Here is a 257,421-nt window from a genome sequence, read left to right on the forward strand (position 1 = left end):
ACACCTCTGCTCAGGTAGTAAATTGCTGTTTGCTGCTATATTTGCTCTGAATTTCAAGCACCTTTAAAGTCAGATTTAAAAGTGAGCACAGAGAATCTTCCTCTGTTCAGCTTTCTAGTGTTAAACTCTGCACATCGAACATCACAGGGAAGTTGCAAAACGCAACATGTGGAGGATGACCACTTTCTACTGAAATTCCTGTTAAGAAGGACGTCGTACAATACAAAGAAGTACTTTGACTGAAATTCTAGGAGCTTCCTCTCATGGAGCAGGTTGTGTAAGAGCGCTCTGGTGTTCATGGTGTGGATGAGTTGTGTTTAGAGGTTAAAGGTGCTTTATTCAAAATTCTGACCATTTGGAGACAATCCCTCAATCATAGATATGCTCTGAATTATTAATTTGGCATCTTTAAACCTTGAAAATCATACATTGTGCAGATATTTTTATCTTAATATGTATAAGCAAATAGTTTGACTATTAAGAATTAAAAAAAATGTCCAAATTAATGTCAAACCATGACAGTTATTGATAAAGTATGTCACAAATTGTAATGTTTCACAAAATAAGCTAAGTGTCAGCTTGCCAGGACTCTCTGCTGTTGTTGGGATCAAACCAGTGATTTCTCCACTTTACTGGTTACATCGCAGCCAAATCCTGAGCTACGACACATTCAGATGTACAACCGTTATATTATCTGCTTACACTTACACGCCAAAAGACATTTACTGTGACCCCTACTGGCGAATATAAAATGCTATTTATTGCATTATACCGACCAGCAGAGCCAAGTTTCATGTTTAGTGGACGCTGTGCGGCGGTGTTGGAGGATTTTCCACTGGCTCTGCACACTTGTAAAAAGCCAGAGTGTGTGTGTGTATTAACACACACTCTGGTAGAAGTGTGCATTAACACACACTCTGGTAGGAGTGTGTGTTAACACACCGGCGCTTCCCCCCCCTCATGTTGAAAGTGATCCACTGAGCTCCTGGGGGCTCATATCCAGCCTGCAGAGTCTGATTGGTTGGACTTAACCTCCAAACATGTGGCTCTGATTAGGAGTATAGGAGCATGTTGAGTTACCGTCCCTCCACCCTGCACCCCTGCATGGATAATGTTGCCAAAGTCCCACCGGATAAAACAGTTTACCCGGCTCTGCTGACTCACCTGACTGAGTAACGGCTACAATGAACAGTTGTATATCAGCCCTGTTTTCTCAGGAATAAAATATAGATGTAACCTGTTTCAGTGTCAAAGAAATATCTCAAATATTCCCCGGATTGCAGTGAAATTTTGAGTCTTAACATCCTCTGATGTTTTATATAGTGCCACAAAACACGGGTCACAATTTAAACTTTGTCTAGCACTTAGCGGCAAGTTAATCATAACTATATGTGAGGATTCATGTGGAGCTAAGATGTGACACTAAAGGTGTCGGTGTGCTTTAAAGGAAAAAAAAACTTCAAATCTGTCAACGGCACTCACTTTATGATGAAATGTGAGCTACGAGCACGTACAGTACAAGCAAAACACCCTATGAAGACGTCAACGAGTGTTACAGGAAGAACCTCAAAGACCAAACACGGCTGTAAACTCTGCTTCACAGCTCCTCAATGCTGAGGAAGAACTGTGTTTATGGCTAAAAAACACAAAAAACAACAGCAAGGGATTAATCACTAGTGGTGTAACGGACTGTTATCACCGCTCACGGTTCAGCACACATGTGAACCGCGGATTAATTACACAGTTTAACCGTCACAGTGTGAAATAAAGTTTTACTGACGATTGTTCAGATATTCAGTAGAAATATGCGATCAGGACATCAGAAATCATGCTTTCTATTTGTCGATCTCTGATAATGTTGAATCTACAGGAGAGCTAGTAACGTTAGCAGCACTGCTAACGTACGTAGGTTCCGAATGTTAAATTAAAACGTTAACATAATGTGTTTTAAATGTAATCTTGTAAAATGTAGTTTTGGTGAAAAACTTGAATACATCTAGTTGTTTAAAGGAGATGTATTCACAGAAACATACAATATATATTAGAGGTAATTGTGAGCTGTTTAACCTGCTAACATTAGCACTAAGCAGATAATATTACATCAACCTATAGATGACTAAAACAAAGTACATTTTTAATGGTTTCAAAAAAGGAAAAGTGTGGAGCCTTTTATACCAGCTGCTATACCAAAAATAAACAACAACAAAAGATCTGTATCTGCCGATATGGATCATCAATGATCGGCAATAGTTATCGGTGTAAATTAAGCTTTCATCGTATACGAATCCTTAAATTCTCCCAACAGAGATACGAGACAGAGCTTCAAAGGTGGAGGACTTGTGTTTACTACCAACATTACATCATCACTTTTTGCAGTGTCATTTTAAAGAGGTGTCAATAATCGATGATGAAGAACTCACTCATACATGTAGATGTAGTGAGCCCGGCCTTAATGGTTCTTTTAAGTGACTTCTTACATTCACGCTCTCATCTGAGAGGCTCCATCAGTCCTTCATCGGTTCTGTGGAGCTGATGAAACCTTTTGTTAAAACCATGAAATATACTCAAAGTGCAGCTGCTTTTTACTGAGTCATAACTGAATGTCTTCTCTCTAAGAGTCTCCATTGAAACACAGCAGTGGACAGTGTGTTTTGGTGGTCTGTTTAGTCTTGTTGTTAACAATTTAAAGTCATTTAAACCCCGTGGGAGAGATTCTGGGTGTATAAGGCCGAAATAGGAGTTTCCTCCAACATAATCCATCATTCATCATTCATCATGGAGGCCAGAGCAGCATTCCTTCAGCTTGAGTTTACTCGATTTCTTTTTGCTTTTCTTGAGTCAGGGTGAGTCCTTCAGACACTGGTTCCTCTTGTCTACAACGTGTTGGCTGAAGAGCAGCCTGTACTCAACAAAACGACAATTATTAACAAATAAAATCATCAGGAGGTAAATTATATTGACTGTTACCACATACGTATGATGTTTGACGGGGTTTTTAAAAGCCACAATGGTTCTTTATTGTAATTTATCCCTTTGTGAGAGTTCTGTGAGTCATTGCGGTTCCAAGTGTACAACCTTAAGACTTTGAAGAGATCTATGAGTGTATCAGTTGGAAAGAGCGTCATGGTTGGACCTCAGCAACTTGAGTTCAAGTTAATTCAGTTAGTTCTGATTTAAACCTGCACTCTTCACTGACTATGTGGTTTGTTCACTGTGTTATACTAAGCGCAGCAGTCACATTATCCTTTAAATGCACTTTAAACACTTAAAGTAAGTACTGATTGAGTTTATTGCTCGTTTAGTTCGGTACAAAACTAGTCTTTACAAGCGCTGCACATACGCTTAGTTTAGTCGCCTTTTATTTACAACGGAGGTATCAGATGATGATTGTTTTTGTGTTTTTGTGGTCTTTTATTGGATTTTAGGATTCAGACCATTAGCACAGCATCAAACAACTAGTTGCTTTGTAAAGATAAAGTGGAGTAATGTCTCCCTGGTTAAATGTGTTGTAATCAGAGCTTCTCTGTGCTTTGTTTTCAATGCTTAAAGCTAACGATTCGTTCAGTGACAATGGTGTATTTCAGTTAGTTTACTTTAGTCTGACTGCTCGTGTCTCCATGTTCATAGATTCCCTGCAAATACGTCGATGAGTACAGGGTCATTAGAACCAATAGAACCGATGGCCACAGCTAAATTAGCTAATAGGCTAAAATAAAACCCAAGTTGTAATAAAGCCAAGTTTTACTTTAAAACAAGACTAAAAGTCTACAGCAACATTTTTTAGCATTTTCAAGTTGCTAGCACTTAATATGCTAACATTTGGTAAATAAACCATTAAGTAGAGCTGGGACAGAAGGGAACGTCTAAACCTATTGAACAAAAGATATTTAATTCGTTATTAGAATTAGAACTTTGACCTGATGATGGCAAAAGATGTAAAGTGAAGAGATCACCAAAGGTACTACAATTCATCCTGAGGGAAACATGAACGTACGTACAGAAGTTAAAGGAAATCCAACCAACAGTTGTTAACCTCATAACCACACATGTCAACCTCATGGTGGGGCTGAGGGGAAAGTCAGGGGATCACCAAAGTCAGCAGGGTTAATCATCTGGGGAACATGAATGTCTTTACAAAAGTTCAAGAGAATCCATCAAATAGTGGTGGAGATATTTCAGCCTGGACCCACAAACCGCTGTCTTTAAATGACCACCTCAGTATTCATAAGTCATACCAGACAATCATAATGTAAATATGATGATGATTCAGTATTTCCATCTGTTTCCAGTCAAGAAACCGTCATTGGGAGTATCTCAGTGGAGATGGATGTGGCTGTGCCTAGCTCCGTGATCTCCACTCTCACTGACTGGCAGACTGAGAGCAATCCGTTATTCATCCACAGCCATCCCAGTGCTCCCACACAGAGCATCCCGATTTATCGCCAAGGACCATGGGAAAAGGTCGGAGGTGACCTACTTGTGTTTATTTCCCCGTAGTTGCGTAAATCTGATGTGTGTATTCTACATTAAACTTTAATTTGCTGCTGTTGTATCACGAGTGAAGCTACAGCTGTTGTGCTTTAAGTCTGTGTTAAAAACACAGCAGACAAAATACAAACAGGACACGCACACTCAGCACAATGGTATTACACATCATGCAAAAAAGCATTACTCCACTTGCTTTGAGGTTTATCCAAGAACATTGTGTTTGAGAGTCCAGGTTGATTCAGTTTGGACATATGGCTGTGAGATCAACACAATGTCATGCCAGATTTCCTATTTTATTGTCTATGCACATGCTGAAAAGTTTATTTATTGATCCACGTGAGGAGATGATTACCCTCAAGGCGAGCGGGTAACAAAGGTTGGCTCTGCACTTCAACAACCTGGATGTTTATTGATCTTTAAAAAAAAGGTACGGTTCCCCCAATTTACCTCTGGATTATAATATGATGCAAAGTCAGTCCAACACTTTGGTTCAGATTGAAATACCTCTGCTGGTATTGGATGGATTGCCATGAAGTTTTGTCCAGACATTAATGGTTCCCAGATTATTGAACCCTGGGTTTGAGAGAAACAGTGGAAAGTTGGTTTACTTTGGCTACTGTGTAGCCGCGCCCCAAAGCATCCCCTGCTTTATGATCTGTTTGACTCTAAATGGACCATAATTTACTAAATGAACATCATGCTGTATTGAAGAAGACTTGAAACTAAAGATTGAGACCATGAACTCATGTTTACAATGTTTACTGAGGTAATAAATCAAGAGAGAAGTAGAGTCATTTTCTCATAGACTTCTATACAACCAGAGGAGTCGCCCCCTGGTGGACATTAGAGAGATTGATTGATGCTTAAAAACACAAAAGTATTCTAATTTTTCTTTCGTTTACAGCAGGTGTTCTGACAAAACACATGATGTTTTCTCTTTCTTCTCACTTTCTTTTCCAGACTGTGACTAAGTGCTCCAGCTTTGGTCGAGCTGTACTTTATAAACAAGCCGTTTTTGATCTCAGCGTGACTGAGGTATGATAAATACAGGTTGATAATATTCATTTGTGACTCAATGCCGGGTCACAGAGGAGGAAAAGTGACTGAGGTCTGCTTCCAATTAAGCAACCACAAATACTTCCCGTAGGCGTCTGATTCTATCTCTGCTCATCTCATAAACAAAGGAGAAAAGTCTTTGAAAGGAAGCGATGCCTGTCGGCGGGTTGGTTGGTAGAAGTCCACTTTGTTTATCTTCGGCCCGCGAAAGGGTTGAAGCTCACATCTTTTGCCTACATTTAGACCGAGAGGAACAGAGCTTCCCCTCAGAGGCTGAACAAACATCTCCCCGAGGAGGAAGAGCTTCCACTGCTGTCTGCTTTTTACTTTGCCCTGGAGAGCCGATACCATGCTGGACAAATAAATAAAGTTAGAGTGTAGTCGTCTAATTCTATCTCGCAGTAGATCTTCCTGGAACCATAATAAGTAAAAGGAGGAATTTAGTGAGTGTAATTCAGGTAATTCAGTTATTAGTCTTAAGTAAATACACTTAGGGCTGTCCTGGACCAAAGAAATTCTTAGTCGACTAACAGTCATACGACGTTGCCGACTTATGGATTAGTTCATTTAATTGAAAGACCTGTTAGCCCCTAAATTCTCACTCAGACATCGGTAATTAAGAACCAAAATGTAAAAGGTGCACTACCGATTCTTAGTTGAAGGCCTTCTGATGAAAAGGATTAGATTGTGGAACACGTGAAGTCCACTTCACTTGAGGTTATGTAACTTGGAAGCAGAAGGGCTGAACTTGTTAATCAAAGTACTAATCAAACACAAACACGGTCTAGACAGTTCCAGATAAAGATTGTGTAGATTAGTTGAGAGGCTTCCTGTGGCTGCACACGGAGCAACAGTTCAACAAGCAAATCCTCAATTATAGAGTTGATCTACTAAAACAGGAGCTGATTCAGAGCTGCATTACTGGAATAAAAAACGTTCCCATGCTTCAAAGTCTTGTTCGGTCCTCGGCAGCCTGAACTATATCCAAACAAAAACACCTAGACAGACAAAACTATATTTATTATTAAAGCAAATACATGCTGGGCAGCATGGAGGGGCTTCTTCAAAGTTCAAGTTAAACAGCATCTTCTTCTTTAAACACTTCACGGTGTGATTCAGGGCAGCATCTAAATCAAACACAAACACCCGGTGACATGTTGATATTAGTGCCACGCTAGAGAATAAAGTGTCAACCAACGCACCGCTTCATCATCGAGACAAAAGCCGGTTTCTTAATGGAACATTTCACCAAACATTCGGGAGATTCTCATGGCTGTTTTCAAAGTGATAAAGAGGATTTTTTTCCTCTTTGGCCCGCGGACAACTTCCTGTACCACCCTGGAGTAAATTAGGGTAAGGAGGCTCTGAGTCATCGAGAGTAAGAGGCTTTCGTTACAGACTGTTCAGCACTTATTCTATCGTAAAGCCTAACTCCAAACGTAAACAGGAGGGTAGAAAAGAAGAAAGTAACGAAGAAAAGGAAAGTAACGAAGAAAAGGAACCACTTATCCGTTTTATTTGTCATTTTATTTCAATGTTATTGTTTTCTATTTCACATTTTTTTCTTTTATTTCATAGTCTCAAGTTGTCTTATTATCAGCTTTGTCAGTGAAACATTTTATAATTGAATTAATCTGTATGAAAAGTGCTATAAAAATAAGGGTTGATTGATTATTAATTGTATATGGATTAAACAAACAAGATATAATGTCTTGTAGGCCTACTGGTAGGCAGATACCATATGCTAGCTTTTAGCCCCGTTTCTAGTCTTTGTGCTAAGCTAAGCAAACCGTCTGTAGCTTCATATTTACCTCAGAAACATGAAAGTGGCGATAATTTCATCATGAAAGTCTTATTTCACAGAATGTCTAACTTTTCCTGTAAACTTGTCTATTTAAAACCATCACAGCTGCATTAATAACCAGGATGGCTTCCTATTAACCAGCTGTTTACATGTGGATGGTGATCAGAGCTAATTACATTAAATGAAGTATGGTAGTCTCATAATGCAAAGACTAGATGTCAGCCTGGATGAACTCTACTTTTGATGTTAGACTCATTTACAAAAGTTACGACAGATTAGGGGAAGTTATATTGATATAATAAACTAGAATAAATACCATAAAATTAACCTGGTAGATTACCACTTTCATCATTTGAAACATCACAACTCATAAACCTGGATGTCATAAAACTTTTCACTTTCACTGCATGGTGGTAACGCTTAGAAATGTCCAACTTCACACGGGTCACCTGAATGCACCATTACAAAAGTGAAAGTATCTCTTTAAGTCATTTGTTATATATTAAACATCAGCATGCAGATAATAATTAATAACAACATAAATACAGTAAAAATAACAGAAAATATTAAATACAAAATGCACGATATATATATATACAATAAAATAGAATAATATTAAAATGAACTCACTAAACAATAGTGCAAAGATTTAACCAAGCAAACAAACAAATATGGATACTTAAGTTAACCTACATAGTGTATACAGTGGACATCTTTCGTTATCATCCAACGACGGCCACGGCGGGCATTCAAGTAACGTTATGTAATCTTACCGTAATCTTTGTGGCGGAGAAACTGCTACTTTACGGCAGGCGGCATCCACCATTTAAACTAGCCACTTGCTAGCTCACGTGTACGTCTTCTTCTTCCTCCATCATCCGGGGTTTCTTTGAATATCTTGCTATGCACATTTGCTTTCACATGTTCAGAAGTTACTACTAACTAATTAATTACCAGCTATTTTCCGCAAAATCGATTTTCTTTCCAAATTCCGACTCTTCGAAGCGCTTTACGACAGCGGAGAGAGGCACGGCGCACGCAAACATTATCAGACGCAACTGTCAAAGGTTAAGCCCCGCCCACATCGATAGTACAGACTTTTAATAGGTCAGAAAATACGACTGACGTACTTTGCAAACAAATCATATTGACGATCGTTGAAAACAATCCAATTTGATTGACATTAGACCTAGGATACGGATTTATTTAAACATTTTTTAGTAAAGAATCAGTTAATAGCTGCTGATTTTTTTTACATTCAACTAATTAATTAATTGACCGTTTTCAGCTCTTAAGTGTGTGTCATAGAGATGGTAATCTGAAATATAGCTTCTAACATTCAAATTGATCCATTTTTCTTATAAGAAATCCCATTTTGTATTTATAAAAATAAAGGAAAATAAGAAATATAGCCTGTATCTGTAACGGCGTATCTTACACCAAACTAGAAAGAATACAGAATTAAATAATATATCAAATACAAATATTTGTCTAGACGAATGTTTAGTGCAATACTCAAGAGACAAATATTAGAAAATGACATTCAGTTTATTTTCATATCATTAAGTGCTGTTTCTTGCCCCAAAACTTCAAACATTATACAAAATGTACAGAGCAAAGAATCATATTACGGTATTACTGAATAATGAGGTGACAATGAGAGCTGGTGTGAATACTACGTTCAGAGGTTTACATGTTTTTCCACATAAAATAATGTCCCACACAGTGTTTACGTGTAGAACATGGCCTTCATTTGGTACAAAATATTGCTCACATGACGTTACAAAAATCACAGGGTGAGTTATTAAACACATTCAAATTGTATGAAACTGTGGATCCCAGTGTAGCCCACTACATTTATTCAATTATATATCCAAAAAAATAAACAGTATGTATATTAAACTTCCACATCAGAGTGTCACAGTTATTAATTTCAGTGCTTATAGCCCAGCTTTCAGCTTTTTCATGTCAATTTAATAGATATGTTTGTATTGCACCACAGAACCTGGGATCAATACAGAAAACATACAGTTTAAAATATCCAGCTTAGTTTTTGTTGTAACAAAAATATTCTTAGTGTTAAAAACAGTCACAGAATAAGACACAATCACACAAACAAGAGGGAATTTAAAGTGCAAACCACATAAAAAGGGTAAAAGGACGGGTTGGATTGCTTTATAAAAACTCTTTTTGACATCCTACATATATATATATATATATATATACTTCATTTAATCATTCTTCATATGAATAGAGCCTTTTGTTTCCTGACCTTTTGTAGTGTTTGTCTTCCTTTATTCTTAGCTTGAAGGAAAGATTCCCCTCTCAGACACTGTTTCACCGACCGTCACTGAGTGAAGACATCTGACTTTGTTAAGTCATATTCATGTTTCTCCGTCTCACAGTTATTAATCATCATTTTTTAAGAACCCCTCAGCTGACACTTAAAGGAATAGTTCAACATTAAAGATAGAAAATATGCTTATTTGCTTTCTGGCTGAAAGATAGATGATAGCGCTCTTGTCTCTGTGCTGTAAACACGAAGCAAAAGCTAGCAGTCTGTTAGCTTAGCTTGGAAACAGCAGCTACAAATGAAATTTTATCTGTTTCATGTAAAAACGACAAATTATGTGTTCGTTTTTTTTGGCCGGGCGCAGTCACTTCCTGTAGTTGCGTACAAATTCAACAAACTAGATATATCATTTGAATTAGTGAGCTTTAGAGGAGTTGGTGGGCGGATTGTGTTGACTTTAGACAGAGCTAAGCTAGGTGTTTCCAGTCTTTATGCTAAGCTAAGCTAACAGGCTGCTTGCCTCTAAGCGTATTGCCTAAAATGTAAAACTATTCCCATAGCGTGTTATGACAGAGTCAACAGTGTTTAAGTGTTTTTTAGAGTGGATTAATCCTTTTACATTCAATAAACTTATGCTAGTTAGCATGAGGCTTGTGAAACAAACAGGAAACACTCCTGCTTTACCCGAAAGGCTTTAAAGTTGCAGTTCCTAAAGTGACCACTAAATGTTCACACAAGACACTTCAACTTTTGAAGTGTTTTTAAAAGTCCAATACTCCAAAACCAAATATTTCCCACTTGTTTTAAAGAGTTTGTTGATAGAGTGCTGCAGGGATGACGTGTTTTGTAGTCCAACCAGGAAGTTAGCATTGCACCGGTTCCCTAAAAAAATATTATGATAATATTATAATCTTCACAAATGAACACCACTTTTATGATTTAAAAAGCTAAAGTGAGGCTAAAAACAAACTACACATGACTTCACGTCTAGTGTTCTTGTGAAGACGTTTAGTCGTGTCATTTAGACTATTTTTTAAGACACGAAAAAGCTTCTAAATTCACCAGAGGGGTTTTTACTGACCTGTTTAAAATCTCTCCAGCTTGTGTTAAACACAGACCTGATTCTAGGCATCTAACCAAAAACACATTCAGAAAATGCTGAGTCATTTCCGTGTTTTTCGAACTCATTCCTGCAGCACTCTATTGTCTTCATTTAGGAGACAATATGGCACGTGTCTTCTTCACTGGTGTCTCAGCCTATCAGGCAGCCATTGTGGTTTCTTTTCGCGTGTCCCGTCTCACTCTAGTGGCAAAGATGGTCGTGGTAAACCAAAGTCAAGGCAATAAATTGTCCCTTCACAAGTCTTTGAGTGACTTTGCAGACACAACATTCATGTTTTTTTCCTCTGGTTTAAAAAGCACCAACCAAGTGGCAAAATATAAAACTCCTTCATGGCTTCACATTAGGCGTTGAAGCTTCGGTTGTGCTTCGGTTTCCTCGACTGGCAACATTTAACCAGCAGCATCGACACGATCACCACCACCAACCCTATCACCATGACAGCTATGACGTAGTTCTGGACCCCCGATATGTGACACATCTCCTGGGTCACCTTCTCAATGTTGACCGGCTCCGAGTACTCCTCGTGAACGCAGGTCACGGTCTCGATGTCGGGAACGACCACGGCCGAGTTCTGCACCATGTGGAGGAAGTCCAGGTTGCTGCAGCAGCTCAGCGGGTTGGAGCCCATGTAGAGGGTTTTTAGCGAGTGCTCCAGAGCGAGCATGGTGCTGTACTCCAGGGTGACCAGGTGGTTGTTCTGCAGGTTCAGGGACTCGATGGAGGAGTCTTTGTTCCACATCGGTAGAGTGGTCAGCTGGTTTGTGGACAGGTCTATGTGTTTGAGACTCCTCAGCGACGACAAGTCTGTGTTTAGACTGGAGATGTTGTTTTCCCTCAGGAGGAGGTGGACCAGGGAATGCTCCAGACCGGAGAGGGAGTCCTTGTCCATGTCCAAGCCCGGGTTCAGGGACAAGTCCAGTAACGTCAGAGGGGTGTTTGCAAACGCGTTCGCAGGCAGAGTCCTCACATTGTTTTCAGACAGATCCAAGTACTGCAAGTTGGGTATAGAGACAAAGGAGACGCAACCCGGAGGATCCTGGTGGTTCTGGTCTGAGGAACAGATCTGCAGGTTATTCTGCTGGAGCTGCAGGTGTTTGATGCTCGGAAGTCTTTGAAATATGCCGTGGTCCAGGGTGGCTAGGTCGTTTCCATGTAGGACGAGCTCTTCCAGCGATTGCAGAGTGTTTTCCCCGAACGTCAGGCTCTGCAGCGAGTTATGGCTGAGATTGATGATCTTCACGGTCCGTAGAAGGCCTTCGTTAGCGACAGAGAACGAGCTGATGCAGTTATTGCTCACGTTCAGGACCTCCAGTGATCCCATGCAGTAAAAAAAGGACTCTGGTATGCTTTTGAGTTGGTTGTAACTCATGTCCAGGTATCTCAGGTGAGAGAAAAACACCTTTTTTTCAGGAGTCCCCGTGACGTTGACGCTCTGGAGTTGGTTCCGTGAAACGTCCAGGTGTTCCAGCCTGTTGTTTCTGGGGAGACGGGGAAAGTAAAGCATTTTGTTTTCGCTCAGGTCGAGTGAGAGGAGGTTGTAGTTAACCGCTGACGTCGCGCTTTGGAAAAGCTCTATGCTGTTCTTGCTGAGATTGAGCACTTTCAAGTTGCAGAGGTTGAAGTCTGTGATGCAGGTGATCGAGTTCTTGGACAAATCAAGTTCAGTCAGACGGTTCAGGGAGTCGAAAGCGCCGTCTTCGATCTCCAAGATCACGTTGTTGTGCAGGCCGATTTTTCTCAACGACGAGGATCCGCTGAAGGTGTTCTGTGCTATTTTGGTGATGCTGTTTCCGTTCAGGGAGAGGTTCTCCAGCGACGGGGAATCCTCCAGGAAATAGTCCGACATCCCTGTGTACAGCCCGTTGCTCGACAGGTCGAGCGACTCCACGGCCGTCAGAGGCCCAATGTTGATTTTGGAGAGAGCGAAAACATTCAGATGATTCCTGGACAGGTCCAAGACTTTCAGATCCGTCATGTCTTTGAAGAGCCCCGGCTGGATGAAGTGGATCTTGTTGGAGCCGAGGTTTAGGTGACGGAAGCCGGTGTGGTACGCCAGAGTTTCCCGGGTGAGATTCTGCACCTGGTTACGAGAGAGGTCCAGCATCTGGACGCCGCGAGGGAGATCGACCGGAGCACTTCTGAGGCTCAGGTCGCTACAAAACACATCCATCTGGACCTGAAGAACAAAAGACAAGCACACAAAGTCTGATTATGCAGCCATGACACAATACAGAGCAAATGTTTAAAGAGTACGGCGGAAGGTCGGTTTATTGAGCATGTTCTTGGCAGCAACACCGTCCTCTGAGGTTTATGATGGCGAGTTGTTCTAATGAGAATAAATACATTTCCTCTTGAAATCTATTCACTGCTTTAATGACTCAATCTCTAGTTCGTTAAGCAACACAATAAAAGAAAAATACGCCTCATATCTTTATTGCCAACCCACAGTTTTCGTCCTCTTCTCTTCTTTTACCCTCATAGATTCAAATATCTACGTTATTAAGAGCAGTTTATTATAGAAACCACATGGCCAGAGACCACTTTCTGTCCAACAACAGCTCATGAAACTGTCTCCATCCCTGTTTTCTCTCTGAGGCCGAGTACGTGCAGCTTCTTGGCATATTTGTGGTATCCTGAGAGTGGCATTCCTCGTCTCTTACAAGCCGGCCCGTAAACAAACACACTGATTTACTTTGGAGGGGCAGAACATCTCGTGTCTGTTGTCGGGCATCGAGGAACAAATCTGGCATATTTTAAAGAAAGTGTCGTCATTGAAAAGATTCTGGCGTTATCGGTGCTTACATTCCTAAAAAACTCTGAAGTTGAGTCTTTGTGTGCATAACATCTGATATACATGTGTGTAAATGTACACAAGTACATTTACTCAAGTACTGATTTATTTTACTTTACTTGAGTATTTACTTTTTCTGCTGCGTTTAACGACATTTATTCAATAACTTTCGCTACTTTCCACATTAAGATAAAAAATAGAATCATCAAATAAAATATATTATTATTGGTAAATATAAAACTTAATTGATCTCCGAAGGGAAATTCATAAGCAGCACATAAAGTAATTAAAATGAGCGCATCCCCACCAGCAAAATTAAAGTGATGAAACACATTAAAGCATCAATAATTACAATCAAATAATATAATACACACTTTTCTGCATGATGAGTACTTTTACTTTTGGTACTTTTTTCTTAACCCTGAGTAGTTTTGTTGCCTAAACATAACTTCCTGTGAAGATGGAAGTTTATTTAAAAAAGACGCTGTACGCATGTTATAAGTGTAAACAAACACATCCCGACACGCCCAAAACCGATGCTTGAGGGGAACGTAGAGGACCTGCTCCCGGTGTAGACATGAAGGGCTCATTCTAAGCTCACCAAAACACAACGATTCTTAGATTCAGGTGGTTATACGCTGATGAAAACATAGTTATGAATGTTATAGTACATTTCTGCTAATATATCCCCCTAAATGCTACAAACTGGCCCTTTAGGAAAATGGGAATAAGTCATGTGGCCCTCTTGACTTGTCTTTGAGGTCCCTCTGGGTGCCTTTAGGAACCAGTGGTCTAGGGGAGGTCACGGAGCCAATAAGAACGATTGTTTTATGCTTTTATTAGACAGCAGCAGCCCAGAGGTGACAGATGAGGAATGAAGCAGACAGATTACAGAGTCTTTGAAACAGGTTCAGTCAGATCACCGACACGCACACAGCAGTGATTATACCCGACTTCATTAAAAGCTCTTCTACGTACTCGCTGGTCTTTCCAAGGAAAAGAAAATCCTCCAGCACAAGGGAAGTGATGCGTGTCACATTTCCACTTCATGACATAATTAGAACAAGTTCTGCCTGGTTGGCATGAGAAGCCAAAAAGTAGAACATGATTCACTAGAAAAGATGTCACAGTCTACTGTGACCTCTGCAGACAATAACACTTCCCATTCTACTTCTTCCAGAGAAGCCAAATAATGTTTCTCTGTCCAAATATTGAAGCCTGAAGGTCTGACGGCAGCACAGCTTAAACTAATAAACCAGATCTGCTGGTCAAGAGCTGTCAAATAAACCGTCGGCCTTTTCTGTGGATAATCTGAAAATACCTCAAGCACCTGATGGATTAGGTGCTCTCATCTCCGTTTTTTCAATAAACTAAAAACAGATGAACACATATTCTGTGTTTATTTGACTGGAGATGTGAGGGAAAGATGCAATAAAACTGAGAAACAATCTGAACTCTGTAGGTTTTTACTTACAACTTGGCATGCTGGGAGGTGTCGGGGAGGATGTGCGGACACCGTCACGCAGCTGACCAACAGCGGGAAGAGCAGCTGGAAGGCGGCCATGGTGCTGCAGCACAGGGAGAGTCCAGATCAACACGGGTTACAAACACACAAATGCAGGAAGCATGTTGCCGGTGATATGACTCGAAAAAAGGGAAGGAAGCTGGAGGTAGCCCTACCTACCGTGTGACATGCTGACCTATGACGGTGCTATTTATGCCCTGAGACACAAACAGGGGCTTTTTTGTGACATTTCTATTTTATACTGTATTTAGCTGCAGAAACCGGCAGAACCGAGAATGACTAAGATAACGTGTGTTTCCGTGAGCTCTGAGTAAATGTTATCAATTCTGCACTGTAGCTTATTGTTTGGAAAAGAGATTGTTTTCGGCTCGGTGAGTCACCTTTTACAAGGTCTGTGCCTTGTTATATTTTGCGGAAACTTTGCTGAAATATTTCTTGATAAGCTCCCCTGAACAAAACAACAACATGTAAGATTGGATGGTAGACAATGTGGGAGTAATTAGCATCGCTGTAATGGTAAGTACCATAAAGCTTTGCACACAGCGAATAAAAAAAACACCCAGTTGTGGTTTTAAATTTGAAAATGCAAGCAGCTGTTGCTCTAAAATCTCACTTATTTTTAATTTGTTATTAATTTCATTGTTAAAAAACAAACGTTTAGTTTTAGTTTAAGTGAAATCTTCCCTAAACTCTCATGTAAGACCTTCACATAAGAACAGAGCAGCTCTTTGAAACTCTCCGAATTCAATAAAGAGATTCATCACAGTGCTCTCATGTGACAAAAATACAGACACATCATTCAATTAACAAAAAGAAGCATTTAACTCATTTTTTGTGTTCAATAAGCACCTTAAAATGTTCTTAAAAATGTGGTTAGAGACATTAAAAGGCTGCACGGCTTCTTTTTAATGACGTGGAAAGTCAAACACACAACGTTTATCGTAGGAGTTAGTTGCAGAAGACTTTTAAACATTTACAACCTGATAAAACATTGTGGTCGTTAATCAGCAGCCAGAAAGATCAACACTCTCTCTATCTGAAGCTAAGAATGGACTTCCAGGTACTGTACCGAAGTGTAATTTATGTGTAATTAATGTCGACTTGAGTTGTTCAATTTTCATTTTCGTTTCAGAGGGAAACATTTTAATTTTTACACCACTAGATTGTTTTGACAGCTATAGTTACTCGTGATTACTTTTTCCAACCCTTTCTCCTACAAAAATTATGTTTTAATACAACTAAACTGCACTAAACTGAAGTTAAATTTTCTAAACGATTCAATAAAAGTCAACAATATGAACATAAATCCACCCCTCAGATTTATCTGGTGACCCTTTGGAGGGGCCCGACCCAGAGGTTGAGAACCACTGGACTGAACTACCCAGCAGCAAATGAAGTAGTTCAAACTACCACAATAAAACGCTACTTACACACTGATGCTAATCTAACAATGTTATCTATGAAAACATATCCGTCACAGAGGATCTGCAGAACGAGAACTTGATACTTTTTTGCTGATAATACTTGTGTATTTTATTTTGGAGATATCATGATCCACAGACTATTTACAAAGTAGCACTTACTCATTTCATTTCTCTTCTTCTGCCTCTTTACTGCTGATTTTACATCTTGTTAAAGTATATATTTTGCCTAAATTCTTTCTCAAGTATTTAGATTATTTAACTTAAGCAGAAGTAGTAACAACACAATGTTAAAATACAGAGGTTTTACCTGAAATATGTACTTACATCTTGTGTTTTTCGTGTAAAATCTTCTCTGCAAACTCGCAACCGATACTTCTGTACTTTTACTTTTTAAAAGGATCTGAGAACTTCTTCCTACGACTTGTCAGCATGCACACATCTGCTCCCAACAACCAAACCGTTCAACAGCAACAAGCTGGAACAATTACCTCTCTTTCATCTGATAATAGTCTTCACGGTGCCTCCTGACCATGTTGATTTCACATCCTCAGCGCTCTCACACCCACTCACAGATCGATAGTAACCGAGCAAAACACGCAAACAAGAGAGCTCCTCTCAGCTGACTCTTCAGCTCCGGCTGCTGTCCAGCCATCACATCCTGTGAGAATATCCTGCCCCCCCCCCCCCCCCCCCCCTCCTCCCCCCCACTGTTCTCAGGGAAATGCCTTATAAGGGGGTTGGGAAGTCCAGTTTTATGCTTCACTTCAAGAAGACGCCACCCCCCCCCCCCCCCCCCCCCCCAAAAAAGACCCTCTATTAATCCTAAAGTTTTGCGAGAAATAGTTTGGATGTTCTCACACACCATTTGGAATTTGCGGTATTTTAAAAGTTCTGCATGCGTTTCTTATCTAAAACAGCCTTTTATGGATGAATGTTTGGAGAGAGAGAGAGAAAGAGAGAGAGGACGAGAGAAAGAGAGAGACACACAAAGAGTGAGAAAGAGATACAGAGAGAGAGAGACAGAGAGAGAGAGATGCAGAGAGAGAGAGAGGGGGGGAGAAAGAGAGAGACACAGAGAGAGCAAGAAAGAGATGCAGAGAGAGAGAAAGAGAGACAGGACAGAGAGAGCGAGAGAGAGAGGGGGGGAAAGAGCGAGAGAGACTAAGAGACAGAGAGAGAGAGAGAGAGAGGACAGACAGAGAGAGAGAGAGAGAGAGAGACTAAGAGACAGAGAGAGACAGAGAGAGAGGACAGAGAGAGAGAGACTAAGACAGAGACAGAGAGAGACAGACAGAGACAGAGAGAGAGAGAGAGAGAGACAGACAGAGACAGAGAGAGAGAGACTAAGACAGAGACAGAGAGAGACAGACAGAGACAGAGAGACAGAGAGAGAGAGAGAGAGAGAGAGAGAGAGAGAGAGAGAGAGAGAGAGAGAGAGAGAGAGAGAGAGAGAGAGAGAGAGAGAGACAGAGAGAGAGAGAGAGAGAGAGAGAGAGAGAGAGAGAGAGAGAGAGAGAGAGAGAGAGAGAGAGTCAGCAGTTATTGATGGATTTATAGGAACAGTGTGGGTGTGTTAATCACACATCCTTGTCATACTGTGGGATTGCGTCTGGTTTGTCATGTGATGTTTCCTCTGGTTCACCACACTGTAAACAAACAACAGTAATTATGACGAGTAGAGTTCACACATCAGAGTGAGTGTACGCGAGTCTCCGTTAGTGCTGACTGTACTGTGTGAGTGTCTCAGGCAAAGAAAAGTCACCATTTATTTTGGCGGTATGATGAGCTGTAGATGTTTACAACTTAATTTAAAAAAGCTAAATATTCTTAACATTTCATAAACACACTGGTGTCCATACCTCAGTTTATTTTATTTTAATATATTTTGTATGTTAAGACATTTTCATTTCGATTTCAAATTCCTTACAATTGGATTAAGGGTCAAACTCTTTTGACTGTTAAATATTTTTGTTTTGCATTTGTTGGTGCTGACTCACTCTAACTTCTGGAAACAGCCCGGACGCTTTTTAAAAAGTTTTAAAGTTCATCTATCTCTAAATCTGAGAGCATGTTAAGATACTAAATAATATGTTGGTTGGTTCTTGGTTGGTTCTCTTCTGTAGCATAAACAAAAAGATTATTATTGGTGTCAGTGCAGCATTTGACTGTTTTTAATTTGAACTACTTTATAGACTTTAATGCCACAAAGAACATGAAGAAGAATGTCTCCATCGGCTGATGAAGACTGTGTGATGTGCTTGAAAGCTCCGGTAAAAGCTAGTAAGTGGACTTTAAATTAGGATTGTCAAAAAATGAACTATGATGCTTTATATTTTAAGACGACACACACGAGAAATCCATGAATGCAATCATAAAAGCTAGGCGCCAACTGCTGCTGAAGACAGTACGATGTGATCGAAAGACCCGGAAGAAGCTAGTAAGTGGGCCTTGAGTTGAGAATGTTTTGTCAAAAGTACTGTTACCAACTTCAATGTAAGAATTTAACTTATAGTAATATTTATCTACAAAATTCAGTGGAGGATGAGGTAAAAACAACTCACCGTTGTACTTAAGAACAGAACTTAAAGAGTACATTTATTTAGTTACTCTCCATCACTTCTAGGCATGCATGTAAAACAGAAGAAAAATACATTTCTGTGAATAAGCGTAGAAGAACTCAGAAGAAAAAGCAGCAGAAGAAGAAGCACAAGAAAAAAGAGGCAGCAGAAGAAGAAAAGGGCAGCAGAAGAAGAAGCACAAGAAGAAGAAGAAGAGGCAGCAGAAGAAGAAAAGGGCAGCAGAAGAAGAAGCACAAGAAGAAGAGGCAGCAGCAGCAGAAGAAAAAGAGGAAGAGGCAGCAAGAGAAGAAAAAGAGGCAGCAGAAGAAGGAAAAGAGGCAGCAGAAGAAGAAGAAGAGGCAGCAGAAGAAGAAGAAGAAGAAAAAGGCAGCAGAAGAAAAAGAAGAAGCACAAGAAGAGGCAGTGGTAAAAGAAGAAGAGGAAGTAGTAGTAGTAGTAGTAGTAGTAGTAGTCTTACCTGGTGTCTTCTGCTGCAGCGTCTCGTACATTCGTAGCAGGTTTCGTTTCACATTCACCATCCTTTTATCTTCATTATACTGCATCAGTGGTGTCATGTGTTACACACAACACACACAACACCCCCCCCACCCTTTGGGGGTTAGTCCCTTTTTATTTCCCGGGATTCCCGGCCTTATTTGAGTTTCAGCTGACGGGTGTGTGTAGGTCTTTTCTTTTTCTCTTTCTGTTTCAGAGATCTGTTTCCTGGAAGAAGAAGCCAGTGAGATCAGAGGGATGTTATTCCAGCTCATTAATCAGTAACACGATGACAGTCTTTAACCTGTAGAGAGCTCAGTCCTGCCTCCTGCTGCTCACACTCACACACTGCAGCAGTTACACCTGCTGTGTTTATCAAGTACAAAGTAACGAAATATATACTTAAGTACTGTATTTAAGAGCAATTTGTAAGTACTTTACCTGAGTATTTCCCATTTTAACACACTTTATACTTCTACTCCACGACATTTTTGAAGCCCACATTTTACTGCACTATATATTTATTAGCAAATTCATATTATTCATACAACATATAAATGAACTAATACATTAATATGTACTGTTGTTATTGGTTAAGATCAGGTGGGACATTTCACAAGCTGGCAGTGATATGTGATAAACATCATGTACTTCTGCCTCCTCCTTCACCAACATATTCATTTATTTATTTTAGAAAGATGAAAGATAATCACTTAGATAATTGTTTAGCTGAGAATGATTTTAAAGATGTTGGGACTTCTTTTCTTAATTAATTGTCTTTTTTCATACCGAAGGCAGACAGCTTGTTGCAGAGTTTAAATGTGCGTAATAAGAGATTTGGGAGCTTTTGGTTTGCCTCTGGATGGCTCTCAACATGGCGACGCCCGAGCGGCTCGTAGCTAACGGTGCTAACAGAGCTGAGAGTACAAACTACATGCTGACAGAGCGGTTTGTCTGAGAGGGAAGACGTTATGAAATGTTTTATACAACATCTCTACTGGTTTTGGGGTTTAAGTAAAGAGTGTTTAACGACGTCTTACAGCTCATTGGTGTCTAGACGAGTGACAGTTAACACATCGGTGCCTCACAATAAAAAAAAACTCTTTAGGATGTAAACCATGTAAACAGAACGTCACCGGTTCGATTCCTGGTGGAGACGTCTGCTCTCAGTCTCCAAACAGTTTGAAGGGAGTCTCAGTGAATGGAAGAGAAAAGAAACGTGTTTTGTTTTTAAAAGAACATCAGAGTAGAAATAGAAAACAATCAGTTTTCAAGCTTACGTTTGAAGGAAGTTCTTCGCATCAGCTGGAAATCGTCAGAGGCTCTCGGATTTTAAATCCTTTATTAAATCACGGAGGACCAACAAGTCTTCATCGGGGTATAAAGTGTGATGAGGACAGGTGTTCTAAAGTCTAAAAATATTTGGAGAAATAAATAATGATTAAATACAGAGACAGAAAAACATTGAACTCGCTAAAAAGGCATATAATGTAAATATCACAATATAGAATGGCAACACAGTATTCCTCAGGAAATATATGATTTTGACATAAAACAATGGAAATACTCAAGCTTTATGTCAATGTGCTGCGAGATAGTATAAATACATCAATCTATAGTACATTATATTCCTCTTTCTATACAATTAGTTATCAAAACCAAAGACTTGGATAGGATCACGTTAATAATCAATATTAACTGTTAACATTAAGAAACAGAGCAGATTTTCACCTGTAATCATGATTTAATAGCTTGATGTTTGTGTCTTCATCTTATTCAAAGAGAACTCAAACAGAATGTGTGGTGAGAATAAAATAACCAGAACAAAACACACATAATTGGCCAGGAATAGGTTTTATATAAAATTTGAACAGTGGATACAGAGGCGATATTATGTGTATAAAAAAATACATACAATAAAAGGAAAATAAATGAATCTTATCTTTTGTTTTTTTCTACTTTGAGCAGGTGTTCAAGTTAGCTGATGAAATGTAAAAGGCACTAAATGTACAACATTCCAGTTTTAAAGACGTTAAACAGAGAGAGAGAGGCCAAGGTCACTCGGAGATGAACGAAAAATACAAAAAACAAAACAAAAAAATCACAGGGAATTTGTTTGTCTTTGATTTGCAAGACATAGTGCAGATTTTACAACATAACATACCAAACAATTTATCAAACAACACACAACTATTTACCATCGAATAACACGAAGCGCGCACTTCTTAAGACTCGTCGTGAGAGGACTGAACGCTGCCGACCGGCATCCACACAGAACTCAAAGACACCAGCGAGCATCGGCCATCTTTCATAATTTATAGTTTACATCACAATTTCTACAAACAGCACTAAACAACTGCAACGAGTCACGGTTAGGAGCAAAGCGACCAGCAGTAAAGGTTTGTCGGTATCATACAGGTTGCTTTTTGGAGATTTTGGTGAACACATTGAAACTCATGCTGTAAACTGGGAGGAAGAAATAAAACATTAAAAAAAAGAAGAAGGAGGAAACACAGCTGGAAGACGACAGCGTCTGCATCGAGTGGAGAGCCGAGTCAAAGTGGAGTGAATTAAGATTCTCTAGTTGTGAATGTAAATACGTATTTAGCCCTCAAAACTTAAATTAAAGCTTAAATCTGGAGACTTAAATTAAATAACAGGAGAACACAGTCCAGGTTCCTGTTGGCCAGAGCTTTTCATAATTAAGTGAAAAGCTTTCCTACATTCTCAAAGCGATTAATTGATTATTAGCATAATCGTTGCAGCTCTAAATGCTAACATGCTAAATGCCAGAACGTTATGCTAAGACACTCAATGTTAGCTGTTAGCATGTTTTCAGCTGAATTCTTGTTTTCTCCTCCCTTCGCTGCAGTGATGTAGAAGTGTACTCCTGGGAATGTCAGTACACTGTGACATCACTGTTGGTGATGTTAGCAAGCTAATCATGACATGTTTTGAATTGTTAGCATGCTAAAAATGCTAAATGTTAACATGCTAACTGTTGGCATGTCAAGGCTGAAATTTTGGGGGGGGTTGTTATTTGTGATGCAACATGCGTTGTTTTTATTGTGTTTCTTGGTGAGACAAAGACACTTTTCCTGCCCTGGTGGGACAATTCTATTTTATTCTACTCGGCCCACGGTTTCTGTTTTCAGGTTGTCTTTAGCTTTACAGCCATTAATGCTCCTGACTTTGAGTGTTTTAACGTACATATTGTGAGCACAGCGCAGACAAAAGCTCATCGATATTATCAATGACGTTCACAATGATACAATCAACCCCACTTTAGACTTTTAGCAGTTAGTTGTTAAATGTACTTAATAATAATAATAATAATAATATTCTCTGTCTTGGATGTGTGTAAAGAGGCTATAATCAATATTTTCCAGAATAAAAATCAATAAACAGCAGACAGAAACGGTTAGCGACTAGCTGGTGAACATAGTGGAGCATTTAGCAGCTAAAGAGACGGATGTTTGTGGGTGGAGACCAAAAAACGGAGCTAAAAGAGAATATTGGACATTCACGTTGCTCTGTAACTGCTGGATGTTTAAATAAACAACCGTTTCCTATCAAGCTTAACATATCTACTTAATGGTGATGACGCGTCAGTGTTGCGTTCACAATTTGTTTCTGCCGCCCTCAAGTGGCCAAGAAAACATTTTTGGATTTCATATAAACGAGGCTGAAGCTCAAGAAACGCCACATTATTTCTGGGTTGTTTTGTACACACTTTAAACTAAAGAAAGTTTGATTCACGCCACTTTTAAAATCGACCCGGCTCGACACTCCATGCACGTTGGAGTGTTCGCTGACAAATAATAATAAAGACAAAAAAAGAGAGAAAACATTGAGCATGCCACCAACTTTCTAGACCTCTACAGCAAACGACTTTCCTCCTCTGGAAAGACATCCACAGCCAAACCACCCTGGAATGAGTTACAGTAAACAGCACTATATCTTACAGGAGCAAGAAATATTTACAAATACTGGTCAACATGGAAATTTACTGCATTCGGAATCACAAGCGGAAGCTTTAGGCATTAAGACTTGGTTGCAACACAAATATCATTCTCATGGGTGACCACACTGTTAAACTGAATTACAACATAAATTTGGTTTTTAAATGCTTCAATCGGAGTAAAAAAAAAACCATACATTTGGAATGCATTTTAAAGCTTAAAAGCAATCGGAAAGAACCGTTTTTAATATTACTGTTGACATTAGATATTTGGCCCATTAGTTTGGAAACAAAAAAGAGATTTTACATGATATAAAAGACGGAAAAAAGATGGATATTTTCATAATAATGATTGTTATGTTGCATGCAAACAGTGTATTTATCACTCGTTTTTTACAACAAATGAGAGCTCCCGGTTTTCAGAGAAGATATTTCACCTCAGTTGAACATTTAGTGTTAACGCATATTTCTAAATTACTCAAAACTAAGCTGACAAAACGCCCAGATAACAAACACTCTTTAAAAATTATTTCATATCACACTTACAAACGGGCAGAAAGACGTTTTTAAGTGTGATGCAGAACACAAAACTCTACTTGGATTGCCTCTTTGTTCATAAGCACTTTTAAAAAAGAAAACAGACACTCGAGGAAACAAACTGGTTCAAGATGTTCCACTGAGGTGAAAATCAGATGGGAGGCAGAGTCTTTTTTTAAAGAACGGTACCACAACAACATGCCAGAAGTCTGTACAGAAAACTGAAGCATTCACAGTAACACAACGTCAGACAGCTTCTTCCGTCTGAAGAGTACCAAGTTTTCTTCTGTAGATTGTTGTTACAACTGCATGCAAAGTTACTGAAGGCAACGTAAAGAAAATCTATTCGCCTCGAACAAAACAAGATCACTATGGAAGTGCCCAACGGTGGAGATGGAGTGTGGCTGCAGCAGCCTGTTGCACCGGCTTTGTGTTAATTCAAACGTAGCTCAGTCAGTTAAAGAGTCGTGCTTTAAATTCACAGAAACCAGCTTCACTTTACGAGTTAGTCAAGAGTTTAGGAGAACTTTGAAGCAGGTGTGGCGCTGAACGGACACTGTACTGATTAAGAATGTTTTTATGCCATGCATTTTTTTTTTCCTTCCTTGTCAAAACCTGGTGGCTACATTACCCACAATGCAACGGGAAGGGGTCGCCTGTTTGGTCTGAGATTCAGGTAGTGCTATGCTCGTAGCGGCTAATGTAGCCTCTACCCTGCAGCAGTACAGTATAGTACATACACATGTTTTCTGAGGCCCCAACTGACGCTGACTCAAGTGACATCACTCGAGGAAACTTATCAGATTTCACGCAGCTTCATTCATCAAAAGCTTTGTATAACTTTTTTTAGACTTTGACTTTAAAAATCAGACCAGAAGAAGTTAAAGGTTGTAAAATTCGATATTCAGAGTATTTTCTTTATGGCTCTCAACATAGCTAGCTGGTGGCTAGGGGCTAACAGTGATAGCAGCGCAAACAGCGCTTCGGCGACGACTCTGTCAGTCGGGACGCTGTTATCAGCTGTAACCGCCGTATGAAAGCAACATTAAATCAACATTGTTGAGGATGCAGCCGCCTAATTTCAATAAAAATCATGAATGATTGGCTTTGCTCATTCCTGATTAACTGCTGTCAAGACAGACAGATGATGAACATTCTCATTTGATATTTAAATTGGACGGCACGTTGTCTGTAATAGATCCCTTTATATTCATGATGATTAAGACCTGCACATGTGTGATTTTGAGGTGCGTTCACAGGAGGTGGGAATTGCCGCTTCCCACAACTTCTAGTATGTTGTTTATAACAGAAACTTGTAACTGTTGAGGTTTAGACTTCGGCTCTTAAGACTTTTATTGATGCCAGCTCAGTAAATAAACACCAGAGAAGTAGTCGATAAATAATAAGGTGATGTTAGTCGGACAAACACGTGTTGTATTAAGTTAAGAGGATAACTGTCCTTCACTAGTCAGTAACGCTGGTTTGCTTCGTGTTGATTTAGCTACGACAGTGGTTTAGTTTGAGTTAACACTTGAGGTTAAAGTTCAGCTGGTGCAACAGGCTGCAGACCCTTCAAAATAAAAACATCTGTATATGTGGAATGATATCGATGAAAGCATTCTTATTTTTACTGACAACAATGTAAAGGCTGATGGGAGTGTCCATTAAATTTCTTAGCTTGATTTTTTTTTCAGCCTTCACAATAAAAGCACAAGGAGACGTCATGCTTTCAGAGGACAAAAAGATGAAGAGAAGGAAAAGAGAAACTGCACCGATTTTTGTCCCTGTTGAAATATTCCCACCCTTCCCAAAGAGCAGCTGATCGAGAGGTCTGATACTTTACTGTGTTTATATTTTAGGTTTTTGTTTTTTTTGGTCCCCGGTTCCTCTTCAGTTTTTACGAATGTCAGCGTAGACCACCGGCTCGTTCTTGTGGAATGAGGTTCTGCTGCCTGAGTGATCCAACTGGGCGTATATCACCGGGCCCTGAGACACAATGTGAGAGAGGGAGGAAAAGTATTCAGTAAAAGAAACACAGGACCGTGGTTTCTTTACCATAACATACACTATATTATATTATATTATACTATGTACACCTACTAAAACGTCTACAAAGAGCCTCTACCGAGTGAATAGCAGATTATATACATTTTACCCAACAGAAGACTTTCTTCTGGAGTTTGAAGCTTCATTAGTGATTAAACACAAAGTTAAAAAACAGCCGATTAATTAATTAGTCAATCTACTGTTTCGATAATTTCATATCGCTAAAATTTCGTTTTTTGCAGCCCAAGTTATTGTTCCAGGTTGTAAGTCATTAAAGGGATAGTTGGGATGTTTTTGTGTGGTTGTATGAGGTACTTCTACATAGTCAGTGTATTACTACAGTAGATGGAGTAAAGTAATGTACTGCTGTGGACGTATTTTAGACCCCTAAAATAATCAATATCAGTTTAAGTGAACGCTATATTTAGAATGTTTTCACCTGTTTACCTTGATGTCAGACAGACTTTATGACGGGGAACTAAAGTTATTCATAAGCTCTTAAAAACCACCAGACTTGAGTGACAAAAACAGTCCTTTTACTCAAAGGGATTTAGATGTTTTTAAGTATCTACAATACGTTTTGCTGCGGCCTCGTCGACAGCAGAACATTGCTTTTGCAAAAAAAACGGGCATTCCCCAAAATGACACGGTGGCATGATGAAAGTGATTCATCTTCTTATCTTCTCGGCAGGAAAACAAATAAATTATTTAACTTTTCTTTACGGTCCTGCACTTCAAGTCTACGGTTTACTTTACCTTGTTTTATACACGAGTGTCATCGTATTCATTCTTCATGATCATTTAATATTCTTCTCACATGATCTTAAATTCCACTCTTGTGGCCAAATGAGACATAAACTAACTTTAGCACATCTACTGTTGGATGTTTTTTTATCTGTTTTTATGATTTGAAGCAAATTCTGAGGATATTGAATGAATATTACAAACAGTGTTTGGGGACAAAGATCCAGCCCAGTTTGGATAAAGAACATAAAAGCAACATATTCCCAGTGGAGCGTGTTCACCAGTGGATTGTTTTCTGTCCCCCAGACTCCTACCTGTAGTGGACCCGAGGGACCGGTAGACCTGGAGACCTCCAGGCTGGACTCCACCTTCTTTCGTGGTTTGGGAGGCTGAGAGCTCACGCTCTCCAAGGACGTACATCTATTTGTTTGTTTTTACGGTTTGCCGTGGTGTCGAGCAATCATTGGTGCACAGTCAAATGGAGACAAACACAAATAAATGGGACACAAGACAAAAAAATAAAACAATGAGCGATGAGCACATGAAACACACTGGAAGCAAACACTGCCGCTCCCAGTGGAGATAGAAGCAGTGAGGAGACTAGAGGTGCACTGCTGGGACTTAAACTTTCAATAAAGTATATATCTAGCTATATAATGTGTTCTTTATTCTTATAGGCTCACTACTGGACTTATTTGTGTTCATAATACTAGATTTTACTTTTTACTGCTCTGGTTTAGTTTATCTGCTGGACTAGAATCATTATTTAATTGTTTTCTACCTTTTCCTTTGTACTTTCATACTTTTACATGCAGGACTTTCACTTGTATTGTAGTACTTTTACTTGTATTGTAGTATTTTCACTTGTATTGTAGTATTTTCACAGTGTAGTATTAGTACTTTTACTGCAGTGAAGGATCTGAATACTTCTTCCATCACTGGTTGATCAATAGAAGGTTGTCAGTGCACCTCTAGTGGAGACAATGTGTAACAGTCTGTACAGTAAGATAGGCAGTTCATAATGAGCCGAAACATTTCAAAATGAAGCTCAAACTACAAACATTCTGCTGATCAAATATGTTTCTTTGTTTGTTTTTAAAAAGCTGGGGATGAAGAGACACAGGAAGAAGAAGACGGTGGTTAGTTTTGCGTGTTAGTGGAAACAGACGATCAATGACAACATGCTGAAGACGAGCTGATGAGAACGAATGAGTCAGTCGTTAGTTCACAAACAGAGATGGAGGAAAGTGACCGGCACCAGTGAAAACCCCAAAAGATCAGCGCTTCAAACCATCCAACAGCCAAACAACAGCTTTTTATTTTTTATTAATTGCTCATTTCTACATGTATGACATCGCTCATAATTAAGGATCAATATGAGATTCAGAGTTCTTCTGCAGCATGCGACACAGACGTGGTCAAAACCTCCTCCAGCACACAGAAAAGTGTTGATTCTGACTTTAAACAAACTTGTTAATAATTAGTAAACGACATCAGATCATCACCCAAATAAAAGAAGAAGAAGAAGAAGAAGAAGAAAACCAACAGGTTTGTTCTCCACACGGAGTGAACTCTGCTCTCATGCAGACAGAGTTAGAGTGTTACAGTCCGGTGATTAAATCTCAGAGGAAGTTTAACATTACTGGAGAACACACGATGCTCAGAATCCACCAGAGGAACTTACCTGATATATTTAACAACAACAAACACTGAGGATATTTATTCATATTTATTTATGATCAGCTCGTTTTATCTGTTAAATTATGATCATTTAAATTTAATTCATTATAATAATAAAATATAAAATAAAGCTTTAATGTAAAGTATTTACAATAATTATATATATAGTACAATAAGTAAAAGTACCGTGTTACAAATATTCGTCGTGTGGCTGCATCAGCGCCGATCCTTCAGCCTGTAATAATAATAATAATAATAATAATAATAAATGTTAAGACACTCACCCTTCATATTCGTGGCGGTTGTGAAGAACCCTCATGGTGATGCAGGCAGCCACAGCGATGAGGACGAGCAGAAGTAAAGCGCCGCTGACCGCTCCCACTATAATGGCGGTGTTGCTCTGAGGGAGAGATTCTGGAGGAAAAGACATAAAGACGACGTTTACCACCGCGTTCAAAAACCATCTGATGCTCATTTTAGTCTTCATTCTAACTGTGCGTACTCCACAGTCATGGTCGATTGTTTTCTGGTGACATCTAGTGGTGAGGCTGCAGATTGCAGCAGACTGAACATCCCTCCGCTCACTCCTCCGGCAACAGAGTCACGTTAGTACCAATGTTTCACAAGAGAACTACGGTGGCCTGCAGGTAACGTAAAAAGACGCAAAAGTCTCTCTTAAGCCGACCGTAGAAACGTGACGGTGCAACATGGCGGACGTGGTTAAGAAGACTTGCTCCTCATGTGTGTACGGTTCTTAGTTTCAGGTGATTATACACTAATGAGAACATAGTTATGAATATTAGATTAATTTATGTTATTAGATCCTTAGAAGTGAGACACGCTGACCCGTAAAACAAAGAATAACGCTGCCACACACACTAAATGCAAGAAAAATGCTATAAAACTACTCAAAATATTATTAGAAGTCAGAGATTGTAATAAAAATATAAATGTTTACTATTAATGCAGAGATAAATGTAGTTACTTATGTTTGAATTGGTTTTAAAAGTTAATATTTATTATTTTATCCAAACTGTGTTTTTACTAACTCAAAGTAAAAAAAAAGTCTGTTTAAACACATTTTCATGGTCTACAGATGAGATAAAAGCCCGACCTCAGCACTTTAAACTGGTTTTCTCAGCTGGTCTCTTCATGGTGTGTCAATAAAGTTTTGTTTTATTGTAGATAAAAGACAGCCTGGCCATCCAGCAGCGACACAAACCTCCGTGTGTTCAAGGGAAAGACTTCTGCATCTCTTTGTAAGAGCCGTAAAGAAACTTCATCGTCAAACATAATTAAATAAACACACAGACGTCGTCTATTCAGGCTCTTCTGAGGTATGAATACCAGTTAAACAACCATCTCCCACCTGGAGGGTGGAGCGACCGCCACTGAGCCAAAAGATAACAAGCCATCACACGCACAGGTGGGCCTCATGCGACTGAAAGACGAATGGCAAGAACTGACCTGCTGGGACACATTTTATAAGAGGAGCTTGCAGCAGAAACCTGCTCGAGATACAACTCAAGATTAACTCACTTTTAATAACCCGACAGCTTGACGCAGGTGTTTGTTTGTCGTTCTAAGGTTCATAAGTTTAATCTTTGTATCCAAAATGAGAGAGAACAATGCAAACGTCATTTCAAATGTGAATCTGGACGTTTAAATCAACTCCCGGTTACAGAAGAGAAGACACCAGAAAATCAACAAGGAGCTGAAAAACAAACCTTTAAAATCGGTTTAAATTGAGCTCGTTTGAACGGTTTAGATCAGCTTTTCCTTTTCCAGTTTTCCTTGGACTGTCACTCAAACCGTCCCTTCCTGCTGCTCTCGTTTCACATTGAAAGCTTTTCAAAAAGCCAAAAGAGACGAATGCTTTTATTGCAAAGCCGACGATCAATGATGCCATCGCTCACGTATGGATACTTTTAGTTTGCACTCTTGCTGCACTAAACTTTCCCTCGTGACAAATAAATGTCATCTTATCTCACGTACACAACAGGCTTTTTCTTTAGGACCCGTTTTGAACATTGCATGCAGGAACGGTGCCAGAGGAAACAGCCTCAAAGTGCTGATGAGACGAAAAGGAACCGGTTCTACGAGCAAACCTCCAACACCGCAGTTACCAAGGTAAACAACTCCTTATACCCTCCTGTGGGATGGAAAGTCACTCACTGTGTGTGTGTGCATTGCTCATGAAGATCCAGTACTTCACATTCAACATTGGGCTTTCACACACCTGTTGATCTAGGTTTAAAGCCGACTAAAGTGAGATTTAAAGAAGATTTAAAGGTAATCCTCTTGGGTTTAAAACTAGATTTAACTTAAACTGTTATTTAATCAAGGTGTTAATTCATTCCAGGTGGTGCGACCCTCCCGCCGCGTCCAGAGCGACGACCACAAAGCCTCGCTGACGGGGAAGAGAGCGAGTCTTTGCCTGGAAACATGACAGATTGAGCACAAAGAAGCTGCAGCTTCACAGCGTTTATTCACGCTCCGACCAATCAGAGGGGGAGCCGACAGAGAGTCAGCGAACACAACGGACAAGTGTCTTCTGGCCAAGGCCACACTCTCATAACATAACACGGTGCATTTAAAAAGAAACGTCTTGTGAACTCACAATCTTTCAGTAGAGCTGCCTCAAGGTGAAACAGATTTTCATAGAAAGACGTCCTCCACAATAAATATGTTTCAACCTTCTGAAAAGCATCATTATCGTGAGATCTTCATCTTTCCGACGGACGAACGCTTCCACTAGAAAAGAAGCTTAAAATCCTGGTATTCCATCAAAAACATTTAATTCTACGCGTCTCATTTTAAAATGAATAAACCGTTTACTTTAATCCTGTAAAAAACATTTAATTCTGAGCTCCTCAGCGCAACTATGAAGCCCTGCTTGATTCTCCTGAGACCAACAGTCACGCGACAACAATGTACACTGTGAGACTGAATTGCAGCCGGCTGAAGATCGGAGGACAGGAGAGGTTGTAAGAATAGATATAATTCAATAGGTAGAGCATGTGGAGCCTAAGTCTTTCTCCAACATTGTTCCCACTTGTGGACACTCGTTGGATATTTAGGTGTTTCACCTTTGACAACGACCCGGAGCTCCGTTCGTGCCGGCGTTCCCGTCACGTCCGGCGGGTTCTTCACGTCACAGAAGAAGGTCCCGTTGTCGCTGAACTGAGCCGGGTTCAGCTGTATCGAGACGTCCCTCTTGTTTATGTCGCCAATAAACTGAACTCTGTCTTTGAACTCGATGTGTCCCGGGAACCCTTTCCCGTTGGAAAAGTAGAAAATCTACAAAAGAAGAGAAGGAAACCAAAAGTTAAGAGTCAGAAGATAAAATGTTTAAGCTGAGAAAGAGCAAAACACAAAAAAAGGATGTTTTTATATTTTAAATGTTCCTTTAAGTCTTTAAGAATGGATTTTTTATGACAGGAAAAAAATGCCCAAACCAATTCTGCCTTCTAAATGTGAGGATCTGATGCTTTTTTGGGTTCATATATGAAATAAAAAGAGTCCGATCTGATCCTTTTATTCCCTTAAATGTCAAATAAAATTATAATTCAATATCTATCGTACACAGACTTCTACATTCCACCCGCTTCATTCTTTCTGAGCCGTTTGATCCAAATCCTGAAGATTCAAAACCACTCAGATTAAATTATTCACAAGATATACTGTGAGAAAGAAAGTTAAACTGTAAAGAGATCCACTAGAGAGAAGACGCATCACTCTGAACTACAGAACAGTACTCTGTACAACTATTCTATCGATTCATTCATGAAGGATTTGGGCTTTGAAATGCCTCATTCTGTCAAAACAAGCAGATTCTGGATCAACAGGCTCCTTTCACAGCAGACATTTTGACTCGCGTGATAATAATAATATAATAATAGGAGATTAGATTCAAGTGTTCCAGTGGACCAGCATGAGCTAAACCAGGACCCTGAACCTGAAGCAGCCATCATTGATTTTACCACAAACAGCTGTTTATAAGCGACACTGACGTGCTCACAGTCGTTATAAATTATCTTTGTATTTTATTGAAGCGTCCTCAACACTCATCTGTCTCCGGCTCAAACAATGAACACCGACGTTCTTGTGTGAAGCTTTGTTTTTAATGCCGAGTCAGCTGTTTAAACAGCGCTCTAACAATAGAAGAAGGATTTCTATTGTATTAAATTGATTTAACTTTTACTTTGTAATAACAAAGAGAACACTAAAGAGTGAAACTGAGTCAAACGTACGACTACATTACAACATTTCTAGCTCTGCAGAGGTGGAAGCTGACGCTAAAGCCACTTAATTAATAGTCAATGCGGGAAAATATTAAATATTAAAAAAAAATATTTTTGTCTATACATTTGTGAACGTTGCTTTTTAACCAGGTGCGTGTGAATGTTGTCCATGTTTTGAATGTGTTCTGACATGAATCCTCTAACAGTAAAGCGAAACCCTCCGGCTCCGTCGTTACGCTTCGATCACAGCAGACTGGAGCAGCTCGACGGGTCTGTGAACATGAAGCTGAAGGTATCGAGGACGGAGGACGGATCCACAATCCGCCCCACGAATAAACAGCAGACTCTCTCAGACAAACTGTTGACATTCTGCTCAATGAGAAAGTCTGTAAATGTGATCTGAAGCTTAAACTTCTGTTATTAACGCCTCAAACGTGCACCATAACTCTCATTTCGTTCAGGTTTAAGTGTGACATGAGTAAACACTAATAGAATCACAATTATCATTATGTTCACTGACAGCTTCAGCACTTAACAGTTCATCTTTCATTGTTTGAACATGACACACACACGGCTTCATCAACTGTGGAAACTAAACCCTGCAGCTCTGAAACTGAAACTGTTTACAGAAGAGCTTTGTGTCACAAGAATACAGAAAACAAACAGGAACACTAAAGAAACACACACACACACACACACAACCATGAGAGTGAATTATGATGCTCAAACACGATAAACAGATGAAAACAAACAGATGACGACGCTGCAGTGACACAAAGCTGGAAGCAGCAGAACAATACTCACATTAACACAAACACAAGTGAAAGTGTAACCGGCTGCGTAGTGAAACCACGCCAGAGGAGCAGCTCTTCATGTGTCGCCGCAGATAAAAACAATCGCAGGAAAACATCCCGGAGCGGGAAAATCATCATTTTAACTCAAATGGAGCAACGGGGACTCACCGTGTACGGAGCTTTGGAGAACTGGTTGTCTGGCTGACTGGACTGGAAGCTCCAGGTCACCGAGGTGGAGCTGCTCACTACCTCGCTGGACTTAAAGGTGCACCGGAGGGTCCCCGTGGTCCCGTTCTGCATCATCACCTCGGAGGCGGCGTGGATGTCGATCGCCGACGAAGGCTTCGTGGCTAAGTTAAATAAAAACATGTTACAGAAGAACGAAATACGACGTAAACACAAGCACAGCCTGGACGTTTTAGAGTGGATGTGTTGTGTTGTTTCAGGTAGCGGAGACACAATGAAATACAGTCCAGGACGTCCAGTCTGAGGAGCAGCTTACAGACTTTAAAGCTCCTCAGACGGCAAAACAGCGTTTGTGATATTCACAGGAAAGAAATCACAACCATCACGAGGTAAACTGTAGAAATATGGAAGCAGTCTACTAGATTTCGCTGACTAATCATTTGGTCGATAAATTGTGAAGAACACATTTTCCCACTAACAGCTTTTTCTCCCAACAACAAATGATGCAGTTTGTCTGTTTCTCCCTCGGTTCATCTTTTCATATTCAACATGTTTATTGCAGCACGATGGTTTTTGTCAGTGAAGCACACAGACGGAACAACACTCCATCTTGGTTTTGACCAACTTCCTGTCAACCCCGCTGACTTTAAAACGCACCAACTAACATCTAGTGGACTGAGGAAGCAATAGTTACCAAAAGGTTGTATTTGCATTTGTAATATTAATAGTTTATATAATAGAAGATCGATACTTGGCGTCCGTGTATTGATACAATATTATTACTTTAACCTCAACCATAATATCTTTGTACTGTGTTTCTACCTCTGACAGTATTTATGTTCGGCCTCTTTGTACCAATACAAAAAGACTGATCGAATAATCCATAAAGAGGTGAATCAACAGCTTTCTGACACAGTGTTGCAGTATCAAGGTTATTAATAATCATTATTAAATCATATCTTTGAATTGATATCATCTGCTCTTGATACACAATGTTGTTCCTCGCAAACTACTGAATTACTTCCCACTAATTAATGTTTGATTTACTGCATTTATTCATGAATTTATTTTTGAATGATTTGAATGATGAACACAACGTGTTGTATTTATTGTCTGTTCATTTGTTTGTGCACACTATTGATTTAAGAGTGTGAACAACGCCTGAGAGCCTCTCTGCTGAACGAATCCACATTATGTTCTTGAGAAGTTTGTTAGAAGTGACGACAGACAGTCTAGTCTAGACTAGTCCACGGACACAACCGGGTTTATAATTGTTGAGTACCGAGAACAAAGCTTAATAACGTGGACAGACTGAATGTCACACAACTGGAAATAGTCAAACTCTGACGCATGACTTTCACATTTGCTCCCACAGGTTCTTGCCGTCCTCTGCACTGAAGCCTGCTCAGCATTACACATTCTGTGACAGAGATCCGCCTGCAGCAGGAAACACATTTCAAAGCAGAAGAATCTCTTCTGTCACAATCAGCTGAAGATAAATCCTCAGTATTAAAAAGGAAGGAAGCGTTGCTCATATGTTTCCTCAAGTCAGACGTTATTCATTCTGAGATTCAAACCACCAGCTCACTTCTGCTATCCATCGCTGAGTCACATGTCAAGCACATCCTTCTTAAAAACACCAGATAACGCCTCACAGAGATAAATCTACAGCGTAGTGATTATTAGGGGCAAAACATGCTTATTATTATTATGCAAATTAGGACGTCTCGATGTGTGAGCTGATGGTTTTGGTAAACCAGCCGTTAGCACAACGTAGCTATTAAAAAAAGACCGAAACCGATGTGTAGTTGTCCAAAATATGTATAGAGAGAGAGAGAGACAGAGAGACATGGAGAGGGAGAGAGAGAGACAGACAGAGACAGAGACAGATAGAGAGACAGAGAGAGAGATAGGGAGAGACAAAGAGAGAGAGACAGATAGAGAGACAGAGACAAAAAAGAGAGAGATGGATGGATATATAGAGAGATAGATGGATGGATAGTGGATAGAGAGAGAGAGAGAGAGAGAGAGAGAGAGAGAGAGATGGATGGATGGATATATAGATATAGAGAGAGATAGATGGATAATAGAGAGAGAGATGGATAGTGGATAGAGAGAGATGGATGGATGGATGGATGGATGGATAATAGCTTTACTATCTGGGTCAGGAGGAGGTTATCCAACAAGGAAATAGGATGTTATTGTTATCTTTGTTGGAGCTCGTGAAGGTAGAGAGTCGAGCACTGTGTTAATAAAAATAGAACAGCTGATAGTTAATACTAACTATAACGATGTTATGCTTTAAAATCATCGTTAAACACTGAACAATGGCTGGTTTAGCTTAGTAACGTTACATGTGACCCATGTCACCGACGACACCGTTATTCACAAATCTAACACTTTAATCTGGTTTTGTTTATCGGCTAAAACCCCTCCGTGATAGCACACGTTTATAAACGTTATCTGTGCGACTAGAAGTCACTCTTTAATTCGGCATATGTCCAACACACCCAGCGGCCTTTATTTCGGATGAATACCACCGAGTACACACTGGTTAGCCTCCGTGTTTAATGCTGTTGTAACGTCGCTAGCTAAGCTAACCTGATGTCACACCTTTAAATACTGAGCTCAAAATCAAACATTTCTAAATATATATTTAACACAAGATGGACTTCATCACTCACCTAATACAACACATAGCGTAAATCCAGTCAATAACACACGCTTGCAGATGATATTTGACCATTTTGGCTCCATTATGTTGTTGTAAACAGGAGTAGTTTCCTCTGCTTTCTTTTTTTTTTTTTTTGTCCACCCTCTTTCGTTTCTTCTTCGTGTGAAGTTGCGTGCGGCGGTTGCGCAGTTCTAAAAATACGACTGTTGCCCCCTATAGGTCTACAAGTGCTATTGCGGATTGTGGCTGCATTGCACATTTGAGATTAACCAGATATTTTCAAACAATAAACACAGAATAATGAAACAAACTGTAAAAGAATGAATACAAAAATAAATAACTACTACAATTAAAATTAATTCATGTTTTGATTGACATAAAAAGCCACCGAAAAGTATTCAAGACTTTACAGGATTTTATTCTTGTTGTTGTGAAACAGCATTTACATCTTTGCTGCATGCTTAAAGACATTATTTTAGCTCGAGCTGATTTATTATTAACTAAGAAAAAAAAGAAATCTGGATCTGGGGTGTTTATCCTAAACCGGATGCCATTTAATTTGTCAGCAAACGAGAATATCAGTGTAAATCTCATAATGTAAAATATAATGATTAAAATGGAATGATTAAAGCTGCATGTGGAAGCTCAAACTGTGCACACTTGAGTCAATATTAAGAAGTAACAAAATAAATGTTTATTAGTAAAGGGCAAAAACAAATCATAAGAAAAGTCCAATCCACATGATGCTCTTTAATATTGGGATTTATTGCAAACAATTATTTTTGTTTATGATGCAACACCTGACAGATTCATATTTATATTTGATGTTGTGAAGTTTTACTCGTAATGAAACCGTTGACTGAACATGTTATGAAAACTACAAAAAGCTGATTTCTTCAAAAAACGAATCATTTCAGCTCATATTTCATATTCCAGCTGCGAGTTTGTTTTATTTGTCGTGACTTTCTATTTATATTGAAGACAGAGTGGTGGGCGGTGCACAGTGTGAGCTTTCACACCTTCAGACTCAAACACTAACTCGACTCCAATCATGTTCAGGATTCAACATACATTGTTTTGTTTAAATAATTAATTCATGTCAGACCAGAAATTAACAATATCTGTGATGACGAAGCAAGAATCTTCACATTAATGTCGTATGAGCCACGAGTCACAGGTGTTAAACAGACATTAAATGTCACAAATAAAATTAAAAACACACCAAGCCAAAATGCAATAAGGCCGTTCAGAGAAAAAACAACATCCAGATCTCACGCTGTAAAAGATCTTCTTTTACGTTCACCAGTTCTCAGGTTTTAGTCCGCAGTCACACAAGCAAAAAGAACACAAACAAACAAACAACATAGTTTTCCTGTCAGTGCAACTTCAGGCCGATTTGCCCAAAACATCCTCTCACAACACATCGCCGGAATCTTTCATAAATATCAACTCAAGATATCTACAGTATAGACATATGCAACAGGAGGAAATGCAAATCATGCACGTTAAACAAAAACAACAGTGATCGACGCGTCCTTGAACCTCACAAAGCTGGTTTGTTTATATATTATATATATATAGTTTTTATATATATATATATATATATATATATAGATATATATATATATATCTATATATATATATATATATATATATAGTTTTAATCACAAAGAGAATCCATTGCTCTATTTCAGGATTCTTTTTTTTTTCAACCTCTTATTCTCCATCAAATTCATTAATTCAAGAAGATATTATAATAATATATATTAGCTGAGGATCCAAAAAATCATATTATTCCTCTAAAATGTAGACGTTTTTGAGTCATTTTTCACTTTAATTATTAGTCTGTATTTAAAAATCAGACTGGATTTAAATATGGATTATTAAAAAGCACAATTGTTACATTTTCTGTGTGCGTGTGTGTGTGTGTGAAGGCCTCGGGTTTGCTTTAAAACAATGAAGACGTGTGCCGTTATCAGGTGCTTAAGAATCAAAGAGTTCAAACTGATCGGAGAGACATCCGCACACTTAGCTCTGTGCAGAGTACCTTTTGTTTTTATCTTTTTTCAATATTTATTGTGTCTGGAGGACAAATCTTCACACGTTCTTTTAAGTGTTGCTATTTGAAGGAGTTTAAATAAACTTCTACAGAAGAAAAGAACTGGTTTGAACGACGTGTTGAGACTTCCTGGTTCCTTGAGAACATTCACGGTGTTGTTCACATCAGAAGAGATAAAATGAGTTCTTGTAGTGATGAATGACCGGCTGGGTTCTGAAAGTGTCCTTTAAAACTAACTTCTTGTCTGAGTGTTGTGACGCTGAGCTCGTTCATTCTGATCTAAAAGCCCCTCAAGAAGCTTTAGAATCACAGAAAGAAACTCAAAAAATAAATCAATAAAAACGAGCAGTGTGTGTATTAAAATCCAATATTTTCCTTTTACACTTCTTCTCCTTCAACAAACCATTATTTACTCTAACATGAACTGTGTCCATAAAGAGACAGTTTGAGTGTTTTAAAGTGTGATCAGTCGGTGTATTTACCTCCAGTAGAAAGAGAGAGTACCAGCACAAAGTAATGTACGCCTAAAATAATCTATCAGAGTATTTTCACCTTTTTGTCAGACAACTGAAGCAGTTATCTCTGCTCTCTACAAAGACACCAGACTCCTCAAACAGAAACATTTTACCGCTCAGAACACAGGAGATTCTGGTCTTTCGCTACCTTGATTGGTTAGTTTGTGTTTTAGTGTGACTTCTGTGAATCTGAACTAACCCTTTAAAACACCAAAGTCACACAACAACACACACAAACTAACCGATCGAGATGGCTGGAAATCAGCAACCTCCTGTGTTCCTGTCAATGGAGTCTTGTGGCTTTAAAGAGAGCAGAGATAACAGCTTCAGTTCCTCGTCAGAAAGTTCTTTTTAACAGCCAGGTAAAGAGGTGAAAATACTCTAAATATAGCGTTCTTTTAAACTGATATTCAGTCTAAAATACGTCCACAGCAGTACATTACTTGATGCTGGTACTCCTGTCGGTTTCTATTGTAGTAATACACTGACTATGTAGAAGTACCTCATACAACCACACTTAAAAACAATTCAAATTATCTCTTCGACAATCAAGAAACAAGTGTGAAAAATAAAAACGTAGCAACAAGACATGAATGTTTCTTCACTGTATTTCTGCAGCTATAAAAAAAAAAGTGTCAGACGTTAAGAACAAAGCAAAGATACAGTAGAAGATGTTTAAGATATGGAGGGTATTGCTCAATTTGTAGTTTTTTGTCTCAGTTAAGTGTTTTTCCATGAATCTCGCTTTGTCACACGGTGAAACAAAGAGGAGGAAAGTCACAGGAAAGTAGCCAGAAAGGAGGAAGAGGAGGAGAACAAGAAAGCGATTATCAACCGCTTCGAGAACAAGAAGGAGAAAAGTTACGCATCCAATAGTTTCTATATTTACCTGGAAAGAGAAGCTGCAGATGAAAAGTGCTTTTAGAAGACGACAAACCTTTTTTTTTTTGTTGTTTTTTGGTTGAGCTAATACAGATACAGTCGTATATCTACAGTAGAAACGAGACACAGAGCCACAGCAAGATGGACTCCCTCCGTCCAAAGTCGCACATTTACTTATTTACATTTTCTTTTCTTTAGTAGTGTTCATCTTCATGATTCTATCCACGGTGCGTTTCCTAATGTACACAACAACAAAAGGCTCCTCATCGTCTGTCCTTTTAAAACTCTTCTTCCGTGGTAGTTATGGATGAGGAGGACGAGGAGGAGGAGGAGGAGGAGGAGGAGGAGGAGGATCAATAATGTTATTGGGGCCAGTGATGAGAGAAAGAAGGGTCTGGTTCAGTGTCATCATGTGTCCGGGAGCTGGTTGATGTCCGTCAGGTTGGTGTCATTGAGGATGACTTTGATTCGATCCAAAGAGTCCGCCTGTCGTATTCGCTCCATCTGCACCTGCAGACGCCCACAATCAGTTAAAGTAAATTATTTTAGGAACAAGAACACACACACACACACACCATATATATACTCATTCATGTGTTTTCTAATGGAGCACCGAGGAAGAAGACATATCAGACAAAAACAACATGATACTTCCCAATAATAGACTCCTCCTCCTTACCTGAAGGTTCTGAGAAAGTTTGACGAAGTCCTTCTGAACCTGCTCACTGACATCCAGCTCCGTCTGCAGCCGCTGAGCTTTGCCCTTCTCGTCAAACGCCTGAGTCTCTAGTGCACTCTGCAGTGAACACACACAACACACACTACGTCTTTTAGCAGCTGTCCTGAGGTATAGAATATAAGTGTTTTGCACGGAGTCTGGTGTGCGTGGGTCTGACCTTTGCAGTGGTGAGCTCTCTGAGCTGGCGCTCCAGGCCGATCCTCAGGCCCTGGATGCTCTCCAGTGTCTCCGTCTTCTCCGCTAGACTGCTCTGCAACTGCATGAACGACGAGATTATCGATCGTTAATACACAAACGTACTGCAGATAATGCATCGCACACAAGAGGCTACAACAGAGAGAAGGGAGGGGAGTGTTGTTCCAATTAGGGATGAACCTGATCTGCAGGATGAGGGGTGATTAAGACTGTTTTTAAAGCCTATAGTTCCAGGATTTTAACATTTCTGACAGCGGTCGTATTAAAAAGACACTGTGACCGATTCTCAATATTAAAGCTGACACAAAAAAACCTGTTTAAACTGATCTGAGAACCCTAATAGCTACACCAGTGTTATGTTAAGTATCAGAATCTTGTTGTATCTCCAGACAGTTTCGCTGGCGTCTTTGTGTAAATGAGCGTTCTTCTTCACCCTCGGGTGTTTGTCTTTTTCTGCTCACATTGTAACATCAACACGCCCACTCGCTGGCTGCGAGTTCTCCAGACAGACATCCGAAGTCTCTTATTTGTCATTTCCTCGCTCCTCCATTGAACCAGAATTAAGTCGTCCCAAACCTCTTATTTCGGCTCTGAGGAGTGAGGAGGGATCTGAGGAGCCACGAGCGAGGACGCATAAGAGCAGCCTTCACGGAAGTGTTTTTTACAGCATGGCTTTGCATTCCCCCGGTGGTGCACTTGACGCTTTGGAGGAAAGGACGTCTCATTTCTCTTGAAAGATGTGTCCTTGTTTCCTCTCTCCTAGCATTATTTCCTTGAAAAGAGGCAAGTGAAGAGACTTGGGATGCACCCGTAGTCTATTCTCACATGGGCTCGATCGGACATCAGACTTTGTAATGAGGAGCCAGCAGAGTGAAGTCGGTTTAACTGATTTAATCACGTGTGCTCTTTCATCCAGCTCCTCTGGGTGATGTCTAGATAAGCTCGGGGGTTTGGGGGGTTTGGAGAGTGAATTACCTTTTCCTTCTCCGCCTTTATTCGCTCCAGCTCCGTCTTCAGACTGGAGAAAGACGCTGTGGGAGAGAGAGACATCGTTAGAGGATCAAACTGCACCGAGCTCACCTGAATCTCAAAAAGGTCTGATCGTCTCTCTGGAGTCACTACGTGGTCTCTCCAAAATCATAAGGAAGAAACAAAAAGTTGAATATCTTCTAAACTATTTGATTTGGCTGCAACGTATTTACTCAAATGTAGATTTTTAAACAGGTTTTCTAAAGCTTCTATTCTCAGACATAAACAGGGATTTTATCAGAGAACTATTTGACAGTCACGTGATCAACACGTCACAAAAATTCAGAGGTGAACGACCACGGCTTCACTACGGCGAGTATGAACTTAAACTTAAGATTAACGTACTCGATATATACGTCAGGATCTTAAGTATTTGGACTGTGACACAACTTTCTATCATTTTGCCTCTTTGCACGACGCCAATGGATTTGAAATGAAACATTCAATGTGTGGTTGGAGTGCAGACTTCCAGCTTTAATTCAATGGATATAACAAAAACATCACATTAACCATTCGGGGATTATTAACTTTTACCGAGTCTCCCCCATTCTTCAGAGGCTGAAAAGTAATTAGACAAACTAACATAATTGTGAATATAAAGATTATTTTTAATACTTTTACTGCAGCCTCCTTTAGTTGATGTTTGTCCAAATACCTACGGCTCTGACTGTAACTCTACGGGCTTTGTTATTTTTTATTATCAGACATCGTGGACAAAGTCAGCTCACACGATTTAAGAACCAGCTGGAGGAAAAGGAGGAACAAAAGCAGAGCCGCGGCTTTGATGATGTAGTTTTCTGTAACATCGTTGTCGGGATGAATTAGTGTTTAACGCCACAAAAACATATGTGGACCAATGAACAACTCGGCGATGCGTCTTGGTGGTTTGTTTACACTTGTGTTTTTGACATTTCATAAGCTGAAAGAATAATTCATAAAAATAAATTGGAAAATAACGAAAAGCCGCAGTGCTCGTCACTTAAATGTCGTGTTAGTGTTGCAACAAACAGAACTGTTAAATAAAAACAGAGAGGATTTAAAAGCCAAATCTCGCTCTCTCAGTGAACAACAACACATTTGTAAAGGTTTAGGCTGTGAGTGCACACATTGTTACTTATCAACAGGAAACACAAAAATCCTCCATATATGCCATTAAAACACACACACACACGCACGCACGCACGCACACACACACACACACACACACACACACACACACACACACACACACACACACACACACACACACACACACACACACACACACACACACACACACACACACACACACACACACACACACACACACACACACAGTTCGTCATACCTTCCAAGATGTCTGAATGAAAGTGATCAATGGAGAAGAAACAAAAACAGAAGAGAGTGTAAGAAAAAAAGTCCAGAAAATTAAAAGTATGTATACTGGAAACATCCCCACAGAGGTTGAAGGAGCAGTTCACCCAAAAACAGTATAAATAGTCAGTAGTTCTCACCTCCGTTGGCTCTCTTTGGTACCAAAACAAGTTCTTATGGAACGGTGCTTATGGAGAAAATTAAACCACATCAGTGCATTTGTGGGCTCATGGATATCCACTCTTTGGCTAAGCAAAGCTTTTTTTTTATTTATTATTCTCCATGTGCTCTCTTCCATCAGTGTGTGAATGATATGTTGTGTAAAAATGCTTTAAGTGGCTCAGAAGACTAGAAAGGCCCGATACAAATACAACTATAAAAGTATTTTACCATTTACATCCATGGTTTTGAGCGGTTGTGAGTTCGTAGGAAGGGTTTTGAGTCTAACTAAACAGAGTGTTAGTCTGGAGCTCTGCATGGGGCTTTCATTATTTGGGCGCTCTGAACTCCTTTACGCCATCTGATAGAAAGATGTTTCTGGGTCCATAGAGAGCCTCGGGAGGTGGTTTCTATAGAACACTTATATTGGTTTTTGGGTGAACTATGCCTTTAAGAGTGATTGGTTAGTTATCCACCATATCGCTGTATAAAGGGTTAATCAATGATCTAACTGGACCGGTGGAGTCTCACCTATCTCCTCCTTACAGCCCTCGATCTCCAGCTGCAGGGTCTCCTCCAGGTTCTCCTTCAGACACTGCTCCGCCTGGTTCTGATCCTTCAGAAACAGGATCTCCGCCTTCAGCTTCTCCTCCATGTGATCGGCCGACGTCCGCAACGCCACCAGGTCCTCGCGTAACCGCACCACCAGGCCATGCAGCTCCTGAGGAAGAGTTAAACTCGTCATCATCATCATGTAGTTATATTAGTTCGGATAAAACGACATTAATATGGAGGAAGTTTGCAGACAGGGCGGTGACTTTCTTCCTTTTAGTTTTTGCAACTTATTGATAATCTATAACTATTTCCATTTGATTGTATTTGTAATCTTTCCTACTTTGTACTGCAACTGTTCTGGACAATAACTTCCCTCAGAATAATAAAAGTTAAATCTGCTCTCATCTCTTTTGTCTAAATGTCTGGTGAAGACGGAGCTGGAAAATGTGACGTCGTATGCAGATGACATACATCTCTATATTTATATATTTCTAAACTAAAATAACTTATTAATTGCACGACTACACATTAAATAACAAAATGTTTTTGCCATTAACTTAGAGACCAAACAAGGTTAAGTTAGATGTTGAAAAATGCTAATAATTGTGTAACACATAGTTCTCTATTTATGTACGAATAATAAAACCTACACAGGATAGAAAGTTAAATCTACATATAATATATCTCTTGGCCCCTTAAAGTTATTTTGAGTAAATCAATGGTTGGAAACTAACCAGTACTAACGAAGAAATAAGGAAGTACTTCACACACAAATCTAGTAAAGGACAAATAAAAAATACCTGGTGCAATACATGAACATGATTTCTGGTGTCTTGATGCGGTAAATACAGATTTAAATGTTACGTGAGCAGCTTGTTTTAACCACCAACAAGCTGTAAATGTCACAGGATCATCGGTGTGTTACTCCACCTCCACCAGAGCACCGGCCCACTCTGACAGATAAACTGCCAGAGGAACCGTGTGGGAGGACGACGACGAGTGTGTTTGAGAGAGCGCACTGTTGTAAAACAAGATACTCTCACCTCGTCAGAGAGAGGCGTCGTTAATCACTGAAAATGAGCTAATGGAGCCACAAAGCCGTCAACGCTGAAGTAATCATCTTCTGACTGCTGCACTGCAGGGATTATCTTCACATAATTTGGCGTCCCCCACTTTCAGGTTATTTTTTCTAAATTGAGCGCAGAAGAGCAGCCAGCTGTTTTGTGACAAATGGAGCGCAGCCATGAAGCATTTCCTCATATGAAGCCCACGTTACACTGAAGCAATTTAAGCATGAAAATACAAAATTACAGCTGTGCCAACCTTCTATTGAGGTTTTCAAAGCTTCGAATGTCTGACTTCACTTTTTATTCTAAAGAACAAAGTCCTCAGTTTGAATAAAGTGAATCTTTGGATTAAATGAGTTTGTCGTTTTTTTTAAATCAACTTTGAACGCTTCTGGCACTTTTTTCTACAGTCGTATGAAATGATGACGTCTTGACGGAGCACCGAGCAAAAGCAGATACATATTATGATCTTTTTTAGTTTTTGAAGTAATTTACTTAAGATACATACACCCATGAAGCATCTACTCAAGTAAAACCTAGTTATACTGATGCAATTTCACCATGGAAGTCCAAAATTAGGTCTGTACCGAATGTCTTTTCTTTTTTACTTCTATTGAGGTTTGCGAGTGAAGCTTCCAATATATGTCGTCATATTTACGACATCCTCAACCTAAAGGTCAAAAAACCTCAAACTAAATCCTTTCATTTGAATAAAGCGATTTGTCTTTTTTTTATTCTGACATCTTTCTACAGTCGGTATGAAAGAGATGACACAAACGTGAGCCTCTCTTTGTTCGCAGCAAGCGGGAGAGCAAACACCTTTTTGACTGCAGTGAAAATGTATGTTTTTGAAAGATTAACCGCCAACAAATATTTAATAATTAAATTGGTGCCAACACAATACCCGAGTTTAAGTACCGACAGCAAAACAAGACGTTTTCCAAATCATTATTTAGAGAAATTTAAACAAAAAACAATGATAACAAATAAAATAGTCAAGAAATTAGTAATTTAAATCTGGAACTATTGAATCAAAGAATAAAAAAATCAAGAGTAGATGGTACTACGATTAATAGACTCATGTTGGTGGATTCACAGATGCTGATGTTGACTTTAGGCTTCTTGTACCTGCACAGTATTTGGCATCTGGAAGTCCTCCTGCTGCTGCAGCTCCACATGCAGCCGGTGTTTGCCCTGCAGGCTGTCGTTGTCTCTCTGCAGTCGGCTCAGCTCGTCTGCCACCTGTTCCCTCGACTTCACCAGCACCGCCTGAAACAAACAAAATAAATCACTTTTTTTTTAAACTTCTGTCATGTGGAACGAGTCACTGAAAAAGTGACTCACCAGCTCTCCGATTCTCCCTGCAGAGCCGTCATTATGTGTAAACATTACGGCTGAATTCATGACAGTGTTGAGACATCATTCTTTAGATTAAAGCCACATGCAGCAACAGGAACGTCTCATTGTTTCTGGTTTGTCTTTGAAGGCCCATCGATGAATCACAGCTGCACATTCATTATTAAATATGTTTCTGTCTCACTCACTTCCTCCCGTTGTTCCCTCACAAAGATCTGCTCGGAAAACAAAAGTGCACTTACTTTACTGAGCAATGCATGAAGCTTTTTTACGGTTTATGAATCTCTACGGATCTGTTGTGGAGGAGCAATTCTTTTGATATATTTAATGAACATTTTTACAAAAACATCCTGTAGAGAAAGAGCACATATTTGTCGGAGGAAGAAATAATCTCTTTCCAAAACAAACGAATTTTACCGAAAAAAAAAAAAAAAATGTTTTTAAGTTTAAACTAGACCTGAAACACTCGATTAGTGGCCTGATACAGAAATGTAAATCGAACAACTTGGACGATTAACATACGCTATGCTACGCCTCAGAAATGTGTTTTTAACTTTACCAAACAATACATATGCCAATTATGTTTTTAGTTAAATCTTAACTTTAAAACACTTCATCCTGCTTTCATCTTAACACTGTAGTTCTCATCTTATTGTATCTTTATAGCTTCCTTTCATTGAATCTCAGCTAACTGCAGTGATGCAGAGTACAGATCTGTACACTTCTGTTGTGACGGACGAGAAACATTTGGAGATATTTAACGTAACTTCGCATCAACATCTTGTCAGCAGATATCTGGTCGGGAGGAACCGTGACGTTACGTAACAATTCTGTTTTTACTTAAAGTGTCCTTTATTTTAATCAATAAGTGGACTGAGACAGATAAATGTCTAAAAATAAATAGAAAACTTGTGTGTATATATATATATGTTGTATTTTTCCTTCTAAAATGTGAACATCTTTCAGATTTAATGTGTTTTGTATTATTTTAAATGAAACATCTTTGGTTTTGGGACAAAACAACATTTTTAACTCTTGAAGCTTATGATGGTGACATGTTTGCAGTAATCTACACTAAAAATCTGTACATGGATGAGAAACATTTGGACATATTTAACAGCATTTTCACAAGTGAGGAATGTCAGCATATGTTTGTGGTTTTGAGGAACAGTGACGTCATTGCCACAGAGGCAGAGAGAAGTAAATCCTAAACACTAACAGGCTGCAAATTCAGTTTGGCTGCATGTGCGATAACAGCGCCGGAGCCCCGTTGTCACAACAAAATAAAACCGATCGGCTTATTTGAAACGGCTTAAAAGTCTCGGCAGCAGACTCTGACATGAGGGAAGGAGCTTGACGTCCAAACACACAGCTGGCAGAGAACAAGCAGCACAGGAGGAAGACGCTGCTCACCATCTGCTGCTGTGTGTTGCTCTTCGCTTCACTGAAGGCCTGTTGGAGCGAACTGAGCAGCAGCTCTGACTCCTGGACTCTCTGCATGAACGCCGACACCTACGACACAGAAAAACAAACATAGACAAAAAAGAAGAAGTCTGCTGTCAACGTGGCGGCACTAGAAAGATCCTCGAAAAAAAGCTTTAAGCATCTATTAGAAGTGTACAAACATTTAATAAATGGTATTTAAAACACTATTATGTAGACATTTTAAATGTTTATTAACGTACAGCGTTAAAACCAGGAAAAGACAACTTTATGCCACATTACGATATCCAAAATCTCATATAATGTTTTAGAAAACTCTGGACTGAAAAGATTATTCAAGAGTTCAGAGAGTCTGGCGGTCTGTGGTGCATTCTGGGAACAGTGTGGGATTAGAAGGACTCCATTACCACTCATTATTAGTGGGCGTGTAGAGTCAGACTTCTCTCCATAATGAGAGACGAGCAGTTTGGTCATAAGTGAAATGCTCTCATTCAAATAAATATAATATAGTTTTCTTTATATATATATATATATATTTTTTTTTAAAGACACATCAGATGTGTAATTAATGGCTCAATTCTAACGGGAACAATTAATAATCTGTCTCTCGTTATTGACTACCATACATATTTTTCTGAAATGAGATCCCATGGTGGTCATCCAGAAGGGGCAGAGGTTCACCTCTATACAGCAGAATTCACATGAAGCCTTCAGTGAATCAAACACCAGTCACACTCCCTCCTACTGCACCTCTCCTCCCACCAACTCATCCAAACACCAAACCAGAGCAGAGCAGAAGAAAATCCTCACTGTGCTCTTTAGGTAACACACCCACACGGAGATAAGAGGCTATTTTCAGGAAGTCCACCCATTCACTACCTCTGAAACATGATTATTCTAAAGTACTGAGCGTAGATGTTCTCTCTCTCACTACATCTAGGTAGAAATCCTGCAAAAAAACAACAGTCTGATATAAATAATAGACCTAATGAACAACAGCCAAGCAGCAGATTAGCTTGGAGCGTTGCATATCTAGAATAAGTGCTCATAATGCACTTCAAGGGTCGACAGACTCTTCCCGAAACTACCACATCGCTAACACTCAACCAATCAAATTAGCCACGGAGCTCTCTGTGAGGTCAGACGTGCACCGCGCACTAATGTTACAGTAAATGTATGCTAGCGCTGCTAGAGAGAAGACTGGCTCTACTCGTCTCACACAGTCTGGCTGTGTTTGTGGGGTCTATAAGACATAAACACTGTAAAAATCTACTCAAATAGTAACTTTGTAGCCTGTAGCTATAAGTCCACATTAAAGCACTAAACCAGATATCTAAACAGAAGAACATGAAGTTATTAAAACTTTCACTGTGTCCAAACCTTAGCGGCGGTTTCCTCGTTGCCCACTTTGACCGAATCTTCCAAATTCTGTTTCTCGGTCATCGTCCTCTCCAGCTGGTCGTTGGCCTGACGAAGCATCACCTGCAGCTTCTTCACCTGGAAGAGACGGACAAGCCCTCGAAATGAGCATCTTTTTCCAAAAACGCTGCCGTACAAAAAGGCAGACAGCAGAGACCCAGACCTGATCTCGTGTCTCCGCCTCTTGTCCCTGGATGGCCTGCAGCTGCTTCTCGTAGTTGGAGCACATGTCGCACCGTCGGCCGAGCTTCCTGCCGGCGTTCTTGACCTGGTGACGTAGAGAGCACACAACAAAACCATGAAGCGCTGAACTGTTTTAATGATATAAAGACCTTCTGTGTGCTTATATATTGACGATTAATTAAGAAGATTATCAATGAATGAAATGTAAAGTTCCTTCTTCTCCGAGGCCTGAATAAAGGGAGTTGACATCCAAGTATGTGTCGGGAATTCTTGCCAAAATAACGTCCTGTTTGTTGGGAATAAATCACTGTATTGGTGTGTTCAGAAACTGAAGAATTTTGTAGACTAAAACAAAGACACCTCCTCCTAACCTCATGATATCTCCTACGCACCTTAAAGGAATACTTCTCCCACAAAATCACCGTCTGTTATAAACTTCTCACCCTGAGGTACCTCGAGTTCTTGAAGAAAACTTCTCTCAGGCCTCCACGGTGAATAAAGGATAAAAGAAAACCCTGAGAAAAGTCTAACCGGGGGCCATGCTTATTACTTAAATCTGATATCAGTAAGGAAATTATACTGCAAGAGATGCTTTTAATCATCTGCAGCTTTTGATGTTGAACTGAAGCTTCATTTAAGGCGAGAAAAGTATTCCCTGAAGATAATCGTCCTAAAATCAGAGGAAAAACCTCCAACACTACTTAGTGCTGTGTACGTTTAACGTCCACTAAATATTTGTGGATTATATTAGTGTTTCTAAACTATGAAAAACCTCTTGCACCTCTTGCTGCAGCAGGTTCCACTCGCTGTCGCTGACGAGCCTGTAGCCCGTCGGCGGTAAGAAGGTGTCGGTAGCGTGAGAGATGCTGGAGAGCAGCGACGCCGTCTCCTCCTGCTCGGGCGTCATGGCCTTGATGGCCTTCTCCTGGTCTTTAGTCAGCAGGAAGTGGCTCGCCGTCAGCTTCATGGAGCAGATGGACGACGTCTCGCCGAAGCTGGCGTCCGTCGCGCCGCAGTCGGCCCCCACCAGGGGCCCGAAGTCCGACTCGTCCAGGTGGCCGGCGGACTTGGCCTTGTGGTTGTGGCCGCCGAGGCCCTGCTGGACGGACAGCGAGGAGCCGAGGCTGTCCGTCGACTGGACTCGCCGCAGGTTCTCCTTGTAGGGGTCCACGGGGCCGCCCGCCACCACGTCGGTGTCTAAAGAGTGCATGGAGCCGTGGGCGCTGTGGTTGGCATGAGGCTGCAAGAGAAAGAGACAAAGTCTGTAAATAAAGACAATTAAATACGTTTATCACTGCACAACTTCAAGTAATCACATACTGTTTAATTGTTTATAATATTCGTGTTAATTGTCATGCTGCATTCACGAAGCCAAATTCCTTATATGTGCAAACATACTGAGCAATAAACACATAAATACAAATAAAAACATTGATTAGCTGCATTAATGCTGACGGTGAGATGTTTAGTTGTTGTTTTTTGAGCTTGGCAGTCACTGGACTTCTTTATTGAACTCCTTTAACCACAAAACACGGCTTGAAAAGCATGTTTTCTTCAAATAATATTCAAAATGACACCGTTCATCAGAGCCAGAAGCTGTAAGAACAGACATTGTCATTGGATTTTTTTACTTTCCGACAGTCTTTGAACACATCTTGCGTGACAAACGCTTCACTTCAGAAAAAGCAACAGAACTGAAGCTTAAAATTCTGATATGTAATCAAAATCACTCTATTCTACATGTTTTATTTGAAATGTTGCCCAAAATTAACTGTTTTCAGTTACTATATCCTGTAAAAAAAACATGAAATTCTGTGCTCCTCAGTGCAACTAGGAAACCTTGACTGACTCGAATAAAACATGAAGTATTTAATTAACTAAAACATTGACGAAAACAGTGGAAGCTTTAGAATTGAACACATTTAGACCTCAAGGATTCACACAATGTGATCTGGTGAGTAACAGTGAATGAAAACATAAACATGAAAAGAAAAGACTCAAGTAAAGTACCTCAAATGTGTACTTTTGAACAGTACTTCAGTAAATATAGTTTATTTCCACCATAAAACACATTTCATGTCATCAGTCAATGTCTGCTAGAGACACAGAAGTGAAGGTTCCGTGTTGCCTGTGTGAAGCTCACGTTACTCTAAAGGGAAGATAATATGACGTAAGACGGTAATGTCTGCGCTCTGTTCTCTCTGAGGGATCCTAACCCGGATCGCGTTACGTGATGCTCGTACCTCCTCGACGCTCAGCCCGAGGTAATAATCCTCCAGAGGCTCCGTGTTGTCTCCCACATCCTCCTCCTGCTGCTCCTTCACTTGGATCAGCCGCTCCTTCTCGTCCTCCTCCTTTGAAGGAGATAAATACAAAACAGAAGGTTTTAAATCGTAAATTTGTCACGTTCATTGTTCCATTTAATCTACTTTAATAGGTAGAAAATATAAATGCAATGCTAGAAAACAGCTTGGACATCAATTCTACCTTTAAAAAGATATGAGTTTTTGTCCTCAATCATTCACAACTCACTAAATGAAAAAACACTTTCAGACAGTATTTGGCTCTTTTTCTCAGCGCCGTTAATTACGTCACTGCTGTCGCACAATTACAAAGAGCCAGATCAACGTCGGCTACATATTATAAGCTATTTCGTTTAATTGCCTCTTATCAAAAAAGTGAATTTAAGTTCTCGATGCCGTGTGTATGTTTTGGGCTTTTATTGTGAAAGGCAAGAACAGAATGAGCAAAGCGTTACCCGTCAATGTATTTATGTATTTTTCCAAATATATAAATACAAAGTATTTTGTGGCCCTGTATGTGTGTGTGTGTGTGTGTGTGTGTGTGTGTGTGTGTGTGTGTGTGTGTGTGTGTGTGTGTGTGTGTGTGTGTGTGTGTGTGTGTGTGTGTGTGTGTGTGTGTGTGTGTGTACCTGGTCTTTCTTCTTCATCTCCTCCACCTGGCGGAGCTGTTCTGAGGACAGCACGCTCTCTATCCGCTGCATGTCTCTCATGAGGAGACGCTGCGACTCGAGGAACTGGTCGTTGGCTCTTTGCCACGTGTGTTTCAGCTGGTTGTGCTGCTGACGCTCCAACTCCAGCTTGTGACAGACTGAAACACAAGAAAGAAAGAAAGAAAGAAAGGTTGAGGTTGTTGTAAATGTTTTTACATTATGGTATTGGTACTTTTGCTATACAAGTATTTAAGTCCTACTACTTAAAGTTACTATGAGGAACTTTAATATTGTGTTGATTCTATTGGTCCCTGAGGACTGAAGTGGTAGTTTCACCAGAGTCCCTTTAGAAAACCTCTCATTCTACTGCAGCAGGGTCTGACAGTCTGCCCCTCTCAGTCCTGGACCTTAATGTACTTTGGTACTTCTCACCGAGGCTTATAAAACAGGCTTTGTGTCAAACCTCCCACACACATCCATTGAGTCGTATCTCAGAGTGACTTCTAATTATTGAAATATATATTCTTGAGTTATCTCACTGATCTTTGTCACTAATGAGACTCTCAGATCTGAGCAGGACCGTGTTTCTGTGTTCCTCTTTCTCTCTGAAGTCTTCTCGTCAACCTGTGCAGCCGTTACATTTCCTCGACAGATCAAACGGACTTTCATTCATAAATAAAATAATAAAGCATAACCGAGTACCTTCATGGAGCTCTTTCCGTAGTTTCTCTGCATCTTCCTGCAGGACGGACTTCTGAGTGTTCAACACGGCGACGTACATCTCCAGGTCCGTACGACACGACTTCTCCGCCTCCAGAACGTGGTTGAGCTCCTTCACCTGGAAAAGAGTTAATATAATACATATAAGAGTTATTATAAGAGTTACTGGGACTGCAGAAGGAGAGACAGGAGGCTGCACTATTTCATATTCCGCAAACGTTGGCATCTGTTCGGAGTTCGGAGATGAATATAAGTCCAACATTGGTCACTGCTGGACTTGTCAACTCTTGAGGGAAATTATCCGACTCTTTAGCTGCTAAACGCTCCACTTTCTGCACCAGCTTGTTGCTGACTGCGTCTGTCTGCCGGCGGCGTACAAGGTTTTTTATTATTTATGTATTTATAAGACAAAACAAAACAATGAGCTGGAGGAGAACTGTATTCTCTGTGGCGTTATCCCGACGTGTGACCCCTTTAACATGACACATAACCATCAGATAAATATCTATGAGTAGCTGCTGACTCACCTTGGAGGCCTCCAGCTCCCTCACCCGGTCCTCGGCTGTGGTCAGTTTGGCTTTCAGGGCTGCGATCTCGCGCTCCAAGGGCATCACCACTGAACGCAGCTTCTCTGCATCCTCCTGCGCCTTTAAAGGGTTTAAACACTCATTAAAAAAAATCAAAACACGCGTACAAGTCACGGTTTTGAATAGAAACTGCATTTTAGCTTAAAAGCAACAAATTGATTAGTTATCTACAGGTTTCTTTCATTTATGTGTAAAAAAAAAACATTATTGTATCTTTATCTCTTTTCTCTTTCTGTAAGACATAAAAACACAAATACATGTATACACAGAGTTAAAGTACAACGGTAAGCCTACTTTTTTCATTGCGTCCTCCAGGTTCTCCTCCTCCTGGCCCTCGGTGAGGCGGCGTCTTAGCTCAGCCAGTTCTCTCTCCACAGCCTCCCGGTACTGGTTCCACTGGGCTCGCTCCTGGTCCAGACGCTGGTGGAACTGGACCTCGTACTCGCACACAGTCTCTGGTCGGACGACAAAGAGAGAACAGGAACACAGAAAATGAAACAGCGAAGAAAACCTCTATTTCTGCTTCGTACTTGTTGTGGAAGTCTCAGATACCCCGGGAAACTAAACGCCGTCTTGTCTGAGTTTATAACATCATCTGGAGGAGAATTCACTGTGTCTAGCTGCTTTACTACAGCTGTTTGAATCCAAAATAAACAGATTTGGCTGTGATTTAACTGCAATAAATGGATAAAAAGATGCCGAAATAACTACGTAATGATGCTGATTTGTAAAAAGTGTGAATTCATGTTTTGTTAGTTTTCTCCGCAAGACGACAAGCAAATAACTTTTAAAATACTTGTTTTCTCAATGAAGCTCGGATTGATCGGTGCTTGGCTAAGCTAACATTGTAGCAGCTCCATCAACACTAAAAATAACGTCACATAGGCGTAAATACGGCAGCGTCTTTTCATTGTTTGTACCATCTGGTTTACACACACATTTATACACATAGTTTCGTCCGGTCTCTTCTAATATGAGGTATCGTAGAGTTCTGGGTGAACACCTACAGTATTTGTTCCTGATTCAACAACAGCAAGACATCAGTGATGACTTTGCATTGACTCTGTATGTAATCTACTGGTTTTTACCTTTCATGATGGCCTGCAGCGAGGCCACCTCCTCCTGCCACTGGCTGCGGACCTGGTCGACGGCTTCCTGCCTGGTGTTCTCCGACAAGGTGGCGACGGTCTTGATGGTCTCCATCTCGCTCCGGGCCTGAGACAGCTGGTCCAGGACGGAGCTCAGCTCGAGCTGGGCGCCCTCCAGCGCCACGCTCTGCCTCTTCAGCTCCTCTGGGGGGGGAAAGGAACGAGGAGGTGAAGGTGAAGCAGCGTTGTGTACAGCGTTATCGTCCATGTTTCAGTGTGTACGGAGGTGGGATCCTCACCTTCCTTGGACACGTAGAGCTCTTTGAACTTGGCTCGCTTCTGGTTGAACTCGGCCTCCAGCTGCTGCTTGAGTTTGATGAACTCGGCCCTCTCCTGCTCCAGAGCGGCCACTCGCTGCTGGAGCACCTCTGGATGACGGAGAAGATTCAAAATGTTTTCAAACACACACACACACACACAGGAGGGGAAAGAAAACTTCTCTCTCAAGCCTCCACGCTGAATGAAGAAGTAAACCACGGACCACGTTTAATAACAGCAAAACTATATCAACATATTCGTCTTCACCCTCCATTTACCTCAACTCATCAAGAGTTCTTTCACCGTGGAGATGTTTCAAGAACTCAAAGTAACACAGGGTGATTAACTGATGTATAAATGATCATTTTGTGGATGAAGTATCTTTACTGCTTTCCTCTTCTGGAAATCATCTCACAACCCCTGAGATGTGACATGTGGACCTCCAGCAGGTCTGAGAACCACAACATCAAACTGTATTCGACAAATTAAATAGTCTAATATCCCAAATCATATCGTAATTGCAATATCCCTCAAAATAACTGCAATTAGATATTCTTTCAAAATCCTTTCTATTCTTTGTTCCTTAAACATAAATTTCCCTCTAAAGCGACACAAGTAACTCAAGATTATTGTTGTACTGCGTCTAAACCGGCTTTAGACGTTTCCTTTGTTACACGCTTACTCCTTTAAGAAGGTTTATGGACGTAGTTACACATTAATAAAACAAAAGAATCAAGTCAGTGGTCAGCAAAACGTGTTTCCCAGTTACAGGAAATCAATAAATCAATATGAGTAAACAATCACACTCCGAAAGGTATCCAGAGTTATTTTAACAAACGTAACGAGATTGGTTAACTCTAGTGTTGAATACTAAGTATTGTTTAATATATAATAATAAACACATTCTCTGTAGAGTCCATACTTATCTATGCAGTATCAGGTTATTTCATATTCTTCTCAAACAAACACTCCAAAGTCTAAACTGATGAACAAAAGTCTTCCAAACTGGCTTGAAGTCACATGTTGTTTTGTTGTTTCCTACATCGAGCGCTGTTTTACATCTTATCTTTTTCCTTTCTTATCCAAAACCAGAGAGTCAACGATCCCCTCAAACACAGACGACCGATGCAAACAAACACAAGCGGCTCAACTCCACAACGATGATCATGTGACAGCTGAACGGACTCTAAAGCAGGAATTCCTTCACACATAATCTCAACACATATTCACATTGTTGGCTTCTCGGTGGATTTACGCAGGCGGCATGTCGAGCTCTTTTACACGTTAACTCAAAGAACACAGAACTCATGCATTTGCCTTTAAGAATGCACAAAGATCGGCGTGCAAACAGAGTCAGTAATTATTAACCAAACAATCAATTCACTGAAGATGCAAAGTGAGAGGAAGCTCAAACTCACTCCACTTTTCAGCCGTCACACAAACGTGTAACATCTAGAATTGTTACGCTGAATTAACGGTGAACACAGCTAATAAAAGACGCCCAGGAAACAAAAGTATAAAGAGGCTTCAGAGATTATTAGGGAACGTAAACAGGGTCGATATCCAACACTTTAGTGGATCAAGACCTGACTTCACCTCTGAGCACTGAGGTGAGGTTCTATTATACGCAATAAAGAAAGACTGCATGCTATAAACCCGACACTTACTGCCTGATCACCTGATAAAGAAGAGCAGCTTCTAATTACTTTATGATTCGTTTCACCTTTCACACAGAACGGCACAAGTATGTATATCGATAGAAATGAAAGACAGATAACTGCAGGAGAAAAAACACAAAACCTTCCCTAGTTATCCAAACATACAACATTAATAGCAATCTGTCAAATAATCTTACATTTTAAATTGAACCATCAGAGTGTTTATAGTAAAACAATCTTTGAAGATCAATAACCGAAAACATCCTGATAACCTGTATTACACTATAATAAAACCATTACAACATAATCTGTTTCCAAATACTGATTGAAATCACATACTGACACTCTATTGGACAAAACTTTATCAAATGGAGGAATTGTACATGAAAATGTTCTGTAAACCCTGAAACTAATAAACAAAGATTGACTGGCAGAGAGAGCATTCTAACGCTTGAAGTCGTGATCAAAAAGTCACCTGTACATCACATTATTGGGTTCTCTCGTGTTTCCATAAGAGTGAAACTGCAAAATGAAAATATGATTTATTTTAAACCTAAATGATGCATATGGAAAATATGTGTTGCTGAAGCCAGAGTTGAGAGTGGGAAGTGAAACCTATGAACACAAATAGTAATTTGTATTTGCCTACATCTAAACACCTTCCATAATTATACATAATGTCTATACCTGCAAATCGTAGTATTGACTGCAACGGTTCTACAAAATAATAAAAAATAGATCAGCATTTGAAGCTCAACAGCACGGATTCTCCTGCAGGACCCCAAGATGGTCCCCGGACCCCTGTTTGAGAACCAGTGGGAGAAACCGCTTGCAGGATCAACCTCCTGCAGGACCCCAAGATGGACCTCGGACCCCTGATTGAGAACCCTCCTGCAGGATCAACCTCCTCCTGTATTATGGTCCAACCCCTGAGAGTGCAGGCCACACACAGCACATCATAATGCACCGATATAATCCATAAGATCCATGTTGAAGAGGCCGACCTTTAGAGCATATTAGTCAAGACTAGCTTTAGCTAACAGCTAACCAGCTGTAGTGGTAAAGACAACGTTAGCTTGGTTAGTTATTATATATTAGGATGCAATATCACAGCTGCTATGTGTAGTAAAGCTTCAGTAAACTTCCCACAAACTAGTTCCAAGTTGACATGTAAATGCGCCAACTGCGCAGTGTTTATATGTTCCAAAACAAGCCAGTGACACGTCGCCCATGATGATGCTAACTGAGCTAAGCTAATGTTGTCATGGATGCACAGAGCGGGCCGCTGCTGGCTTCGGTGCTCGCAAAGCTCTCAACAACACACAAAAACAAACAAACAAACCACAAACACAACAAGTTTACCGTCATGTTGGGACGACAGAGGAGGTCCCGAGGCCTGCTCGGCCATGGTTTTGGGGTTTTTGAAGCAATTACCAGGGCAGTTAAGGAATAAGCGCTAGGAGTGTCCAAGAAAACAGGCTAACATCACAACTAGTGGTCAAGCTACCGAGAGAGTGTGGGAAGAGTGTGTGTTCCGGTGACACCTTCAAAATAAAATCGTCACAGCTAGACAACGCCCCATTTGACGCGTAACGTTTACGATTTAAAAGAAAACGAATAGCATAGCAGATAAGTTAATTTTAATGACTTGTTTAGCAATGCTTCCGTTGTACAGTCACGTCCTTATAATGGTTTTTTTTCAAGAATAAAAAATGTTTGTGCTAATATTTTGATGGCAAACTGCCCATTTCCTGTTTACTAAATTTAGCTAGCTTGCGTGATACCGGTTTCACCTTTCAAAATAAAATCATTTACGCTTATTTATTTTTTTCATTAAGTCTCAAGTTCCACATTCAAATGTAGGTTCTCTCTTTTTGATGAAAATAAATAATTATAATAATTTAAAAAGACAGCCGCCTTAGATCTAGTTCCCAAAGTCGCCATGTTTATAAAACGAATGTAACATGAGGCTGATTTAAGAGGAACTGAAAATATAAAGAGACTCGGAAATGGATGCAATGCTCTGGCTTTGACATAAGCTCTCACAAGACATTGACATCACTGCATATTCTCAACGGGAAATGTATGCATAAAATATTGGGTTTAACATCACAGAGACTGAGGAGTATAATTTCCCGCAAAAACATCAAACTTCACGCAGATATAAAAATGTGGCACGCTTGCTTGATTCTCCCAGAGACACACACACACACACACACACACACACACACACACACACCTGCACACAGATAATGTAGTCATTGGAGCATGGCAGAGGGTGGGGATATTCCAGTCTCAGCCTTCACATTTCTTTGGTTAACTCAGAACATTTGAAACTGCCATGCAAATACTACACATGATGACACATTGTCATATCTTGCCATCCACTTTTATCATCAACTTAATGAGACGTTTCAACCCACTTTACCAGCCCTGAAGACATCAGCTGTTTGCTGAAAGGTAAGGAACATTCTGAGTACTTGGAATGAAGAAGTTGATGTTCGATGAAATAACATTTTGGACTTGAATGAACCCTAAAAACCCAGGTCTACGACCAAAATATTCATAGTAAATATAGTTGTGTTGTTGTTTAAGATAACACTTTTATGTGCATCCATGTGTGATAAAATATCACAATATCCAGTGACACTTTGTTCTGAAGCAGCAGTATTTGTCAGTTGACAGGAAGCTGTTGTAAAGAGGATATGGAGGCGTGCAGATAAACAAATGACCTGTTCATTTCAACCTGTTCATGTCGATAAAGGAACATAAATAATTTTTTTTAGCTGACATACACAATTAAGTTGAAAAAATTAGGTCATGTCAAGTACAGGTACAGATGACTCAGCCGAACAAAAGCTTTTGTTCACATTTTTGAGAGACTTCTTCACAAGAAAAAAAGTCCCTAGAGATGATTAAGAGGCTTGTTTGACTCCCACAGTAACGTAAACACCAAAATAACCTTAAGACTTAGTCAACGCACAAAAAGGGGAAGTGGTGAATTTTCTTCTTTCCGATCCTCAGTTCTGTATACTGAAAAGCAACAAGTCAGATGTCTTCTTGTTGTGAAGAATCTGTTTTCTGACAGCTTTAAACCTGATTTTCTCTTTTAATCTTCTTTTGTTGTGTCGAGCAGAGGGCCCATGGAGCTTTTACGCAAATTATTCTGGCTATGGGTGATCATTGCGATTATTTTTGCGTGTCTTGTGATCAGCCTCATCTTCATCTTCATCAACAGGTGCTTATCAAGAGCAGGTAGGTTGAACCTCTGCCCACACATGTATAGGTTGAACGTGACAAAATGTTTGCTGTCTTTTTCCTGTTCTGACGCACATTTCTACTTTTCCTCTTATTTTGAAATTAATGCTATGGATGCATTAAGGAAAGTCAAGTGGTAAAACATTTAATTAATGTTTAATACATGTTTTCCCACCTCAACGGGGTCGGTTTTGTATTTGACACACTAGTTAGACCGTCAAAGGGAAAGAGAATGTACAGAACATGTAAAATGTTTAATATAACATGAAATACTTTGTTATGGGAGTGTGTTTTCCTCTAGAACATTTTGAATAATGAACTCAGTATTAATAAAATCACACAATTAGCCAATTAAATTATATAACTTTATACAGACAAACATGCTCCAGCATGTATTTAACAGTGCTGGAAGAAGTATTCAGATACTTTAAAGTACTAACACCACACTGTTAAAATACTCCATTTCAAGTAAAAGTCCTGCATTCAAAGCCTAATGTAATGTAATTTTTTGTATTATTTGTGTTTCTGGATTAATATTACTACTGCATTGATATGTTGAATATTACTGCTGTAGATGTTTTTAAGTCCTTTATATAAATGCATCGTATTCTATAAGATCATCATACGCTTGTATGCTCGGTCCTGTGAGAACCACGTATCTCTAAAAAGAACAGCCTGTTTTCAGCTTTGTGATAATGCATTTTCCAGCTGATCTAAGAGGCTTTTTAAAGAGTTTATTTATCTTAAGAAGTACAATATTTACCTCTGAGATTGAGTGCAGTAGAAGTACATAATAGGCACATGCACAACACATGATGTATATAGTACAAAATGTGCATTATAAGACAAGAATAACTGGTTAAACGGTAAACAATTGATCGTATCTTCCCCATCAAACTCCGACTTTGTTTGTGACTCAGCTACGAGCGTTTATCAGTGACAGCTGCCCACAATAAGTGCTTATTTTCCAGCATAGTCATTGTGTGTTGGTGGACAGTGTGTTATCTCAGAGTGAGACCAGAGTGATAAACTGTTAATACGCTGCACAAACCAGCAGTATATCATAATCCTCATTGGCATATGTTAGTGGGAAGTGAAACACAAGTGATAAGGTGACATAAGCCAGTAGCATGGTGGAATAAATGATCTTTACTTAAAAGGGACATGAAACTGTAAAAGTTGCAATACTTTAATATAAAAATGTTACGTTATAAGTCAAGGCCCTACGTTGAAAAAGTATATGTAAGTATTATCATCATCAAAATTAAAAGTAAGAGTTTAATGTTGAAAAATGGTCCCACTGAGTGTTAGGTTTAGCTGTAGTAATAGAATAGGAGTAGAAAGGAGATTCACATTCAAATCAACGTAGCAGGACGGTCAGAGCGGCAGCCATTTTTATGTGTACCGTTGCCACTACGACCATTTTAACATGCTAACTTCTGTACACATTAAACCGACTTTTCAAGTCAAGTCACAGACTAAAACGAGCTATGGAGTTGTAACGTTACGAAGTGTAGAGAGTAAATAAATTAAATTAAACAACTTAATAATTCATACAAACACTCTTTTCACAGCCAGCAGTAGCCACTAGCCAGTTGTACGCTAGTTCACTAGCTTGCTCATTCCGCCATGCTTAAATGCTACACTAGTACAAGTTAGCTAACTAGCTAGCTGTAAGCTGTACGCTAGTTAGCTAACTTGCGTATTACCCCATAACAGCTAACAACAATCGCCATTTTCTTTTGCAGTAGTCAAAGATGTAAACAGTTCAATGTCCGTTCTACTACTATTCTATTACTATGGATTTAGCATTAGCATTTGAGCAATTTACTGTTGTAGTTGGAACTAATTTTAACATTTCTTTGGATGGTTTTATCTCTTTGTAAATGTTGTATATGAAATCCTAATATGTAATGTAACTAATGCTGTGAAAAATGTAGTGAAGTAAAAAGTACTAAGTCAATATTTCCCTCTGAGTTGTAGAACTGGAAATACTTGAATATTGAGGCCTTTATGGTCACACGGAATTTCAAGTAAATGTTGAATTTACAGTAAAAAGAAGTGAGCATCAGATGTAACTTTCATTTTCAATATCATTAACTGCCTGTTTCTTTTAACTGAAAAACCAATATCCTGTCACAAATGAAAAGCCAGAAGAGGAAGAGAAACCAAACACAAAACACACTGGCATCATGACTATGAAAGTATTACTCTGAGGGTTTTGCTGCAAAGCTGAAGAAAAACTATTATAATTGTATGAATTGCTATTATTAGTGGTGCCTTCTGGATTTGATTAGCTTAGATGAAACTTTAATGATCCCTGAGGGAAACTGGGCTGCAGCGGCAGAGAGAGCGGCTCAGTGATGGTTTAGGTTGAGCATAAACACAGAAGAAATAAAGGAAACAAAATATAACTCATAAGTAAAAGCATATATGGATACAAAAGGAGATTATGAAAACATGAATACTGTTTGTATATAAATCTAGATATAAACATGGTTTAATGTGCAAATGTTTATTGTTAAGTTTTCGAATGATCATGTCCTACTTAGAGCTGAAAGCAAATAAAGAACCTTATGTTAACAAATCCTGTTTATTTTTGTCCTCATTTCTAACAACGTGATCCTGAATTCCCCAAAATAACAACCCTCTGTTTTTCATAATTATCAAAGATTTGACCAACCTTTTGACTTTTTATAGACTTTTCTTCTTCCTGAATTGCTTAAATTTAACGGCACTCTCTTTTTGTTTTTCCAAAGGAAAACACAGAATCATGCAGTTTCCCAGAAAATCTTCGGACTTCACTGTCAAGTATGAATATTCACTCTTTTTCTCACATTTGATGTTGTATACATTCAACCTAAATGTACTGTATAGAGGAAACGTTTCACATTTAAGGAGATGCACTTATTCACTTTGTTTGCCGAGCATTAGATGAGAAGATTAACGTATATTTGTCGATTCAATATGAAGTGGTTAGCTTAGCTTAGCAAAAAGACTGGAAAAAGGCGGAAAAAGCTATGGCTCTGTAAAAAGTTAGTTATTTGAATTTATCCAAAACGTGTAAAAACATAAACGTGTGGTTATAGTGGGTATCGTGATGTTTTCATCAAGAACCCTACATAAAGGCTTCCCAATTACAGTTTTTGGGTGTGTGGGCTGGGAGGATCTTTTAACTCCCACGCTTTCAACAGTCCTTGAAGAACTCATTCTTCCAAAAAGGGTTCTTCACAAGTAAATGGTTCTGAGTAGAATCTCAGCCCTTCAGGAAGATCCCGTTGGAACCCTTAACTCTAAGTTTCTAGCTTCATATTAAAGGAGACATACAGTATGTGAATGGTATCAATCTTCTCATCTAACTCATGGGCAAAAAAAGTGAATAAACTTATTTCTCAATACTGTTCCTTTAGGTGTTAGATTTTACACACTGAACCGCAAAACATAAATACATTTCTTCTTCTTGATTCCTCAGGATCAACCAATACCAGGAGAGAAACTTTAAAGCCGAGACCCCACCTTTACCTCCTCGGTCACAGTTTCTCACAGCAGGCAAGACACAAGACACAACATTTGACCACTGAGTACAGTCAAATTAGAAGTGTTCACTGCTCAAATCAGATCAGAATAAATGATTTTTGACACTAACATTAGCATTTTAGTAAAATAACTCTTTAGTAACGAAACTCTAAACTTGTCATTGCTAACATTAGCGAGCTGAAGTGCTTCTGGTTTTATACAACAAGCAAGAAATAACTTATTATTTAGGGATTTAGGGGTACACTGTCAGACCCTGCTGCAATAAAATAAGAGTTTTTTTAAAGGGACTCTGGTGCTCGGAAACACAACCAACTTTGTCCACAGGGACCGCCAAAATCAACACTAAATAAAAGTTCCTTGTAGTAACTTTAAGTACGATTTGAGTACTTCTTCCAAGGGATGTGTGAAATAGTTTTAGTATTTATATAACTATTATGTAAATAGACTCAAATATATGTTGAGAGTCAATTCACGTGAATAGCTTTTTCGTATAGGCTTTAATAAAATAATATGTCTATTATTGCAATCTACCATCAAACTGTTACACTTTTATATTGTAACTCCATAAATGTAGTAATAATAAATTCTGCCTTAATGCGAAATTTGTTGTTTCAGAGGCCCAAAGCTATGAGAACCTGGCCGAGGATAAGAACTTTTCCGACTACGAGCAGGACAAGCAGCTTGACTATGTAAAGTTGGAGGATGGAGGTGAGACTCTTCCTCCAGAGTACCAGGATCCAGATTACCAGAATCCAGATCCAGCAGCGGACGACGCCTCCACGGAGGACTACGACGACATCGGAGGTGAAGACGAAAACCAGGGTGAAGAGGACTACGACGATGTGGGTTAAGAGGACAAGACAACAGGAGAGTGATTAATTAACAAAAGACACGTTTGACTCTCATATCTGGATCCTGCTGAGCGGAGAGATCAGAACGACATTACTCCGGCTAGTTTTTGATATTATTCATAAAAAATAAAATGTTATTTGTATTTTACACGTATTTTTGAGAACAAAGAAAAGCACTGAGGAGGCGGAAAATGGAAGCGGTCATAACTTTGAACATTACAGGCTTTAAACTGTTTATTTTAAGTTATTTAAGTGGTCGTTCTGAACAATCAACGAGCAGTTATTTGACATATCTTTCAAAGTTTCAATATTGGTTAATTATTGACAACATGTGCGACTAGCTGGTCAGACAGAGGTTATCAAAAATAAAATTATTCTTTTTATGTTTCTGATTTAAAACCTAATATTTAAATCTGAATAACTATTTGGATTTTTTTGTTGAATACCATTTAAAGAATTAACTTGATATTGTAATATTGTTATGTTATCTGATTTTGTGATGGGAGTTATTTAAGGGTATTGATACCACTTTGACATGTTTGTGCTAAATATGAAGTTATTGAGACGGGAGGCGATTAGCTTAGCTTAGCTTATTTTAGTTTAGCTTAGCTTAGCTTAGCTTAGCAAAAAGATGGAAAGCCGTGGGAAACAGCTAGCCTGGCTTTGTCTAACATGTTAATTGTAATTCTTTAATCCATCCAAAAACAGAGATGTAAAAGAGGATTTTCAACCTTGAGATTCTTATTTTTCATTATTTAAAATATATAAATGTCCATTGTTGTCCATTTCAGTTAAAAACACATCACACATGTTGCAATGAATGACAAGTTCCTTCTTTACAACTAACAAAAGTGCTGTTGATTATTTTGACTCCTGTGTTCCTGCCGTTGAAAATAGTCCCCAATAAATGCACAACTTCTGTTTGAGTACCATTTGTTGAAAACTACAGTGCCTTTGTTAATATTAATTTTGTGACACGTATTTTAAAAATGTGCATCTTCTGCTCCACTCACAGTATATTTACAAAAATACACATCATAATAAACTGTCCATGGTATCCCCTAAAGTTGAAAAAAATGGAAACTAGCATGCATTGTTACATTTTAACTTCTCTCCCTGGACTTTGACCAATTCAGAAAGTTTGCATTTAGTGTTTGGAGAGGAAGATCACTGTTTAAAACATGTCAGTGCTTAAAAACAACATGTTTTATATCTTTTAGCTAACATATGCTCCACTCTTGGGTGTAATTAGACCCATATGATTGTCTTTCAGCCTCTTGTTCTCAGAAGATTATTTTAATATTAGTTTAGCAGTTCTTTAAACCTTGTGAGTATCAGAATTGTTTGTGCATTAAACATATTAAAGCTAATAAATTATGCAAAAGGTTAGTATGTTTGGGGAATAAACTCGCCCCATCAGACGTGGACGTGCACCGGAGTTATGAAGAAATGATTGTAGCAGCATAAAAAATGATCCGTTTGTTATAAGTATTCAGATATTTTACAGCGGTAAAAGTACTAATTCCACGCTGTAAAAATACTCCACTACAAGCAAAAGTCATGCATTCAAATTTAAAAGTAAAAGTATTTGCAGCAAATTAAAAGTATTGATTGATCGATAAAGTGTTTTATTTCATCACAGGACAGGAAGGGGACAGAAAACTGTCATCTGAGAAGAAACTAAAGTAGATAAATGTAATGGAGTAAAAGTACAATATTATTATATAAGTAAGTAACATTAAATAGAAATACTTGAGTAAAGTATACGTACTTTGTCACTTGACAACATAAACCGTATTGATTGGTTTACTGAGACTCATTTCCTCAATTCTAAGAATGAGCACTTTTCTGCTGAATCCAGAGTTTTGTAGAATCTGACCACTGTTTGGTAACAACTGTATCAACAGTCAGCAGATGTCTGCTGCTGCCAACATACAGTATGAGTTCATTTCCTGACTGCTCAGAAGTCAAACGAGCTGTCAAAGGCAGAAATGTGGAACTTAAAATAACATGTTTTTACTGTGTTTTTATGGTTTGTGCTATATTTTAACTGTTGTATTTAAATGCGCTTTATGAGCTTTAACTCTCCTGTCAATGGAGCCACATTGAACTGAATGTTTACTAAACATAGTCCACGCATGTAAAAGTCATGTGATCAAACTCACACTTTAGTGAAAGTACTGAGGTCAAAAGTAAAAATATTCAGATTCCGTCAACTGCAATTGTTGATAAATCATGAATTAATTATGGTAAACGATCAAGTCTGCAGCTGTAAATGTTAATGAGATGAACTTTGACCCAGATGTGCTGATGAGTTAAAATGGAATAGAAGTAGAAAGAAGTATACTATAAAGAAGTATATGGAAATACTCAAGTACAAGTACCTAAACATTAACTTGAGTAGTTAAAATGAGTAAATCTCTTTCCCTGATCATTGGAGTAACTTCAACATCATCCATCCGTCATTATATTCTTCATTTGGTTTTCTTGGGGCCCCCTGGTGGCAGCAGGGCCCTTATCGGCCTCTCAGTCAGTTTGTACTCTATAATTAATGCTTATGTATCCAAATATTGGACTGAAAAAGGGGAAAAAATCGACAAAAAAAAGAAGTAATTTGGTCTCCATTTATGAAAAAGCTCCCACAGTTTGGTGACCTAAATACATAATCTCTCACACACTGACCACATAATAACATCCTGTCAGGCACCAGTCTCTGCCTCTCTTGGCCCTGGGAAGTTTTAATGGATATAAGTGGGTTTGGACGCATCAGTTTAGGATTAAGTGAGCTGATGACGCTCCAAGAAGATGATGCAGGAAACAAAAATGCACAAAAAATAAGGTGAAAGTCTGAGAAATTTGGGCAAATAACGCCCAGGCCAAACACATGAAGTTCACTGAGGTTAAATAATGGTGAAATGTGACAAAAATGACTCATAATATGAACTCATAACTGTCTATACTCACTCTCAGCATGTGCTACTAAGCTGCTGTTATCTAGTGTGCAACTGCTTGGTGGAACAAACAATATGATAATCATTATTTCATAGCATTTATAAGCAGTATATACACATTTAATAGATGGATTTGTAACACATTATAATGTGCTTGTAATCAGATATAAGAACACTTTAAGTGTATATTAATGTGCTGTAATTACTAACAATTATAACCTCTCCTATGAAGACATATTTTACTTTATAACAACTTTCATATTGTCATTCCTTATCTGTTTATAATACAGGTAGAGGTTTGATGAATGACCTAATATTAGCATAAACATAAGTATTAGATATTATTAATAGATGTGAGGAAACAATACTGTTGGAAAATAAAGTGTAAAAGGAGTATTGAGGCCTAAAACTTTTTCTTTTATGTTGAAAATCTGCAACTTTATTTACACTATTACAGCAACAAATAAAACAAATAACAAATATTTAAACTTGAATTCAAAACAACGTCAAAATAACCCTAGTGAGAAATACAAATGTGCTTTCTATTACACTTATTTCCATGTCTTATCTGTTTTTATCTTGTATTATTGTTGGGTATTTTATCTTGAATTGTCTGATTTTATTTCCCTCAATGTGGTCCTGGAATGTTTTTATCCTGGTTTAACCATCCAAGGCTTTGTTTAAAGTTAATTATTTACATTACTGTTTCCATATTAGTTTGTGTTTTATTCACATTATCTAGGACTGCAGATAATTTCCTTATCTATTAATCTGCCAATTATTTTCTCAATTAATCTGTTGATCATTTTGTCAACACAATAAAGTGTCCGGAAATATTGAAAACTGTCCAAAATCCAAAGAAATTCATTTACCAATCACATACAAGAGAAACAGAAAAAGAGCAGCACATTCTTACAGCTTAACTGGAATGTTGGGGTCAAAATGTCAGTCGACTAATTGATTAATGAACTAACTGGTTTCAGATCTAATTGCTGAGGTCACTGCACACAATGCAAAGAAACAGGAGGTCAGTAGGGCCCGTCTGACAGTCATGTTTGAATGTTTGCTGGCTGTAAAGTGTTGTGTATAAACTTTTTAATATACTGTATGAACACTCATATCTCTTAATGTAGGGTTCTACCTATTATATCCAGATTACTCAAGAGTAAAGTGTAACCTGAAGTCCTCATGTACACATAAAACAATATATACTTGTAAAATAGTCTTCTAAATTGTCACAATAATGGTGCTTCAAAGGTTATGAGATGCACCATGATGTAATATATAAAACGTAATGATAATAAAATACATGAAAGAATGTAGTTCCTGTTTTTAGTTATATTTGATGATACTGGTGAAAGTGGTTATGTTAATAATCTGACTTTCCCCTCTGGGGATTGATAAAGGTTTATCTTATTTTAGGATACTTCCTTCTTCTTTTAAAATGTTTGATAAAACATTATCATATTAATAATCTTAACGGTTGTTTGAATTGTCTGCTGTCTTTTCTAATTAAAAAAATTCTTAGAGCTAGTTTTGGTTATTTATCATTTATTGTTATAATTTTCACATACTTGAATTTATCTTAGTATTTTGGCAACAATAAACATGGTACGAGAAAATAGAAAGTAGCCAACAGCAATAATCATGAATATGAAATAGACATAATATATAAAAATATGCAAAATATATATATTTTTTCAAATGAAAAGAACGGTAAATAGTAGTAATATAAATATCAGGAAAATGTACTTGAGAAAAGCGTTTTATTCTGAAGGTGCTAACCGGAAGTGTAGCGGTTGCCGGTGGCTCTCCGTGTTGACGCTGCCGCATGCGGTGCTGATCGCATCGCATTCCAATGTGAGCGAGATGTGAACCGCCGTGCGGACTTCACGTCTCCTCAAACCGTCCTCAGCCGTTATTCTAAAGGGAATAAGGAATACAAAAATGTCCACCATGAAGGAGTCGAACACGTGTCCGGACGGTTACAGGGCTCTGAGCACGTGCGAGCTGCGGGAGCTTTTACAAAACGACGACAAAATGGACCAAATCCTTCGACTCAATGAAAAGGTAAATCCGCTCGACGCGGCTCATCGATTGTTTGCGTGGCGAGTGGTCGGATTGCTCCTAATCATTTGCGGTGAATTAATAGTTGCTTGAAACACAAAGGGGTTTTATTTGTGTGCTCTGCATAAAGGGATCGTTTTATTCCTGCACAATGCTTCTTATTGTGCAGGAAGCATCACGAACGAGCCCGTTATGTGCTTAAGACGAACTCCCTTTAAACACATGCTGAATTAAGTGTTTCTTCCTCCGTTAGAGGACTTGCACACGAGGTAGAATATGTCTTACATTTGAATTATACTTCTGAAGGTATACTCTTACATTCGGCATTACTTCAGTATTCATAGCAAGACTTATTCTATTACAATTTCAACTTCTAAAACTGGTCATCCTCAGTCCTCTTCCTGCAAAAGAGGCGACGGTGTGCAGAGTTAATTCTGAATAAAAGTGTAGTTTCACTGCAGCACGTTGGGTCTTGGTGTTTTTGATTAAAGCCGAATTGAGCAGTGTTCTCTTACCAATCACAAGATATCTGAAGGAGAATGCTTTCACTGAGTATTAACATGGCTAATTACAAAAATTATGTTTTTAAAAATGAAATCCACGTGCATTCCTCTCCATGTCTGAGGCACGTTTCGGGGCTACATGATGACCTTCCTGACTGAATCCTTCTATCTGTCTCACACACACACGGTGTACCAGTGATTCCACAAACTTTTCCATGGGCCCCATTTTGATTAGGTTTGTCTTGGAGGGGGGGGGGTGCTCAAACAGAGAGGATGTAAAGCTGCATGTGTTGCTATGGTGGAGGAGTAACAACAGTGTGTGCGTGTGTGTGCAGTGAAACATGACCATCTCGTGTTCTCACTGGGAGGCTCACACATCTTCTCCCTTCATTTATCTGGACGTCAGAAAGCTAAAACAGGTCCTGTGATCACTGCTCAGAGAACACAAAAGGCAGACCTTGCTCATGGGCTCCGGTTCTTTGGACGCCCAGGATGTGACATTTGAAACCTGCTGTGACTGAGTGGGGATGTGATGTGATCTCAGCGAGAGGTCACACAATACCCGAGCTTCAGGGGTTTGTTTTAGCAACTAATAATAGAGAGCTTGTGTTGGTTGCAGAGGACGTTTCTCCCTCAGTGATGTCATCTACTTTACTGTACATAGAGTACATCATACATGTATGTAACATGTACTGCATGTTCTCATGGCTCGCTGGTTTCATGCATCTCCTCTCCATATTCATTAATCTCATGTTAATAATGAGCGTTATGTAAAGCGTCCGTGGTGATTCGTGCCTGATTTGCTGAGCGTTCCGCATGTTCTCATTAATAATAACTTGAACGCACAACAAGCTACGTGTCACTTCATAGTGTTCCCACGAATGAGAGGTAAACAGTCATCAGTGGTGAACATTAAACACATCTGCAGCGCTGACAATCAACAATAAAGCACTAAAAGCTCAGATTCATAGTTCTCTTTGATCAGATTTCAACCAAATGTGTCATTTTGAGGCTTTGCTTAGTTCTTGCTTGGCTGCTTGTGTTGAGACAACAACATTTAAAGGAATATTTCTAGAAGACTGGAACTTCTCTTATATATCGATTCATTAAATGTAAAACTCGATGCAGAGGGGAAACAGCTGTCTCCTTAAAGAACACACCAAACAAAAGCCAAAAATCTAACAACAACAATTCTACTGTTTACAAGATACATTTCTGATTCAGGCATGTAGCCAGAAAACAACTCAATGACTATTTGCATAACAAATGAATGCAAAACCTGCAGCAATGAGCCGTAAACACTGACACAATATCTACATAGTGTTGATTGATGAACTTGTTGGCTAAACTGTAGTATTTACACATCCGGCAGCTCCAGAGCAGCATTAGTCGTGTTTCTGTCCAATATTCACTCTTCTTTTGTGTGAAATGTGACTCTTCTGCTGCTAAAATGCTCCTCTTAAGTTGAGGAGTCGATGTCGTTTAATGCTGAGCAAAGATTCAGACACCTTTCACACATCTCATAGCTGTTTGATCGGAGCAAAATATTGATCACGGCTGCTTTTAAACTCAAAGAGAGCGCTGTCCCTCCGGCCCATGAAGAATTCTCTTTCATGGAAAAAGACTTCATCCACCCGTCAATCCCCCCCCCCCCCCCCGTCCCCCCCGTCCCCCCGTCAGACCGAATGTTCACTTGATGGCGTCGGACCACAGGAGCCTGATGAAGCTGGAGCCTCGTTCAGTGTGAGAGAAGAACTCTTTGGTGCGTTTCTCGTGGTCAGACGTGTTGAACCGCAGGACGAGACGAGCCAAAAGCAGGAAGTGGAGCGTCCGTTTTTGAGCATTTTAGAAGCCAGCGGGACGATGATGGAGCTGTGCGTCCGCGTTTTCTTTACTCTCGCTGGGGAACGTTTTTTAAGAATGAACCGCGGTGTCGTAGTGTCTCCTTCCCTGCACTCAGTTTCTCTTTTTACTACACGGCACATTCTGCACATTCCTCTCTGAACTTGGGACTCGTGCATCCTTTTGATGACCCGTAAAATGTGAGACAGATGCACCGTACAGCAGCGGACCGGCACGAAAACGGCCTTCAAGGCCCTAAAGTTGACTTGACTGTTGAAAGAGAAGCAATCGAGCAGGAACAGAAGCCGCAGGAATGCTGCGACTTGACGGGGCAGTCACAGAGGATTCAGACTCACAAAGTGTCTTTGTGTCGGCGTTTGAGACACAGACGGGTTTCTTTACAGCCGCGCTGATGACTTCAAGGGAGTGGCATTCATTTGAATAATTTATTGCTTTCTTATGGTCTAGTAAAGGCGATTACTCAGCCCCCCCCCCCCTACCACCACCACACCACCACCACCATTTACACACGACAGAGCCAGACCATCATCTCTCAGTCCCACGACAGCATGTTCAACATCTAGAAACGTCACCTCTGACCATAAATAACTTACTTACTTACTAGACCCAGTGTTTCCTCTTCTTCCATTAAATGTTATAGGCGTATTAAATGACACTGCCAGTATTTCAATGGCGGTACTTATATTATAAGTACTATTACAGCAATGTAGTATTACTCCATTACAAGTCCTGCATAATTACAAGTCCAGAAGTAGACTATAAGAAGCAAAATGCACTTAAAGTACCACTTAAAGTACCACGTGTTAAAGTACTCTATCTGCAGAAAGATGACCCCCGTAAAGAATACATTATTCATACTGATTGTTCGCCTTAGTTTTGACATTTCTGGCTCTCAAAATCATCATTCTCAAGCTCAACAACACGAATGCTCAGAGGATTTTATTCCAATATACTTTGGTTTGATTTGTCAGACAAAAATAATTCCAGTTTTCAAAAGTGACCTACTTTTAAAAGTGTGAACATGACAGGCGGCGGTTGATATGAGAGATACGGTGTCAGCGTCTACGGTTTGATGTCTCATGTTTGTTGGACTACTGTGATAATATAAAGGGGACAGGTGGGCTGAGGAGATTGTAGTCTGTCAGCGACTTCCTCTCGGGGGGGATTCAGGTTTGTGTGAACTCAAACTGTAGTGGGTCTGTTTCTGCATTGTGTTGAAACAAGAACCACTGCAACTGTCTTCCAGCACTTTATTGCAAGGCACCAACATCACCCTCATGCAACTGTAGAGACCTAAAACATCCGCAGGGTCTCTCCTGCATGAATGTCCTCTGCACGTCTATAACAATCTCGGAACAGTCCAGAGCTCGATATGACGTCTTCAAAGGTCTTGTTTTCTCCGTTAAACGGTCCAAAGAAAGAGATATTCTAGTTCCAAGGATCTAAAAGAGAAGAAATCTACAAGTCCTCGCACCTATTTGCTTGAAAAATGAGTTAAAACATTGATTCAATATCAAAGTAGTTGTAGATGAGCTCTAATATAAAGCAAATATAGAATACTGAAAGGAGAAAAAGCTAACTTAAGTACATATATAGTGTCAGATCAACGCGGTCTAAATCAACTCTTAAAACACATTACCGACTGTAGTGTATGAATTCTATAATAAAACATATATTCCCAAAAAATTATATTAGCAGGATTGTGGTGTAAGTATAGTGGAGTTTAACATACGTCCTTCAAAATAAAAGCCTAATCCACATGTACGTTAGAAGGATTTATAACATCCTGTACATACTTTTAGGGCAACACTGCTACACATGCGCGATAGACGAATCCGACACTCGTTGACTTTGTACTTCTGTTCAGTTCCAGGAGCTCCAAGTGGACCGGGAGACGCTGCAGACGACCAATCGGAGCCTGGCCGAGGACAGCCTCGCGCGGCGACCCCGCCTTTGCAACGGCAAACTCCAACTGGCGGAGAAATACCGGGAACTGTCCAACCTGGCAACCGCGTGCTGGGAAAAACGGAGTCAGCTTGGTGAGTTTGACCCAACGTCAAGAGGAGTGTGTGTGGCTGTGAGGACGAGGTCACTGGTTGTGTAAATGTGGCCTAGCTCAGTGAAAGTGAAAGCTACTGTTTTTCTGTCCCTAAATGACCGTAAACAGCTGACTATTGTCCTTATTTACTTAAACTTTTAACCGGACGTCAGTGAAAACAAACCAAAAGAAGAAATCTGAGAAAAGGTTGCGTCCTCCTCACCACTTCAGGGTAAAAGTCATCATGACGTCCCACACTGGCTCCTCGTCGTCTCACCTTGCAGTTGCAGTCAAACCGCCTCGACCGCACGCTTTATTTTGAAAACATTCAATCACTCTTGACTCGCTGTGACACTGTGGCTGGTGCTGAGAATGAGGGACGCCTCACATCAGAGTACGATGGGGGAAAAAAAGCTTCAGAGCGCCAGCGAGAGCGGAGTTTTTTTAGTCATGGGAACGAAATGGAGCATATCAAAATGCCAGCAGGAAGCTTGCAGCAGTTGTCAAGGAATTTTCTGTGGTGAAAGAGGGGCCTTGTCTTTGTTTAGGGGGCAAGTCATGCTTTCTGACGGGGCAGCACCAGAGGATGTCTTCTTAAGCCTTTAGCCTCTAAATTTTAAGCCTCCCGGGGGGGGGGGGGGGGGGGGGGGGGGGCAAGCTTTAGAAAAATTCCTTCGTGTACAGAGCCGAGAGCAGGTGATAAAATAAATCCGGCTGCATTAATTACCAGAGGTAACGTCAACTGCTACTTCTTTATGACTGTTATGAGTGTGAGCTTCTATGGCCCAGTTCTTGGTTCACTGAAGGGAAAAGACTTTGTGCCTCAGCTGCCGGCCGGTGATGGAAGTTGGGTGGAATGTTAAACTTCCTGTCGATGTGTGCGAGCGTTACACAGATGCTTGTCCCACCTCCCCAGCAAAGCAGGATGGGTGGGGGTCCGTCCTTCCTTTTGCAAAGCATCTGATTCTCATTTGCTGCAACAAGGGAGGAGGAGAGGAGGAGGGGAGGGGGGGAACAAAAGAGATGAATGAGGAGGCGAGGAGGCACAGCAGAGACAAACTGTGGAGTGGATCAGAGGAGACGTTGATCTGTGATCAGAGGTTGTTGTTGAGAGGTGGAGTGTTTCCTCACCGTCTACAGTTACAGACAGCTTCTCACCACTATTATTAGCATCCATTTCCCTCTGGCTTCTTTCTGCTGCTAGACGTGTTGCTAATCACCGGCACTGACGTAAAAGATAAAGATCCCCTTCACACCAGGCGGCAACCTCCGGTTCTGAAGAGTGAAGCCAAACCTTCATGTCTTAAAGCTGCATTCTCTCTACTGTCCACCAGGGGGCGACTCCTCTGGTTGTATAGAAGTCTATGAGAAAATGACTCTACTTCTCTCTTGATTTATTACCTCAGTAAACATTGTAAACATGAGTTTATGGTCTCAATCTCTAGTTTCAAGTCTTCGTCAATACAGCATAATGTTCATTTAGGAAATGATGGTCCATTTAGAGTCAAACAGACCATAAAGCAGGGTATGCTTTAGGGGCGGGGCTACACAGTGATTGACAGGTCTCTACGTCACTCCTCCTCAGTCCAGATATGATAACTCCCATTCATTGGTTGCTAAAAAACAACATGGCGATGTACGTAATCCAAAATTGCGACATGTCCGTGACCCTGTTCTTTTAAGGCAACCCTGTTTCCTAAAAGGTTATTTATATATATATATATATATATATACTCTAATTTGTTGTTGCTGCCAGCATTGTTTTCTGCAACATTTTGTAGAAGGGAGGTGCCTGGTGGGGGCACAAAGTGCAGGACTTTGGCGCCTGAGTGTGGTTAGGGTTAGGCAACAACAGCACTTTGGTATTCAGGGAAAGATTGTGGTTTTGGTTAAATGTTAATGAAGTTGGTTTTGTGCTTCGAGCCGCTGTTTCGCTTGTCAATATCAAACCAAAACTATGATCTGAAGAGAGATAAGAAAGGGAGGATATTGTAGAATAAAAAATATATATAAGTTGTCAGTGAACTTTTTACAGATATAATGTGTGAACATTTTGTGACTTCTTCAAGAAGTAGTATTAAAATAAATCCCTCAAGATAAAAAGCAATATTAGGTATGTGTTTATTTAGCCTCAGGCCTGTTTTTGATGTTTAAACGGGTCACATGTTGACAGCTTCAGATCAACAGGAGATATTTTTGGTACAGCGACGGTGCTATTTAAAACATCGGCACACGGTGTCAGATATGGTGTCACTTAAGTATGAATCAAAGAGTACGAGCTCCTGTCTGCACTGATGCAGTTAGAAGTACACGTTAAAAACACTTAAGAATTCAGGTATTTCAGGTGACGAACCAGAACGCACTGCAGCCACAACATAGAGTAACTTTTATTTGTTTTGTCCACAAACACTGGAACAAGCCAGTGGCTAGTTTGCTGTGTTCATGTGTCCATGCATTCGTTTGGGGCTGTTGTACGAACAGAACTCTGGATGTAAAGAGTTTTGGATTGTGGTTTCCAACCAAAAATAAGTTTGTCCGCTCAAACGTGAGCCACAAACGTTAGCATGACTAGCCAACTAGCTGATGACCGACAGTCGGAGCTTCTTATTACTTCCAAGGCAAGAGTCGTTTCTTATACGACATTATTTTGGAGTGTTTTTGGTTGTACTAAAAAAAAAAGAAAAAAAAGCTTTGTTCACACGACTAACTCATCCAATCTGAAGTATTTATGAAGTGTATTTAAATCATTGAAGGAGAACTTTGGCGGACCATTTTGTCGCCATTGAATGTTTCCGGCTGTTTGACGTCCATTACAATTCTTCTTGTGTCTCCTGTACTTCGTGTGCCAATCCGTGCTTTACATTAAGAGAGTGCAGACGTGACGTTCTTGCGACAACAAAATAAGTGAAATATAATATCAAATCTAACTTAAACCCACGACCACCCAGTAAACCCTCCACGCTCCCAACAGTTCAGAACAAGTGGAGGTCAACGCGTTCATCCTCCTGCAGGTCTGCACTCGCCCTGTCTTATTTTCATTCTTGTATCTGTGATGCTGGGTGTGGTCATCAGAGTGGGATTACGGGCTTATTTGTTGCCTTCAAAGCAGAACTGAATGGATGTGAACTGTGAGACGTGACTTTTGTATATTCACTTCCTCTGGAAACCCCAGCTGACTGTTGTGCAGCCAGAGAACGGAGTTCATATGTTGTCGAGTAACAAAGCTCTTTTGTTTCCATATTCACATCTGAGTGAAAGCATTTTACTCAAGTCACTTGTGGGTTTGAAGGATGTAAAAGATCTGAATGTTTCTTTGTGTCTTTGGAGATATTTTAGATATTCATGAGGTGGTCGGGTCAGATTCATTTTTACGGTAAAGCTGACAGAAAAAGCACAGCGGCCAAGTTCCCGTCTTCCATCTCAAAAACCCGGCGGTTTGATACCCGTTAGAGGCAGTTTCAGCTTGGTTGTGTACTCCAACATAATTGTCTGTTTGCAAGTGGAAAGCTGCCAAGTGTTGATTTCTATATCTAATATCTGTGATATTTACGTTAGTATGGAAACATCTGTTTGTGGTCAACATAGTTTTAAACTAAACATGATGCATCTTTAATGTTTGTTCTACATTATTTGAATTTGGTAAAATAATGCAGTTTCTTGTTGTTGGGAGCTTCCTGGGTTTCAATTTCTAAACGACAAAATTGACAATTTTAGCTGACGTTTTCTAAGATATTTAATTTGCGATAAACATATCATAACTCATTTAATCAATCACAACAGCTTTGTAGGTTATATTATGTTATGAAGTATAAACTGCTGGTAAGTAACGCCTAACAGTGTGTTAACAGCTCTGCACTGTAGCTGCTTAAGCTAACGTTGACCTCACATGCTGAGAGGACCAGCTGCTTCACAGTACGGCTGCACAATTTATCCAAATTTCGAGAAAATCAAACTCTAAATATAGCCTGGAGGGGTAATATTTGTTTTAGGCGAATGTGTGAATAAAATTCCATTCAAAAGGAAATATCATGGTCCTGGCCTTCACGTTATATTTTACAGACTTAAGAAAACATCTCCACAAAAATCATACTATAAATCATTTAAATATGTTTTTCAATGAAAATGAGAAAAGTAAAAATGATCTTTCCCTCTAATGTTGCAAATCTTATCGCAATATCAGTAAAAATAAAGAAAAATTAAAATTCGTTGAGCTCTACTTCACAGCCCTGAATCCTGGAGGTCCAGATTCTCTCTTTGTCAAAACTATCTCTGGTCAAGTGTAAATAGTGGAGACAGCGGCACACAGACGGCATATTAAAGAGGAACCAAAACCCAGAGTTCTGACTCAAGTGTCTCTTCTCTGTAAATGTAAAATAAATGCCTCTAGAACGTGAAAAAAAGCATCAACACTGGACCTGAATCCACCAACAACACTACTAAATACCCACATATACAGGTGTGTGTGTGTATATATATATATATACAGTATACTGGTTTTCCTTCTGGTTTGGGGATTTGGTTCCTCTTCACCTCACAGAATGAATGTTAATTAGCTACAGCTGTTAATCAGCCACAGTCGTCGTCTTTATTGTGAGACGTTTAAGGCCTGTAGGAAATAATGAATGAAGGTCACGCTGTGGTTTCACAGTTTGATTGAAGCCACTTTGTGAATAACAGCCGGATAGAATAAACCCGAGTTATGCAACTATGTCTACATGTTTGGTTACCAAATGCGACAGTTCTCACCTGTGAAATCCATATTTACCGGCTCAAACTGTCACTTTACTACAGATTGTTAACACGCTTTTTAATCACGTAAGTCGCAATTTAAAGTCTTGGCTCTTTTTTTAACTCCTTCACTCTTTCTCAAACAACAATTTTGTAATAAAAATCAATTAATTCTTCCGTCCCAGTCACACTGAAGCCATTCGTACTGGATCGTTAGGACACTTGCACAGTGGGGGGATTTGATTTGTAGGGAAAGCGTGAAACTCCAACCCCCAAAACCAACAATGGAGTTAGCAGCGACATGGATGAAAGACTGCAGGGGCTTTCCACTTGGGAATATAAAAAGAAAGTTAAAGAATCGATTGAATATCAAGCTGTCAGAGTAGCTCTTCCCCCTCGTAGAAACATGGGTTCTGGCATCGGACGGCTGTCTTAAAGCCAGAACGTTTATCCCACGACCGGGACTGAAGAGGCCAAGGAGAGATCATCAAGCCTCAACTCGAACAACAGAGGGAATAAAAGAAGTCATGGAACTTGAAAGTGTTCCACTCGGCTTTGTTTCTAGCTGTGAAGCCGTTATCACACGTTGTGTGTTGTGTGTTGTGTGTACCACAAAGCCTCTCAGGTCTGCTGTGACGCTGTGTCAGCGGAGGACAAACACGCCGCGGGGGTGTTTTTAATTCACTGCTGACATCGCTGGCTAATTTTCAAGCCTCCGATACATCCGCGCCCTGCAAGGCCCCATCTGTAATGCCATGACCTATTTGTGTGTAATCAGCAGCGGGAACGCTGGGCTGGCACATTAAACTACATTTTATTCACTTGATTTCTCAAAAAGGCACTCGGTACTGTAGAGCTAGCAGCTTGTTTTTATAATTTGTGTGTGTGTTTCCATCGACCCGTGGCTTCTCCGTGTTGTTTTCCAGCTGGCGCTCCATCAGTCGGTCACATTGATATCTCTCGAAGCCGTTGATTCGTCCGGAGACGATGTTGGTGGCGGGTCAGGCGTGAAACGTGGAAATCTGTTGTTGCTTAAAGGCCGAGAGATAAAAGCCATCGTGCACTGATATTTTACTGACATTTAGGATCATTCCTGGTTTGCATTTCACCAGACCGGCGCACAAGCATGTAAAAAGTCTCTCATGTCACAGCTGTCTCCACGATAAATGCTTCACTTTCTTGTGATCGCTGCACAAAAACATCATGAGCTGCAATAATGGACTAATGCCTTCAATGTAACTGAAGTGTTTAAGTGAAACACTCTCCTACGAGTAGATGTGTTTAATCTGATTAAAGCAGGACAGTCTGCATCCATCTCTAAATGAACGAGTGCTTCTCACTGTGTCTGTCCACAGCTGATTCCTACTGTATGAAAACAACAGAGCAGATGTGTCCATAAGCCTGTTAGAGGTTGGAGGTGCAGTGTCACAGTGTAATGCCATTCCGCTCAACCATGCGCTGTGTTTATCTTCATTAAATCACACGCAAACGACACCAAACTGCTCCAGATTAACCACACACACACACACACACACACATACACACACACACACATACCAGACTGGTCCATTATTGTAACTCACTGTCCTGCTTGTTTAAGCGGAAGACATTTGATTAACGGAGCCCGTCGCACGCTGTGTTTTTATTCTTGAAATGCTGTTGCACCACGTCGGTTACGATGTGATGAGAGACAGAAGAATTATGACTGAAATAGCACCGTTTGATGTGATCACATTTTCAATCGTCGTTATACTAATTAAATTCTGCCTCTGGCTGCAGGATTTGTGCTGCTGCGTGTTCACGTCATGTCGCTCTGCACCAGCCAGACAACAACAACATGATTTACTGGTGTGTAGTCCTTTCTTCATTTGTCGATCCTCACTGTAGTTTAGCACAACATGCTCAGAGCTACGAGACCAGCGATGACTGGCTGAGAGTGTAATTATTAATCACCACACCCTCCGATCAATACTCCAATAGGGCCCTGTGTGCTGGCCAATCGCTATGCGTGGTTGTTGGATTACTTTAATGCATCATGACATGAAACTAAGGCTACATACATTCACATGAATACGTTTTCGTGAAAAACAAGGGTTTTAAAAATGAACAACTATCTACATCTACACGGACGTTTCAGCATCGTTTTTCTAAATGATTTCCGTTCATACCAGCACGCCTGAAAATTAATAAAACATGATTATTCACCGACACTAGGTATGCAGGTGCCGGTGTAAACAGGAAATATGAGTATTACAGTATTAAAGTACTTTTTAATAAGGAAAGGTTGTGCTTGATGCTTAAGATCTTCCTCTATAAACTCAAACAGACAAATTTCGTTGGAAAAAAACCATCAAGGTTTACTAGATTATGGGTGAATAAATATGAATATATAATAAGAAAACATTCTCATTAGTTTCCTCGGTTTCGTTGTCTGTTCTCACTCGTAGCTCTGCTGATGGCTGGAAGTCCTCGTTGTACTGCAGAACGTTTATGCTTTTGTTTGTTTACAGTTTCTTTGTGGACTTCACAGTAGTTGTAGAGAACAGAATAAACATTAATAAGAAAAGGAAAGTCCTCCATATTGTGTCCATCGCCTTCCTCAAAGCCGCAAAGTCGTGACTTCAACCGTCCACTCGTCACCGTTGATTTTTTATTTATGCTTTTCGGGAACAAATCACAGCAAAACCTTGAGTGATTACAAGAAGTAGCAGAGCCTCTATCTGCCGTCTGAGACAGGTGAATACTTCCTGTACTCTATCTCAGAGTTTACCCGAGGCCTCCGCTAGCTTCAGCATGGGTCTATTAACATGTTGACATCAGCTGTTTGCCGAGAGGCTGCTGCTCAGCAACTGTCACATCGATCAGTGTTTCCAGCCGGACGAGTCCTCCAGGAACACGGTGGAGGTCTGGGTTCAGACGGCTGCAGAAGATGTTAATGCCGACTCTAAAACCTGACCTCACTGCGCAGCACGACAGTCGAGGCTCGAGGGGAACTGGTGCCTGAAGGCTGATCCGGTTTGTTGTGGGAGCATGGCTCTTCAGCTTTTATTAATGACTCCAGGCCATGATTAATAAAGCGTGTTTGATTTGTTTGGTCCAGTCTGAGATTCAGATTTCATGAGGACTAGTTCTTCAGTAAATAGTAGTTCCGTAACTAAAACTATCTGCCTGGATAGGAAAATGTGTTTCCCATAGTTTCTACTTTGTGATCTGACCCTTTTAACAGCGAAGCGATGTCAGTTGGTCCATCTGTCCGTCCGCTTGTTCCCAGAATATAATTCAGAATAGTTTTGGTTTTATCTTGTGCCTCCATCAAGTCAGAAATCTCCCCAGACGAGCGCTCTGGTGCCTGGCAGAGTATCTCCGTGTTTGAATGAAATTAGCTGCAGATATCATTGACCCCGGTGGAAAAATAATCCGTCAGTTTGTTGTTTGTTCCATCCAATTAATTTTCTATGGTGGCATGTAATAACCATTGAAGCTTCAAGGGGCTTCACACTTTCAGCCTTGTCGAATAAAATAAGGAAGTATGTGACATCTATTTCCTTGATTAGTTATTAGTGATTGATTTAATAATCTGGTCTCTGAAAAGTCCGAAAAATTTGATAAATCACAAAATTCCACAACATCTTAAGAAGTATCTTCATGTCTAGTTTACATTACATGACTTTGGCCCTGATTTTCTGGGCCCTGAGTTTTTTTTGGAGCTTCCCCGTCAAAAATCCCCAGATCAGAGGCAAATCCTCGATGCGAGCCAAGAGAGAGATGCAGGCTAGATAAACGTATCAGCCAATCAGAGCCTGAGACGCGGGTTGAGAGGGAACATGGTGGAGGCCTTTAACTGTGTGAGTTATGTGGTGCATGAATAAACATCACACATAACACAGTGACTGATACTAGTTCATACTAGCGTGAACAGTACAGCGATCTGACCATTGTGAAAGTTGTGTAGTGTGAACAGTACAGAGATCTTGAGCGATTTGTCTGGTTAATTCCGATAACGAACGAGACTCCGGCATGTCAACTAGTTACGCAGCCCCGTGCGGTCGGCGTCCAGCTTCTTAGAGGGACAAGTGGCGTTCAGCCACATGAGAGTGAGCAATAACAGGTCTGTGATGCCCTCAGGTGTCCGGGGCTGCACGCGCGCCACACTGAGTGGATCAGCGTGTGTCTACCCTTCGCCGAGAGGCGTGGGTAACCCGCTGAACCCCACTCGTGATATTAGTCCAGTTTGTTTTTAAATTATTACTTTAACAGCTCAGGGATGTTCGAGCAACCTGTTTGTGCACTTTCTGAAGTCAGTTCTGTTTTTGAATAAAGGGTTAGAAATTAATGCTTTTTTGTTTTTTTATCCGATTCATCGATTAATCAAACAAATAATCGACAGATTAATCGATTATTAAAATAATCGTTAGTTGCAGCCCTAGTGTGAACAGTAGAGAGATCTGACCACTGTGAAAGCGATGTTCATGACTCCTCATCTCATGAGCTGGCCTCCAGGTCCACCCCCACAACCCACTCTCCCCTTCCTCAAATGTAGGTCACATCCAGCTGCTGTATGAGTATTTGTTTGCCTGGCTGTCACCTCTCATTACACCCCCATCTCCCCACATATGCCGTGTCGGGGGTTTCACGAAAGAGGCCATTCCTTAATGCATACTTGATGCATACTTTTTTTTAGTTCTCCTTGTTCACACAATGACGGCCAGAATGTGGAGATGTAACGCGGAGCGATGGATTATTAATGCCGAGGTGGACGGCGTTTATAGGAAGCAGAACGTTGCTGTGAAGGTTTGTCGAAGACACAATGTTTTCTGCTTAGAAAGACATTTAAAGAGAATCAGCCTGCACACACTGTCCACCCCCCAGAGGCTTTAGAGTTATTAGAGTCATTACTGTGACCTTTTCTTGCCCCTCAGTCTGCACTGACACGGTCACAGCATCTCTCGGAGGGAGAAGACACACTTTGCAGTCAGCTGGGTCAAGCTTGTTCATAATGATGAGCGACCGAGATCCCCGGGAGGTGAACACATGCTGCGTACGTGCTGCACTTATACATATTTATTAACCGGGCTGTGTGGCCTCCACGAGGCGTTAGTGGGTCCTCCTGTATGTAAGCAAGTGTGTTTAGTTTTTAGTTTGTTTCATGATAAAAAATAAGCGGATTCAAACGCTGGTCTTCGGCATGAAACCTGTTTGTTTAAGACGAGATAAGATCAGCCTTTTATTGAGCCCCTGAGGGGGGAACTTCAGTTGTTGCAGCAGCACAGAAAGTACAGATAGAGGAAGTGGAAAAATAGATAAGAGGAAGATACAACTAAAATAAGAAGAGGAGTAAAAAGGAACCATACAAGAGCACTTTAAGATGCTATGTTTATTTATATAGGCTATAAAACTTAGAAACGTGAGTATTCTTAAGTAAGTTTTGGGGTTACAAGAAGCGTCTTTTAATGATTTCCTCGGGAACTAAAAGTCGCGCTAAATATCCTTAATCTTACATCAACAATTTCATTATCAACAAAGGTTCGTTTTAATTAAACTTCAGTCATATCCTTCCAAAGTATCCTAAAGTAACAATTGTTAATATATTTCTAAGCTCTCAGGATTTTCCTTCATTTTCTTTTACAGCTCGGGTCACATTTTTGTAGTTTTGGCCTCCGTTCCTGTCGGTAGTGTCAACATTGAGCTCTGAGAAACATGCTGATATTGCAAAAAGATGCTCAGACAGGTTAGACATTACTGAGTCTCCTGACAGTTTGCTGAACTCATGCGTCACAACAACTAAACCACTTGCTGTCACCTTCGAGCTTTATCTTGATGTAACGTAGATACGAGCCAGTGTTGAATGTTCTGCGGTGGATTACAGTCACTCTGGTTTTGTGAGCTGCTCGCTTCGATCGTTTTTGATGAGGCTCCTTGCATTTTTTATTGTATTGACATGAACATAAATAATTCAGACGTGGTATCTGCGCGTGAACACGGAGCGCTGAGCTCTCGGGCATATTTGATGAGGCTTGATGTCAAAAGAGCGACTGGATAATTAATCGTTTGTTTTAGTTTTATAGATCTATTGACTGCAAACGGGGAAAAAAACGAAGTGGTGCATCTGAGAAAGTAATGTGAGTAGATGGCAAAAATGAGACTTCGAAGTGGGTTTCAGTTTCGTGGTCAAACCAAACAAAGACTAGCTTCTCAAAAATCGCCAAAAGTTGAATATTTACAGCCGTTTTTTTCCTTATTTCAAGCCAACTACTGTCCACGCCATCACCACCATCTCCTCGTCAGCACAAACCCTCGAAGCTCTTTGTGATTTGGAAAATAATTTTCTCTGCTGTGGTTTTCTTGGTTGCTGGATTCTTCCTCCATCTCGTACCCCTATCTCTCTCTCTCTATCTCTCTCTCTTTCTCTCTCTCTCTCGCTCTCGCTCTCGCTCTCTCTCTCTCTCTCGCTCTCTCTCTCTCCACAATGCATCAGCGGTGTCTCTCTCTCTCCACAATGCATCAGCGGTGTCTCTCTCTGTCGTTGCAGAGGCTCACGGTGAGAAGCACAGCCTGCAGACGGCACAGAACCTCCTGCAGGAGGAGGTGGCTCGTGCCGAGGAGCATTCAGAGGTAAGGGAAACTAAAATCCTCTTTCTTTTTCCTTGTGCTCCTCGCTGAGAATCAGACACAGTCTTGCGTCACTTTGACAGAGCACGGTTGTGGAGGATTCTTGAAAAGCCTGCAGTCAAGCTGACAGCCCACCCACTTCTGAGCAATCTGATCTCTAAAGACACGACGCATGTACGTACAGTGAGCTTCTGAGAGCTGCTAAACCCACTCCCACCACGGCAGCCTGCAGGAATCCCTCCACACGCTGCCCATGTGTTCTGACAGTCCTGCATTCAGATTCTACAGGTTTGAGGCTTTCCGATGATTTATCTCGGGGCCAAGGCGGCATTAGTTCAGGCAAAATGTTCAGGAAACACTCTTGTGCACTTGACAGAATAGAAATGAAATGGCGGACTCCACCACTGACAACGTAAACTAGTCTATAAAGAGGAAACCGATGAGCTGAAATACATTTAATGGCTATAATATATAGGATAGATGTCAAACACGGGTATTTAAACAGCTTAAAAAACGTCCCTGCTTTGATGCTCAACGTTTATCTGGCAGCAGTGATTCACTTTGTGTCTCTCACCGGCTCAGCTGTCAATCAAACACACACAAAGTCCCGCCCACTCAGAGCCTTGGAGGCTAAAGGAGCATTTCCCCAAAGATCTTTTCTTTCATTCAGTATTATTAAAAATACGATTTTTGTGGCTCTACTCAGGCTTTCAATCTCATTTGTTACCTTATGTATGCACACTGTGTGCATTGCACTGTGAAAACACGTGAAAGCAGACGTGAGGAAGGTCCTTGTTGGAATAAAACGGTTATCTTTGGTTTGCATTTCATACAAACTACCCTGCAGGTTTATTCTTAACGATCACGATGCATTAAACAAGTGGTTCTGTTGAAGTCCTGCATGTTGTCTTGGCCTCCATCAGGACCGCGAGGGACTCTGATTCACAGAAGAAGCCCACACTGCTGCTCCGGGCTCTGCACACCTCCCCCACCTCACCCGCCTCCGATCAATACCTCCGTGACTCATTATAGCCGCTGTCCCACTGATTGATTAAGCAACACCCAGCTCATGCCAAGCAGCCCCGCACAGCCTCCGTTCATTCGTTAAAGAGACGATCGTATCAGTTCACGTCTGGTCCGTTATCTTATACTTTAGATTTTCTATATAAATACACTTTAAACTATCTAACTGAGGCTCTGTGTTTTAGTCGACCTGATATCTCCCTCGTGTCTCTTCTTCTGTGACTATCTCTTCTGATCTCAGTCGTTTGAGATTCAGCCCTCAGAGGGTCGTTGCTTCAGTGAGAGAAAAAAAAAACGTCTTGGGTTTTTTTGTGACAAGAAATGCAGCCGTTTCCAATCCAAAACATCTCTCAGAATAAAGAAGCAATCACAGCAGTGCCACCGTGACAATCTGGAAGAGCATGTCCTCAAAAAAACACAATCCCTGATTGTGAAGACAGCGGCTTCTTCTTCTTCTTCTTCTTCTGTTGCCTAAAGTCAAACAAACGTCCTCGTTAGGAGGATTCTTCGTCAGGTACCAACACGAAGACAGAAATCTGGTGAAGGAAACACAACCTCATCTTGTTGTCCTCGGGGCTCGTATTAAATCAATTCAAATGACCCTCCAACCTTTAAGTACAGCTACAGCTGAGAGGAACACACACACACACAGCAAACCGGTTTGTGTTTCAACTCGCTGCTTCGTTCTCTCTGCTGAAGCCGTCGGTTCGATGCCAAAAGGGAACTGATGCTGTCTGAGGACTGCACTGCTGCCAACGTGGTGTTTTCTCTTATCGTGGTTTTTGTCGTGCACACACACGCATGTAGAGAGAAAACAACCTCCAGAAAACTGGATATCTGGCTTCATAACACAGAGCGTCCGCAGAGTTCCTCTTCTTTCTCTAATCTGATAAAGAAAACCAGTTTTCTTTGTGTTTCTATTGTGTCAAAGATCAAGTAGCTGCTAATGAAGAGATTGTAAACAGTGAGAAACTGTGGAGAAGCAGAAATATAAACAAATGGTAATTAGCTGTTAATAAGGAGACATTTCTTGTCAGTCATAAACTAAACTAAATGCTTCTTCTGTGCAAAATAATGACCAAGTTTAACGACATTTTAATTTAAGAATCAAAACAAAATCTAAAGTACCAAAGACAAACAGACTGGGACGACCGATCAATGTGGTATTTGTTCATTTGACACACTCGGCATATTCATTTCTCCATGAATCGCTTTGTCTATCAAACGATTAATCAATTACAAAATAGTAATCGATTAATTTACTAATCATCTTCGCTCTAGTTTGATCTGTTATTTATTCTCTTCCATGAAATGCAGATTAATAAACGAGTGTAAATCGTCAAAAGCCAGTCGATTCACAGGATTATATTAAATATTTTAATGTTAATCAACGTCAAGACTCGGCTGTGGCTCTGTGCTTTATTAACAATTTATTTGACACACACACATTAGACTTAAAACAGATTATCGTTTACACACACACACACACAGACACACATTAAAATTAAATGAGCGTTTGCCTGTAACAGCTGTTGTGTGTTGGCAATAAAGGCCAATAACATTCCCTGCGACCTGAGGTTATTTAACGGCCTCCACACCAGATGGAGAAACTCAGTCTCAGTGGGGGAAGACGCAGTGGGAGGAGACTCAATAAACCACAAACTCAACCAATCGCACGACAGGGCTGACCAGTGGACAGCGAAGGAGGCTGTGTGAGAATAACAAAGGCTCTGATTTAGCCTTTTAAAAGGTGCTAAATCCTACATTTTTAGCATGTCTTTGATTGAAGGATTGACTCCTACGGCTCTCAACATGGCGGCGGCTGAGCCTGCTATGTAAACAAAGTGGAGAGGGAGAGATGTAGAAGAGGAAATAGTGGTTTGTTGCTGTGTCAATGCTCTGAATTTAGATTTTAACAGAACAATCTGGTGATAATCTATATTTTTCTCAAATCTCTCCTAAATAAACAGTATCGTCTGTGTAGCTAAAGCCTCATTTATGCCAAAGAGCTCCATTGTTGTGCAAAGAAAACGATTAAAAAAACGCATGAAAGAGCCGTAACGTTGCTCTGCGTGACATGTTGCTTCATTGGCTGTAGTTTATTTTGACTTAATCCCACAAACACCATCCTGCTGCCATAAATGTGTATTAATCCGCTGCTAAAAATAGTCCCTAACATGATTTGCTAAAAAACCACAGCGGGCAGCTGTTTGAGCCTTTTCTTTTAACTAAAAAGAAAATGAATATTCGTGACCTGTTTCATAGGTAAATCAGACGGACTAACACATCTTTTAATGAGGTTTTTATCCTTTAAGTCTCAGTGCACTTTTCTAGATATCAGGATCTAAATATAAACTACACTTTGTATTTGACTTTGTGAACCATATTTCAGTTCTCACTACAGACTCGGTTGGACAGCAGGTCAGTCTGTGCAGACTACGTCAGTCAGAGGAGAAACCAGGTCACACAGGATATGGTGACATTTAGAGCAGAAACAATGGATCAGTCCATCGACTGAAAAATCAATGTCTGCATTTATTATAATCAATGAATCACTTAGGACCTATTTCAGATTAAACACATAAAAAGAAAACAGTCTGCAGGAGAATTCTTCATTATTAAGCCACAAACCGTTTTATGTGCACAGTGAGACAAGATGATTAAACAGCGTTTCCTCACAGTATCAGCGGGTCTGACTTTTAGAAATAATAAAGCCGGTAACCGTCACTTTTAGTCTGACTTTACATGAAATTATCCCAAATCCATCGCTCCACACAGACACACTTCACCTGAACCAAGTCTTCTTCATGCACCTTTGTTTTTGTAAAAAAAAAAAAAGCCTGTTTATGTTCATACGCCACCATGAAATGTGTTTCTCTAATCCCTTCCCCCAATTATGTAAAACCTCATTTACATGACGTCTAAAGAAATCAGGTTACCACAGAAAACCAACAGTATCTTTACTGTTTAAGTGCACACAAACACACATAACGCTCAATATCTTCTCTCCCAGAATGTGAAATAAAACCCTTTTATTTTCAGTCCCATGGCCTGTGAAGCTCAATCAGAATTGGCTTTTAATCATTCTCTGTGGTCGGTGCAGTGATTACTTCACAAATATAACTTCTGTCCTCGTTCAGAGGAAGCTCCTCACATCCTGGGAACACACACAGAGACGGATCGCGAGGCTTTCAAGCGTCGCCAAAAGTAACAGTTGCGTCACATTTAGTCAGCGGTGTAAAATGTTCTTACGGTGAAACATTACAGCCGACACACTGTGCCAAAGTTCACGGGTAAATGAGATCCTCTTCATTCTTAGAGGAGTTTGTTTAACCGCCTCCCCTCCTCCCGTTGTGTGCTGATGTGGGTTTATTTGTCTGCGCCTCGCTTCACAGGAGCTGCTGGAGAAGTTCATGGAGGGAAACGTGAGCCTGGACGAGTTCCTGGACGAGTTCCAAAGCTCCAGGAAGACGTACCACGTCCGGCGGGCTCAGGCGGAGAAGATGCAGGACGCCGTGCGGGCCAAGCGGCCGCCGAGCAAAGCCAAGAAGACGGTGACGATGGCGGAGGAGAGCAAAGAGGTGAAGAAGGACTCGGAGCAGCCTCAGGAGCCTCAGAGGCCCAACGGCTTCGTAGCCCAGGGACCCCTCAGGGTGTTCCAGGTCCGCTACGGCCTCACGCCCGCCATCCTCCTCCCACATTACCCCGTCTCTCCCCCCGCCTCGGCTCCGAGCCACCAAAGTAGCACCCCGCCGCCCGAGCCCCAGCTGGGTCATCAGACCCACATCCTCGGCACCGGCAACCCGCTGCCGGGACACGGCCACCAGCCGGTCGGCCTCAGGGTCATCGGACAGTTACCGGGCGGCTGGCCGGCTCACGGGCGGCCGGTGAGAGTGCAGCAGCTTTACAGGCCGAACCCTCAACAGCCCGAACCGCCGTACCGATAAGCTCCATGAGGAGGAGGAGGAGGAAGAGGAGGGAGGGAGGAAGGAAGGAAGGAAGGAAGGAAGGAAGAGGAGGAGGAGGAGGAGGAGGAGGAGGAGGAGGAGGAAGGATGATGGATGATGAAGAGCCGGTTTGACAGGTCCTCTGAGACATGGAACCAAACAGTGGCTGTCACAACCACGTAAGCTAAGACTGATCCAGAGACAGGCAGCACCGCAGACGTCCGTCTCTGTTCTCTGTCCTCCATCCATGACACACACACACACGCGCACACACACGCACACACACACACACACACACACACACACACGTAACCAGATTAGAGGCGGCGGGTGACTAGGACTCGGAGGGAGGACTAGAGATGGGCTCCGATAGTCATTAATAACGATTCTCAAAATCAAAACATCCTCATTTATGTGTTTGTTAAAATTGTGACATTAACGTTCCGCTTCCGTTTCCGACCGCCACAGTCTGAATGTGATCATGGATGAGGCTGTCGTTAAAGACGGTAGTGTTTCTTTCTCCTCAGCCGACAAAACGTGATTAAAATCGTATTATTTTAACGTTTAATCACTTTGAAAAGTTCAACAGTAAACCTGAGATTTGATAAGCGATTTAAAATGATTCGAATTCAATTAAATGTTATCGAGCCCCATCTCTAGGCAGGATGTGAGCGTTTTTATTCTTGATTTTTCATTTTAATTATTTTTTTTATATATATATATATACATACTTTACACCGATTGTGAAGCACAAGGTTGTGAAGCACATCTTCAGTACGAACAAAACATAAAGGATCTCATTGTGAGGCCAGAGGAGTCATCAAAGTGAACCACGGCGTCAATAAAGTGGTGTTTTAATATAAACTCTCATTGTTTTTCATCCATCACACGTGGAAACATTCCCAAGATCACGAATGCTGAGAATTGCATCAAGTTTAAACAAAGACAAAAAGGTGTATTTATGAATAACTCTCAGACCATAACCTGTCAATATACAGACAAAAAGCCGTCTGCCATCTCGTGCAATTTCATGAACAGTGTCGGAGCTCACACGATTTATTTATTCATGTAAATCCTATTTTAAATGGCTGACTTCAAAGCTTCTTGTTCACCGTAGCTAAATGAAGAGCTGCTCCTCTCTTTTCAAGGCAGCCAGTGTTTCCCCCCCCCCCCCTCTGAAGAATTTAATCTCTATGAGAATGCCGGCGCTGCAGAAACCCCACAGTCCAATGAACATGAGGAGGTTTAGGAGGTTTTCTCGTTCAACCTTCAGCATTTAAAGGGAAAAGCTCCGGATTGTAGTTTTTGATGGTTGAACAAACAACATTTTTGTTTTTGTCATTAATAACTCATTTAAGTGCATCATTATGACAAAATACATGAAAATGCCTTTTGCAGGCCAGTGCACAGTTACATTAAACATCTTTTAAAGATCCATATTCTGAGAAAAAGAGTGAAGGAAATATTCTTAAATGCATTTCAAGACTTTAGAATCCGACTTTTGGCCATCGTTCATATCTAACAACACAAACTAACTGCTGAGATCTGTGAATGCAGCGACCTCGCTAAAAAGAAGTGCAAAGAGAAGCAATATTTCTGAGCAATATTGTTGTTTTTAGCTCTACATTTCTGAATGGAGGTAAGAATTGGTTATCCTTTGATCCCTAACAGCAAAATGTTTAATGAACTGAAGCTGCTACAAACGACGACGTTTGATATATGAAATATGAGGAGGCTTCACACATTACCTTTAAACTAAGTTACCAGACAAACGCAGCCTTTTTGTCATTATTTAATTCTTTGTCTTTCTTCTTGACTTCCTATTTATTGTGAGATAAATGGTTGGTCAAATCATTGTCTGTTGCCACATTCACAGATCTTACTTTAGACTTCACAATGTTATTATATTAGTTTTAATAATTCAATTTTAATATGATGGCTAAAAGACACAATCTATTCTTTAAAAAGTCTGTTTTCTGTTACACACAATTTGGGTTTTTATTGACATTTGTCTCTCCAGGCTGCACGATGCCGTTAGCAGTATTTTACATTTTTGTTCTAACTGTTGTCTTTTCCTGGTTTCAAACAGCTGCATTACAGTAAAGTAATTTATCTGAACAGACTTTTCTTTCACTGTACTCATTTTATCCACATTACTGATGACGATTTATCAAAAATCTCATTGTTTTAAATGTGTGAAGGCACCAGTAGTCACAATATCGATATCGAGGTATTTGGTTCAACAATATCATGATATTTGATTTTATTGCCCAGTCCTACTCTGATTTTATTTGTTTATTATTTTCTATATCTATCTTTTATTTAGTTTCATGCCTTTTTTAAATGCGTCAATAAGTTTGATTTGAGAATTCTTCTTATTTACTGTACAGATATATGAGAGAGGCGTCGATCTTCTCATCTTAACGGCATGAAAGCGAATAAGCATTTAACAAAATAACTGTACTTCTGTCTTCAGGAGATAAACTTGATGTAACTGGGCGCTGGCTCCAACCAAACATGCAGTTCTGTGTCCACTCAGGAAAAACAAACGCAGTGCTGCTTCTTCACCTGTAGCACAGATGGACTCGGTGGATCTCATGTTGCCCCCCCCTCCCTCCATCCTCTAGTCATAACCACAGTGACACCACATCACCTCATTCCCTTGTTGCAGTGAGATTTGACCGAATGAAGGTCGGCTCCTGAGAGAGTCTGAAACAAACAAACAAAAAACAAACCTGGGATTTAAATTCAGGCCGGATGATTCATGTGTTTTTTTTATTTTTAAATATCCTCAAAATGTAACGTGGTTGTTTCTGCGACTGTGAGTTTTGTTTGTCCGCTCTTATTATATTGTGCGTCTCTTTTTTATAATCTAAGGATTCATCCCAGCAGCCTTTTGGGGGAAAGAAAAAAAAGCAGTAATGACAGATAAAAAAAGTAAAATAGAATACTGCCACTCACTGAGCCAAACCCCCCCCCCCTGAAACATCTCGGGATGATTTGCATCTGTAGTGTCTGAGATGAAGGAAGCCGCTGCAGGCGTTTCCTACCAGGTGATTGGAAGCGATGTCAAAGCCGATCGGCGGCGCAGTGAGCGGAGACGAGCTAATAATATCCAAGTCGAGTCGTTTCCCGTCGGCGGCTCCTTGTGTGTTCAGCAGCTGTGGTTCCAGTACGTGTGACTGGACGCATGCTGGGAAATGTCAACTTGTGGGAAGTTCTGATCTTTGACCTCGTTATACAAAAATGACAAAGCCAACCCGCTTTATTAGCTCCAACGTACCCTGCGTGGCATTTGAATGTCATATAATAAGTGGATTATTGGTGTTTGAAAGTCAGAGGCCTCGTGTATTAACTGTTTATGGATTTACAACAAAAATATATGAATAAGACGGTTAAAATTCGTTAGTTCATGTTAAAGAGCAACACGGACAAAATACACAAAGACTACAAGTGCTGGGATGCAACTAAAGTACTGTACTTAAGTAGAAATTCAAGGTAATTGTACTTTAAGTATTTTTATTGTACTTGTTTTACTCCACTACATTTCTCTGACAGCTTTAGTTTTCATCCACTTCCTGTCCAGTGAAAACCACGTAGCTCCAGATGCGTTGTTGAATGTTTGAGATAAACTCAAAGATGAAGAAATCCTACTACTTCTTAAACTAAATAAACCCTTTAAAAAGCCTCTTGGATCAGCTGGAAAACACATCGTCACAAAGCTAGAAACAGGCTGTTTGTTCTTTTTAGAGATACGTGGTTCTCACAGGACAGAATATGATGCATTGATGAAGATTAAACTAGTTAAAAACATGCAACTTGCACATTAATTAATCCAGAAACATCAGATATAATTGTAAAACACTGTCTGGGAACATTTTAATACCTTTACTTTTCATACATTAGGTATATTTTGCTGTTAATAGTAGAAAATCTGGATGTTGAAGAACAGAAAATGCTCATTCTTCTTGCTGTGTACAGTTGGTATTTTTACACCAAACCAAAGGACGGCTGTGATCTTGAATACACTCACTTGAGACTAGTGTCATAAAACCTCTGGAGACGCCGTTATTACTGAATAAGACTCGACCACAAAGAGCTGTGACGGATACTTTCCGGAGCCAAAATAATTTCTGCTGAACGATCGTAAGACTTTCATGTTTTCCAGTCTGCTTTAAACCAACAAAGGCCACAATAAAAGCTTTGGAATCGCATCGTTAAAGATGGAAATGTTTCAGTCCGCTGATATAGTGAAGCCTGTCGGCTGCAACATCCAAACGTAACGCTCAAATAAAACTATTTGATGTAGTTTAAGAACTGCAAGTTAATATTTCTGTGTTTTAGCTCCGTTCTCACTGTGAGTCAGAAGGAGCTTCACAATAAGTTAAGTAGGTTACAAATACACAGGAGAAGTCAGATATACCTCAGAGCTAAGCAGAGGAACCGGCAGCAGCATCAAAAAGATGAATAAAATAAATAAGTGACTGCAAAGTGGTTTAGAAGTGGTTCCCAATGTGTGGGTCGAGTCCCCACAAAGAGGCCACAGGATAGATTTGAGGGCTCCAGAGATAATTAACAAAAGTTTCCTCTTACAACAGTAGAGATGATATCTGACTGAGAAGTTACTCCTCATTGTTTACTTTTTTTTGGGTTGAAAAAAGCTGGGTGGATTTTGGACGTAGTGGGCAGAAACAGGCCAACAAACAAATGCAGATGTTTTCTCTGCATCTGCTGAATTAGTAAATGAGCAACTGTCTTCTAACATGTTCATCATTTTAACTTTATAAGGAGATAATATGTTAGTGCTGTGATCACAGCTTGTTTCTGATGCCCCCTAGTGGCCAAAAAGAGGGGTTTTACTTCACTACATGAAGAAAGAACATTTTTATTTTATATATATTTTTTTCCCGTAAAATAGACTCATAACTGAGAAGAAGAAGAAATCAGATTCAACCAATAATTCCTTTTTAATGCTTTTAAGCTATAGAGACTCCATATCGCATTAGTTCAGATTCAAAGAGGCAATAAATGTTTGATAGGGTGAATAATAAAAGCACTTATCTTAATGGCAGCAGGTGTGTGACTGGAAGGTCACTGGTTTCACTGGTCCAGCTGGGAGGAAAACATCATCTGTCCTCAAATGTGGGCAGAACAAAACACCTAAAAATGCTTCATACAGATTCATTTTGAACTGATTTGGGTTCAATAAATCATGTAATTTTGGGCCAAAGTTATGATTGATTAGTGATATTAGAATATATTTTATTAAGTTAACTACATACCGCTCTGGTTTATTCCTACGGGACATTTTGACACCGGTCTTTGTGATGCAACCGAGTCCCAATCATGCTAAAATATTTATATCGAGTACATTAGTCCAGCTGCTCTCTCCGTATGGATGCGGAGCCACTGAACCGTAAACGTGATGAATATTTTCGCTGGCAGCAGACCGGCTGAACATCTGATTTACTGAAACGCAACAAATGTGTGTTTGTGTCGAATCTGTTCAGCAGAAACATTATTTCTGGAACAATAGTTTGAAAAGATTGTGCAACGTTTTCTTAACTCACAGCCACCGAAGCAGAAACGGCTGCTTCACTCACTTCAGTCCATGCGGAAGAATAACAAATACTCTATTACAAGTCAAAAAATCCTACATTCAAAATGTAATTTAAGTCAAAATATGTACGCATTACCAACAAAATGTAGTATCAAAAGTACTCATAATGCAGAGTGGCTGCTGTCATTACTATTATTTCATTGGATCATTATTGATGTATTAATATAAAAGCGGCACTTTAATGTTGCTGTTGCTCAAAGTGGAGCTAATTTTAACTACTTCATATTCTTTGGGTTGTTTAATCTGCAACAATGGGTCATGTTTTATGTGTTTTGTTTGTAAATTCTGACCTTTTTAAAGCCTTTGTTTGATCAGATTTTCAAAATGGTTGTTTTGTTTAAAACATTGCGAAACACTGTACTTGCAAATTCAAGGTAATTAGAAATTAACACAACCATAAACATCCACATACATATGAATGATACCAGCGGTTAGCAATCGATTGCAGCAGTTCGCAGGAGTTAGCAGCAGTTAGCGGCCGTTAGCAGCGGTAAGCGGTAGTTAACAGTAGTTAGCGGGAGTTAGCAGCAGTTGGCGAATGTTTGCAGCAGTAAGCAGCAGTTAGCTGCAGTTAGCGAGAGTTTGCGGCGGTTCGCAGCAGTTAGCGACGAGCTGGTTAAGAAAGTCAAACCACTCTGAAAGAGACATAGTTTTTTCTCAGCGGACCAAACCAGAGCTAAAAGAGAGTGAATATTTGACCGACATTTGTCTTCAAATGAATGTTAAAACTCTTCTGTGTCTGTTAACTGGCAGCTATTTGCAAACGCGTTAGCCGTAACGTTAAAGGATGCCAATATGTCAGTGCTGTGTCTTTTAGCTTGTTTTGGGGGGGTTTCTGTCTTTAATCAGCCAACAAAATGTCTCCACATTACTCTGACAATATGCCATCAAAAATTAAATGAGAAGATAAAAGCTGCTTTGAACAGACTCCCTTTAGTCTTATCGGGAAATGAAGGAGGTGTGAGTGTTGGGAAAATGAAAGCCCAGCGGTAATTACACACCAGAAATAGGTCCTAAATGAAACATAGCTCCATTAGCTCCACTGATTAATTAATTAATCATTTAAAAGTTAATTAAAAGGCAGCAGAGTTGCTCAGTGGTTAGCACTGTTACCTCCCAGCAGGTCCTATAATTGTCCTTTCTTAGTGGAAGTTACTACAGTTCATCCCTCCGTCCAAAACTTACCGGGGATTTGGAGATTTTAAATTGCCTGCAGTTCTGTGTGCATTCTTTCATCTTATAATAAGTCAGAGGATGTGATTTCATGCTCACTTGCTTAGAAAACTGCACAACACTTCTGCATTTGTTTGTCACCATGTCACCATGACGTGCTTTTAAATTATTTTTAAATTAACAATAGTGAATTAACAGTAATTGTTTGGACTTCACATGAATCCACAGACGAAATTATATAAATTAAAACTAGGGCTGCAACTCACGCTTATTTTCTGATGTTCTTGATCTTTAAAAGGCCGGAAAATTGAAAATAATTGCCCATCACAGTTGTTTAGTGCTGCAGCTGACGTCTTCAAGTTGCTTCAGTTTAAAAAAACAAACTAATACGTTAAATTTACTGAGATAAAACAAATAAAATCAGCAAATATGAGAAGCTGGAGCCAGAATTTTGCATTGCAGTCTTTAATTTTTACTCGATTTATGACTGAGATGATGAATCAAATATTGAAATGTTGATGTTTTGTTTCAGCATTTAAAAGAACAATCTAATACAACTAGACATTGAGTCTTTAATAGTCCTTTAATGGTGTCTATCATCAATTGGCTGTAGGTCATCTCTAAAGTGGGATATCAATACTTCAGGACATTAACACTTTTTATCCACGAGGCCTCTGATGTGTGAAAGATTATTGATCTGAAGGATGTGATCCTAAACATGATACTGTCAAGAAAAAAATACTCATTCTGGTGTTTAAATGAAGGCTGCTGGGAAAGTTCTTCTGCATGCTCAGCTTTACATACAGTAAGCAACCCACTAATATGATCATGTTGACATATTATTGAAGAACACTTTCAGTGGGATAACTTCATGCTAGCTAGTGTGTGTGTGTTTAAGTGTGTGTGTGTGTGTGTGTGTGTGTGTGTTTATGTGTGTGTGTTTGTGTCTGTGTCCTGCCAACATTCAATACATTCAAGTGACCTTAAACAACATGTTTACATGTGAAATGATTTCCATTTTGCTGCCCGTGTGGATCCAGGAGTTGTCAATAAAATAAATTTGCCATTCTGATTTGAGTTTGTTCTCTTGTTTGTCACTAAGTCAAGAAGTTTGATCTATAATTTCTTCTGTGTTATTGGACAGGTGTGTGAACACATAGAAGGTATTTGACTTAGTTTTTTTGTTGATCTCAGTGCACATACACAGAAATAGTCATACAGCTAAAAACAAGGAGCACCATATACGTATACCTACCTATATATATATATATAGATAGATAGATAGATAGATAGATAGATAGATAGATAGATAGATATATGTAATGATGTTTTGTAGTCTCATTCAGCCACTTGTTAGCGGCTGCCTTTTTTTGTTTCTTGTCATGTATTCATAGTTTCCTGTTTTCCAGAAAATAACCGCATGTGGGTTGGAACATTTTATGCCAAAGAGATTTTGCCAGATTGGGCGGCTCTACAATGAATGATGTCGGTAAAAATGAGCTTGGATTGACTCAATGCTGGTCCCCGCTGCTACCATGGAGCCCACACTGACACTAACTCCACTCCCTGAAAATGATCACATTTTTGGAAAAATGTAAAAGTGATTTCAGAGAGAAGCAGACAGACGGGTCTACAATATGTGATTGAAGTTTATATCCAGGATGTCAAACTGATTTATCAGTGAAAACATGTTAAAAAGATAAAGATAGAAGCTAAAGCTACAGATCACAGTGTAAAAGTGAACTATCACATCACCTGGAGATCAGAAGACAATGAAGTTAAGGAACAACGCTGTTCCTGTAAAGACAGGTAGGTATTCGCTGTTACAATCTTTATAAAGCAAGTCAGTATACCTCCAGTATAGCGTAACATAGAAGTGCTAACGCTAGGTAACAGTGTGCTAATGTACTGTGCTAATGTTAGCTCCACTGGTTTTTACTATGTATGATTGGCCACTCAGATTGCCAACTGAGCTTCCTCAGAGCTAGCAATAGCAAACAAAAAGCATGTGACAGCTCAATAATGTGATAAATCTTTAAATCAAAGGTCCATTTCTGACACCATGTCAGCCATGTTTGGGTTTGTGGCTTCAAAAAGACCATATTGTTGGTTGACAACTAACTTTAGTGGCCACTAAGATGTAAGAAGGACTGAATCAGGACCACAGGGCATGCTGGGATACGGACAGTATGTACTACACATCCAATAGGTGGTGCTATAATCACCTGGTACCCTGCTGCAATCGGATTGGCTATTGCTTAAGTACCTTTGTTCTCATTGGCTCGTAGTTGGCGTCCAAACATGGAGGCAGCAGAACGATACGGTAAAAAATGGGCAAAGATGGCTGACGTTACCCAAACTGACAGCACATAGAAACGTTAGGACGTAAAGAGCAAATTGAGGAGAGCAGGTAATTCATGTAGTCTAACTAAAAGCTGTAAAATAAATGTAGTACATTTTCATGTGAAATAGAAGTATAAAGTAGGATAAAACACAATCAAACACTGTAGTTTTCTTCATTTGGATGGTAAATCTGTAGTATTTATATAATTTTGAGGTAACAGTTAACCTTACATGTTCTTTACTTCAGTATTTCTTTCTTCTCCACAACAATTCAGAAGCAAATATTGTACATTTTACTCAACTATATTTATTTAATAACTTTAGTTACTTTGCAGATTCAAATCAATGACGCAAACTATAATTAATAAATACATTTTGATGTTATATGATATTATAGATCAAAATAACATTGTATTGATCTCCTGGGGGGAATTCACAAGCTACCCAGCATAAAGTATTTTAAACAATAGTGTTACATTAATGCATTAATAACTATGATCCAATAATATAATACCAGTATACATTGTTCTGATGTATTTAGTTTGTCTATTAATTGTAGCAGCTCTACATGATAAGATGTTTGTTAATTTAATCTATAGAAACTGAAGTAAACAGTGCAATATTTCTTAGTGGAGTAGAAGTATTAAGTAGCAGAAAATGCAAATACTCAAGTAAAATACAAGTACCCTCAAATTTATACGCAAGTACAGTACTTTGATAAATACTCAGTTACTTTCCATCCCTGATCAGATACCAAATATGACATAAAACACAGTACTCCATCATTTGTCATTTCAGAGTGTTACGGTGTAGTATTATTACGTGTACTAGACTTTTACTTGTAGCAGAGTACTTCTACACTGTGCATATTGCTTTTTTTTTTACTTACGTAAAGGATGTGAGCACTTCTTTTCCGCCTCTCTGTATATTTTTCCTATATCTCCATCACATATCATCAGTGGCTCTGTCACATTAACACACTCTGCATCTTCTCACTCAGCCCTCTCATCATTTTCTTTTTTCTTTCTTCTTCTGTGCAGCTTCAGACTCGCTGTGCCAATCCCTCTCAACACTTTTCTTTCCATTGTTATGCAGATGAAGCCCAGTTAATCCGAACGGGATGAAAAGCTATTCCAGAGGAATCTGCCTCACTGACAGAAAAAAAATGTCTTTAAATGAAAACTCCACCGCTGGATCACCTGCAGAGACGCACTCGGGGTCCATCACTCCAGCACGAAGCGGTGAGCGACTGTACCGGGTGATATTTTGCAGGGTGTTTGGGGGGAAAAGTGTGAGCATCAAAAGTTGATATGAAACATCACAGAGCATATGAAAGAGAGTCTGCTGGCAGAACTGGGACAGCTTGAAAATACAAAAAAAGAACATGTTTTATTGCAGCATTAATTGTTTATAATAATGTTTTTATGCTAATCGTGCTAAATCGTAGCAGCTCTCTAATGCTCTCTAGTGAGTTCTTATGGTATTTACATACCGTATGTTATATAATAGCAGAGAGAGAGATTATTTATAAGAGATGTGACAAAAGCACGAGTGTTGTGTTTAAAGACACACGCCTGATACTGATCACTGCCTCGTATGCTTAAATTCTCTTTAATTGATGCTGAAAATCATAACCAGCCGTGGTGGAAGAAGTATTCAGATCTTTTACTCTAATAAAAATAGAAATACAACAATGTGGAAACACTCTGTTACAAGTAAAAGTCCATCAAATATACAAATATGTGGATTATAGTTATGGGTGAATTAAAAGTGTAAGCGTCACTAATGTTGCAGCTGGTAAACATGAAGCTAATCATAGCGACATTATATATTGCTGGGTAGCTTAATGCATAGTGATACATCAGCATCTATTAGTTTATTTATAGGTTCTATTAATAATGTGAATCTGCAACGTCAAATTTTAATGTCCTTAACCAAAGTTGAGCTCATTTTAAAAAACGACTTTATATTAGATATACCCCTGACAGTAATGTTTATTGTCGATTAGTCTGTTGATTTCTGGGATTAATTGATTAATCGGTTTGTTTATTAAATGGTGAAAAATCCCTGTCCGAATTTCTCAAAGCTCGTCTCTTTATCGTGAAGAAGACTGCCACTTCAAAACATTGGTAAATTATTAAATTATTAAATATATATAATATAATCAGCCTAGCATAAAATGTAATAACTGTACTGAATACAGTGAAAGTATTTACTCAGCATTTGAGTAAATGTACTTTCAACCAGTGTTATTAATACCAGTATTAATCATAATTCTGACATTCCTGCATATTCAGACAACATATTCAACGTGTAGAATACCAAAAACACACATTAAGAATACACAAATATGTGAAAAAAAGGGTTTATTCCTAATACGGTTGTTATTTTCCCTGAGAAGAAGTTTCAGTGTTACAACAGTATGATGTACAAAAATGTAGACTGGTCGCAATTAAAATAATCTCATTTATTTATTAGCAGCTATGTCCACAGTTTCCTAACTATGAAGGCTTACAGTTGGTGTTTTAGTTGGACTAATGAGAGAACTCCAAAGGCCTGTCCTACTTCTGATTTCCTTCCACAGACTTTATAGCACACAGTTCTTATTATAACGGGCTCAGGCATTAATCTCCTCAAGACGTACCCACTGTGCCATCCAGTATTTTACCCCTTTCAGCTTTTTCATGCGTCAAAACTTCAATCCCTCTTTTATTCCCCCCCCCCCTTCTTCCACACATTACCTAGACAACGTCACATGTCCCAAAGGTGCTTTGATTGCAATGAGCTGCTGAGCAAAGAGCTTAACTCTCACTCATGTCTGAGTTTTTATCCACAGTTTGACTGTTTCTGCTGTTCGAGGCAAAAAAAAGAAAAGAAAACTAGATTAACTCAAATATTCGCTGGAGGAAGCAGATATTCTCTCCTCGTCCAGAGAGTCTGACTGAACAGTGAAACTTTGCTTCAAAGGGAAGTGGCTTTTTCACACTTCATTCCTCACTTCCTGATTCACGAGGGGTTTGCAACGCTCACATCTTGGTGATGTCCACGGAGTCGTGAATGTCGACCACCTGGAACCCCAAGTTGTCGATCCCCGACTTCTGCTGCTGGTTGTGGTTTTCTCCGTCCTGGCTGCTGTTGTGGTTTCTCTGGTCGGCGTCCGTCTCGAAGCAGCGGACGCAGTGCGGCGTGGTGACCCGGACGCTTTTGGAAAAGTTCGAGAAGTCCACGCGGTACTTCCCCGTCTTGGTGCGGGAGATGATGGGCAGGAAACTGTACCCCCACTGGATCTCCTGGGGGACGTAGGAGGTTCGGACCTGACAGGAGGAGCTGGTGGACTCGGCCGTGCCGTCCAAGAACACCACCAACTCAAAGTCCTGGTGGGGAAGAGAGTCCACCGACAGCTCGTAGAACGGACTCGATCTGTTGATCACGTGGTAGAGGGTCATCGGGCAAACGAAGAACAAGTTGTCCTTTCCGGCGTCGACCACAAAGTCGATGTCCACCTGGTCCAGAATGATGGTGTCTCCATCCGGTGTGCTCGTTGTCCGGAGCAGCTTACCGTAGATCTGGCTGCCGATCAACAAGGTCTTCCGAAGGTTCGCCACTCTGATCAGGAGACACAGACTTTCTTTCTTCAAGCAGATGACGGCCGTGTCGCTGAAGGTGACGGTCTTCGCCCTGTTTTTGGGCAAGGAGATCTTAGCCAAGATGACGCCGCACATGAAGCAGTTGATGAAGACGCCAATCAGCGATTGGACGATGATCAGAGCCACGGTGCCTGCGCAGTGGCCCGTCAGTGCCCTGCCACCGTACCCGATGGTGGTCTGGGTCTCCAGGGAGTAGAGGAACGCCGTTGTGAGGCCGTTGACGTTGTCTATGCACTGGACGTGTCCGTCGGTGCGGTTCTGGTCCGTCAGGTCCCCGTTGCTCTTTGCGATCCAGTACCACAGCAGGCTGAAAATGAACCAGCTGCCCGTGAACGAGGCCACGAACAGGAGGAGGACGAAGCGCCAGCGGATCTCCACGAACGTGGTCCACAGGTCCACCATGTACGCCAAATGGTTGCTGTATTCGATGTTGCCGAACTCGATGTTGCAGCGCCCGTCTTTACTGACCAGGCGAGCTTTGCGGCTTCGGTGTCCGGCCGGCTGGAGGTGACCCTGGAGCACCTGGAACATCCTGGAGCTGGAGAGAATCGTAGATTAGTACCCATGTGCATCGGTCAAAGTCAAGTCCATGTTCCCAAAATCACAAATTTGCCTCAAAGGGCTTCACAATCTGTGCAGCATACGACGACAAAGTTAGACTTAAGTCTTAATCAGGAAAAACCCTGAAGAAACCAACAGAGCAGCTAACTGAGCCTTAACATGTTATATAAAATATATATATATATATTTGCATTTATTTGATTGTTCAATTCACTTTAACAACCACAAATTTGTTTTTCATTGTGTTTCTACTTACTGTAAAGGATAAGTCTGTGATATTCTATATTTTTCATATTGTCAAAAAAAATCCAACAATTAATTAATTTAAACTAACAAGTATTGTCTGTATAACTGAAAACTTATATATCTTATTATTCTGTGTCTCAGAGCTCCAAACACATCACGCTGCTGTAAACACTCACTGGAGCATCAAATGTGTATACATCCGCGCTGAAAATAGTCCTCAACAAATGCACTATTTACTCCCGTTTGAGTAACGTTTGATTAATAACTACAGTTGTAAATTACTGAGCCTTCTAAAAAAAAATACAACTTTATATTTGTGACCTATTTTTTATAGATTTCCATCATCATGTGGCAGAACTAACACAGTGTTGGTTTTGGGCTTTTCATGAGATTTGTTGATAATATGAAAAATAAAGAATATTTATAATTTAACCTGAACGCGAACAATGTATCTCACTGTCGATAACTGTTCTCTGATAGAGAACAAACAGTGACTTAAAGACTTTAATTCCCCTTATTCATCATTAGATTATGACGGGCCTACAACAGAATAATGCAAGTTATTGTTATTTTCCCCGTTTGTACTGTTCAGTTTGAACCACGTGGTCCACTTTGAGTCTCACGTAACAGACTCAAGATTTACATTTCAGAGAACTAGAACTTGAAAAACAAATGTTTCTGTAATAAAACGTTTTAGACATTAAGAATAATCTTCATCTTTTTTTGATCACGCAACAGTCTTGTTTTCATTAAATCCTCATCACGTTGGTGTTGGACGAACACGGAGAACTACTTGTGCTATTGTCGTTGTTTTTCCAGCTATTAAGCCTTTGAGGGCTTAAAAGTACTGTTTTTGGATTCCTTTAGTTGTTTGTATGAAGCCACTAGTTAATATGCTGCTAGAGAACGTTTACAATCACATATAAAGTTATGAAAATGTTGAAGTAGCTTTCCTCTAAGCAGCCGAACTCCTCTAGTAAAAACAACCCTGTATGTGTTGGATATGAGACTCATTTGGGTTGTTAGAGGAATGACTAGCACTCTTTGACAAAATCTTTACAGAAAGTCTAAAAAAAGTAAATAAAATTCATCCACAATCAGTTCAAAGAAACAGAGAAAAGTTCACCGTACCTGCTACGGGAGACCATGGGCCCAGAGTGCTCACTGGATCTCTACTGGAACTTCAGACTTTCTCCCAGCGAGCGGCCAGGGAGGCGTTGGAAAGATTTTAATCCACAGTGAAATGTCCTAATCCCAGCCACATGCCACCGTGTACACTGGCTTCACACAGACAGCGGAGCCAGCCAGGGAGGCTCCCGCCAGGCGTCACTTCACGGTGGCTCCCTTCATCACTCAAGCAGTCACCACAGAAAGAAGTCTTAACGATAGTACCGGTGACTTCGGCTGTAAATGTCTCCCCAACGTGGGGAGAGGAACATGCAGCCCTCGGTGCTTTTGTGTGGCAGGAGGTGCATCCATTGAAGGGGCCTTTCGTGGCCGGTGCAGCACCCATGCTGCTTTTGTTTTCAGCCCTGAGAACATTTGGGATTTGCATCGGGCCTCACAAAGAAATCCCTCAATTGCGTTTCCCCTGGTTCCCCCTCACCCTCCCACCACCACCGCCGCCGCATTCGAACCCACAGGGCCAGCTCACATTTGCATCAAAATGAAAGAGCTGCAGGGACAAAATGTCTTCGCCATATTTCTCCTGGCTGCAGAAGGCAGCATATTTCCATGATGGGTTATGATATATGAGGGTTTGAATTGATACGACGCCCCTCAGCGATGGACACAGATGCCATTAACTGGATGTAAATGAAGGGAGCGGGAGATGGATGAAGACTCAGTGTTTCTGATGTATTAATTCATCTGCAGAGAACCCGCAAGACTTTTACAGGCCTCTGTACTAACACATTTAAACAAATTTACAATAAAATTAGACCATAAAGAGCTAAATTAAAAACAAAGCATTAAGAATATAAAAAATGAGACAATTAGACAAACATGTTGCCGACTCATTCAAGGAAAAGTTCAACATTTTGGGAAGTAATCCCATTTGCTCTCTTGTTGAGTTGTAACATCTGTACGCTCAAAATGAAGCTAACTCAACTTAGCACAAATACTGTAAACATGGGAAACAGCTTAGCTCTGACCAAAGGTCCCCTCTAAAGCTCACAGATTAACTTGTTCTATGTTAATCCGTAGTGTGAAAAAGTTTATGTTTGTTGTTGATGATGTAGGACGGGGTTTATGTGCAGGACTGGAATTCTTGGTTGGGACCAGTTGAAGTTTACAGAGACTCCAGGAAGTTACATTTCATGTTGACTTCCTGTTGTTTTATAACCCTCCACGTGCACTATGGAGTCGCTTACTTGTAATAAGTGACTCTCAACCCTCTTGTGCAAGAATGCTCTTTCCTTCTATGGTTAGATATGCAACAATTAACCCACTGCTGGTAACGTCACAGTTTGATCATCAGAAAGACAGATCCATCATCTGAACTGATGTTTTTAATGGGAATGATTTGGTGCAGTATGAGTGGATATTAAGCTTCTTATTGTCTCGTTAATGGAAACATAATCCACTTTAGTACCAGCACTTTTAGTTTGCAGTCTTGCTTTTTTTCCAGTGACTGCTCTGCATGTCGCTCTCTTTGCAGGTGAGCTGCATTTTGCTGCAGGAAGTTAACATGTGGGGGGGGTCGTTCTGTAGTTCCATGAGAAAACCACAACACAGTTTGCACCATCAAGCACACAAAATGCAAAATGGTGTGCACCAAACAGACATTCCCCTCTAGACTTTAAAGCCCAAAGAGGTCAAAGTATCCAATAATTAACGATAAAGCAGAAATTAACACAAATCAGACCCATCAGATTTATCTCGTGGCCCTTTTGAGGGACCCACAGAACTAAACTAGCTAACTGTACATAAAGGAGGAAAAACTACCTCAAGCAGCTACAGCAATAAAATAAAGCTTCTGCATTCATGTGTGTATTAAAGGAACATTTCTGGGTCAGTTACTGGTCCCGAACAAAGACATGAAATCACGTAAAACTATGATTTCAGCACGGATTAAACAAGCAAGAACACCGGTGGTAATTAATGAGCTGTAGAGGAGATGGGTAAAAGGACAAGAAGTCTGGAAACAAAACCATCCAAGTTTTTTCATTCTCAAAGTAAATAAACACCAATACGTAGTACCGATCTGAGACATTTCTACTTCTATCAGGTCATCATTCAGGCCTTTATAGAAAGTATTACTCTTTACGCAACATACTTTAATGATCTAAATACTAAGAAATGAGCCGTTAATGTTGATCCTGAGAGCAGTGAAAAGCTTAATGTGCCACATATGAGACACATTAATATGTGAGCCGTTAAAGTATTAAACAAGACGAATTAACTAAGCTTGTCAAAGTTAATATTGGGTGAATAACCTGTGAGACTAACCGACACCATGATGTAATATGCATGCACCTCATTAATTCATCCCGTCTTTAAAAAACATTAATAATTGAAGCGTATCGGGGTCTTTTTATTAGTCATGTTCCACAAGAACGTCATATTTTCCCTTTAGCTTAAAGTTTGAAATTGAAAAAGCTTGAAGGTTTTTAAAAAGGTACTTTATTTTATTGAGGCCCTGATCCGTTCTACCTTGAAATTGCAAATTCAAATTTAGCTTCAACAGTTTGACTTAAAGTGGGACGATGGTCCTCGTGTTATTAGAATCCCACAGAAATGTCTCCATCTGGTGCCCAACGTCTCACACAACAGCAGAACACATCTATTGTACATTTTGAGGTACTATTTCCATTCTGTTACATTTCAGAGGGAGATGTTGTATCTTTTACTCCACTACATTGATGACTTCAGTTTCCGGTTACATTTTTACAGATTAATGCAAAATATATAAAACAGTCAACTCACACATTTGGACGTTTTGCATTGTTATTACAGATTTAGCTCCCCGTCAGCATACAGTGATGCTTACACATTAAATTATCCAATAATATAATATCCATTACTCTAAAATGGGCCAATCTGCAGAACAAATTCAACTTTTGTTACTTCTAAGTACATTTTGATTTTCAGGACGTGACACTAACTTTTTAAAAAGTGGTTGCCTGTTTGGCAACGAGGCATCAGCTTTTGGTTGCCATTTTTAGGTCACCTTATATTTTGAATAATTAAGATGCTATGCAGTTATATGTCAGCTTAATAATGAAAATGTGACATGCAGACAAGTCATCTGTATGTCATACATACTTTGCAGCATATTCCTTTTTGTCTTTCCTTCAGGTTCATCTGTTTTTTGTCTGTTCAATCAATTTGAACATTTGTTGACGGGTTCGTCAAACTTTCAAAAAACGTCATTTTTTTCGCATGTGTGCACGCGAGATAACGCACATGGACGGTCGTCTGGTTCTGACTGTACCAGCGGTATTTAAATATCACTAACGCAACACATACATAAAAATATATATGTAATTTTTGCTGTTTGCTGTCCCTATTTTTCATAAGAATTTCTCACAATCGGAAGCTGGTACTCGTTACTGTGGAGCCCAGATACAAATACTTTACTACAAGTAAAAGTCCTGCATTCAGAGTATTTCTACACTGTGTAATTGCTACTTTCACTAGAAAGATTAGAGTACTTCTTCCTCCGAGACAGGAAGTCTTTGGTGTCAAAGTGGGTTTTGTTGTCCCTGTCCGACCCCCCAGACCTGCTCCCTCTGAGGCTCTGACATAACGTCACACCTCCTCTCCGCTTCATATTTTCTGAAAAGTTTGTGGGGTTTTTTTTCTCCACCATCACTGATAGGAATAATGTTCACAACTACAAAAATGGAGCCCGAAGTTGTGACTCTTTTGGCATCAGCAGGAGCGCGAAGGCGTCCGGGTCCCGGCCTCCTCTACACGATGTTCCTCTCCCGCATCGGCTCCTGGGCCAGAACGCGCCGGAAGCCGAGGCCGCTCAGGTTCAGCGTGGTGAAGTCTCCGTCCAGGATCAGCTCGGCCACGGACCGACCCACCGCGGGGGAGTGCTGCAGGCCGTGGCCGCTGAAGCCGGTGGCAAAGTACATGTTGTTGATGAGCGGGTGCATCCCGATGATGCCGTTCTGGTCCAAGGTGTTGTAGTCGTAGAAACCGGCCCACGCACCCGTCACCTGAGGGGCGGAACGAGAGAAGAAGAACTTAAGACACTTTAATCCGGATGATTGTTAACGTTGTGATTGCAGCGTTGCATAAAAGGATAAATACTGTTTAACCTGTGTGATCGTATACATCTATATTTTAAATCAGTGATTAGAGAGAAAGTTACAGACGTTAGACGGTTTGTTTCTGAACTTTGCTGGCAAACATTCGACTGACAGCTAGAGAGACGGACGGGTAACGTTCTCACTCACCAAGCTGCTGCCGTTTAGATTCAATTATTACTTTATTATTGTGACGTTTTCTGACAAAAATCAACGTGATGTGCACACTGTTTCCTGTAGAAACGTACACATCAAGGAGAAGTTTTATACATTTGTTTTGGAGCTTAGTGACAACAGAGGGCTGAAAGTTATAAAAAAAGATAATTTATTTAATCGGCTAAATGATGTGATCAAACTCTAAAAGTTATCTGCAACGGTTGAGGCTTTGGACAAGCTTAAGAAAAACAAAAAAATATCAGTATTGGCTTTAATAAAATCATGATGAGAGTAATTAGATGAAGTGCACCAGCATAAGAAAAGAATGACTGCCAAGCAAAGAGACGAATGAAACCTCTTTATACATCGACGTATAAACCTACCTTCAGCTTCTCGAAGGCTGGAACACGAGAGGCCAATCTGGGCCAGACCTTGTCCTCAAAAAACTGGTGATCCACCTCCAGGTTACTGGTGTCTGGCTCCTCCCCCTGAGGAGGAAATAAATAAACATTAATTCTTTATCATAAAATAGGAGAAAAAGAAACAGCTCAGAAGAATAACAAACCTCCTCTGGCGACATGCCGGTGATGTAGTTCCCTCCTAAGCCTTCTCTCCTGAAGTACACTCCAGAGTAATCAATCAGGAAGGGCGTGTCTAGACCTGGACCGTCAGGACAGTGGACCACATACACATACCTGAAGAAGAAGAGATGTCTTTCAAAGACACAAAGACTCTCTGGACAAACAGTGATTTTACTGATCTACAGCTGCCTCCATCAGTCAGTTAGTGTTATTGAGTGACTTCGGTGTTTTAAAGGGTTAGTTTGGATTCTAATAATAATAATAAAACACCCTGCAGGTGAGTTATTTACAAGTGTGGCCGTTCAGAAAGACTTTTAATCACTTGTTTTCCCGCCGTGTTTGAACAACATGTCGTATAAACCTTTTTTCTTTGCTTTAAGTGTGTGCATCCATTTTGGGTGAGCAGTGAAGGACTTAACGCCACAATTCTTACCCTCTGTGTTTAAAAAGAGCTACAATTGATGTGAAAACCCTCAAATTAAGGCTGAAAGTCGGCACTACAACGTCAGAATGCTAAAGAGCTGCCCTCTAAGAGTCCCTTTGAAAAGAAAACTAGACATTCTGACAGCAATTAGGTTGAAAAAGAATGAAAATAAGCCACTTGAAGTCACCGGCGACCTTTTGCGCGGCTCCACGGGCAGAGGGATTCCCAGCATCTCTGGCAGCCGAGCAGAAAAGGCTCCCGCTGCATTCACCACGATGGCACATTCCACCGGCTGGTACTCCAGACTGTTGGGCATCTGCACCTGCTCAACACGGGACATCCCATCATGAACAGCGCTGCGCTGCTGCCTCGGTATTTAAAGGCACATTGACTACATTAACCCGACTACAATTCACCTACAAGAGGCAGCACTTTATTCAGTTTGAAGACATTAATTTGCAATATTCAGAAAGACGTTTTTAATTCTATGTTGGATTTAAATCTATCTCGGCCTTTTCAACAACAACAAAAAAGAAGATTCTCGGCTCAAACAACTAGACAGGTTGATTGACAGCTACGTGATGCTCACTCACTTTGACAGATCTGATCCTCCTGAGATCCATTTCATCACCATCAGCAGATAAAATCCGGCTGGTTGTGTATTTTATATCTGAGGAAGGAATAGAAACATTCACACAAAGGAAATCATCGTGACGAGACTACGGTTGGAATTTGTTTAGTTTTTTTGCACAATTTCAATATAAAAACGTAACTTTTAACCGTGAACTTAAAACGAAGGCTGAGGTTCTGAAATAATCAGAGTTACTGTACATCGGGATGTTTTTGGTGTCAGGAGGACCACAGTAACAAACCTGTGACTTCTCCACAGCACTGGATGGCTCCCATGGAGAGAGCCTTCCTCCTGAAGGCGTTCAGCAGAGTCCAGGGGTCGAACCAGCCCTCGTTCTCCAAGCCTGCAAGTCAGGACGGAGGGGTAAGAAGTGACACACACACACACACACACACACACACACACACACACACACACACACACACACACACACACACACACACACACACACACACACACACACACACACACACGGTTTACTAGTGTCACACTTCTTCATGAATTCACTAGAATCATAAAGTGTAAATGAGTAACTACAATGAGGAATCACAAACAGTCGAACTAGGAAACACTAAAGAGCAAAATGAACAGATACGTTGTGACTGCATGGCTTATTTCTGGTCTCAAACGTGTTCAGGAACATATTTTAGTTCACTGTTCGGCTGTAAAATAAGAAAGTTTGTGTTCACAGCTTTTCCAAAAGATATAACCAAAATACTCCGGTCCATGAACTCCTTTTTGAACGTCGATATGATCTTGAACATCACTTTTTGGGAGTTCCTCTGTCACATTATGATCTTAGTAAATCTGACCACACTTTGAACTGTTACGACATTAAGGAGTGATTAAATATCAGCCCGTGTGTTATCTGCTCTCACCGTGTGAGGCGAGCGCCACTCCGTCTGTGTTTATCCACGGAAACTTCTCCTTCAGTTGTGTCGGAGAGAGGAGGGACACTTTGGCTCCGGCGTTCCTACAATCACAAAGTGAGGTCGTTTAATTGATGAATAATAACCCCTGAAGTCAAAATGTCCAAATAGAATGTCTGAATGGAGAGTCTCCGTTAGATGAAACACCTCTGGGTGCTGTAGTTCTCCTCCATGATGTGAGCCACCTCCTCGCTGGCCAGGAACAGGTACCCTGACTGGTTGAACTGGAGGTCCACCGGGTCTTCATTCAGCACACCGAGGTGTTCCTGAGACACAGAGGGTCATTTATCTACTCACAACACGTTACAAAATATACAAACAGATGCACCACGCTGCTGTCAATGGGTTTTAGAATTTTTTGAAATATTGCCTTTAAAAAAATATATATTTTACTCACTTAATTTATTGTATTTAAGATGAACGACTGTATGTTTTATTGTTAATTATATATTATTTATTTTATTATCTTTAAGTGGAAATGTAGTATCCTATTTTATTGTTAATTTATTTATCACTTATTTTTATTGTATTTAACTTTAAACATTTTATTCAATTTTATCTTAGTTGATTTTTTAAATTAAATTAAATTATTTTATTCATCACTTATTTTATTGTATTTAAGTTTAACCGTTTTATTCTAACTAACTTCTTCTATGTTGTTGTCATTGTATTTACCACTCATAACTCATTAAGATATATAAATGTTATTGTTAGTCTATTAATCTAGTTTCTATTTCACATGTTTTACTACTTTTTCCGTTATTAAGCTTTTAATTCTATTTCATGACACTTATAATTTGTCTCAAACTGTTAAATAGTTTTTGTTTTTTCTGTTGTTTTCTCTGTCAACACTCAAAATATTAACACGACACAAGTGACGTTTACTGATTTAAAGACCCGTCATGGTGGAGCTGAGACACAAACTGATGTGACCCACATTGATGTTCCTCATGAAGTCCGCGGAGGCCAGAGAGAGGTGGATGTTCTCGGGCAGAGAGAACTGCTGACGGATCCCTCCAGCAGACAGAACCGTGGAGGCCTGGGAGTACTGGGGAGAACCAGGAAGAAAGCAGTTAATGAAAGGTTGTGTAGAAGAAGAAGAAGCCTGCTGCATGCATGTAGAAGAAGAGGCCTGCTGCATGCATGTAGAAGTAGAAGAAGAGGCCTGCTGCATGCATGTAGAAGAAGAAGAAGAAGAGGCCTGCTGCATGCATGATGAAGAAGAAGAAGAAGAGGCCTGCTGCATGCTAAACCTTCTAGGACACAGAGATCCAGTCTGAGATCAATAAAATCAATCCTCTGCTCTCTAAAATCATCTGTTTTTTCCTTCTTAGCATCAGTAAAAACCTTTTGCAGACACCCTCACACACCTGTGATACCACAAGATGGCGCCATGAAAGCAAATGCAAAAAACAGAGTAAGAATACAGGTGACACAGGTGCTGGCCTGATTACTGACTGATGTAACTATCATTTAGGAGGCCATGTTCGATCGTGCATATAAAGTGTTTTTATATTGTATCATGAATGTTTGATCCTGGGGCCTCACCGTTAGGTCCTTCTCCACCACGAGAACCTTCACCCCTTCTCGCACCCTCTCCTTCTGCTTGAGCCAGTAGGCGATGGACCAGCCCACCACGCCGCCTCCGACGATCACGATGTCGGCCCTCTCCGGAGGAAGGTTCCGATTGATCTCCAGAGGGCTCCAGCTGCTGCCCGGCAGCGCGTCCGACGCCTTCTTCCTCATCGCCGAAAACTGGCTCTCCAGGTCTGAGCCACAAAAGCAGCAACTTCATTCTACTTCATCATCATTTGTGCAGCTGTTTACTCTCACCATGCAACTTAAGATATATCCTGAAGCTTTAGCTACCTCTCTACAATTCGGCATGTATATAAATTAATATAGTGTTAAAACAATTTGATATAACTTCACATATAAGTGGAGTATCTACTGTAACGTTGGCGTAAGGAGCAGTGGGGACAACTGTAAAAGTGTGCATGCCGAAATGTAGAGCGAGTTATAACAATCCAACAGTTTCAGATGTTGCAAACAGGTTGCATACATATGTGCATAAACAAATAATTACAATAATATGCAAATTTCTGGATGAGAAGTTAGCTAGCTCCTTTCTTTTCAGCCCCCCACCTTTGAAGAAGTCATTCTGGAGAGGCGTGCCTGTACTCAGGCTTTGACTCAACGGTAGATGTCCACACAGCCGCGTGTGTCGTCTGGAGACAAATAGTCCACGAGCCGTCCGCACCGTCACGTGCAGCCTGCAACACGTGGACATCGCTGCGAGCTAACTAGCTACTTAGCTAGTCGTATTAAACCAAACCAAAACAACCACAACAACGACGTGGAGACACTTGTCTTCTCTTGAAGTGTATGTGTACACGTCCACCGGCACAGTCATCAGAAATGTGTCAGCGAGGTCGATTTAAAGTCCGAATAATCACAAGGAGGAAGAGGAAACACCGGTTAGACGGCGCTTTCCTTCAAAATAAAAGCACACATTTGGATATGGCTCCAACATGATATCACTTCTGGGGTAAAGTAAACAAGGGGCACAAACTGGAGGCAAGGAATGAGCACGAAATGGGTTTTTAATAATAGAAGGCTGTCTACTGTATAGTAGTAGTTTAAGGGCTGCAGCTGATACTTATTCCAGTCCAGTTTTATTTATTAATAGATTTATTTGTCTAACAGTCCATCACCGAAAACTGTACTTTATAATTACATTCAGCACATCACATTAAAAAAGCTTCTACTGGTAATTTGGGCATTTTTTGCATAAAAACTGACTGAATAAGTTAAAATAGTTCATTGACTGACTGATATTTTAGCTCTCATACTTTTATGTTTAGTTCATTTTAACAACCGCGCAACTCAAACAAAACAAATCCCTGAGTAATTAAAATACACTGTAGCACATGTATATATATATATATGTGCTACAGTGTATTTTACTTGTGTGTGAAACTAAGTAATTGGATGTTTATAAAGGAGATATTTTGGTGACAGTCTTGATTATATACTGGGGGGAAAAGTAAATGTTTAAGTGTACTTTATATTGTGAAACCTCACCACTAATAGATGATCAAAGTTGTCAACCAACAACCTTTCAAACATTCCTCAATACTTGTAAATCATTGCCAAGATCTCTTTTCTTTTATAAAAATGTGCACATTCAAGTTACAAAACCAAGCTTTTCTACAGACCTCCATACACACTGATGCATCTTGATATCTGGCTTTAAAATAAGAGTGACAGGAGTGAGTTGAATCTGAACAAGAGATAAGAAATATTTAGCATTATGCTGAAAAAAACCGATTTTATTTTGAAAACTGCTCATGGAACCGTGATTCTGTTCCTTCCCGCTTGATGCTGGTTCATGACGGAGGCGGTGGCTTGTCATGTGACCGCAGAGAGCCAATCAGACGTGAGACAACGGTCTATGGAGGACAACCCAGCTGGGGCGCGTTTCTTTCCACTCCATATAATTTACTACAAAATAAGAGGGGAGAAAAATGTATTTACATAAAGTTTAAACAAACAAATTAAAATGTTGTTTTACATGTTCAACAGTTTATCAGAAGTTCAAATGTGATTGGTGGGTAATAACATTGATGTACACACTCTGTAATACATGTAAAAAGTAAACTAAATGGACAAATAATGTATATAAACAAAATGAATCTGTTGCAAATATCCAGTTTACCATTTGTTCAGATGATTATATGTCCTTTACTTCTTTGTCATGATTTGCCTTCCTGATTTACAGAATGTGTATATCTATGTGTGTGTCTGTACATGTATAATATATTAAACAATCATCTTGGATATATATGTATATATTTATATGTGTATATATATATATATATATATATATATATATATATATATACGTATATTCAGATGTTCTGCATGCAGCTATACCTGTACTGGGCCCTTGTTATTTTCTGACGTGTCTCTGAGGATGAACCAGTCCAGGATGCCAACACAATAACAGGCATGGTGGCAGGAAGTTGGTCATAATTAGAGGAACACATACAATGAGACGTGGGCAGACTCATGAGCCGGAACTCAAAACAAGGTTTTAAATGTTTTAAAAAGGGCAACGAAGGGATATCAGCTCATTGGATTGCAGTTTGAGACTCATTACTTTAAAGTTTATGTGCACGAGAGATGAACATAGATATGAATAAAAAACACTCCACGTTCACCATTGATCCACGTTAGAGAGGACGAAGCCACTAGAGGGCTCACTGTCAAAGATGATTTATGGTGAGAACATTTCATTCAATACAGAGAAAGTTCCATTGTGAAATTTGCTTAACATAAAACACAAATGATTTACTGATTTACATAAACTGTGGTAACATTTCCTTTTTACACTCTGCATGTTTTATATGAAACAGTACGATAGTAGTTCAATCCAGACAGACTTAGTTGAATACATTTATTCTGCTGCTGTCATATCAAGTAAAACCATTTTGAATTTAACCTTAATTATCTCTGTAATAAATTATAATTAAGTGTAATAATCTCTCACAATTACATAATATATTAAACAATCATCTTGGACATTTAGAAGCCACTGAAAGGTAAATTTGCTGTGGTTTAAAAGAAGAGTAATAAATACGGTTTCAGACTTTAAGATGTATCAATGTCTCGTGTTTGTAAGAATGGATTATTCATGGGATAATCTGCAATGTCAGCTAAAAATCAAACACTTTAAAACCATTCTCAGTATTCTGTACTTTGTTTTGTATATTGATTCTGTTCTTTTAGTTCTTTTTTTACTGAACTATTATGTGGTTACTTATTATGATTTAGGCACGACTTTATTTATATAGTGCATATAATATATATTCAAAGTGCTTTACATAAGCAAAAAAAGCATTAGAATTACCTTTATCTGGTAATAAGTCGTTTTTTAGTTTTTGTAGTTTTATAGTGGCCTAAAAACCTACAAAAACATTATAATAAAACATTGTAATTGGCTTTTCTTTGATATGCATAAAACGTATAGGCTGGGGTTTACTTATCTAAACAATCTTTTAGAAAAAAAAAAAGTTGCTTTTATTTTGAAGATTGCATACGGAATTAGTATTTCATATACAGAGTTTTATTTTGAAAATATATCCGGAAGTGTGTGTGTTTGCTCCCCGCTGGCTAGCTTGACGCGTTGGTGTGTTTTCTGTTCCCTGCGGCCACAGAAGTGTTTTCAACTTACGAAACACTTGCGCAAACTTTGTCCCCAGAACGAACTACTTTACGTCTTTCGGTTAGTTTTTATGTCAAGAACCGAGGATGCAGCCTCCACCGAGAAAGGTGAGTTCAGTTTGAATCCACCGTTACTGGCGTGGAAGCGTTCTCGACGAACTGCTGCATATTTAATGGTTTTACCAATGTACGCTTTGTTGCTGCTGGTTCGTGGTTTTAAAGGAGAAACTTGCTTCTTTTTTTTTTATTCTGCAAATGTTAACTAGTTTGTTCTGTTTTTTAAAAAAAAAGAGCAACGAAGGAAGAAAAACTTTTACAACAAAAAAAAGTCCCATGTGCCACTTTTTTTTTTTTTGGGGGAGAATAGCCTCGCTCCCTCTCGAATGGAGAGAAAACGGTTCTTCCAAAATACCTAAAAAAACCTGACGACATGAACCGTTTCCCCAACAACACGTGTGCATATTTTAATACATATCGTCCCAGAGGTGTTGCGTTACATCAGCGCTGAAGCATCAAGTAAATATCACGGTCGGTCCGCACTGAGCTGCAGGATTGAGACGATAGCATGCGAGACAAAAGTTAAACATTTTACCCAAAATTAAATGAAGGTTGAGTTTTTTTGTCCGCGCCGATTGTGAGAGTGGGTCCACATTTGTTAAAGCAGAAAGTCAGAGTTGACTCGTGCGGTGTTAGTTAAGTGGGTCTGGAGCGATGGGACGTTAAATTGACAGATTTCTGTTCGTAGTTTGGTCCAAACGAAGAGAAACAGTCGCTGCTGTCACGTACGTGTTGCTTCACTTCAGAATAGTCTCCATAGTTTAAGAGTGAAGTTGTGTTTTAGTTAGAAATACACGTAGAAACACAAATCTCTGTAAAGTCTGGTTCTGTGGGATCATATTTCAATAACATGACACTAGAAAGCTGTTACACACAAAATACAGAAGTTAAAGCTCTGACTTGGCTGAACATTTTGAATAAATGATGATTTATTAATATGAACACATTCATTTAAGTTCAGACTTCAAACTGTCACATAATTAAAATAAACAATGAACATCAAGTTGTTCTCTAATGTTGTGATTAGAAGAAAATCATTCAGGCCTGGACTTGTTTTACATCCTTGATCCTCCTGTTAAAGTTTAGTACTTAGTACAACACACAAAGTATTTAATTATCAAATCACAAATGCACCAGATCCTAAGAGCCTAAACTCGAATATTTGACAATATTCAAGTTTAGTTTTTCTTTTGACCGACTAATTGTGTTATTACTTCTACTGTTAGGTGTTGTTGTGTCTCTGGGGAGAGAAACACTGAGTCAACATAAAACCAGTCAGCTGGTTGGTTCTACTTTGAGTTATCGGAGAGATCCACTGGGTTTGTTGTGAAGTCCACTTAGACACCAATCAGGCTGTTGATCTAATCACTAATATTCACTAATAATCAAGTTCTCAGCCACTTATGTGGAGCTGCTTTCCACTCAGGATTATTTTCATCATTAATCTGAAGATTGTTTTTGTTACAAAACATCACAAATCTGTGATCAGACGTCATCAGATAGCTTCTTTAATCCAAACAAGCGTTGAAAACCTAAAAGATGTTAGATTTACGATGTAAATACAAACAGCAGATCCTCACATTTAAGAAGCAGAACAAGTGAATATTTGTCATTTTTAACACAACTATTTATTTAATTCTTCACGTAATAAACTTATTTTAACAAAATTAAATAATAATTAAATAAAATAAAATAGACGTAGCGATACCAAAGCTATTACCAATTAGTTATTTTCTCGATCAAATAATTATAAATTCCAGAAGTCAAAGGTAACTTATTTAAATTGCTTGTTTATTTGACTAATAGTCCAAAACTCAAAGATGTTGAGTTTACTGTCGTATGTCACAAATACATTAATCATGTCCTCACATTGATTGGCTCTTAATGTTGACATCTTTATTTAGTTTTTGATGATTGAACTTTAATCCGGCTCATAATTGAAGTAGGAAACAAACCTCCCAGTTAACAGTAATGAGATCCGGTCAGCGCTCTTCATTGTTAATCTGACGGACATTTAGAAACGCGGAGCTGCTGCGTGATGATGACTGCAGCTCATTTTCACGAGCAGCTGTGAGCTCGGCCGAATCAACGGCGTCTCTGGAGTCGTTGGTAGACGAGTGAGAAGTATTTAGTGGAGAAATCCTCTTTTGTCTTTCTGTCCCAAGATTCTCTCTTAATAAACTGTCTTTTCTTCCGTTCTGCAGGTCCGGGTCACCCAGGAGCTGAAACACACTCACGCAGAGCAGACGAGCAGATTACAAATCAAACACCAGACAGAGTGTGACCTCCTGGAGGACCTGAGGTGAGCAGAGACTCCTCTGGTTCTACAGAAGTCTATGAGAAAATGACTCTACTTCTCTCTTGATTTATTACCTCAGTAAACATGAGTTTATGGTCTCAAGCTCTAGTTTCAAGTCTTCTTCAATACAGCATGATGATCATTTAGTAAATGATGGTCCATTTAGAGTCAAACAGACCATAAAGCAGAGCATGCTTTAGGGCGGGGCTACACGGCGTCTCTACGTCACTCCTCATTCCAGATGTGGTCACTTCCTGTTCACTGGTTAAAAAAAAAAACCATGATGGCGACGGACAAATTACGAACTTGAGGCATCAAAACTACCACAAACCAAAGAGAGACGTCACGACGACTACGTCCAATTTTTATATACAGTCTATGATTTTACGTGATACCTTTTTCCACACGCAAAAACAATTCCAAGAGCTCAAACTAGTACGTTGGGCCAGCAGGTGGTGAAAAAGTCTACGTCAGCGAAATACGTTAAATACCGGAGAGAAACCTTAGAATGCTTAGTGAGCTTATTGTCTCCTGCCAGTGGTAACTTGAAGGTGCTAAATTCGTAGAATTGGTATTGCAGCAAACTAAAGACACAGTGGAGTAATATCTACCTGCTGCACAACAGACGACGAGGTGGAGCTGCTGCTTTCATGGTAGAACGTTGTTGTTTTTAGACGCATGCTCATTAAACACACAAAGCAACAATGGACGTGATGAACTCAACGTTCTGCAAATGCTCCGTTTTACGTCCAGTAGAATACGAATTTGAAAAGTCTGCACCTTCTTTGAAAGGCGTTTTCAAGATATAAAAAGCCATTTCAGAGAACTCTGTTTACATGTGGACGAGAGGCCAAATCGTAGGGGTAAATATTAGCCTTAAAAATATCTGTATACGTGTGAAAAATGGCCGAAGATGTCAACAAGACACAAAACTCTTTCGGGCTTGTTCTGTTGGGGAAAAGTTTCCCAATGACGCTAACAAAGAGTCCTGATCTATGAGGCCTTTCCTCTTTTATAACTGAAACATGACGTAACACATCAAACTGTTAGCGCTAGCCTAGCATCGTCAAGTCTACACACAACCCATAATGCACTCATACATACACTCTGTAGGAGAAAACGATGAACAGCTTCGACCTGTTTATCCATACGTCTAATTAAAAGTAAGCAGCTGGTGTTATCCTCCTACACTATGATGCAGTTTGTTTTCTTACACAGTTGTAGATTTGATAAGTTCTGTTCTTTTCGTAGTATCGGTGAATGTTTAATGTCGGTCTGGTTCTAGTGTCCTTGAGGATTGTTTTGAAGAAGAGCTTCCTGCAACGTAAACCCAAAGATTAAAGTGTAAACGAGTTAAAGATGGTTGAATCAGTCCTCGTAAACACCGGGGCTGTCTGTGTTCAGATGCGTCGGCTTTGTAAAGCTTGAAGAAGCCAAAAAGGTTGCGGTTGTGTTTTCTAGCTTTAGTGTTGGGTTGAGTTGACAACCGGCTCCCCACTTCCTGTCTGTGGTCGGTGGCAGAGCTCTGAACCTCCAAACAGCTGGAAGTTAAGGTCAAAGAGAGCTGCCAGATGTTCTGACGGCCCTGAACCGTTTCTCTGTGGGAGGCTTCCTAACATCAGTCTGCACAGAAACAATGTGAAACACGACGGGTACAGAATCCACAGGGGTCGCTCCCTGATCTCTGACGAGAAATGACTCAGCAAACTGGAAATTGCATCTGCTTGTCAGCAAAAGCTCTTGTTTGGGGAAAAGGACAGGAAGTGAATGATGTGGGGGGGTTTAGTGGAAGAGAGGGAAGCTCCCGGGAAGTAGGCCGGATTGTTTAGAGTCGGGGTGGAGCGTCGCAGTCGAGTCTCGACATGTTTAATGACTTAATGAGGATTTTGCTGCAGTCACGTTTCTTTCTTCCCAGGGCTCTGACCTCTCTTCTTTCCTTCGACTTTTCTGTTTAAATGTAACTCGAGAGTTATCGTCCTCCTTGTTCCTGTTATTGTTAATCGAGCCTGAAGTCACGTTCACTGACATAGCTCGCTTTTACTCTGCACATTTTAAGGTTTATTTGTGAAACAAGCAAAGCATTTTTACAGCTATTCAAAACATCTAGCAGGAAACCCTTTATTGTTCTCTAAGAAACAAAAAGTCCAGTTTTGCATCAACATCTCGCGGACATGCAGAGTGAAACCCATCACAGGAAAAGGCATTAAAAGCCTCCGTAAATATGACTTAAAAACTACAGAATTGCTCCACAAAATACCTCCTAACTGACTCAAGACTTTTTGTCCGACTGCATCGTGAGAAATATCCCACGTTAAGCACCGCGGGAAGAGGAGAAGACGTGGAAAATGGCAAAAACAATCGGTGTAGACGGACAGCTGGACTTTCTTTGCTTACTGATAGAAAAGTGGAGGAACAACAAGCTGTTGATATATAATGTGATTGTTCCATTGTTGTCATGCGGAGCCGGATAAACTGAATGATGGGAACTCAGTTAACACATTAACACCAACGGTGCTACAGTTAAGAGTCCATTAATAGCTGCCAGAGCGTTACCCCTTCAGATTGACTTCACTGTTACATATACCGTCACCGTCCATGCTTCTAAATTACACCGTCATATAATATGTAGTCCAACCTCTACTTTAAGATTATGAACATGTGAAATATTGAGGGAAAAATATGCCAATACGGTATATAAATGTATATATCTTTTGTCAGATGTGTTGGTTGTTGTCTGGTCCTTGGTTGATGATTTTAAGATGATTCATGTTCACTGTGTTTCTCTTCTTCAGGACCTTCAGCCAGAAGAGGGCGGCTGTAGAGAGAGACTACGCCCAGGTGAGTAAATCTCTGTCGTCACTGAAGCTCGTTAGCGTCATCGCTGCTCTGCCTTGTCATTTGCGTCGCTAAAAAAAAAAAATACGGTTTAGCTTTCAGGACGCCGTTCCCTCAAAGACGCCATAATATGACAAAGTGTGGGTTGAGGATGTGGTCCCTTCAGAAAGCTCTTTGTTCTCTCGTGGCTCATGAATGAAAACAAACCACAACAGAACCAGAGACATCCAGTAGTGATCCGCCGGCTCGTTTCCTCCTCGCTGTGTTTTTTTTACCCGCAGCTTCCTGCAGACGTCAATCCTCCGTCTGAAGAATCCCTTCTTGCCTCTTTGGCTGTGTTCAGGTTTTTTGCAGTGCTGTGAGGAATGTCCACCACAGCTGTGAAGAGAGGGGGCACGTCTGTCGTTAACCAACCAGCAACCTTACATGTCTGTTTGCCCATGAGCATCTGGTCGTAAGGAAGGGGGGCTCAAAAAGAGCAGCACTTGTTGTGAACGACCGGTCTTAAATGAGCCAAATAGACTGAACCAGTGTTAGAAAAGTACTTAAGTACATTTTAAGCTACTTCTACTCGGCTACATTTATCTCTGACAGCTTTAGTTACTTTACAAATTAAGATTATTTCACACAAAACATGTAAAGTGTTTAATAATTATGAGGTTTTCTTATGAATTAAACTAAAAACGGTTCATCACGCTGCAGTGACACAGAGCCGGCCAAAAAGGCTTAAGAACGGGCAAGGTAGTAAATAGCAAAGTTGTCCGTTTTATTACTTTATGGAATAAATATGCGAATGTAAATTGGACGGAAAAACCAGGCGGCAACCTCCGGTTCTGCCGAGTGAAGCCAATGCGGACAAGTCTTAAAGCTGCATTCTCTCTAATGTCCACCAGGGGGCGACTCCTCTGGTTGTATAGAAGTCTATGAGAAAATGACTCTACTTCTCTCTTGATTTATTACCTCAGTAAACATTGTGAACATGAGTTTATGGTCTCAATCTCTAGTTTCAAGTCTTCTTCATTACAGCATGATGTTCATTTAGTAAATGATGGTCCATTTAGAGTCAAACAGACCATAAAGCAGGGGATGCTTTAGGGCGGAGCTACACAGTGATTGACAGGTCTCTACCAGAGACGTATACGGCGTCTCTACCTCACTCCTCCTCAGTCCAGATGTGGACACTTCCTGTTCACTGGCTTCAATTCATTCACAGAGCCAGTAGAACTGTGAAAATGTGCGTATACGTAGATTCAAAACACTCCATTCAAGAGAAGCTAACGGGGGAAAATCTCTGATGCCTGTTTGTACATTATTTATATTGCTTGGCTGGGTTATCATGTCACCTTGCATAAAAGATTTACGTTGTCTCCGACAAGGAGAGAGAACTAGAAGTACTAGAAGAGAACCTCAGAGTACTACTACTACTACAAAACACGTATTTTATCTGTGATCCAGCAGGATAATGTATCTCTAACTGTTACCACCAGTTGAACCACAACCGTGGTTGGCTACATCGTTTACATTTAACACTGTAGTTATCGACGTCTGTGCTGTGTGTTTTTTAGGAACAGGAAACGTGTATTTTACATGTCTTTTAAATATCTTTAAATGTGTCATGAACGCAGTGGGAATTTGAGAACGATGAGTGAATCTGATGCGTGTCAGTGATCCAGTGGAGGGTCACGATCAGCCTGCAGGAAGAGCCTGAGTAACCCGCTGCATGTGTGTTTTATTGGATATGCATGCCCCGAGTTAGACCGCTGTTTTGAAAGTCAGATTTCGTCAGAACCGAGCAATGCAACACAGTTCTGTCTTCATGTGTTCAATCCGCCCTGAACAGGAGTTATTACGAAAGCTGTGTTTCACTGTAGATTTATTAAACTGGCAAACGCAGCTCAGAAAACTATTCAGCCGCTATTTTAATAATTGTTTTCTCATTTGAGTTTTTTAAGCTGAAATGCCCCAAAATTCCCTGGTTCCAGCTTCTCAGGTGTAAATATATTCAGTTTTTATGATTGTAAATTAATATTTTATGCAGGGATGTCGGGGTTAACGGGTTATGTTGTAACCACGATTTCATAACAGAAGTGAAGAAGCTACAATATCTGTGGTGTCCTGGTTCCTGCATTGTTGCTCTGTTAAAACGAGTCTTTTGAGACACTTCAAAGGAACAAACTTCACCAAAATAAATCCTTAAATCAGCCGCGTGTGGGAACATTGTGGACGTATGAAATAAAACCAGGGAGTCATTTAACGCAGTTCAACCATTGCAGTGTGGAATTAAGTTTTACGAACGATCGTTATCGGTTTATATTCAGTAAAATAATCTGTGATCTGAAGATCTCTGATCCCTGATAACGTTATTGTGAACAACACATCCATGAGGCTCCATGATGCCTTCAGGCTCCATTCAGTTAAAAAGATGTGTTCAAATGCTTGTTGTTGTTGTTGAGAAACTTAGATAAATACAATAGTTCAGAGACGTTTTCACATCAATATAAAATAGATATTATTGATGAATTATGAGCTGTTTAACTTCCTAAAACATCATTACAACTGCTACAATCTTTTATTCCTTAATTATTTATAATTTTTTGTCATTTTATGGACCAAACAATGAATTGATTAATTGAGAAACACAACGATGAAAACAATCGTTTGTTGGAGACCTCGATGAAAGTGTGTCGTGGATATGGACTCGATGCTGTGATAATATTCATGAGCGGAGATGAACAGTTGCTGCTACCAGCTTCTTAAATGTTTGTTTTCTACCTTCCTCTGTTTTATATTATTGTAAACTTAATTTGTTTAGATTTCGTTGATTGGACAAAACAAGAAATCTGAAGATGTCACCATTTTATAGACCAAACGATTGAACGGGTTCATTGGATGCATGAGATGTCTTCACTGTGCGCCTCGGTCTGAAAGGTGTTCTGTGCGTCCGGGTCGTGCTGCCTGTTGGTCATGTGATCAATTAGACTCCCGCTGCCAATGCTTGAATCAAAGTGGGTCAGAGTGTCTCTGGAACACTTCGCCCTCTTTTGGTTTCAGCCTCCTCTTCTTTTTATCCAGATCTCTTCTCTGTACACGCCCCCTTTTTTTTTTTCCTGGGTTCTCTTACACCTGCAAGCTGCTTTAGCCATTAGCCGCTTGCTATTCACATCACACCGTGGTGATAAAATGTCCTCCTCTGTGTGGCTCTTCCTCGTCCTTCAGCCTCTATCTAAAGTCCCACAATGGTCGGGTTTGTAGCGCCGTTTGAAGCTTTTGGCACAGAGACCACCGACCAGGACCCGACGAGTTCAGGTCCTGGTCCCCCCCCCCCCCCCTCAGGACTGCATGACAGGGCCGGTCTCTTTTCACTGTGCACGGAGGAAGGATGGACGGGGCTCATTTCCTTGATGGAAAGGTCAAAAAAACAACACAAAACCACAAAAAATACCGAACGTCGGCTCGTATCTCGAAACAGAAGTAAAATAAATAAGTTTCCCCTCGTATGTTTAATTTGTGCTGACACTTATCACTCTGACCTGTGTTCAGTTCAGTTCGTTATTCAGAGATAAGAGTGAGAATCACCAGAGGATGTCATCACAATGCTTAAGTCATGATACAATATATTTGCTGTTTTTGCGACCTGAGAATGAGTCCACATACGCTGCATTAACCTGGTTATTGTAAAACCTGTTCACATGTCAGTTATTTATATTTGTAATGACTTTATGTGGTACTTAAACATGTTAAAGCGGTACCGTAGTACATCAATGTAGTAGTACTGCACGTGTGTAAAGAGTCAGATTGATGCAGGAGGAGCTGACATAAATCAACTAAAAAGCTCCAAAAATTCCCATAATGCAACACAACCGCTGGGTGAATATCTGCATCTTTAAACTGCACGCTGCCAGTTTGTCTCCCGGGTTAATTGTTTTCTTCATTGTGGCGTAAACCGAGTAATTATGGTGATTTCTTTTGTTCCAACCAATTTTTGAATGTAGCGGTTTCGTCCTAAACATTAGAACACAAACAAAGAAAAGTCAACTCGACCCAATTATCTGTAGCTTTTATGAGTCTTTCTAACTAGCAGCACGATAATAATTATGATGTAATAAGTCCACTTAGATCATCTGAACAGAAGTATTAAAGCTCTTTCTGGTTACATTTCTCTGACATTCCAAACATATCCTCACAGTTTTATCCGTCTATTTCTGTATCTCAGGAGGGTCACTGTGGTCTGAATGAATTACATTTTTCTTCCCCAAAATATGAGCCCTACGTCAGCATAAAAACCAGCAAGTGAGCCAACCTCAGGACTGTGGCTAACAGGTGAACGAGTCCACGCGGTGTTCAATCACATCGAGGGAGCGTTGGATTTTAAGTGGAGTGGTTTATCTAAGAGCGTCCGATGTGAAGAAGAGTGTTAAAGGTGAAAGGTCATCCCCTCTTTTGTCTCTTCTCTTCCAGGCGCTCCAGAAGTTGGCCAATCAGTATCTAAAGAGGGAATGGCCGGACAGTCTGACAGAAGAACAAGCAGAACACGGGTAACTCAACCGCCTCACGTTATGTTTTATAATTGACCCTTTCGCTAAGCCCCGCCCCTGAAGAGCAAACTCTCCAATCATAGCGTAGCATCGTCCACCTCCGACCAACTATCCGTCTCTGCTCCACAGATAAACGTTTCTACATAAAAACCTGTGGAGCTAAACATTAGCAGAGTACGTTAGCTCATCATTAACTAGCGTTAGCACCTTTAACCACTTTAACACTGTGGTCTGTTAGCTTCTATCTTTATCTTTTTAACATGTTTTCACTGATGAATCACTTTAAAATCCTGGATACATCTTTAAAACACATTTTAGATCCGTCTGTCTGCTTCTCTCTGAAATCGCTTTTTAGTTTTCCCAAAATTAGATTATTTATTCAGGGAGTGAAGGAAAAAGGCTTTTTGTCTCACAGCTCTTTCCCCCTCACATGTCAGTCGAGCTGCAACAGTCGATTAACTGATTAGTGAGCTTTTCGTTGTTGTTTTAGTCATTTTTGTTCACTATGTTTTCGGGTTGTCCAGCCGGTTCTTCCCCCTGAATAGCGATATATATATCTCAGGAACACCCGGAAGGAAATTTCTTCAGATTTGGCATAAACGTCCACTTGGACTGAAAGATTAACTGATAAGAATTTGGTGGTCAAAGGTAACTGTGATCTCACAAAAAGACCAAAAGTCAAGAATTCATATGCTAATTAAGAAAGACAACATTTTGGACGGCTGTGGATGTAAAGTGCAGCTTGTCTGTTGTCTTGTCTGACAAACAACCACGAAGCGGTATTTCTAGTTTTTAGAAAACATTTATTGTTTCCAGATTCTTAACTGTTTTTGATTTTATGTTTTTGTTCGCCACACATGACAGTAAACTAAATATATTTTGGTTTTGAATCATTGGATTAAACGAGCTGTGAGTTCTGGTAAATTAATTCTCTATTTACGATTAAAATAAATTAATAATACAATCAGTGAGAAAGTAATTGACAGATTAATCAACAAGGAAAACCATCGTTAGCTGCAGCTTCACGCGTCTGTTGTTTTTACTTTGACGTCCTGTTTTATTCCTTTGCAGTTTGTTGACGCTCGTTTTGGAGGAAATTAGAAGTATTTGTTTGATCGCACCGAGGCCTGAATGGAGAAAATACACCATTAATCGTGCAGCCAAACTCCAAAATGACCATTTGGCAGACAAAATAATGACTCTAGAGGGTGTGAAGTGAACCCACGTGTGTTTCTGTTCGTGCGTTTGTTTTTCAGGAGCATGTATTGGGTGTGGAGGGCCTATTTGGAGGGCACGGTTCAGGTCACCCAGTCCAGAATCAGCGCCTGTGACAACTACAAAATCCAGGTGGCCGATCCGGCCAAGACGGGCCGGCTGCAGAAGGAGCAGCAGCTGAGGAAGGTGAGACGGGTTCAAACTTACAAACGTGCTCTTTGTCCTCTGTGGACTGTGTCTCAGTGTCGGACTTTACGTAAATAACCAGAGTAACACTGATAAACGTGCAATGAACAATCTGCCGTATGAGGACAGAAGCTGCAGCACTTCTTATCGTTAATGGCTGCTATCAGCGACTTGGACTGAAATATATCTTCTTCTTCACACTCTATTTTAAATACATGCCCTCATAGCTCCTTTATCACACACGCCATCATGACGTTCACTCGCCACACAGGAATCTTTGCATATTTTTGCAGGAATAATAATTTCCCTACATGTAAAGCTCTCTCTCTCGTGTCCCTTTCTCTGCGTCTCTTCCTAAACATGGTGTCCCTCAGTGTATCGAACAGCTTACGGTGGTTCAGGCGGAGCTGCAGGAGTCGGTGAAGGAGCTGACGAAGAGCAGGAAGAAGTACCAGGAGGCCGAGACGATGGCTCAGGCCGTCAGAGAGAAGGCCGAGCTGGACGCCAAGTATGAACCCAATTACTCTGCTGCCATCGGCACATTCTAGCGATGTTATTTTAAACCAAACGACGAAACGTTTTAATGTGGAAAAAATCTCCATTTTTCCACATTGTTTCTGATATTTTTATAGACTAAATCAGTAAAAGATGCCCTCCAGACCAAAAATAATCTGCTTTGAATATATTTTTTGTGTCTGATATGGTTTTTCAATAAGTTCAATTAAACTAGTAAACAAACATTTTATTAGTTTAGCACTTTAAAAGGTTCTCAAAGGCACTTTAAAGGATAAAAACGAGACAATAAAAGCAATAACATAAGAAAAATAAAACACATTTTAGGCACTGAAAAGGCCGTCCTCTGTGTTTGTGCACTGGTGGATTGACACTGGTGAGAGTTGTGTACTGGACCACGATTAGTTTAAAACTTATCTGTAATCTCACAAATAATGCTCACAAGTCGTACAAATCTTAAACTGAGATTTGCAGACTAATCATTCCATCCTCCAGCAAACAAATCTAATAGCAACAAGCACCATTATATAACATAGTTTTTACTGGGGACTAATATATTGTGACCTGATTATTTATCACCTGGTTTTATTATTTGATGTTTTTATTACCTTCTATTATTTAAAGAAGTGCTGTCACACTCTCGACATGTGATGCAGCGGCTTAAAGCCACGTTCTTACTGTGGGACAATAAAGTAAATCTGATCTTATCAATCTGTCTTCAGTGTCAAACTCCGCACATTGGCAGATTAGACACTTTGTCCTGCAGCTGACTCACTTTGACTCACATTGCAGACATTTTTTCTGCGCTTCAGGGAAGTTTATTATAGAGCAGCTCGTGAAGTTCAGCTCGGCAGCTGCTTTGGCGCTCGTTCTAATACTACAAATACTACTTTCTTCTGGCCTGATGTGTACACAGACACACTCTTCTCAGCGTCTGCAGAGTGACTGGAGGTCATTGAGGTGGAAATAAGTCAAGTCAGCTAATTTCATCTCTGTGGTGATGGACTCACATTTATTGTTGAAACTTTATTTTTCTCTCTTTAAATAACTGCAAAGTCTTCACTTCCTTTGTGTTTGTTGCAGCTGTAGTTGGTCTCATTTCAATCGGAGTGTTTACATGCATTTAACAAACCAGGTTACTCAGATAAACGATGTTGCGCAGGTTCACATGTTTACGTGCGCTGTAGTAACCTGGTTACTGTAAATCTGCGTAAACATGCAGCAGGACGCACCACGGTTTCACGCTCTGCGGCTCACGTTCCTGCAGTTTCACAAGAGTATCGAGAACTACGTTGGCCTACAGGTGACATAAAATAATGCAAAAGGCCCCTTATAGCCAGTGTTTGGTTTGTCCCTTCTGGGCTACTGTAGAAACATGGTGGACTCCTTGAAGAAGACCTGGCTGGCTACTTAAGAGTCACATAACATAACTGATAATGTCATATAAATATGATAATAACAGCTAATTATCTCGAGCTCAAAGTGAGTTGTGGCAAATCCCAATTTAGACTTGTATTATGAAAAGTACTGCATGTTTATCATAATTCAAAAACCTCAGAGGCCTCACAATTTGTTCATACTTTGCTGACATTAATACATTAGAAAAACATATGAAAACGAGCCATATGCTGCTCAAATACAAAACTACAACTACCGGTATATAAAATATTAAAACTCTGCTCATCTGGCCCTCTTTACCCTGTTCAGGTCCAAGCTAAGTCTCTTCCAGTCCAGATCCAGTCTTCAGAGGGCGAGTGTAAAGGTAAGAGATCTTTACATCACAAAATAAATACTAAAATCTGCTCCACATTTTGAGACATTTTGGTGCCAACAGTCGTGAACGTTTTACCTTCCAGCTGAAAGCCAAGAGGAGCGAGTGTAACTCCAAAGCCACGCACGCCAGAAACGACTACCTTCTGATGCTAGCAGCCGCTAACGCCCACCAGCAGCGCTACTACGACACGGACCTCATGGACTGCATCAAGGTGAGGACGCACTCTCTGGATGGATGGATGGATGGATGGATGGTGGGAGGTTAACATGTGCTGTAAACTTGAATGTGTGTATTCATCTGCAGGTCCTGGATGGAAGAATCTATGAGCAGGTGAAAGATTACCTGGTCTCGCTGTGTCAGACTGAGCTGGAGAGTTACCAGGCCGTCCACGACACCTTCAACCAGCTCTTAAACAGCTCAAATGGGGTGAGTCCTCAGAAACCTACTGGACAACCAGAACCTCACTTTAATATTCAATACGTGCATCTACAGAGTCTGAGCTGATACGTTCAGCTCTCCTGACACAACCTGAAAATTAGAAAAGCGTTGTTTAGATACGGATCTTTGGCTTACTTTATTTTTCTTGATCTGAATCCTGAAGGTCTTAATTAAAAAACAGTTTAAGTTTAAGATAAACTGTGGATGTGATATGAATAGAGATAGATAAGAGAGAAGATGTGTCACTCTGTTGGAGCTGTTAGAACTACAGAAACACCCACAATGCTCAGCGGTGGAGGATCTTCATCACAAACCATCTGTTTCTGATTACAGACAACAGCCAAGTTTGATTTAGTCTCGTCATCGAGTCACTCACAGAGTTAATTATTGAAAAACCAGCTAAATGAGAAGCTGCGATCGGACAGGTTTTTTTCTTACACTCGTCTTTAAGAGACGGAGAGGCACGATAAAAGATTTAAGAATAGATTTGTCAGAGCAGAGAAACGCTGCGCTGTAGCAGCTGCAACTAAACACTCCTAGAATACAGGTTCTAACTAGAACCATATAGGGTTCTTCTGCTTGTCCCCCTGGGAGAACGCTTTTACTTTGGATCCACCTGGAACCCTTTCAGAGGGTTCTACCTTGAACACAAATATAAAACGTTTATATCTAGAAACATCTGTGAAAGGTTTCACACAGAACCCTTTTTATGAGGGTTTCTTCAAAGAACCCTTCAATGGTGTAATGGTTACACCCAGAACCCTCTCTGGAGTTTCTATCCAGAACCCTTCCACCCTCTAAGGGTGCTAACAAAAGCCCACCCAGGGAGTTCTACCAAGAACCCCTTTATATCCCATGAGTTTCATCTAGAACCCGCCCAGACAGTTCTATCGATAATGCTTTTATATTATAAGGGTTTCATCTAGAACCCACCCAGGGGGTTGACGGAGAACCCTTCTTACATTCCAAGGGTTTCATCTAGAACCCACCCAGGGTACCTCATGCGGATCCTAAAGGGGCTGATCCTGATTCACAATCACAGTTTTTGGGGGTGTGGTCTGGAAGGATCTTTTAACACGAGTGCTTTCAACAATTATTTTTTCCAAAAGAGTTCTTTAGATGCAAATGGTAAAAAAAATGGTCCTGGGTAGAACCTCAGACATTCAGGAAGAACCCCTTTGGGACCCTCGTCTCTAAGAGCAGCTTGAAGTGAGTTCCTTAAAGAAAAGTTCGGCCTTTGATCGGGTTTATTTTAGCCGATGGCGATCGATAAGATAACCGATCGTCTCTGACACCGGCCTTCAGGATGAGTTCAGGACTTCAGGATCACTCGTGTCTTTGGAAGAGTTGAACTCTACCGGCTGCTGATTAACCAGAAGGTGTGCATTACCTCGGCGTTCCTCGGTTACGTGCACTCGAGCCGTCGTTGGCCTCTTTCAGTCTGGTTTGTTCAGGTTTCCTGCCTGCAGCCGGAGTCACAAGATGAAGTGCTCATGAATATGTTTGATCTATTTCACTGTGCGGCGTGTACAAATCTGGGAAAACTAAACACACAAATCTCAGCAGTGAACTAAGATTTTACATATAAAGTTACATTTAACTCTGAGACATCGCATACAGGTCATTCTCTTTGATTAGCCCCAACTTTTCAGGCTCTTGCCACCATTAACTAGAGGCCTTTAGCTTAACTAACTTGCTTAAAGAATCAACTAAGAGGTTTTAATCTTTAAATTATGTGTGCACAACTCTTTGTGCTTCATATCTGGCAGAACTTAAACATGTATTTCATCTTTTCCGCTCATAGGTTCTGCAGGAGTTTCACCAGCAGCTGTTTGTACAGAAGAACCTCATGTTTCAGCAAGCCTCGGACTTCTCGTTCCAGCCCGTCGACTCCGATACGGTAAATCCTGACGTTTTATTACTGCAGTAGTGCTGGACGTGCTCCTTTTACTTTGGGCTGCACACCTCATTGTCACATGGAAGTAGATTAATTTGACGTAGAAACCTTTTTGATTGATCAGTGTGCAAAAAAGGGAAAAGAAACGCTGACTAGTTGACCACATATTGGGGATTAGTTAATGACTAAAATACAGTAGTCGTGATTGTGGGTTTAACAAATGTACAATAAATATGACATATAGCACAAAAGAAGTCTCAAAACATCTGTTGCACTGAAGTATTCGTACATGTTACATAACAGCCACAGTCATTAACTAAACACTCCATAAATCTTTTGAATATTTGGGCTCTTGGGTTGCTAAAAATACCTTTTTTAAATCTCGGCTCTCTGTAAACATAGATGTGGGAAACAGATGGCGGCCTGGGATATATAAATGGATTCAACCGTCAGGATTGCAGCACATGTTTGCGTGATCTTATTAAGTCAGTTCTACGGGCTACACCTCCACCTTTACCTCTGAGGCTTCATCCACACTAATACAATTTAAAATTACAACGTAGTAGTGTGGATGAAGCCTGAGCCTCTAGTCAATTATAATGTCGAACAGCGGTTCCCAAACCTTTTGGCCCGTGTTCCCTTAAAAAGAAGCATTGTTTTGCGCTGTAATTTTATGTAGAAGAAATGTTTTCTTCCCCCTTCGTTCACATTGATCACCTCACGGCCGGTTTATCTGGCAGCCCATGAATTTGAACACATTGAACATTTATGGGGGTAAATTGTACTGACTTTAATGATCACCTGACTTTTCCTCAAGTGACATCAGTACAGTTCTGACTTGCCCAGTAAAATATCTGGTCATCTACTGGGTGAGTCGTCACATTTGGTGAAGACATTCATCATCCCCAGAGGATGAATCCTGCTGACTCTGTTCATCACTTGACTTTTGTGACTCTTGATTGGATTGCCACGTATTTTGGTGCAGGACTTCATGTTCCCTCAGGATAAATTCTTTTTTTCTCGCGCCATCATCAGCTTGAAATTTTAATTTGTCCAATACTTTAGTTTATGACGAGAAAACCTGCAAAACTAACGACATTCCCATCAGCCTCAACTGTACTTTGTGTTTAATACAATGATCAAATGTTAGCATGTTTACACGCTTAATTAACATGGTGAACTGCTCAACATTACAATGTTCGTATTGTCATTGTGTAGCTGTTAGCATGCTGATGTTAGCATTTAGCTCAAGGCACTGCGGTGTACAGCGTCACCGAGCCGCTCCTAAGTCTCGGTTATACTCCCAAAACCATGGACACGTACTAGTTGTGTTCATAGTAGATCACTAAGTAACGGCCTCGTGCACAACCGGACATGAACTTTGACCGGTTGCACACATTCAGTATTTGCTCGTGTTGGTCCAGACTTTATTGCCGTCGTATTAAATCATTGCTAGCGGCCGATACAGTCGAGCCACGTGCCCGAAAAACGAGCACAAAGAGAGCTGCAGGAAATAATCCATCATCATCAGAGAAAGTGCTGCAATGACCAATCGAACACATGCGGTTGCACATTAACATGAGCAAAATATATTCTGCTTCTCGTATCAGCACTGTGATAAAAATCCTTCCTCATGGTTTTTATACTGTATACTTTTATACTGTCATCCTTCAAATTAATGGATCTATAACTTCAACTGGACTTCCTGGATTGTATTTGTATTGTTTCCCAGCAGCCCTTTAGTGCTGCGCTGCTTTCTGTCTGAATCTCCCGCTGTGATCTTGTCAAAATCTGCTCTACCAGCTGTGTTGCCCCAACACGTGGGGCTATAAAAGTGTTGCGTGTAAAATGTAGTATCACACAACATGAAATCCCACTTGAGTCATGGTGCAGTCTGCTCTGAATTACAGCTTTGCACACTTCTTCATGAAGAATTTTTTTTGCATAAATGTCAAAAAAACCTTCACTTTTATTAAGACAACCTTGGTGTGCAGATCTGCCCGAGGTGTTTTGGTCGGCTGCGGCGCGTGAATGTAATGCATCGCGGTCGGTGTCACACGCGCGTCTTTCCGAGGCCGTCCTCCTCCGCTCTCGTCCTCCTGCCGGACAACACTGGACAATTTGTTCAAACTGCAAATACTGGCGTTGTTTTCGTTGGAAGTCAAACAAGCAGCAGCCTGTTCCTAAAGAAAACATTAGTGGTGGAGAGAGAGAGAGCCTCCCTCCCTCTCTCCCTCCCTCTTTCCCTCCCTCCCCACACCACTTGCACCAGACAGAGGGATCCGGTAAAGGAATAGAGCTGAACTGGGAGGGATTCCGTGAACGGCCCATCTGTGAAAAGGAGGCATTGTGAGTGGGCCTCCATGCACACACTGCTGTTGTCATGTTGAAACCTCCTAACTCACATTTTAGGGACTTGTTTCAATCTTAAAATCTCTTCAAGAATAAAAAGTAAAAAAGTAAAAATTAAATGCTATCTTTTTCCACGTCACCTGTCGATAACACCACCGCAATGCAACTTTATTCTATTTTATTGTTATTTTAAATCTTTTTTTTGTTTTGTTTTTACGCTATTTTACAGCTACTGTTGTTATAGCTTTTAATTCTATTTTATTACACTTTTATAATTTTATTTTCTCGCGTACATTGGTCTCAAGTTGTTAAATTATTATTTTGTTATTATAAAAATTATTACTTTTTGCGTTATCTGTTGTTTTCTCGGTCCACACTTGTTCTGTCTTATTTTTGGCTCGTCAGCTCCGTAAGAAAAGTTATTTACAAATGAAGTTTGATTGATTGAAACATGTGGATCATATGTTATGGAGCCGTTTCAGGCTTTAATTAAAATCCCCATCAAGCAATGGACAATATGAAAATTTCATGTCACAATTATCCCGCCTAAAATGATTGCGATTCACGCAATTGTCCAATCTTCAAAATATGCTCACGGTAGCCCCGCCCTAAAGCATACCCTGCTTTATGGTCTGTTTGACTCTAAATGGACCATCATTTACTAAATGAACATCATGCTGTATTGAAGAAGACTTGAAACTAGAGATTGAGACCATAAACTCATGTTTACAATGTTTACTGAGGTAATAAATCAAGAGAGAAGTAGAGTCATTTTCTCATAGACTTCTATACAACCAGAGGAGTCGCCCCCTGGTGGACACTAGAGAGAATGCAGCTTTAAGGCTTAACGACGTAATCCCTTAACCCTGAAATAGAAATCCATCTTCAGGTTATCCCTTTTCAAAATCTGTTGAGGATGAAGTGACATTAGAATAGCAGCTGGACATATATGTATAGATTTTCTATATTTCAGCTTCAGTAAAGTGTGATTGCTGAACGTTTACAGCTATCGGAAACATCCCCAGTAAACATCAGTTTGTGAGGTTTTTATTTGACCTACCGACACGCCTTCATGGACCGAGTTGTTGGCTCTTCAATGTCTCTCAGTATAAATATATAAATATATGTTTATATTTATCCCTCCCTCTTTCATATTTAAGAGCCAGCTGGGTTTGAACTTTGGGTTTCATAAATAAAAGTCAGATGAATATGTTTCCTTGATGATGATGTACAACCTAAATGCAGCCTGCAGCGTGAACCTTGAATGAACACTTGTGTGTGTGTGTGTGTGTGAGTGTGTGTGTGTGTGTGTGTCCTACAGAGCACTTTCTTGTTTTTAAAAACTAGCTCCATGTAATATGTAAAGAGGAAATTGCCACATTGACCCCACAAAAAACAGGTTAAACACATAAGTTACGCTGGTCTTTCTTTGTCTGCCATTTAGGAAACATTTAGGTCCTCTTAAAGGTCTTTTCTTAAAGGTGCTTTAAGCAAGACTTTATTTTGGAAACATTCATTTCACAACGAATTAATTGTGTTTCTATGTGAGTCATTTGCAGGAAATGTATTATTTGGACAATGATCGAAGTTCCAAGGCTGCTTAGTCTGACTCCAATTCATTTTACATCTTTTAGTAAAGACCCGACTTACTCACAGGCGCCAGGGAAACTTTATTTGAGATGCACTACAATGTGAAGGCAGGTGATGTTCCGATAAAAACACATTGGTTATCACTCCATTACTGCACGTTATAACACCCTAAACATGGTCAAAAACATGTTAAAATCCAAACCTACAGACTGAAAAACTGCTTTATTATATCTATTCTAGCACTTTATAGCAAGAAAATGGCAAACGTGCGTAAATATATTCATACTGAAACTAAAAACATGATACAAACTTAAATAATATCTGAAGTTATGTAATATTTAAAATGCAATCAACCATTTTACCCAATATGAATACGGGATTAATCGTCTCTTACACAGGGTTTTAATTTGCCTCAAAGCTTGGAAGATATTAAAGTTGTTCAGTGATGATTTCCAATGTTCTACCTTCATAAACCAGCAATTTGATAGACTCCACAGTTTCTCTGATACCTCGGTTGAATGTTGTTGTCCTCTGTGTGTTTGTAGGTGATGCAGCTGCAGAAGGAGAGCGGGACGTCGGAGGAGCACAGTCTGGATAAAGAGGCCAGGAAGTGGGCGAGTCGCGTGGCCCGAGAGTACAAGAGCGTCATCCACACTCAGCGGGTGAGAACCACATCACACCGACGGAGAGAATATCCTCCACGGGCAGTCGTCACTAAATCAAATGTGCATCTTTTATTCTACACTGTTCATCATGCCTGGTGCAGTAGAAATAAGATGCTATTACTACGTTTAACGGGGAGGATTCTGCCGCAAACAAAAACATCCAAATGAAGAGAGAGACATTGAGGTTTGAGACTCGGACAGACGGAGTTTATAACAATTCTGTTTTTCTTTGCACACTAAACCAGTGTTTAATACGCTCCAAAGAGAGAGATAAGAAACAAACACAAACATCTGTAAACCTTTAACAGTGACCGTCAGGTACTTCATGTTGAAGTCACGTTAACTTTCAACAGTAAACTGACTCCTTAATGTAAATGAGAAACCTGGTTTCTGACATCCGGGTTTTGGAGTTGAGAGAAATCTTTCCACAAGTAGATGTATCCTGATAAACTCCCATTTCTGAAGCAGGATCGTCTGCAGATTACTTTTAGGAACTTTTAGTGGTTCATGTGATGTCTGATGGTCACAGTTTCACACATATATATGAAATAGTTTGCCGATCTGTGACTTGTGTTTAAAAGCCTGTCACGTTATGGAGAAGTGACGGGATGAAGTATTTTTGGAGACCAACCAACGGAAGATAACGTCGCTCTGAATCCCTGAAGAAGAAGGGATTCAATGGATTATTGTGGAAGAGATGTTCAGGAAGATCATCTTCACAATGAAACACCACTTAATGATTTTTAAAGCGTGAATTGTCTCATTTAGACGCTCGTTAACAACCGCTTTTTTTTCAGACACTTAAAAAGCTTCTAAGTTCACCATGAGGGGTAAAACAAAACATTCAAATCTCTTTAAGTTTCAGGCATTCAACCAAAAACACATTTAAAAAAAGACAAACATCGACTTCTAGTCGAGGGAACCGGACGTGCAAAAATCATTTCCAGGATTTCTGACTCATTCCTGCAGCGTTTCATGACGAAGTGAAGAACACAGCGTTGTTCTTTGGTTCTATCAGGAAGTAGTCGGGCCATAAATCTGATAATCAAATATTGAACACGTCATAATATTCTGTCATCATTTCCTTGTGGAAAAACAACACACCGGGAAGATAAGTGTGATAGAAGAGACGATAATGTTTTATTGTGTTACATCACATTATATATCGGACTTTTAACCTTTAATCAACCAGGAAAGCTCCACAGATAAAACATCTAAAACACCTCAAAACATCAGCAGCTGTGAAGAGTTTCAGTAGAAATGATTTGAATTCACAATGAGACATAAGTTGTGCAGTTTCACATGTAAACGTTTCTGGCCGACAGATCAGCAGACAGAACATCTGTTTGTACCCGGTTCAGTGCAGACGTTGAGAATCTGTTTTATATTAATGACTTTGTCTCTCTATAATATTCCATCCCTCCGTAATCCCCGCGAGTTAAATATCAGTATATGAATGAATAGAGGAGAAGAATATAAGAACCAGTAAAATGTATTTAATGTGTAATGTGAAAAGAAGTGAATATTGATGGATGATGTCACTTCTATCTTTAGGGGATAATCCTGCTCCATGTTTTTGAACTACAGTTAACATAAATTGGAGACTTTAGTAGTAAACAAACAAATACATATAAAGGTAAAAAAAACAAAGATTTTAAGTTTTGCAGACTTTCTTGATTTCCCTTTCATCTAAAGTTTGTTTAAATAAAGTTGCTGCTCAGCCTTCCTGTGAATATATCAAGATCGTATCTCACTGTATCCCGTCTCACCTCTTCACCTGTTCCACTGTTCTTCTCTCCTCGTTTCATAAAAGTCCTTTTAGAGACGGATGCATTAACTCTAAACACTATGATGACATCAGATAGCTGTTCTTTGTATATTGTATCTGTCAAATAAACAATGAATAATGCTGTAATGGAGTCCGTTAGTTAGCTGAAGGCTAAACATTTAATCCTGTTTTTTGGCAATATTTTGTCTCCATTAAAAGTAACACAAATTAAATTTTAGCAGCTCGTAGTTCACTGGATTATTATGAAAAACATGTTGGTTCTCAGCAGAGTTCTGTTCTAAATAGTGACTTTTTAAGCAGGTTTATGAACCTAAATGTACAAAATACAGTAACAAGTAATAACAAGTAATGAGCCAAAGTTATTTCTTTTGCTTCTGAACTGTAATCTGGCCTTTAACGTGAAGCAACAAAGTAGATCTGTTTGATAATAATAAACCTGTAGATCATTAAATCATCCACCATGTGATGAAGCAACACAACACACGATAAGACCTCCTCCTCTTCATCACCTCTCCTGAACCTTTTATTGGTTTCATTGTGAAAGTCAAAGGGTGAAGATAAGCGATCGTTTGTCCAGTAAACCAAAATGAAACCGTTTCCCTCAGACAGGAAATGAGTCACTCTCTCGATCACATTCAATCAATCAATGGTTTTCTTCTTCCAACAGCTTCCCTCCTTGTGTTTTTAGTCATTTTTTGATGTTTGTTGTTGTTTGTTTTTAGGCTCTGGAGGGATACGGGACGCAGGAATCATCGGAGCAGAACAACTGCGAGCTGGAGACCAAGATGGAGGTGGCCAGGCAGAGTTTACGGAGGGCAGAGGTACTGTGTGTGTGTGTGTGTCTGTGTGTGTGTGTGTGTGTGTCTGTGTGTGTGTGTTTTCTCCATCAGTGTCCTGTTACTTTAAGTGGCCCCAGTACTCCCCCTGCTGGTTAAAAGGATGAAGCGACACAGATTATGGTCTAAAACTGCAATTTTCTGTTCTCTGGGGTTTTATAGACTAATCGAGACATTAATCATGAGATTAATCATTATTGAAGAAAGTCGTTGGTTAAAGCTCTAATGCAGTGAAGGATTAGAAGCAGTGTTGACGTGAAGATCACCTAAACTGAGACCAAGTCATGAGACAAGACAAAAACAAAAAGTCCAAGAAGAGAGCGCAGTTCAACTGAATAAACTTTGAATATAGAATAACAGTAAATAGAGCCGCAGGACCTAAAACCTGGAGAGGAGTCAGCTTTTTGATCTCAAAGTATTTGAGTATTTTGAATAGATTTTTGTTTATAAGCCTGAAATAAAGTCTGCTTCTAATACGATATAAGATATAAAGTAAAAACCTCCTCTGGTGAATTTAAAAAGCTTTTATGCATCTTAAAAAAGGCGCCAACGTTACGAGGGTCAATATGTAATAAAATTAGACTTGAATAAATTGCTCGGTCGTATGAATAGATGAAACGTGAGCTCTTAAAAGTATTTTACCCACTTTTAACCACTTTTGTTACTCTGCAGACGGTGAAAGTGAAAGCAGAGGCCCGTCTGGACTTGCTGAGGCAGGCGGGCGTCGCGGTGGAAACGTGGCTGAAGAGCGCGATGAACCAGGTGATGGAGGAGCTGGAGAACGAACGCTGGAACAACCTCAGTACCCACGATCCCTCGCTCTCTGTAAGACCCACAGACTATGCATGACTTTTAACACTGTATGTTTTAATGGTCAGCATTAAGAGTGACCCAGCGATGTCTGTCGTGTTCCCGCAGGGGACGGCAGATTTGGAGCGAGAGGACGAGGAGGAGATGGAGGACAGCGGGGAGGTGTTGGACGACAGCAGCTCCAGCCCCTCCAGTACTCTGAAGAACTATCCCCTCACCTGCAAAGTGCTCTACTCCTACAAGGTACCAACGGACTACAAACACCTTGTGGCCTTCAGTGGAGCTGCTGTTGTCAATAATGTCTGCAAACCGTCAATTCTGATCCGTTTCTGTGTTTCCAGGCGTCTCAGCCGGACGAACTGACCATCGAGGAGCAGGAGATCTTGGAGGTCATAGATGACGGAGACATGGAGGACTGGGTCAAGGTGCTCCACGTTTATATTCATGTTGTTGAAGCCGTAGACTCAGATTTCAGCGTTTTCAGCTCAACTCATTTGGGTTTTTAGGCGATTTTTGGCCCCTTTTTGACTTTCCCCTCCTCGGGATTTGGAACCTTGTGAGGAACTCGTTGCGTTTCGACTGCAGGGATTAAGGTCTAGATTAAGTTCTGGGGATATTTTACACTCAAACAAGGCTTTGGTTGAGGCAGTACTTTACGCATTAGTGCCTTAAAGAAGATCCTCTGTTACGCTGAACCGAACAACTCCAACATAATGCCGCTCCAGTGTGTGATTCCAACATTTACCGCTTTATTCACTAAACAAGGAAGTACTCTAGTATAGAATTGGGACCATTTTAGGACGAGGAGAGAGCATTTCTCTTTGTTTGATAACATTAAAATGAACATTAACATTAACAGGCTTTGCTGTCGGCTTCCAGACTCATTTTTAAAACGACAGAGAGAGAAAGCTGAGAAGACGAGCGGTATTGTTACGTTCTAAAGCACAAATAAATAACAATCAAACACTCAACAGACGCTTTATTGTGGAGACAAACGCTCTTAGTTTCATTTCCTCTTCTGCATTTCAATTATTTCAAATGCAGCATTAAACGTCATCGCAGTGAGACAAAACCTCAGCTTCTATTTACATGAAACAGGTAAACACAGAGTGCAGAGTGTGTTTACTTCTTCAGGTCTTTAGACCACCATAGAACACAGACAACAACGTGATGAAGGAACCTTTTAGTTCCTTTAAAAAAAGTAGAACTGGGACTAAAATCACCAGGAACTTCATGCTGGTTTTAATATTAACACCTTTTCATCCATCACAGACATCATGAGTTTATATTTTCTGCATTTCCAGGCCAGAAACCGCGGCGGACAGGTGGGCTACGTCCCTGAGAAATACCTGCAGCTTCCTTCCTCCAACAGCCTGCTCAGCATGCTGCAGGCTTTAGCCGCGCTGGACGCCCGATCTCACTCCTCCAGCAACTCCACCGAACCGGAAACCGAACTCGCGACCGGCTCCGTCAACGGAGACTCCAGCGGTGAGTGACGCCTCTACTTCAATACCTGCCGACAGAGATGTGTTTATATTTCAGTCATGGGTTCCTCAAGCTGTCCTCCTTTTTCTGTTTTCAGTGTCATTTGCGAAGGCCCTGTACGACTACGCGGGACAGACGGAGGACGAGCTGTCGTTCCCTGAAGGCGCCATCATCCGCATCCTGAGCAGAGAGACGCACGAGGACGACGGCTTCTGGGAGGGAGAGTTCAACGGCGTCGTCGGCGTTTTCCCCGCGGTGCTGGTGGAGGATCTCACCGGCGGCAGCGAGAACGGAGACGGCCAACGAGATGGAAGTTCACAGGTACGATGCTGCTGAGAAATGTGACCGTTACACTGTTACACATGCTTTCTACTGACGTCCTCACGCTGTGAGCTGCTAATACATCAGAACAAAAGAAAGAGAAATATGCGTCAAGGAAACAGTAAATGTACATAAAGTTATTTATATATATATATATATAGCAGATAGTTTGACTGACTTATGTGCTCTTACAGGTTTCTGTACTGAAAACAGATCAATATGAACATAACTCTTACATATTATGTCTCTACCATCGTTTATCTTCGTTCATTCATCGAGTTATTCACTTACTGTTTGTGGAAATAAATAAATCTAAAGTTCTTGATTTGTTTCTGATGAAACACAAATAAAACATCGTTGCAAAGCTGTTTGGGAAGAATAGATATAACATTGGATATTGAATTCAAAGGATTTTACAGAGGGAATGTTGGATATATCTTTGTGTCAAAAGTCATTAGAAAAAAATCTATTTCCTCCATGTTTTTAGTACTAAATGTAGTATGAATGAGTCTGTGAGTGATGTGTGAACAAACCCCTCTGTGTTAACCTTCAGAACATAGAGAGGAATGAACGTGTAACATTTGGTGTGTGTAAGAGCTGCTGAAGTGGAGATTTCTGGATCAGAGTCTGAGAACAAACTCATTTAGAGAAAACGTCCTTTAAAGAGAGTTTAAAGTTTAGTTCAATTACAGACATTTAGAGACTCTACAGGTGAAGAGGGTCAAAACATGATCTCATAGATATCACCATGAAACTTCACCAGCTCATTACTCACATTAAGAGGATGGTTTTCTGTATTACAAGTTTTCTGAAATGTTGTGTTTAAATATGCAAATGAGGCATTATGTAATGGTCACTTTTGGTGAATTTAGACATGAACAGACAAAGTAGTGAAATAGATCTTTCTTTTAGTCTGAAACAAGACGTGTTGTGGAAGCAAAACAGCCCAAAATCTCTAAATTGATGAGTGTCTGACAAACAAAGTCCCACCTAAAGAAAGTGGACATACTCTGATGTACTTCTGTGTGTAAATACAGACCTGGTGTTGCGTTGTGTTCGTCATCGCTGTGTAAATTCTTCCAGGCGTCCCCGTCTCCTCTGGCTCAGAGCGACCGATCCCCTCTCAGTCCCTTCCAGCCGGGTCCTCTCCACAGCAGCCCTCTTCAGACGCCCACCGTGTCCTCGCCTCTGTCCAGTCCCTGCAGCGCCACGGCGTCTCCCATTGGCCGACCGCCCTCCTATCACAACGGACATCACAGGCCGCCGCCGGCGCCGCACAAAAGCCCCTTTCAGAGTAAGAGCTCCCGGTTCAGTCTTGAGTTAAAGTCATGAGTTTGAAGGTAAAGTGATGGTGACGTGTGTCCTCTGTGCTGTCTGCAGGTCCGGTCCAAGGCTCCACTCAACCTCCCAAATACCCAGAGAGCAGCTCCGGCACCATCCGACCGGTGAGCCAACACTCCGTTAACGGTTACGATCACGTGAACCAGAGAGAAGCTGCTAAATATCACATTAGAGGAGATGGAACCATTAAAGAAGTGTTAGGTTTGCTTTCATAGTATTTTCTGTCGGTTGAATAAATAACATTTCATCCAACACAAACATTTAATTTGGTATTTTTATCATCACTTTTTTATCTTCTTTACTGTCTCAGTGATTTATATTCTTGTATAAGTTAATTTTAAAGTTATATTCTAAACTTCGTGAACTGACTCTCTGCTGGTGCCACAGTGTGTTTGTGCTCATTCACAATAAATAAGCACAAAAAACGTTTTCGTTGTATATTTTTATGTGTAGTTTGTTTTATTGAAAGATGCTCAATTTACAGAAGAATTATCTAAATCTTCTGACATTTTTTGGGGACATTTTTCAAAAGATTTCAGATTTTGTACTAATGTTTCAGATATTTCTCACATTTGTCGAACATATTTACTTCTATATTTTGCATATTCTTCAAACATTTTTTCACATATTATTTAACATTTTTTAACCATTTTCAGACCTTTTTTTGTAGAAAAAAAGTTAATTTATACACATAATAATGATCAACATCAACTTAAATATATACTCAAGTAAAATACAAATAATAACATATTGCTAATAATTAGTTTGTGATTGATTGATTGATTGTCTGTCTTCAGGTCCGTGCTGCTCCTCCTCCTCCTAAGCAGCATCCTCGAGGGCAGGTGAAGAGGAGGGAGGAGGTGGAGATCACGCTGGTGTGACGCTGGTCGGTCGGTCAGTCGGTCGGTCGGTCGGCACCCTGGCGGCGGCGGCGACGACGACTCATTTCAAACCAGCCGGGTCTTCCCGGCTCTGTTGCCTCGAAACAAACTCCCAAAGGAAACCCGAGGAAACATCGGCCCCCTGAAGACGCCCGGAGGCCTCACGAGGGTCAGTGTGCTGTGGAGGAATATTGTGCCTTTTCTCTTAACTGTTCTCCATATTGTCCGCCTCTTCTACCTGGACGTGAATCATCTTACACACCTCACAACGAGATATAGTATCTGCTGTTAATATGATACAGTCCTGGTGTTCAAATCCTGTTTCTTTGCTCACAGTAACTGATTTAGTGATAACTGGCAGATAATTCCAGGATTCTACAACACAGTAAAGAGATGACGTGTTGATAAAGATAATAGTAAAATAAAAAAGCTTCACGTTTTAGCGTGATTGCGTTTGAACCCACAAAGACTGGATGAAATAATCGTGTCTGCTGCACGATTTAAAAAAACAAAAAAATGTCAACTTATTATTTATACCTTTTGAAAAGAGCTAGGCTAGCTGTTTCCAGTCTTTGTGCTAAGCTAACGGGTTGTCGCTTCATATTTACCGTACACTCATGAGAGATCTCTCATCGATATGAAGAGTACGTATCAACCGCTATAGTTCCATTGATCGGACGCAGGGATCAAAACCTGGAAGTCGTGAGATACAAAGTCGGAATTATAAGAAAACATCTTTTATTGTTTTTCTGTGACTGCAGCGCTCTACAAGTATCATTATTGATGGATTAATAATAAGGATTTAAACCATATCGCCCAGTTATTCCTCACTATATCACTTACTGTGTTGCTCCTCAGAGGTTTCAGGATCGGATTTCTTCTATGCAACAACGCAAAACTTCGTCATCGACATCAAAGCATGTTGAGAACACGAAGTGTCGACACGAAAACCAAAAGTCTGGTTTCTCCACACGCTCGATCAAAAATCTAAAATAATCCTCCAGCAGGGACGAGGCTGGTCCTCTCCTCCAACACACGTAACTGTACTCGGTTACACAAACAAGGGAAAAGTGGCAATTTTATCTGAGTGATTGTTGTGTCAGTAGGGAGAATCTCCTAGAAAAGTATTCTGATCAAAATAATGGATCCTTTTATCTTTTTATTGATTCATTATAAAAACTGCTTCTTGTGTTTTCTTTGCACCGAATGCTCAGAAAACCCTAAAGGGAGAAACGTAGTGCGTACGTAGTCTAACTTTTCTTTTCTCTCTCGTGTTGTAAAATAACGATCTAGAAATGTTGTTATGACACTAATGTTATACGATGGAAGACCATTTCTGACAGAAAAAAAAGATCCTGTAAGTCATTGTAATGAGAAACGTTATCAAAATAATGAGTTAGTTTCTCAAAATGAGAAACTAACTCAAAATATTAAGAAAATGTATCAAAACAATGAGAAACTTTATCAAAATAATGAGTTAGTCCCTCAGAATAATGCAAAATCTTTGTCAAAAAAATGACTCCGTATCTCAAAATGAGAAACTCTTTCGAAATATTAAGAAAATGTATCAAAACAATGAGACGCTTCCTCGAAATAATGACTTTTTTTCTAATAACAAATCATTATTTTGAGATGCAAAGATAAAGTTCTAATAATAGAATCACAGGATCTTAATTGTTCCGTTTACAATCGGTAATGAGCTTCCATACAAGCCAGTGACGGTTGCTGGGGGTTTGTGGGGGAGAAGGTTGCAGTTGGTGACAGTTTACCCTGATGTATGTGCAGTTTAAACTGATGTATGTGCAGTTTAAACTGATGTATGTGCAGTTTAAATTGAGGTATGTGCAGTTTAAACTGATGCATGTGCAGTTGATTAAACTGATGCATGTGCAGTTGATTAAACTGAGGTATGTGCAGTTGTTTAAACTGATGTATGTGCAGTTTAAACTGATGTATGTGCAGTTTAAACTGATGTATGTGCAGTTTAAACTGAGGTATGTGCAGTTTAAACTGATGCATGTGCAGTTGTTTAAACTGATGTATGTGCAGTTGTTTAAACTGATGCATGTGCAGTTGTTTAAACTGATGTATGTGCAGTTTAAACTGATGCATGTGCAGTTGATTAAACTGATGCATGTGCAGTTGTTTAAACTGATGCATGTGCAGTTGTTTAAACTGATGCATGTGCAGTTGTTTAAACTGAGGTATGTGCAGTTGTTTAAACTGAGGTATGTGCAGATTAAACTGAGGTATGTGCAGTTTAAACCTTTATTTTGAAGGAGGAAAACATCCTGAGCTGCTAGCTGTCAAGTAAAAATAAAAGAATCTATACTGTCATAGTGAAGCACTTTTTGATGTGTTCTTATTCCTTTTCAGTATTGTGGATACTACGTTGTTTGTTCAGTATTTCCTGTTTGACGTTTTGTTTACCAGCTATATTGGTATAAATACTTGTCTAGCGTTATTTAGCCTTAAATAGCCGTCGTAGTGTCTTTGATTGAGAACCTTTTTGATCGTATTGTTTTTGAAATACCGATAGTTTACAGAGAGCTTGGAGATGGATATCTGTACAAATAACAACACTTCTTGTTTTTAGAGTTAGAATTTAAAACAAACTATTAAACCTTTTAGTTGAATTGGATGAGAGGAAAAGGAGATATCTGTCGGCCACGTTGCTGTGTTCTCGTTGATCTCCTTGAGATCTGAATGACATCAAACTTATTTTTGAAGTTTGCATTTACCCTGTTGTATTAAAAACAAACGTATAGTCGTCAGACTGCGTCAGACTGTAGTCTCCCCCATAGAGAAGTTGTTAACTCGCTGGTTGTGACTCCATGTTTAGTCTGAATCTGAAGTTCAGTGACGAACTGCCCACGTTTTACAAAGGAAGCTCTGCGTCATATTTACACACCAGTGGATGTTTAACTGTATTTATTGTGTACAAATAAATGTGAAATAAAGATAGCTTCAATGAAACAACGCTCTGCATTCGTGTTTCTATTCTGTCTTTTGGTTTTTAATCAAGTAACTAATCAGATTATTTATTTTTATGTAAATCAACTTCCCAACACAAACACATTAATATCTATTATTTAAATCATTTTGCCCTAAAAGTTTTTTAAATGCACTTTAAGCCGAATTCTTTCCTCCGTTCATGTGAACGAGAACGAGGCTGGAGCCGGACGGAGTGTCGGGGGCGTGGCTAAAGAAACACTCGAGTGCGCATGCTCTATGGGCCCCGTAATGCGGAAGATCCGGGTCATTTCATCTGAGTATTTATCCTCGGAAGTCGAACGTTGTTTTGCATCGTGCGCCACAAATTTACAGACCATAATACATCATACAGACAGAGCAGTGGAGAAATAAGTACATTTCCTCAACTGTGTATTTAAGTACACATTTGAAGTACTTATACCTGAGTATTTACATTTGATGCTACTTCTACTCCACTACATCTCAGAAGACAATATTACTTTTTACGTCACTGCATTTATCTGACAGCTGAAGGTACTTTATAAATTAAGATTTAATTAATAATTGTATACAATAATATATATATATATATAACTTTGACATTGTGTGTACTGTAATGGTGTTATGTTGGTTTGCAGACAAAACATATATGAAGTTTATAAAATAAGAAGTTTTGTAATGGAACAATAAGTTAACATTAATTCGACATTTTAGACTATTTTTACAAACCAATCAATCAATTAATGGAGATAATAAACAGCACACATAGAAACAATTCATCTTTACAATATCTACATGATGGTACTATATTTACTGAGATTAAAGAGATATATGATGTTATTGACACATTTTTACAAATAATATATTTAACTAATCTCATCGAGGTCGACGTAAAGTGAAGCTACAATAGATTTAGTGAGGAGACAAAAGGAAAAGATTACATTCAAACTGTGAACATGAATAAATAATTAGACTTTAGAGCATCTTGAAGAAACTAAAAGTCGGGAATACTTCTGAAAGACACCTCGTAGAGTTAATAATTAAATAAGTGATTCTTCGTGCCTGTTAGAATGTTTAAAAGTGACTCAACACTGTTCTCTGCTGGCGGTGCGAGGAGAACAAAAGGTACTTTTCCTCCACGTGGTTTAGAGATGCACGAAGATAAAAGTTTTCTGGTGAAATGTGACCAAACCCCTGAAGAACAATCCAGATTATATGATCCTGTCTGATCCATTGAAGTGTTATTTAAACTATAATGAAGTCACTGACTCAAACCTGTGAAACCTGTGTCTTTTAAATAACATATAATAATATTAGTTTTGTTAAATGAGCAAAGGTGCATTTTACAATATAACAAAAATACTATAAAAACTACAGAAAAGTACTTTGGTGTTACTATGATACAGAGTTTAAGTTTACATGCAAGAAAGTTTAAGTATGTATTTTAACACACTGGAAGTAGCAGATACATTTAAAAATAAGTACTTATTTTTGTTATATTTTGCACCCATGGCATTAAATATATTACATGTTGCATAGATTACCATGTGTTAAAACAGGAGGAGCATTATGTACAGTATGAATATAAAATAAAAAGTCAAAAAATATATAAATGTGTTGTGATTTACAGTTATGTGACTTCAAAACAATAACAACGTGTTTCGATCAACGCTTTATTTTGTTAACACCGGAAGTAGTGTATTCTATTCCGGCTGGCTTGACACTGGTGTGGAAAAAGATGGCTGCTTCGGCGGCAACGGCGAGTTCTTCCCCCGGGTTGTGTCCAAATTACGCCGTGATTTGCTCCTTCCTGGAGCGGTACGGAGTGCTATTGGACTTGCCGGAGCTCACCTTCCCGCAGCTGGAGAGATACCTGCAGGACACATCCTCAGGTAAGGGCCCGCGAGACACCCAGCTGCTAACGAGGAGGAGGAGAGACTTGAACCGTGGATGATACCGTGCTAGCATGCTAGCAGCTACGTTAGCTTAGTTGTGTGTTATTGTGTGGTTTTCTAACCTTAAATGTAACTCAACCGCGTCTCAGAGCCGTTACTCGAAGCGGGAAACGCGTCTGTACGTAAATAAAACGACCATTCAGGTGTGAACCCACCGAATTACTCGAGGTTTTCTCTCACTTTTGTAGCTTTTTGAAATGGGGCTTAATTGTTTCTCCTCCAGCCTTTTATCTGCCGTTTGTAACACAACACAAGACAGGATCTGTGTGTCGATAGTAGTTATGTTGAGGCGGTGAAAGATGGCGATCGTTAGTGCAACACGTCGTGGAGTTTGGTATTTAATTGGCGAGGATGTCATCATCTCTGGCGGGCACGCGATTGTGCACTTTATTTAACAGTTACAATATTTTGTGCCATGTAGTGGTTTTGCACAGCTTCCGTTAAGCCACCGGGTGATGGTGATGACTTCCGGTGGAAGCTTTCAAAATAAAGATAAGAAATTAACTAAATATTTTTTTAAAAATGATGGAATATTATAAAATGTATCATACAAGTGTCTGTATATATATTTAAAATGGGAAATAATTCAAATAATCTGTTTTTGGAAAATATTCAATTGGATTTTTCAGCTCAACTGTATGAAGCTACATTTAGTTAAATCGGTGGCACTTAAATTTAATGCAGGACTAAATCACTTCTAGATGTGACAGAACTATATTAATACATCACAGAAACATATGTAAATTAATGGAGATATTAATGTTTGAAAATGAAAGATTCTTCGTTTGGTACAAGTTTCAACCCAATCCAGTGAGAAATGAGTAAACTTCATAAAGTCATTACTAAAACAGTATTTTGAGTAGAGCTGTAACATCCGTTTAATAACGTCGAGTTTAAATATCTGGATTTATTATGTCTTAATGTTCATTTTCTAAAAGCTTTTAAGATCAGTTACTTGTGAAAAGTAACATATTTATATATCATATCATATTTTCAGTTTAAATGAACTCACACTTGTTTTCAAACATTATTTATGAATTTTATTTATTATTATTATTGATCCAACAGCGTTATTTTCAGCGGCCATTTTTGAGAAATACTTTAACTTTAAATCAATATTTATTATAACTTCGTATTTATATTGTTGATGGTAAAACCAGCTGTTATTGAACACAATGTCAGATGTTTTGCAGACTAATGATGATATGTTTATTATACAATAGTTCCACAGACTGTTCTTCTTCTTCTTCTTCTTCTTCTTCTTTAAACGTACGTTACATCCAGTCTGTGGAGATATTAGGTTTAGATCTTTCTGTGAAGAAGTTCTTCTTCTGCTGGAACACAAGTTACAACCCGCTGCTGGATTAAAGCTTTAAAATCACCGCGTCTTCATTTATCTGATAGTTTAGTGACTGAATCATAGAATAACATCAGGATGTTCATTATCAATAATGGTTTAAGGTTGTGAAATCTGTGGTTTTGTGTTGTAAATCAGCATTTTATCAACAATTACCAGCTGCTGATTATTGATTTCTGTCCCTGTTATTTACTGTGTGTGTAACTGGAGCTACTTTATATTTAAAATGTGTTTAAACTTAATAAACACAAAGTCTCTTTAATCTTTCCTCAGTTCCAAAGCTGCTCGTCGATCTTCACGTCAAGCTGTTGAGGAAGATCGGCAAGTCTGTGTCAGCCGACCGATGGGAGAAGTATTTAGTGAAGGTACGTTAATAACGTTGAGCTTTTATGTTCTTTTTAAAATAAAAAACGAGGAAGAAAGTGGAATATTACAGCAGTTTGGGGGAAAGTCATATTTTTGGGGGATTGTTACAAAAATAAAAACAACAAACTGAAAGAAACTTTAAACAAACATCTGATATATTTCACTGTTTATAAAGAAAAGGTCTCTGTTCACACATCCAGCAGCTCATTTAGTCGTGTTTTTTGTTCAGCGGATGAATTTAAAGGGACAGTTTGTAGGATTTCGGGGATCTATTTGTGAGAAATGTAATATAATATTCATAACTGTTTTCATTCGTGTATAATCGCCTTAAAATAAGACTTGTGGTGTTTTCTTTAGTTTAGAAAGAGCCCTTCATCTCTACGTGAATCAAAACAATTTGGCTCAAAGAGCCGAGGTTGGTGATGATGGATTTACACAAAAATCTTTCACGTTAGTCAAATAGTCAAAGTCATGATTTCTCTTCACCATGTGGAGACGATATCCAAAAACAAGCGAGTCTTATTTCTACATCACCTCAGCGGGACGTTGTCCACCGAGCAGACGAGCAGAAGACCAGTGAAGTGTTTCAGATGTGATGTTTGTTCACGTCTGATTTAAATCTCTGTTTCTTTACAGATATGTCAAGAGTTCAACACAACGTGGGCGTGGGAACTCGAACAGCACGGGTACAAGGAGCTGTCGACGGAGTGCAAGACGGGGATACTTAAAGTAAGAACGCTGGTTCTCTTCTGTTGTTTCTGCTTTTTTAGAATCATTTTATTTTTAATGCAGATTTAAAGACGAGAGAAAGAAGCCGTGGTTTAGCTTCGGGAAGTAAGAAATGATCTGAGCCACAGAGCGTTGACGATGTTTTACATGCTCACATATATTCCACTTATGTTCAGAATATGACAATATTCAGAATTCATTAACAGCATTTATGCGATTACCACATGTGGTTTATGCCGATGTTATTCTGCTTTTAGACGCGTTCTTTGGACTCGTGTGCAACGTATTCAGTAAGCGTCTAAATGAGGGTTTTTACTTTACCGGTTAACCTGAAGCTCTGCCGCCTGAATGTGTCGGAGTCTGTTGGAGAAAAAAAGTGAACACTTTATGTCAGAAGAAATAACGGGTTGTACCGAAGACTAGATGATACTTCCTTTTTTATTTTTAACTGGGCTGCTCCGTGTGAGACGATCTCTCCAGCAAATTAACTATCAATCCTCTGGTGGGTTTTTATCAGAAACAGTAATTAATTCCACCTTTTTTTCACTCGCAGAACCCAAGAAAGTTTGATTTGAAAGCACTAAAGATAATTATGAGTCTCAGTGATGTTGTTGTATTTCTTTCTGCCAGTATTTGTGCGAGTGTCAGTTTGACGATAATGTCAAGTTCAAAACCGCCATCAACGAGGAGGAGCCGGACAAGATGCGCCTGCAGCCGATCGGCCGGGACAAAGACGGTCAGATGTACTGGTTCCAGCTGGACCAGGACGACAACGTGAGAGTTTACCTGGAGGAGCAGGACGACCTGGACGGGTCCTCCTGGAAATGCATCGTCAAGTAAGCAACAAATACGCTGTCCATGATATGAAATGATCTTTAAGAGGTTTGTATAAAGACGGAGGACCGTGTGTGTTGTTTACTGATTACATGTATCCTCTCTGTTCGTCCTGTAGAGATAGAAACGACTTGGCCGAGATTCTGGCTCTGCTGAAGACACAAATCGACCCCGAGCTGTTGAAGAGAGATCAAGAAAACAAACCTGAAGGTGAGGAAAAGACTTTTACTTTACACTAAAATAGATTTCTATTTTTGTCAGTTTCTGTTTTGTTAAAACAACTGCGACTGCTTTCTGAATACTGAAACAGTAACACAGAACTAAGGTAGAAATATAGAAGTTCTCACATGAAGCTGCTCACAACAAAGTCTGTGGATTACCTTCAGTAACCAGGTCATGACTTCTGGAAAGAGACGTTGATGTTGAGTTTTTTAAATGTCTTGTTTTGCCGAGTGAAATATAGTCTCATTATATTAGAGATAAAGCAAACATCTCTAAAACAAGCCAACCAACACACACTTCACCACTGTATAAAACTATTTGAGACCAAACATTCAAACCGTATCAAAGAATCCCGTCTCTATTATTTAAAAGCAGTCGTGTGATTTTGTTTCATGTGTACGTTACAGGTGAAGTTAAAAAGACGGAGGACACATCGGATGAAGACAGCAAAGACTCCACCAAGGCCGTCGGTCCGGTCTCACCAAAGACGGAGGATAACGAGAAGCTAACGCAGGAAGACGACTTAAAATCAGAAACCTCCGACGCCAAATTGTCTGTGAATGGCGTCATCGAAGGTAAAAGCGAAGCGGAGCTCAATTCAGAAAAACCTGCGGAGGATCTCGATGTCGGTGCGAAAGCCCCGAGCATCAAAGAAGAGCCGATGGAGGTGTTGTCGGACGCTAAAACGAGCTCGCCGACAACAAGCGAACTAGTCTCTGAGACGCCGGGTGTGTCGGTAAAAGCAGAAACGGCCGAAGAGGTCAAGAAGAGCAGCGCGGAGGAGATTCAACAAGCTCTGAACGACCAACAGGCCAAAATCCCTCTGAAAAAGAGAGGGATGAAGTTCAGTGAAGACTTTGAAAAGAATAGCGGCATCATAGTGCAAAACACGGCGGTTTCTCAGGTCAAAGAAGCTCCTAAAGCGGACCCAACTCCCGAACAGATGAAGAAAGCGCAGATTTTAAATGTTAATGGAGAAGTTCTGCCTGCGTCAGAGAAAGTTCTCCAGAGTCATTCGCCAGAAAAAGACGTCGACAAAGAGCCGACGACTGAAGCAGCTGCCGGTAAATCTGTAGAAAAGAGAGAAAAGGACTCTCAAATCACAGAGGAGGAGGCGAAGGGGAAAAGGGATGAAGCTCGCTGTGCAGAGAAGCTCTCAGTCGCATCGAACAAAGAAGACTCGGGCCAAAAGAATCTAGACGTGCATGTAGAACAAGAAAGCTCTGCACCAAGAGGAAGGAACGTGTCTCCAAAAGAACCGTCGCCTTTAACTAAAGACGTCAACAAGGCACCGGAGAAGCCGTCCAATCATGAAGAGCAAGACAAAATAAAAGAAACTACAAAAGACTCTTGTACAACAGACAAGGCGTCAAATAAAACCGGCGAGTCGGAGAAAGTCAAATGCAAAGAAGTTGAGTCAAAAGATTCAGAGGAGAAATCATCGCAGTCGAGTAAGACTAAAGAAAATGTAACAGGAACGAGTGACGCTAAAGAAACGGCGGCATGTGAGACTAATGCGGAGAAATCCACGTCTAAAGAAAAGCCAGGAGTCATCAAAACAACAGACAAGGACACCGCAAAGAAATCTGCTGACTCACCGTCCGTCATTAGAAAGACAGAAATGCTAAAAGACTGTGATGAGGCGGTCCACAAGGTCCTTAAAAAGGCAGAGAAACCGGTTCCCGGTGATAAATCAGAAGGAAAGTCCAACGCCGAAGAGAGCGTTGGGTCTTCTGTTATTAAAAAGTTAGACGCATCGTGTAAACCTGCGGAGAAGCAGCGTGACGTCAAAGAGGCAGAGAAGCAACGCGACGTCAAAGAGGCGGAGAAGCAACGCGACGGCAAAGAGGCGGAGAAGCAGCGTGACGTCAAAGAGGCGGAGAAGCAGCGTGACGTCAAAGAGGCGGAGAAGCAACGCGACGTCAAAGAGGCGGAGAAGCAACGCGCCGGCAAAGAGGCGGAGAAGCAACGCGACGTCAAAGAGGCGGAGAAGCAACGCGACGTCAAAGAGGCGGAGAAGCAACGCGACGTCAAAGAGGCGGAGAAGCAACGCGACGTCAAAGAGTCGGTGAAGCAACGCAACGTCAAAGAGGCGGAGAAGCAACGCGACGGCAAAGAGGCGGAGAAGCAACGCGACAGCAAAGAGGCGGAGAAGCAACGCGACGTCAAAGAGGCAGTGAAGCAACGCGACGTCAAAGAGGCGGAGAAGCAACGCGACGTCAAAGAGGCGGAGAAGCAACGCGACGGCAAAGAGGCGGAGAAGCAACCCGACGGCAAAGAGGCGGAGAAGCAGCGCGACGTCAAAGAGGCGGTGACGCAGAGCGACGTCAAAGAGGCGGTGACGCAGCGCGACGTCAAAGAGGCGGAGAAGCAGCGCGGCGTCAAAGAGGCGGAGAAGCAACGCGGCGTCAAAGAGGCGGAGAAGCAACGCGGCGTCAAAGAGGCGGAGAAGCAGCGCGACGTCAAAGAGGCGGAGAAGCAGCGCGATGTCAAAGATGCGGAGAAGCAGCGCGATGTCAAAGATGCGGAGAAGAAGACGGAGAAAGCCGGTGCATCCTCTGAGACTATCGCTGGAGAGACTGAGAAGAGTAAAACACCTGAAGGTGTAAAGAAGACGGTCAACTGTGAAGCCGTTAAACACCATTTAAAGCTACAGGAAGACAAAGCTGAGAGTAACTCGTCTGCACGTAGGACAGAGGAAACTTCTGTAAGGAAAGATAAACCATCCAGCGCTGTTGAGAGGACACGCGTCTCTAAAGAAAGTGATAAAAAGACCGAAAGACCAGAACAGGAAACAAAAAATACAGAAGCAGAGCGCCCGTTATCAGAGAGGAAAAAAGACACAGACAAGGAACAGAAGAAGGACACAAACGAGGAAAAGAAAAAGGACACAGACATTGAAAAGAAAAAGGACACAGACAAGGAAAAGAAAAAGGACACAGACATGGAAATGAAAAAGGACACAGACAAGGAAAAGAAAAAGGACACAGACATGGAAAAGAAAAAGGACACAGAAAAGAAAAAGGACACGGACAAGGATACAAACATTGAAAAGAAAAAGGACACAGACATGGAAAAGAAAAAGGACACAGACATGGAAAAGAAAAAGGACACAGACATGGAAAAGAAAAAGGACACAGAAAAGAAAAAGGACACAGAAAAGAAAAAGGACACGGACAAGGATACAAACATTGAAAAGAAAAAGGACACAGACAAGGAAAAGGACACGGACAAGGATACAAACATTGAAAAGAAAAAGGACACAGACAAGGAAAAGAAAAAGGACACAGACATTGAAAAGAAAAAGGACACAGAAAAGAAAAAGGACACGGACAAGGATACAAACATTGAAAAGAAAAAGGACACAGAAAAGGACAAGGATACAAACATTGAAAAGAAAAAGGACACAGACAAGGAAAAGAAAAAGGACACAGACATTGAAAAGAAAAAGGACACAGAAAAGAAAAAGGACACGGACAAGGATACAAACATTGAAAAGAAAAAGGACACAGACATGGAAAAGAAAAAGGATTCCACCGCGGATAAACTTTCAAAAACAGATGAAACAGAAGAGAACAAACGTGCTCATAAAGAGAGCGAAACATCGACCCAATTGGAGAAATCCGGTTCCCAAAATGTGAGCAAAGAACTCGACGACAAATCCTCAACTGAAACGAAGAAAGACGGTCCAGACAAAGAACCCGCTGACGAGGACGGTAAAAGCAAAAGTGAAGAAGAGGAGTCTGCAGCGAAGAAAGAGGCGAGGAACGGTGGAGGAACTCTGACGTCCTGTCGGAGAATCAAGCCCCGAGGCCACCGAAGGAAAGCTGAGCTTCAGAGAGACGAGAGACAAGACTCAGAGTCGGACACCAACACGGGGAGATCTCTCCGGAGATCACCGAGGATCTCCAGACCGACGCCGAAGGCCGTGGAGATCCACGACCGGAAGGTGGAGAAGTCTCAAGCTGAGAAGAACGAAGATGACAAGGGTGAGAAGGAAGAAGAAGAGGAGGAGGAGGAGGAAGAGGAAGAGGTGAAAGCTGTTCAAAAGAAACCAAGAGAGAAAAAGGTTGATCAGGAGGGTCAGCCCAAACCTAAGGTAAGACTATCTACGTCTTTTTCAAAGCGTGTTATGAAAGTTTCATCAAATAGAAGGAATGCTCTGGTGTTTGCATGTAATTCATTGCAGTAAAAGGATAAAAAAAAAGATGCCGAAATAACTACATAATGATTCCGACTGTAAAAACAACTCAACTCTTGTTCCACAAGACGTCGAGCAAAGAACTTTAAAATTCATGTTTTCTGGATGTAGTTTGGCTCATCCCGGCTGTGAAAATGTCCCCACGTTTGAGTACAAATTCAGCCTTAACTTCCCAAAACATGCAGCCATGTTTAGCATTTTGAACTGAAGCCAACGGGTCCCTGGAAGGTGAAACAAAAAAGCATTTAAAAATGACAGAGACGCCTTCTTCATTTCTTGAGCTGTCCTGTTAAAGTCACCACGCTGTGCTTCTTTAAGGGGAGAAAGAGACGGAGGGTTCGGTGGTCCAACACGCGAACGCGGCGTAAAAAGAAAGGCTCCGAGGACGACAACAGCTCCGAGGAGTCCAGCGAGGACGAGAGCGAGGACGACAGCGACGAAGACTTCAAGGTGGAGCGAAGCAGGAAGCGGCGGAACCGGAACCGAGAAAGGCGAAGCTCGGACTCCTCGACGTCCTCGGACGACGACCTACCTCCCAACGACGACCCGTGCAAACACTGTGGTCTTCCAAATCACCCTGAGCTGGTGGGTCCTCATTCACGTACCATCATGTTCACATTCATTTATCAAGTAACCAGACTAATAAGTGATTCACAGGCAGAAAGGAAAGAGGGAGACAGAAGACAAAAATATCTATATAACCCACTAATGAAGTTATCAAGAAGTTATCAACAAGTTATCAAGGCCAAAGAGAAAATAAATAGATTTTAAGAAGACAAATTCATCCATAAACCACACAAAGACGCTTAAAGCCGAGCTCAGACTACCGCAGTTTTAAACCAAACTAACCAAAGTAGTGACGTTATCGTCTCCTAAATATCAAACATGTTTTAAATTATCGGGGCGGCCCCGACGGGTCTGCGACTGGTTCAGGAGGATTGAGACTGAATCTGTAAACCCGTCAGATTACCAGATAATCTGGGCCGAACACCGGTACCGACCACGAGGAGAAAATCCAGGAAGGTATAGAAATAGATCGTTATTCGACACTTTTTCAGGAGCCATAGTGAGTACTATTTACAATTCATAGTGTTTTTGGTTGAACTATTACTTTAAGATCCTTTTTAAATCATCGATAATCTGCAGAAACCCACATTGACGTCCTTTAAATGTCTTGTTTATTTCCACCAACACTCCAAATATTCAGTTATCAACATAAAATGCATGAATGAGGATGTCGTTTGGTGGTTTTATTGATTGATTGATTGATTTTCCAGATCTTGCTGTGTGACTCGTGTGACAGCGGCTACCACACCGCCTGCTTGAGGCCTCCGCTCATGATCATCCCCGACGGAGAGTGGTTCTGTTCACCCTGTCAACACGTACGCACCAGTCGGAGCACCGCATATTAAAGAGATTATACATAAATACATAAATATGTTGTAACGTTTCCCCTCGTTAATCCCCTCTGCAGAAGCTGCTCTGCGACAAACTAGAAGAGCAGCTCACAAACCTCGACGCTGCTTTGAAAAAGAAAGAACGGGCCGAGAGGAGGTGAGACATTTTAGTTCATTTATTTTTATTTATTTATTTACCTTACTCATTCTATTCTATATTTTTGTTCAGGATTAATAAAGTTCTATCTTATCTTTTATTATGAAATTTCAGCTCCTTCACAGTAAAAGCTTTTCAGTGCTGCCAACATTTGAACACCAACACACATGCTACATTTAGTGACATGTTTTGTTTATTATCCATATTGCACCTATTAGACATTGAAAAGCTTCCTTAATGTTTATTATCTCCTCCAGGAAAGAGCGTCTCATTTACGTTGGAATCAGCCTTGAAAACATCATCACGCCCTCAGTAAGTGCATCGTGTGAAATTGTACATTTTTTGCCGAACAAATCCACGTATTACCCCGTCGACGTTTGACGGTAGACGACTAACGCTCGCTCCTTTCAGGGCGAGGTGGAGGAAGAAAAGCCGGAGATCATCATCAAAGAGAAGAAGGAAACAAAGAGAAGTAAGAGCTGGGGTCGGAGGTCAACGAGGACGAAGAAATCCATCAGCTACAGGTCGGTTACTAATATTTTATAAAAGTAAATTATTCTTTTGGGGTCTTTTATATGCTGATTTTTGTATATTTTTTTTACAATTAATGGTTCTTGTTTAGATGATTTGACAAGTATACAAATACAAAACAAAAGGTTTATTTTATAATAAAAGACAAAAAAATTCACGTTTATATAAATATATGGTATGAAGTAAATATATATTCAAGAATATCCTGTCCAAATATATATATATATATGTGCAGTGTACAGTAATAATACTAAGAATAATGTATATTACCTGATACAGCATATATGATGAAAATACAAATAAATCATATAGTAGTAATGAATGTAGTGTTTGATATATTTAGTTAGACCTTTAATGCATCTTGTTTGATGCTATTAGAAGTTTTATTTTCTCCCACACATTAAAATGTATTTATTGTCTTTGTTGATGTTCATTTCACAGATTTGATGACTTCGACGAGGCGATCGAGGAGGCGATCGAGGAAGACCTCCAAGAAGCAGAGGGCGGAGGTACGAGGACACGAGTTATTGGTCTTTAGAGGAAGTACTACGCAGCGCCTCAGGAGCAGCGTGCTTACAGCAACATGCCAATTAACCGCATTTTACCAGCTTCAGTTCAGGCCTTGGGACCTGTGTTGCGTCTTATCCACTGTCGTTTGTCAAAATAAAGTTAAAAATGCCAAAATATGAGTTGGATGTAAAGATTGATGTCAAAATCAGCATACCAGCTTCTCTTGAAGCGCACAAATTTATACAAAAATGTAAAAACGACAAGAAATAGTCACATAATCCAGTAAAAGTGTTAAAACAAATGTTGAACTGTCTCTTCTTTAAGATCCTGAGAAAATGATGCAGGTTTTTCTTGCTTTCACAGGAGCTGGTCGAGGTAAAGACATGGCCAACATCACGGGGCACAGAGGAAAGGACATGTCCACCATCCTTCAGGAAGCAGAGGAGGGCAAAGAGAACGGCCAACCGCCTCCGCCTCCAGCCGGTCCGCGCAGGAAAAAACGCCGGCGACTGAACGACCTGGACAGCGACAGCACGGTGGACGAGGAGGAAAGTGAGGAAGAGTTTCGCGTCAGTGAAAGGTGAGTTAATAAAATACAATCAGAGTTTGGGTTTGCTCTTGGCTGAATACTGAACTCTGTCGCGTCAAATATTTACATTTAACGCGTTTGTTCGCGTCTCGATGCAGCTCGGAAGAAGAGTTTGTCGTGTCCGAAAACGACACGGAAGGCGACTCGGAGAACAGCAACAGCGACTTGGACAGAAAGCGGAAAAAGTCTTCGCGGCGCAAGAAGACACTGAAACGGAGGCGGAGCTCCAGAAAGCGACGAAGACCGAGAGGGTACTCGGACGATGAAGAGGAGGAAACGGACGAGGAGGATGAAGATGAAATAGGTACATTTTATTAAATGTCTTTACGTTTTTTAATGTTTTTTTTATGGTCTATTATTATTATTATTATTATTATTATTATTATTATTATTATTATTTTGTGTGTCCAGTGACCGAAGGCTCCAGTGAATACAGCGACAGTGATCTGGACATGAGTCGACGGCGGTCTCGGCGGAGTCAGAAGAAGCGGGTGAACTACCACGAGACGTCCGAGTCCGAAGGCTCTCAGGCAGAAACCAACCAGTCCAAGATGAAGCCCGGACGACGCCAGGACAGCTCCGACAGCGAGGGTCAGTCACAGACGCACACAGATTTAGTGCTAAAGTCTTTTTCTAATATGTCAGATAATTATATTACAAAATTACCAACTAAAAGATGTCCCGTCCAAACTAAACTAGCGGCTGGCTTAAAAAGTGTGTTCAGCACCACGGACAGTGACATTAAGATACTCTTGATAAGAAACCTCACTATATGTGTAGGAGATACATACCAAGCCTTACATTAAGCTATACTCAGAAATCTGATCATTTGTCATGTGATAGCTACAATATTATGTTTTAAATTATTTCTTTTTTACCTGTATTCAGCACGTATCAAATATCTGGATGTGGATGTTTATAAAGGGTGTTTGTTTGTGTTTCGGGGATGTACAGTAACAAGTTATTGCCGTTGTGACATCCAACAAACTAAATAAATCCATCATATAAAGGGAAATGTATTAAAATACCAAAATGCAAAACACCATGAATAAATAAAAGCTAAACAAAATACAAACTTAAAATTCAAGAGTAAGAAATGTGCCAAATACTACCACAGATAATCACAAAGAAAACCACGTGAATGGTTTTAAAGTGCCAGTGAAACCAAAGTTAGAGCGTCTTCAGCTTCTGTACTAAGACGTATTTATTAGGGAAACAGAATATTTGATTGTTGTACAGTTACAAGGTGGATTTAAATGAACCACTAAAAAGTGGGCGGTCTTAAAGTGTAGCTCAACACGTAGCTACAGAGGACCGTTGACTCCACGCACACCGCTGTCGCACATTGATCTCCCGGTGATCGTGGCAGAACTTCAGGCTGAAGGTTGTTTTCTTTTCTCCACAGCGAGTTCCTCCAAAGGCTCCGAGGAGGAGTCGAGGGACCGGAGGCCGAAGAGGAGAGCCGACTCCTCGGAGGACGACTCCCGGCTGCGGCGCCGGCGACTCGCCCTCAAACGCAGGAGAGCCTCCGAGGACGACGACTCAGACGACGACTCGGACGAATCGTCGGAGGAGGAGGACCGTCCGGTCCGTAAACGCGTGAACCGCATCGACTCTGATGACAGCGAGGAAGAGGAAAAGGAGAAGGAAGAGGAAAAGGAGAAGGAGGAGGAGGCAAAGGAGGAGGAGGGGAAGGAGGAGGAAACAAAGGAGAAGAAAGCAGCTGAAAAAGCAGACGAGGAGTCAAAGGGAACAAACGAAGTGGACTGCAATCCGGCGGAGCTGCTGCCCACCAACGGACAGAGCCCGATAAAGAGCCCCGTCAGCCGGCCTGCCGCCGTCGCCGCCGCCCCCGGCCTCGCCACACATCTGGAGCAACCCAAAAACATCAGCGCCACACCAGCTGTTGCCATCGCGCCCAACGGTCAGGTCGGCCAGGAGGTGGCGCCGCAGGAGGAAGACGAAGACGACCTGTTAGGAGTCACAGACCTCGTGGATTACGTCTGCAATAACGAAGACTTGTAAAAAAAATAATAATGGTGTACTGTTTCCTTTTTTTGTGGTATTGTATTTTTATATTGCTTAACTTTATTATCCCCCCCCCCACCCCACCAACACTTCCTTATCGTCCTTTTTACGTGCGTCATCTGGACCTCGGGTCTCAGCAAAGACCTGGACCACCAGTCTGTCCCTGTGGGATTGTTCTACAACGAAGGCACCAAACAATCAACGCTCTTTTGTTTAAAAATCCGTTCATCCTCCTCATCGTCGTCATCCAGCGCCACTGCCAAACCACATCCCTCCTCTCGCATAATCACGTTTTTTTATTTTTGGAAGATGGAATAGTTTAAAGTGTAGGAGCCTATTTGAATGCTGAACGACTATTTTAAAAACAAGTCATTCCATAAATGATTTCGAGTTCAGGGCATCTAGTTGGGAAAAACAATCTTGGGAAAAGTGATCATTTATTGGACTCCAGGCAGCAGCCAGTTAGCTTAGCTTAGCTTAGCTACAAGGAGCCTCTTTCTACTGGTCAAACAGGACCAGAGAACCAGGTTCTTTGCTTCTAGCTGTCGTGACTATGTTATGCTAACAGTAGCTAGCTATGTCCAACATGTATAAAAACAGGAATGTGCTGCATTTTAAGCAATTTTTATTTTGTCACTTATAGAGGTCCTTCAGGAAAGTTTGATGATTATCGCCACAAAATCCAGTCCTTAAGTAACAAAGTCTGCCCACCATCGCTTCTGTGGCTCACACATTATGTCTCGTTTGTTAAAACGTTGATTTGTAGACTCGTAACCCTCCATAAAACAGGGAATTGTCATTTTTTACAACAGATGAGATATAACGTGTTAATTAAAGAGCTTTCGAGGTGACCGTCTGTGCGTTTTGTTACCTTTTGAGCAAACCGAGGCTAGCTGTTTCCAGTCTTTGTGCTAAGCTAACCCGACTGCAAGCCAGAGCCTAATACTCAAAATGTCCAACTATTGCATCAAGCTATTGTGTTATTTTACTTTCAACATCATGTGTGAAAGCTTTAGATGAGACTCTTTGTTCTTGTCGAATAACCTTCTAGACTTAAAAACTAGTCGACCAGCCTCCCCCCCCACCCACCCCCGGAACGTTTCGTTGACTGATAGAGTAGCTTTTGTATATTGTATACATATATAATTATTTTAACTATGTGCGCTGCCATCAGTATCAGTGGTGAACCCTCTGTTGAGTTTGTTTGGGTTAACAAACGCTCCTAATCTTGAGCTCTAGTCTAGATTCCAGTTATTATGTTTGTTAACTTTTGTGTTTTTTATTTTTTAATAATGTCTTCTTTTTTTTTTGTATATCTCAACTTTTATTTGTTGTCTCTCTGAACGAAATGTAAAGTGTCTTATTTTTTATTTGTACATTGTCCTTCATAGAAAGGTTCAAAAACCTGCAAAACCGCTTTTATTAACACTAAACTCCAAAAAAACACCCCAAAACACCCTGTTTTCTCTTTGTTTTCTCTGTTTTGTTTTTTCTTTGTTTTCTCTTTGTTTTGTTTTTGTTTTCTTATCTCCCCCCCCCCCCCCGTATCTTCCCGTGTTTCTATTCACGTTCTCTATTTTCATAATCTTGAGTTAACTTTGGGTCAGGTTGCAGTAAACCGACGACTTTTTAAGACCTCAAACCAAATCAAGATTGTGCAAAATAACCAACTTAGTGGAGTAATTTGTTGTTTTTAAAGCGATAGTGCGGATGCAGTTTTTTTGAATGAGGGAAAAATGGACAGAAAAACAAACCAATGACTTCACTGACCTCTGCTGGAACCAGTCTGTGTGTATATCTGTAGTTTTTTGGCTGTAATATATTTAGAGGCATTTTTTTAATCATGGGGAAAAAATATATTGGGCAATTCTTTTAGGATTGCATGCGTTTTTAATAGCTTTCTTTTGTAGGGGAAGTAATATTGGCACAACTGTTTGTTTTTTTTGTAACAAAAACCAGAAAACTTCGGCATGTTTTTAAGGATCTCCTGATTGCGTTAGAGCTGAAGGACTTTGAGACGTAGACGCCGCAGAATCTCATCGTTTTGCAGTGAAACTGCATCGGTAAGCATGCACTGACCCACTAAAGGCATGTTACAGAAGCTCGGGGGGAGAGAGAGAGAGAGAGCGAGAGAGAGAGAGAGAGAGAAAGAAAGAGGGGATTATCTGAGAAAATAATCTAGGACAGCTGAATCTGATTCAAGCGAGGAAATCAAGCCTGTTTGTAAAATATTGTGTAAATTAGTCTCAGCATGGTCTTCACAGAGGAAACAAACCACTCTATTTATCATACCGTTATAAAAACCCGGCGACGGCCAAGACTTCCACGACCTAAATGTGCTGCTTTGCAGTGCACACAACTTTGGCTTCTACACACACACACACACACACACATATTTAGCTTTTAGATTAGCTGGACAGAATATAGAAGAAAAAAAACAATTCTACAAATGTAATATTAGAGGTATGTGTTCTGGTGGGTTGAGTCGAGAGTAAAGGAACGTGGGTGTCCGTGTGCTGTATGTAACCCTGTTTTAAATTCTCCACAGATGAGGAGAAAACGTATTATGTATCTCACGGTTATGAAATAACCTGTAGCGAGACCTGCGTAGAAGAGAGGAGCGAGATAAATGAAAGGCTGCGATGGGATTAAAGGAGGAAGTCGGTGCCAATGACTGAAGTGTTAAGTTTCCTATTTACCTCATGACGAATCTGGGAGGAAAGACACCCTGTCCACTGTGTATAGATGCTAGTAGACTGGTTGTTGTTTTGTCTGCTCCTTACATTTTTTGTTAACTTTACTGTTATTTCATATGAATCTGATCTTGTACATTTGTCATAATAAAATGGGTTTCAAGCCTCACGTCATCCTGTTTTAGTGACTTTTATTGTGGAAATTATACTAAAAATGTGCTTTTTTCCATCCTCCAATAGCATTAATACTATCAATTAATCAGTGCGATGAATATGTTATTTTACAAATATAACGTAAGCAATGTATTCACGTCAATATATTTATTATCGGCCAAATTAAAAAGGGCAGGTGGAGTTGTCCTAGCAAAATGCTAACGGTGGCATGCTAACAACACAATGGCTAAATATCACAATCTTAATATATTTATGTCCCGCCAAAATAAATAAAGTGAGAGGTATATTTACCATTGTCACCATCTTGGAACCTGATGCTTATGTTAGCAAATGTTAGCATGCTAACATACTCACAATGATGTTACTGTTTATTACTTAATGTATTTGTGTCCCCACTAACTGACTGTGTTAACAGTAGAAATTTTAATCTGTTTTCACCATCTAAGTTAAGCGTTTTAGCATGCTAACATTTGCTAACATGTTCACAATGACGTTGCTATTTCTTGATTTATTTATGTAACTGACATTAACGGTGATGTTCAATTTAAAACAAGCTCAGGAATTGCTATTTATTACTATCTTAATGTAATATGTATTAATATATCCTAGTACTGATAATGATGCAAGTAAAAAATAATGTTAAGCAGGTATAATGCTCACCATCTTAATCAAGCATGTTAGCATGCTAACGTTTGATATAAATGATGATGGAATGTCTTCTTTGAGCTAGCATTAGGTGCTAATGTCAGCTCACAATGATTAGCCAATAATTACTATATATATATATCCAAGTACTGACAGTGATATTAGTAAAAATAAATGTTTGGCAGACATAAATATTTTGCTATTTTAGTGTAGCTTGTTAGCATTCTAGCATTTGCTAGCGAGGATTATGGAACGTCTGCTTTGAATTAGCATTAGGTGCTAATGTCGGTGTGCTAACATGCTCACAGTGATTATCCAATTAATTACTATCTTTTTATATCTACTGGCAGTGATATTAGTAAATATAAATGTTTGGCAGACATAAATATTTTTGCTATTTTAGTGTAGCGAGGATGTTGGAATGTCATAAACTTAGCAGGTATTTGGTTGAATGGTTTATTGTTCTACTAGATTTTTTTTATAGTGTTAGACAGTGAACAGAAAAAAAGCTACAACTATGACATCTTTAAAGAAACTTCTGAGTACTTCCAAGTTGTTTGTTTGTTTGTTTGTTTTTAACCACAGACGGTGAAGGCAGTAATAATCTTGGCGTTTGTGAGATGAACTCAGATTGACCTGCGAAGAGGCCGACGGCTCAAACCGTCCCGAGCCGAGCCAGCGGACAAACCAGCAGCAGATTAAAGAAAGAGTCGGTTTCAGCTGAAGAATGTTCAATCCAAACATCCCCTCTGGCTGCCTGTCAGTGGTGGAATGTAACTACATTTACTCTCAAGTACTGTACGTCACTGCACATTCAAGGTACTTGTACTTAACTAAAGTATTTCTACTTTACCCAACTTTATGTCCAGTGAAAACCACGTATCTCCAGATGTGTTGATGCTGAATGTTTGTGATAAACTGAAGGATGAAGTGTTTCCTTTATGTGTTGATAAAATCCTATTTCTTCAGCTAAATAAACTCTTTAAAAAGCCTCTTTTTAGAGATACGTGGTTCTCACAGGACAGCGACGCTACAAACATCTGATGATCTTATAGAATATGATGCATTGATGGAGATTAAACTAGTTTAAAAACATGCAACATACAAATTAAAGCAGCAGGAATAATAATCCAGAAACATAAATAATAGTAAAACACTACTGCACAATATGTACTTTTACTTTTCATTCTTTTGAGTACATTTAGCTGATAATACTTTGACTTAAGTAAGGTTTTGAGTGCATGACTTGTACTTGAGGTGGAGTATTGTCACAGTGTGTTATTAGTACTTTTACTTTGGTAAAAGGATCCGAATACTTCCTTCCGCATGTTGCAGCTCCTGTGTTTTCCTGTGGTGTCCGTCTCATGTTTTGTCGTCAAGGTGTTAAATGTTAACTATGCTGCAGCGTTGAACAGATTTAGCCGAGTCAGAAGGAGAGAAGGAAAGGAGGGGAGGAGGTGAGGGCACAAAGGTCAGGTTGTGTAACAGATACCATGAAGGCCAAAGTACCAGGCGAACGCTCTGGAGGTGGGTTTATGGGCTTTTTCTTTTTTGGGATTATCCAAATCTCTCTCGAGGACCGAAGGAGATTTACTTAATCCATGTTCTCTGGTTTTATTAAATCATAGATTGTTTAAGTCTTTCAATCAAAGCAAAATAATTGTCTAGTTACAATAATACTCCGACATTTTAAATGACAAAAAAAGAAAGAATGCAGAGACCAAAAGGAACAATGAGCTGATAACAAATAGACGACCATTGTTCAAAAAGTGTGTCCCAAATCCATACAACAAACATTCTCAGTAGGTTCTTAGTGCTGTAATTAAATGCAATGTTGAGGTACTTGTACTTCACCTTGAGTATTTCCATTTTTTTCTACTACTTTATACTTCTACTCCTTTACATTTCAGACACAAATATTGTACTTTTCACTCTACATTGTTTAATTACTACCCGTTCAGATTAACAATACAAAATATAATCAATATATTATATCATGATTTACTTTAAAGTAGCATGTATAAAATATATATAAATAAATACAAAATTAGCTAGTTTTACGAGCAGCAATATTCAAGTAATGTACACATTAATGTATCATAATAATAATAATCCAATATTGTAATATATATTATTTCTGAAATGGGTCGTTCTGCAAAATTTGAACTTTTACTTTCAGTACGTTGCATAAAACAAATCTTTATAAAAACACGAGGAATGAAAACCATAGAATGTGTAGCTTTTTAAAATAGATGTTTTATTGAAAATATTTCATATATTACAAATTTATTTAAATTACAACACTATTCAAAGCCTGTTCTCTAAATATATACTGTACATTTTGCCGTTTCTTTATTCACATTCCTATTTAAAATAATCACACAAGAAACAAAATGCATTATTTTCATCATCCAGACTTTAGAGGTATTTAAAGTTGTGAATTAAATTGTTCTTGGTTCACAGAGAAATGGAAGTTTCTGCAGTTTTAAGAGAGACAGAAATGCAACAGTATCCAATGCAAATATTACACAAATAAATGTTTAACTCTTCACCCATATTGGAGATAAACAGTAAATGATCATCAGTCAAACATGATGCATGCAGGGAAACGTAAAGATTGAGCAGAAGCTTAAAGCTTTGGTCGTCAAAACTTCAGAAGAAGAAAAAGGTGAAAATCCAGTTTTCTTTGACTAATGTTTACAAGTCAAGTTTCCCAGAAACCTTTTGGTTTAATCCGAGTTTAATGCTTTAACAACAAAATAAACCCACATTAAAATCAGACAAAACCACCAAACGTTACACTCCTTCACATCTAATTCACTTCAACTCAAAGCCCATCTTTCCTATTTAAAAGATTTAAAAAGTAGTGTTAAGTAGTTGTAATGTCAGTTATTATCTCGCACATAAACCTGAGTTTTATCACACATAGCTTGGTTCGTGTGTTGCTGTATTTATTTAGGAATGTCACTTGGACATTGAGGAGGTGAAAAAGTTAAATGTAGTGACAATAACAGTGCTCATAAATCTACCAAACTCCATAAATGATGAACTTAAGTGGCTTTAATGTCAAACCTATCCGCACATTAACCGCTTGTATTCTTTATTTTTCTCTGTGTGCACTTTGGTTAATTTATGTGCATTAAAAAGTTGCAATATTTTCACATTTTGTACTTCCGTATGGTTGCAGTGTATGGTTTACTCTTCTTCTAAAGTGATGTACTTTTTTTGACAGTATTTCATGTGTAAAATATTTGGCAAAACTTAAGTACGGTTAAGTTTATTAGCTAGAAAATGTGTCCTTTCTAAGTCAAAATATAATTTATACCCTTGGTATAAATGTTTAGTACTTTCAGAGCTGTAATTTATGTGTGTGGGCACAAAAAGATTTAGCCAAATTAGCTATTAGCAGCTCCTGTTTGCACTGTACCGATGAATGAGCTCACAGCTATAAGTGAGTTACTTTGATACTGAAGAAAACTTTAAAACGTCATGATTCTCAGGCACGTTGTGGAGTTGTACATTCATTATGCAGACTTAGATTTATGTGTTTAATTCTGCCCGTGAAGAGCTGAACCCACTGATTCAATCAAAGCTTGTTCTGCTATTAAAGGCAATAAGATGCAGACACGTGGAATTAAAAAGCTGAAGACACAAACGTATGTACCGGTCCTCACGTCTCTGATGCTACTGTGTCTTCTTCTTCTTCTTCTTCTGTTTGTGGACAGCGGGGACGTCCAGCCCGATGGTGCTCTTACCGGAGAGGATGGGGACGATCTTCTCAAACAGCAGGATGCAGCTCGCCACGCCTGAGTGGGACACATGAGGAAGACACAGGAGGACAATCAGGCGAAGATATTTAAAAGGTATGATTCATAAACTTCTGCTCTGTATACCTAAGACGGGTCCCAGCCAGTAGACGAAGCAGTACTCCAGGTAGGTGTGGCCGCTGCAGGGGAACTGGACGGAGAAGGCCAGGACGGGGTTAAAGACGGCACCGGAAATACTTCCACCTGCACAGGAGATAAAAAAACAACAAAAAACATCGTGTTATCATGTTGCGTTCAAGTACCCAGCACAGAAAAAAACTATTTATTTTACACGTCTGTTGAGTTTTCTTGATTAGTACATGTTCAATTAATTATAGTGTAAAGCCTTGTTTGTGTTGGAATGATTAGTTGATTAATAGAGTTAACGCAATTTACAAAAAGTTAATTGGCAGCAATTGTGATGTTTTAATTCCCCTAAAAATGCTTAAAAGTCCAGGTTGTCTCTGGATTATATGATAGTAAATTAAATTCTCAAAACAAGCAAATTGTTAAACTGACTGTCATTTATCATTATTCCTTACTTTAAAAACCTTCAGGGAAATAATTGGCACATTAATCAATCATGAAAATCAGTTAGTTGCAGCCCTAGCATGTGTTATATGCTATTTATTTTACTTTTATTACATTGCATTGTCTGTATTTAATTTTTTTTATCTAATGTTATTGTATTTTAAAATCTTTATTGTATCGTCTGTTATTGTATTTTTATTTTATTTATTTTGAATATTGTTGTATTGACTTATTATATTATTAATAATTATATATAATAATTTATATATATATATATATATATATATATATATATATATATAACAATATATTATTCTATATTATTCTATTAGGGTCCAGTCCATGATGAGCTGAATCTGTTTTGGGTTTTCTTCTTCTCTGTTATAGTTCCAGCCTTGGTCGCAGGTAAACCACCAGGAAATCAAAGCACACCTGCGTAAACCATCGCGGTGATGACAGCGGCGATGAAGTGAGCGCGAAGTTTTTCGTCCAGTCTGTGCACGTGCATGGCGGCAGCTTGGACCGCGAAGGCGCAGCCCAGTTCGACGGCCGCGGCCTCCAGCAGAGTCCCGCCGAGGGGGTCGAAGCACCGGAACCCGAACCTCTGGTGCCGGATGTGGACGTCGGAGAGACCGAGCGACCAAACGGTGGCGGCGAAAAACTGCGCGGCGACCGCAGCGGCGAACTGGCAGGCGACGAGGACGGCGGCCGCTCCGACGCCGCTGGTCCCGCGGCAAACGGACTCCAGAGCCCCGCTGGGATTGCACGTGGCCTCGCGGAAAGTTGTCAGGTGGATGACCGTCACGACGTAGGTGAGGGTGAGGCCGACCGGCAGTCCCAGCTGGGCTGTCTCACCCAGCAGCTTGAGCTCGTGGGTGCAACTACAGAGCTGGAAGGTGGATGCCGCTTCCAGCAGGTAGATCCAGTAAACTCCCGGGAAAAGACGCGCGGCGGCCGTCCGGCGGACCGCCTCGCTGAGCAGCACCGCGGCTCCCAACACCGCAAGGGAGACGTACAGGTCGGTCATACCTCCGGTTGTTCACACCGAGCTAGCGGTTCAATCCAACTTTCTTATAAACAAGTTGTTCTTTTCGACGCCAAAGTTGCTCCACGCTGCGGAGAGCTGCGTCAAACCCGCGCGCTGTGAAACAGGAAAGAAGGCGGTTACGCCTTCAAAATAAAAGCGTAAACATGGATCGCAGCTCCTACAGTTGTGGTAGAAGTACTCAAGATAGTTTACTTAAGTAAAGGTAGCAGTACCACAGTGTAGAGATACACCCCCCCCCCCCCCCCCCCCACACACACACACACACACACATACATATATATATATATATATATATGTATGTGTATATGTATTGCTGGATAGTTTCACCAAAGGATCAATGAAGTCTTATCTTTAATATTGATGTATTTGGTGAATTCATATTTTGCTTTTTTATTCAGAATCTACAAGGTTACTAGTAATTAAAGATACAGAATAAATGTAGTAAAGTAAATAGTGCAATATTTTCTTCTGCAATGAGTAGAAGTATATAGAAGCGTGAAATTGATACACGCTACTCAACAACGAAATGTGTACTAAAGTACATGTTCTTATTTACCTCAAGTGATATCTATGAATGCTGGTTTAGTTTTAGTTTATATTTACTTAAGTTTTAGAGGATAAGTTTGATGATTTATTTTAGTTTTTATTAAATTAAACCAAATATTTTTAAGACTGACTTTCACAGGACTGTAAGCAAATAAGCAGATTTCCCCAAAATGCCAAAACTATTCCCTTTAGAGTGTCCTCCTTTACATTCAGTCAATAGTGCTCAAACTATTCTATTTTGGCAGGAAACAGGATGTGCTGTTGTATATCATGATGTACTCGATGCTTGGGGGGAGGAGCTGTACACACATCCTGGGAGTTTACTTCAGCAAAAACATTATTGACACTGAAGCTGCTGTTTGACAACAGCAGGAGGCACAACATGTACATAACCAGCTTTTATTGTGAAATTATTTTGCCTGTGACCCATGTTCCTCTGAATAGATTCTGTACTTCAGCAGAGTGGATTTAACATGAAACTATGCGGTTAAAGTGCTGCCTCTTAGCATGCATTGTAGGAACTGTAGCCCCTTTATGCACAGAATCCTCCATGAAATAATAGTCTGTTTTATGGAGATTAATAAACTAATATAATGTGTTCAGATTTAGTGATTTACCTTAAATTTGCAGACCTTCTGTTTACATATTTGTTTACATAAGAACATTTTTAGCCAGCAGGGTTTTCCCAACATTAGCTATTTTTGTTTACCGAGCCTGAGTCTATTTTAGTTATTGTTTTGGCTGTGATGTTTTATTTGTAATCATTTTTTTAATATAGGATATTTTAATATTATTCTCATATTCCCATTGCAATGTCTAAATATTCTTAAAACATGAAAGTTGATTGTTCTTTGAAAGGATGTGTACTTGCATTAATATGCTGTAATGTTATCAGCATATTAGTGGCATAAAATGGTCTTAAAATGACAATAATATTGTTTATTTCTGCCACAATATATCATCTGACAAAAGTAGTTAATGTAACTACTAAAACAACTACAGAAAGACGCAAAAAACTACAACCCAGATATACGAAATGAATTAGCTGCTTCCCACTTTTATATTAGTATGAATTTGATTCATATGATTTTGTATATCTATTTTTATCCTTTCCATATTGTCATACTTTGCCCCCAACATTAAACTCTTGAAGCAGCAAATCCCAAACTAAGCAGCATTAATAATTAAACATCTTTTATTTTGAAAGAATGGATTAAAAAGAAGACATTTTACATCAGCATTAATGTCTGCCTGTAAACAAAATGTCCTTCTTTATAATAATAAAGTTGTATATTTTATTATAATAATCCCTTTTCTCCCAGAATCCCCTGATGTTGGTGTGCTTTTGCATCATTGGGGCAACAGGTGGCGGTCGGTGATCCAGAGGTATCGGGCATCAACAGGAGCTTGTGTGAAGCTAAATAGAATTTACAGTATCTTCATTTCCGTGACAATTTTCAAAATAAAATGTTTTGTTGTGGTGGCATTTAGTTTGACTTTTACCATGTCAAATTGAATGGCATATTGATTTAACAAAGAATCATAAGTTAAGTTAACATTAATACCAATGTGTTCTGTGTTTCCGATAAAATATCCGTACAGCAAACCCCGTTATAATTCGCAATATAAACAAAGTCAAAATATCGTGCTTTAATCTTGAAGGCGTTTAACGTTTTGGCTTCCGGTACCCGCGTCACCTAACCAGAATTAGCTTTACTTAACGTCCTCATCCTCCGAGCGGCTCTTCATCGGGTGACCGAGGACGGACAGCGCACTGCGGCTTCTTCTTCTGCCGTTTGTCGACCCGGAGGATTACGTGGAGGTAGAATAACCGACGCTACACGTTGATGTTAGAATAATACGCGCTGACACAAGATATGATGGCGGTGCAGCTTCATGCAGTAACGTTAGCTGTAAACAATAGGTCCCGTTCTTTCTTTTATGTTGAGTGTGACACCAGACCTCATTATAATAACACGGTAATTTAGGTATTCTCGTGCTTTGTGACCAAAGCGGAAAGATGATTATGTTTATTTTATGTTTTTATGAATGAGTAGGATCCAGACTTAAATTCGGCTCACATACTACACACAAATAAAGCTGCAAAATAAATAATATATAATAAATATATGTGAAATAAATATAACATATGTGAGGAATTGACCATCATAACGACAGGATGTTAATCTTAAATTATGTTCTGGTTATGACCATAACATAGAAAAGCATTGGATTATTAAATAGACTTTTTGCAAGTTTCAATTCAAGAGCACCTTCATTGCAAATTGTTACACAACTGCAGCTTTGTTTGTCTCCGGCTGCAAACAGACCTGTTGTGCATCAATAATGTAAGTATTTCCATGCTTAAAGGTTAAAAACAAGTTATTTTTGTAAATTTGTTGGTGTAAATCATGAGTTTATAATCTCACACAACAGGTGTAATCATGACAGATAGAGTAATAAAGTACCTCCACAGAAGTACTAGTTACAGAAGATATAAAAAGGCTTTCCATGCATCAATGCCTTATACAATTTCTGCATACTTTTTTTCATAATCATACCACAATCCTTATGAAAGTGTAATTTCAATCCACACTAAAGGAGGATTACAACCAGCTGGACTGTCCTTTGTTCTCCAGCAAAGATAATAAACCTGAAACACATCGGAGTTGCATAACAGCGGTCTTATATGTGAAGAAACTTTTTACTGTGAAGAACAACACAAGCTGAATCTGAGGCTTCACTTCTCTGGGAACTGCAACTCAGCAGCGAGGAAGATATTTCTGTTGATTTCCTGCCCAAAGAAACAAACTAATAGTCGGTAACTGAATTCCTGCTGAGACGTTGGAGCTGCAGGCTTGTTATTGTAAGAAGTCTGAGATTTAAAGAGGATTTAGGATTGTTATGTTTCAAGTGTGCACAGAAATGTGAATATAACGGTGTCCTAATTCAAGCAAATGTACTTATTTATGACTTTTATTCTGTATCAAGGTGTCTGTGTCGAGTGTTTAGTGGTGGAAGAAGTATTCAAGTCCTTTTTAAAGGTACTGATACCTCACTAAATACTACATTTAAAATGTTACTTATGTAAAAACATAGAAGTATGATCAGAACAATGCAGAAAAATGTCTATACTATTATCCATCATATCATTATTATTACTCATGAGTTAATTATTGAAGCAGGATTTTACTGCTGAAGCTCATTTTGAACTAATTTGCATCAGAATGCAACACATTTATATTTTAATTATATAATTAATATAGATTTATTGGTCAATTATCTTTGTTTTGTTTTGTTTTGTTGTTATATTCTATTCAATTCTCCTCAATTTTATTTTATTTTATTTTATTAATTTATGACAAAACTTCATATTTTATAATATCTCGGTATATTTTGTATGCAAAAAATATTAATTTGTAAAGCAGTGAAGTAGAAAGTAACATGAGAAGAAAAAGACTTAAGTAAAGTACAAGTACCTCAGATATGTACTTGAGTAGATGTACTTAGTTACATCCCAACACTGTGAGTAGGCCTACTGAGTTGTGTCTCTGTGTTTCAGGTGAGTTGAGCTCAGGATGTAAAGGTGTGTCTCTGTGTTTCAGGTGAGTTGAGCTCAGGATGTAAAGGTGTGTTTCTGTGTTTCAGGTGAGTTGAGCTCAGGATGTAAAGGTGTCTCGGTGTGTGTGATCCGATGGCGTCCACACTGTCTCAGCTGCAGTTCGGTCAGCTGCGCGGTTTTCGTGCTACGCTGCTGCGGCGCTACGACCACCGGCCGCTGGTCTCGTGTCTGTCAGGTCTATACTCCTGCAGGTGGAGACGCCACGAGAGGAGCTGCACGCGGCCGGGAGACTGCTGCTGCAACAAGGTCCGAGGTCGAGACGCGCTGCGGTCACATGTGATGTGTTTATGGGTTACTACAATGTAGATATATTTAATTATCCTGCCTCGTACTTAAGAAAAACTACAGAGGTATTATCAGTTAAATGTACTTTAAGTATAGAACTTAAAGGTACTCTGCTTTATTTTTACCTTTTGCATCAGTTTAACGATCAATATCAGTTAAACAGACAATTAATAAACAATTAAATACTTTTAAAAGCTCACGTTGCTTCATTATTGAACTGATGTTGTAACGATAGACTTTGAGAACAGAGCTTCATTTTTTTACAACCAAACAGCTTTATTGTTTAACATTCCTCCATAGAGCTCAAAGATCAGTCGTCTGTCTCAATGTAAACCAGGCAGTACATTGGGGATTAAAGGGCAGTTTAAAGAAATAAATCAACTTGTGTTTCATGTTTTTGTGTCTGCTGTCGACAGCTGGAAGGTGTCAGCTTCGCTCTGCTTGTGGTGACTTTCTGCTTAACGCTGGTGTTTCTATACTTCTGGGGACAAGCAAAGAACGACTACAATGACTTTGACTGGTGGGTTGTTGATGAGCGAACATTCAGGACATGTTGTACAACAACTGCACACATAAACATCAGTGTGGGCGCATTAACTGCTGTATTAGCTGCTGGAGGTTCTCCTGGTCCTCTATTAACCCTCCGCTCTATACTTTATACTTTATACTAATTCATACTAACTGGCTCCAGATGTACGGTTTGCTCACTTAAAAAATATATATTTTATTGAATTTTTTATTGTTTCCTTCACAGACATAAAAAAAGCAGTCCAATGTGTTTACAGATGAATATTCACAAATATTTATAAATTAAAAAAAGACATTACATTCAAATAAAATAAATTCAAATAAAATAAAATACAACACAATAAATTAAAATATAATACATTATATGGATAAATAAATAATTAATTCAATAAAAGTGTATATATAAAAAAAGTAATAAGGCTTTGAACGAGGATAAAGATATTGTTCAGCTCACCAACTTTGCTAAATGCATTTTTTTTGTTTCTGTTCTCAAAATTAAATTAAATTTGTACATTAATACACTGAAAGCTGAAACAACAAAAAACATTACAAGAAGTTAGAAGTGTGTTACAACAATTTAAAAGAACACAAACCTGAATTAGGTTTTGCAGTAGAACTTTGATTTTAGTCTCTTTTCTCTGAAAGCCCTTTAAATAATGCACAAGTGTCTTCATATACAAATGTTTATTTCTGGGGAATTCAGGAATATATATATTTATATATACACAGATAAATACATTAAAAAAAGAAATCTGTTTTAAGTGTTTAAGACTAAAACAGAATACAGCAGGAATGAATAAACTGGTTATTTGATTAAACATAATATCTGTAACAGCTGACGAATGAGACAGAAATAATTTCTTTAAGAACAAGGAGTTAGCATATCTCTCTGCACAGGCTGTGTGTCTACTCTTATTGTTGGATCCTGGTTTTAATCACTAACAGTCTGTTTTCTCTTGATGACTGAGCAGGTTTAACTTTGGGAACCTGGGCTTCTGGTTTCCTTGGTCTGTGGTGCTGCTGGTCATCGCTGCAGTCTTCTTCACCTACGTCACCGTACTCATGGTGAGGATAAAACACAACACTGCAATACAGCTGTGGACGTATTTAAGACACATAAAAGAATCAATACCAGTTTATGTGAATGCTACATTTAGAATATCTTTACCTCTTTGTCTTGCTGTCAGACAGAACTTTCTGAAACTGGAGCAGTTATCTCTGCTCTCTTCAGAGACACCAGACTCCATTAACAAAAGCAGTAATTTTACCTCGAAGAACTCAGGAGTTGCAGGTCTACTGCTGCCTCGATCAGTTAGTTTGCTTGTGCTTATGTTTCTACTACGACTTTGTACAGTTTATGACCCGTAACATTTATTATGTTTGTGTGTCTTATTGCAGCTGCTGGCTGTGTGTTTGCTGTCAGAGGGCCAGAAGCTTTACTTACACTGGAGTCACAAGGTAACCGCTACAGAATTAATGTTTTTAAGTATTGTGTCTGAGGAGAATACAGCAGCAGCATGTTCATCACAGACACCATATTATCCACGTCTAGATAGTTGTGGTGCTCACACTTTCATACAAAATGTTCCAGCGGTGGCATGTAACTAAGTACATTTACTCAAGTACTGCACTTAAAGGGCCAGTGTGGAGGATTTGGCGCCATCTAGCGGTGAAGTTGCAACCAACTGAAACTTCAGTGTGCAAAGCATATAAAAGTATTCTAATGATAGAATATATAATATAAAACAATCACACCAAACACTTTAATGCTTTTAATACCTTTTAACTACATTTTACTGATTTTACTTGAATACATTTAGTTACATTTTCAATCCAGGACTTTTACTTGTAACAGAGTATTTTTTACAGTGTGCTATTAGTACTTTTACTGCTGCTTAACTAACCAGGCAAAGCGGACCTATATCTCACATATTTATATTATTCTAAAACGGATATGAAACCTTTTTACATTTGTAGAACTTCATGACTGCAAACATTGGTGGATGGATGACACGTTTACTTTTTGTCAGATCGGGATCCTGGTGAGTCTGACTTTCTCCATCGTGGCCACCGCCGTCTTATCTGACCTGTGGAGTAAAGAGTGGATGACTTTACTCCTTTCCTTCCAGGTGACTCTCTTCCTCCTCTTCCTCCTCCTCCTCCACCTCTTCCTCCTCCTGCTCTCTGTGTGGTTCTCCTCCTGACACCAGGCTTTGTCTTGTGTCCTGACTACAGGTAACTGCTCCTTACCTGCATATGGGCGGAGTCTTACTGATGACGGCGCTGGCTTGGCCGATAGCGTTGCATTTCTTTCGCATGAGCAGCAGAGGTGAGGTGTAGTTTGTGTCATTTGATTTGCAAAGAAAGCTGTGGTGATGCTGAATCAATAAACACAACATTTGGGTCTAAAAGGACTAGTTTGACATTTTGGGATATTTCATTTGATGATGAGAAGATTGATACCAAAGACTGGAATCAGGGGGAAACAGCTAGCCAGGTTCGGACTAAAGCTAATAAACTCAAGCTACCTGCACCTGTAAAGCTCAATAATTAAAACACAACAGCTGCTTTAAGGAGAAACACAACAGGCGCATAGGGGATTATTTTTAAATATAATATATCACCATGAAACTTCCCCAGTTGATTACTGACATTAAGAGGATTCTTTTTTGTATTACAAGTTTTCTTAAATTGTATGTAAATATAAATGAGGCATTATCCAATGGTAACATTTGGTGAATTTAGGAGAAATCTACAGACGTAAAAAGTAGTCGGATAAACTGTTGAATATGTATTTTAGAAGTTTTATTCCTACTAGTCTGATAGAAGTAATGATATGGAAGAAAAATAGAGCAAAATCTCCAAATTAAGCAGTGCAGGAACAATTGTTTTTGTCTCAATTGGTACAAAAACTGTTAATCTTTTCATCTAATTCTACGCACAAAAACATATCTCCCAAAATGCTGAACTATTCCCTTAAGAATGAAAAAAGTTATAATGAACCAGTATTTTTTAAGCAAACAAGAGTAACTTGAAATAAAACCGATCATCCCACCGTATCACAATAATACAATTTGGTTTTTAAAAAGACATCAACATGTAACTCCACATAATAAAGAGTCTGTGTTCCAGTGAGGCGGGGCCTGATCGTGGGGGTGTACCTGTGCATCCTGTCGGCCCTCTACCTGCTGCCCCTCGGGTTATATTCTCCTTGTATCAAAGAGGACGGGACCCTGGGCCCGGCACCGGCACTCATCGGCCACAGAGGAGCGCCCATGGTGAGCAAAACTATATATACTGTATAAAATAGCAAGCTCCGCTAATTCCTTCTCTTGTTCCGGTCCGATGAAAGACTCCAGTCACCAAAACTAGATCAGGAGAGGAAAGAAAATAGGAAATGACAATTTTTTTTTAATGTTTTTTCTAGAAGTTACAACCAGATGTGAACTCTAAATATTTGCATACTTCCCATTTTGTATTGCAGCTGCTGCTTTTCCTCGAGATGAACAAAGTTTGTCTCATCCTGAATTAAGGTCGGAGCTGCAACTAACAATTATGTTCGCTTTTGATTAATCTGCCAAGTAAAAAACAAAGTTAGCAAACTGACAAACCGGCATTCACTACTCCACAGTGAGGCCTTCAGGTCGCGTGTTTTAGCTAAAGATTTACTGTCACATATGACCAAGAAAAGCAGCAAATTCTCACATCTGAGGAGCTGAAAACCAGAGAATATAGTGGGCCGCCCCATGCAGAGCTGTGTGATATTAAATATGTTCGAGGAATCTGTGTCTCTGGTGTTTTTTTATACAGGAACCGTCCTCACATCCTTCCTCTCCCTGTGTGTTTGAAACACAAAGACGATGCATTCCCCCCTTTTTTTTTGTTCACTGTTTCCTCTACTAACTGAAAGAGTAATGGCCTCTACTACTGACTGCAGCTGCACCTTCTGCACGTGAATATACTGATGGTCTAATTGTTGATTATTAATCGGATGTAAATCCATTCGCAGCTGGCTCCAGAAAACACAGTGATGTCGTTTGAGAAGGCCGTGGAGGCCGGAAGTGAAGGTCTGGAGACGGACGTCACCATCAGGTCAGTCAGCAGATGGATGTTTATGGTGAATATATGAATTTATAGGTTTGTTGTTTGTCAACAGGAAGACAGTTTTTGAAACAGGTCCAGTATTGATGGATCATGTTGTTGCACTGACAGACTCAGACTGTTACAGAAAGAATCCTGCAGAGAAGTTGAACATTTTTCTAACCTTTCACTTTATGGGTCTGTTAGTTATTCTGTGTCTCGCTCTGAAATCTTTCATCACATCCACTTTGTTGAAATCATCTAAATATTCAGACACAACATTTGCTTTCTGCACCTTCAGCACAACAAACTCTCGACTCTTTAACGCACAACAATTCTTCACTATACTTTCTATTTAGACTTAAACTTCAGTAACATCGATATCAAATATACTGTTACTGTCTCAATGCTGTCGTCATGTGCTGGTTGCAGCGTCGACGGGGTCCCGTTCCTGATGCATGACCACACGCTGAGACGGACCACCAACATACGCCAGGTTTTCCCCAATCGGACGGACACGCCGGCGGCCATGTTCACGTGGGCCGAGCTGGAGGGCCTGAACGCCGGGGCCTGGTTCCTCTCCGTGAGTCACATCCAGCAGGAAATGTACCGCAGTACTTTATTTTCTCAGATGGTTATCCTCTATAATATATAAAAAATACAGCCGTATAACAAAGCAATGATGCAGCCGTGACACGTCTTATTTATTTGATGTTGCTTTAAAATGAGTTCTCCGAGCCAAAGGTGTCTCATTTTGTTAAATGCCTCGACTCCTCTCTCCTCGCCTCCTCCGCTTGCATCTCCTGTGGGCGGGACTAAGACGCAACCATAGACTGTAAATAAGAAGTAGACGTAGTCATCGTGATGTCACTCATTGGTTAGTGGACTGATGTTTTGAAGCCTTGAGTTTGGCATTTTGGCCGTCGCCATCTTGTTTTTTTTGCAACCAGTGAACAGGAAGTGACCATATATGGACTGAGGAGGAGTGACTTATAGACGCTGTATATGTCTCTGGTAGAGACCTGTCAATCACTGTCTAGCCCCGCCCTAAAGCATACCCTGCTTTATGGTCTGTTTGACTCTAAATGGACCATAATTTACGAAATGAACATCATGCTGTATTGAAGAAGACTTGAAACTAGAGATTGAGACCATAAACTCATGTTTACAATGTTTACTGAGGTAATAAATCAAGAGAGAAGTAGAGTCATTTTCTCATAGACTTCTATACAACCAGAGGAGTCGCCCCCTGATGGACATTAGAGAGAATGCAGTTTTAACACATGAAGCTTTGGCTTCACTTTTCAGAACCGGAGGTTGCTGTCTGGATGCAAGGAAAGGAATCGAGGATGTACAAACTGATTAAATGCATCATGGTTCTTTCTTTTATCCCAAAGTACCGATCGTCATCAACTGACACATGTATCAACAGCTGTGTGTACAGATGACGCGGGGCATTTAGTTCCTCAACACAACAACAACACGTACTACAACATCAGATGTAGAACACATTGACCTGCACGTTATGTCACCGTGTTGTTAATTAGGTATTGATGGTTGTCCCTTCCAGCACAATCCGTTCGGTACAGCTGGCTCTCTGGGAGCAGACGACCGACTGCAGGCAGCAGAGCAGACGGTCTGCAGCCTGCAGGCCTTCCTCCAGCTGGCAGCTCGGACAGACAAACGGGTGATCTTTGATCTCTACCGTCCGCCCAGAGGCCACCCGTACAGGGACACCTGGATCCAACGCACGCTGGACGTCATCCAGAACGAGTCCTCCATTCACTCCTCGCAGGTGAGTATGTCCAGAACGAGTCCTCCGTTGTTGGCTACAGGAGCCTTTAACATGAAGATTAGTGGGTTAGCCGGCTATCCCAAGGATCCCGTTTTTGTTCCTCTCATGTGTTACCGTCACATTAAGTCACAGAGCTAAACATCTGTTTCTCAAAGACTCTTCTAACCAGCTAGATCATCAAATACACAATAGAGAAGAAAGGTTTTTACACAAACAAAAGTATCTAATGATATGAAACAGTGACGGTTTTATGGAGCTTTATAGTGAGTTTCAGCTCATTGTTTATCTGTCTGCTCACAACTGCAAGATAATATAAAATGTATTATTTATTATTATTATTATTATGTACCACTTTTAAGGTTACAAAGTGCTTTCCACGCTCATCCACCAGGTGCTGTGGCTGCCCTCAGACCTGCGTGCTCTGGTCCAGGACATCGATCCTGAGCTCCAGCAGACGTCGGGCAGTCGGCTCCCTCTAGAGGAGCTCCAGAGCAACCACATCGTCACGCTCAACCTGCACTACAGCTCCATGTCCACTGAGCTCACCAGGTGTGTGAGTATTAAAGATGCCCCTCCCCCCCCTTCCAGGTGTTTCGTAACACATCATGTCTCCTCTCCTCACCTGTGTGCAGTGAGTACACTGCAGCAAACATCACCACCAACCTGTATGTGATCAGCCAGCCGTGGCTCTTCTCTCTGGCCTGGTGTGCTGGAGTCCAGTCGGTCACCACCAACGCTCCACAGCTCCTCAGCAGCATGAGCTCGCCTCTCTTCCTCATGGTAACACGTCAGATAGATACACACTATGTACACTCACTCAAGTACTGTACTTAAGTACACATTTAAGGTACTTGCTCATCATTTAAGGTACTTGCTTAAGGACAAAATCTTATATTCTGATACACGGTTTTTACTGATAATTCAGAGTGTTTTTATTAAGAACTTTAGTGCAAAATAAACAGTTTCAAGTGAAACTATAGAGAGAAATATATAAATATTTCCAGCTACACACTGACTATGTTAACATGCACACAAATACATACGTATCAGATTAAGACAATAGTTTCTCTATGTGGGAAATACTGACTTCCTTTTTTTATTTCTGTGTGTCTCTCAGAGTCCAGACGAGTACAACCTGATGTGGATTCTCACTGACCTGGTGTCCCTCGTGCTCATCTTCATCATCTTCATCTTTCACTGGTGAATCTGACAGTTAAAAACTACAAACACCTCACTGAGAAAAAACTACAAGTTAAAGTCCTGCATTGAAAACCTTACTTCGGTTAAAGTATTAAAATATATAGCCATATATATATATATAAATAAAGTGTACTTGTAATGCACAGTCAACCGGTGATGAACAGTGAGCATGATTACAGGAAAGGTCGTCTGATCTGAATAAGAGACTAAATGTTTCGCTTGTTCGTAGGTGGCGAGAACGACGACTGACTTTCTGCTCGAGCAGCAAAATCACGCTGGACAACGGTACTTACATCAAGTTCAAAACAGGTAGATTACTCTGAAGAAAAGTACTTTGTTCTCATGACTTACTGTACTGTACTCTTTATGACATACTATGATTTGTCTTTTTTATGATATACGAGTAGTTCATCTCATACTATACTATGATTTTTCAGGTTTTTTATGACGGTATAGTATGTGATTCTTTAATAAAATACTATGAAATACTATTTTTTTACATACTATGCAATTACTTTTTTGTATGACTTTATCGACATGCTACATACAATGACTTACTATATTATGTTTGTTTTTTTGACACGTTGTACTTTGGCTTTTTTTCAACAAACTATGCTAAGACTTTATTCGTGAGTTTTTCATGACGTTTTTAATTATGTTACTATACTATGACTTTTATATGGCTTTTGACAACATATACTATGAGTTTTTTATAACTTTCTTTTTATTTACTTTTTTCTACATACTATACTATGTCTTTCCTGTGGGATTTTTTGACATACTATATATACACTATGGTTTTTCAGGACTTTTCCCGACACAATTTACTATGATTTTTTTTCATCATTATTTGATATTCTATACTATGACTTCTTATCTAGACCTTCCTTGTTTTTCCGTGGTCTCCCTCAGTTAATCATGTTTCCTTGTGCTCAGATCTCCACCTCCCTGTCAGCTCTTCTGGATTCCCAATCTCCTGCCTGCCTGTTCACTCTCTCAGCCGTCAAACACAGCTCCCCGTTCTCATCTGTTCATCCACGAGATCAGCCCAGGAACAGTCACCCTCCGTCTTGCCCGTCTGTCATTATCTCAATTCTGGAAACCAAGTTTTGCAATAAAGCTTTTAATCGGACTCTGTGTGCTGAATTCTGGGTTCACTCAACAGTGAACTTGACTTTAAGAAAAATGTATTTATTGTGTTCAGCATTGTGTCAAAGAAAGGCATAAAAGAGTCAACAAAAGGTCATGACTTTCTCCAGTAATTTGAGCCAGTAATTATAATGTATTATATATATACAATAATCAGATATTAAACATTTTCATTTGGCACCCAGATATTTAAGGAATGTGCAAATGCTTCTTATTCCTGAGTACATTGTTTTTGATGATTCAACAGTCTTGAAGGCAGGTTATGCTGTTATTATAATTAATTAGACTACATTAGATAATATCAATCAGTGGCTTAATGTCTGTGTGTTGGAGTAGAAAAACATTTACAGACAAATAGAAAAAAACATTGATCATAATGTGAAGAATCAATAAAGTTTACACCGTAAATCACCAATAATATAGATTTGTTACATTAAATGAAAGAGTTTCTCTGTAGAAAATCAAGTGTTTGTTCTACTCAGTGTGATTGACAGGAGAGATGATCAGAGGAGCAGAGTTTTTACCTTCATAATTAAGAAATGGTCTTAAGTATGGGTAGAGTTTCTCAGTGAAGCAGCAGCCAGTAAAGGAGTAGATAAGAGCTGCAGACTTAACGTCATAAAAGGAGACCAGACCCTCCTCATAATCCACAAACACCCCCACCTTCTGAGGCTGAGACTTCAGAGAGAGACGGACTGATGGACCAGCAAGAGCTTCGTACTCATTCTTATTCCTCAAACATATCGTCCAGTAACCATTCTGAGGAGTCAGTGTGATGCTTCCCTTCCTGTTGATCGACTCTCTGGCCACTCCTAAATCCCAGTCAGTATTTCCTTTAACCTGAACCTCGTAGTAAAATCTTCTTGAAGAGAAACTCTGCTTTGCTAAGACACAAGTACAAGAATCAAATCTCTCTGGATTGTCTGGGAGATTCTTCGTTACATCACTATCATGCACTTGTTTTCCATCATCAGACAGGATGAGGTCAGGATGTGCTGAATCAGGATCAAGTGTCACATCCACTGCAGACTGCTGGACCCTCTTCAGCTCGGCCTCAAACAGCTTCTTCATGCGTTTACTGAGCGTCTTCTCCAGCTGATTCACAGCTCTCACCACAGTCCCCTCATATGAAGGTGGACTGACTCTGACTCCTGTCCAGTTCTTGGTGGGTGGAGCAGTGTTCAGGGTCCTGAAGCTCTGGAGGAGGTGGAGGTGGTCTTCAGAGCGCGAGAGCTGCTCCACCTCAGTGCTTCTCTTCTTCAGCTCAGAGATTTCCTGTTCCAGCTCTTTGATGAAGCCTTCAGCCTGTTTCTCTGTCTTTCTCTGCTTCTCTTTGATCGTGTTGATGAGCTCGGCCTGGCTTCTCTCGACAGACTCCTTCAGAGCGGTGAAGACCTGAACACCTTCTGATATCTCTCTGTCTGCATCTTCCTCACTGAGCTCCACTGAGTGTTTGATCTCCTGAATCTTCAGTCGTCTCTTCTGGATCATCTGCTGTATTTCAGCCTCAGTCTTCCCCAGCTCGGCCTTCTTTCCTTCATATTGTTCTTCCAGAGGAACAACATCATGGTTCTTGTGGTCTAAAACAGTGCAGAGCATGCAGACACACATCTGGTCGATCTTACAGAACAGCTCCAGAGGTTTATCGTGCTTCGTACACATCCTGTCTTCCAGGTTCTCCACAGGGTCGATCAGCTGATGTCTTTTCAGACCTGATCTTGTCAGATGAGGCTCCAGGTGAGTCTCACAGTAGGAGTCCAGACACACCAGGCAGGACTTCAGGGCCTTCAGTTTGATTCCAGTGCAGACGTCACAGGGAACTTCTCCTGGTTTGGCAGCTTGTTGCTCTGAGCTGCTGCTGCTGGCTTTCTGTTGAGCTGACTGTCTGAACTGAGCAGCCATCTCAGAGATGAAAGTATTGACCCGCAGCTCAGGTCTAGAGTTGAACACCTCTTTACAGTTTGGACACTGAGTCTGGACATTAACGTTCCAGTGTTGAGTGATGCAGGATTTACAGAAGTTGTGTCCACATGGTATGAGGACTGGATAAGTGAACACATCCAGACAGATGGAGCACAGAAACTGATCTTCAGTCAGCAGACAGCTGGCAGCAGACATATCTACACTCTGAGGACAACAAGTGTGAGAAAACAAAACTGTTATCACATCAACTATTACAGAAGAGGGTTTGAGTACTTTAGAAAGGTGCTCACAACATAGAATATAAAAACACAGAGTGATCCTCCATTACTGTCACATCACATATTAAATGATAATACTACTACCCTGCTGCTTATATATTATGAGAGTGAATTCATATCATTTGCAAAAAAAGCCTAAACATTCTTAATTCCACTTTTACATTGAACATATTACTATTTACTGTGACATATTTGGACCTCAGTTTGAATGTGAGTTGAACTTCCTGTCTGAGTCGAGCTGAAGTGTTTTGAGTTGAAACACAGTAAATATTATCAGCTGAACTTCCTCACAAAGACAGACAGCAGGAACTACGGAGACAGAGAAGTTTAGAGGAAAGGCTTTACAGTTCAAGGATATCTACTAGTGTTGGGCAAGTTAACGTTATTATCGCGTTAACGCATTAATTAATTAACGCCGACAATTATTTTATCGCACGTTAACGGATTTTTTAATTTTACTTTATTTTGAAAGTCCGTTGCTCACTGGCAGCGGTGGAGGAAGTCTTCAGATTACCTTGATGCAGCGTGTGGGAGAAGTTTAGATAAACAAAAGCAAGACAAGCTAACAAATGCTACAGAGAAGTGAATACAAACTGCAGCAGGTTAGTGTTGTGGAAGATGTCGGTCTGAGGAACGTTCGTGTCGAGTTCGGTGTGAACGCACCTTTAGGATCGCAACGAATGACGTCACGTATGAGCCTCAAGAATGAGCTAAGAAGGTTAGCGGAAAGATTAACGTGCGACAACATCCGGTTTCTTCAGACGAACATCCGGTTTTCAGAATAACGTGCCAACAAAGTATGAATTATATTCACAGTAAGTATAAAACATGCTACCTGCATCTCGTGAGTTAAAGGGAAAATACACTTAAATTGTGCGTAAAGTGTCTTTATTCTGTGATCGCTGGGTAACCATCATCACCTCGGAGTTACAGTATTATGAACAGTAGAGCTGCATTCACATGCTCTGACTGTCATGAAGACACAAGACAGACATTTTAGCTCAAACGTGCTGAAACATGTTATTCCTGTTGCACAGCAGTGGAACGTTTCACATACAGTCAGCACACTGAGCACAGATAGTGAAGTGATATAACTGCTAGTGTTTAAAAGGAATACTGCTGTTAAAAAGAACCTTATTTGTTTAAAGTGTTTGCAAACCAAATGTTATTGCACTTTTGTTCATATAGCAGTACTTTTAAAATAAAAGTGCACAATACACTACTTTTGAATTCATTATTGAACTTTGCCATAACAATGAGATTAATCGAGATTAAAAATTGTAATCGTTGCCCAGCACTAATAATTACTAAAGTACATGGCAGTTATGTAAGTTATAAAACATCAATGTTGTTCCTCTATAATCAATAAATAAATCCACACATTAAATCAGATGCTGTTCTCTGTGTTTGGACAATCCAAAGGGAGTAGCAGCTAGGCTAGTTAGCTTCTAGCAGGCCTAGTTTATCTGCTGCTACTTTGTTCTTTGTTATGGATCCTGGTTTGAACTCACTTTTGACCAAATGTTGAGTTTCTCTGTAGAACAGTGTACTCACCAGAGTTTGTCAGAGACTCTGTTGTGTTGTTGAGAAAAAGCTGCTGGATTCAGTTAAATGTTTCTTTAGAGAGAAACAGAGAGACTTGTCTCGACTGCAGCTCTGCTGTCACTCAGACTAACCTGACTTTTACTTCAGGAGAAGTGACTCTGCAGCTCTCCTCTTTCAGAGTGGCTCCTCCTCTCAGTGAAGCTCTGTGAATGAGCTTTTACTGCCTCTTTGAGGAATAACTTGATATTCAAACATGAGTTTGACTTTTTCCTTCTTATTCCTTTATTTTTTGTGTGTTTTAAAACATTAAATCTGAAATACTGTATGCTTTTTTATTTACACATTTTAAAGGTTTGTGAGTATTTTTTAAACGGAAACTTTCAATGATATACTTTAAAAAATGTGACATTTATTATAACTTGAAAAAATAACAAAAGGAATAATGTTTTTTCACATTTGGTCACAATTATTAATGACAGAATATTGTGTTTTCTTTAAAGTCAGATAATTAGCATTATTAGAGGAACTGTGTGTTGTAGGGACCATTAAAGAACTCCTGTGACGTCAGACTCTGCACAGCTTCAGTGGGAAGTTCTCTGTGATCAGGTGATCATCATGAAGCACGATGACGACGTTCACTTCAAACTCTGAAAAGGAAACAAAGAAACAAAAAGTCACAAAAAAGTCACAAGAAATGTCACAAAAGGCCTTTAGAGATGACCTCACAGAGAACATTGTATAGTATATAAAACAATGATTTTAAGTTTATAAAAACTATTCGTCTACAGATTACGCCACAAATATATATCACGTGACTGTTGGTCTCAGCCGAGTCAATCATGGCTTCTAAATTACACTGAAGAGCTCAGAATTGAATGTTTTTACAGAATCTGTTTAGAGTAAACGTTTTATATGAGGCGACATATTAAATGAGACATGTAGAATAAAATGTTTTGATGAAACATCCCAATATTAAGATTAGTCTCGGTTGTGTTTCTGATGGAAGCCTTCGTCACACACGATGCGTAAAAGGACCGTCTGCAAGATGAAGATCTGACGATGACAGTTTTTCCAGTTTCTGGGTTTGAGGAACGGTGTAGAATTCATGAGTCTTTAAAATAAATTTAAAAAACACGCTTTTCCATCACGCCGGTGGGTTTTGGGGTTCAGAGGGTTAACCAGTGGAACCTTCAGCTCATCACGGTTTTATGGAGCTTTATAGTGAGTTTCAGCGCATTGTTTATCTGTCTGCTCACAACTATGAGATAATATAAAATAAATAATAACTTTATTTATGTACCACTTTTAAGGTTCCAAAGTGCTTTCCACGCTCACCCACCAGGTGCTGTGGCTGCCCTCAGACCTGCGTGCTCTGGTCCAGGACATCGATCCTGAGCTCCAGCAGACGTCGGGCAGTCGGCTCCCTCTAGAGGAGCTCCAGAGCAACCACATCGTCACGCTCAACCTGCACTACAGCTCCATGTCCACTGAGCTCACCAGGTGTGTGAGTATTAAAGATGCCCCCCACCCCTCCCAGGTGTTTCGTAACACATCATGTCTCCTCTCCTCACCTGTGTGCAGTGAGTACGCTGCAGCGAACATCACCACCAACCTGTATGTGATCAGCCAGCCGTGGCTCTTCTCTCTGGCCTGGTGTGCTGGAGTCCAGTCATACTATGTCTTTCCTGTGGGATTTTTTGACATACTATATACACACTATGGCTTTTCAGGACTTTTTCCGACACAATTTACTATGATTTTTTAATATCATTATTTGATATTCTATACTATGACTTCTTATCTAGACCTTCCTTGTTTTTCCGTGGTCTCCCTCAGTTAATCATGTTTCCTTGTGCTCAGATCTCCACCTCCCTGTCAGCTCTTCTGGATTCCCAATCTCCTGCCTGCCTGTTCACTCTCTCAGCCGTCAAACACAGCTCCCCGTTCTCATCTGTTCATCCACGAGATCAGCCCAGGAACAGTCACCCTCCGTCTTGCCCGTCTGTCATTATCTCAATTCTGGAAACCAAGTTTTGCAATAAAGCTTTTAATCGGAGTCTGTGTGCTGAATTCTGGGTTCACTCAACACTGAACTTGAATTAAAAAAAAAATGTATTTATTTTGTTCAGCATTGTGTCAGAAAAAGGCATAAAAGAGTCAACAAGTCAACACAAGGTCATGACTTTCTCCAATAATTTGAGCCAGTAATCATAATGTATTATATATATACAATAATCAGATATTAAACATTTTCATTTGGCACTCAGATATTTAAGGAATGTGCAAATGCTTCTTATTCCTGAGTACATTGATTTTGATGATTCAACAGTCTTGAAGGCAGGTTATGCTGTTAGAATTAATTAGACTACATTAGATAATATCAATCAGTGGCTTAATGTCTGTGTGTTGGAGTAGAAAAACATTTACAGACAAATTGAAAAAAACATTGATCATAATGTAAAGAATCAAAGTTTACACCGTAAATCACCAATAATATAGATTTATTACATTAAATGAAAGAGTTTCTCTGTAGAAAATCAAGTGTTTGTTCTACTCAGTGTGATTGACAGGAGAGATGATCAGAGGAGCAGAGTTTTTACCACCATAATTAGGACCAGGACCAAAGAATGGGTAGAGTTTCTCAGTGAAGCAGCAGCCAGTAAAGGAGTAGATAAGAGCTGCAGACTTAACGTCATAAAAGGAGACCAGACCCTCCTCATAATCCACAAACACCCCCACCTTCTGAGGCTGAGACTTCAGAGAGAGACGGACTGATGGACCAGTAAAAGCTTCGTACTCATTCTCATTCCTCAAACATATCGTCCAGTAACCTTTCTGAGGAGTCAGTATGATGCTTCCCTTCCTGTTGATCGACTCTCTGGCCACTCCTAAAAACCACTCAGTCTTCCCTTCAACCTGAACCTCGTAATAAAATCTTCCTGAAGAGAAACTCTGCTTTGCTAAGACACCAGCACAAGGATCAAATCTCTCTGGATTGTCTGGGAGATTCTTCCTTACATCACCAAATTTAACTTGTTTTCCATCATCAGACAGGATGAGGTCAGGATATGCTGTATCAGGATCAAGTGTCACATCCACTGCAGACTGCTGGACCCTCTTCAGCTCGGCCTCAAACAGCTTCTTCATCTGTTTACTGAGCGTCTCCTCCACCTGATTCACAGCTCTCACCACAGTCCCCTCATATGAAGGTGGACTGACTCTGACTCCTGTCCAGTTCTTGGTGGGTGGAGCAGTGTTCAGGGTCCTGAAGCTCTGGAGGAGGTGGAGGTGGTCTTCAGAGCAGGAGAGCTGCTCCACCTCAGTGCTTCTCTTCTTCAGCTCAGAGATTTCCTGTTCCAGCTCTTTGATGAAGCCTTCAGCCTGTTTCTCTGTCTTTCTCTGCTTCTCTTTGATCGTGTCGATGAGCTCGGCCTGGCTTCTCTCGACAGACTCCTTCAGAGCGGTGAAGACCTGAACACCATCTGATATCTCTCTGTCTGCATCTTCCTCACTGAGCTCCACTGAGTGTTTGATCTCCTGAATCTTCAGTCGTCTCTTCTGGATCATCTGCTGGATTTCAGCCTCAGTCTTCCCCAGCTCGGCCTTCTTTCCTTCATATTCTTCTTTCAGAGGAACAACATCATGGTTCTTGTGGTCTAAAACAGTGCAGAGCATGCAGACACACATCTGGTCGGTCTTACAGAACAGCTCCAGAGGTTTATCGTGCTTCGTACACATCCTGTCTTCCAGGTTCTCCACAGGGTCGATCAGCTGATGTCTTTTCAGACCTGATCTTGTCAGATGAGGCTCCAGGTGAGTCTCACAGTAGGACTCCAGACACACCAGGCAGGACTTCAGGGCCTTCAGTTTAGTTCCAGTGCAGACGTCACAGGGAACCTCTCCTGGTTTGGCAGCTTGTTGCTCTGAGCTGCTGCTGCTGGCTTTCTGTTGAGCTGACTGTCTGAACTGAGCAGCCATCTCAGAGATGAAAGTATTGACCTGCAGCTCAGGTCTGATGTAGAAAAGCTTTTTACAGTTGGGACACTGAAACGGGACATTAACGTTCCAGTGTTGAGTGATGCAGGTTTTACAGTAGTTGTGTCCACATGGTATGCTGACTGGATCAGTGAACACATCCAGACAGATGGAGCACAGAAACTGATCTTCAGTCAGCAGGCAGCTGGCAGCAGACATATCTACACTCTGAGGACAACAAGTGTGAGAAAACAAAACTGTTATCACATCTTTAGCAGCAGTAACAGCGTGTGTCAGGTATTGTTTTCACATTGTGGGTCTCTGTGTGTGTCATCATGGTAGAATGTGTCCTGGAGACACCTACTGTAGAGGAACTATTACAGAAGAGGGTTTGAGTTGATACCAGTTGTTGAAACACAGTAAATATTATCAGCTGAACTTCCTCACAAACAGACAGCAGGAACTACAGAGACAGTGAAGTTTAGAGGAAAGGCTTTACAGTTCAAGGATATTTACCAAAGTATATAACAGTTATGTAAGTTATAAAACATCAATGTTGTTCCTCTATAATCTATAAATACATCCACACCTTAAATCAGATGCTGTTCTCTGTGTTTGGGCAATCCAAAGGGAGTAGCAGCTAGGCTAGTTAGTTTCTAGCAGGCCTAGTTTATCTGCTGCTACTTTGTTCTTTGTTATGGATCCTGGTTTAAACTCACTTTTGACCAAATGTTGAGTTTCTCTGTAGAACAGTGTACTCACCAGAGTTTGTCAGAGACTGTTGTGTTGAGAAGAAGCCGCTGGATTCAGTTGAATGTTTCTTTAGAGAGAAACAGGGAGACTTGTCTCGACTGCAGCTCTGCTGTCACTCAGACTAAATTTACTTTTACTTCAGGAGAAGTGACTCTGCAGCTCTCCTCTTTCAGAGTGGCTCCTCCTCTCAGTGAAGCTCTGTCAATGAGCTTTTACTGCCTCTTTGAGGAATAACTTGACATTCAAACATGAGTTTGACTTGTTCCTTCTTATTCCTTTTTTTTATTTGTGTGTTTTAAACGTTAAATCTGAAATAATGTATGTTTTTTTTATTTACACAAAAAAAATATCAGAATAGTATCTCACACAAAAAAACTCATCCAATAATGACGTCATAAATAATGTGTTGGTATAATATGTCAAAAAAAAGTTATAGCTTAGTTTGTCGAAAAGAAGTCAGTATAGTATTTTGATGAAAAAAAATTACAGTATGTTGAAAAAAGTCAAAGTATAGCATATCGAAAGCAATTCATACTATATGAGAAACCTCAGTAAAGTATTTCAAAGAAAGTTGAAAAGAAAGTCATACTATACTATAGTACGTTGAAAAAAGTAATAGTATAGTACATAAAAAAGTAATGGTATAGTACTTCAAAAAAAGTAAAAAAGTCAGTTCAGTACGTAAAAAAAAGTTTTAAAAAGTCAGTTTAGTATGTCAAAAAAAGTTACAAAAAGTAATAGTATAGTACATAAAAAAAGGAAAAAAATTCTGTTAAGTACGTCGAAAGAAGTTACAAAAAGTCAGTTTAGTACGTCGAAAGAAGTTACAAAAAGTCAGTTTAGTACGTCGAAAGAAGTTACAAAAATTCAGTTTAGTACGTCGAAAGAAGTTACAAAAAGTAATAGTGTAGTACAACATTTTTTTTTTTAAAAGTCAGTTTAGTACGTCGGAAAAAGTAAAAAAAGCAATAGTAAAGTACTTCAAAAAGTAAAAAAAGTCAGTTTAGTACGTCGAAATGAGTAAAAAAAGTAATAGTATAGTACATAGAAAAAGTAAAAAAAAGTCAGTTTCGTAAGTCGAAAAAAGTAAAAAAAGTCAGTTTAATACTTCGAATAAAAAGGGAAAAAAGTAATAGTATAGTACATTAAAAAGTAAAGAATGTCAGGTTAGTACGTCGAAAAAAGTGAAAAAAGTAAAAAAAGTAATAGTATAGTTCTTAAAAAGTAAAAAAAAGTCAGTATAGTACGTTGAAAAAAGTAAAAAAAAGTAATAGCGTGCTCTGGTCAAGGACATCGATCCTGAGCTCCAGCAGACGTCGGGCAGTCGGCTCCCTCTAGAGGAGCTCCAGAGCAACCACAACGTCACGCTCAACCTGCACTACAGCTCCATGTCCACTGAGCTCACCAGGTGTGTGAGTATTAAAGATGCCCCCCACCCCCCCCTCCCAGGTGTTTCGTAACATATCATGTCTCCTCTCCTCACCTGTGTGCAGTGAGTACGCTGCAGCGAACATCACCACCAACCTGTATGTGATCAGCCATCCGTGGCTCTTCTCTCTGGCCTGGTGTGCTGGAGTCCAGTCATACTATGTCTTTCCTGTGGGATTTTTTGACATACTATATATACACTATGGCTTTCAGGACTTTTTCCGACACACTTTACTGTGATTTTTTAATATCATTATTTGATATTCTATACTATGACTTCTTATCTAGACCTTCCTTGTTTTTCCGTGGTCTCCCTCAGTTAATCATGTTTCCTTGTGCTCAGATCTCCACCTCCCTGTCAGCTCTTCTGGATTCCCAATCTCCTGCCTGCCTGTTCACTCTCTCAGCCGTCAAACACAGCTCCCCGTTCTCATCTGTTCATCCACGAGATCAGCCCAGGAACAGTCACCCTCCGTCTTGCCCGTCTGTCATTATCTCATTTCTGGAAACCAAGTTTTGCAATAAAGCTTTTAATCTGAGTCTGTGTGCTGAATTCTGGGTTCACTCAACACTGAACTTGACTTTAAGAACAATGTATTTATTGTGTTCAGCATTGTGTGAAAGAAAGGCATAAAAGAGTCAACAAGTCAACAAAAGGTCATGAATAATTTGAGCCAGTAATCATAATGTATTATATATATATAATAATCAGATATTAAACATTTTCATTTGGCACCCAGATATTTAAGGAATGTGCAAATGCTTCTTATTCCTGAGTACATTGTTTTTGATGATTCAAGTCTTGAAGCCAGGTTATGCTGTTATTAGAATTAATTAGACTACATTAGATAATATCAATCAGTGGCTTAATGTCTGTGTGTTGGAGATGAAAAACATTTACAGACAAATAGAAAAAAACATTGATCATAATGTGAAGAATCAATAAAGTTTACACCGTAAATCACCAATAATATAGATTTGTTTTATTAAATGAAAGAGTTTCTCTGTAGAAAATCAAGTGTGTGTTCTACTCGGTGTGATTGACAGGAGAGATGATCAGAGGAGCAGAGTTTTTACCACCATAATTAAGACCAGGACCAAAGTATGGGTAGAGTTTCTCAGTGAAGCAGCAGCCAGTAAAGGAGTAGATAAGAGCTGCAGACTTAATGTCATAAAAGGAGACCAGACCCTCCTCATAATCCACAAACACCCCCACCTTCTCAGGCTGAGACTTCAGAGAGAGAAGGACTCTAGGATCAGCACCAGCTTTGTACTCATTCTTATTCCTCAAACATATCGTCGAGTAACCATCCTGAGGAGTCACTGTGATGATTCCCTTCCTGTTGATCGACTCTCTGGCCACTCCTAAAGTCCAGCCAGTCTTCCCTTCAACCTGAACCTCGTAGTAAAATCTTCCTGAAGAGAAACTCTGCTTTGCTAAGACACCAGCACAAGAATCAAATCTCTCTGGATTGTCTGGAAGATTCTTCCTTACATCACCAAGTTTAACTTGTTTTCCATCATCAGACAGGATGAGTTTGGGATGTGCTGTATCAGGATCAAGTGTCACATCCACTGCAGACTGCTGGACCCTCTTCAGCTCGGCCTCAAACAGCTTCTTCATGTGTTCACTGAATGTCTCCTCCAGCTGATTCACAGCTCTCACCACAGACCCCTCATATGAAGGTGGACTGACTCTGACTCCTGTCCAGTCCTTGGTGGGTGGAGCAGTGTTCAGGGTCCTGAAGCTCTGGAGGAGGTGGAGGTGGTCTTCAGAGCGTGAGAGCTGCTCCACCTCAGTGCTTCTCTTCTTCAGCTCAGAGATTTCCTGTTCCAGCTCTTTGATGAAGCCTTCGGCCTGTTTCTCTGTCTTTCTCTGCTTCTCTTTGATCGTGTCGATGAGCTCGGCCTGGCTTCTCTCAACAGACTCCTTCAGATCAGTGAAGACCTGAACACCATCTGCTATCTCTCTGTCTGCATCTTCCTCACTGAGCTCCACTGAGTGTTTGATCTCCTGAATCTTCAGTCGTCTCTTCTGGATCATCTGCTGGATTTCAGCCTCAGTCTTCCCCAGCTCGGCCTTCTTTCCTTCATATTCTTCTTTCAGAGGAACAACATCATGGTTCTTGTGGTCTAAAACAGTGCAGAGCATGCAGACACACATCTGGTCGGTCTTACAGAACAGCTCCAGATGTTTATCGTGCTTCGTACACATCCTGCCTTCCAGGTTCTCCACAGGGTCGATCAGCTGATGTCTTTTCAGGGCTGATCTTGTCAGATGAGGCTCCAGGTGAGTCTCACAGTAGGACTCCAGACACACCAGGCAGGACTTCAGGGCCTTCAGTTTGGTTCCAGTGCAGACGTCACAGGGAACTTCTCCTGGTTTGGCAGCTTGTTGCTCTGAGCTGCTGCTGCTGGCTTTCTGTTGAGCTGACCGTCTGAACTGAGCAGCCATCTCAGAGATGAAAGTATTGACCCGCAGCTCAGGTCTAGAGTTGAACACCTCTTTACAGTTTGGACACTGAGTCTGAACATTAATGTTCCAGTGTTGAGTAATGCAGGATTTACAGAAGTTGTGTCCACATGGTGTGCTGACTGGATCAGTGAACACATCCTGACAGATGGAGCACAGAAACTGATCTTCAGTCAGCAGACAGCTGGCAGCAGACATATCTACACTCTGAGGACAACAAGTGTGAGAAAACAAAACTGTTATCACATCTTTAGCAGCAGTAACAGTGTGTGTCAGGTATTGATTTCACATTGTGGGTCTCTGTGTGTGTCATCATGGTAGAATGTGTCCTGGAGACACCTACTGTAGAGGAACTATTACAGAAGAGGGTTTGAGTACTTTAGAAAGGTGCTCACAACATAGAATTTAAAAACAAAGAGTGATCCTCCATTACTGTCACATCACATATTAAATGATAATACTGCTACTCTGCTGCTTATATATTATTAGAGTGAATTTATATAATTTGTAAGGTGCCTAAACATTCTTAATTCCACTTTTAAGTTGAACATATTACTATTTACTGTGACATATTTGGACCTCAGTTTGAATCTGAGTTGAACTTCCTGTCTGAGTCGAGCTGAAGTGTTTTGAGTTGAAACACAGTAAATATTATCAGCTGAACTTCCTCACAAAGACAGACAGCAGGAACTACAGAGACAGTGAAGTTTAGAGGAAAGGCTTTACAGTTCAAGGATATTTACCAAAGTATAGAACAGTTTTGTCAGTTATAAAACATCAATGTTGTTCCTCTATAATCAATAAATGAATCCACACATTAAATCAGATGCTGTTCTCTGTGTTTGGACAATTCAAAGGGAGTAGCATTTAGGCTAGTTAGCTTCTAGCAGGCCTAGTTTATCTGCTGCTACTTTGTTCTTCGTTATGGATCCTGGTTTGAACTCACTTTTGACCAAATGTTGAGTTTCTCTGTAGAACAGTGTAGTCACCAGAGTTTGTCAGAGACTCTGTTGTGTTGTTGAGAAGAAGCTGCTGGATTCAGTTGACTGTTTCTTTAGAGAGAAACAGAGAGACTTGTCTCGACTGCAGCTCTGCTGTTGCTCAGACTAACTTTCACTTTCACTTCAGGAGAAGTGACTCTGCAGCTCTCCTCTTTCAGAGTGGCTCCTCCTCTCAGTGAAGCTCTGTCAATGAGCTTTTACTGCCTCTTTCAGGAATAACTTGACATTCAAACATGAGTTTGACTTGTTCCTTCTTATTCCTTTATTTTATTTGTGTGTTTTAAACGTTAAACCTGAAATAATGCATGTTCTTTTTATTTTCACATTTTAAAGGTTTGTGTGTATTTTTGTAAACATCCTGTCTTGACTAGATTAAATCTTGATGAGATTTACCTGGTCAAATAAAGGTATAAATAAAATAAAAATAATAATAAAATAGTATTATTGTACAATAAAGTATACAGCAGCCAAAAGAACAAACCATTACAAACAGAAAACATAACAGAAGAGGTCAGTGTCAGATATTCTATAGTATGAAGTTCAAAAAGTTCATAAAAAGTCACAAAAAATGTCAAAAAAGTCCTTCACAGATTACGCCACAAAACAATGTCAGAATAGTATCTCACACAAAAAACTAATGTCATGGTATAGTATGTCAAAGAAAGTAAAAATAGTATAACATGTTGATAAAGTCAAAGTATAGTATGTGAAAACACGTTGAAAAGAAAGGCACAGTATAGGATGTCGAAAAAAGTAAAAAGATAGTACAGCATAAAAAGTATATGTTAAAAAATTTGTGAAAAAAAATCTGTATAGTATTTTGATAAAAAAGTCATAGTTTAGTATGTTGAAATAAGTCATACAAAAATCTGTATGTTGAACATTTTTTAAAAGTCTTACCATAGAATGTGAAAACAAGTTGTGGAAGAGGCTTGTATTGTAAGTGGACCTTGAGTTGCGGTTGTTTTTTATCAAACTGCCTCAATATAGGAATAATATTAATAACTTTGGATAGTGACACCGTTCACTATGGTCTGCAAAAAACAGAAACTTTCAATGATATACTTTAAAAAATGTGACATTTATTATAACTTGACAAAACAACAAAAGGAATAATGTTTTTACACTTTTGGTCACAATTATTAATGACAGAACATTGTGTTTTCTTTAAAGTCAGATAATTAGCATTATTAGAGGAACTGTGTGCTGTAGGGACCATTAAAGAACTCCTGTGACATCAGACTCTGCACAGCTTCAGTGGGAAGTTCTCTGTGATCAGGTGATCGTCATGAAGCACGATGACGACATTCACTTCAAACTCTGAAAAGGAAACAAAGAAACAAAAAGTCACAAGAAATGACATGTAGAATAAAATGTTTTGATGAAATATCCCAATATTAAGCTTAGTCTCGGTTGCGTTTCTGTCGATAGCGTTCATCACACACGATGTGTTCAAGGACCGTCCGAAAAATGAAAATCTCAAGATTATGAAACGGTGTAGATTTGGTGAGTCTTTAAAATGAATTTAAACAACACGCTTTTCCATCCCGCCGGTGAGTTTTGGGGTTCAGAGGGTTAACCAGTGGAACCAGTGGACCAGAGACTAACAGCAGACTTGGAGGCGTCACTGACCCACTTTGAAGTTGGTGGTCTCCAGTGTGGGGCAGGTGAACAGCCGGGGGAACACCATGTAGATGGGGATCGGGAGGCCGTGGCAGACGTCGCCTTCAGCTATCTGGATGTTCTGGATCTCCGTGGCGTCTCTGGCGTAACCTTCGGCACAACCTGAACACACAGCGGACATTTAGAAAGAAACAAAACAACAACAGAAGTCCAATCATGTCCCAACACGGCGTGAACTCACCGCAGGTTTCTACTCGCACAAGCTGCAGCTCGATGCTCTTTATGGGGACCTCTGAGTTCTCCACCATCACCTCTCCGGTCAGCGGCTGGCTGATCACACAGTTGGTGGCGTCTAAGTTGCCTCGGACTAGAAACTTTGGCAGTAAACTCCTCTGAAAGCAGAAAGAAAGTTCATCGTCTCAGTGCAGATTTAAAAAGGAATAGTTCACCATAAAACCATATCCATTATATATAGTACTCATCTTCCTCGGCTCTTTATGGAACCAGAGAAAGTTTGAATAGAGTGCCACGAAAACGAACGCATATCAGAGTCCGAAAGACAGAATACTGTTTTATATACAACATCTGCAAAACTCTTACTTTTCCTAAGTTATAAATGAATAAATAGAATCAGAGATTATGACAATTGGAGAGAAAAAAACCTCAAAAACCTCAAAATATTCTAAATGTAATCTTTTTAGTTTGTTACAGTCATCTATAACGGTTATTTGAATAAAAACAAACAATTAGGAAACAAATGATTATATTTCCATTCAAATATTAGCTTTGATTAAACATTATTTTGGGGTATTTGTAGTTTTAATTATGTATTATAAGCTGCTTAGAGTTTTAAGTTAAACAGCTCATAATTCATCTCTATTTTATATTGCTGTGAAAATCTACAATCTCCTTCAAATATAAACTGGATTTATGCAAGTTTCTCGCCCAATGTAGTATGATGAGGGAACGGTATTACACCATCTCCTGACTGCATATTTCTTTTACCTAATAAAGTTCACATTTATTTTAGTCAGTGTTTACTTTCCTCCAGCAAGCGTTAATGTCGAGCGCTGAAATAAGAAACGTTCTCTGCAACCATGGAGAGCGTAAGGAGGTTTTAAACTTAAATTTCCTTTAAAAAACAACATGAGGAAATACAATGAGGTCACTTTTGTCACCTCGCGGGTGTTCTGCAGGGTTGCTGGAGTGATGGTGAAGTTGACCGGAGTGGGAACAACTTTAGCTTTCTGAGGCTGGAAATCAAACAGAGCAACAAGTTAGCTCAACGTGGCTAACATCTCATCAAGGGGCGATAATTAATAGTGATCGACAGGAAGACACATATGAGACGTGATAAATCAAAGAGTAGAAACAAATACAAAAAGCTTTAAACGGTCTTGTTTAAATCTTCACAGTAGTTTAAATGAAATGCGTCTCACTCACCTGACTGTGAACGATGAACTCACAGTTCCTGCTCAGGTCTTTGGCCAGCAGGGGGCGCTTCATGTCACAGCGGAGGGAGTACTGAGGAGAAGACCACAACGAATGTACCACAACTGTTTTAATCAGATAGCTGTTGGAGCTGGACGATGCTACGCTACGATTGGCTAGTCTGCATTCGAGGGGCGGGACTTAGCGAAGGATCAATTTGCCCGTTATAATATATTTCCTAATATGCGACTGTATGAATCCATCGCTTCACTGCCGGTTCCTCAAACTCTGGTAGAATACAGTGGTAGAGAACCGGTGTGTTCCTCGCTCACCTGAATGTTGACGAAGACTCCGTGGTACGTCTCGTACAGAACTTTGTTTCCTTTGGTGTTCAGAGGAAACTCAAAGGGGATCTCAGTCCTTCCTCCCGGGATCTTTCCTGCTTTGGCCACCTCGATGGTGCTGCTGATCAGCTGGATGGGCTGAGAACACACCAGGTCTGATCAGTGGTACAGTACATCTCAGAGGTACTTTCTACTGCACTACATCTCAGAGGTACTTTCTACTGTACTACATCTCAGAGGTACTTTCTACTGCACTACAGAGGTACATATTGTACTTTCTACTACATCTCAGTAGTACTTTTTACTCCACTACATCTCAGGGTAGTTTCATCTATAAAACATCATATTTTATTATCACTTTATAAGTTTTGTATGTAAAAATCTAACTTTGTAAAGTAACTTAAGCTGTCAGACAAATGTAGAGCAGTAAAAAGTACAATATTTCCTTTTGTGGAGTACAAGTGTGAAGTTACATAAAATAGAAACATTCAATTAAAGTACAAGTACCTCAGATTTGTACCTAAACACAGTACATGTATATAAAACTGGGAAAAACAGATACCTGAGATTCTTTTGCTTTATTATTCTGCGTTTTAAGTTAAATTATCAGATCTTTCTGAGAGTCTCAGTGAGGTTTTGATCTGAACAATCAGTGAAGAAGACTTCAACCTTGACTGCAGACTATTTAGGCTGACTGTATTTTCACCTTGACGGAGTTGTAGAAAGCCTCGAAGACTCCAACGCTCTTGGAGCTCAGCTGCAGGTTCACCAGCCCCTCCATGTTCAGAGAGATGCCGTGATGCTGCAGCGGCTCCTTACACACCAGCAGGACGACGCCGGCCACCGCCTCCTGCAAACACACCAGCTCTGCTGAGAAGAGAACTACTGACGACACTATAATATAATAAACTATAATAAACAAACTGATGCAGCATTTGACTACATTAAATCTTATTGCGTCCAGAGAAACACCAGCATCTGTACCGGTGTTACACCAAATTATGTCACCCATGAGATTCTGTGACCTGAAATATATATATGTATATATATATATAACAAGTGCGAAGATTAGAAAAATACAGATATTGACATCTCTCATACACATATTGGAAACAAACAATTGAGACACAGCTACCTTCTAGCTCCAATTAGTATAAATATTAGTTTTATTACAACAGTAGAAACAGTAGCAGTTATAGAAGTAACAGTAGTTGTAATAGCACAATAGCAGCAGATGAATTTGTAATAATACCTTTAGTTACAGTTTCAGTAACATGTGACGTACTCTGTTAATAGCAGTAGTTATAGTAGGAAAGATGTATTCAGAATATTTACTTACAGAAACATAGTAACACTTCGGTGTTAGATAACTAATCTAAATCAACTTTAAGGGGAACAAAACAAGTTTTTGCATAGTTTTAACTAATATATATAATTTAACTAATATATATAAGTACTTTGTTAAAAGTAAAAGTCTTACATTCATAAGTTTACTGAAGTAAAAGTATCAGCACCCAAATAAACTTTAAGTACAAAAAGAAAAAATGCTCTTTTTATGCAGAATAATATATATTATATTGTTAATATATTATATACTGTGATTCAAATTACTGATTAATTCATGCTTTCATGTTGCAGCCAAGTTCAATTACTATACTACTGTGTAGTTTATCCTGTAATAATAATAATAATAACATAATGTATTAGTTTGATTTTTATTGTGTATAAATAAATCTACAAAGTAGCTATAGCTGTCTAATAAATGCAGTGGAGTAAAACTACAATATTTATATTCAAAATATAAAGTAGTTAAAATAGTAGAGTATAAAATAGCATAATATGGAAAATACTCACGCAAAGTAAAGTACCTTTAAAATAAAATAAAAGTAAATCTAGTTAGATTTATATTTTAAATAAATTAAATATACATTTATATAAATAATTATAATGTATATCTAAATCATATTAAATATACATTTATATTTAAATTACACTTGAGTAAATGTATTTAGTTAAATTCACACATCGCTAATCAGCTGTTGGTCACGTGCTGAATCAGCCGTTGGTCACGTGCGGACAGGAAGCCGCCTCCTTCTTCCTAGCTAACTAACAAGCTAACTTGTTATTTTAATAGAATATAAGTCTTTAACTTTACGTTAGACACCACGACAGTGACGTAAAATAAACAGCTGGTAGAAGCAGCTTGTTAGCTAACCGAGCTAACTAAACTAGCTGTGGTTAACGTCACTTACCCCTTCATGGTAAACTTTGTTCGCTCTTTTCAGTCTAATATCCAAAGTGACGCTCATCTCGGACCATCACACGTCACGCAGACATGTAGAAGAACTCTCCCGGGCTATGATTAGCCGATATAGCCGATAAAAACAGAGAAATAACGGGTTTTAACTAGACTATTGTTCACTCGACCGGTTTGTGTTCCTATCGGCAGCAACGACAGTACGACTTCCGGGTCCAATTCTTCAGAATAAAAGCGGCATTTTTTGCAGAAAAGGCTTCCTTGGTTTAAATCCTTCAAAGTAAAAGCGCCAAACAAACACAAAACAATATTGATGGTGTCAAGTACTAATACCACATTGTAATACAATAACAGAGTAATTATACAATGATTGTATAATTATATATATTAATATAATTAATAAAAATGTAAGTGCAAAATTCATGCTTTGTTCCTACAACTTTTATTTATTTTATCTGTAAAAGGAAGGTTTTCTGTTTTTTAAATTTATTTTTAAAAGTACAACACTTTGAGCTACATAGTCTGTATGAAATGTGCTAAATAAATAAATATTATTATAAAAAATATTACTGAATTAAAAGTACAAACATGTAAGCAGCAAAATAAAGTTAAAGTACCAAAAGTAAAAGTATACATTATGCTATATATTATATATATCATATTACTGGATTATAATTATTGATGCATTAATATATTAACTACTTTCTGCTGAAGAAATAGTCTGAAATGAAACCTGCTGACATTGTTTTTTTTAATTGTTCAAGGCTGTGAGCACCTCAGGTCGAGGTTAATACCTCAAAACCAAAACAATCTGCATGAATTGATCTAGCTGAGCAGGTTTTTAATAAAGTTGCTGTTGATCACAATGTAAAAGATCAGCCGTGTTTTGGTTTGAAAGATTGTTTTTACCAGATACAGTCACCACACACACACACACACACACACACACACACACACACACACACACACACACACACACACACACACACACACACACACACACACACACACACACACACAGTGTGTTGCCACAACAAAAGACAACCTGAGACGGTGGAGCTGGTGGCTGAACCTGTTTTGTCCTTGAAGAGGCTCCATTCGTTCATCTCTTAATCCATTCTCATGTATTCTATTACGGGTCAGATTCTGGTGAAACCAGATGAACTCATGCAGGTTCACCACTCCTTCAGCTCAGACTCCAGCAGAGACCGGTCCACCGTGGACAAAACCAGATCCTCCATCAGAGACTGGTCCATCATGATCGGACCAAGATCCTCCAGCAGACACTGGTCCACCGTGGACAGACCCAGATCCTCCAGCACAGACCGGTCCACCGTGGACAGACCCAGATCCGGCTTCTCTGCAGCCTAGGACCTGCACTCGGATCTCCGGAGGGAGGAGGAGAGCTCAGCTCCCGGCAGCAGCAGCAGCGTCTCCTCCTCCTCCTCCAGGAGCAGAGCTTCTCCTCTCTGGGAGCCAACACCGACACCACGCTGCTGGAGACCCAGGACGTATTGCTGGACCCGCTGGAGGGAAGGGAGGCAACGGGAGACCCAGAACCAGGACTGAGAGGAGCAGACTGTCAGACCTCTGCTCACTTTAAGAATCACTGATTTAAAGTACCAAAAGCAAAAGTACTCGTTATGCAGAATGTCTCAATAAAGAATAATATTTATTATATTAATGGATTTTTTTTTATATTTCAAATGAATAACCTGAAAAGTTAGAAGTAGAAACTTGCAGTAGTACACGTACAAGTATGTCAAAATTGTACTAAAGTACAGTACTTAAAAAAAAAGCATTTAATTTGAACTTTTACTTCATGAAGAAATCTTTATTTACAAAACAAAACCTCTTTTGTACCACCCAGTGTATTATTACACCATCATCATATATCTGTCCATCCTAAAAACACAACAAGCAAACCTTCTACATTTGTTTCCATAAATCACATCATGTACAGCCTCATTTCATTCCCCCATAATAACTTTTTGAACTTCTAATAAGTTGTATAAAGACCAGAGGTGGATGTATGTGTGCCTCATGTTCATGTGTCCTATATGTGTGCATCCTGCTTTGATTAGTTTCTCACATCTCTTATCAATTGTTTTGTATTTGCTACATAAATACGAATCCATTTTACCAAGAACTATTTAAAGTTACCTGTATTTAGTTTGGTTTATTATCATTATTGTTTTAAAAGGGAGATTCTATTGTTCATGTAATTGTATAAAAATCCAATATACGTAATTGTACTGGAAAGAAAACTAACAAACCGTAGCCATGACATTCCTCCTCTATTCCTTCTTAAAGTCCTCCTCCAGCTTGAGCTTCTCCGTGTTGTTGCTGAGGAAGGCGGCGTCGTTGCTCCCTTGCACCTTGTCGAAGAAGTTGAAATCCGCCACGTAGCGGCCGCCGGTGGTGCTGAACAGCACGGGCTTGAACTCGTAGCCCCAGAGGATCTCCTGGGGCACGTAGGAGGTGCGGCTCTGGCACGTGGCGGCCGTGGACTCCATGGTGGCGTTGAGGGTCACCAGCATCTCGAAGTCGCGCGTCCGCAGGTTCACTGCGTTGAGTCCCGCCAGCGGGCTGTGCTCGTCCAGCACGTGGTAGAAGGTGAGCGGGAGGATGAGGAACGGGCACTCTCCGCTGGAGTCCATGAAGAAGTCCACGGAGCTCTGGTGGATCTGGGTCTTCTCGCCTTCCTCCGTCACGTTGGAGTGGAGGAGCTTCCCCGTCAGCTGGCACTGGATCAGGAGGCTCTTCCTCATGTTGGCCACCCTCACCATCAGACACAGCTTGCCCTGGCGCCGGCACACCACCGCCGACTGGCTGAACTTGATGGTCTCCGCCCGTTTCTTGGGGCGGGCCAGCTTGGCCAGGAAGGCGCCGGTGACGAAGATCTCCGCCAGGCCCGTGATGACGAGCTGGGCCACCAGTGTGAAGATGGCCAGCGGGCACTCCTCCGAGATGTAGCGGAAACCGTAACCGATGGTGGTCTGCGACTCCAGCGAGAACAGGAAGGCCCCCGTGAGGGTCTCCACGTTGACTACGCAGGCCGTGTGGTTGGCGTTCAGACCGGGCTCGAAGTCCCCGTTGCCCATGCCGATGAAGTAAAAAATGACCCCGAAGATGAACCACGTCATGACAAAGGTGGAGGCGAACAGAGTGAGCTTGTAGCGCCACTTCATGTCCACCACGGTGGTCCAGATGTCGTGCAGGTACAGCTTCACCATGCCCTCCACGTTGTCGATGCGCACGTTGTTGTGGCCGTCTTTGGACACAATCCTCCGCTGGACCTCGGCCTTCAGGGTCGCCATGTTGCTCTGATGGTGACCTCTGAGGTGTCACCAATGGAAGGAGTTAAAAAGGCCCAAAAAAGAGAGAGATTAATATCCAGTGGTGGACTGTAACCAAGTACATTTACTCAAGTAATGAGGTAGACTACTTGTACTAAAGTATTATACTACTTTCTCAACTACTAACTAGTTACTTTACAGATGAAGATATTTGCACACAAAACTGAAGTTTATAAAATACGATGCTTTCTTTGTTCGTCGATTAGTCAACTGAGAAAATGAATTATTTTTTAATGTAAAAACATTTGATGGTTCCAGATTTGCTGATTTTTCTTTAATAATAATGTTAGTAATGTTAATGTTTTAGTAATAATGTTGAGGTTTGGACTGAACAAACATTGTGAAGGTGTCACTTTGTGCTCTGGGTAATTGTGACGAACATTTCTCACTATTTTCACTATTTCTACAAACCAAACAATCAATTAATGGAGAAATTAATCATTAGTAAATAGTTCAAAATGAGCTCCAGCTAAACCAAATACAAAAGTAAAATGCTTCTTTTACATTAATGCATGAGCAATAATAATCTAATGACATAATATTTGATAGTATTTTGTATTATTTTAACACCTTTAATACATTTTCCTGACTGTACTTACATACTTTTACTGAAGCAATGTTTTCAATGCAGGACTTTTATTTGAAACAGAGTATTTTCATAGTGTGGCATTAGTACTTTAGTCCCAGTACTAGTACCAAACTCACAATGTAATACCATTTTTGTCAATTTAAAAAATAAAAATCTAGTTTTGGACATCTGTGTGAATACAAAGGAGCTAAAGTAGAAAAAGATAATGAACGTAGTAGAAATTCTCACAATATGTAAATACCCCAGTACCTCAACACTGTATTTAAGTACAGTACTGTGTATTTACTGAAACAATTAAAAAACTTGACGTTCCTTTCATCAAGATTTGTCCTCTGAAGACGACTGAAGTACAGCAGAGAACACAAAAACAATATAATACTCACATTTAATGACTGTAATATTCCACAAAACTAAATGTTCAGCTAAACACACAGTGTCTAAATACAATACTGCTGCTTCAGATTACAACACAAAGACATAAAGGTTGAAAGTTAACTTCATAGTGAACCATTGAATGAGCCCGAGAACATTCGCAGTAACTCTGAATAATCATTGATTATAAATCAGTGTGTTGTACTCACATCCCCGCTGCAGCGTTGAATAGTCTCAGGTGTGTGTTTGTCTCAGGTGAGTCGCACAACAATCTGTAAGATGAAGCTCGCTGGAGAACATCTAGTTCAGTGTCTCCTTTCTTCCTATTGTCCCCGATGTTGTGAGCGATGAACTTTGGCACAGTCGTATTCAGACGCCGAAAAAAGAAAGAAAAAGCCGAGGCGTAAACTCTGATCGGCGTGTGGGCCGGCTCTTCTTCTTCCTCCGCGCCCCCCCCCCCTCGTACCTCCACAGGTGGGTTTGTTTTGATCCTTTTATGGTTGTTGTTGCTTTACACAAACCATTTACTGCTTCCAGGTAGTTCTCTCAAGGACATTAGGACTTCTTGGGTGTCAGTGTTAATAAAAAGAAGTAAATGAATAAATAAATAAATAAAAACGATCCGACACCGTCTATGAAAATTACAAAAAGATATATTAAATAAAGCTGATGTGTGACAGTAACCTGAGACTAAGACTGAAAGAAGTTGATGTGGCAGTCATTTCTGAATTACATTAATGTTTTATTAAGTTGAAATTAGCAAGAGCTGGGTGAAGTTGGAGTCATTTGAAGCTCAAACTCTGAAAGGAGTTAAAGTGCAAGTGGCTGACTATCAGTTAAAGTGAAGAATTGGTGTCAGTTGAAGTGTAAAAACTGAAAGCAGATGTCAGTTGAAGTGTCATTTGATGACTTTAAACACATCAAGTTAAATATTATTTTTAAATATGGGCTGAATTATGAGTAAAAATATAAAATGTTAAGATGTGTAACCAGTGAAAGCAGTTGAAGTGTGGTGTGAGTGCTGAAAGTTTGACATGAAGCGTAAAATGAAGTGGAGATTCAGACCTCTTATGCTTCATCTGATCTTTAAAACCCCTCTAACAGCATCACACACACACACACACACACACACACACACACACACACACACTTCAACTGCTTTAAACACTTCCACCTCAATCAACACTTCAACTCCTGTTAATGCTCATCTAAAATTACATCTTTGAGGGTTTTTCATTTTATCTGAAACTAACCTCTTCCAGGAAGTCACGTCAACTGAAAATTCTGGCTCTTTAGATCACTTTTACTTTATTTGAAGTTTTTCAAATCCTTTCTACAACATTTTAGGGCTATTGTAGGTAAAAAAAAAAAAAAAAAAAAGGAAAATAAAAACAGAATTTTTTTAAATAGTTTTAAAATATAGAGAAAATTGAGGCTCAACCTCATCACAGACTGCTAGTCGTGTATTACTATTATGAATGGAAGTGTATGGTGTGCAAACAATGAGGCAGTGAACACGTTTTAACCATAACAATGTTCAGTAAACATTGAATGTTTCTTTAAATTTTTACCACCGGTTGTTTAACTTTATGACCTTGTATCAGTCGTCTTAGCTTTGTTATTAACCTCATTCTTATTACCCACATTCCTGAAGGCTCAGTGTGTGTGTGTGTGTTACGCAGGTAAGAGATCACTAATTGAGTTCCTTGTTCCTTTGACTTTATCTACATTTAACTACCAGTAAGAAGGAACATGATTCATAAATCACGAGCTGTATCTTAAACCTACCTTTGCAGTCTGGTGGGTTTAATATCAAAACATATTCATTATAAAATGCTTATTTTTGTCAATGTGTCATAGAGGAAGATTACAGCAGCACAACATTTACAAGTGTAAATATTTTTGGAGTCGATCAAATGTTTCATATAAAAGTCAGACTTTTACTTTTCAGCATTTGTGAGGCAGCCAGTTGTCGTCTGAGGCTCTAAAAAGAGTGACTTTAAAAGTCTTTAGTTTATGTTTCATGCCTTAAAATGAATTAGAAAAGATTAAATCCTAAATTTGACAGGAAAGTGTTGATGTGAGAACTCTGTGGAGTTGTAGTCACCCAACATGTTGAGGAATAAAACCGTTGAATAAAAGGCGATGTCTTTAACGGTTTAGACTTTAAAAGTGTTGTTCTTCTCCATCTATCGATGACGAGGTGGTTTAACCAAGATGAAGGAGTCCAACATCATCTAGTGGACAACATGGATAATGCACTATATGATGCTGTAATATCAAACAATAACATCTGACAAAGAACGACAAACACTTGATTTTATTTACATTCTCCAGTCCCCAGTGTATCAGGTACGTCTGTCTAAGTAGTAATCTGTGTTGTAGTAGTAGAAGCAGTAGTAGTACACATGTTGTTGTGATACTATACTACACATGATGCAGAACACAGGGAACACTTTACTGGACGTCCCCCTAAATCACAGCAAACTAAAAAGGTTTATAACGCACTGTAATGAAATGTAGTTGAACACGTGTGCATATGTATATTTATATAAATAAAAACGTGATTAATGTACAATATTTGACAGCAGTTATACCTTCTCCTCTGAAGATGTGTTTAACTACATATTCATTCATTATTTGTTTATTTACACCAGTCTACACTTGCTCACAGGAGAAGATATAACGGCTGAAAAATACATTATTGTGTGTTTCTATCTGCATACGACTACATTATAGCATGTTATAGATCATTTATTACATGTTTACGTATTGCTAGTAAATGATATTTAGGGGGATTTAAAGTAAAGTGTTGCAGAATACAGATTAGTTCAAACACTCGGCCACAGCGTCAGTTTTAATACTTTAGTTCTCACCGTGCTGCTGACCTTTATTTGTTCGAGTACGTCAACAATAAGACGGTTTGTTGTTTGTTTCAGCCACAAGTCCAGACTAAAAAAAAAGGTTTTTGGCTCCAGAATGAAGAGCTCTTCCACATGTGTGACCCTAAAAAACATCAGCTTGGTGTCCGAGTGCGTCGGGTACACAGAGCTTTATACAAAACCATGACGTAAGCGCTTTAACGTGCATTTCACACGGAAAATAAAAAAATAAACAAGAGTAACTTTAGCTAAAAAAGTAAACTTTAAACTTCGGATGGCACCACAGAATGTGTTCCTCCTCTGGGAGCTGGAAAGTGAATTTTGTTTGACTTGTGTTGTAAAAGATGTGTCAGCACATTTAAAGGAAATCCAACCTGATGAGGCCCGATGAGGTTTTGGGGTTAACAGACAAAAACCTCCTCAGCCCGTATCAGGACCTATAAATAAATAAGAAGTTCTTCATACTGTCAAAGCTCACGGCGGCGGGGGGTTAGCGGTCGTGGCCTTCAGGATGGCTCGCAGCACCTTGTGGTTGTTGAGGGGCTGGTTCTCCTTGGGGGGGTAACAGGGGCCGCGGTCCGTCGAGTAGGAATAAGGGAACCGCAGAACCCAAAAACCGTCAGGCGGCAACACCAAATCTGTCTGCTCCGGGTGGAACACTGGGCAGGGAGGAGGACCGGGCTGCACCTGGAAACACAGCAGAGTAAAATGATTTAACTCATACGTCTCTTACTAAAACTAAATGTTTTGATTCCAGATATTTTGTAACATTTTGGCAAATTGACACCAATAAAAGTATCAGCTATAAGCAGTTCCTGTTTATAACGTATACATGGATGTACAGACAACTATTACTGGATTACGTAAATATGGAAGAAAGAGTTTTAATGATCGTCTATGATCTTTATATTGTCTGGTACAATACCTCTAACTTTAGTGGTTTAGATATCAAAGAAGTCGTTGAGGTGAAGTGGACTCACCTGTGGGTTGAGGGTCACCTCCAGAGGGGCGTCGGGCACCACAACAAAAAGGCGAGTCAGCTGGGCGAAGTGAGACTTCAGTCCGCGGCCCTGCGAGGGAGACGGGATGTACAGCGGCATGTCGGTGTTCAACACCCTGGTGGCCGGGTCTTTGGCGCCCCCCGGCCCCAGAACCTTCACGATCTTATCCGGTCCGCAGCTGATGAAGCGTCTCCCGCGGACGTCCTCGTACTCGAACCCCACGAAGATCCGAGCCACGTCGTCCCTCCTGCGGCTCCGGCCGAGCCCGCCGGTGCTCCCCCGCTTCCCCACCAGGGTCTTGTTGGGGGCCGGCCACGAGGAGGTGCCTCCGTCCAACGGCTCCGTCAGTCCCGTGTTGTCCTCCTCCGACCGAGAGCGGATCACCAGGTCCCACGGCAACAGGAAGGACGAGCCGGGTAGGAAGCCCGGCTGTTCCAGACCCGTGTGGCAGTTGTAGGACTTGGCCGGGCCCAGTTTGACCAGCGACCAGCTGGAGAACTTTGGGAGCAGACCTTTGGGGCAGCCAGAGTGCATCATACCCGGGAGGTACTCCACAGTGGACGGCTGCCTGTCCACGAGGCTCGGCCTCTTCTGGACTGTTTCGGTTCCTTCTCCGTCCCCGTAGGGCCCCAGGCTGTCGGTGGACTGGCCCAGGCTGAGGGCCAGGCTGAGGCTGGTGTCCGCGGGCGTGTGGCTCTGGGCGGTGCTCGGCTCCTTCAGCTGCTCCTTCAGCTGCTCCTTCAGCTGCTCCGCCTCGTCGGACACCGACGCCAACGCCGGCACCGGCGCCTCGCTCGGGGGTTCCTGAGCTTGGTTGCAGGCCGGGGCCGGGGCCGGGTCGGGGGTGCTGGGCTGGAACACGGGGAACTCGATCCGCTCCAGCTTCCCGCAGCATTTCTCCTCCAGCAGCTGATCAGGAAGAACATGTTACACATACAACATACTGTTCCACTGTCGACTCAATGAGTTTCTCTATTTCATCCTTTAGCGGAAAAAGTCAATTATATTTAACTAAGTAAATGTAGCCCTCACCTGGTAGAAGTCATAATTAGCCGCCTGGACGTCAAACGGATCCTCGCGTGGCGCCTGTTTCCTGCCACAGTTACAGGAGCTGGTGGAGCGCCCCCTGCTGTTGTGGTTCAGGATGGGCGGGTTGCGATCTATGTCAGTCTTCTCTCCTGCAGAGAAGTCAGATTTCATGCATCCGTGTTAACGATTTTTTTATTGTATCCCTTTGAATACAAATACATTTAATGTTATACTTAATTATCTCGGGGGAAGTGCAGAAGAGGAATACAAAGTAGCAGAAAGGGTTCACCTGGCTGAGGCAGCAGGTGGAACTTGTGGACACAGTGTTGGTCGGTCAGGCTGCGCTCCTCACACAGCTGGTGGCCGTTGCTCCAGAACTTGTAGCAGTCCTCGTGCAGCTGCAGAGCGTAGCGCTGGAAGGCCACGCCGCGAGCGTGCTGGCTGTACACCCGCAGAGCCTGCGCCAGCTGGTTCTTGTGCACCGTGGTGGTGTAGTTGTGGGGGAGGTTGGACTGGTAGGCGCTGTGAGCCAGCGGCAGAGCTTTCTGACACCTGTTCTCAGAGAACTTTGTGTCAGCGTCCAGAAAACCCTCCAACACCTTCAGCTGGCCTTGCACCTTGGAGGCCAGCTCCACTATTTCTTCCTCCGCATCGCCGACTAGGACTTGGTGGAGCTTCGAGGCCACCTGGACCCACTTGGAGTAGGTCGGCAGCTCAAAGTGCGACGGCTGCGGGTTGCGGCCGACACTGTCGTCGAAGCCTTTCTTGGTCAGCACCAGCTCGACGTGCTGCCAGAGGAACTCCTTCAAGCTGCAGTCCACCAGCTGACCGCCCATCAACACGCTGGCCGGGTCTCCGCCGCAGCCGGACTGCCGAGCCGAACACCGGATCTGCTGGTAGCGCCTCGGCCCCGACACCACCGGCGTGGAGTCCGGTTCAAGCAGGGCGCAGTTGGACCGCAGCTGGCCGAGCAGGGAGCCCACGGGGTCCTCGTCCGCCGCTGGGATCACGTACACAAAGGCCTGGTTGGCGGGCACGGTGAACAGGCAGTTGCTGCTCTGGTTGGTCAGGACTCTGCTTTTACGGAAGATGCGGTATATCTGGTCCTCCAGCGCGTGCTGCAGCCGCCTCCTGGGGGAGTGCTTTTTGGGCTTGTCTGGGTTTCCTCCAGACTCTGAGCCGTTTGCAGAGACCTTTGGTACAACAAACGAAAAGTTGTGTCAGTTAAATTTATATGAAACACAAACAGTAACAGCTGCAGTAGTGACAGTGTTTATATGCATGTCATTTAAACATTATAAAGAAAGCACAGACCTTCAGAGAGCCGCTCATCTGGAACACGAAGAGCAGACGCGGAGGGCACGGCCGACAGTTCACCTTCCACTCTTTGGACACCGGACAGTCCTTGATGGCAGCTCGGATCAGAGGCAGCACCTTCTGCCGCAGGGCGTCCAGCGCTCTGAAGAGACGGTCGTGGGTGACATCAAATGTCTGGTTCGGGTGCACGAGCAGGAGCACGTGGCACACGGAGAACAGGTAGAGCAGGTGGAGGCAGTGCTGTCGGTCCAGACCCGTCCACACGTCGTGCGCGTCCGAGTGGGCCGCGCCGGCGCTCAGAGACTCGCAGGCCATTAGCAGCTGCCGGCTGTCGCACACGGAGGAGAGCAGCAGGTACAGCACGCGAGTCTCCTGGTGGTAGAAAGCCCGGATGTTGCCGTCCTCTGGTCCGTCGTCGAACAGCGAGAAGATGTGTTTGTCCGCCAAGTTGTTGAGGATGGTCTCCTTCTGCGGGCCGGGCTGCATCGTGCTGCTTTTACCGAAAACACCGACGACACACAGGCCGTCGTCCCGGTACTGGGCGTCCTCCTGGAGGTCCGCCTTAAGCAGAGCCCCCATACTCACCGGGAAAGTCATGTTCGCTTCCTTCATGTTGGAAGATGGGGCGCGGGGTTGGGGGGGAATAAAAACAACGACGCACACATTTCCGGTTTCGCAGACTAAAATGTCCGAGTAGATGCAACGTTTGTTGTTCTTCTTCTTCTTTGTTGAGGTTCAATCGCGGTTGGCAAACAATTAATTGGTGCATTACCGCCACCAACTGGCATGGAGTGTAGATCAGGATGTCTAGTAGTTATAAGCTGTAGTTTAGTATACAAATAAAATAAAACAAAATAAAGAAATAAGAAACAATGTGGGGAATAATGTTCCCCTGTTGCTGTAAGAAGTTAATTATATTTAATTAAGTAAATGTAGCGCAACAGGGTAGGAATAGTAAATACATTTTTACGTATCATCAAAATGTATTAAAAAATTACCACATTATTTTTTTGCATTTTTATACCTATCTAAACTGTTTATTGAAAAGCAAAATTGCTATCAAACAATTTTCTCTCAGACAATAAATTCACTAATGTTCCAGTATTACTGCACAAACATTCTGCACAGTGACGGTCAAACATTAGGAAACACATTCTTGAGTGGAGGGACTTTAAATGTGTCAACGACTGAACTAGACATTTATGTCTTAGAGGGGAAGGAAAAGGTTCTGACATCCAAATATTTTCCACACATGTGTCACCAGACAAATGAGGGAAAATTCTAAATACAGCAGACCGACTTCCACTTCTGCGTTGATGAGACGTTTCAAACCATCAAGCTCTTCATCAGTTATTCAAGACCTTCAATGCTGCAGCTAAAAGCCTTTGAGACAGGTCACATGATCAGTTACTATATATATCCCCGCTGAAATGAAGCAAACTCATTTGCTAAAATCCAGAATATAACTGGAAGCCATTGACTCCAGTATCAGGTAAAGTATTACATTTCGTTTGAGGAATGCAAGAATATAATTAAGTTATCTTGAAACATGCAGAATTAAAAGATATCTTTAATTTTAAATTATAATCAAAACTGAAAGATATGTTGTGACAATTTAAATGGATATATCTACAAGTATATAATATATATATGGATCCAATTTGAAGTATCTACAATTCAGTTATAATCATCCAAAATGTGAATTTTAGTTATTTCCATTTCAACACATCTTCCAGTTTTGACTGTAATTTGAAATTATATATGTATTGTACAATTCTAGTTATTTACTTCAGTAGGCTACACTACTTGAGTAATGGTACATCATGTACTGTTGCATTTCATTTATATACATTTTAAATAAAGCTTTCATGTAATAAATTGTGGACCTATTTTTGTGAGTGTGACATTTTACTCACATATTATATATATATATATAATATTTAAATAAATACAGTTTTTGTTTGACGTCATAAACAGCCCTAGTTCGTGCCTCCAAAAAAGAAAAAGAAAAAACTCTCACACGTCAGGAGGAGGGAGCGTTAACGTGCGCGTTCACGACCTGCATGTATAGAGCCTCCGCTTTCCCTCTGACGTCACTGCCGTCTGACGATCATCCGCGAAATCCCCGATAACGCGACGCGCGCTCCCGCCCCATGCTCTGAATGGGGGGTCTCTCAGTCCAGCTCCTGACAGCGAGCCCATAGTCCAGCAGTGATACACCGGAGACGCCAACGACGGTCCGCGCATCCAAGACGCACCGCGGTCAGACGCAGACGCACTGCCGGTTATAACCCAACGAGCCACCTGCTCCACCGGTAAAAGTCCACGTTCATTCAGGTAGTGTGCTCGTGCACCCGACAGTCCCAACTAGTTCGGTCCAGAGTACCGACTCCTCTTAAGTGTTCTGACGGGCGGAGCTGTCTCTGTCTGTCCAGGAATGAGAGATGATGGCCGGCTCTATAGCAGAGGAGAAAACCTTCCGACGGTTCTTGGAGCTCTTTCTCCGGGAGATGAGAATGCCTCTGCAGGAGAGCGACCCGCCGCCGATGCGCCCGTTGTCGGACCTGGTGACCGAGGACGAAGTGGAGGGGGAATGCCTCGACCTGTGTCTCCAGCACCTCTACAAATAGTTAAGTGTCCACTTTTCTTTCTTTTTTTTAAATGCCACGGCATGTTGTTGTGTACCGTGTTGGTGTCATGTATATCAAATACAATAAAGTCACTGTAGCAGTTTACACGGTGCGTGTTTTGACCGGGTCCACATCAGATAATCCGGGATGTCTTCATGCCATGCTGGGTGTGTCCAACACCAAGTTTAGACAAGTGTCTCTACTGAAACATGAGGAATTAAAGATAAAACACAAGTTAAACGCGACCCCAGGGTCGTGTGGTATTATTCTGTATTAAAATAATTTAATAATAATTTAAAATGTGCGTGTGCAGTGCCTCCTTTATTTAATGTCGGTGCTGGAAGGTGCACAAAAGGTGAACCCCTGTTTTATTTTCTTTGCGTAACAGCACTACGTCACGATGGTGTAGGAAGCCATCGCCATCACCGCTGAGCGCGTCTTCATGCGGGCTAAAAATAACCACAACCGGTTACACGTTATTAGCCTCAATCGTTATAGACTCTTCAAATTCTCGAGACACAGACGGAACCGTCGCTGCATTTTTTCTTTTCTGGAAATAATTCCAGCTCTTGGCATTTTTTTTTCTATTGCACATCAGTGTCTATAATGCATAAAGAGAAATGCATACAAAAAATTTATATAAAATGATGCTCTGCTTATGATTTGAATGAGTTCATCTCTTCAGAATCTAGTGATTTAGACGTGATAGCCTCTCAGAGTTGGAGAGAGAGAGAGAGAGAGAGAGAGAGAGAGAGAGAGAGAGAGAGAGAGAGAGAGAGAGAGAGAGAGAGAGAGAAAAAGAAAGAGCTCTGCTGCCTGGCCTGGTTTTTTAAAATCTAAAATAGGTGCAGAAACTGTGCTGGTGAAGAACGAGATGGAAGGACTCATCTAGGGCACCGAAGTGGCAACGGGGACTGCTGCTCGCATGTACGAATTACAAATGACTTCTTGAAGACCAGTTTTGCCACGCAGAGCTCATGCGTGCGACTCCGAAAAGGTCAGGATGAGCTCCAGCAGGGATGGAGAGAGCATATGTTGCTGTCAGGTGCTTTTCATATCCTTTATTTTCTCCATTAAAAAGGTGGAGAGCAGACCTGTTTGGAGGAGCAGCCGTTATCAGTGTTTTAATTCACTGCGTATTCGTCTTGGTCTCAGATTTGTCCAGGTTTGATTGGCTGGTGAAATATATATATATATATATATATAAGGTCATTGAGCATTCAACATTCTCGCACACAGCTTCCCCTCCCCCTCACCATGCTGTGCTGACAGCAAGCACGCATTCCTGTTTGCCGCTGATGACAGTGGAAGAAATGTAATATATTTGTTAAGGTTTTGTGTTCAAACATGTTTGGTACATTCAATATAAAAGGTTTATTGTGTCCAGTCTTGCTTTTAGGTTGTCTTTACAAATATATGTTATTTTTGTTTTGTACATGAAGAACAAAAGATGTACAATGGTTCAACCAGACTGAAACAACTGAAAGAGCAACAGTTTAATAGGAATAGAATGATGTTAATGTAGATGCTGCAACAGCATCAGTTACATCAGAACTGAAGAGTATTTCTTTATTGGAAAAAGAACACAGAACGACAGTGAAGGCTTTAATGAAGAGGTTCCAATGACGGCTTCTCAGGTGGTTCACCAGCCGTAGCGCAGGTTGCCAGATACAGCTGTCTCTGCAGAGGCACGATGGTATCAAACCTGGCAACCCACGGTGACCATAACTCTTCAGAAAGCTGAACACAGTCACTGCTCCCGGTCTGTTTGTTTTTGCCAAGAAATAGCTCTAAAACAGCTAAGTGATAATACACATTTGAGGTACTTGTACTTTAATTGCCCCACAACCTTGAATAGTATAAGCGGTTACGGATAATGGATGGATGTACTTTACTTAAGTGTCTCCATTTTCTGGTCCTTCATAATTGGGGGATGTTGTAGTTTTTACTTTATTACATATATCTGAAAGTTCAAATCAACGGTTACTCTGCAGATTAAGATTTTACGTACAAAACAAATGATCAATTTATAAAATATATTAAGGATTAAGAAAATAAAGCATCCAAAATGAGCTCCCCCTCAACCAGCTACTACACTAAAACAATATAAATAATAATGTAACATCTCAAAAGGAGGCATCTAGCATAATAAATACTCCTGGTAGATTCAATACATTTAATTAATGATGCTTTTGTACTTTTATTTTGTTCTTATGCAGGACCTTTACTTGTAATGGAATGTATTTCACACTGTGGCATTGTTACTTTTACTTAATTAAAGGATGAGAGTACTTCTTTTACAAAAAATATAGTTTTTAATAGTTTTTCTTTAAACAAATCTCTGGGCTCCCTGACAAGTACAAGCCTTTATATGTTGAACAAAGCAGAAACATCTCACTGTTAAGTGGAGAATTAGAGTGGTGTAATATCCGTGTTGCTCCTGCTCCTCACCAGGTTGTCTCAGTCATTTAAAATGGAGTCGGTCCAATCTGGCTTCGTCAGACGGTCATTAGCCAAACTCACCAAAATAACTGTAGCTCACTGCCGAAGTAAAATGTCCCTCTGTCTCCGTTTCCTGGCCAAGGAAGCATCTCGTACAGTACATTTGGCTTGTTGGAGTCGATGAATCGCTCTCTGGAAGCCGTCCATGGAGCAGTTTATCTTAAGAGACCCTACCAGGAGCTGGACGTTACAGCTGCTCACAAGGTCAAAATGGGCACTCAAGTTTTGCTGCTTTATGTACACAGAATTACACAGAATTACACGGTTTTGAGGTTTCGGGGATTTTGATATGATGCTACAGGAATGATCCAAAAATCATGAGGAACACTGCCTTCCTCCCCTCTGGAAAAACAAGATAATATGTCACATGTTGACGTTAAAGTGACACACAGATTATGACTTGTGACATTTTTATTGCAGAGTAATAAAAGCCGGCAGACGTCAGACTTTTACACGGCAGATCGCCGTTTGTTTCTAACCGACAATCAACTTTGGCTTTGACCACAATTCACCCGTTCAGAGAAGCAGACACATGACACAATATGTGTTTTTGAAGTTTATATCCAGGATGTCAAACTGATTCATCAGTGAAAACATGTTTAAAAAGATAAAGATAGAAGCTAAAGCTACAGATTAGCTACAATGTAAAAGTGTCTCGCCTGGAGATCGAGACAGAAGACAATGAATATTGTTCCTGTAAAGTCGGGTAGGTCTTTATTCACTGTTACAAGCATTAAAAAGCTAAAGCTTCATGTGTAGACATTCAGTATACCTCCTAACACTATTGAAGGATGCGCTAACGATAGCTAATTATGTGCTAATGTTAGCATTAGAGGTTTTTACATATAGAAACATAACATTTTAGAAATGTTTATTTCCTTCCAACCTCTCCAGATAAAAACTATCACTATTACACAACGTTTAACTAGGACGAGCTCCACATCCACTAAAACCAGAATATATGAAACCATTGATGAGATTCTACGAAGCAGAGACGGATAGCTGTCGGAGCTGGCAGATGCTACGCTATGATTAGCCAGGCTACTGTTGTAGGGCGGGACTTAGCGGACGGTCAATGGAAATATATAATGGGATATAAAAAGTATTGCATGAGAGTCTTTGGAGACGAGCCGGATAGCTGTCGGACCCTGGTCAGAGCTGGACGATGCTACGATATGATTGGTCAGGACTTAGCGAAGGTTCGGTTGTTATAGAACCTTAATACAGTAGGTACTTAACCCAAAATATAATTCTCCCTAGTTCGAATGGATTTAGGTTTATAATGGTAATATGGCAACGTAAAAGAGGTCATTTTAAGGGTGCCTTGTGCGTTGGTATCACTCCACACAAGTGGCAAAACCGAGTAGATATTTCATGTTTGTCTAAACAAACCTTTTAAGATCAGAAACCGAACACTGGACCTTTCTGTTGAACGGACAAACTGTCAACATCTATTAGAGCGCACATGAAGAAGAAGAAGAAGAAGAAGAAGAAGAAGAAGAAGAAGAAGAAGAAGAAGAAGAAGAAGAAGAAGAAGAAGAAGAAGAAGAAGAAGAAGAAGAAGAAGAAGAAGAAGAAGAAGCAGCTTTAACTCAGACTCGTTAAAAGGGAACTACAGATCAAGTATCAACCTTCATTCAAGAGCTGATACGCGACCGAATGCATCACTCATGCTGTCGTTAAAATGGCGGCCGGCTGCCAGTTAAAGCTGTCGTACATGTCGAGGAGGTCTGATCCCTCCTGAACACCTCCTTACATTATATAGCTCAGTTGTCAGGGTAACATCCCAGGTGTCCTTGCACAGTAATAATGGTGTTTTTGTAGTCGGTCTGAATGCGGCGTTCTTCATGCTGTATGTGACAGTTTGATAACAGGGCTTTAGACCACAGCAGAGCTAAAGAAAGCAGTACACCATGTTCTTTAGAGTGTGTGCTGCTTAGAAAATATGGCAATAAATACAGAGTTTTTAATAAGTCAAACATCAGAGATTTCTATCTGACTGATCCTTTAATGTCTCTGTTCGTCTTATTAAAATTGGGTAGTGTTGCAATGACATATTTATGGCGATTAGTGTGTCAAATACTGAGATATGCAATACCCAAGCTTCACCACTGATCTTTTCTTTGATATCTTACTTTGAGAATTAAATAATAACCATGTTTTTCTACAAACCCTTTTTTTATTTAACAACAGTCTTTGATTTTGTTTGCCTTTATTAGAGAGACACAGAAATATTCTAGGCTATTAAGCTGTGATTGCAAATGATGTAGTACGCTAGCTAACTAGCCAGTTGTCCGCTAATTAGCTTACCAGCTAACTAATTCCACCATGCTTTAATGCTCCACTGGTTACAGAAAATGAGGCAAACAAAGTTGTCCCTTATCTGGTGATTTCCTAAGTGGATGAAGCATTAAGTTGTTACATTTTACTCATTTTCTCTGGCTCTCTCTCTCTTACTTCACAACATTTATGTGGCGGCTTTAGTTACTTTACAAATTACGATTGTCTGCTTTTCCTTTTAATAATGTTAATGTCTTAGTAATAATGTTGACGTTTGGACTTAAACACTTTGAAGTCGTCACTTTGGACTAATTTTGACAGCATTTCTCACCATTTTAGACTTTTTTTCACAAACAATCAAATGATTAATGGAGAATATAATCAACAGATTAATCCATAATGACAATAATCAATTAATAGTTCAAAATGAGCTCCATCTGAAACAACTACAACAGTAAAATACTACTTTTACTTTAATGCATGAGTCATAATAGTCTTATGATAGAATATATAATATCAGAATGCCAGGAGACATTTACATTTCCCTGATTATACTTACATACTTTAATCAAGTAACATTTTCAATGCAGGACTTTTACTACTGGAGTATTTTCAGTACTTTTACGTCAGTAAAAGGATCTGAAGACTTTCTTCTTGGTATTAAAACAGTATTGAGCTTATCCCAAATAAAACATGGCGGTGAGAAAACACTGATGCTGGCAGATTTAAAATAAAATGATGAGTTCATGACGTCAGATTAAGGAGGTTTTCATCAGCGTTGGGAGGGAAAACCTGCAGACACGTGGGCCTCAGACGATCACGGATGAGAACTTTTGCTGCGTCTTGAAGCAGATTGACGGTGTGAGTGTGTGCGTATATGTTTGTGTGGTGGCCAGCATCCTACATGGCTGTCTACTGTAGCTGTTGAGAGTAATGATAGTTGGAGGCAACAGCTCTGGTGATTCATCCCAACGTGTCATTAGTTTGTCTCTGGGTTGAACAGCTAATAATAGACTTCTGCAAGAAGAGAGATCCCCTCTGTGTCTGTGAGTGTGTGTGTGTGTGTGTGTTAATGGGGGGCGGGTGAAGCTCTTGGTGTGCTAGTTTGGGGATGTGAACGTAGCTTATGCATGTGTGTGTGTGTGTGTGTGTGTGTTAAAATGACGCCAGTTAGGTTTTAATCCATTTTGCTCCAGGCAGCTGGGAGTCACATCTGAACAGAAGATGATGCAGTCGACTCCCTTTGAACACTGGGATTTTGAGTGTGTGACTGTTTGTGTGTGTGTGTGTGTGTGTGTGTGTGTGTGAGAAGGGGTTTATTCCCAAGTATGATTAAAATCATGCTGCTGTGTGAACTAGAATTACCGCCTCCGCCAACCAGTCGTGTTGCAGTTTACATCTGTGTCTGTCCAAAACGTCATCGCTTCATCCTGTTAAGATATTTGTGTGAAATATTGTGAAATTGTTGTGTAAAGAAGAGGGACCGCGATACGCCAACAAAGACTCAACCCGGCTTCTTGTAGCAGTACGACGGAGGCAAATAAGAAATTTGAAGAAATTCGCTCGAGGCGTTCCTGAGATATCGTGAGAACGGACGTGAGGTCACTGTGACCGTGACTGACCGGTTCATCCTAGAGTCTCTTTATAGCTCGATGCTAAATTATTATTTTAATCGCAAAGGATGGAATTATGGATCATTAGAACCATAAGATACTCTGATTGAAAGACGGTCCTGCTCTCCACTCAGCCACAGTCGCCCCTTTTGTAAAGGTTCCACCTGAAACTACTTAGGACCTAATATATAGGTTTAATACCTAGCACCATCTGTGAAAGGTTCTACCCAGAACCCCCTATGAGAGGTTCTATAGACAACCCTTGTATGGTGTATTGTTTCCACCCTGAACCCTCTCTGGCGGGTGTATCCAGAACATTTCCACCTTCCAAACTAAGGGTGTTAACAAGAACTCACCCAGGGGGTTCTATGGAGAACCCTTTTATACTCCAAAGTTTTTATCTAAAATGTCCCTGGTGGTTCTACGGAGAACTCTTTATTATCCAAGTGGTTCATCTAGAACCCACCAAGGGTTTCATCTAGAATCCTAAAGAGGGCAACCCTTGAAGAACTCTTCTTCCAAAAAGGAAGTAACTCTTAAAAAGAACCCTTGAAAACATTTCTTCAAACACGGGTTCTTCAGAAGGAAATGGGTTCTGGGAAGACCCTCAGCCCTTCAGCAAGAACCCGTTTGGAACCCTTTATTCTAAGAGTGTAGCGAGTAATTCCTGCCGGGTTTAATTAGCTTCTTCACACTGAACTTTCACATCACCTTCAAACAAAACACCCAATGAGGGAACGTCTTTTATGAGACTGATGTTCAGAGACTCTGTTAAGCTGCTATGGAGACTTGTGCCGGACCAAATCCTGACCAAGATATTTAATGTCGGTCGTTAGTTTCTGTTAAACAAACAGCTTTTTACCTCGTATTGATACGAGGGTGAAACTGGTTTCACATTCACATTTCAGATGTTCTTAACGCCTCTTAAAAGGCTCCGGAGACAATAAGTACAGAAATGGTTCTTTTTTTAGCTGGCAGACAGAACAGTGTTTCTATGGCTTTTGTATCACGCATGAGGATGCGGGTGGCGCAATTCCCGTCCTGCCATTGATTTCACACTATTGTTACATCCAACAGTTGCTGTGCCAACAAACTTAGCGGTGAAAAAGAAAAAATGGATGTAAACAAAGCATAATTTTTAATATAATACAAAAATCGCACATGTTTTATATAAAAGGCAACACGATCAACAGGTTTGAAAGACCTCAGTGAGCAACAGTGAACAGTAAAGATAACATTTGTTGGTCCACTCTACACCTTTAACTTTATTAACTTTTAGTTTACATTGGGGATCAGTACCGGCTAGGGGTGTACCCCAAACTCATGGTTCGGGTTTAAGAGTCCCGGTTCGGTACGTGTTCGGTACAGCAGGAAAAAAACAAATGCATAAGGATCCTTTTCTGTTCATTTTAAACAGACAGTAATACAAATGTCAAAGCCAGACACAAACCTCTGAGGAAGCATGTTACTCACTGGAAACTTTGGTAAAAAATAAGGAACACTTATTACTCTGGACGAACACTTTACCAAAAGGCTAAAGGTCTCAATGGACAATAAAACTGAAAAGCATTATGCTATGAAAATAAAATTACAAAGTACAGGTTGCCTTTTCCTCGTCCCGATGATCGACACGCCTTAGTGAAGCCATCGAATGTGCTTTAGTGTATTAGATGTGTCTCCAGTTTTTCAAGCTGTCGATGAAAATGTAATTAGTTGTACTAGAGACGGCCCCTCTTAGTCGACTAATCGGTCGCTTTTACATTTAATGCACGATTTAGTTTGAATAAAGAAACTTCTCGGCAGTCCGACGTCACTGACACTGTTTATACAGACTGCTGATGAATTGATGATGACATGAAGAGGAGTAAGAGGGGGAGTTAAATGACAGAACACACACACACACACACACACACACACACACACACACACTCACACTCAGAGCTGATAGATAGTAATTGAGGGGAGAGCCTTTCTAGACCTCATTAAACAGTAACATCTCCCGCAGCTGTAGAGAACTAGGGGGTAGATCCGGCTTCCTCCAGCACACGACACACTCAAGCATGTACACACACAAAAACACACACACACACACACACACACACACACACACACACACACACACACACACACACACACACACACACACACACACACACACACACACACAAAAGAGTAAGTGGTGTTCGAGGAGCTGCAGGTGACAGATTTAGAATGAAGACTGTAAACTGCAACATGGATTTGGGCTTTTCCCAGTTACTTAAGTGTTATTTTTGTTACGGTAAATGTTCAATATGTTGTTTGCTTTTGCTGCCTTCAATACAACCGATACAGTGTAAAGTTATAATATGTACCCCAACCTCCCACAGCTTACAATATGTTGTATTAAGATGACCAAAATTTCGTTAAACCTTTATTAGTCGTGTCCTCTAGTTCGAGGTCGAGCGCCGGCTTTGTTTGGAACAAGCAAAACCCTCCAGGGCTTAATTAACGAGGACTTCCCTCCGGCCGTCCTGCAGAAAGTAGGATGCTGCACAGCTGAGAGGAAAAACAGCGCTAACGTCCACCTGCCCACACACACTCTCATCACTCCTACACTCCAGGGGCTGCATTCACACGTAGCTGCTGGTGCATCTCGAAAATAAGTGACCATTTCATCCGTAGTAACATGGAGCGATTTGTACAGAATAAAAGCAGTTCAATTAACGAGCAATAAAATCCGCTTTTGAGCAGTAAAACAGCGTTAAATCTGATGACAAAGCACTCTGCACAAAGCTGATGTCGATTAATGATGAAATGCGTGATAATTAATGAAAAATAGGGATGAGAGATTTATTTCTTAATATAGTGTGAGCGCTATGTACTGATTTTAATCCTTGCTGAAACACGCATGTACACGGTTTTTGTCCTCAAATATCATTTTCTTGTATTTGTTCTCCTTAATTATTTTAAGGTCACATCGAGGCCTGCAGCTTTTGTTTGAAGAGGCGTCTCTGTGTGTGTTTGCATGTTTCCTGTAAATAACAACGTGATTATTAATCTGGGGACTGTGTCGTCTCTTATGAACCGCTGCAGCTGGATAACATGCCTCAGTTACAGAGGAACTGTGTTTTTATCCCTCACATCCCACCGGAATATTCATTGTTTCCCACTTGTGCACCTCTATTGTCTTTATTTATGATTATGTGACGAAGAAATGGTTCTATGTAGCAGGACTAAAGTTATTCACAAATCATTTTAGAATAAGGCTGCTCTAGTTGTAGTGAGGGTGATTTTTAGAAAGTTTCCTAAGCAGAGGAGAAATAGCTAACCCAAAAACCGTAAGTGCATTATAAAATACACATTTTAAATAATTTCATTGATCCACCAAATCATCAGGAGCCGCAGTCAAAAAGAGCAGCAATGCAATAAAACAACGTATCCTAATACAACCGTTTATATGATATCTTACAAAAAGTTACTCCTCGTTTTTCGTGCGTTTTCCTACTAAAGTCAACAACACGTGTCAATTTCCACTCTTTACATGAAAACAGTCTTTTCAAAATAAACTTCCATCTTCACAGGAAACAACTTAGTTAGGTTCAGGCAACAAAAATACTCATGTTTATAATGTTTCATTGAGTCAATGAGTCATTTTCTCATAGACTTCTATACAACCAGAGGAGTCGCCCCCTGATGGACACTAGAGAGAATGCAGGTTTAATGCACATCTCATTGAGCTTTATATAATCGTTCCTGCTCAATCAAAAACATAATTGTGTTGGCATAATGTCATTGTTGGCAGGTCGGAAGTGGAGCGAGGTCTTACCTTTTCCGGAATCTGAGGGTGTGACGGTGTTTCCCTGAAGCTTAAGTTATTCTTTTGGGACATTTCATGTCTTTATTAGAGAGTCGACAGTAGGAACACGACAGACGATGAGGGACAGAGGGAACTACATGCAACAAAGGTCTCCGACGTTGTGGAACGTAGTGGTTCATTAATAAAAAGAGTCTATTAGCCTTCAACCAGCAGGATGAAGCTGTAATCATGGAGCACGCTCTCAAGTTTATCTGACAATATGTTCCACTTTTTCTGCTTTATTTAGAACATCAAAAGGTCACGGCCAGACCAGACCCGGCAGATGCTTCGGTAGCAATGTCACAGAGGGATGCACTGTGAGTGTGTACGAACCACAGCGATGATCCACAACACAGCCGAGCTCAAAACGAGCAAACGTTAGACGGTTTTTGTCACTTCGCGGCAGACAAATCAGCTCATCCGCTGAAGTCCCACATGGACCGTCTCAGAGTGAAGTGACCTCCTTTTTTGAGCTGAACTAGTTTCATAAGACAACGGATACAGCTCTCGTCACACTCAATGTACATTTAAAAAAACGTAATAAACATGAGACACCGCTCTTAAAAGCTGCCTCTCTTCTCCACACACAAAAAAACAAGACACAGTGAGCAGACGAAGCTTTAAATGAACGTCGACATATGCGTTTCGACACAGAGAGTGCGTTTGCGTGGTATTTTTTGAAAGTCCTAGTTTTTTTTTCACGCTACCATCCGTCTGTCCACTGTTTAATCAGAGCAATATGAAGCCTGGAGAGTTGATCCCTCTGGAGATATACGTCCTCTGAGGCTTTCTGGGGAGTAACTGTATGGTTTTCTAGAGCACCTCTGAAAATTGAAGCTGCTTGAGGCGAAGTCAGTCTCCTCTTAAAATAAGTTTTTTTTTTTTGTGACTTTGAGGCATCCTGTCTTAGAAACACAACGGTAATGCACACAAAGCAGTCAGTGCTGGAAGCATTGCTAAGGTGCTTCATCTTCAACATGTATCCCCGTCCTTGGAAGAATGTTTCTCAGTCCAGTCATCCTTAAAACAACTTCCTCTCCTCTCTTGCCTCCTGGCTCTGGTCTGCTCTATCCAAGCCTTTGAAATTAGTTGCGGGAGTAATCCCTTAATCAGAGTGTCTCGCTGGGATTACCACGGAAGCCTCAGCGACCGCCCTCCATCACCACTGACAACTGTTGAGCCTGCAGTATTTCATTCACATCCTCTGACGAGTACAGCCATGAAACAGTTAGGATAAACAGTAGCTGTGTTTCCATTCGATCTCTAATTTTAAAAAGGAGCTGTATTTAACATTCAAAGCATTAATTCGGCGTCAAACAACTATTTGCTGTGTAAACCCACCGTCAGGTACTGTCAGCTCTGTCAGCACTTTGGCCGTTGTTAGCTCTGTTAGCATTGTTAGCTGAGAACCTCTCATATCTTACAAACTTTTAAAATGTTGCACAAAAAGGAAAATGCAAATTAGGATTGTTTTTATCAACTGGTTTGGAGCAAATAACCTCTGCTACATCCATTTAGCGGATCATCTCTAAAAAGTAAAAAAACATCTAAAGCAGAGGTTATATTTAATAATTCAGCTTCAGCATTCAGCTTTTCCAATGTGATAGTTCAAAATGCTCATCAAAATATGTGAATGGCATTTTTAGGCTCGATATATTTCTGTAAGTTACGCTAAAGCGTTCTGACAGTATGCTACTTGTGTTATATTGAAACGTGGATAAATCAGAAACGCTATTATGGATTCTGTTTGCACGTGCCCTAGCTAACCACAGAAGCTCGCTAACACATAGCTAACACTAGCTTGCTAACTCCTCCTGTCATTATTTTAGTCATCAACTGCAGCTCTGGTGGACATATGGTGCTGAAATAATCCTTTGACATGCTGAGATTTAACGTTTTTAGCTAGCTACAGGCATTTTGTCGGCGTTTGTCATAGACATGTGGATAAGAAGTAGACGTAGTCGTCGTGACGTCACTCATTGGTTTGTGGACTGATGTTTTGAAGCCTTGAGTTTGGCGATTTCGCCGTCGCCATCTTGGATTATGGCCGTTCCTTTCACGACAAATGAACGGAAGTTGTCAATCACTGTGTAGCCCCGCCCTAAAGCATTTATGGTCTATTTGACTCTAAATGGACCATCATTTACTAAATGAACATCATGCTGTATTGAAGAAGACTTGAAACTAGAGATTGAGACCATAAACTCATGTTTACAATGTTTACTGAGGTAATAAATCAAGAGAGAAGTAGAGTCATTTTCTCATAGACTTCTATACAACCAGAGGAGTCGCCCCCTGATGGACACTAGAGAGAATGCAGCTTTTAAGACACTTCAGCATCGCCTTCACTCTGCAGAACAGGAGGTTACGGACAGATTGTTTTCCCCTCAGGTGGGCGTGGTCTCCACAGTGTGACGCAGTGCCCTCTGTCTCTATATCCTCCTCTAACTGGGGAGTTAACTGTCCCAGCATGCACTGTGGAGAGGCCAGAGACAGACTCACAGTCACGAGCCTCCTGTTCACCAGAACTTTTAAAGAGGAAGGCCGAGCACCCGGGAGCAAAGCATGCAAATACATGGAGAACATGCAAACTCCAAAAAGGAAACAGGAAACTAGAGCCCTCTGGTCGTGTGCTACAAGCTGAGCTATAAAAAATAAGGTTGTCTTTCCTTGTGAGCACAAATGTTCGTATATATGTCAGCTCTTTGTACAGAACATATTACAATGAGAGGCATTTTATTCAAACCGTAGAATGGAAATAATCTCTGGATACATGTTGGTATTATTTAAATGAGGAGGAGCAGAAGGTGTTCATGGCTCAGTACCAATAATGTTAAACAAGTTATTGTAATTATATTGACTGCTATTTAAAAAAAACTGGATGAATTAAACGGGGACTTTTACTTACAGTCCAGCTTTGCAGTCTATTGTTGGTTCATGGTTTATAACATTGGACTGTAATGAACGGTCTTTCAGCAGTGCTTCACATTGACGTCTCTAAAAACAGGCGCCTTGATTAATTTCAACTCTGGAGAGGCCCCATTTTTGGAAGTGCAATGACCTTGAAAAGTGTGCAGTGTCCTCCTTTCCCTCCTCCAGCGTTATGGATCGACTCCTCTCTGCTGCTGCTGCTCCGGAGTCTTTTGTTCACACAAGGTGCCCATAATTCAAATGATGAGTCACATGTTTGTGGAGCTGCATGCAAAGTAGTTCTAGTCCAGGATCCCCACCTGTCTGCCCTTGAAAAACTGAATGTGAAAGCTGCTGATAGGTGGAGAGAAGAGCAAGTTGAGCTTAAAGCAGCCGCACAAGGTCCAAAGTCTTCGCAATCTTAAAAAAACATCTTTATAAGCTAATCCTTTTTATTTTTGTTCATACCGGTTATGTCCGTCTTTCATTGTTCTATCTTTTATATTGTAATCAGATTTTTACCTAATTATTTTACATATTTTCAAATAGGAAGCACTTTGTAAATGTGTATTTTAAATAAATAAAGCTTTACTTAATTGCTAAGAAAATAGTAAAGAGTGGAAATGTTACGGTGGTTACTTCTTTTTTTTTTATATCCGAGTAGTGGAAAGACTAACAAAGACGGTTCTAATGAGTTTTATTCTGTTTCGTGTGTTTTTACGACGATCAGGGAGGAACAATGACCGTTATCTGACTGGAGTCTGGAGGCTTTGAGGAGAGCATATTTATTGTTATGCACCTGAATAAATTATAATATAATGTCCAAATTAAATATTTACTATACACACTTCAACATGCGTCACAGAGCATTGGACTGGAAAATAGTTTTTTAATGTTTCCACTGCCGATGGGAGCTGGAGCCGATAAATACCCGTCACTGCTGCAGAGATATTTTGACTGTAACCTTCGTCACTGAAGACAAAAGCCAGATGTTAGTGGGTGTTAGTGGGCTTTGTGTTCAGTGGGAAAGGAAGCAGGCTGATGAATGTGTAGAAAGGTACAAGTATCTTTGGACAGTAACAGACTCTGAAGGGAGCTTTGGGAAGAATTTAGCGTTTGTTTTGTCTCAGTGATAAAAACCACGATGACCCTCTTTTATTGGATCAATCTCGTCGTGTCATAATTTGGCAACCTCACTCAAAAAAACCCCAAAAATCTCTAAACTAACTTGTCAAGTTGAGTCTCAACTAGGGATGTTATTAATATACCACTTAATCATTAACCTACAATAATGATTGTGAGTTAGGAGTTCTAATAACTGATATTATTGTTGATACTGTGATGTTTTACTTCACTGGTTTTGATGAATCTGTATCGTTATAACGTTCAACTCTGGAATGTTGAATCTCCCGCATAACAAATATACCCTGAAGTACAAATAAAGGTCCTTAAACCGATGCACTTGTGTATTCTAGTCAGAACACGTGCCGGATGAGATGTTTTTAAAGATGAAAAATGACACAGAAAAGCTTCGCAAATATAAAATGCACGTTGAAAATGAGATTAAAATGTCAAATGTCAAAACTAACAATAATCAAATAACTAAAATGTGACTACGACTAAAACCAGTGGCAGAATTAACACTGTAGACTACTTTCTTGACATGTTTTTATAGTCAAGGTTTTATTGTCTTTATGCAACACAGGATTGCACAATGAAATGCAGTTTAGTGCTCCAGAAAAACACAGATATTCAAATATTTAGGTAATAGAATACAAACAGTAAAATATATATATAAAAGTAGCACTAAAGGAAGAATTAAATGATGTTTAAAAGGAGTATATACAGTCACATGTATACAATCTTTAGTGACTAAAGCCGGTTCAGTGCTGAGCATTACAGCCAGACTCTAAAACACTGAAAGGTTACATAAGAAATGAGCTGCTTACATTTTTTTTAAATGATTTTAATTACAAACTAAGGATTTTAAATTGAGTCTGTTAAGCATTACGGGGTCGAGGTTACATTGATTCAGGAGACGTTTCACAACAGCTGTTTGCTGTCAGTGTGCAGCGAGCGGTTCACAATCGACCGTCATCTTCATCCTGCGAGCAACTTAATATACTCCGTTCAAAACAGATGGTCGGGCTCATGGCAGCACGTTGAGCCTTGAAGTGACATTTCTTTTTGCACTCAAACATTTCCCTTTTGACGGCCTTGAAGGAACTCTTTTGGCAGCGGTGAGCTGGACGTATCAAGGTGTGATAAATGATAAATGAGTCAATTACAGAGGAGATGTTTTTCACCAACATGGCTGCAGCAGAGAGGATGGAAAATAGAGGCGTTCAGGTCAAGGAGGAGGATATTCTTTACTTTTTTATGTCAAATAAACCCAAGAAAAGACCAAAAATGATTCTTTAAATAAAGTTGAATTAATTGAAACTGATGGTCATAACATAAACCTAAAGGATAACTACGTTGTAAGATAGAGAGTCCTGCGTTTCTGTCTCAAGTAACATTGAGGATATTGTTGAAATGGAAACAAAAAATAAGAAAAAACACTTCAGGAGGCAGAAAGAACTTTACTGATTTAGTTAAAAGAAAAGAAAAACAACTTTAAAATCCACTGTGCACGACCTGACCAGCACCAAAACACAATCGCAACTAGCAACTATAGCTAGTTCATACAATTGCTGACTTTTAGAGGGTTTGTATGATATCTTAAGTCAAAATGAAAGTCCAGCATACAGTCTTTTCAAAATAAACTTCCTCCCTCACAGGAAAGGTAGATCGTGGTTTGGGTTAAAACAATTATGAAAGTGACGTTACTTAAGTACGAAAGTTAGGTGACAATTAAATCAACATTGACGTCTCTGGTTGTTTGAAAGAGAGCCAGGCTAGCTGTTTCCCTCTGCTTCCAGTGTTTATGCTAAGCTAATTGCGCCAGAAACATTGAATATGAGGGTGTATCCCAAAACTATTCCTTTAAAGCACAGGGACATAATATGGAAAAAGTAAACATGCAGGGTGAGAAAGAACATGCTTTTTATACATTTACAGCTGTAAATTTAACTGTTTTTTTGTGTTACGTGAACGTGGAGTCGATGGCATCACTAATGTTTCATTAATCATGTGGAATTGGTTCACTTTAAAAGGAGCTTCCGTAGGTACGGTTCAGGTCAGGACATGATGGGGCTCTCACCAATCCACCAATGATCCAGCTGGTGGATTACATAACAGCGCCTTAAGGCTTTGTGCAGAGCAGCGCTGGGCCTGCTCACAAACCTCACAGGGAATCACATGCAGCTTCTGTGTGGAGGCTGGAGGCTCTTTTATCTGGAAACTACACTACAACAGACACACAACAATTTCAAAAAAGAAACATGACACATGCACAGTTTTAACGCCTCATTCTGCAGAGCGTCGCCTCTCCAGCTGCTGTGAAGTCTTGTTGAAATAGTAGATCCGCGGCCTACACAACACTCATGTACTGCAGGTTTTTATGGCAGATTAGACACGCCTCTCTGCAGCCAACATTGTGCACTTCATCGTTAAGTGGAACGCGGCATCGCAAGTGCAGGCAGCAGCACTCTGTGACGTCTGCAGTCACAGTCGCTCCATCATTTATTTGTGCACTGGTGTTACATCAGCAGAGCTCTGAAAAAATAAATAAAAAATAAACATCCAAAAGGTGTACTTGGGTTGTAACTGCTGAGAGGGCAGAACACACTTTTTTGTTGACATCTGCTGGTCCAACAACGATGAAGACGAGCTTGTTTTGAGACACGGTGGTGGAGGAAGTATTCACAACATTTACTTGAGTAAAAGTACTACAGTGTAAAAAATACTGCATTGAAAATGTTCAGTACGTACTATCAGGAAAATGTAGTTTTGAGTCTTAAAAGTATCAAAATGTTTGCGACTGTTCTACTATTATATATATTCTATGATTAGATTATTATAAAAGCAGCGTTTTACTGTTGTAGCTGGAGCTCATTTTAAACTAGTAAATAAAGATTATTCTCACTCTGGATGATGTCATGATGTCATGTGAAACATGTGATGATCTTATAGAATATGATGCATTAATGTGGATCAAACTAATTAAAAAAAACATGCTACATACACATTAATGCAGCAGGAACAAAAAGATTTGACTCTTGTTTGAGTTAAAAAGAGATATATTTTAGTTTAGATGAAGCATCAGTGAATTCCTACAGCTAACCATTAGATACAGCCAAGCAACAGACTAAAGCGCCACATGGTGTGTGTGTGTGTGTGTGTGTGTGTGTGTGCGTGTGCGTGTGTGTGTGTGTGAGTGGACCGAGGAGACAAATTAATTCATCAAAGTCACTTGAAAGCCATCTTAGGGGCGATGCAGCAGTGAAATGCTCTGATTTACTGCCGCTCTTGGTGTTACGTAATCCTGTTATGGCCTCTTGAGAATGCTGTGCTCACATAACAGCAGTTGTTAGAAACACACTGGAATTAAATCTTTAAAAATAAATAAATAAATAATAAGATATAGCCGGAGGATTTAGGATTTTCCTCCTTTCCTTGGAACAAGGAATGAGGAACGTCTCGTGTGGATCCTCACCTCCACTGGAGCCCAGAATCAAAGGCTCAATGTTGAGCTCGTTGTGTGTGTTTGGCAACAGGACGACCGACACCATTAACCGTCAGTCACTGGCTTCTGTGTTGCTATGGAAACAACCTTGTTGCTCCACGCCGGGGCTGATTCTGTACAAAAGAAGAAGCTCGTAGAAAAGCAAAAAAAACAAAAACAACATGGCTGCGTGCATGAGTCATCTGCTAACACGTACACCCGGAGAGCAGCCTGTCGGAGCTTCGCTGCACGATTGTTGTAGCTGAACGCTCCACACGGGAGAACAAAAGCACCCGGCTGTGGTGGAGACAGAGGGAGGAAGAGGAGGATGAGGAGGAAGAGGAGGGAACCACCTCTGACTCCAAAACGGTCAAAGCTACAACTATTCTGATCATCAATGTCATTTAAAAAAAAAGAAAATCATACATACTTAATTTTCTCTGGCGTCGGTTTCTTCAATGCTTTTCTCTGTTTTATATCAAAGTTTATGTTCATATGTACAAAATATTCTGGGTTTTTTTGGTGCCCTTGTTCTGAAAAAGACAATATTGCTGTAGTTGCCTTTTAAAGAGGCAATCCTCAAAATGGAAGTCCTGGTGGATTTAGAATATTATTTTGAGTAAAAATGAAGGAATCGTGCTCAGAGTTTAGTCTCGGGCTGCGTCTCAAACTCCAAACTACCCTGCTGTTTTCCAGAATTGAGTCCATAATTAATGTTTTTGTGTGAATGCAAAGGAGAAAAACTGCTTTTATCAGGGAACGTCGCCACAGAGAGGAACCCAGTTTGTAAGACAGCTAATTATATATTTCCATACTTTCATGAGTGGGCCACAGGCTTCATCACCACGGTGTTATGGTATTTGTAATGGTGCCTTTCTACTCTTCCGACCACTCAGAGCGCTTTAACACTACATGTCATTCACCCATTCACACACTGATGGCAGGGTGCAAGGTGCCACCTGTCCATCAAACCAATTACCCATTCACACCCACACGTAGGACGAAGGCACAGCCGTCGGGTAGAAGGGACATAAAGGGACATTTATTCAAAGTAAAAGCCTTTGAGACTGACCCTATTTAAGCTCTCAAAGCCGTTTAGATGGCTAATGAAAATAACATTTACGTGCAACCGTGCATTCTCGGAGTAACATTAAACGATGTACATCCTTCTGCTACACCCTTTAAATAACTTACATTTCTTTCATAATGTCTAAATGTAAGTGTTTTTTTTCCTTCCGACCAGTTTTGTGGGCTTTTTACGTGTAAACATGAATCTCTGCAAACGTTTTGCTTTCCTTTGGTTACAAGGAAGGAGGTAGTGTGTCGAAAACCGCCATTAAAACCCCCCAATTAAGATGCATATTCATAATGTGCTGTATGCATATCTAAAAAATGCTCTTAAAACCTAAACAATATCAGCATATCCCACATGTCTTAATCTGAAAATGCTACACTTTGAATAAGGTCTAATTTGGATTATCCAAAAAGGAAAACGCTGTTTACACGACCCCTATCGAACATGGAATATTGTTTTATTCTAATAATATTAATAATGGAATATTAGTGTGCATGTAAACGTAGTAACGGTCGAATGAATATCTTTTGGTTTTGGACTGTTTTTTGTCAACACAACAAGATATTGGAAGACGTCACCGTGGGAATCCCTGAGAATCACTTTTGATTAGATTCAACTTTATTGTCACAAGTACGAGCACTGAGACAATGAAATGCAGTGTAGCATCTCACCAGAGCTGATGTAAGTCAGTGAAGTAATTGAGAGATGGACAGAACGAACACATTGTAAAATGGAGTTTGGGGGTAAAAAGCGTCTCCTTCCATCGCTACCCATGTCTGATTGAGACGACCGGTGGAACCAGCAGAACCAGCGCTGTGTCGTTCCTCTCGTCGGTGGTGTTGTTGCAGTGCGATGGTGTGAACTGAGATTAAGCTCTCCTTCTAATCCTCCTCCGCCCCACATGACCTCACTGTGATGCACGAGCCACAGGGAACCGCCATTGGTGCGCCGCGCGTTCTCCTGTGTGACCTGCCAGCCAATCAGAGGCTCCGAGCTCAGCATCCACCCCCACAGGGCAGCCAGTGGTGGAGGGAGGGAGGGAGGGAGAGAGAGAGGGAGAGAGAGAGAGGGAGAGGACATAGAGAGAGATAGAGAGATAGAGACAGAAAGAGAGATAACAGAGAGAGAGAGGGAGAGAGAGAGAGAGCGATAGACAGAGAGAGAGGACTGAGAGAGGAAAACGTTTCTATGAATGGAAACATGGAGGCTAGACTCTCATCTCCTGATCTCTATATTATTTATTTCTTATTTTATCTTTGGCACACTCACTTCTTATATACATCTCTTTTTATTTTTATAATATTTAGCATAATGTAGTAACAAGACAATGACGAGCCTTATGCATCTAAAATAAAATAAAAACTCCTTCATACAAGTACCTTAAATATAGTTATTCAACACTCTGTTCATAGAGAATACTGCAGAACAAAAAGTACAACTGTGACAGTAAAGGTGAAGCTTGAGCTCTTTGTGTTTAAAGCTGGATCAAAATAACCACCAAGTTAACCCAGCGTCCACCCACCCTGCATCCATCCCAGTGTTCTCCGCGTCACGGTAGATTTTTTTCACCTGACGTATTTGGACCATTGTAGGAAAAAACAAGAAGAAAATAAATTGTCGGGGGAGGAGGCAATATTCAGAAAAAAAACTCAGAATTTCTGACATTAAAGTCGTAAATTTATAAGAAAAATCGTGGATATTTTCTGAAATTTCAGATCCTTCTTACCGTTTACTACTTAAGGAGCAACTCAGACAGCTGGTGTTACCATGGTTTACTCATAAATTCTCGACTCTATAATCTCGCAAATTTGAGTTTTTTCCCGTAAATCCGCCAATTTAATCTCAGAGAATATCCACAGACATTTTAATCTCGTAAATCTGAGTTTTTCCTCATAAATTTACGACTTTAATCTCGGACATTTTTTAGTTTTTTCTTGGAATCTTACCCCCGGCTTGCTAATTTATTTATTTTTTGTACTAACAAAGGCCCTAATATGCTGTTGTACGACAGATATGTTTAAAGTGATGATTAGATTCATGCTCCACCTCTTTAAGAATAACAACGTACTTCACACATAGAGCTGCCACATCTTCAGGAGGTTCCGATGGTTACTGCATTATGGGGGCAGGCCTGAACCACTCTGTTCCTGATGTCTCTATCTAGCCCACGACCCAGTTTGAGAACAAAAATAAAAGGACCCGACAAAAAAAACAAGTTTTTCAAGTGAGGAAAGGAATTATAAGACGAGATAACCTTATTTCTGATGCCGACGGTTTCTGCAGCAGTTAGAAAATATAAATCTAAGGACTGCCATGAGTCATGTGGACCATGGCTATTTTTAAAAATGGAGATTTTCCACCTTTTAAATCCTTGAATGTCGGTACGAGTCCTAAATCGTGAGGTGAACTGGATCTTACTGTCCATCCCTGACTCTTTATTGTTGAAATGTTCACGCACGATGAGGAAAACGAATACATCCCGAGGCTGAAATGAGTAATTTTAACTATTTCTGTATATAAGATGGTCGTCAGTGGAGTTATTTGTAGTTTCTGCGGTTGCTATGGAGAGAGGAATATTCCCTGTTGTGTCTCATATTTACATTTGAACTTCCTCCAACACTTCAACGTACCGACGACGGCAGAGAGATGCAGACTAAATGCAAAGCAAGATGCAGCAGTTTAACTTAAAGGGAAACACCGTGCAGAGACCTTTAGTGTTTACACAAAATAACACAAAATAACACAAAACAAGGTAATCAAATGCTTTACTTTGGCAGCTGCTTGTTAAGTTCTGCTTATGTTGTTGGGCTAAATTATAAATCGGCATCCCAAAATCCGGTAAAATCCTACATGTGGTTCAACTGAGACTTTTATTCTGAAGGGTTCATATTAAAACTTATATTTTGCTGTGTTGCTAAATGATGTATTATTCAGAGCAGTAGATCTAGTTTCATGTGGAATGTGTAGGCTTTTGTTTCAACAGGAAGTTTAGTAAGTATTTTACAAACTAACTGCTGGTTTTACTTCCTCTTTTTTTTATACTCTGGACGTTTCTTTGGGAAAGCACAGAGAGCGTTTATACAAGAAAGACACTGTGGAGGCTTTGTTTCTCCACCCACTGCCTGTTTCACCAACTTTGCATGTTTAACAGATGAGCTAAGAGGTCTGGCAGACCCAGATATGACGACGCACGTCAGAGAGACGCTGTGAAACCAACAGTCTATAATCAAATACTAAAATTAACCAGAATCCAATGCAAAGATCAGGGGAATGATGTATAGTTAGTATACACAGTCATACATCTAAACATCTTCTCTTTGTTAGTTATTAAGAGCAGAGCTTCATTAATTAAAATGTTGAATGTCCTTTTACAGAAGAGTCACAGAGGCCCTTTCACACTTAACACACAAACATTTAATCGTGGAATACGTCCCTGTGTTGTACTCAATTCAGAGTAATTAAATACACCACAATGACTATTTCAAAGTGTGCAACATCACACCATCCGGCGTGTTATTGAGCTGCTGCACTGCTACGTTTTAAATGAACACGAACCAGCAAAGGCTACATTTATTAGTTGTATAATAATATGAAATAAAAGTTTAAAAAGATAATGGTTCCGTGGGTAAATCTTTGGATGCACTTTGTTTTAACAGAATGACAAATGTACCGAATGATTTTAGTAAAACTAGCTGCATATCTCTATGATTGGCAATGTTAATAAATGTTTATGTATGTTAGAGTTTAAACGGTAATTATTCACTATAACAGACGCTTTAATGCACTCTTACCTAAACATAACTCATAACAACAGTCAGTATGGTAGCAATTAGCATAAGCTAACTGAAAGGGTTACAGCTATCACGAACGGTAATTTAGGCAATAAAGCAATTAATAAATAAAATAAAATACCCCCCCCCCCCCCCCCCCCCCCCCCCCCCCCCCAAAAAAAATGGATGCGAGAAAAGGGTCAGGGTATTCTCTTCTGATTGGAACCTTGATTATGACCTGCTAACCTGACCTGAGACCTGTTACTAGACCGTTTCATGAGCCACTTCACCAAAACTCCTCCGAAGACCTGCCTGAACTTTTTTGTACTTCATGTACTAAGAAGAAAGTATTTGGGTGTGACTGGCAGCAAATTACCATATTGGACAGACATGAATAAATATGTCAATAGTTATTTTACATCATACAGCACTGAAGCGTTGGCCAGGTACTGGTTGCCTACTGACAGCAAGGTAAAGCAGAATATTCTAAATATAGTGTACACTGGTATTGATGTTTTTAGGTGTCTAAACTACGACTTTGTTCCCCTGCTGGTACTCCGTCTACTGTCGGTAATACATTTTAAAAAACAACAACTGTCCCTTTAATTATAAGCTGTCAATGTCAGTTCAGGGTTTATTTGCAAAGTGTCAGCATCTGGAAGGAAACCCAGTTATCTAGAAAGCCTTCAGTCCTTCAAACGACTCTCCTCCTCCTCCTCCTCCTCCTCTTCCTCCTCCTCCTCAACACTCTCGTTAACCTTAAGAGGAGCAGCACACTCAGCTCTCAGATGTGCTGCTGTACCGCTGCACTCAAACCGAGCTGTTGTGTATTTTTATTTTTATTCTTCAAGGTACAAACTACTGGCACCAGCTCACTCCAGCTGACAGGATGTCTGTGTCGAACAGGAAGTCCTAAATTAACTCAGTTTAAAAAAGACAAAGGATAAAATGTAATATTCTGTGCTAAGAGTGCTTATTGTTGATGTTTCATTTACCCAGGGATGGAATTCATGGGATATCAATCTTAAATGTTGCTTCTGTTTGAATAAGCTTTTTATTTGTCTTTCAAAATGTCTTTCAGCTTTGTGCCAATTCATTTTTCAGATAATCCAATTGTTTTTTACATTTTTGTTTGTTTGTTTTGTTTTTGTTTTCCATGGCCTTAAATTTTCACGTATTGTTTAATATATCTGTCGACATTTGTTTCATTTGGCTCAAGGAACTGAACGGTCCATTATTTGCTTGGTCAGTCCTCCACTATTTCCAGACTGATATATCTAGACAATTATGGGATGGATTGCCAAGAAATTCCATCCAGACGTTCATGGTCCCCAGCGGATAAAGCCTACTTACTTTAGGATTCCTCTGATTTGTCATTGAGTGCCATCAGCTGGTCAGAGTTTTCACTTATTCAGTAAAATGTCTGAAATCTTCTGACTCTTCATCTAGCAGCACTATGACTATGAGTTTAGGACAACATGTAACAAACAGATACACATTTTTATTTATTAATAAAATAAAACATCATTCACCGGCAACTTGGTAAAAAAAAGTCTTGAAAATTAGCAGGACTTACAATTCAAAGGCAAACCTTTTAAATCCAGCAACAAATTGGTCAAAATTCCAGTATATAATTAAATAGATCGGCGCCATTTTAACCAATATCCAATCCAGCTATTTGAGTAATTATTGGGTCGATATAAGTATCGGTGCATCCCTACTCTTGTGTTGACATAAAGATTTCTTGTAAGGATGCATTAAATTATTTTTAAAGAAAATAGATCAAGCTATGCCATGTATTTGACATTTTACAGGTAAAAAACAACAAACTTGTCCGTGCTCTCGTGGACAAACTACTGCATCTAATGAAGACTACCTCAACTGTATATTTGACATTTCTGTATCGCAATTTGTTATCATCACCAGACATACTGTAGTAAATGCTTAATATAGCAGTAATAACATCTGCCATGTCAATGTCTCGGTCTGTTCTGTACTGTTATGTTCTGTTGTTACGGCGCTAAGAACAGCAGAACCACGTTGTTATTCAGTGAAATAAACCGGCTTAATGATGGAAGACATCGCTGATCTCCAGAGAGGATTATCCTAATATGATTTTTCTTCCTGACCCATTCATAAACTGTGTCGTCTCCCCTCCCCACTACAGTAACTGCCCGTGCTCCCTGGCTGCAGCGCTGGCCAGAGCCACAGCAGACAGCCTCCTGCAGACCGACCTCTCCATCCACCACCTCAATAAGGCTGTGGAAGATGGAGCTGACCCGTTACCACGTGAGTCCCCGGGGGAGTCCACGAGACTACTCTCTCACTCACACACACACACACACACACACACACACACACACACACACACACACAGTCAAATTAGGTCTCCCACACACACACTTACACAGCAGGCATCTAACCACCAGGGCTTTGTCCCAGTTCTCCCCCGCAAAAAGCTGCATTAAGTGGTATTTGACCGCTAGAGGGCGGATCAAAACATACCGACAGGCCAACAGATTCTCATTAAAATGATCATCAGGATCTTGTCTAATCATATTCTCATTATAGTGGTGGTCTAAATACCTCAAAATGTACTAAACATTAAAAGTTTTCCCTTTAAAAGTGTTTGGAGGTATCAGCCAAAACAATCTAGACTGATACATAGATACATACAATATTATATTATTCCGTTTTTTATCACTAACAAAGAATAAGTTCTGTAGCATGGAGACAGTTATAGAAACTACGGTTTTTAGTACGATATTTCCCTCTTTATTAGGAGTAGAACATGTAAACTTAAGTACAAGTACGTCAGAGTTTCAGTTTCAACTTTGAGGGTTAAACCGTCCTGCTGCTCGCTGTGTGAGCTTTCTTACAGTAACAACTTCCTGTGTTGTAGAACAGCCTGTTTGATGGGGCTTCACTGCACCCGACTGCTGTTCTTTACCTTCAGCTGTTTTGCAAGGTGTTCTGGGTAAGCCTTGAAGTGAAGTCTCACATTTAAGGCGCTGTTTGACGTCCATGTACTTTTAGAAGGGCGAAGGGAGGAAACGGGACACAGCGTATAGGCCGGCCTGTCTCTGTCTCACGGACACCATATTTGGGAGAGCAGCGTGAGAGAGACGGCAGAGACTGTTACACCTGCAGCTAACGTTAGTAGGTCATCAGCACTTTGTTATTATCACAGAGACATGGAGCCGCCTCTGTTCCACTAACTTCTCAATGACAGCTTCTGAAAAAGTAAAACAGCTCCCTGGGTGGGGTGTTATTTTCAAAGATATAATTCACATTTTACACAAAATTTACCTGCTGAAATCTCTCAAAACAGCCTTGTCTGACTGTCCGCCTGCTGCATGCTGCCTCATGTATTTAAGTCGCCTTAAATTGATGCCGATGCCTTAATTCAGGGTGCTTTCACACCTCATCTGTTCGCCCGGTTAGTACGACCAACCACAGGATGTTATGACTGCAGATATGTGACTTTAGCATAATTTCAAAAAGCTAAGCTATTAATAAATCCATCAGCTGATTGTGAAATCTGTTCAGGAAGTGATATTATGAATCTGTATAAGACCATCTATATCCACTGCTGCTGTTATTATTATGAGTAGTAATCATTTTTTTATTATCATTTCTGATATTATTAGTGCTTTCAGTCATTCAGTTAAGTCCATTCTAAAGTGAGTGACAGCGATCTCACATAACATGCGACACAATTTGCAGTCATATAATACTAACAATGCTTATAATCAGCTGTTTATAGCGGCATTAAAGGAAATAAATCTTTGTATTAAAGATTACAGCATTCAGTTAAAGTATTATTATATGATTACAGTTGTACAGTTGGTCGGACAACACAACATATTTTAATACGTCACTGTGGACTCTTTTTGTGACATTTCATAGTCCAACGATTAATCAATTAATACAGAAAATATATTATATTATATATTATATTATAGCGTTAATAATCGTTATTATTCGTTCTAAATATCTCTTAAATTAAATCACTAAAAAATGTCCATAAATCGTTACTTACGTGGAGCTATGACTTAGTTACCTTGTACGTGATAAAGAAACTCTTTGACTGACTCTGTGTGTGTGTGTGTGTGTGTGTGTGTGTGTGTGTGTGTGTGTGTGTGTGTGTGTGTGTGTGTGTGTGTGTGTGTGTGTGTGTGCGTGTGTTAGAGATGGAGTCTGTGAAGCTGGCCTGGCTGGTGTTCAACAGGCTGTTTGAGATTTGCTGCCTCTGGCTGAAGGAGCTGCCTTTCCGGCGCCGTCCACAGCCGTACTACGAGACGTCCATCCACGCCATCAAGAACATGAGGCGCAAGATGGAGGACAAGCACGTCATCATCCCCGACTTCAACACGCTCCTCAACATTCAGGTAGATATTTTCATTGCCTATTTTATTGTTTATATATAATTTAAAATATTTTGAATATCTGTTTAAACATTTTCCGTCTGTAGAGAGGAGTACAACAACATTTAATTGTTCAAATTATGAGCATATCGATTGCCTTTACGCGGCTGACTACAACGGCTAAGCCGGCGGCTAGCAGCTAACAGCGGTAACAGTGCAAACTACGTCAAAATTGCTGACGGAGCTCACGGTGTTTACCTGAGGGGGAACTGGTGGGTTGGTGCTCAAGACGGCGTTATCAGCTGTAACTGCTATAAGAAGGCGGTGCAGAGTGGCGGCCGTGAGCGAACCAGCGAGGCATGCTCACATGCACCAACATGCACTAAAAACATCAACAATACACGGTTAACAACACTGCTGTGTGCTTCGTCAATCTAAACTGATTGAAACATTATTGTGAAGGTTTGCTCAGTTTAGCTCTGTGAATAAGAACAACATATGTGGTTATAAAAGTAAAAATAATTGTAAAATTGGTCGCAAATGTTATATTCAGTTGTTGCCACAAATCATTTATTTTGCCGATAAATTTTACAAATTACACCAAACTAGTGTGTCGCATTCCAGCATGTCAATTATTTGTAATTTAGTTTGTTATGTTCTTCAAAAACGTTTTTGTTAAATTTAGAAAACCTGCCTGCAGATGTAGTTGTACTTGTATTTGTACAAAGTCAAAGTTGGAGGTGAGTGTGAAAGGGTGTATTTCTGTCATACATGCTCCTGTTGTCAGGGTATTAATGCATTAAAGTCACTGTTGCACAATCAACAACTATTGTCTTTGGTTTACCGCGACGTGTTTTGTTTTGTTTTTAACCTGCAGTAACACCTGTAGTGTTAGTTGACCTTTAACCCTGTCGTGTGACTGGATCCGTCTCTCAGGATCAGGAGGAACAGGCTTACTTTGCTGTGTTTGACGGCCACGGCGGCGTGGACGCGGCCATTTACGCTGCCAACCACCTCCACGTCAACTTGGTCAAACAGGAAAGCTTCAACCAGGACCCGATCGAGGCGCTCTGCGGGGCCTTCAGAGTCACCGACGAGCGCTTCGTGAAGAAGGCCTCACGAGAGGTAACCTCTTCTGCAGGAGGAGAAAAACACGTTCACATGTATTTACATCAGACCACACAGAGGACTGAGCACTGTACTCCTGTGGGTTATGCAACGCAACAATATGTTAACTGTAGCGTATTTGTTTACTAATAATACTAATACTGTTATTGTGCTTACTGCTGCCACTAGTACTACTTTTACTACTGACGCTTCGACTACTGTGATAACTGCTACTACTACTTTGTTTTGTTGTTTGTCCGTCTTTTCACATGACAAATAACAATTATTGTGCAAATGACGACATCAGAACGTGGCAGACAGCCAATCAGAGTGCAGCAGAGCAACGGGCGATCAAACGCACGTGGTGTCCAATGGTGGCGTCAAATCTAACGGCAGTAGTTGAAGAAGTATTCAAATGTTTTACTTGAGTAAAAGTAGTAATACCACTGTGTAGAAATACTTTGTAAACAAGTAAATTGCACTCAAGTAAATCTACAAAAGTATTAGCATCAAAATATACTTAATACTTTCAATATATTCACAATTAGGGATTATTAAAGTACATCTGTCTGTCTGTCTCAAAAGTACCAAAAGTACTCAATATGCAGAATGATATAATATTATATTATCGGATTACAATAATTGATAGATTAATGAGTTCATCACTTTAATGTTACAGATGGTGAAGGTGGAGCTAATTGTAATTACTCTATTTACTACTGGGTGGATTAATAATACATCATCATTTTGTAGCAATAAACACCAGCAGGAACTGGGGATGTTTTATGTTTTATGTGACGCATATTGATCCCATCTGTGTCTTTATTTCCCTCTGAAACACAAATATGGACTTTCTTTTCACCAGTTAGTAATCTGATGAAGTGTAGGCGTGTTGCAGCTGCTGCTTTGGTGTGTGTGTGTGTGTGTGTGTGTGTGTGTGTGTGTGTGTGTGTGTGTGTGTGTGTGAGCTTAACACTGAAACGTGTGTGTCCGTGTTTGGCAGCGCCTGCGTTGCGGCACGACGGGCGTGGTGACGTTCCTGCGGGGTCGGACGCTGTACGTGGCCTGGCTGGGAGACTCCCAGGTCATTCTGGTCAGGAAAGGACAAGCGGTGGAGCTGATGAAGCCACACAAACCAGACAGAGAGGTAACACTCACATGATATCTATCGTATTGTGTACTCGTCAGATGTCTGGGAGGACGACTGTATTTCTGAATGGTCTCTCATGCTTTTAGCTTGTAGAAAGTCCTCTTAACAAATACCAATATTTAGTTTTGAACAAGGAGGACAAAACGCTGGACAATGGTTCAACCAGACTGACAACTAAAAGACAAAGATCCTCTGAGCAACAGTTGAATAAGAAGAGAATACATCTTAGCTTAGCATAACAATTTGTGCAGATTTAAATACAATCAGCTTCCTGTTTCAGTGTCAAGAGTTTCACAATAAAGCGGCCTGTAACAAGCTGTAATTAACAGCAGACGTGTTGCTTCAGCAAAGCTCTTCTTCAGACTTCACACTAGAAACAGAAGGTTAGTTTAGGGTTGACACTGCTGGAATATCAGCTGAACTAATCACAGTTTAAACCTCTTTAATCTCACCACCGAGGAGACTCCAGAGAGGCTTAATCAATATCTAGAGTTCAATAATGATCGAGAGTCACTGGGCTGAAAAACAAATTCAACATCCAAGTTCCAACAGTATTAAACACTGTGGAGACGTCGACTAAATGGACGTTTTCATTATTTAATTATTCTTCATTTGGGGACAAAACTATTTCTAATATAAATAAAACATTTGGTGTCTGAATTATACCGTTTTTATCTCGTTAAAAATAGTTAGAATTGAAGGAAAGAATAAAAACATCAATATAACGGCTGATTACAAACAAACGGTGCTGAATTTATACATTTTACAACTACTAGAAATTTGTATTGCATTTAAACTTGTAAAAAAATAGCTCATTAAATAACTTATGTTACATGTGAGAGTGACTGTGCTTCACGTGTGTCTGCAGGATGAGAAGCAGAGGATCGAGGCTCTGGGAGGCTGCGTGATCTGGTTTGGCACATGGAGGGTTAACGGCAGTCTGTCTGTGTCCAGAGCAATAGGTAAAGTATTGATACTCAGTGTGTCACATGTGGCGGTGGTGCAACGGATCATTAAGCTCACGGATCAGAGTCACGGATCGGATCACGGATCGGATCAGCACAAAAGAAAAACGGGAGCAGATATAACTTTTAAATCTCTGATCACATCTTTTTTTTTTGCAACTGATACTAATTGCTGATCACTGATGATCCATATTAACAGATAAAGATCCATCCGTCCCAAAAATCATTTCAACCGCTCTGAAGTCAGTAAACCATCAAACATTAAAGTCATTTATCGTGTATTTTTACTTTTCAATTCAAATGATGAATGATATTGTATTTTTATTGATTGAAACAAATCTTGTCATTAGTAGTTTTAATAGTGTATTATAATCTGGTTAGTTAGTGTAAACAGGTCATAATTTATCTCTAATATCTATTTATATTGTTGTTAAAACATCGCCTTAAAACAACTGGATTTATTCAAGTTCAAGTTAATCTGCGGTTCACATGCGTGCTGAACCGTGAGGGGGATCCGTACGGATCGACAACGGTCCGTTACACCACTAACATGTAGTATTTACTCTTGTTTTGACTTTGTCTGCTGAAACAAGAGAATCCAGACCCGAGCAGAATAACCTGTTGACCTTTGTTCGGCAGGCGACTCGGAGCACAAGCCGTACATCTGTGGTGAGGCAGACCATGACGTCTTCCCATTGGACGGTTCAGAAGACTACCTGATCCTGGCCTGCGATGGTTTCTGGGACACGGTGAACCCTGACGAGGCGGTGCAGGTGGTCAGCGACCACCTGGAGGAGAACACCGGAGACACCACCATGGTGGCCCACAAGCTGGTGGCCTCGGCGCGCGACGCGGGCTCCAGCGACAACATCACCGTCATAGTGGTCTTCCTGCGGGATCCGCGCTCGCCACTGCCCACCGGCGCCGAGGACGAGGAGGAGGGTGCGGCGGATGAAGAGGCGGGGGAGGTGGAGGTCGCGGAGGTGGAGGAGGAGGAACCGGAAGAGGAGGAGGAAGACGAGGCGGTCAAGGCGGAGCGCGGTGAGGGCGGCAGCACTGCGGACATCGGGGGGAAGGGTCGCGGCGGCTGGCCCATGCAGCAGTGCTCGGCACCCGCTGACCTCGGCTACGAAGACCGAACGGACTCGTTCACGGACAGAACTAGCCTCGACCTGATGGTGCCGTCGCTGGAGGGCCGCATCTCCCTGATCTCACGGCAACCCTGCTCCGACTTTAGCCCCGACCTCCACACGGCCTCCCGCATCTATCGAGAAGAGCGCCCACCGAGGCGCAGGTCCTGTATCCCCTTTCAGGAGCCCGGCGTCTCTCGCTTCACGGACCCGCTGTGGCCCCAGGCGGCCATGCTGTTAAGCCAGGTAGTGAGGCAAAGCCACAGGCCCGGTTCCGGTACTCGCCGGTGGGTCCGGAGGAGGCCAGGCGCATCCAAGCAGCTGCTAGGCCTGTTACCATCCGGCCACCTGCTGCCGCACACGCAACGCCACTCCGACCGGAGGCCCGGGGTGGCGACGCCACACCTGCCCCACGGTACCACCATCTAAAGAGAGGTGACCCAAAACCATCTCCTTCATTTGTCCGGTCCTGCCCCTCAGCCCACCCCGACCCGCCTCAGCCTTCAACAACACGTCTTTCTTTGATCGTAGGTAGTCGTGTCTCCTGCAGACATTATGTGGTTATTGAATTTCAAATGTAAGCCGGCCCACTAACACACAAGCCCTGCTCGTTAAACTGTAGGTAAAGCTAAAACAACTGCATCCTCTCCACTGTGACCAGATGACACGAAGCCAGAGCTGGAAATGCAGGTTGTGTTCAGACTGAACTGGAGATCCAGCTAACTGGAGATTAGGTCTGTTGTGGACTACGACAGCTCTTCAGTGCCAAGACAAGCAAGAGTTCCCATTTTCAGTCTGAACACACGTTTTAAGGTTAATTTAAATGCTCGGTCGCTCAACACTCTCGGCAGAGATGTTGTTCTCGGGTGCATGCAGAAAGAAAGATTTGATCTCACCACTTATTTAGCATTTTGTTTCTAATGAACACAAACATGTTTTTAACATTAGCTACTAGATGATCTACATAGACGCCAATATCCAGACATGTTTGTTACACTAAGAACAAGCAGAAATGTTGCTGTGCTAAAGAATCATTTGGCTTTAGTTGAAAAAGCATTGAACCTTCCCCCAAACTGTTACCGCATTGTACTCATCTGTAGCATTAAGATTTCCCTTCACTGGAGCTAAAAGTTTCAGACCAAAGCTTACAAAACAGCCCTAAACTAAAAGTACACTAAATACTTTTGTGTAAATCATCTGTCTTTCCGTCTATTTAATGTCGCCCAGGTGTAAATACAGAGTGAAGTGACACAGTTCGTATTTTTTCTTGAGACGACCGTCGAGAACGTCAAGTGACCGAACATTAAATTAAACTAATGGCGAAAGCTTGGCTCCCTTTTTTCGTCAACCACAGCAATCCCTCGATGGCAGATGAAGTTCATGGAGGAGGCCGGAACAATTGTAGCTCCTGGTTTTCTGGGACACATGCTGTTCTTTACCCTCCCCCATCACAGTCAATGACCCGGCCATTATCCAGACACAATTTGTCTGCAGATAAAAGCACTTAACACCGGATTACAAGAGATTAGCAGTCACTTACGTGAATAAGTGCTTCGTGTAGTCCAGTATTCCAGATGGGTATATACTCCTGAGAGAAAGTTGGGTTTGGTTATTTAAAAATATATTTTTGTTGTTGGGCCACAGAGCTATTGGAAAGTACTCCAAGTGTATTTACTTGTACACTAATCCCCATCAGAAGTATTTTCCAGCAGGCTTGATAAGTGGGTTACTAAAGCCGACTTCCTTTACACACATTTTCACTAATTATGAAATCCATGTGTTCATATTAGCCATTAAAGGACAAGTCGCATGACGACTCTTTGCCACGTTAAAGGAACAGTTTTGCGTTCATTAAATTTCTTAGATGAGAAGTTTGATACCACTCTCATGCGTCAAACTTTTAAGTATATTTCCCAACACGTCCTTTAAGTTTCGTAGCCAATTCAAATAACATGCAAACGTCCCCGTCATCAGTTGCGTTAGCAAAGTTCAAACTCAAGTCTTTATGCCACCTTCCCCATCCACATTCATAGGTTTCATATACCCAACACCCAATATGGTAGAGTTTCTCTTTAACGCTAACTCATAATCATAATTAACAAATGTAATCATCAAATAATACTGACTTATATGATACAAAGCTAATATAGCACCCGTAATAACTGATCTGTGCTTAAAATACACACTATAGCATTACTGTATCTAACCATACTTAATGACTAAACTATACTAAACACTTGCTATGAAACTATGACATCATAGGTAAACCTCTGACCCACGTTTACCCCAAAATTTCCTAACTCTTGATTGTCAAGTAAGCACTAAAATATGTTTTGGTTGCCTCTTAATGCTATATATTTAAAGTGACTGTTCTCTAAACCCCTCCCCCTACTTACTGTTGCTACAGCTGTCAGTCTTTCCGTTCTCGCACATTTTAACTAATTGTTTTTTTCTTTAAAACAATGGGTTCTTGTTTATGGCCGACCATAACCGCCATAACAACTGCATGCTAGCATATTTCTATCTTAGCTAGCTAGCTAATTAGCGTTATCTCCGGGAGTTGGTTGAAAACTCTTTTGTCCGGTTGATTTTGAAACAAGAACCCTGTGTAAGGAGTTTTAAATATGCCCCATAATGCTAAAAGACTGAGGGACAAATTTGTCATTTTTAAAGTACTAAAAAAATGCTTTGGTTGCTTTTTTATGCTATATATTTAAATTTGTTGTGGGAGCAAGTGACTGTTCTCTAAACCCCCCAAACCCATATTTTGCTCACATATAAGACAGCGCAGAATAAACCAACTACTAATCGTAAGCAGCGCAAAATGGTCAAATTACTGTACATTATGCCACTTTTTTGCCATTATGGATCATACATTCGGGGGTGGAGTTTACTGAGCGGTCATGTTTGGACGCATTAATTATCCCCTAACATTCCCTAACATAGTCATTCCCCAATTCTTTTGGTTGATGCAGTGACTTTGCAAACATCCGGACGTTAGTGACGACCAGGTTCCGTAAATTGTGCCTCCACTTTCCTGACCGGGTCCAAACATGTGATCCCCCAGACAAATGGGTTCTGGTTTTTGAGGGCCGTCACCTCCCTTCTTTTAGTCTTATTGGTAGATTGGAGGGCTCCTTCTCCTGTAAACCATCCGATGGACTGATTAGTGAAGAGAATCAGAATGTACCTCATGTGTCCCGGAGTGTCCTCGAGAGACTCGGTGAAGGGTGTCGACATGAGGTGGTGTTTTCTTTGGGGTATCTTAGTATCTGCCCAGACACTCAACAAACTAAAGCCACTGGATCCCTTTTTGTTGAAGCATCAATGCAGTCTCTAGAAAATGTTGGTCGATACCCCAAGAAGATCACAACGGAAATAATTTCCAATATACACTTTGGCACGGATGCATATATATATATATTATTATTATATATATATTATGACTACTAATTGTGAGTTGAGCGAGTGCTGGAGGAGTGTACATATAATAATTATGTCTTGTAAATCAATGGTTTTAATCTGTGCTCCATGAGGCCCGACAGTTGGGTCAGTTGTTGGATCTGGATCCCAGAATCTCACACCACCAGGCTGATGTGGAGGTGAGGATTTGATGCTATCGAACAGCCGGAGAGGGGCATCAGTCTGTAAACACTGCTGCTGCCTTCAAGAGCTGCTAAAATATATAAAAAGGTGTTGAAGAAGCAGTCTGGCTTTCCACTGGAAGAGTCTTAGTGTACTATCGTAGCCTAGCTGCTGTCTCGCCCTGCTTTCTTACCCTGACATGAATAGAAAGAAATCTGGGCGGAAAATATACATGAAAATGTTTAATTATTGGCTTTAAATACTGCTGCTCCAATCTGCAGCTGCCAATTTAAAACATTTTAAAAGAATCAGTAACAGCCTTAAAAAGAATGCCAATCAAATTGTAGTTTGTAGGTTTTCATTCCAACTCTGCTGGCGTTAGATGCTTAGCGTGGCGTTGATTAGAGAAGAGGAACACAGTGAGCCGAGCTGCTCTGGTGTTAAGGGTCAAATGGAGGAAACTCTAGAGAATTTATCACAGGATCTTGTTATGATGACAAAGTTTTCTTGTGTCAGGAGTCTTAAACAAGGAGAATGGTTAAATATGTGTATATGTACTTGGTCATTACAACAAGATACTTGGTCCCTTGTCATAATAATAAAAAAACTTGGTCTTTTGCCATAACAAGATTCTTGTTTTTGTTATTATAACAAGATACTTGTTTTTTTGTCCTGATAACAAAATGCTTGGGCTTTTATCACAACAAGGTACTTGGTCTTTTGTTATTATAACAACATCTTACAATAAGATGGTATTGTTATGAAAAGATAGATTTCTCATTTTGAGATTTTCAAAAGATCACACAAGTATTTTTGTGTGTAAATGGTGGCCGTTGATTGGAGCGTGTTGTACTTGTGGCCACACCTCAGAGCAGCTGTGCAGTACTTTTCTGTCCTCTGTGATTCACTGATGTCGTCTCACAGTGACGATGTGAATAATTAACTGCGCTCTGGAGGGAAAAAGGTGAACCACAACAGTGACAAGGATCCATGGGTTGCATTCATCAAAAAACCCTGTAAATCAGTTATACAGTGTGACTCATCTTATTGCAAAAACGCCAGAAGTCGTCACTGTATGAGCAATAAAAACCATCACCTCCTTGTGGTGAATCCTCTACCTAAGCTCGAGAAACCCACACTTCCTCCCCTCACTCACGCTCTGCTTGCACTAAAAACGTTCCTCTGAGTCGGATGTTTCCCTTCCCTGATGATGATGATGATCATAATCACTGTCTTAGCTATAGAGGGCCCCTCCATGAATCTATTTACACACACACACACACACACACACACACACACAAAAAGCTGTGCGCTCTGTAAGCAATAATGACGTTGCATCAAAAGGCTCTCTGAGGGATTTGTCTTCCGCTGAAGGAGGCAACAACAAAAAAATGTGTCTTTGTCAGCCAGAACTTGAAAGGTCACAGAACAGAAATGCTGAAGCTCCTGAAGTAAATTTCTCATTCATCCCCCCCCATAGAGAACCGGATTATGAGTCATAATCTGCTGCCAGTACTAAGGACTACTCAACACACCTCCTGTACCAAGTCTAGTTTAGTTTTTTTTTAGTTGCTAATTTGGCTAACAGAGCTGCCGGGATGGCGTATTTTAAGTTAAGATCGCTCTGGTTCCCTCGACAATAAGCTAATGGGACTTTTTGCCATTTGATTTTTTGCAAAAAATAAACTCTGTGGCAAATAAAACATTTATGAGATTTATATATTTTGCTCACAAAGATGGTTCTTCACAAACTAACAGCATTTTTGTGATTTTTTAAGTATGAATGCAATCGGCTGAAGTAAAAAGCTGACGTTAGGCTATAAACTAACTACACCAGGGTCACATGAGCGTGAGTCTAAACCAGGTGTGCATTCTCTCTAATGTCCACCAGGGGGCGACTCCTCTGGTTGTATAGAAGTCTATGAGAAAATGACTCTACTTCTCTCTTGATTTATTACCTCAGTAAACATTGTAAACATGAGTTTATGATCTCAATCTCTAGTTTCAAGTCTTCTTCAATACAGCATGATGTTCATTTAGTAAATGATGGTCCATTTAGAGTCAAACAGACCATAAAGCAGGGTATGTTTTAGGGGCGGGGCTACGCGGTGATTGACAGGTCTCTCTACCAGAGACGTATACTGCGTCTCCACGTCACTCCTCCTCAGTCTAAATATGATAACTTCCTTTCATTGGTTGCGAAATTCACTAGAGGGGTATTTACAGCCATATTTTGTATCGTAGAACAAAACTTTAAAATCTCTTAAACTTTAACCACAGACCGTATTTCAGGACTCAAAGCAAAAGCCCGTTGTCTTCAAAGTGAGGGAACCAGAAGTGCAAAACTGCTGACTCATGTCCTGGTTTTAGGACTAATTCCTGCAGTGCTCTATGATGGGGAGGATGAATGAGATCGTTGAGGGCTGTGATTGGTCCATTCTTCTTCTTCTTGTCCTCCAAGCAGCAAGACAAACCCCATGATTGGCTCTTCTTCAACATGCAGGTTAGGTTTAAAAAACAAAAAAACAAAAAAAAGGTAAAACACACATTGAGTACCTGTATTATGTGTTCCTGTAGTATATAAAATATGTGTACTGTAACCGGTGACTAATTATCATGTATATAAAGATTAGAACAAGTCCTCGACTGATGCCTTTTCTTTCCTGAGTTGTGATTGTCTGATTTGTTTGCATGTTTCTGCTCCTCATTAGGCTCAATTAAATTACCCAGAATCCTTTGCTTTACCCATTGGGTAGCAATACGCAAGTCTTTTCATGCCACTTTCTACTTCACTACATCAAAGAGAAATATTGTACCTTTATTTATTCGACAGCTTTAGTTACTTTACAAGTTATGATTTCTGCCCACAAAATATATGAAAATCAGTTATTTTTATGGTAGAAGTCATTTTTCATGTAAAAATATTTCATGGTTCCAGCTACACAAATGTGAATATTTTCTACTTTTCCTTATAATGTTAATATATTAGTAATAATGTTAATGTATTAGTAATCATTTTGAGGTTTGGACGAAACAAAAAAAATGTGAAGGTGTCACTTCTTGCTCTGAGTAATTGTGACAAATATTTCTCTCTATTTTCAATATTTTTACAAACCAATCAATCAATCGATTAATGGACAAATATTAATCAGATGAATCCATTATGAAAATAATCATTAGTCAATAGTTAAAAATGAGTTCCACCTACAATAGTAAAATCCTGCTTTTACATTAATGCATGAGTAATACAAATCTAATGACAGATTATATCATACTATACTTGAGAATTTCTATTTTTAAGCTACTTTAAACTACAACTTACTGCATTTCAGAGAGAAATATTGAACGTTTTACTCTATTACATTTACTTGACAGCTTTAGTTACTTTGCAAATCAAGATATGAACATTTAAAAAAAAAAACATGATTATTTTAGTTCAGTCACAGGTTTACAGGTCGAAGGTTTCCGCTCTAAACTTCTCAATTGGTTTCATTTCAATAACTGTTCAAGGCCTGTCGAGCTTTCAGAGCTACGGTACCATGGAGACCACACCGTCACGATATAAGAAAAATCATCTATTTCAGGCAGAAGCAGACAGACGGGTCTTCAATATGTGTTTGAAGGTTATATCCAGGATGAAAACAGGTTTAAAAGATAAAGAGAAGCTAAAGCTACAGATCACAGTGTTAAAGTGAACCATCACATCACCTGGAGATCAGAAGACCATGAAGTTAAGGAACAACACTTCCTCTTTATTCACCGTTACAATCATTAAGAAGCTAAAGCAGCATGTGTTTACATTCAGTCAGTCTGCTCTCATTTAGTGTTATTAGCTATAACTCTAAAAAAGAAATGAGAAGTCAACGTTGATTTCTTTGTCACGTAACTTCCGTACTTAACAACCACTTTCGTAGTTATTTTAACCCAAACCACGATCTTTTCCTAACCAAGTATTTCACGATCTTTTCCTAAACCCAACCAATAGCTTTGTTGCCTAAGTTGTTTCCTGTGAAGACGTAAGTTTATTTTGAAAAAGACTATGAATGTGACAAGCGGAAATTTGACACGTGTTAGTGGAGTTCTATAGGAAAACGTATGAAAAATTAGTTACTTTTTCGTAAGATATAAGAACTGTAGTATAAAGACACGATTATTCAGTATACCTTCAGTAGGTAGCGTAGCATAGAAGAGCTAGCTAGTGATGTGCTAACGTACGCTGCTAATGTTTTACACAAAACGTTACGTTTTAGAAACGTGTATCTCCTTCCAACCTGTTCATGTAACGAGTATCATCACTATTTCACAATGTTTAACCAGTTCTAAATCCACTGAACACGCTTGCAAATTAAGAACATCTGAAACCATCGATGAGAGTCTACGGAACAGAGAAAGTGGATGTGGTCATCGTGATGTCACCCGTTGGTTCGTGGACGGCCATTTTGAAGCCTGAAGTTTGCCTATTTCCCCGTCGCCATCTTGGATTACTGCCGTCGCCATGTTGTTGTTTTTGCAACTGATAAACGGGAGTTACCATATTTAGAATACGGATGAGTGACGTAGAGACACCATATACGGCTCGGGTAGCGACCTGTCAATCAGAGTAAGCTCCACCCTAAAGCATACCCTGCTTTATGGTCTGTGTGACTCTAAATGGACCATCATTTACTAAATGAACATCATGCTGTATTGAAGAAGACTTGAAACTAGAGATTGAGACCATAAACTCATGTTTACAATGTTTACTGAGGTAATAAATCAAGAGAGAAGTAGAGTCATTTTCTCCAGAGAAACCAGAGAAGTCGCCCCCTGGTGGTCAGTAAAGAGAATGCATCAGCAGAACCGGAGGTTGCCGCCTGGAGCAGAGCCGGATAATTGTCGGACGATGCTACGCTCCGATTGGCCAGTCTGCGTTCGAGGGGCGGGGCTTAGCGAAGTGTCATTTGATAGATGTTCTGGCTCTAGTCCCTAAACTAAACAGTATTAAAACCATCCCTTCAGACAGAAACAAAAAAGAAGCCATCTGTGTGAAATTGGAGTATAAATCAGAGGTAAACCTGTTAATCTGGCTCCTCTGTGATGAGCAGGAAACCTGAACAAAGTGTTCTGAGTGAAATGCCGGCAGCGCTGTGATTCTGTAACAGGGCTTTCATGAGGAACAGTGCTGTCTGCTGTTACATAAACAGCTTTACAAAAACACAAGTGCGCAGTCCTCCACATTCTTTCTGTAAAATGAATCATCATTTCACCCTCACACTCTAATCTGGTTTTATTATCTCTGTTCCAGCAGTTTGGGTTTTTAAGAAGAAAAAAATCAGGGTGATGAAATCCAGAGACAAGGAAAGAACGTGAGGTTACTTCCTCCAGCGAGGAGACAAGAAGCAGGAACAGTTTGAATGTGTGGGAGTGTAGACGTTATTGTGCTTTCTGTTCTTCAGTTAATAGGGTTTTATCAAAGAGTTTATTCATTCTAATCCAGGTGTTGACCTCAAACAGTGAAGCCAATGCTAAAGCCTCTTTAAACTGCATTCTCTCTAGTGTCCATCAGGGGGCGACTCCTCTGGTTGTATAGAAGTCTATGAGAAAATGACTCTACTTCTCTCTTGATTTATTACCTCAGTAAACATTGTAAACATGAGTTTATGATCTCAATCTCTAGTTTCAAGTCTTCTTCAATA

The 257,421-nt window shown here is 40.3% G+C and overlaps 18 protein-coding genes across 21 annotated transcripts; 6 read left to right on the forward strand and 12 right to left on the reverse strand.

The window, feature by feature from the left end:
* Positions 1-11,104: 11,104 nt before the first annotated feature.
* lrrc32 (leucine rich repeat containing 32) lies at positions 11,105-20,947 on the reverse strand (the record flags this gene model as incomplete). Of its 2 annotated transcripts, XM_079172215.1 has the most annotated exons (4): positions 20,838-20,947; positions 19,541-19,785; positions 15,030-15,123; positions 11,105-12,940 (listed from the first exon to the last, which is right to left on the reverse strand). In XM_079172215.1, exons 3-4 carry the CDS (start codon positions 15,117-15,119, stop codon positions 11,105-11,107), a joined length of 1,926 nt encoding a protein of 641 aa, XP_079028341.1. In that variant the 5' UTR covers positions 15,120-15,123; positions 19,541-19,785; positions 20,838-20,947. The 2 variants fall into 2 exon arrangements, with proteins under 2 accessions (XP_079028341.1, XP_079028340.1); XM_079172214.1 differs by lacking the exons at positions 19,541-19,785; positions 20,838-20,947 and adding an exon at positions 16,993-17,126.
* Positions 20,948-24,617: 3,670 nt separating this feature from the next.
* On the reverse strand, positions 24,618-36,565 carry mpzl1l (myelin protein zero-like 1 like). Its single transcript, XM_079171540.1, has 6 exons — positions 36,434-36,565; positions 33,732-33,913; positions 31,615-31,825; positions 28,810-28,939; positions 27,160-27,265; positions 24,618-26,041 (listed from the first exon to the last, which is right to left on the reverse strand). The coding sequence occupies exons 1-6, from the start codon at positions 36,504-36,506 to the stop codon at positions 25,946-25,948; spliced, it is 798 nt and encodes a 265-aa protein (XP_079027666.1). The 5' UTR covers positions 36,507-36,565; the 3' UTR covers positions 24,618-25,945.
* Positions 36,566-38,111: 1,546 nt separating this feature from the next.
* On the reverse strand, positions 38,112-58,199 carry rabep1 (rabaptin, RAB GTPase binding effector protein 1). The gene is made up of 18 exons (XM_079171010.1): positions 58,064-58,199; positions 55,025-55,153; positions 54,726-54,929; positions 53,932-54,092; positions 53,578-53,697; positions 53,033-53,168; positions 52,310-52,488; positions 51,621-51,731; positions 50,159-50,617; positions 49,358-49,462; positions 49,156-49,272; positions 47,746-47,844; positions 46,105-46,245; positions 43,886-44,075; positions 41,789-41,844; positions 40,776-40,874; positions 40,559-40,675; positions 38,112-40,389 (listed from the first exon to the last, which is right to left on the reverse strand). The coding sequence occupies exons 1-18, from the start codon at positions 58,107-58,109 to the stop codon at positions 40,288-40,290; spliced, it is 2,571 nt and encodes an 856-aa protein (XP_079027136.1). The 5' UTR covers positions 58,110-58,199; the 3' UTR covers positions 38,112-40,287.
* An 855-nt stretch (positions 58,200-59,054) lies between these two features.
* scimp (SLP adaptor and CSK interacting membrane protein) lies at positions 59,055-65,271 on the forward strand. Its single transcript, XM_079172053.1, has 5 exons — positions 59,055-59,161; positions 59,838-59,956; positions 62,719-62,770; positions 63,432-63,508; positions 64,112-65,271. Exons 2-5 carry the CDS (start codon positions 59,845-59,847, stop codon positions 64,345-64,347), a joined length of 477 nt encoding a protein of 158 aa, XP_079028179.1. The 5' UTR covers positions 59,055-59,161; positions 59,838-59,844; the 3' UTR covers positions 64,348-65,271.
* Positions 65,272-69,245: 3,974 nt separating this feature from the next.
* On the forward strand, positions 69,246-90,076 carry vps37d (VPS37D subunit of ESCRT-I; the record flags this gene model as incomplete). The annotated part of the gene is made up of 4 exons (XM_079171215.1): positions 69,246-69,368; positions 73,599-73,770; positions 85,027-85,109; positions 89,525-90,076. 4 exons carry the CDS (start codon positions 69,246-69,248, stop codon positions 90,074-90,076), a joined length of 930 nt encoding a protein of 309 aa, XP_079027341.1.
* Positions 90,077-102,238: 12,162 nt separating this feature from the next.
* LOC306704974 (ATP-sensitive inward rectifier potassium channel 1-like) lies at positions 102,239-103,390 on the reverse strand (the record flags this gene model as incomplete). Its single annotated transcript, XM_079171602.1, has 1 exon — positions 102,239-103,390. One exon carries the CDS (start codon positions 103,388-103,390, stop codon positions 102,239-102,241), a length of 1,152 nt encoding a protein of 383 aa, XP_079027728.1.
* A 3,882-nt stretch (positions 103,391-107,272) lies between these two features.
* On the reverse strand, positions 107,273-114,051 carry foxred1 (FAD-dependent oxidoreductase domain containing 1). The gene is made up of 11 exons (XM_079171599.1): positions 113,791-114,051; positions 113,194-113,414; positions 112,583-112,693; positions 111,793-111,911; positions 111,595-111,689; positions 110,958-111,059; positions 110,679-110,755; positions 110,280-110,407; positions 109,646-109,775; positions 109,464-109,568; positions 107,273-108,834 (listed from the first exon to the last, which is right to left on the reverse strand). The coding sequence occupies exons 1-11, from the start codon at positions 113,933-113,935 to the stop codon at positions 108,580-108,582; spliced, it is 1,488 nt and encodes a 495-aa protein (XP_079027725.1). The 5' UTR covers positions 113,936-114,051; the 3' UTR covers positions 107,273-108,579.
* A 2,789-nt stretch (positions 114,052-116,840) lies between these two features.
* On the forward strand, positions 116,841-147,646 carry LOC306704962 (F-BAR and double SH3 domains protein 2-like). Its single transcript, XM_079171586.1, has 20 exons — positions 116,841-116,979; positions 119,133-119,230; positions 122,020-122,065; positions 126,521-126,597; positions 127,854-127,998; positions 128,373-128,506; positions 130,219-130,273; positions 130,368-130,496; positions 130,589-130,711; positions 132,528-132,623; positions 137,108-137,224; positions 139,739-139,837; positions 140,525-140,677; positions 140,771-140,905; positions 141,004-141,087; positions 141,967-142,150; positions 142,245-142,468; positions 143,552-143,762; positions 143,849-143,913; positions 144,607-147,646. The coding sequence occupies exons 1-20, from the start codon at positions 116,959-116,961 to the stop codon at positions 144,688-144,690; spliced, it is 2,280 nt and encodes a 759-aa protein (XP_079027712.1). The 5' UTR covers positions 116,841-116,958; the 3' UTR covers positions 144,691-147,646.
* A 1,755-nt stretch (positions 147,647-149,401) lies between these two features.
* Positions 149,402-165,406, forward strand: rsf1b.1 (remodeling and spacing factor 1b, tandem duplicate 1; the record flags this gene model as incomplete). Its single annotated transcript, XM_079171569.1, has 16 exons — positions 149,402-149,555; positions 151,249-151,340; positions 151,978-152,070; positions 152,701-152,906; positions 153,023-153,114; positions 153,534-157,225; positions 157,646-157,912; positions 158,605-158,709; positions 158,802-158,881; positions 159,139-159,193; positions 159,293-159,405; positions 159,854-159,921; positions 160,286-160,502; positions 160,610-160,815; positions 160,923-161,102; positions 161,917-165,406. The coding sequence occupies 16 exons, from the start codon at positions 149,402-149,404 to the stop codon at positions 162,534-162,536; spliced, it is 6,240 nt and encodes a 2,079-aa protein (XP_079027695.1). The 3' UTR covers positions 162,537-165,406.
* A 2,905-nt stretch (positions 165,407-168,311) lies between these two features.
* Positions 168,312-171,510, reverse strand: LOC306704984 (aquaporin-11-like). The gene is made up of 3 exons (XM_079171614.1): positions 170,821-171,510; positions 169,945-170,061; positions 168,312-169,857 (listed from the first exon to the last, which is right to left on the reverse strand). Exons 1-3 carry the CDS (start codon positions 171,413-171,415, stop codon positions 169,736-169,738), a joined length of 834 nt encoding a protein of 277 aa, XP_079027740.1. The 5' UTR covers positions 171,416-171,510; the 3' UTR covers positions 168,312-169,735.
* Positions 171,511-175,676: 4,166 nt separating this feature from the next.
* Positions 175,677-183,815, forward strand: LOC306705163 (glycerophosphodiester phosphodiesterase domain-containing protein 5-like; the record flags this gene model as incomplete). Its single annotated transcript, XM_079171865.1, has 14 exons — positions 175,677-175,850; positions 176,306-176,409; positions 177,389-177,482; positions 177,816-177,875; positions 178,448-178,546; positions 178,653-178,746; positions 179,550-179,695; positions 180,427-180,509; positions 180,930-181,080; positions 182,068-182,292; positions 182,684-182,841; positions 182,925-183,072; positions 183,410-183,492; positions 183,722-183,815. 14 exons carry the CDS (start codon positions 175,677-175,679, stop codon positions 183,813-183,815), a joined length of 1,713 nt encoding a protein of 570 aa, XP_079027991.1.
* Positions 183,816-184,667: 852 nt separating this feature from the next.
* LOC306704966 (E3 ubiquitin-protein ligase TRIM21-like) lies at positions 184,668-188,508 on the reverse strand. The gene is made up of 2 exons (XM_079171590.1): positions 188,397-188,508; positions 184,668-186,768 (listed from the first exon to the last, which is right to left on the reverse strand). Exon 2 carries the CDS (start codon positions 186,757-186,759, stop codon positions 185,116-185,118), a length of 1,644 nt encoding a protein of 547 aa, XP_079027716.1. The 5' UTR covers positions 186,760-186,768; positions 188,397-188,508; the 3' UTR covers positions 184,668-185,115.
* A 346-nt stretch (positions 188,509-188,854) lies between these two features.
* On the reverse strand, positions 188,855-203,863 carry vps26c (VPS26 endosomal protein sorting factor C). Of its 2 annotated transcripts, none has more exons than XM_079171613.1 (8): positions 203,668-203,863; positions 202,122-202,265; positions 201,404-201,553; positions 201,084-201,164; positions 200,819-200,893; positions 199,882-200,032; positions 199,650-199,802; positions 188,855-189,034 (listed from the first exon to the last, which is right to left on the reverse strand). In XM_079171613.1, exons 1-8 carry the CDS (start codon positions 203,722-203,724, stop codon positions 188,952-188,954), a joined length of 894 nt encoding a protein of 297 aa, XP_079027739.1. In that variant the 5' UTR covers positions 203,725-203,863; the 3' UTR covers positions 188,855-188,951. The 2 variants fall into 2 exon arrangements, with proteins under 2 accessions (XP_079027739.1, XP_079027738.1); XM_079171612.1 differs by lacking the exon at positions 188,855-189,034 and adding an exon at positions 199,080-199,337.
* Positions 190,938-193,227, reverse strand: LOC306704965 (E3 ubiquitin-protein ligase TRIM21-like; the record flags this gene model as incomplete). The annotated part of the gene is made up of 2 exons (XM_079171589.1): positions 193,125-193,227; positions 190,938-192,590 (listed from the first exon to the last, which is right to left on the reverse strand). Exon 2 carries the CDS (start codon positions 192,579-192,581, stop codon positions 190,938-190,940), a length of 1,644 nt encoding a protein of 547 aa, XP_079027715.1. The 5' UTR covers positions 192,582-192,590; positions 193,125-193,227.
* LOC306704968 (E3 ubiquitin-protein ligase TRIM21-like) lies at positions 195,357-198,113 on the reverse strand. 2 transcript variants are annotated; one of them, XM_079171594.1, is made up of 2 exons: positions 198,006-198,113; positions 195,357-197,223 (listed from the first exon to the last, which is right to left on the reverse strand). In XM_079171594.1, the coding sequence occupies exon 2, from the start codon at positions 197,212-197,214 to the stop codon at positions 195,571-195,573; it is 1,644 nt and encodes a 547-aa protein (XP_079027720.1). In that variant the 5' UTR covers positions 197,215-197,223; positions 198,006-198,113; the 3' UTR covers positions 195,357-195,570. The 2 variants fall into 2 exon arrangements, with proteins under 2 accessions (XP_079027720.1, XP_079027721.1); XM_079171595.1 differs by having other exon boundaries at positions 197,963-198,033.
* A 1,544-nt stretch (positions 203,864-205,407) lies between the features above and the next one.
* kcnj15 (potassium inwardly rectifying channel subfamily J member 15) lies at positions 205,408-208,332 on the reverse strand. Its single transcript, XM_079171604.1, has 2 exons — positions 208,202-208,332; positions 205,408-207,011 (listed from the first exon to the last, which is right to left on the reverse strand). Exon 2 carries the CDS (start codon positions 206,990-206,992, stop codon positions 205,970-205,972), a length of 1,023 nt encoding a protein of 340 aa, XP_079027730.1. The 5' UTR covers positions 206,993-207,011; positions 208,202-208,332; the 3' UTR covers positions 205,408-205,969.
* A 1,999-nt stretch (positions 208,333-210,331) lies between these two features.
* On the reverse strand, positions 210,332-214,833 carry smg8 (SMG8 nonsense mediated mRNA decay factor; the record flags this gene model as incomplete). Its single annotated transcript, XM_079171574.1, has 5 exons — positions 210,332-211,561; positions 211,855-212,784; positions 212,908-213,053; positions 213,194-214,097; positions 214,219-214,833. 5 exons carry the CDS (start codon positions 214,831-214,833, stop codon positions 211,349-211,351), a joined length of 2,808 nt encoding a protein of 935 aa, XP_079027700.1. The 3' UTR covers positions 210,332-211,348.
* A 1,832-nt stretch (positions 214,834-216,665) lies between these two features.
* ppm1e (protein phosphatase, Mg2+/Mn2+ dependent, 1E) lies at positions 216,666-248,590 on the forward strand (the record flags this gene model as incomplete). The annotated part of the gene is made up of 7 exons (XM_079171866.1): positions 216,666-216,850; positions 241,610-241,731; positions 243,634-243,833; positions 244,746-244,934; positions 245,920-246,063; positions 246,935-247,028; positions 247,671-248,590. The coding sequence occupies 7 exons, from the start codon at positions 216,666-216,668 to the stop codon at positions 248,588-248,590; spliced, it is 1,854 nt and encodes a 617-aa protein (XP_079027992.1).
* Positions 248,591-257,421: the final 8,831 nt, after the last annotated feature.

This window comes from Pholis gunnellus (assembly GCF_910591455.1).
Source record: "Pholis gunnellus genome assembly, chromosome: 13".
Taxonomy (NCBI): domain Eukaryota; kingdom Metazoa; phylum Chordata; class Actinopteri; order Perciformes; family Pholidae; genus Pholis; species Pholis gunnellus.

Bases quoted from the DNA above. Each gene is read 5' to 3' on its own strand.
- mpzl1l (XM_079171540.1), bottom strand. From the start codon at position 36,506: ATGGAGCCAAAATGGTCAAATATCATCTGCAAGCGTGTGTTATTGACT. The intron at 28,940-31,614 runs GTGAAACACCTA...CTTTTCCTCCAG, and splicing joins GCTCCGGGTCGTTGTCAAAG to AATCTCTCCCTCAGAGCAAC. The intron at 27,266-28,809 runs GTGAGTGTCTTA...ACAAACAAATAG, and splicing joins AACCGCCACGAATATGAAGG to ATGTACGTCCTTGGAGAGCG.
- rabep1 (XM_079171010.1), bottom strand. From the start codon at position 58,109: ATGGCCGAGCAGGCCTCGGGACCTCCTCTGTCGTCCCAACATGACG. The intron at 51,732-52,309 runs GTACACACACAC...TCTCCTTCAAAG, and splicing joins AGATGAAGAAGAAAGACCAG to GAGGAGGACGAGAAGGAGCG. The intron at 46,246-47,745 runs GTGAGCAGCGTC...TGTTTGTTTCAG, and splicing joins GCAACACACAGCAGCAGATG to GCGGTGCTGGTGAAGTCGAG.
- scimp (XM_079172053.1), top strand. From the start codon at position 59,845: ATGGAGCTTTTACGCAAATTATTCTGGCTATGGGTGATCATTGCGATT. The intron at 59,957-62,718 runs GTAGGTTGAACC...GTTTTTCCAAAG, and splicing joins CAGGTGCTTATCAAGAGCAG to GAAAACACAGAATCATGCAG. The intron at 63,509-64,111 runs GCAAGACACAAG...TTGTTGTTTCAG, and splicing joins GTCACAGTTTCTCACAGCAG to AGGCCCAAAGCTATGAGAAC.
- foxred1 (XM_079171599.1), bottom strand. From the start codon at position 113,935: ATGTCCACGTGTTGCAGGCTGCACGTGACGGTGCGGACGGCTCGTGGA. The intron at 111,690-111,792 runs GTGTTTCATCTA...TTGTGATTGTAG, and splicing joins GAGAACTACAGCACCCAGAG to GAACGCCGGAGCCAAAGTGT. The intron at 109,776-110,279 runs GTCGCCGGTGAC...CTTCTTCTTCAG, and splicing joins CCCGTGGAGCCGCGCAAAAG to GTATGTGTATGTGGTCCACT.
- LOC306704962 (XM_079171586.1), top strand. From the start codon at position 116,959: ATGCAGCCTCCACCGAGAAAG. The intron at 116,980-119,132 runs GTGAGTTCAGTT...TCCGTTCTGCAG, and splicing joins TGCAGCCTCCACCGAGAAAG to GTCCGGGTCACCCAGGAGCT. The intron at 142,469-143,551 runs GTACGATGCTGC...AAATTCTTCCAG, and splicing joins AACGAGATGGAAGTTCACAG to GCGTCCCCGTCTCCTCTGGC.
- LOC306704984 (XM_079171614.1), bottom strand. From the start codon at position 171,415: ATGACCGACCTGTACGTCTCCCTTGCGGTGTTGGGAGCCGCGGTGCTG. The intron at 170,062-170,820 runs GTGTGCTTTGAT...TCTCCTGTGCAG, and splicing joins CACCGCGATGGTTTACGCAG to GTGGAAGTATTTCCGGTGCC. The intron at 169,858-169,944 runs GTATACAGAGCA...TGTCCCACTCAG, and splicing joins CTGGCTGGGACCCGTCTTAG to GCGTGGCGAGCTGCATCCTG.
- LOC306704966 (XM_079171590.1), bottom strand. From the start codon at position 186,759: ATGTCTGCTGCCAGCTGTCTGCTGACTGAAGATCAGTTTCTGTGCTCC.
- LOC306704968 (XM_079171594.1), bottom strand. From the start codon at position 197,214: ATGTCTGCTGCCAGCTGTCTGCTGACTGAAGATCAGTTTCTGTGCTCC.
- vps26c (XM_079171613.1), bottom strand. From the start codon at position 203,724: ATGAGCGTCACTTTGGATATTAGACTGAAAAGAGCGAACAAAGTTTAC. The intron at 200,894-201,083 runs GTGAGTGAGACG...TTTGATTTCCAG, and splicing joins AGTTCATCGTTCACAGTCAG to CCTCAGAAAGCTAAAGTTGT. The intron at 200,033-200,818 runs GTGACAAAAGTG...TTCTGCTTTCAG, and splicing joins CCCTGCAGAACACCCGCGAG to AGGAGTTTACTGCCAAAGTT.
- kcnj15 (XM_079171604.1), bottom strand. From the start codon at position 206,992: ATGGCGACCCTGAAGGCCGAGGTCCAGCGGAGGATTGTGTCCAAAGAC.